At 42.6% G+C, this 246,840-nt stretch overlaps 2 protein-coding genes across 2 annotated transcripts; both read right to left on the reverse strand.

Annotated features, from left to right (window-relative positions):
* Positions 1-5,291: 5,291 nt before the first annotated feature.
* STRIT1 (small transmembrane regulator of ion transport 1) lies at positions 5,292-17,838 on the reverse strand. Its single transcript, XM_075004276.1, has 3 exons — positions 17,787-17,838; positions 9,408-9,507; positions 5,292-9,306 (listed from the first exon to the last, which is right to left on the reverse strand). The coding sequence occupies exons 1-2, from the start codon at positions 17,797-17,799 to the stop codon at positions 9,413-9,415; spliced, it is 108 nt and encodes a 35-aa protein (XP_074860377.1). The 5' UTR covers positions 17,800-17,838; the 3' UTR covers positions 5,292-9,306; positions 9,408-9,412.
* Positions 17,839-78,291: 60,453 nt separating this feature from the next.
* On the reverse strand, positions 78,292-239,538 carry PLCH1 (phospholipase C eta 1). Its single transcript, XM_075003959.1, has 24 exons — positions 239,467-239,538; positions 215,968-216,085; positions 163,822-163,968; positions 159,883-160,126; positions 153,559-153,688; positions 148,516-148,686; positions 138,513-138,606; positions 135,249-135,452; positions 132,898-133,018; positions 130,291-130,462; positions 126,609-126,716; positions 122,511-122,672; positions 106,729-106,800; positions 101,921-102,015; positions 101,122-101,219; positions 98,329-98,508; positions 98,121-98,228; positions 97,044-97,168; positions 96,490-96,574; positions 90,163-90,309; positions 88,889-88,968; positions 86,178-86,237; positions 85,351-85,711; positions 78,292-81,517 (listed from the first exon to the last, which is right to left on the reverse strand). Exons 2-24 carry the CDS (start codon positions 216,044-216,046, stop codon positions 79,410-79,412), a joined length of 5,151 nt encoding a protein of 1,716 aa, XP_074860060.1. The 5' UTR covers positions 216,047-216,085; positions 239,467-239,538; the 3' UTR covers positions 78,292-79,409.
* Positions 239,539-246,840: the final 7,302 nt, after the last annotated feature.

Below are 246,840 nucleotides of genomic sequence, written 5' to 3' on the forward strand. Positions count from 1 at the left end.
ACATGCAAAAATGGCCAATCGAACAAGCAAATGAGGTGCTGATTGGCGTATTCAGTGCTCTGTTTGCATAATGACAGCCACTTGCCATTCCAGAAGTGCTGTTTTCAAAAGCCAAAACAACTGTGGAAACAGAGTTCCTTCAAAAGGAAACGCTGCTGTTGAAAGCGCCGTTCTTCCGGGAAAAAAATAGGAATAAGTGTGCTTTGAAAAGCAGGGTTTCCTTTTGAGGGAACCTTGTCTACACTACTCTTTTGGCTTTCAAAAACAGCACTTCTGGAATGGTGAGTGCTGTTATTATGCAAATTATACATTGAATATGCAAAATGGCAGCTCATTTGCATTTTTGATCAGCCATTTTTGCCTTCCCCTTTCGAAAGGGAGGGGCAGTGTAGACGCAGCCTTCCAGAAGATCTTCTTTTAAAAGAGCGCACCCACACACAAAAAGCAGATCCAAAGCTTGATCTGCTCTTTTGATAGAGAGCGTCCACACAGCCCTTGCTCTTTTGAAAGTACGAGACAGGGATCGAAAAAAATCCATCACCACGAAGCCTGCTCTTTCAAAAAAAAAAAAAAGGGGGGCCTGTGGCACATCTGCACGTGCTTTGTCTCAAAAGAAGCTTTTGAAATGAGGCACTCTTGCTGGTCTGGGAGCAGAAGAGGGCTTCCAGAAGAAAAGCTGCACTCTTTCAATTTCAGCTCAAAAGAGCACATTTTGTGTGTGGATGCGCCACATGTTCTTTCGGAAAAGGACTCCATTTTCTGAAAGAGCTTCTAGGGTAGGTGCAGCATCAGCTTGCAAGCACTTTGGCATCAGGGACGCTCATTGTTTGTCTTGCAACATGGGGCCCTAACCTGGATTTTTCCCTAGTACTACTAAAACACAAATATTAAATGGCACTAATGGTTTTAAATGTGGGAGCCCTGGAGTGCTTGTGTGCACAGCTGGCAGAAATCCACCACTGCTGTTTAGCCTTTATGCTGCTGAGTGCCCTCAACTCCAGTTTTAGTCACCAGGAAATACAGAACCTTGGCACTTGGTTGGAGATGTTCAGAATCTTTAAATATCCAACTTCCAGGCATTAGAGGAATTTTTAACCCAGCTCACACTCTCCTCTGAGGGCTGGAAATGCTGCTTCTGCAGCACACCCCAACTCCTGGCATTTAGGAGTAAGTGACAACATTTGAACCTAACCCTCAGACCAGCAGAGGGGAAACAAAACAACCCAGGAGTGGCAACAGCTTCTCAACCATCGCTGGAAACAAAAGGGTTGCATCTCCCATCTTGCACAATAAGTAAGCCCACTTTGATCAAAAGCAAACGTATAACCAACAGTGAAGAAAACTGAATTTTAATGAGGTTAATGTTTTTCCTTCTGCTGAATATATATATACACAACTCTCCCATTCTCTGGCACTTGTATTTTAAACATGTCAAGTTCAAATAAATACAACCTAAAGGTTATTTACATTTGTTGATTAGGTACATTAGTAAGACACACAGAGAGGTCTGGTTTACATTAACCATTTGAATTATGTAATCTAATTTCGGCTGACAATAGCATGACATAAGGGCTACATCTTTCGTTAGTTTAGACTACTAAGAATCAAAAGAGAGAAATAAAAGGGCTGGCGTGAACGAACGAGTCTCAGCTTGAAAGGCACTGCCACTCTTGTTACACCGTTTTTATTAACTACCAAAGGTGGTAGTTCCCAGTGGAACTGAAGTTCCACATAAAGATGACTTAGGCCGTGATCCTGGAAAGAGCTACATCCAACTTCAGTCCCAGTCCTGCAGTGGGATTTACCCACATGGACCTTATTGCAGAATTTGTGCCTTGCTTTTTACAGGCCTAGTTCTGCATGATACTGAGCACCATCCGCAGGGAAATCTGAGGGCAGACCTCCATGGAGCCATACTGAAGTACAGTCCCCCTATACTGTCCTCCCAGTGGGGTTCTATGTGAGCTATGGAATTTGCTGACAACTCTCGTACACACTACTCAGCACCTTCAAATCCCCTTAACTATTCCTTGTCCTCCACTGAGATTAATGGTTGCAGTGGGTGCCAAGCACTTGATCTCTTTGCACCTGCAATGAGAGTGCAGGGAGAAAGGAGGCAGAGTAAACAAAAGCAAGGAAACAAAAGGAAGAAATGAGGTAAGACTGGAAAAAGCAAGCCCCATATGGCAGAGAATGGTAAGCATCTGGGAAGGAAAGAATCAGTGCGTGTTTTCAAAGAAAGCAGGGAAAAGAGAGAATGAAAACGAGAAAACAATAAATAAAATGAGAATGGAAAGGAAGGGGAATCAAGGGGAGTAGAACAGGTCAAAGAAGGAGAAAAGTAAAGATGGGAGAAAAGAGAGAAAGCAAGGAAAGGCAACTTTTAGGCCAAAGAATTTAATTCAATTACTTTATGTTCCTTTTATTATTGTGGGGGACAAGTGCCAGCATGCTATCAGCATATATAGGGAGAGAGTTTCTGTTTTGGGTACTTATGTTCTATGAATATTTCTAGCTATTCTGGATACAATAGCTAACCAATATATGCAAAAGATAGAGAAGGTAAGTTCATGTGCCAGAAAGCAGTGCACAACAGCTTGTGACAGACGGGATCCCTAGCAGCCTCCAGGCCCTGGCTTATTTGGAGAGTTGTCCTTTGAAACAATCATTGGGAAGCTCCACACAGATCCCAGCACAAGCCATTGGCCTCCACTTCTCCAGCAGCAATGGGAGCTGATGGGGCTCAAAAAATCCCACCCCACTTCTTCTATATAAACATTACTTTGGTTTCGGGAGGGTAGTAATGAACAAATCACCTCTCTGCCCAAAATCCTAAGTGCTCCTGTGCCCAAGACAGTGATTGCTTTGGGCGGGAATCAGTTCAGTTTTGAAGACCCTGAAAAATTGGTTTGCAGATCCTCCCTAAAATTCTATGAGTCATCTTTGTTTATAGGAAGCCAAGTCCTCCACTGGTATATATTAATTCCCTGGACCTTAGTGGAGTGACACAGATTTCTACCAGCAGAGCACCTAAATCTATCCAGCAAGTGTAATGAAAATGCTAACACATTATACATGGACCACTCATTCAATGGCATAGTGACAGAAAGAGAAAACTATTGCCACAATTCATTTGCAACACAGCCTTTCCTTCAGTGGGTGTCAGCCAACCAGCCTCTGAGAAATATTACAAGTGGATGAAAGCTAAAGGCTCCTGCCAAATAGAGCAGGATCAGAAAGACAGAAAAGTGACCTATTAGATCAAATCCACCCCTGCAAGTGAAGGAAGTGCCAACAGAATATGTTATTGTTTTACGATTAAAAGGAACATGAGTGGGCTGCTCAGAAAATGAAACTGGATGGTGGTAACGACTGCAAAAAAAAAATCATTCTGACGAACGGTCAGTGCAGTTTAAACTCTGTGCGTGTGTGCATGTGTGTGCATATTTTGTTGAAATAATTCTCCCTTTTCTTCTATAAAACTGCCTTTCTTTATCACATGCGGACACAATAGTAGGAACACAGGAACCATCAATGAAACATGTTTTCTTTCTCCCCCCACTTTTTTTTTTTTTTATAATAATGCCTTCATTCATGTTTTGATATTGTGGATTCTCCTACTGGAGAGAGGGGGACAGAGGCACAGAACTAGCTAAGAAGAATGTAATCTGATGAGAATGAATGCAAGGGAAGAGAGACGAGGAGGGTGAGGTAATTGTCTTTTATTAAATCAGCTTCTGCGTTTCTCTCCAGCAGAATTTGGTCCAATAAAAAATATTACTTCACTTACTTGCTCTTGCTAATACCCTGAGATAAACACAACTATGACAATGCTGCATATAAAGGCAAATGACAGTTTCTTTGCCTTCTCCAAGTCACAGCTTCCATCCCTAAAAAAATTAGATAAGTCTAAAATTTATTTTCATTGCTTATCTATACTTTAAGTATTATTTGAAAAAATGTTTGGTTCCATGTACCGTTCAACGTTGTATCATAATAAATATCAAGAGTCTGATTTTTCAGCACTCCTATACATGTACTTTTTGGCTGAGGTGTACAAGGTCTTAGCAGCAATTCACTGTTTAAAGAAAGAATCCAATGTGTGTGGGTCAGTTTCTTGACAAAAATGCTTCAGCTTGTTTGATCTCCTGCTTCAGTAGTTTCAATAAATATAATATGAAAATAAAATGAAACACCGCTTCACGTTCACAATTGCAGCTCTTGTCAGAAAAGAGAGTGACATCTAGTGGGAGCATGTGTGACAAACAACTCTGGAAAACGCTGAAATATGTTGTAACACCAAGGGACTGGGTGCAGCAAATGTTGAAAAAAAAATTAGAGATATTTACATCTACGAAGTTAGCTGTGCCACCTAAGTTGCTTTATGTAACAGAGTTCGTGTAATGTCAAACAGATACAGCTGTGAAGTCATCTGGTTAAAGGACTTAAATATTTGCTATGCCAAATTGGAGGAGGAAAAATAGTCTCATGGGGGAAAAAAACGAAAAAACATAGAACTGGCAGTTAATAGAACTTAGTTCAGTCCTTGGCTCAACACAGGCATGGAAGGAGATATTCCCAGGCACAAAGCTGATTTTTAGCAGAATCTGCGTGGCTGAATATGTCTCCCTTTCTGTGGAGCTACAGTTCTCTTAGGCTACCTCTACACTACAGCAATCTGTCAACAGAAGTTACTGTTGGAAGAGATCTTCCATCAAAACTTGTGCTGACAGATCAAGTCGGTGAACAAAAGCAGATTGAAAGAGCAATCCCCTTTTGACAGAGAGCAGCCAGACTGCCTGGCCACTCTCTCAACAGAACAACCAACTGGAAGCTCAGCAAACTGGGCTCCCCAGTGAACTGGAAGCCCTGTCCTTCTACAGAGGGCCCCCTCATCCCCTGCAGTGTCTACATGGCTTTTTTTTTTTTAAACAGAAAAAAGCATTATTCCACATCACAGATAGGCAACCCACCATCAGCAGAAGACTGTTAACACTTTATTTGCCAACAAAACTCTCTATTACAGACATAGCCTTAGAAACTGATCCCCTTCTTCCTAATAAATACATAACATAATATTGTCTAGCTCTTATATAGTGCTTTTCATCCAGAGGTCTCAAAGTGCTCTAGAAATGAGATCAAATTATCCATGCTTTATGGGTAAGCAGGACAAGGATACATTAAAGTAAAGTGACTTGTCCAAGGTTACCAAGCCCAGAAGGGAATAGACTGGCGGTCAGTGTTCATTCTGTTGATCACGCTACACTACTTCATTAAAAGCATTACTGGGATGTTGAGCAGCTTAGTTCATACATGTCTGTGTAGTGCTTTGAGATTATCAGAGGGAAGCAGTTATTATGGCATTTAAGGTATTTACCAGTGCCAGATTTGCAGGCATGTCTTTATACAGAGAGATACAATAAGAACAGAATGCCAGAGCTGATTCAATTAGTGCCAGTCCTGCAACTACAAGAGAAACTGCTAATTACAGTGCCCCGCCAAGGCCAGTGAAATGGTTACCATACTGATGCTTATTATTATAATTCAATATTTACATTAGGGTAGTGCCCAAAAGCCCTGAATAGGGCAGTGGACTGCTAGGCACTGCATATGCATAGAGACCCAATGAAAGCAGGGACTGCGTCTCCATGTGGCCCTCTATACAGATCCAATTGCAGTACCAGGGACAAATACAGCCCTCTGTGCAATAAAATCATCTCCCACTCTGACGGGGCCTTGCCTAGAACACATCATAAGTTCCCAAACGTCCCTTGTTTTATAGAAAATCTCCATTCTCTGAACAGCTTCCACAAACCCCAATTCAGACTCCTCACCCATCGTTGCTTCCTTTTGAGGCACTGAATGTCTGTGGCTGACACTGAATAGGAGTCTGAGGCAGGTAAGGTATTCCGGAGAAAAAGGTTTGTTCACCAAATGTGAGGAATGAAAATGAATGATTTCTCAAGGGAACCCACATTTACTTGAGGCAATCCTGAATACAATTAATGTGTGTGCTGTTTATTGGCTTGAATTGTCAATAAGCAGAAGATGAAAACCATTGAGTTTTTATTTACTTAGCATAAAATGGAACAAAACAAAACACTGCAATCCAAACTCAAGGAGAGGGTCAGAAAACCATTTCTAATCTGATAAATATATTTTCAAATTCTGTTTCTGTATTGTATTTCCTTTCAGAAAACAATTCAAAGAAACACACTAACACCCTATCTATTTCATAGTTAATTAATCTAACATTACATCCACTCAAAACAGCTGCTTCCACACATCTGATATGGACAATGACACCGAGTCGAGACAGCTGTTAGAATATTTATCAGGATAGCCTCTTGGCATTTAGGTTCTATTAATACGTTCTGGTATTATACATCTGATTTTGTTTCACCCTTCCAATTTTATATAAATGAGCCCACATATGAAATGAGAAGAAGAATCATAGCAATTCCTAAAATTTGGAATGCTCTAATATTTCAGCAGTACTGTCTTCCTGCATTATATCATCTACCCTGACAATGGTGTTTGTGGTTGAGCAGACCTTTCAACAAAGTATGCATTTTTATTAGATCACTGTCAAATTATATTTAGAGAGGGAGGGGCTGTAGTCTTCTGAGGCTTTTCAATCAGCCAGCAGGATTACAAATCACTCTCTTTTTAGGATTGTAATATATGTTTTAATGCACTCTGTTGCCAGGCCTACAACAAGGTCCAATTTATAAGAAAGCAAAACCATAACTGTCATATACAGATATTCCTAGATTAGATTATGAAACAATAGGGTCATTCATCTATTAGAAATCCAAGGGGAACTGTGGGTGTAAAAAAACCTTAATGTTGTAAATGTGTCTAGCCTACATGATCTGGTGCTCCCTTGTGGCCTTAAACTCCACAGCTGTATGTTTAGTAACATCTGTGTGTGTATATATATGTATATATATATCATGTATATATATACATATATATACATATATATGTGTATATATATGTATATATATCACTTTTGTTGTATAAGCAGCATGCAGCAAATGAAGAGCCCAGTCCTAAAGTGTCTCCCTTATGTAAAAGCTCATTGGGCCAAATTCTGCCCTCAATTACAGCAGTATAAAACTAGAGTAAGCCCATTCATTTCCATGGGATCTTTGTTCAAAATAAACACCCATCCATAGTAACAGAAAACAAACATTCTTGCTGTATCCTAGTTAAAGCAAATGAAAATTCCTCTGCTGGGCACCAAAGAATCCCAGATGTGTCATTGTGTTCATTTACACATGGCTGTTTATTACCCTGCAAATTCTCCTGTGCTTACCTCATCACCAAGTACCCTTTTCACCTCTATTATTTCTCCTTCAGCCTTCTCCTTGCAAGTGTATTTCTTTACCCCAAGTTAAGGGGACATCAGTTTCAGCTCTCTAGTCTGATGGCTGTGGGATTAGAATCTTGTCCCATGAACCATCTGTCTGTCCTGCAAATGTGAGACACTGGAAGGTGGCTCTCCACAGTTGGCGCTTGGAGGTGTACAGGTTCCGAGTTGATGCTCCTGTGAGCTGCAGGGTTTCTCCAAAATGACAAGAGAAGCTGCTCCTGGGAATGTGTTCAAGAATAAATCCCCTGGGAGGACAGGAAAAGGAAAGGAGTAGCTGGCTGAATAACTCCCTTTCCATCAGAGTAAAGAGAAGGAAATTCACCATAAACTGCTGGAGGAGACCAGAAAAAATTCCTTGGGAGAGGGGCTGCTATTATAGGGCTATTACAGTGCCCCTGCACCTCCCCCTCTAAATATCATTTAACTCATAGCTTTACTCACATGCCAGCCTAACACTAAGCTCCATTTGCATTCCTTGGTCATGCTCCTTACGTCATGACTGGAAAAGAGTGTACATTGCTTCCAGGCCACCTGTCAACCTGTGACTGCACCTAAGCTCGGAGTACCAGATATGTCAACAAATCTATTGACGGATTCTTTTTACTGCTGTCAAACAAATAAATGGTTGCTTCAAGTGCAGGGTTTAAGTTTCTTCTTAATCTTAGCAGCTTCACAACCATTCAGAAGGTTTGCGGAAAATACTATATTGGTCTACCACAGAAGGCATTCATGCCTTTGTGGGCTGATGCCCCTAACTGGGAACTGGGACCATTAGCCTGCAGTATAGTTTTAATGCACTCATCAAAACAGCAGCGAGGTATTCCTGTCTTGCACAGTAAGTCAATTTTTAGTTCTCAATGGTCAGTGATTAGTGTCACTGGTGTAGTTACAGTGTAAGCCCCTCCGGCCATAGTACTATGTGCTTCACTGCTAATCCACATCTCCCCTGCTATTCTACACAAAGGCTTTTTTCTTTTTGATAATGTGCACAAATGGACCCGAGGATAAGAAAATCATTTTCATCTGACACCAATGGATCAATTTCTTCTCTTTTTAGGCAGGACGTCCTTTTCAATTTAATGGGATTACTTGAGTTAAGTTCCAGTCCAACTGCCACTTTCATCAAATCCCAATTACTCTGATTGGAACTAAGTTGGATTCAGAGTGAGAAGACCAGAATCTGTTCCTGAAATTGGATTTAAACACAAAAGGTTGAGGGTTAAGTTGACACCCATCTACACGCTTATTAAAGAATATTTAAAGCTTGCAGGCCTTCAAAAGCCTATATCATGCTTATGCTATAAACTTCTTGCCACAGAAACAAATCATATTTTCCTAGCTTCCTTTCAGCTTCCAAAGGATCCTATGGATTTATATATAGGTAGGTTTGCATGGTTGCATTTTAAACAACAAAAGAGATATTTGCTTTGGAAAATTTATTTAGAGAGTAAACATTATCCGAGAGTTAGGAGGGTTATTTCTACAATTTATTTTTAATTGAATATTTCTTTTTTACCACAAGACATTAAAGATGATCCAAGGTCTGTTTAGAGGAGTCTTGCATCCCACATAGTTTTCTCTTCCCAGGTATATGTTTGTATCTAAGTCACCAACTCCATTTTGACACTGTTTGTCACCAACAAAAATAAGTATTCTAGAAATTCTACTTCCAAGAGGCTGAATTTCAGGGTGGCTAGCAGGTGGTGGTTTGGAGAGAAGGCAAATACCTGACCTACTACTGGATTCCAAATACCTTTCAGTTCAGAAGTATCTGAACCAACCTCATATCTATGTTGTAGACAGAAAGTACATATAAGGCCCACACCATGGTTTTAAAACACAACTTGCACAGTGCCTATTTTAAGGACTAGACTTTTCCATTTAACTTCTGGGTTCTTCCAACCAATGTCATTGTGAAATCTTCTTTCCTGCTGGACAAAAAATTCCCTTAGCAAAAAAGTAGCACTGCAAATTGTAATAAATAAATTGTAATAAACGACTGAATATGTGTACTGTACATATAGCTTACCTTTATCAAGAGAAGACTATGTAAACCATTAACACACAACCCACAATCCAGCCAACCAGGAGAAGTGCAGGTATAACAAAACGTGAGTACTGGACTTCAGCTGAAGAGAGAGAATAAAGACTGTTATTTAGAACACAGCATGTCAGATAAGCATGTTCTACTAACTCTAACTCTGTTAAATAAACTGCGATGATCTTAAAAAAGGCCAGTGAACTGAGACAACCAACTATCGTGACTATTATAACAACAGCAACAACAACAACAACAACAAGATAGGGCCACCATATTTTGTCTGGCCTACGCAAGGATACATCGCAAAGTCATGATTGAAGCCATGCTCTCCCATAGTCACAAGGACTTCACGGGGCTAGCACTGCTAGGCACCCTAAACACATGGGAAATGAGGAAAGCGGGGAGAGAGAGAGAGAGAGAGATGGTCCTGTCTCCTGTCTACGATGATCACTTAGGAGATCATTGGCACATGACTCCACTGGCAGAAGCCCTCCTTACAGAGACTGGTGACAGACACACTCCACCTGTACATACATCTTCTGAAGCTCCTATGGAAGTCAACGATATTTTTTAAATAATGCACTAGTGCCCAAAGGCCCCAGACAAAATGCCAAGATCATATCCTCAATGCGTGTGCATGCTGTGGCCTGGATTGCCCATCGTGTATTTGTAAACCACAGTAAAAGACAGATGGCTGCATCTCTCAGGACCCAGGGTCAGCAGGGCCCTGACTTCAGGATAAAAAGAGTAGTGTATACTTAGGCTGGAGCCTGAGCTCTGGGACCCTCCCCCTTCCCATGTTTTCAGAGGTCAGTCTCCATCCCAAGTCCACATATCTCCACTGCAATTTTGAGTCCGGCAACCCAAGCCCCACAAGTACAAGCCAGTTGACCTGCATGCTGTGACTTGCTGCCATGGGTCATGTACTGAACTGTCAGCATCTCCTTAGGTACAGCTCTACACCTCACAGTCTGAGGTCTCATTCTCCAAAGTGTTGCTAGGGGTGAGTTTGTGACTAAGGCAACCATCTGCTTGCTACCTGGGGTAAAGTTGGTATCCTTTAGCCAAATCTTACACATAAACATATGCCAACGATCTAGTCAGAGTCTTGGTTGTTGCCCGCTAATGGGGTTTTCCTTTTTGCTCTCAGTTCCAAAGTCAGAGGAGTGCCAGCGTAAAGGTGTTTGAAATGGTTTCAAACTGCCTGTTTCAGTCTGTCTCACAGAATGTGCCACTTATTTAGTTACTTTGGTCCAGTCGCTGCAATATAATGTTGAATTCCATGTTGACCACTACTACTGGAACTCATCAGCATCAACCATCATGGCTCAGCGCCCATTGGTGTCCAATGCCTCCCTCACTATTTCCTTCCATTTCTTCCTGTCCAGTGCGGAGTGGCTTAGTTTCTGTAGACTAGCTCTCTACCAACCTACTATATCATCTACCCATACTCTGTGGGGTCTGCCTCTTCTATTCAAACTGTCCATTATGCAGAATACAAGGGTCTTTACTTTTCACTTGTTCATTCTGCGGATATGCGTGAATAGCTGTGGTTTCCATTATATAACCTTCTGCAGTAGTTTCTTTTTTGGCTGTATCTTCCAATGTAATTCCTCTTCGGTGACCTTCTGCATCTATCTTATTCTCAGGATCTTTCTATAACAACTCCTCTCAAATGCCAATATCCTTCTCTTCAAATCTTTTCTTATCACCCATGTCACCAAATATGTACAACATGCTGCTGAATACGTTTTCAAGATGCTCAGCTTTGTTCCTAAGCTAATCATTTTGCTTTTCAAGATCTTATTCATCACCTTTAAACTCACTCTTGCTTTTGCTATTCTAGTCACTGTTTCCTTCTTACAACCTAGATTATGTCTTGTTGCTCCTCAGATATGTGAGCTTCTCTACATTCTCTAGTTTGATCCCATCTACACTGATCTTCCTTCCTATTTTCTTATCTCCAAATACCAGTCTTTATTTTATCAATGTTTGTAATCAGCCCTTTCCGCTTCCCTTCCTCATTTAACACCTGCATCATTCTTGCTAGCTTCTCTTCACCTTCCCCGATAACTATATCATCTGTGAACCTCAAGTTAATTCTCATCCTGTGCATCGATATCCCTTCTCCCTCTTCTTTGATCTTACCCATCATGCTCTCAAGGTGTGTGATGAAGATATTTGGTGATATCGGATCTCCTTGTCTCGTACCTCTACTTTTTCTAAACCAACTTTGCAACTCTCCACACGTCCTCATCACTGCCTCCACACGGGCACTGATATCCTTCAACAACCATATCAGTCTGCTAACTCCACCATGAAGCCTCTAGGGGTTCCATGCCAGTCACAAGCCTAGATGGAGGAGGAGGGTTGATCAGATGAGTGTAGAGGTTCTGATTGTAAAACAACAATATGAATGAAATATGATGCCACTACGACTAACTGATAAAAGATGCTGGCTCAGATATTGCCTGGATAAACAAGGTCCACAATACCAATCGAGTGATCAGGGTTGGGTTGGTAAATTGGATACTGAATAAAAATTATAACTAATGCAGATACTATCAATATGAAGGTGGAACGTCCAAATGCTGCAGGTGACTGGAAAGTTCGACCTGCTTCAAAAGGAGATGGAGAGATACCGAGGAGATACACTTGGACTAGCGGAGATGTACTGAACGCCGTCAGGAGAGATGTGCGGTTGTGAAGCCATTTGGTCAGGGAATGAAACAAAGCATGAGTTAGGAGTCAGATTCCTTCTTAGCAAAAGAGCTAGGGGAGCATTGTTAAGATACAAAGTGGTAAGTGAGAGAATGATGGTAACAAGATTCGAAGCAAAACTGTTCAGCATCTCAGTTGTTCAGATGTATGCATCCATGTCAGACAGCATGGAGGAAGAGATTGAGATATTCTATAAAGCCTTGACAAAGATGCTGGAGGAGACACCAAAAAGAGATGTGTCGATTATCGGAGGAGATCAGAACAGACAACAAAATTTCGGAGAGAGTCATGGGAAGGTTTGGATATGGAGAAAGAAACTACTGGAACTGACTAGTAGATAATAATATTGACACCCCTCAGAAACATTAATTTGTCATATAAAATGATGACTGCATATGAAAAAACTTATTTAGAAGTCAAACTTTATGAACATCTGTTTCTCTTCTACATCAGGATTTCAGCGAAGATTTTTCAACCGCATCCAGCAAATAGCAAGTTCATACTGCCCCCAGAAATTCTTGAGGCCAGGAAGAATCAGCTTCGGTTCCCGTTTAAAACACATATCAGAATAATTCCTCCTGCAGTGAAAAATATTAGAAGTGCTTTGATAGCATAAAACTATGCACTACCTTGAGGTGGACTGGATCACACCAGCAGTGTTTGCAGGGTAATCAATAGCTCAGTGCTTTGTCTGCTACATTATAAAAGCTAAACACAAAGAGCACGACATACCCTTGAATAATGTACAGCATATCTACACACAAGTAGTGCCTTAGAGTTTCTTTAAAATACAGCACAAATAAGCAACCACATAACACAAAGATAAACTCCATGGTAGGGTTCTGGTGATCTGGAACTACAAGGGAATTTGAAATAACACTTTTTGAGACCCTCATGTATTTGCTACTTTGTTAGAAAATTGTACAGTAAACTCTTTCATATCTGGAAGTCCCAGGCCCAAAAGGCTGCTAAATATTCAAATATTCTGCATAATAGAGAGATATACATAGCAATGCATAACAAAAAAAATTAGATATTAACAAACAAAAAATATATGCAGAGTACTATATTTACCAGTAGTAGCATTGTACACTGTAAATTTATACTGTATTTGCTGTATTTATTTGTATTTACTTTCACTATGCTGTACTTATGGACAACATAACTAAAATTTACTGATGGTTAAAATGCTGGTTATTTGAGAGTTGCAGGTGATAGAATGCCGGATATGAAAAAAACCAGTGTTGTAGCACTTTTAAAGATTACAAAATAATTTATTAGGTTATGAGATTTTGTGGGACAGACCCACTTCTTCAGATCTGGAAATCCTGTAAAAAGCAATGCCCCTCTGCTACCTGTATTGGACAAACTAGACAATTACTTTGCCAAAGAATGGACACAAATTGGACACAAAACAGGTACTATGAATCTAACTACACATAAGCCGGTCAGTGAGCATTTCAATGGAGCAGGCCACAGCATTTAAGACCTGAAAACCTGCATCCTCAAAAGAGACTTGAACACCAGATTACAAAAGGAAACCTCTGAACTGGAATTTATCTTCAATACTTTGCAACTTCACCTCTGTAGAGGTAGCAATTACCTGGTGCATAACAAAGACTGTGTCCCATCTTTGATATTCATAGTGATCTCAGGCAACTCACTTAATAGACACTTGCACTCTGTAATTTTCTTCTACCCCCTTTCTGTCCTATGTAACTGATTCATCCATTTTTATTTCATTTTTTCTGTCTCTCTCAAATTCTCATTGTGCCAGTTGACTTTTAACAGAATTCCCAGATCTGAAGAAGTGGGTCTGTTCCACGAAAGCTCATCACCTAATAAATCATTTTGTTCTTCTTTAAAGTGCTACAGGACTGCTTTTTGTTTTGTGAAGACACAGACTAACACGGCTACCTCTCTGCAGATATGAAAGAGTTTACTGTACTTCTATCGAGAGCCTGGCTGCAGTGTACACAAGAAGGGCTGTATCCTGTGGGTGGCAGCCCAGAGCAGCTGTTAAATAAACAACAGGGTTGCTGGGCATGGGGCTTTGTTACTTGAGATCCCATTGGATGAGGTAAGAGATGAGCACCAGGAGCTGCAAACTGGCGGATCAGCAAGAACACTGTGCCCAACATCCATCATGAAGCACCGAGCAGCTGGCTTGCTGCACAGTGTTTCATAGGAACCATTGCAAGTATTTATGTTAGTGGACTGGAAGTCCCAAACCCTGCTCACAAGCACATCCTAGGAAGCCGCTGCTCCTGGGATCTGCTCCAAGTCCCTTGCAGTCAATGGAAAGGCCCACTGACTTCAAGAGATTGTGCATCAGGGACCTTGTTAACAGCAGGACTAACATAAAGCCCTAAAAACAGCTACAATGCCCAGCATTTGCCAGTCAGAGCCCACACGACTGCTGTGCTCTCCTCCCGAGCTTTCCTCCTCCACTGAAGGGCACATCTCAGAGTGAGGGGTTTGTTCACATTGCCACTCCATGGAAACTCCTCTGCACAGGAAAGGAGCAACCTGAGTGCTCTGGGCCTCTGCACTTCTGCAGCCTGCAAGGTCAAGCGCAAAGAGCCTAATCTTGCAACCCTCACGCCCACGAGCCAACCTAATGCAGTTAAGGATTTCCCCAGGACAGGATGGTTGCATGAATGCAGGTTTACTTACTATGTGCATCACTGTAACTGGCAGTGGACACTAAGCAGCCAATCTGCCCATTCCTCAGTCAGAACAGCGTAAAGGTTCAGCTTTTCAGTCTTTACTAAGGTAAAACTCCCCTTTATACAAGCTGGAATTTGCCCAGGGTCTCACTGAGCTCCTATTGCGCTTAGGATGTCCAGTGCGGCTCAGGGCTAGAACAGGTTTACAAGGGTAGGTAAAAACTATATTCCTTGGGTGCTGAGCACAGTCTCAAGCTATTGCTCAAGCCATGAAACTCCCACGCCCTTTAACTCTTAAGTATCCCAGCAGATTTCACTTAATAGATTTGTGTGTATTCTGTACCACACACACACACTCAGCTGCCATGTCTCAACCCAAAGTGGTGTGGAGTCACGCTGCACCACTGGGAGCTTGGAGAGGGACTATGAAACTCCATGCAAAGGAGATGGTGTACGCTGCACTACTCTTTGGTGCAAGGGCTTCCGCCTGCTCGAAGGGCTGGTACAGATGGCAACAGGCTATAATTCTGCCTTGCTGTCCCCTCGGCAGCACTGTATACCTATGAGGTGCACAGAGGAAGGGGTCATTGCACGTATCTGTCTATATATGAGCTTGCCCATTAAATCAATCCATCTCCTGGTACAGTCAGCTCAGGTTAAAGAAATGCTGGTTTGAGTAATCAATATCCCAAAGTGTTAATACTAAGATGAAATAGCTTCTAACCAGGCATTTGTGCACAGTTGTATGCATGCATTAGAATGATAAAATAAATCTGTCAAAAATCCTGCTTTTTAAAGAACGGGTATTTTTTATTATAAATGGCATACTCCATCTTCCCAGATGTCAAATGCCTCAGATGTTCACTGTCCACCTGCCAAACTCCTCTGACTGCTTCTTCAACTCAGTTATATATTATCAATACAAAATTTCTGACACACTGAAAATTCATTTATTAACAAAATAAATAAAGCCAGGGCTCTGGTACTGACTGGTTGTTAACAATTTTAATATTGAAAGAATTTAAATCCCTTTTTTCCCCCTCATTTAATTGCCTCACAAATTCCCAATCTACTGCACTGATGTACTGCAAGATCCACTGGTGGTAATGGAGAAATTTGATTCTGCTTGCAGTGGAATGCATTGGTTAAAGAAATAGTTACACAGAAGACAGTGATTCTCCCACTGTTTTATTGTAATAGCTACACCAAATCATTTGCATCTTCCTATTTTTATTTGTAAAACAGGAACAATGAGACAATAGTCTACAATGTAAAATATTTTGGTATCAATGGATAAACAAGTTACGCAAGTACTGAATGTTATTCATTATTCTCCACAGTGGTTGAAGTTGCAAAGTCTGCATTCCCCAATAGTTATCACACAACTGTACCTGAGATTAGCACAGTTTTCTCTGTATTTAGAAGATACCCATGGTATCTGTGTAGGTGGTAGATTGTTTTTAGTGGATTTCATTATATGCTGATTTATACTTAATACTACACATAATAAATCAAGCAGAACATTATTTCCGCAAGTAAACAAATTGTGTAACTATATGTATCGACCACCACCATGGTTATGTCTATAGTTGCTTTCTGTCCGCTATTCTTGAGAGTGGTGTAAATACAGCAAGAGTCAGCAGGTGTAAAGTTCTCTTTTTGTCATTTCTTATGGGCAGTCAATGCAAAATTCACTCATTCTGATTTCACTTTGCCATGCCACTTGGGAAGGGTGGAGTCAAAACCTAGCTTATATCAAAACAAAAGGGTATTATCTTTCACTCTTTCCCATATTCTCAGCCTGTACCCACACAAAAATATTACTTGCATACACACACAATACATATACATGTGCTGACTATATTGTTAGCCACAGATCAGAATACTTATAATAGCTTAGCAAAACAAATCAGCAGTCATGTAGCACTTTAAAGACTAACAGAATTATTTATTAGGTGAACAACAAAAAGTCTTGTGGCACTTTATAGACTAACAGATATTTTGGAGCATAAGCTTTCGTTGGCAAAGACCTGCTTCGTCAGATGCATGAGTGGGGTCCCACTAAAGGGGGAGGGCCAGAGCTGGACAGTTGAACCAACTGTCCAGCTCTGGCCCTCCCCCTTTAGTGGGACCCCACTCTTTAAATACCCCTCTGAAACCCCCCTCCCTGCCCCTCATGCATCTGATGAAGCAGGTCTTTGCCCACAAAAGCTCATGCTCCAAAATATCTGTTAGTCTATAAGGTGCCACAAGACTTTTTGTTGTTCTCGAAGCCACAGACTAACATGGGTACCTCTCTGATATTTATTATGTGATGCACTTTTGTGGGGCAGATCCACTTCCAGATCTGAGGGTCTCAACAGCTAATAAATCATTTTGCTAGTCTTCAAAGTGCTACAGGACTGTTGGTTTGTTTTGCTGGAATACAGACTAACATGGCTACCGCTCTGTTACTATAATAGCTTAGGTAAATCAGAGACCCCTACAAACTTAAAAAGCACATGATCAAATCTCTACTACTATTGTTAAAATAACAACTGAGATGATAACTGCTGAAAGCAATCAAAGGGAAAACAAGTGGTCTCTGGTTGTGTGTGTTTTGGTGTATCTGAAAATATTTTGGATATAGTCATTTTCTATGTTTTACCCATAAAGTCAGACAATTTGCCTGCATTGTTATCAGCCTTTCATAGGGAGAGAATTTTTTAAAAAATAGGAAAATGCGATTGCAAAAGCAGAAAAACTGCCAATGAGGTTCAGGAGACCGCCCCCCATCCCCCCCAATACTTTTAGCTCTACTTTTTTCAAGCAGACTGCCTCTCAAATTGACTCTGTTCCTTTACTGAAAAAGTAAAATATGCAATAAATCATCTAGGAATTAGTAGCTTATCACTAGCACGCTAGCTTTACACTATACTGCTATAGTGGCATGTTTTACACATACATTAATACTACCATATGTATCTGTGCAGCTTACCTGGTTCTGCCATTCCTCCTTGCAGTGGAGTTATTGACAAGTTCTAAGGTTTGCCTCTGCAGTCGTTACTGTGAGCATTGGGATGCTTTAAATAGAGCAATATTTGGAACGTACTGCAGCTGCTTTGCTCACTGATGCCAATTTTCTGCTATATGCATTCAATTGTTTACAAGAGTTCAGGGACTTCAAGTTCAAAATGTAGAGTTCTTGTTCATTTACAGGACTGTGTAAAGCAAGGTAAAAAGAGGTTAATTTTTGCATGGGTAATGACATGAGGTCTGAAGTTTGATTTATGGTGTCTTAGCTTAGTTTCAGCATTTCTCTGTGTAATATTCATTAACATCAATTTATTTAAAGCAAGATTGGGATCCAATTTGTTTGTCCTCTTACCAGGGTGTGGAATTAAGAAGGAGTAGGAAATCAAGAGCAAAGTTATAGTTGGCCATATATTTGTAGTACTATCATTTTCCAAGCACCAACAGCAAGCTTGGCACTGCACAGGACACGACAGAAAAGTAGACATAGTCCATAACCTTACGAGAGTTTACCATTTAGAATCTAGTTTCTCGTACTCATATGAGTGAGTACATTCAGTGGAGACACTCCCATGAATGAGGCAAGAAGGATCTGGCCATAAATGTAACATAAATAGGTAATTTAATAAAAAATGGTTACAAGCAGCAAACTCTAATGTGAGGGAAACACAGGAATTGTTGCAAGCTCTATGTCAGAAAGATAAACTGTAGGTATTGTATGAAGAGGGAAAGCCCCATGCAGATGATTAGGAACTGTTCCTTGTTATCACTTTTTCACTGATTCATTATGGATCTGTTTTGAGATCATAAGCTAGATGGAATCCAGTATTATATGTGCAGGCCCAGTTGTACATGAACACTAAAACAGGATGTTTTTCTGAATTTTGTTTCAGAATTAAGATGACATTATTTAATTACCAGTAAGATTATGTTCCCCAGAAAAATTAATTTGCCATACAATCCCATTTCTCAGCTGTGTTGAAATGGCAATACAGTGAAGACTCTCCCCTTTTGTTTGGACATGGAGCAAAATGACAAACTGCTGTTCAAAAGCCATTGCCTATAACAAACTGTAGTGGATGTTTTAGGGTTAAAGATCCAGGAGTTTGCACTGTAAGTTATTTAGAAGAATTAACTCTACTGTACCAAACAGGTGACATCAAAATGTAATGGCGTTCACAGCATATCCTGTGGATCTTCACAACATAATTATCCCTTTTCCTATTTGTTTTAATCAATAGTTAAATAATTAACATGGTTGACCTTTAAAATATTATCATTGTGCTTCAGCATAAACTCCTTATTGAAATAGGCAGGAAGTTCCCACCTTTATTAAAGCAGCGGTGTCAGGCTGATTGCAGAGTCCAATAATTTTGAAGGGTTTTTCTTTTTAACGAAAGTTTAAATATTGGAGTGAATGATGGTATCCACAAGCAGTGACTCACGGAGCCATTGTGAGCTAACTAATTCTACAACCTACCCACAGCAGTTGCACTTGCTCTTTTAAAAGGGGCAGAGTGGCTTAAATGGAATCTAGAAGCCCAGGTACCTGTGGGGTCATGTTTTCCCTGGCACAGACAATGCAGGAGACAACTATACAGCTACTTCCCTAAGACCTCTCACAAGCTCTGTGTAGGAGGCATACTGGCTGTGGAGATTCTAGACAGAACCGCAGCCTATGAAGACCGTGAAGCCTACAGTTACATAGAAAATAGTAACCCATATAAATGACTGTCAGAAGTGTGCTCACCTTTGCATATGGGACAAGAGCTCTTTTTTCCAGTGAGAGTGAAAACTCAGGGCCCTTTACAGTGTATATTTGATATCAGTGTGCAAAATAATTCTTATCTGGGATAAGATGTGAATGACAAGGTGATAACTGATACGGAATGATTTCTATTTGTATAGTCGGTATCCTAGAAAGCAGACTAGGACACACACACATGCTCCAGAAAATCATTAGCGTATAAGGTGCCACAGAACTTCTCATTGTTCTCACAGATACAGACTAACACGGCCACCCCTCTTATACTAGGGTACACAGCGACTGCGGTTCACTCATCTCAGGAGTAACTTTATTGAAGCCAATGTAGGGAATGAATTTAACTTATTGGCTACGTCTACAATTAGAGAAATCTTCGAAATAGCCATGCCAGTGGCCATTTTGAAGAATACTAATGAGGTGCTGAAATGCATATTCAGCGCCTCATTAGCATGCCGCTGGCCATGGCTCTTCGAAATTGCCACTTTTAGCTCTCATGCAGCTCATGCAGATGGGGGTCCTTTCAGAAAGGACCCCGCCAACTTTGAAATCCCCTTATTCCGATCTCATAGGAATAAGGGGATTTCAAAGTTGGCGGGGTCCTTTCGAAAAGGACCGCCATCTGGGCAAGTTGCATGGGAGCAAAAAGCTGCAATTTCGAAGTGCCGTGGCTGGCAGCACGCTAACGAGGTGCTGAATATGCATTTCAGCACCTCATTAGTAATCTTCAATTTGGCAAATTGCATGGCTATTTCAAAGTTTTGTGCCGGTGTAGACACAGCCATTACGTATCTATTTCACATCTTGCAGTCAGCACGCCCTGTTTCCAGGTCTGCTTTCTTCAGCACAGTTTCTATGTCAATAACCACAGGCAAACAACGTCACCCACTGAAGTTCTCAAAAGTCTCCTGTATCAAATGTCTGACTAGTCTTCTGATTTCTCTTTCTGCCACTCTGCATTGGACAAATTCATCACTGCTTTAGTTTAACCTAAGGATGAATTACATGCACATAAAACAAGACTACTATTTTTAAAAGGGCCAGAGCAGTGTAAGGAGAACCTAACATGAGTGTGTCAGGCCCATTCTGTCCTGCTTTAGCAGGTATATTCTTTTTTGCTGTATTTACCTTAAACAGCTTCTTCACCTTCCTATTTTGCTTTTTCCTAAACTTTTATTTATTTTAAATTATGTGGACCAGTGATGCCACAAAATGTAGAAAAATGTGTCCAAGTTTAATGCTGTGAGGTTGAAAAACAAATTCTAGAAGATGATGGATATTTTTGGATGTTGGATATTTTTGGAAATTATTTCTCTCCTCAGAAAATATCAACATTTTACCCAAAAGAAAAATAACAGAAAGAATGGGAAAAATATTAAAGTGTTGCTGTGATGCTTCATGAAATTTATAGTTTTGGCATTTCAAGCCTCATTCAGCCCACAGGCTAGGCTCTCAGATTGAGCTGCACATCTTCTGGTGCTACTGAATCTCTTCCCCTTAACAGACACCTGAATGATCTTTAAAACATTTAAAACAACCCCTACTGAAATACTGAGCTCATCACTGAAGTGCAGCTGCTTTGGTTGCTTAGTATCTCCTTCATTCTTGTGTTTTTAAAAGCATGCCATGGGACACACTCAGACTTTGGGATGAGTGCCTTCTGACATGGAGTTTCCATTGTTGCAGGTACTATAGAAAAAGAAGGCCTGATTCTCCTATCACTTACATCAGTTGTGCCACAGTGTTACTAGTGACATCAGTGAAGTTCATTCTGATTTATATGAGCACAGGATCAGGCCTGTAGAACGTGGGAGCTCCTGCTCAGTTGAACCATGAGGCTGACTTCTTGCTGGACTGTGCAGTATTCCCAGGACTTGCAGAAATACACCATCTGCTTTTTGATGGAGGCTCCTCTGATCTCCTCAAAGAACATGAAGGATCTGATCCTATGACCACTGAAATGTATGGAAAGTTCCCCATTGGCTTTTACAGACAGTGGAGTCACTCGACTGCATTTTTGTTCTCATAAATCTAATTATTCTGATTATTATACATTTGATGCTCCTAAATTTGATTTATTTCATTATACTACTCCCTGTTGTTCAGAATCTTCAGTTTTTTAACAGCCGTTCCTCATCCAGGTGGTCTAGCAGAACTGAAGTTAGCATTGAGGGATTATTAACTAAAAAACCTGGGCAGCAAGACTCATTCTCTGTTCCGAGAGGAAAAGAACCTCTCAACTGGGAGATATTAATCTGTCTTCCAGACCCTTCAGCATTACATTCTGAGATCGCTAATAACCACCTTATAAAATAACACGATAAACAACCAGTCTATTTCACTCAGAAGTTTCAACTTTTGTAAGCTTTAAAACCACCTGTTTTTCTATAGACGTCTGAGGAGCTATTCTTCTAGCACAGTAGGTCAAACACAATGTATCCTAACTGATCCTTGTTTATAATACTTCCTAAAGATGTTGGAATTTAGTTTAACAACTCCCAAGCCTTTTTCCAATCTATAGTACATCCTAGTAATATCACTAAGTGAAACAATTAAAATCCAAAATGATTTTTAGACATTGACTAAATCTTTATCTACAATCTCATTCATAAACTTTCCTCTAAATCTAGGCAGCAGTCTATGCATCTTCCCTAGAGTATACCTGCTCCACTTAAAACCACATTTAAAGCCTCTAGCGGCATTTTCCTTTTCCTTTCTTAACACTTTAGTCCTTATTGATTTTACTGGGCTATTTCTTTGTGCACATACAGAATAAAAAACTGTATGGAGTCCAACAATGGGAACTTGAAGGATTGGCTACTTTAGTCAGTTGGCTTATAAAGCTTCGAAGAACAGAGTAAATGGTTCCACTGACTACTAACCATAGCCATCGTATAGTTCATTTACTGAGATAGGAATGGAGAACATAAACAAAGAAGAAAAGAATTCAGTGGAGTAAACTGATGTAAAGTGGTGTTAAATAGCCTACATCACCTGTTTCTCCTTCTTACATGATTTCAGTGGGGCTGTTTGTGCAGTAAGGAGCTACTCATTCAACAACTCCAGAATCTGGCCCCTGATTGCTAGTTTTGGAGCCCAGATGGTAGAATGAGTGAATTTATTCTTCTATTTCTTTACTTTTGGTTAAAACCCTGATTAGGCACAGGAGAAAGAAAGTGAAAAATTATGTGCTTTTAGATTAGCTCTTCATAAAGTACAATACAATGCTGTATGAGTCACAGTTATCACTCTTTGCTAAGGGGAGACACTGCCCTGGATTGGAAAAGGTTCTGCAGATTAGTAGGGAAATTTTTGGCAGGGGTGTATGAATATGCCTCCAGACTGTCTGTCAACATGTTGCTGGCTTTTGCAAATCATTCTCTCCAGTTCCTGAGCAATCCAATTCCCCTTAAAATATGTCTGCCTCTCAGCATGCATTGCATGACAAGACTAATTTCATTTTAGCCATTTAAGACAGGTACTTTGCAAAACAAGTCATGAATCTATAATATTCGATCATGCTATGCATAACTCCCACACAACTCATTGTATCACCTCAGGGTGAGACACAAGATCAAAGCCAAAGCTTTAAATGCTTTTTCTAAATTTGTTGCAGAGAACAATAAAGGTGGAGGGTTTTTTTAGGAAAGTATCTAGTTCATGGTCGAAACCTGATTCTGTTCTCTGTAGAACGTAGAAACATTTATTTAAAAACTCTGTGATGCAATATCATCATTATTAGGATAGCTGCTCCTATAAGAATATTTGCTGTGCTTCTGCTAATTATATAGCACTTACACCTGACCCAGTGGAAATAATTTCTGCCATGAACAATGTATCTAACAACACATACTGACCTTCATGAATTGGGATCTCTCCAGTCCTTGCTCAAAAGAGCAAGGACACAGTCACTGCTCTTTAAAACAGTTTCAACAACTAAGTTAATTCACCTGAAAGCATAAAAAGAATTATTTAAAAAATCTTGGGTGTGAAGTTCAGTTGTTATTCTATGTTTTGCCATTTTAAAATGCAAGTTATCTGAAGCCTCTAAACCACAGTTCAGAATGCAAGAATATACAGTGGAAATAAATTAAAGTCTACAACACATGAAGCACAATGGCCAAACCAAATACCAGTACAGTAGAGTTTCAAAATATAAAAGCAAAGACATTTAAGTTACGCCTACTTGGACAGCCTCTGTCGACAGAGGTCACCGTTGACAGAGAAATCTCAGCAGTACTTCTGTTGACAGATTGCGTCTACATATAAAAGCAACTCAAAAGAGCAAGCTGCTCTGTCGACAGAGAGCAGACAGACTGCCCTGCCCTCTCTCAACAGAACAGCTGACCTGAAGCTCTGCAAACAGGGCTGCCTGGGGAACCAGAAGCCTTCTCTGTTGACAGAACTGTCTACACAGGCATTCTGTTGACAAAACACTGTCAACAGAGGCATTATACCTCATCGGGGAGAGGTATAACACTGCTGGCAGAACAGCCGAGTTTTGTCAACAAACTCTTGACAGAGTGCTTTAACCGTGTAGAAGCTCGGCGAGTTTTGTTGACATATTCCCAGTTTTGTTAACAGAGGCTGACCGTGTAGATGTAGCCACAGAATAGAAACTGCTAAAGATATCAGAGGATAATTCATAGCAAATACTTGACTTGACTGTTGCCTGCTTGCAGAATGTTCTGAAAAAATATTCAATCATTAGTAAATCTGAGGAAATAATATTCTTCTGACCGTATCTATGTTTATAGTGATAAGTCCATAGTCCAATTCACTATTTGAACAGTTTTGGTTAGGTGTTATTGGTCACTAAATCACACAATACAATGCCTCTTCCTGAGCTGGGTGAAAAATACTTACACACTAGTACAGCAAGGTATTCATGAAAGTGCTGAATTTTAAGTAAGTGTGTAGTCCTATTGACATCAATGAATTTACTCATGCACTCAGAAGAATACGTGTTTTGAGTAAACTATTGGAATAAGTCTGTAATCAAGAGGTGGGATCGAAGAATCCACTGTGGCTTTGAATTTCTCAGGACAAGAAAGTGTGAAAATGGGATTGGCCTATTTTAGAAAATATTATATCTTCTATTTGATGGGACACAGATCTTCCTTTAGAGAAAGATCAGGCTACTGCTAGATTGGCCACATTATTTCTGAAGGAGTATAGCTATAAACTCTGATCCGTGGTATTTTATCTACTGTCTAGGTATCAAATCATACAGAATGGAATTTCTATTTCTGTTACAATACTTTTAGCATCTGAATATCTCTAAACACCATTCTGTAGATCAGCTGCAGCATGCTTTCCTTTTTACAAATCCCACCTGATTCATAAATTGTTTTAAGCAGCATTGTTTCCAAAAAGGCAAGAAGCATTTCACTGAGAAAATTAAAATCTGGTTTGAAAAGAAAATTGCCTCGTATTATTTACAAGCTTCTTGGACTTTACTGTTGTGAAATCTTAAGCCCCCATCAAAGAAAATGGCAAGTTTTCCATTAGAGTAGCTTCTTCGCTTAGCAAATGAGGAGGCAATAACTCAAAGGGCCTATTTCTATATATATTGTGATACTGTTTTTCTCCAGATTCCATCTATGCCCAAGGGATTTTAATATTGATGAGAAAGTATTACAGTTCTACTAAATTTGAAGTTTAGGTACACATGAATATAAACACATCTAGGGACATATTTATTTGACATGGCCGTGAGTCTCAAAATTAAAGACTAAGAAGTGGCATTTGATTTTCAGAGCATGAAAAATGAGATTGTTGAGCTCTTTGTTAAATAAAGAAAGTAAGAAATCTCATTTACTCTGCCATTTAACCTTTAAGTTCACACACTTTTCCCAGGGCTCAAGGTGTACATGAGCAATTTGTTTGTGTGTTAGGTGGGGTCAAGGACACTGGTTTAGGAAAACTCTGAGGCACCTATCAGTACAAAGATAACTGTGAATAACAGCTTGGAAAAATGGTATTACCAGTTCACAAACTTCACATTTGGAAGGTTGTTTTCTATAATTTTAAAAATTATCTTGATAAAGATTTAGGCTTTGACTTTGTGTTGTTTCTTCTCAGACTGGGTTTTGAGTGATTGCTCAGTGATTATCTTATTTTGGACTGGCACACGGGTAATTGTTGTGAATAAAAATTCTTGACAGGTAATTTATGAAAAGCCATCTCATGCTGGATTTCTCCGTAATGGATTCCCGATCACCAGAATGCAAGCTCCACTGTAACTTGATAGTGTGTAAGGCAATTTCTATTTTTGAAGCAGCCACTTTAGCAGCTGCAATCTCTACTGGAGCATTGCAATTTTATGTGGTGAATAATAGCAATTGATAGAGAAGCCTGTGATCTACTTGTCAGGAATTATATTTTCCAGTCAAATGTCATCCTTCCTCATATTTTAACTGTATTCATTACCTGGGACAGAACCAGTTTAACAGCAGTAATACCAAACTGTTTTTCCATATAGTCTACCAAGAAATTTGACGACCTGTCCTGTCTTCTGTCACATGATGTGAATCTCTGTACAATGAATAAGCGGCAATGCATATTTAACTGCCATGGTCAGGACATATTGAGGAGATTAGGAATCCTGTCCTGTAAAGTACTAAGCCACCTCATCAGCCACGGATCACGACTGAATTTGCGGGTATTCAACACCTCACAGGAGTTACTCAGCACAGTGAAGGACTAGGTATGGGATAACTGACAAAGTATTGTGACTATTTCGTATAAACCTTCCTTAGTGTTCCTTCTTCTCTAGTTATTATTCAGAAAAGAAGATAACCAAAACATATACAGCAGCACATCAGGAATAGGTCTAATTTTTGGAAGGCTGTATTGTCAGATTTATGCTTTATTGTACCATATTGATGCTGCTTGTACTGCAGTAGCTAAGGAAGAACGAGCCTTGATGTTACAGTTTTACAGAGTTTAGTATGTCACACAATTAAAGCTGCATTGCACTAAAACTTTCCTTCTATGCCCCACTGGAAGTTTTGATTTGAGCATGCATGCAGTGTATCCTACATGGGCTTTTGGCCCTCACAAAAACATGGTGTCAACGGTTAGCTTTCGTGAAGCATGGGGTAAGCAGATATAACCTACAATGAATGTTGTACACCATACAACTTGAGGGATAAGATTGCTATGTACTCAAAGGCGGCTCTACTAGCAACTGACTGGATGGCCATCTCAGTCCCTTCCACTATCATTTGGAGGGGACAGGAGGTGAGGAGAGCCATGAGTTGTACCAGAAATAGAGGCAATATTCTTCACTGTCCTTCAGGACCAATGACCAAACAGCAGCTGGGTTCAAAGACCCACAGCTGGACTCTTCTCAACCAGTCAAGTGGAATGCCCCAAGATTATGACACTTATCATTTAGTTCCTCCTCCAAAACCAGCTCGCCTGGATGCTGGGTTCCACATGAAAAGGCACGCAGTGCTGTGCCATGTCCACCAGTCTGTAAAATCTTCTCTGGATACACTCCATGTACCAGCTTAGCCCCCAGAATCTCTGCAGATCTACTATCTCTTTTAAGGGTGGAAAGGGTAGAGCTGCAGTAGGGAGACCACAATGGTGACTCTGACGAAATGCAAACCATATTTACCTTCCTCCTTGTCCACCAGCTGGGAGGCAATCACCCAGCCCTGCAGCACCTCCACTGCACAATGGTAGTGCACAGGACAAGAGTCAGAACCGAGACTCAACTGCAGTGTAGAACCTTTCTTTCCTCCCCCCACCCCCGCCCCATGCCCTGTAGCACGAGGCTGGAAAAGGAGGGAAGAAGGAATCAGAGTGAATGAATCAGCAGATGGCATCAAACTCAGCTGGAAGGAAGGGGATGAGGAATACTGCTCCAGGTGCTCCTAGCCAAAGTGTCCCATCCTTCATCCCAAGGTGCATCTTCACTGCTCCATTCTCATCCTGCCTGGTCAGGGGGCATTACTTCCCATCTGTCTTAGTGAATTTCTCCTGCAGTGCTTGGGATCAGAACCTCAGCCCTGCCAACATCACCTGTATACCATTCCTATACCACAAGCAGAATAGGTGAGGGAAGACTCCCCCCAAAAATATTGAGGGGGAGATGTTTAAGATAGGGACACACAATACAAGTGGCAGCAGGAGGGACGAATGCTGCACCATTCTGTACTAACTGGAGTTTCCTAAGTGTTAACTGTATCACAACCAGGTATTCTACATTACTGTAGTTGAGATGGGAGGTGACAAAGGCATCTCTGACAAAGAGCATGCCATTGTTTGGCAGGATGAGACAGACATGATACATGCTGCTATTTAAGAACACAGTATCAGTGAGGAATCCAAGAGCACTCCTAAATTATGGACAAATCTAACCTATTGCAGCAGGTGTGACCTTGCAGCAAGAAGACTGGCACCATGACTGCAAATTCACTGTGCTTTAATCTCCTTTTTCACTATCATGATCTCTGTCATGCTCAGATGTGTCTAGAATTAATACCATGTGGAAAAAGATAAGACAAAAGAGAGTTTGAAATCTGGCACAATTAGATCAGACAATTACAGTTAACGCATACAATTAGCTACATTAAAAACAGCTGTGAGTTGTGTACCATGTAAGCTGTGCACTTTTGTGGCCATTCAGGAGAAAGTCAAATGCCACCCAGCTGATGAGCAGCGTGCCCACTGCTAGGTTTTGTTTTTCTATTGGTGGTGCATGTTTGCACATGGCTCAGTGCACATAAAAATTATTCCACTCATGGATGGAAAATATTAGAGGGAATATTGGTTTTGAATAAGCATAGTTTTAATGGCATTGTTAATAATACAATATCAATTTAAATGTATTATAATTATTTTTGGATTTTTTCTGTGTTTTCAAATATGATTTTAGTTGCAAAACAAGTATGCAAAGTTCTCATTTTATATTATTTTTATATCTGCACTGAGTAATGAAAAAAACAAAAAAAATTGTATTTGCAGTTCAACTCATCGAAGTCCACTCAGTCCTATTTCTTGTTCAGCCAATCACTAAGAAATAATAAGGTTGTTCATATTATGTGAAATAATGCTCCCCACTTTTTATTTACAATGCTGCCTAAAAGTGAAAATGGGCATTCTTGAGGCACTGCTATAGCCCATATTGAAGAGACATTCCAGATATTGTAAATATTTGTGTGTCCCTTCATGCCGTGACTTGTAAACCCTATAATTTTACACCGTTTTGGTTTTGGGTGCAGCTATGTTAAAAGTTACATTTGTTATTTACACTTTTCTGCTGAAGAGATTGAACTACAGTGTTTGTAGGAGGTGAATTAAAAACAGTATTTCTAGTTGTACAGCTAAAATATTTGTAATAAAAATGTAGAATGAGCACTGTACACTTTCTATTTTGTATTGTAACTGAAAATTGATACATTTGAAAATGTAGAAAAACACACAAACATTTATGATACAGTTATATTGGTATTTTATTTTTAAAGGTGTGATTAATCATAAATATTTTATTCTTGCAATTAATTGAGGGTTTTTTAATTGTTTGAGTCAAGATTTCATGCAGGAATTGAAAAGCAGCAAATTTCAGTTCCCTCAATTCATTGCACTCCAGCCACATAAAGACTTCACTCAGTTCTTATTTGGGGTGTAGGGAGTAAATTTCATCAATTCTGTTTAGGAGAGACTGTGGAAGGAAGAAGCAAAATGGTAAGGAAAAAAATACTATAGGTTGCACCTCCCTTATCCAGCATGCTTGAGACCTGACTGGTCCTGGACAAGAGAATTTGTTGGATGAGGGGAGGCAGGCAGAAACCCCTGCGATCAGGGGCTGCTGCAGTTCTAGCCTGCAGCTTCTGTCCCCAGCCCAGGCTGCCATGGGGCACCAGCTAGCCCTGCTGCCCTGACTGCCATGGAGCAGAAGGGAGCTCCAGTTCCCAGCCCTGTGGCAACCTCCTGGCCCCACTGCCATGGGGAAGACAGGAGTTCCTGGCTCCCGCCCCTTCTCTACCCATCACTGCTGTGGGGACGCAGGAGCTCCTGTCCCGGTCCCTACGAAGCTGCAGCACCGGTGGGGGCTCCAGCCCCAGTCCTCACACTGATGCAGAATGGCAAGGGCTATGGCTCCAAGCGCTGAGGGGGCTGCTGCACCAGCTGCTACTCTCTCATCTGGCAATATCTGTGGTCATCCCTTATGCAGGATGTTGCTGGCTGCGAAAGTACCGCATTTCAGAGGTGCAACTTGTATATATACAGCCTACTTCTGCCCGTATGGCTACTTCTAGGTGGAGTGGGTGTTGTGCTTTTTTTTCCCATTACATGCACTTAAATTTGATTTTCCTTTATTTACAGTATTCTTTTTAAATCAATTACGCCTGGGAAAAATGCATTTAAATGGAAAATGGTTCACTAATTCCAAAAAGCCTTTGAAACATTGAAAAGACAAAAGACGTCTCTTCCACATGTCATCCATGCATAAATCAGCTTTTCAAAAACATTCCATAAATCAGGTTTCTAATTGACAGCTTTGACAACACAACTGAGATTCACTGAAACTTGCATACAGGGACTAGCAAACCTTCAGGATTTTCTGTGGCTGAAAAATAATCTCTCTCTCTCTCTCTCTCTCTCTCTCTCTCTCTCTGTCTCAGCATTGCACAAACTAATTTGGCCATGGAACACTTTGGGGCCTGGAATGTATTGACAGAACACTACATGCTGGTCTGGGACAGAGGCAGGATGGCGGGGGTGGGATTTCACATAATGCTCAAAAGTTGACTTAAAAGAGTTCTGTTTTGCAGATATCTTTCATTTTACAAAGAACAAAAAATTATAAAAGAAAATCATCTGAACGAACAACTAATATTCTTCGGATAGGAGGATGGTTAGCAACCCTACAATTAAGTACAAAAATTAAAAATTAAGTACAAACCCAAAATAAAGTGTCAATATAACAGCTGAAGGAAGGATGGTTAGTGTCTTTCCTTTGTACAAAAATGGAAAGGACAATATTGTTCAACAAGGACTGTCCTTCCTTAAAGCTTAAAAAACATTTTTATGAAAAAGAAAAGCAAAACATATCAGGTATGCAAACATATTTTTAAATTTTATGTTTTTATAAGTTTTTTTTTTTTCAGAAAACTACTGGAAAATAAAATGAATTAACATTTGACAAGCTTTCTTTTAATGAGAAGAGTGTTTTTCTTCTCTGTTTTGGCGCAAGTCACATAATAACCATACTATTATGAATGTGTTATGAATAATATACCTACAATCTAAATACCATTCAAATACCTTAGTATTTTTGATACACACATAAATTCTTATTTAATATTTTAGAAGGAAAAATATCGCTAGCATCCACATTTTTTCCCACAGAACATATTCACATTGCACACACCACCAGTGTTCTATGGAACACAGTTTGGGAACTGCTGATTTAAAAGTAAAACCTTCATATGTACCGGGGGTAGCTCTGAATTAAGTTAAGCTATGATGTCCTCTAGCGACATATGGTGGAACTTCAGATTTGAAGCATTTTTGAATAGTAGGTTCTACTGCACTAGCACATTGCACTGTATCATAACTGTTCACCATTTGAACTGGTATAAACAAGAAATCACCACAAAAATATTTTACGAGATTAAATATACTGTAGTTTCTGAACAGAGTGGAGTTTCCATCTTCCAACCTTGGCAGTGATGTTCTTGGATTTTGAAAAGGCTGAGGGATATTTGCCTTGGGTTATCAAATTAGTGTTATTATCTGAAATTTGCAGGGACTCAAAACCCTGCTACCCGTCTCTGTATAACAACCTTCCTTCTCCAAAAATCCAGCTGAACTAATTCACCACCTTGGAAAAGATCTCAACAGCAAGAGAGTGGCCGAAGTCCCCAGAAAATGGTCATGGAGTTGACAAGTACATAAAAAAAATGTTTAGTAACAAAGACATTAGTGAAGCTGCCAAAGAAGTGCAAGTCCTTAGTCTTGCTGAAAGAGGGGCTGAATTTGGTTTGCCTGCTGTGCTTTAATGCTCATTTCATTGGGTGTTTTGAGTACACGCCTAAATGTAAGCAGTGCTAGCTATCACATGCTCACATCAAAAACTGCTATCTTTCTCTGACAATACAAGCATAGAGCACTGCCCAAAGTTTGTGAATGCTGTCAAAAATAAAGTTGTGAATAATACAATCAATCCTTGTATGGAACAATATTCTAAATATAGTTACAAATCATACAACAAACAACATTTTAGTAAAGCAGTCATTCTGATTCCTACTTAAAACCTTTTCATCGTACCATCATATATTACAGCCAACATCATAACACCTATTACACATATAACTTCACCAAACTTTAACCATTCCATCTGAAAGACTGGGAAGACTTCTACATAAAAGACAACTTCTGTGGTTTTTGTTTGTTTTTCTGAATGAGCCCTTAGAAAATAAGTCTCAATCATTACATGCATGGACACATAGCATATATATAATCATGGCCTGCTACTGGCCTCTTCTGCAGAAGTCTGAAGTTTAGCTTTCATTAACTGAAAGAATAAGAAAAGCTTCTGAACTGTAAGTTTCCAAAGAAGCCTTCCAAAGTGCAAATCAGACAATGCTATCTGCTTCAATCTGTATAGTCTGAAGCAATCACTTTGAAATATGTGAAACTTTCTATTTGTCTCAACAGATTAGGTTTCAGTGACCAGAGACCAGGGTAGAATTTTTAAGTCCCATAGAATTGGGCTTCTAACTCCCTTAAGCGTCTCTGAAAATCCCAGGTTTGAACATCAACATATCTAACTGATGATCTCATTAGCATAAACAGCCACTTAATGTGTGTATTCCATAATTCCTACCCACCTTCTCAATTGGCAAAAGCCCATAAATTCTGGGAATATGCCATCTTAGCCTGATCTCTTGTGAAGTTTGACTTTTGCGACCTTTTTTATTTCTTCTCTAGTGACTAGCTCTCACAGTCAGCTGTTTCCAGGAGCAGTGACTTGGATATAAACAAATATGTTACTTAATGAAAACTAATGAGAGCTGGTAACACTTTGGCACCAAGTGCTCTAATATTCAGGGACAAAAATGCTTCATTACAATAAGCATAACAGGCCCATATGCAGGAATTTCTGGTGGGAGGATGCTTTTTGTTGGTATATGTGGACCACATTTTTTTAAAATATAAAGGAGTTCAAAATAGTTGTGCAATGAGTGTGCATAAGAGAGATTAATGAAAAATTAGAATGGAAACAGTGATTGGTAAAAAAGATTTTCTTTATACGGTAATAAAGGTTTTATAGAAATTATTTTCTGGACTCTTGCTGTAGTACCGTAAGTGAAAAACAATATTACAAAATATTCATTCTCCTCCCTTTCCTGTTGCTATTGGCCAAGGGTATACTGGGAAATGTAGTTCCTTCTCTGCTCCAGGGCCAGCTCTGTAGGCAGGGAGAAGGCCGAGGAACTATAGCTCCCAGGGTGTCCTGCAGGCTCCCCCACCGCACAGCAGGGAGGAACGGAGAGAAACTGGACATAGGGGATGCATTTGCACCTCACTTCCCCTCACCATGTGGGGGTCTACATGAAAAAAAAGCCAAACAGATTCTGATTTTGCTATCGAAGGATCCACCATTTGCACTTGATGTGTTCCCTTTTCGTCCTTTCCTCATTACTGTAAAAAATTGCCTTTTGGTTCTGGCACTATAGACTGGCAGACTAAGGACACGTCTATGCAGGAAAGTTTCATTGGTAGCGGTTTATTGGCATCCCACTACTGACAGTGAAATGCCATTAGAAGGTGGCTGCTTTCGTCAGTGCTGCATGTTCTCAGTTCTGGAAGTTGTATAGGAAAAAGGCACACTGCACTTTGGGTAGACAATGCAACATGCCCTGTGTCACCATCAGCTACATTGCCCTGTGAGGTACTCTGAAAGTGCATTGTGGAATGCCAAAATTCATCTTAGAGAACTGTGGGAGCTGGAGTCAAGTCCCCACAATTCCCTCTGCTCCATCTGACAAGTTTTGCACTGTTTTTTTAAATTCCTATAGTTCATTCATAAGGCTAATTTAAATCTTTGCCCAGAGGATGTTCCACAGAGCAGGACCCAGCATCAAGAAAGCCCCACCTCTGGCTCCCAAAATTGTTACTCTATTTCAAGTCTCCACATCCCAATAAATACAGTTCTCTTGGTGGGCCATGAAAATGAGCACTAGTTAATGAATTACTCTCAAATTAGCCTAGTCTTCCCTCTGCTCTTCATGGTCAGATAAACTTGATGAACAGGCCAATGAATTAGGGTTGGGTTGTTACCTGACTAGCATTCAAGCTCCTGAACTGCATTTTATCTCTCTGCTTTGCAAGCATATATACCAATACAACAAAGTTCACAACCAGTCAGTTTAACAATCAGAGGCATAATGTCCCCCCAACATTTGCTTGTCTTGGACCTAACAGAGAATTCCCAGTACACAAAATTTTCCTTCTAAGACAGCAATAACTTGATGTGCCATATATCAGAATGTAGTAAATTACTGTGGACACCAGATGGCAACCAATGTTTCAGTTCAACACTACGAAATCAGAATGCTGGTAAAATACTGATGTTAGATTTTTTTCCCAGCAGGTAGGAGAGTAATTGTTTTTTTAGAAACATGCAGATTAGACTGGCAAAATAAAGCTGAAGTACAGCGTACTCATTACCATTTCTTTAAACAAATAGAAATAAATTATTTGAAAACTATCATAGCTTCTTAGACTTAATTCTCCTCCATTGAAATATAAATTCCACAAATGCAGAATAAGGCTCCATGTGTATTTTAAAAGGCTAACTGATCTCTCTCGATCTCTCTCTCTCTCTCACACACACACAGGCATGCACGCACACACACATGTATGCACGCACACTTATATAGCAGAATACTAACAGAGAGATAGCTCTGCTAGTCTATATACTATCAAAAGAAAAAGCAGTCCACTAGCACTTTAAAGACTAATAAAATAATTTATTAGGTGATGAGCTCTCGTGGAACAGACCCACTACTTCAGATCAACATGATCTGAAGAAGTGGGTCTGTTCCACGAGAGCTCATCACCTAATAAATTATTTTGTTAGTCTTTAAAGTGCTACTGGACTGCTTTTTTATTTTGCTTATATAGCAGAATGATTTTTGCTTCTCCAACTTTTGAGGAATGCTTCCATCCCACCTCCCATCCCTGCATTCTTCCTGTCCTTGGATGCTCTCTCCCCAAAATAACTAAAAGATACCAAGCCCATTCGAAACCCCTAAACTCACTGGTCACTTTAGAAAATTTAATCATATCTTACCCACTAAGCTGTCCAGATACTGCATATGTCTTCTTTTCTATTGCTTTTACTTAGGCCAAAGTCTTTATATACATGCACATGCATTTTTCTTGTATTTGCCAGTCTCTCTAGCTTCTACAGACATTTGCAGGAAGATATTGGTGGGGCTAGACAGGAACTATTATCATCACTGAAGCATGTTCCCTCGGTATCTTGAGAAGTCCCTTGTGAAGGATAGAATGGGCTGAAATGTGTAAAAGAGAGCCGCCTGAAGTGGGAAGGAATGCGTCTGCGACGGAGCCTGGGCTGTGATTCAGAAAGGAGAAAACCTACTGGCATTTCCAGCTGCACAACGTGGTGAACAGGTACATTTGGGGAAAGCCCCACTCTTGGAAGAAGGAGTTCACAACATCCAGCTTCAGGGACCATGGTTGCGGAACATCTTGCAGAGATAGTCTGCCTATTTGTTCTGCGCTCTAGGGAGGTACAATGCTTGCAGGTGTATTGAATGCTCCACACAAAAGTCCCACAGCCTGTGGGCTTCCTGACACAGATGAGAGGATTATGCATCCCTTGCTCATTGGTATAAAACTTTTCCATGATATTGATTGTCTTTGCTGATACTCATTTCCCTGCTAATTGGCTCAGACAGTCTGATACACTAGGCACACTTCTCTCAGCTCACTGATGTGGATGTGGAGAGTGAGCGCTACCTGAGTCCAGAGGCCTTGCGTCCTGAGTTCTCCCAAATATGCACCTCAGCCAAAGTCTGACACGTCTGTTGCCAACGAGAGAGCGAGAGCTGAGCTGGCGAAAGGGACCTCTGCTCGCAAACCACAGAAAGGAGTGGAGGACCAGAAAAGGCAGTCATGTACCTGCCCAAACTATTCTGAACTGGTTCGCACCATGAACAGAGTGGCTGGAGTCTGAGCCTGGCATGTTGTACCACAGAGCTGTGTCCTAGGACTTTCAGACAATTCCTTGCTGTGGTGGTGAGGTACTGCCCGAGATCCTTAATGATATTGTCCAAGGCAAATAATTTCATTTTGGGGAAATATGCCCTGCCCTGTGTTGAGTCCAAGCCAAAAATCCATAGGAGATGAAAGAATGAGTGAGTTTGTGCTGCACCCCTCCACCCTCTCCCATCCCTCTTCAGAGGTCCTTCTCATGAATAACTTCTTATATGGGCACTTCTCTCTGCGGGCACTGGAAGAGGTTCCTCAGAAGCTGAGGGGCAAGAGTTTCTGTTTCTGGTATTTCCTAATACTGAAAGCCCAAGATGGGTTCAGGCCCCTCCTAGACCTGTGAGAGCTCAACAAATTCATGAAGAAACTGTCCTGTGAATGAAACTTGTACCTTCAATTTAGAAAGGTCTATACGCTGTGACAACAGTTGCAATGTGTCTTTTTATTTGGTGTTACAGATGTGGGGAATAAATAGATATTTAATTTCAAAATGCGCTTTTGAATTTTTCAGACCTTCCTTAAGTGGAGATGACTTTTTTTTGTTAGCTATTTCTGAACTAGAAGCCTTCAAAGTTCAGGTACTGCCAAATACCATGGGATCATTTCTTCCAGATGAATAGTAATTAAATTAGTAATGTATGTAATTATGCAGATTTTAAATGCTGTGTGTAGTATGGGAGAGTAAAAACACAGACTGAATTTGCATGCAATGTCAAATGTGACTACATCTTTCTCATTTAGTACTGAAATATTAAAACACAGATCTTTTAAGAGTATGGTGTTGGCAAGTTAATACTCTTTATCATGTGCATTCCTTATTCAGGACTCTGTCGCATTAGCTAGCTACTTTGCTTTAGGAACATTTACTGCAAAATTCAGACCAGTGTCTAGTGCCTCTATAGAAGGCTGTCAACCGAATCTTGCTCCACCGTATTGTACTGCCTTTACATTCCCACTGGGACCAAAGCGACTGCAGGCTGTATAAATCTCTGTAGGATTTGGCACCTGTTAGTGTTTTAAACACACATCAGTGAATTTAATACTTGTTAAAGGTATGTCTTGGAGATTGATTCCTATTTATACGGTGTAGCATGAGCAGCAGCACTGCAAGCTTCCCTAGGCTCCCCCACCCCCATATCAATGTCCTCTTTTCAAATATGCTACTTCACAGCCATCAGATGGAAATAGGGTGACCATCCATCCTGTTTTTAACAGGACAGTTCCTTATTTAAGCTGCCTCACAGGCATCCTGACTTTAAGTAAATGAGCACATTGTCCCGTATTTTGCAGGTCTCCTGTTCCCTAACACCCAGTGTCTCAGGGCAGCAGCCCCTCCACAGGGTGGCTACCTCTTTCCCTGGCATCCTGCACCTCAGAAAGGCAGCCCCTGCCCCATTCCCTAGCACAGCAGTCACTGCTGCCAGGGACTGCCTCCATGGGGCAGCTGGCACATTCCCTGCCTACCCCCCCCCGCCCCGAAGGCTGCAGAGCTCCTATTCTCAGCACCTTCCCTCCCCAGCTAGGAGGTCGTGGATCCCCCACCCTCCGCTCCCCCTCATCAGGAGGCTGTGCAGCCCACATCCCTGGTGCCTCGACATGGAGCAGCTGCTCCCATCGCGGAGGAGCCCTGCCAAAGCTAACCATATGCATAAGAATTTTTAAGATCAAAGCTTTAGTCTGGTAACTCCATGCCCCAAAATCTACCATTGATGAAGTAAAAGACACTTGCCAGATGATCATTAAAAAAAATTGCCCCAGAAATACATCATATCTTCACTTATTTGGCATATGCCACCAATATTTATGAAAGCCAGAATTTCATGACTCATGGATAATAAGCTCATAATCTCCTTTTGTGTAGTAACAAGTCTTTGTCAGGAAATACTATTCGAACACAGTTGTGTGCCTTTAATGACATTCAATTTTTCCTTTGCACGTACTATTAAAAGCTCACTAACAGAGAGAAAGCCGTGCTAATGTATATACTATTAAAACAAAAAAGCAGTCCAGTGGCACTTTAAAGACTAACAAAATAATTCATTAGGTGATGAGCTCTCGTGGGACAGACCCACTTCGTCAGACCATAGCCACACCAGAACAGACTCAATATTTAAGGCACAAAGAACCAAAAATAGTAAGATTAAAAGATCAGTGTCAAGTATGATTCACATACAGGACCAGCCCAAAGGTTTTTGGTGACCTAAACAAACTATGACAGTGGAGTCCACCAACCCCAGTTCAGTGCAATGCCACAGGACAACACAGCATGTATCTCTCTAGCCACTGAAACCTTTCCTGATGAGTCACTGCATATGAGAGTGGTGTTTGTTAACATTAGCAGTCAAGTGTTCACAAATCAGGACTTTACTATTACTTTAACAGTAATAATCTACATTATACAATCTTCATCTTACAAGTACTTGTGATTGTCCTTTTATAATCTTGCTAAAACCACTGACCACATTTTCCAATTTCAATACCATACAAATTCTTTGTGGACTCAGCCCTTTAGGATCACGGCTCATAATGGCAGAATAGCTGTTCCAGGTTGCTGATTGCTGCTTAGTGAAGGCCACGCACCACTGACTCAACTGTATGATTGGTTAACACTGAGCTACTGAGAAGGACTGAATAGCCAGACCATGCCCACAGGTAGCAAACCCAGGCAGTGCTTTTTTAAAGCTAAGCTATGACATATTATAACAGTATTTACATTCACAGCTGTGCTCCACCATGGGAAATAAATAATATAACTCCTCTTCTGATGTGGCAACAAGTACAAAGTATTACACTACAATATTTGATGCTTTTATTTATAAGAGATAACATTAATGTTTTTAAATAGAGAAAAATTTCTCTTCCATCTAATTTAGCAGGTAACCATCTAGTTTGCCTGCATGGTCAAGTCAGTCTTGCTCACATACTTAGACATGTAAAAGAGAGAGTCCCAATAAAGGGCCCATGCCTGCACTTCTTATCTGGAGGCATGGAGCCCTCAAAGTGAGATCTGCCTTGCAAAGGACTTGATTGTAAAGTGTGGGTCTATGGAATCTCAGCTGAGTTGTCTTTAACTCTCTGGGGAGTACTGCAGAAAAGTCACTTATTCCACTGGTTTTCAACCAGTGTGCTATGGCACACGGGTGTGCTGCAAGAATTGTTTAAGTGTGCCACAGAAATTTCATCAATTTCCACTCCCTCTAGCTCTTTGCAGAGCCATCACACTTAGATGACCCTGTGCCAGCTGGGGACTTAAGCAGCAAGGCTGTCTGAGTCTCAGCTGGTGTGAGGTTAATCAATTTTCCCTTACAGAGGCTTTGCAAAATGGCTGCAAGAGTGAAATATATGACCCTGTGCTAGCTGGGACTCAAGCAGCCTTGCTGCTTGAGCCCCCAGCTGGCACTGCGTGGTCAATTCCCCCCCCCCACCCCCACACACACACATTCTGCAAAGAGTGGGGGAGAAGGGGAAATTGACCAACTCTGCTCCCAGCTGGCCCACGGTTGGTCAATTTTCCCTTGCAGAGCTCAAGAAGAAAATTAATAGCCTTCCTGCTTAAGCCCCCATCCGGTACTGGGTGGTCACTGCTCGAGCCCCTAGCTAGCACTGGGTGGTCAAATTCCCACCGTACACACTCTGCAAAGAGGGTGGGGGGAATTGCAAACCTTTCTAGTAAGACTGTAACCATAGTAAACATAAGTCAATGGGACATTTATGAGCAATTGATACAGCCAGAAAAAAGTGGGTGTGCTGTGGAATTGTTTGTCTCATTGAAGTGTGCCATGTTTTTGAAAAAGGTGAGAATCACTAATTTATACAGTTATTCATACATAGCTTCAGTCTAAGTCCCATCACGGGCATCGAACATCTCTCTTTAGTTAATTTATTATAATCTAGAGAATATATTAAAATGCATAAAATATTTTATTATGTGTGGAGGAATACTGTAGTTAAGATGAAAAAACTGGAAAACTAGCTCTGAGCTAGTAAATAATAGATTAGAAAATAGAACTATTTTCAGAGTTTTTGAATAACTTTTGTAAATATTAGTGGAGAGTCCATCTTTTAAACATGACTCTTAACATGCTACAGAAAAGATAATAATTTCCCCTTTTTTTTGCTGGACAGTGTTTAATATATGTAGTGTAGTATGTAGACTGTGCTCCTGGCAATAGTGTCTGAGCATAGTGCAAAGTTATAGAAATAAATGAAAAAACAAACTCCATCAGATTTGAATGACTTTCTGTTCTCCTACCTTCTCTCCTCAGAACATCTTCATTTCCTTGGTTGTTATTTTGACATGTCTCTTTCTGTTAGATAACTCTGCTATGTTCTAAAAAACAGTTATTGTGCAAATAGATTTGTCCATTAAAGGTAGTGAAATTCGGGCTGTTTTAGGTTATGGGTACCCTGTAGCTGTAACTTGAAATAACTTACACAATTTAAGCAATGCAATATGCTTAAATTATTTTGAGTTAACTTATTTTGAGCTTGGTGCTGTCCAAATGACACCAAAGTTCAAAATAGCTGGTTATTTTGAAGTTTCTGCTACCCCTGTTAGGACAAGGGGAAACAGAATACATCACTGCCATTTTGAACTGAGTGTTTTGCCGCAGAGTTGCTATTTCAGGGTGCATTGGTATCCTGAAATAGCAACTATAGTATAGCCATCGCCTTAATGTCTTTTTTCTAGATTTGGGTATTTTTAAACATATAGGCTGTGTCTACATGACCCCTTCCTTTTGAAAGGAGCATGTTAATGAGCAGGTTTGAAAGATGCTAATGAGGCACTGCAATGAATGTGCAGTGCCTCATTAGCATAATGGCGACCGTGGCGATTCGAAAGTGCAGCTTTTTGAATTGTGCGCCGCCCGTGGAGAAGGGACATTCTGCAAGGACCTCCCCAGTTTTCAAAAGCCCTTCTTCCTATCACCAGACACCTTCAGAATTAGATTCCTATCATCAGATAGGAAGTAGGGCTTTCGAAAACTGCGGGGGTCCTTTCAGAAGGTCCCATCTCCATGGGCAGCGTGTGATTCGAAACGCCACACTTTCGAATCGCCCCATCTGCCGTTATGATAATGAGGTGCTGCATATTCATTGCAGCACCTCATTAGCCTCTTTCAAACCCCCTCATTAACATGCCCCTTTCAAAAGCAAGGGGCTCATGTGACACAGGGATACATTTGTTGTAAACCTTAAACACCAAAACAAATCCAACTCATAAATATAACGAGCTTATTGTGTGAGTCTTTAATTTAAAAAACTATCAGCCATAGTCTGAAATGCATCTAATTCTGAAGGTGTCAAAGGGAATCTGTTGTTATAATTTAACTTATACCGGGGGGATCAAAGAGTGAGGGCAAGCCTGCTTGAGCGGGCATGAAATTTCATAAGATGGGGCTCAGCATGATTGGCTGCAGGATGTCAGGCTCCCCCATCTCATTAAAATATTAAAATATGTTACTGTTTTTATGTAAATGTTTTCACATTTATATACAGATTAACAAAGGTTTTACTTTCTACATACTTATTTTCTATGCTTGCTGAAAGGTTTTTTTTTTTTTCCCCCATATGAACATAGTTGACATTTCCATCAGTTTGGATTACATTAGGCAGGTTGCGGGGAAGATGACTGCTAATTTCAGAGATGAAAAGAGAGGCCCATCATAAAAGTTTTGCTCACCCCTGACTTGCACTATTTTCTAGCTCCCTTAGCTTGTATATAATTGTCTTAGACTCGCAGCCACTTACTGAAGTATGATATATATCCATTCTTGTACATGATCTCTGAACCTGGCCTACTGAACTGAATTGACCAGATTACCCGACATCTGTATAGCCAACACATCACCCTTGAATTTGGCCAAATGTTAATCTTTGCTCAAAAAGTTGAAATTGTATCTGTGTCTAATTTGTTAAAGCAATTTAGTTCCATGAATGTAGAAAGTTCCTATCATATTTTTATACATATGACATCAATTCTGAAATGTTAGTCACTGATATGCAAATCAAGTGGAAATATATAGGGGACCAGAACTGAAGGCATCTGAAATCAGTGTCTTTCTATTTACTTCACGTAATGGATTGCACCTATGGATCCTATATTGTTCTATTGAGATCTGTTTAAAATAGTATTTGAAACCAAAAATAAAATGTCTTCTCCCCATAAGAACAAAAATTAATTCATGTAAATTAAGTACAGGTTGAACCTCTCTAATCAACTCTCTAGTCTGGCAACATCCATAATCTGGCATGATTTTAATTAGCCAGATAACTACTTATCATGGGTGTGGCCAAGTTTCCCATGGTCCCATAAAGTTTGTTCACAGCCACCAGTTCTGGTTCTCAGTGTTATCTGCTGTTATTTATCTCTAATTTACCCCTAACTAACTGTCTTTTAAGAGCGCAGTAAGTAACAGAAATGCTGATAATACTTCTAGACAATATCGACCCCTCATGGTCCAGCAAATTCTCTTGTCCAGCACCGGTAAGATCCTGATTGGAGAACTTCAAACTGTACATCAAATACTATTCATGACTTACACATACCTGGTTCTGTCCTCATCTAACTCAGTATGAATGAGGCACAAAGGCAACACTATTACACTGGTGTGCAACCAGCATAAAGTACAGCCCACCAGAGGGAGGTATGTAACTCAGGGACAACACAATCCACCTCAGAGTGTCCAGGAAAGTGACAGGACTGCTTCACAAGTCATGATTGCGCTACTCCATGGGCCAACATATATTATGGGCTTCCATAGAGCAAATATTCTCACCAATTAAAGCTCTCAAATAAATGAAAAACTAAATGATCCCATTAGACATGACTCATTTACTGGATGAGGGAGGTAACCTAGTGACAGATGATGCGGGAAAAGCTGAAGTACTCAATGCTTTTTTTGCCTCAGTCTTCACGGACAAAGTCAACTTCCCCATGACAGTCCAAGATGATGCAGTATGGGAAGGTGGAGGGCAGCCACCTGTGGGGACGGAACAAGTTCTGAGATATCTAGAAAAACTAGATGTGCACAAGTCCATGGCTCTGGATTTAATGCACCCCAACTTACTGAGGGAATTGGCAGAGGTCATTGCTGAAACTTTGGCCATTATCCTTGAAGACTCTTGGAGATCAGGGGAGATACTGGATGACTGGAAGAAGGCAAACGTAGTGCCCATCTTTAAAAAAGGAAAGAAGGACAATCCAGGGAACTATAGACCTGTCAGCCTTACCTCAATCCCTGGGAAAATAATGGAGGGAATACTCAAGGAATCCATTTTGAAGCACTTGGAAGAGAGGAAAGTGATCAAAAGTAGCCAACATGGATTCACCAGGGGCAAGTCCTGCCTGACCAATCTGATCAGCTTCTAAGACAATGGAACAAGCTCTGTGGACACGGGGAAGTCAGTAGATGTGATATACCTTGACTTCAGCAAGGCTTTTGATACGGTCTCCCACAACATTCTTGTCCATAAATTAAGGAAATATGGATTGGATCCTTGGACTATAAGATGGATAAAAAGCTGGCTTGATGGTCGGGCCCAATGGGTAGTGGTCAATGGCTCAATATCTGGATGGTGGTCTGTTTCAAGAGGAGTGCCGCAAGGCTCGTTTCTGGGGCTGGTGTTATTTAACATCTTTATTAATGACCTGGATGAGGGACTGGGTTGCACCCTCAGCAAGTTTGTGGATGACACAAAACTAGGGGGAGTGGTAGATACACTGGAGGGTAGAGAGAGAATCCAGAGGGACCTGGATAAATTGGAGGACTGGGCCAAAAGAAATCTGATGCAGTTCAATAAGGAGAAGTGTAGAGTCCTGCACGTGGGGCGGAAGAATCCCAAACATTGTTACAGGCTGGGGACCAACTGGCTCAGCAGCAGTACAATGGAAAGGGACCTAGGGGCTATGGTGGATGAAAGGCTGGATATGAGTAAAGAGTGTGCCCTTGTAGCTAAGAAAGCTAACGGCATACTGGGGTGCATTAGGAGGAGCATTTCGAGCAGATCTAGAGAAGTAGTTATTCCTCTTTATTTGGCACTGGTGAGGCCACATCTGGAATATTGTGTCCAGTTTTGGGCCCCCCAGTATAAAAAGGATGTGGATTTCCTGGAGCAGGTTCAGCGAAGGGCAACAAAAATGATTAAAGGGCTGGAGCACAAGACCTATGAGGATAGGCTGAGGAATTTGGGCTTGTTTAGTTTACAGAAGAGAAGACTTAGCAGCCTTCAACCTCCTGAAGGGGAGCTCTAAAAAGGAGGGTGAGAAACTGTTCTCAGTGGTGTCAGATGGCAGAACAAGGAGTAATGGTCAAAAGTTGAAGAGGGAAAGGTGTAGGTTAGATATTAGGAAAAACTACTTCACCAGGAGGGTGGTGAAGCATTGGAATGCGTTGCCCAGAGAGGTGGTGGATTCTCCACCCCTTGAGGTTTTTAAGTCCCGGCTGGACAAGGTCCTGGCTGGGATGACTTAGTAGGGGTTGATCCTGCTTGAAGCAGGGGGCTGGACTAGATGACCTCCTGAGGTCCCTTCCAGCCCTATGATTCTGTGATTTTGAAACAGGGCATCATGAAGTACATTTACTCAAATTTAGCAAGATAATATTATCAAATTCCTCGTATTATATTTATCCCAATTTAAATGGCTTAAGGTATTATATTCTCATCTCCTTGTATAAACCAATTCACGTTATATAAAGTATGTGGATTTGCGTCCGACTAGTCCAGATGGTAAATATATCACTAAGCCAAAGCTCCACAATAGCAATTGGGAAGAAAACAGGTCAAGACTTTCTTATATGTCAGAACTAGCAAACTGGCCTAAACATTTCAAATTAAAAACACAAATAGAAAAAAATCCCTGAGCGGGAAAGGTTTTATTGCATTACTTCTGTTGTGAATTTGTAACGTGATCTGCAGTGACAGGGCAAGTGGAGCAACGCAGCTCCAACTTGCACGGCTCCCCTGGCTGCATTACTGAAGGGAGGAGCAGGACCGCCCCTGCACGCACCGATGCAAAGCACAGTGACATAGCCAGGGGATCAAAGCAAACTGGGCCCATGTTGCTCAGCTTCCCCACCACTGCTGATGAGCTGTAGGGAGTTTAGAGGAGGGAACTGGACCCTCAGAATTTCTAGTCCTCCAGGCTGCCTTGGATGGGGAAAGAGGCGGGACATGGCGAAGAGGGCGGAGCAAGGGCTTGGAGGAGGCAGAGCAGAGATGGAGAAAGGCAGGGCCTGGGGTGGACAAAGGCTGTCTCAGCCTTTCCCTGGGCTAGGGATGGGGTCACATGGCCAGTGGTCCATAGGTGCTCACTTACTAGTCACCCCTGCATCTCTCCATTATTTCCAACTCATGCCAGTGGCCAAATGCCACAATCTGGACTTGAATAAATATAAAGGACTCTAAATCAGTCACCAGGGAGTATATAGCAAGTGTAAACTGGTGTAATGAATGCACTGCAGGGCTATCAAAAGGTGTATATATTACATTAGACAAAAGGCACCATTGGGTTTCACCTGCTATTACTTACTATTCTGGAGCAAACTGTTGCTCTGCAAGCCCAATTCCGTGACAGAAAACATTAAAAAGGACAAAATGCTAAAGCAGTCGAACTAGTGAATGGATTCCTATAAATGGAATGCCATGTAATGCCACACAGCGTTCCACGGACTATTAAAGGGATTGCCACTCAATATTTGCCATCCCAATTACCTTAAAAGTGGTGCTGCAGCTGATAAGGTTCTGACAGTTACAAAGTCACATGCTAAAATACACCAAACACATCAAAACTGAAATCCAAATTAACTTTTCGGCTGCAAGCAGAGGGCAATCAATCCTCAAGGCCCATTCCTGTCTGTATAAGCAGAATCCACAGCATCACAGGTCAGAACCCCAAAGTGGGTCACAACCCTGTATTAGTGGGTCACCGGGACTGACATTTGACTTGCTGAGGCTTGGGGTCAAAGCCAAAGCCTGACCCCAACTGCCTGGAGTTGCAGACTATCACCCAGCACTGAAATTGATATCCAAAGCCCCCTGCCCAGGGCCAAAGCCCAAGATTCAGTTCTTGACAGCAGGACTTAAGCTACAGGACCTCCATTTGGGACTGAAAGCCCCTGCAGTTCAGGGAGGGGCTCATATGGCTTCAGACCCTTCCTGGGATCATGTAGTAATTTCTGTTCTCAGAAGGGGACATAGTGCAGCGAAGTTTGAGAACCCCTGGGCTCAACACACCCCAGAGGACAAAGCGTGACTGCTGGGCAAAGATTATAAAAATTATCTTTTGGGCAAGGCATTTCATTTACTTGCCTAGAGGGAAGCTCAATGGAGACCTGAAAATCCCTCTAATATCTGGTAGGCAAGGAAGGGTTGAGATGATGAAATTACAGCCATTCCCACTGCAGAAAAAGGAGCATGAATTTGGGCACTAGGAAGACGTTTATCTCTTGCTCTCCTCTCTCCCCGCCCCCATATCTTTACATAATTGGTATTGATACTGCCAGGCATCATGAAAGCTCAGCTCATCATGAGAGAGAGGAAGAAGAACCACACATTTAGGCAATGTATAGAAAGAAAAATCTGAAGTTGGCAAGTTAAATATTTTTAGCAGGTACATCAGCAAGGATCTGAAAAAGTGCTAGCTGGGCAAAACTGTGCTAATATAAAGCATAGAACTGTTCAACGGAGGCCACTAAAGCCACTAAAACTTCTTGGAAAACAGCAAATCTAACTTAGAAAATACACCTCCATTAAAAGCAGGATATTTTGTGAGCTAGGATTCTAAGTAACTAGAATATGGAAAGCTTAAAGATCTTGTCAAGCAAAAATACACATTAACAGTGCTCCTGTTCTTATACGAGCTAATTTGTTTTGTTATACCAATCTGTTTGGTGCATGCTAATCTGTGGAATTGGCACTAGAGTTTTGGTTTGAAAGGGAACTAGACTTAGGTCTCTACTGATTTTATGAGCAATGCCATTAGCTCCACTGCAGAGAGATCTATGGTCAGACTACTTTCAACAACTGACCAGTATGAGGGTTAAATACATGGCTAAATTTTCAGTGGAGAACCTGGACTAAGTAGCTGGGCAAATAAGTGGAGAAATGGGTAGGAGGAATCCTTCCCAGGTGCTGTAGGCTACTTCTGTGAAACAGCTGCAGAATCTACTCCAATCCACTGGAGTTTGTCTCTACTTCCTTTTACTAATCTCACCACTAGCATGCTGGAGGGGTGATGAAAAAAACTCCACAGTTGCAAATCTCCCAGACCACTTCTATACCAGATTCTTTATGGCCCCATCAGTAACTTCTATGCTACCATATAGAAATTCTGCACAGAAAATACGTGGTCTGCACACCCACTGAAGAGCCACCCTTCTTTACAGAGCCTAATCACACTAGCCAGGCTGTTGGAGAGGCACCTCAGCTGGCTGATATGAGGCAACTAACTCGTTAAGTGCATAAATCTTCCACCCTTGAGAGATCACATATGCATATTGTGCTGAACTGTTTGGGTCACAAATATGCACAAATGCATATTGTGCTGAACTGTTTGGAGAATAGGGTTTTATCAGAGTCAGAATTAACCTTGTATTCCCCTGCTACTATAGCCCAAAATCTGCAGAGAAAAATGTGAAATAGGAAGATAAATATTCCCTAACATTTAATAATACAGTGAAAGTGGGTTAGGCAACCACCCAGAGAATTTACTAAAGGTAATTAACAGAGCTGATGTTCTGATCAAGGTGGGTTACAGCTATACTCAGCCCTTTTGTTGCTGTCTCTTAAGACAGAAGAATGCCTAATAAAGACAGTCTCTTGAACAGATGTCTCTATACAAAGCTCACACAAATGCTTTGTTTAAAAGTGTGCCTGGCACAGTACAGACTCTACCACTACAGGGCCATTCTAATCATAGACAGTTAAAGAGATGATAGCCCAGATCATCTATTCTTCCTGCCTCAGACCTATGCAGTACTCTTCTCTTAAAACAAAAAGGAAAAAAAACCCACATCTTCTCATCCTTTTACTAGGCCTGAAATATTGACTGACTTAAGCAGCTATTTAGTATTACAATGCTGTGAAATTGCTTTTAAAGTAAAAAGAGCAATAATCTCTAACAAAACTTTCCTAACCTAGCTTAAGGGTGTACCCCACTCTTTCATTTCAGCTGAGCAAGGGACCCTTTTATAGCTTTCCTAAGTCTGACCTTTCACTCTCCAGGTCACGTGACTCAAACACACATTGCAAACAAGAGACAAAAATAATTCCTCTTTCTTTTCTTTTTTCCTTTCATCAGTAACTCTTATTTCCCAAGTGCACACACTTTCTACCTTTGTGTTAAAAATAAGTTACTGTTTTCAGGAAAAGATCAGGGGTTCAGCCCTGCTCCGCCCCTCTGCCTGACTTCCTGGCCCTCTCATACTATAAAAGCAGTGTGTGAGCAAGTAGGGTTCATTTTGAGTGTCTCTTCTTCTTTCCAAATAAGATGATACTTATACTAGCTATTTAAATTTCTTCTACAGACATTTCAGGTAAGCTTTATGCTGCCTTCACAGCCATGTTAGCCAGATATCTTTCCTGATAGTGGATGGGGATTGTACAGAAAGATATGGTTAGAGCTCCTTGCAAGTAATAGTGGGAAGTATGCATCTGAATTATCAAACAAGTGTTGGTAATTGAACCTCTCTAATCTGGAATTCTCCTGTTATAGCAATATCTGTAATCCAGCATGATTTTAGTGAGCTGGATGACCACTTATCATGAGTGTGGCCAAGCTTCCCACAGTCCCATAAAGTTTGTTTACAGCCACCAGTCCTGGCTCTCATTGTTCTGTGCTGCTATTTAGCTGTAGTTTACCTTTAAATGTTGTCTAAGAGCCCAGTAAGTAGAGGAAATGTTGGTAATGTGCTAGAAAATATTGACCTGTTGTCCTCTAAATTTACTCATCCAGTACTGGTCAGGTATTTGGCATAACATATGTAGAAAATGATATGTTTGTGATGCCCACAGACCTGGGTCACCAGCAACAGGGATTGAATTTGCAATTATAGGGGTTGAAGCCCTCTGCTCTACCCCATAAGCTAAAGGGCAACTGCCTCTTAACTACAACTGTAGAGCAGAGACTTCATTCACCATAGTATGAGGTCTTAGTGTTTCTGGGTTCTACACATTCTTGAATGCCATGTACTGATACCTCCTCTATGAAGCAATCCTGTGACAAGGGCTAACTCACTCTGCACAAACACAATACAGTGAGGGCTTATTAAATACGCCTTCATTTATAACCAGGCCTCATACATGTCAAGTGCTTCTTTTGCCCCATATTCTTCATGGTCTTTGTCAGTCTCTGTCACGCTGCAAATATCAAGACTTATTTCTTGGCTATGTACTCAAGACACTACACGCTTTTGAATCTGCCATGTGGGTCTTTCCAAACTCTACAACCCTTCTGCTAAAAGAACAGATAACAGGTAAATATGCAAATCAGGAAGGAATAATACAGGCTACATTTAAAAAAAAAAAAACCTTCTGGAGCCATGCAGTTAGGACTGCCACAGCAATACACAGCTTATATGGGCTTGTACAAAAGTAAATAGGAATAAATTTAGAAAGAAGCTACTACCAGCTATAGGCCGTGTCTACACTAGCCCCAAACTTCGAAATGGCCATTTCAAAGTTTACTAATGAAGTGCTGAAATACATATTCAGCGCTTCATTAGCATGCAGGCGGTCACGGCACTTCGAAATTGACACGCCTTGCCGCCGCGCGGCTCGTCCTGACGGGGCTTCTTTTCAAAAGGACCCCGCCTACTTCGAAGTCCCCTTATTCCCATCTGCTCATGGGAATAAGGGGACTTCGAAGTAGGCGGGGTCCTTTCGAAAAGGAGCCCTGTTGGGACAAGCCGCGCGGCAGCGAGGCGCGTCAATTTCGAAGTGCTGCGGCTGCCTGCATGCTAATGAAGCGCTGAATATGTATTTCAGCACTTCATTAGTAAACTTTGAAATGGCCATTTGCATGGCAATTTTGAAGTTTGGGGCTAGTGTAAACACAGCCATAAAGAGAGTTGTTAAATCACAGAAATTGTTCTGATGCTAATGAGACTGAAAAATTATTCCATGTGAACAGCTAATATGTCTCTTTAAGGCCGTGTCTACACGTGCACGCTACTTCGAAGTAGCGGTGCCAACTTCAAAATAGCGCCTGTCACGGCTATACGTGTTGGGTGCTATTTCGAAGTTGAAATCGACGTTAGGTGGCGAGACGTCGAAGTCGCTAACCCCATGAGGGGATTGGAATAGCGCCCTACTTTGAAGTTGAACGTCGAAGTAGGGCACGTGTAGACGATCTGCGTCCCACAACATCGAAATAGCGGGGTCCGCCATGGCGGCCATCAGCTGAGGGGTTGAGAGACGCTCTCTCTCCAGCCCCTGCGGGGCTCTATGGTCATCGTGTGCAGCAGCCCTTAGCCCAGGGCTTCTGGCTGCTGCTGCCGCAGCTGGGGATCCATACTGCAGGCACAGGGTCTGCAACCAGTTGTCGGCTCTGTGGATCTTGTGTTGTTTAGTGCAACTGTGTCTGGGAGGGGCCCTTTAAGGGAGTGGCTTGCTGTTGAGTCCGCCCTGTGACCCTGTCTGCAGCTGTGCCTGGCACCCTTATTTCGATGTGTGCTACTTTGGCGTGTAGACGTTCCCTCGCAGCGCCTATTTCGATGTGGTGCTGCCCAATGTCGAAGTTGAATGTCGACGTTGCCAGCCCTGGAGGACGTGTAGACGTTATTCATCGAAATAGAGTATTTCGATGTCGCTACATCGAAATAAGCTATTTCGATGTAGCGTGCACGTGTAGACATAGCCTAAATGTCTGCAATAACATTTAACTCAGCGTAACCCAATCCTATTACTGGGTGCATCTACACTTGCATTCCGCTTTCAAAAGAGGTATGCAAAATGAGGTAAATCAAAAATGCAAATGAGGTGTAAATTTGCATATTTACGCCTCGTTTGCATATTCTACTTTTGAAAGAGCTTCTTTTGAAAGAGGAAAGCCAGTATAGACACTGCACTTTTGAAAGTAAATCCCATCTTCAAAAGAATCCTTCTTCCCATTAAATAAAGGGAAGCAGGATTCTTTCGAAGATGGGTTTATTTTCGAAAGAACAGCGTCTACACTGGCTTTCCTCTTTCGAAAGAAGCTATTTTTAAATTAGAGTGTGCAAATAAGGTGTCAAATATGCACATTTATACCTCATTTGCATTTTCAATTTACCTCATTTGCATACCTCTTTCAAAAAAGGAATGCAAGTGTAGATGTACCCACTGTGCTATAGGGCTGAGATACCAGACCGGCTGATATGGGAATAAGTTTGCTCTGTGGAAGAGGGGTGGGTTTGCTGGTAGACTAGTGGTGTGAAGTGAGTTAAATGGGTGTGATCTCTCTGCTGTCCTCCAGTGACCTTAGGGTTGGGGTTTCCATGTCTCTTGTTAGTGGTCTGTTATTATTGCTGTTTGATACCACTACACCTGCCATGATCTTGTGACAGGCATTGCCGGATCTCATGATTTTCTCACAAGTCTGACAATAATTGATGTTCTTCTTAAAGACCCAACTCCTGAAGTCATGAGAATTTCTGCATTCATTATCCCCCCTGCACCCCCCACCAAAAAAAGAGAGAGAGAGAGAGAGAGAGAGAGAATTTTATAGCCCTCCAGGTTGCAGAGAAGAACTGAAAAACACATGCTGAGCATAAGCCTACAGGGATTTAAACCCCAGGGCAAACCTTGGAATTGGCAATACTGCTTTTGGAAACACCCACCGGGGGTGCCCTTCTACCAAGCATGCTAAGTCCAGCAGGAGCCATTCATGTGTATGACATGTCCCTTCCTCCCTTCCCAGCTCAGCAATGGCAATGGATTACACACACAAACCTTAATAGGTGATAACGGCTACTTGGACTGAAATACCATATTACTTTGCTCCATTGATACAAACATATTTGGCTGGCTAAAATCACATGGCTGATGTCCACAACTTCACACCTACTACAGAATCATTCACTGACAATAGGTGTCCAGGAAACCTGCACTGAGAGAGGCACTGTCTGCACACCCAAATTTTTGCCTATTTTCAAATGAGCAAAATTATGGAGAAGCCTGGCAGCTGAGTCTTCCCTCAGGCTAGTCACAAAGAATCTTCCCTTCTCAGAAATGCCAGTTACTTTATCAAGTCATTGCTTTTCATCCCTGTTTCCACTTGACTGGACTAAAAATTAAATCCAACTTGATGTGTGGGGGGCAGTGTGCATAAATTAAAGATCCAATCTTGAAGGTACATTTTGAGCATTCATTGAAACAAGTGCTAGATGCGAGTGAGCCTAGCAGAAAATTAGACACCTCTGCCATTTTAAGCTACAAAACTTATTTCAACATGCTCCAAGACCAATGAGATTTTAATTTTTAAAAGAGAAAAATGTGAAGCAAAAAGTTAGTTAGATTTTTGATAGTAAAAAACAAATTCTATAAAACAAAAATCCTCACATGGCCTCCCAAACACACACATCAAGCAAAGTAGCTGGGCCTGGGGCAAGGGAGTTCTGCTGGAACTTGGATGAAATGGCCATTTTGAAGTTTGCTAATGAGGTGCTGAAATGCATACTCAGCACCTCACTACAACGACGCCAGACGCGGCTCTTCGAAATTGCCACTTTTTGCTGCCATGTGAACCCAGATGAGGGTCCTTTTCAAAAGCATCTCAGGAACTTCAAAATCCCCTTATTCCTATCTGCTGATTTGCATGGCCATTTAGAAGATCTGGGCTAGTGTAGATGTAGCCTAAACAATATCCTCGTTCCCACATGTGAAGTAGAACTGCCGCAGTCCTGCTGATTCTGCGACCCTCTGCAACCATGGAGGATTTTTAATTAGCAAATTCCTTTACATGTTTTAAATGCTGGAGTGAAAGCAAGGCTGTGTGCACCGCTGTGCTGCTCTGGTAAGAAGGAGCTGCTGCAGGTACTTTGCTGCAGGAAGAAGTGAGGCGCAATCCCAGACCTGCTCCTGGGGCTCGCCTGCAGGCTGCTATGCTAAGCAACAGGCAGCCAGGCAGCTGAAAGGGGCTAAGTGGGAGAGAACCTTCCCACAGCAGTTCAAGACAGTGCCAGCCCTCAGTCTCCCCCACACCGGGGACACTCAGGCAGGGGGCTGAAGCTCCCCACCCACCAGGAGTTGTAGCAGGACATTGCTTGCTGTTCCCTTTCCATCAGGGAGCATAGGGAAAATGCACAGCTTGCTGCATTCCTTTTCCCTGGCTGGGGAGGGCAGGGGACAGGTGACCGGTGCACTTTCCTCTCACTCCCTGACTGTGCAAGGGAAGAGCAAGCAATGTCCTGGTATGAACCTCAGGGGGGCTTCACTCCGTCTGCCTTCTTCACATATACCCACCCAGTCAGCAACCTCTGCCCTGAGCTCGCCACAGCCACATCCCCCAACTCTGACGCCTGTACACCCTCCATCCAGCCAGGCTCCTGCCCTGAGCCGCTCGTTATGGTCAGCCCTCTGCACTGAGACCAACCCTGATATCTGCACCCCACTTCCCCACCCCTTCCCTGAGCCCCCGCACCTCTTCCTGACTCTTCCACACATACCCCAGCCCTCTGCCCTGAAACCCTCTTCACACCTGATTCCTGCACCCTGCAAGCCCCACTCCATCCCACACTTAAAGTTCTTATAAGTACTGTCCTGTGGGCATAAAAAGTGGGGTTCTGTAGGGGTCTGTATTGGGACCGGTTCTGTTCAATATCTTCATCAACGATTTAGATATTGGCATAGAAAGTATGCTTATTAAGTTTGCAGATGATACCAAACTAGGAGAGGTTGCAACTGCTTTGGAGGACAGGGTCAAAATTCAAAATGATCTGGACAAATTGGAGAGATGGTCTGAACTAAACAGGATGAAGTTTAATAAAGACAAATGCAAAGTGCTCCATTTAGGAAGGAACAATCAGTTTCACACATATAGAATAGAAAGCGACTGTCTAGGAAGGAGTATGGCAGAAAGGGATCTAGGGGTTATAGTGGACCAGAAGTTAAAAATGAGTCAACAGTGTGATGTTGTTGCAAAAAAAGCAAAAGATTCTGCGATGCATTAACAGGTGTGTTGTGAACAAGACACGAAGTCATTCTTCCGCTCTACTCTGCTCTGGTTAGGCCTCACTTGGAGTATTGTGTCCAGTTCTTGGCGCCACATTTCAGGAAAAATGTGGAGAAATTGGAAAGGGTCCAGCAAAGAGCAACAAGAATGATCGAAGGTCTAGAAAACATGACCTATGAAGAAAGGCTGAAAGAACTGGGCTCGTTTAGTTTGGAAAAAAGAATACTGGGGGGGGGACATGATAGCGGTTTTCAAGTATCTAAAAGGGTATCATAAGGAGGAGGAAGAAAACTTGTTCTTGGCCTCTGAGGATAGAACAAGAAGCAATGGGCTTAAACTGCAGCAAAGGGAGGTTTAGATTAGACATTAGGAAAAAGTTCGTAACTGTCAGGGTGGTCAAACACTGGAATAAATTGCCTAGGGAGGTTGTGGAATCTCCATCCCTGGAGATATTTAAGAACAGGCTAGATAAATATCTATCACGGATGGTCTAGACAGTACTTGGTCCTGCCATGAGGGCAGGGGGCTGGAGTCAATGACTTCTCAAGGTCCCTTCCAGTCCTAGCATTGTGATTCTATGATAACAAATTCCCTGCCCTCATCTTCTCCTGTGTGTGTGTTGGGGGTGGAGGAGTTTGTGATATGACAGTACCCATAATAAATTTAAATTACTTTCATACCTGATAAAGGGTACCAGTTAAAACAACCAAAAGTAAAATCCTATTACTGAACACTGACTGATTAATCCAAGAAAATGGAGGGCTCTGCCAAACCCAGTAAGTGCTCGAAAAGCAAGATTAGGTATGCAAGAAAAGGTATGTCAGACTTTGATAGCATAATAAATTGCCAGTGGAAGCCGCAGCATATGATAGCATTGGCACTGAGAAACGCCATATGGCCAGGATTGTATCACAAACAACACACTGAAGATTCAATAAGGTGTTTTTGTCTCAGACGCAATGATCCTCGCAGGATGTTGGCTAGCTGAAGGGAAATGCAGCCAGGGAATGTGTGGATCTAATGGCATTGTGCTAAAATTAAACGAGTTTAGTGAATAACATTTGCCAGTTCAATGGTCCCTTTTATTTTAAAGCATTCCAAAACAACTCCTGCACAGACCACTGAAGTGCAGTCATCTCTGGAACGGGGAGCTGGTAGGCAAAGAAGAAAACAGCACATAGATAGTGCAGGTGAGATTTGGCCAGATGTTGATGCCAGCGTTCCCCATAAGCTGAGAGCTTGGGCGGCTGCCCAGGAGATTCAGGGGCCGCCCAGTTGATTAGCAGAGTGCCCACAGTGGGCAACACGTCCTCCTATTGGTGGTGCACATAACAAAATGTATTCTGCCCAGGGATGGAAAGAAACAGAGGGAAGACTGGGTGACTGTAGGACAAACCTTCCAATTTCACAGATTCTAGGTAGTTGCAAAATAAAGCTCCTACACCCACCCCTCCCACAAAACACACAGACTTGGGCCTGAACCTGCTCTACCGAAGTCAAAGAGGCTAAGCCAACGTACTGATGCTGAGGATCTGCTCCCCTTATTACCATAATTGAGATCTTCATGTTCTCTTCACATTTGTGTTTCTTCCTCCTCACCTGAAGAAGCCCTGAGGCAGAAACCCCACATTGGTTTGACCCTCGTGGACTATGTAATGGCTGGGCCTGAAACTGGAGAACTGACATGACTTCACTAACCAGCATGGAGAAGCCAGGGGAATTTAGAACAGCCTGAGCTCATTTTAACGGGGGTCACATCCCTATCTCTACTGTGGGGAGGAAGAAGCCACAGAAAATTAGTGCCTGGGGTCAGGGGAGCCCTTAGAAGCAGAAACGCAGAAATGAGCCAGGGCACGCCTTGGCCTTCAGAAAATTTGGAATCTTTTGAGACAAGAACACACAAAATTAGGAATAACCGAACAAAGTGTGATAGCCAAAGTACTGTTTTCTTTGGCGTATTCTGTTCAGAGACCCTCAGAGCATTCAAAATCCAGCTCAGATTTGATTTGCTATTCTTTTGGATAGGATGGCTGGTATTATTAGTACTAATTTTTTTGATATGGTGGTACCACCCAGACACTTCAAAAGGGGTTGGAGCCCTGCAAGGCTAACAGAGAAAGATGCAGTCCTGGCCTCAAAGAACTTCAGTCTAGGGCCAGAATCCTTCTCTTCATTTACTTCAGAAGGGCTCCACCTCATTGGCCTCTGCAGTAACATCAGTCGGGCTCCACTGAAGCACAGCAGTCTGCCTGCATGGCTCAGAATACAAGAGCAGAGCCTGATTTAAGACAAGATGCAGTAAGTAAATGAGTCAACAGATGTCAGTACCTAGAATTTTGACTCTTCCACCACAAGTCACCAAATGTCATTTTTTTTTTCTTGCTGCATTCCAAATGGTCAGGTGCTTTTTTTCATATAGAATTTGGAATTAGAGTCCTTATGGGGTTGGTTGTACAGTGGTGGGGTGGGAACAACCTCACATCTGAACTCTGACGATTGCATCACAGGACAAATTAATAATTCAGTCATTTATTTCTTCAGTGACTTTGGGTATAAGCCCCCTCATTTACAGAAATGGTCTCAGAGGGGTAGCCATGTTAGTCTGTAGATTCACAAATAACAAGCAGTCCTGTAGCACCTTACAGACTAACAAATTTATTGGGTCATGAGCTTCCATCTGAACAAGTGGGTTTTACCCATGGAAGCTCCTGACCTAATACAGGCATGAACAAACATTTTACTTTGCCCCCCGCCGTTTTTGGCCTGAAGTTAGCCACCCCCTGAACCTGTGGGAGGACCACAGGAAGGGATGTGGGGAGCACTCAAAAAAAGGGTGGGATGCTCAGGAAGGAGGTGCTGGGAGGCTCTGGGGGGGCCCAAGGAGGAGAGGTGATCAGGTGTGTTCCGTTGGTGATGCAGCAGCGAAACCTGTGCAGGAAAAAGCAGAGGGCTGGGGAGGTAGCAGAAGCTGTGAGGGGAGTGAGGGAGCTGATCGTGCTGCTTCCCTCTTAGAAAATGTCATGCCCCCTCTGGGGCACATGCCCCCCACTTTGTGCACCCCCGACCTAATAAACTGGTATGTCTCTGGCTATGTCTACACTAGCCCCAAACTTCAAAATGGCCACGCAAATGGCCATTTTGAAGTTTACTAATGAAGCACTGAAATGCATATTCAGCACTTCATTAGCATGCGGGCAGCCACGGCACTTCGAAATTGATGCGCCTCACCGCCGTGCGACTTGTCCCTATGGGGCTCCTTTTCGAAGGGACCCCGCCTACTTCGAAGTCCCCTTATTCCCATGAGCAGATGGGAATAAGGGGACTTCAAAGTAGGTGGGGTCCTTTCGAAAAGAAGTCCCGTCGGGACAAGCCGTGCAGCGGTGAGGCGCGTCAATTTCGAAGTGCCACGGCCGCCCGCATGCTAATGAAGCGCTGGATATGCATTTCAGTGCTTCATAGGTAAACTTCGAAATGGCCATTTGCGTGGCCATTTCGAAGTTTGGGGCTAGTGTAGATGCGGCCTCTAAGATGCTGCAGGACTACCTGTCATTTGGAGACAAGAAGGTTACCAGTGGTCACAGTTTCTGTTAGAATTTCACAGCAGACATGGTCTGTGTCGATCACATATCTGCAAAGGGTATTGACTGTCAGTTAAAATATAGTCTTGTGGCTTCTACAGCTTAGATTTTGGTTTCTGAATTAACCTAGATGTCATCCAGTATTATATTTACATTTCTCTCTTTAATGTCTAAGCAAGCAACAAATTACAAGAAGTTTAATTATCAAGCTTCATGGAAGGTGTATTTGTAGGACATGTAATTCCACTTCCAAATTCTCCTAAGTGGTAGTGTTGAGAGATTCACATTGAAACTATTAATGGATTCTGTAAATATCATGGACTGGCTTCTGCTGTCAAACTGATTCTATTCTACTGCCAATTGTTTCTCAGTGCTGCTTGTGAGTATATGCGAGTCTCATTTGTATACAGAATACAAGCAGATGGGTTTGACAGCGCCAGCAAATTATTTAACTGCAATGACAGGAAAGGAATAGTTTTATCAATGTTTGAGTACATTGGTTTAAATTTATTTCATTTTTTTTAATTTATGGCTGACATGCCTTGAAGCTTGCTGTAGATTTCGTAGCTGTTTTCTCCTGACTAGATGGGCACAAATTGTAAACAATAGGGAACCTTCTATGCATCAATAATATTATCCGTGGTACCTGAGCCAAAATCCTTATTATGGAAAATCTTGCCAACTGACATACAGTAAATTACATATGTACAAAATTGTGTACAGTACATCACCTCTATACAAAATCGCATTCGGAACAGTACGAAAATGCCCAAAGGCATTGTTCATCCAGACCACATGCCACTAGTAGAGTGATTACCAAAAGGGATATGGTCTCTTCAGGGCATTTCAGTCTCCTGTGTTCATATGCCATAGTACCGCCCATCATCCAATGTGCAAGAAACTTTTTAGAAAGACTGTTTAAAAGTGTTAGGCTCATATGTGCCAGAGGATTTTTAATAAGTAATTGAAGTACCTTTAACTATATATACTGGAAGTACGAGAAAGTAGAGAAGTTATTTTTGGGCAACTTTATTACTCCTTCAGCAGCTGACTGAAAAGTGTGAAAAGAAAAAATTGTGTTTTTATGGGCACTCCCATATGGGACCTATACACACAGTAGTAAGATATAGATATCTAAAAATAACACTTTAACCTAGAATGTATTCCAGCCAACAGAAGTTCACTCTATTTTGGATCTCATTATAACAGATAAACATAAATTAATAACTTGATTGGAAGATGGTGATTGCTGTCTTCAAAAGGGCTAATTTCCAAAAGATGAAGACAATATTGAGCAAAAATGATTGTGAGGGAAAATTTATACATAAAATTGTAAATGAAAATTTGGAATTTTTTAAAATGAGTTTATAAGGTAACCAAAAAAGGCATTATTCCAACAATCAAGAAAAAGGACAGCTTTGGTATGGTGGCAAAGTGAAGGCAGCAATTAGAAAGAAAAAGAGCTATATAACAAAGAAAAAAGGGATGCAGATAGCCATCAATATAAAGTACAATTTGTTGAGAATAGAAATCAGGGGAAATTTATGGTTGGCAGGGCTAAAATCAATGAGAGTTTTTTGAGTAGAATTGTTATTAATGATGCAGAAAAGGAAGACAATGGAGGGAAATTCAGAACTAAACCAGGGCTGCTTGCTCAGCTGCACTGTCTTGCCATTCTAACTCATAGCCCATGTTTGAACATGGTTGAGAAGAATTGAGTTAACTGACAAAATGTGGTCAGTGTGGGGCCAAGATAAGTTATGTTTGGCATCTGGTCAGATAATGATTCTACACGCCCATGCTCAAACATAGTCAAAAATGTAAGGGTGTGTCTACACTTGCATTCCTCTTTTGAAAGAGGTATGCAAATGAGGTAAATCAAGAATGCAAATAATGTGTATATTTTTTCATATTTGGCACCTCATTGGCATATTCTAATTTGGAAAGAGTTTCTTTCGAAAGAAGAAAGCCAGTGTAGATGCTGCTCTTTTTCTAAAAGTAAACCCACCTTGGAAAGAATCCTTCTTCCCTTTATTTAATGGGAAGAAGGGTTCTTTTGAAGATGGGGTTTACTTTCAGAAGAGCAGTGTCTACACTGGTGTTCTTTCAAAAGAAGCTCTTTTGACATTAGAATATGCAAATGAGGTGTAAAATATGCAAATTTATACTTCATTTGCATTGTTGATTTACTTCATTTGCCTGCCTCTTTTGAAAGAGTACTGCAAGTGCAGACACACCCTAAGGCTGTGTCTACACTGGCACAAATCTTCGAAATAGCCATATTTCAAAGATTACTAATGAGGCGCTGAATTGAATATTCAGCGCCTCATTAGCATTAGGATGCTTCCGGCCGCGGCGCAGCTACAGGGGGTCCTTTTCAAAAGGACCCGCACCTTTCAAAATCCCCTTATTCTGATCAGTGATCGAGATAAGGGGATTTTGAAAGGTGTGGGGTCCTCTCAAAAAGGACCCCCGTGTAGCCGCGCCAAGCTGTGCGCTTTTGAAGCGCCATGGTTGGAAGCGTCCTAATGCTAATGAGGCACTGAATATTCAATTCAGCGCCTCATTAGTAATCTTCGAAATGGCCATTAGCATGGCTATTTCAAAGATTTGTGCCTGTGTAGACACAGCCTAAGAGTGTACACAAGGCAGTCAATGGGACAGAACAAAACTTCAGTAAAAATATTTTAACAATCTCATTTCACCTCCAACATACTGAACACATGTATTCTAGTTTGAAGTTTTCTTCCATGAACAGAACAGTATACCTAAGAAGCCAGAACACACGTTTTATCTGCAAGGTTTGTCAAAGCTAGGTTGTTATTCTGTGCCCTACCCAAGTTCAATGTAAAAACTCACTTCCAATCAAGGGCCCTGAAAATCTCAGCACAAACACCATGTAAGCTGTTTGTGGGTAGAGTTCCTATTCAGTGTTTGCAGTTAATTTATCTCCATGTAGCTTTTGAATATGTATGAGACTAGGTGATTTACATGCAGCGGGTGTGAAGCTGAACAGATGCATTTGACAGCAACAGCATATTTACTTCACAAAATATGGCAGCATGACAAGTGGAGATCTTGTAAAGGGTGGCAATTGTTAACAGAACTGCTTGTTTACCAGTACTGTATTTCGAGGCATGTCAGACTTAGTGATAGTGTTAGAGCTTTGCTGGTCAAAAGCTAAACTTATTGTCAATTACTTTCTTCTGGACGTGCAAAATCAGCACAGACCTTGGGCAGATTAGGTTTTGTTTTGTCTTGTTTTTTGGCCATTTTTTGGCCATGTTTAGTATTTTAAGAGCAGTGGTCAATATTTGGAGTCAAAGAGCTATAAAGACAAGTGATCCAGAATAGAATTGGCTAGGTAAAAGAATCTTTGAAGAGAACTAACAGGTTTCTTTAATTATCTTGGGAGAGAAATGTATCAGCCTGTCAGACAAATATCAGGTCTGTGGCTTATCTGTGGAAGGCATGATTTCAGTTAAAAGAATCCAATTGCTTCTAGTTCCCAGAGAAACACATGCTAGTTTTCAAAGAGGCAGCAAGCTATCATTGCTTGCAGGCATGATGTTAAAATGATGTGTTCTTCCTAACCAGGCCTTTATTTTTCAGAGAATTAAATTCTAGGTATTCTAAAACTAACATTCAGAAGGCCACAGATCATCCCCAATCTGGTCTTTTACTGGCCTGGTGTGTCCAAACACAGCTTCTTTCAGATCATTCAGTTCTAAACGGGCCTAGATTGGTCCTTTTCAGCTCTTCTATGGAATAAATCACAGCCTTTCCCATTCTCTGGGCCTACCAGTTAACATGTGTGCATGCATGCACACATGTGCGCACACACACACTCAAAATGCCTACGTAAAAAAAAAAAGTCAAAATATTTTACTGAAGTGGAGCCTTTCCTACAAAAGTGAGGCAATTTGTTATTTAGTCTGCAAGGATTGTGGATTAATTAGAGAACGTTATCATATATAGCAAATTTGCACAGCCAACCCTTTGTAATGCATGCTACTGCCTGGCACACCATATTACAATTTCAGCTTAAAGAAAACATGGTTCACATCCAGAGGAAGCCATAAACACTTTAATAGACTTATACAGTGAGTAATCCTGCTTAGTTCAATGTAATATGATAAAAATATTATGCAGTACTTTCTCTCTTTTTCACCATAGCTGTTTCTACACAGGCCACTTTCTTCGAAAGTGGCATGGTAATATGCAGCCCGAAATATGCTAATGAGACATGGATGCAAATTCACCGAGCCTCATTAGCATATGGTCACGTGATTTGGAGTCCAGAAGACTGTTCTTCCAGACTCCAAAACACCATGTAGAAGAGCAGCCCCAGGGGAGCTTCCGGAAGGAAGTCCTTCTTCCGGAGGCCCCTTCTTCCCAAAAATTTTTAAATAGGGTGTGTGCCATTCTTGTGAATATATCAAAGGTGGGGAAATTGCCCTTGAAATGCATAAGATAGTAAAGATCTCTGTTCAGGCCCAGGTTAAATGTGTCAAATTTGTAAATGAATTCCAACAGTGTAAAGGACTGGGAAATCAGTTACTATTACATTGGTGACAATAATGAGCTAGGTTGCACCTGCTTCTCCAATCTACTACAGCGACAAACATGTAACAAAATGAACTAATTCTCTTTTCTCACTGCCCAGAGCAATCATTCCTTTCAAAATAGTATAATTACTATACTATGTTCCATACAGAACTCTGTATCCTAAAGTGACACTTGGGAAGATAAGAAGTTGTTAATTTCTCCATCTGCAAAAATAATTTTCTGAAATCAAAACTGGGATCAAAACTCACAGAGAAAATCCCAGCAAGATTAGTTTCTAGGATTAGGAAGTATTGTTGATTAATGCAAGAACCTTCATTTTATGTAAATATTATGCAGGGCTTAGTTCTCATTCAGTTGTATGAGAAATAAATTGCGGGGGGAGTTAATTTAGCTGCTGTTTATTTAAATTAATTCAAAACAGAGCACACCCACCCACACTTCTAGGCAGACTGTGAATAATAATGCTATCCTATTATAAAATGACTTGGAGGACACATATTAATCGTATGGTCCCAAGATAAAATACATAGAATATTAATTACTTTCTCTCTACCTGCTTCACATTTAAGGGTCCAATATATGGCAAAGCATAAATAAAATAAGCCTGAAGAATATCTTTACATCAAGCTGTAATCTCCAAAATTATCTTTTCTTTCAGCAAGCAATAAACCAATTAGTAAGGTCCAAATTCTATTCTGTTACCCTGGTGTACATTTGGAGTAAATATATTAACTTTGGTGGCATTAGTCCAAATTTAGACCCATTTCAGGGAACCAGATTGGACAGTTGGTAGTCAATAGAGCCTCATTCTACTGAGCTCTCCCAGGCAGAGAGAGCCACCTGCAATGAGATTGTAGGATCAAGGCCTTAATATTCATCAAAAATTATGAAGAACACTAAAAATAAGAGTCAAAGCAGCATGAATTACAGAAACACTGTTGTGCATTGAAGTTAATCAAATTGTTCTGGCTTTATATCCATGTAACTGACAACAGAATTTGGCTGTCACTAGCTATAAACAGGGAGCTGCTATGCTGATTTCCTTAAAAACATGTTTCCTTAAGAAATGTTTTTTATTATTATTATCCTCTAACATGGGCTCACCCTAATATTGGTACAAAGAGTTATTCTGAAACCAGGCAGGCTTTAGTTAACTCTCCTAGTAATGCCTCAACAGAGTACAGCAAAAGTCTCAAGAAAAATGAGTTTCAAGGACATAACAATTATTGCATTAAAAGAAACTAACACTCCAGTTCAATACCCTGTCTCCAGCAGCGCCAATGTTAGATCCTTCATACAACCGCGTAAAATCCCATTAAGACAATACATGAACTACTCTTTCAAGAGAGAAAATGTCTTCCTGAAGTCTTCTGGGGGTTTGTACCATGGGTGTCATTTTAAAAATGTGCCTGTATCCTGCACCCCGCCTGTCTTGAAAAGACTTTCTGGTGGGCATTTTCATTTTCAGTATAGTGAAATACTACAAATATCATCATAAAAGCTAAAACGGAAGTTTACATGGCTTTTTAATAGTACCCAGTCTTGCATCCCATACACCCACAAACCAAGGCAGAATTTGGCTCTGCCTTTGAGGGTTTAATAAAATAGCTTTAAAAATGAAGCGAAATGATCCAAAATCTCAAACTTCCTGTAGCAGCATCAGTATCAGAGTTTCCCCATAGTCAATGTCTGCCTTTCATATAAAGTGCATGCAAATAAGCAAACCAAGGGGTTAGCCAATAAAAAACCCCACCACACTGAACAGTCACTTCACACCAGAAATCAATTATTTAGTCTCATCTCTGTTTTTTTATGCTGAATCTGGCCTGCAATATATTGTGTTTAGTTCACAGCTACACTAGCTACCAAGTTCTTAGTACCAAGAAGTTTAAATTTCAACCAGTATGAAAAAAGGAAAAAATACGACTTGCTCCACTAGGCCACTTGGGCAATGATTGCTCTGATTTTTTATTTGCATCTGCATCACCATAGGATTGAAAAGATAATCTCTGATTGAATCCTAGTTATTGTTGCTTCCAGTTCTTGCATCTTTGAGCAGCTCTGTAATCAGTATAATCATTTTGTTTCATTGTCTCACACATATCTAATAGGGATCCTGCAATTTTTTTTTGCCATGCGTATAATGACTGCATTAAAGCATTACCAAAACAAACATGATGACCCAAATTCAATTTCCTAGTGAAGACAAGGGAGTTTGACCCAGGATGAAACTGATCCATTACACTTCTGGGGAACTCTGTTGCCTAAAGCTGTTTTGTCTTGTTTTGTATAAATGAAATTTTTGTTGCTCTTCAGCAGTTTAATCTGATTTGAAGTAAGGACTTGAAGCTAATAAATAGAATACCTTTCACAATAGCATTTTAGAATGCAGAATACATTTCTGATTAAGAGGGTTTATAGTTGCACAAACTACCACATTTGTCAGTTTGTCATGGTATAGTATCTCTGAGTATTTTTCAGGGATGTTTTTCTGTCACAAATGCCAGCATATATTAAAATTCCTAGCAATGTTGTTTTTCCATAATAGTACATGTACCTATTACATCTCTAGCCAGATGATAATAGAGAATGCACAAAACCAGTGAGAGATCTGGATGAGAAAGGTTGTTGGTTTTCATTTACACACTGAGGATAGCCATGGGGCAGGGACCAAGTGGTGCTCTGACATGCCACAAAATTTCCTGCTCGCTTCCCCTACACAGAGCTCATTGGCTTCACTGGTCCCAGTACACAGTGAAATTTGAGCTCTGCATGCTAAAGGGTGTTACGTGGAGGAGGGAGAAAAATTATTCTCCTTAGCCTCTGAAAAGAGGACAAGACACAATGGGCTTAAATTGCAGCAAGGTAGGTTTAGATGGGACATCAGGAAAAATTTCCTGGTGCAATGGTTATTTACTGAAATAAATTACTTAGGATGACTGTAGACTCTCCATCACTGGAGATATTTAAGAACAGGTTAGATAAATACATAACAGGGATGATGTAGATAGTGCTTAGCCATGCTGTGAGGGCAGGGATCTGGACTTGATGATCTCTTGAAGTCCCTTCACGTTCTAGTATTCTATGATTTTATGATTCAATATGTTCTATATCTTACTCCCAGCTTTGTAATGTATGCCATAAACACTCAATCTTTCTGAGACGTATCAGTAAATTAAAGGTTAAAACTCCAGAGAGGACATTGTACATATCAGAAAACCACCAGAAAAGTCAAACATTGGGTTAAACTTTAGAAAGCACAAACCTTTGGAAATTGGGAATGTGATATACCACTCAGAACACCAGGGCTATACATCAGGAAGACTTTCTGCACCCACTTAAATCACTGTACAAAAGCTCAAGTGACATTTGCTAGCTTCCGGCATATTATAAAAGTGTCCCGTTTTAAAGCCTCCTTTCAGTGGGTGAAATTCTGCCCATTGCATGACCAAAGATTCTCGCCCATAAAGCAAGAACGGTTGACTGCACTAGGTATTTTTTACTGGACCAACTTCTATTTGTAAGAGAGAAACACATTACCTCACTCACTCTGTCTCTGTCCTAGGCTAGGAACTCCAGAGCTACACCTACCCTGCCTGTGCTAGGTACTGTGGATTGGAGGATTCTTCATTATGCCCAATAGTCCATCAGAGAATGACTCTTTGGGTGCGTCTACACTAGCCGGCTACTTCGAAGCAGCCAGCACAACGTCGACATAGCACCCGTCGCGTCTACACACACCGGGTGCTATTTAGATGTTGAAATAGACGTTAGGCAGCGAGACGTCGAAGTCACTATTCCCATCCTCGGACATTCAGCGTTGAAGTAGGGTGTGTGTAGACAATCCGCGTCCTGCTACTTCGAAATTGCGGGGTCCTCCATGGCGGCCATCAGCTGAAGGGTTGAGAGACACTCCGTCCAGCCCCTGCAGGGCTCTATGGTCCCCGCACGCAGCAGCCTTAAAGGCACCACAGACCCAGATTTCCTGTGGCAGGAAGCTGAGAGCGTTCAGGCAGCAGCACAGGCATGTGCTAGCCCTGCACGCTTCTCAGAGGCCCCAATCTCAGCTGCCTACCTATGGCCTCAAGCCAGCCCCCCCCCCGAGCACCCCCAGGGCTCCCCTCCTGAGGGGACCCAGGCACCCCCAGCAGCCAGGCGGGGAGGCAAAAGGACTCGGGGCCCCTCCTGGTTGGAGGCCGAGCTCCGAGACCTGCTGGTGCTCTGGGGTCAGGAGGAGGTGCTCCACGTGACGGGGAGCAAGCAGCAGAATGCAGAAGCGTTCATCCGACTGGCCGAGGGCCTGGTCGCCAGGGTCACCCTGCCCACACTCCGGATCACATCCGGAGTAAGGTGAAAGAGCTGTGGCAGGGGTACGCCCGGGCCCGGGACTCGGCCAGCCGGTCTGGGGCTGCCCCCGCCACTTGCCCCTATTACAGGGAGCTCAGGGTAATCCTGGGCCCCCGGGACACCTCCTCCCCCCCGGCCACCCTTGACACCACGGCCGACGAGCCCCAGCAGGCCTTGGAGCCGGAGGCCAGCCCGCACCCTGGGGTCCACCCAAGGAGCCCCCCCTCGGGACAGTGGAGGATGGGTCCAGCAGCGAGGGGTGGGGGGGCTCCTCATCGACCTCCCCTCCCAGAGCACCAGCCGGGCATCCGCCCACCAGGCTTCCCCTGACCGTGGCAATGGATGGTCAGGTACGTACCCCACAGAGCACATACCCATGGGCCACAGGGCGGGGGCACCAGCCACGACTGGGAGCCTCACACACCCCCAGCGGACCCCAACCCGTGAATGCCCAGCCACAGTACAGTCCCAGGACGGCGGCACGGCCATCAGTGCCTGTCAGCACCCGTACCTATGGACAGAACTCAGTCTTGACCCTGGGGGCGGGGGGACAATGCCATGGTGACAGCCAACAGGGACATCAAGCCCACCGACGGGGACAGAGAACCAGCACCCAAGAGGGGGCGGGGAGAACAGGCCACAGGCCAGAGCACTGGACTAACAGCCTTCTCCTCCCTCTCCCCCTCGCTCCAGCTGCAGCATCCGATGCCCCAGGCAGCCAGGCACCCCCTGTTGTCCCTGACAGCCCGCTGGAGGCCAGCCACCACCAGCGCCCGGAGACACCCCCAAGGCCAGTGGGACAGTCCCGCCACTGCCGGACTCTGGGGATGGCCCCGGTGGACCCTCAGCTCCTGGCAGCTCTCCGGCAGCAGATGGAGATGGCGGAGGAAAGACTCCGTTTCGAGCGGGAGGAGTCCACCTGGCAGTGGGCAGCATGGGAGGACTTTATGGGGGTTTTCAGGGACATAGCTGGGTCAATCCGGGAGGCCGTCACCTGGCTCCTGCCCCCCGCTGCCCCACCCGCCTTGCCACCTGCCGCCCCACCCGCCTCGCTGCCTGCTGCCCCACCTGTTGCCCCACCTGCCTCACCACCGGCAAGCTCCACAGAGCCCACTGGGGCTGAAGACCGGCCAGTGGAGGCATCCCGGCCATACCTGCCAGTCCTCCCAGCCCCCAGCCGGCCACACCGGGGACCGCGGACATGGGGGGGGTGTTATGAGCTGTACCCGCCGGGGCTCGCACCCCTTTACCCCAGACTGATGGGGGCCTGGCAAACGGCTCGGCTGTTGGCCCATGTATATAGTTGCCCCCCTTTTTGTATATAGTTGTCCCCCTTTGTGTAGATTAGTTGCAGTTCCTTTGTTGAATCAGACTAGTTATCCAGTTAAAAACAAAAGGTTTTATTTTCCAAAAAGCTGGAGGCGTGTGCTTGTTGCGGGGGTGGCGTGTGGGTGTTGGGGCTGGTGTGCGGGCATTGCGGGCTGTGTGTGTGGGGGGGTCTTCTAGGGAAGGCCAGGGAGGTGCTCAGGGGTCTCCCTGATCAAAGTGGGCCTGCAGGGCCTTGCGGACCCGTACCGCCTCATGATGGGCCTGGTGGCTGGGTGCGGCGGCCAGTTGGGGGAAGCCTGTGCTGGCGTCAACCGCCCACCCCTGGACGAAAGCCTCCCTCCTGCTCTCAACGACGCTGTGGAGCGTGCAGCATGCGCCCACAACGTGGGGGATGTTCTGGAGGCTGACGTCCAGTCAGGCAAGGAGGCACCGCCAGCGGCCCTTCAGACGGCCAAATGTTCTCTACACCACCTGGCAGGCGTGGTTCAGGCGGGCATTGAACCGATCCTGGCTGGCATTGAGGTGGCCAGTGTAGGGGTGCATGAGCCAGGGCTGGAGGGGGTAGGCCACATCTGCCACGAGGCAGAGGGGCACGGTGGTGTCCCCTAGACAGATCTCCCTCTGGGGGATGTAGGTCCCCACCTCCAGCCAGCGGCACAGGCCCGAGTTCCTAAAAACACGGGCATTGTGTGTGCAGCCGGGCCAGCCCACGTACACATCCTGGAAGCGGCCCCGACTGTCCACCATGGCCTGCAGGGCCACAGAGTGGTAGCCCCTGCGGTTGATGTATCTTCCTCTGCTGTGGTCCGGGGCACAGATGGGGATGTGGGTCCCATCCAGGGCCCCAAAGCAGTTCGGGAACCCCATGGAGGCGAATCCAGCGATGGCTGCATCCAGGTCCCCGGGTCGGATGACCCTCTGGAGCAACATGGCGTTAAGCGCCCGGACAACCTGTTGGGAGGGAACACAGGTGCCCATGAGGCTGTGCAGGGTGCCCCAGGGCCCTTCCCCCAGGCACCTCCCCAGGTACCCCACTTGCCCAGCCCTTCCCTTCCTGGTATCCCTCCCTTTCCAGCCCCACACCTGGCCCCTCTCTCCCTCCCTCCCCAAGCCCACACCCAGCGCCCCTGCCCCCCCCAGTGGGTGCGTGCCTGGGCCTCCTTACCTCCATGACGACGGCCCCGACCGTGGCCTTTCCCACTCCAAACTGGTGTCCCATGGAGCGACAACTGTCTGGAGTGGCCAGCTTCCAGACGACTATTGCGACCCTCCTCTCGACGGAGAGGGCGTGCCGCATCTGGGTGTTGTGGTGCCTCAGTGCTGGGGTGAGTCACTGGCAGAGCTCGAGAAAGGTCCGCCGGCACATGCGGAAGTTTCAGAGACACATATCATCGTCCCAGTCCCACATGATGAGCTGCTCCCACCACTCGGAGCTCGTGGGGTAGCTTCAGAGGCGGGGGAGCAGCCGGTGAGGGAGGAAGAGGGGAGCCCGGTGGTCAGGGGCATCCCTGTCTGCCTCCGGGGTGGGCTCCTCTGGCAGGAGCCACTGGGTGGCCTCCCAGGCAGCACCTAGCAGGGCGCTTGCCCCTGGATGACTACCTGGAGGGCCTCCGCTTCCTGCTGCTGCTGCTGCAGCAGCTGGGTGTCCATATCTGCTGTGACTTGGTCTGCAAGAGAGTGGCTACTGCTCTGCAGACCTCATGCTGGGCAGGCCGGGTGTGTCTGGGAGGGGCCCTTTAACGGAGCGGCTTGCAGCTGCCTCAGAAGGGCTAGCGTGCTCTGTGACCCCGTCCGCGGTCTTTCCTGGCCCCTTATTTCGAAAGAGGGTGCTTGTGCATGTGGACGCTCTGCATTTCCTTCCAGGGCGGCTCCTTTCAATGTTCCCCATTGCTACTTTGACAATGAACATCGACATTGCCAGCCCTGGAGGACGCATAGACAATAATTGTCAAAGTAGCCTATTTCGATGTTCTTACTTCGAAATAGGCTACTTCGACGTAATGTGCTAGGGTAGACGTAGCCTTTATCTTTAAAAATTTTGTAATGGTCACCAAAGAGGTCTGTATTCCAAACACCATTTACTCCTGTTAAATGCCTGTTGGAAATAATCACCAAGAAACTTGGATTTCAAAATAAAGGTATAGAAAATATAGCAACCATTTTATAAAAAGTGAACTATTCAAGGATCTCTGCAAGACTTTTTTAAAATAGTTTTCAATGGCATTCATTTGGGATAGAGAAAGTAATTCACTCAAACTGTGTTCACACTTGGCCAAAACTTCGAAATGGCCATGCTAATGGCCAAATCAGAGGATACTAATGAGGCGCTGAAATGAATATTCAGCACCTCATTAGCAAGGTGCTGGCCGCAGCACTTTGAAAGTGCCTCTTTCAATCATGTGTGGCTCGGCTACGGGTGGGGGGGGTCCTTTTTTGAAAGGACCCCACAGACTTCCAAATCCCCTTATTCCTATCAGCTGATAGGCATAAGGTGATTTTGAAATGTGCAGCATCCTTTCGAGAAGGACCCCCCCTATAGCCGAGCTGAGCTGAGCACAATCGAAAGCTGCACTTTTGAAGTGCTGCGGGCGGCAGCATGCGAATGAGGTGCTGAATATTCATTTCAGCGCCTCATTAGTATCCTCTGATTTGGCCATTAGCATGGCCATTTCCAAGTTTTGGCTTAGTGTGGCCACAGCCTCATTCTTATAATGTTCATAATGCTAAATTTACACAATAAATCGTTTAATCCACACACCGTCATGCATGTTACATCTATATCTTGCATACGCATTCAAAATTAGCCCAGTATTCTCCTGTAAATTGAATACTAGTATTCTTTGTAATAGTTTTGTATTATTGTTATTACTACTACTATTAAAAAATAATGCACATGTGCCTCTCTTGGTGAATATTAAACTATAAAAATAAAATTTACTTTTCTAAAACAATGTGTTGATTGCTCCTTTTGGAAGTGACTTTTTATTATGATACATTTTTCTACATCCAGACTGAAAAATCTGAAATAACATTAAAGAATGTATCTAGAATATTTTGGTTTTTTGTTAAAACTGGTGATGGCTCATCTATCTGTGCCACAAATACTCTTTTATAGGCAGTTGGAGACATTTTTGATTCTAAGTAAAAAAAAATTATGATATATTGAAAGCAGTGGGTTTTTTGTGCCAGTACTTGCTGGTACTGAGTATTGGCACGTCGGCAGCTCCAGCTGCAGGATTGGGGTCTCAAGGGGGCAGGGAGGGAAGCCAGCGGAGTATCAGCTCCATTTTTTTTTTTTTTACCAAAAAAGCACTTATTGGCTACATCTACACGTGCCCCAAACTTCGAAATGGCCATTTGCATGGCCGTTTCGAAGTTTGGGGCACGTGTAGACACGGCCATTGAAACTAGTATTAGTCATATTTTCATTATCTGTGCTCTGCATATTTTTAACATATTATTATTACCATACTCAAATTATGTGCATTTTCATGTAGCAAAAACAATGTACTGTAGGCCTTCTAACATGGCATGTGATGTGCTAGTCTTCACTGATCAAAAGAAATTGCCTATTTCAGGCTTTGATTTTAGCCACTTGGTATCCATAAAGCAAGAAAAGGGGAATATACCTTTCCTCCACATTCCTAACACATTTGTTTTTAAAATATTCTTTGCAAGACATAACTGAACTCTGGAGATCCTTAGCAGAGAGAGCACATTACAATGTTTATTCTAGCACTACTTTTGTGTACTTACCTTTAGGAAGAGAAATAACTAGACATGAGATGGGGTGGGGGCCTCTTCCACCTTTCAAATGCCATTAGTAGTACAGTCAAGAAAACTCCAATCTCCTTATCAAAAGGAGACATGAATCTTGGCAGTAAGCTTATTTTCTTTCAAGACAGAAAGACCTTTAACTGAATAACACCTTGGCTACGTCTACACGTGCACCCAACTTCGAAATAGCTTATTTCGATGTTGCGACATCGAAATAGGCTATTTCGATGAATAACGTCTACACGTCCTCCAGGGCTGGCAACGTCGATGTTCAACTTCGACGTTGCTCAGCCCAACATCGAAATAGGCACAACGAGGGAACGTCTACACGGCAAAGTAGCACACATCGAAATAAGGGAGCCAGGCACAGCTGCAGACAGGGTCACGGGGCGGACTCAACAGCAAGCCGCTCCCTTAAAGGGCCCCTCCCAGACACACTTTCATTAAACAGTGAAAGATACACAGAGCCAACAACTAGTTGCAGACCCTGTATATGCAGCACGGACCCCCAGCTGCAGCAGCAGCAGCCAGAAGCCCTGGGCTAAGGGCTGCTGCCCACGGTGACCACAGAGCCCCGCAAGGGCTGGAGAGAGAGTATCTCTCAACCCCCCAGCTGATGGCCGCCATGGAGGACCCCGCTATTTCGATGTTGCGGGACGCGGATCGTCTACACGTCCCTACTTCGATGTTGAACGTCGAAGTAGGGCGCTATTCCCATCCGCTCATGGGGTTAACGACTTCGACGTCTCGCCGCCTAACGTCGATTTCAACTTCGAAATAGCGCCCAACACGTGTAGACGTGACGGGCGCTATTTCGAAGTTACTGCCGCTACTTCGAAGTAGCGTGCACGTGTAGACGCAGCCCTTGTTTGTTTTTTCTTTACTGCTTCTGGATGTCTAAGCCTCTGAAAGGTACAGACAGTGAAATAACCAGCAGGCACTCTTATCAGCCAAATCAACTTCTATCAATTTGCATCCCACTCTCATAAAGGTCACATATTCATCTCCACAACAGGTAAATATCACCTTTTATAAATCAATGCTGTCAAGTTTCTTACTGTACTTTGTCATTCGCGGGATTCATTTACAGTTGCTTCCATGGTGCTTGTAAAAAGAAGCTTTGACCCTGGTCCTGCAATTGATCATGAAGTAGTGTCTCTGTACAAAAAGTTACCAAATCCAGCATGTGTTCCCCCGAAGTCAATTATTTCTATTCTCTAGTTGGGAAGAAAACACATGCTGTATTTATATCACCTGGTAATGATGAAACACTTTCTATTTGAACATTAACTGAAGAGAATATTAAAACAGTAGCCAGTAATATTGGATGCTTTAAAAGTCAACATGGCCAGAAAACTTGTACCCAAAAATGTTAAAAGAGCTGGACAAGGAGCTCCCATTTTTCTAAGGTATGTCTGACCAGCAAAGTTATTTTAAAATAACAGCAATTATTTTGAAATAACTTTCCCAGGATCTGCACAACACAACTGTTATTTCAAAATAATTTCAAATAGCGGTTGGCTTAATTCAAAATAGGGGCTCTTAAGACAGGCTGATATGAATATTCAGTGCCTCATCTGCATTTTCGAATGGCCGTAATTTACATGCCCCTTCTGAAAGGGAGGGGTAGTGTAGCCACAGCCATAGGGAATAGAGCCTATTTTGAAATAAGCCAATGGCTCTATTTTCAAATAGGCTCAATTGTGTGTAGACATTGTGTTAGCTAAGTGTCATTTCGAAATGTATGTTGTGTGTAGCAGTATTAATTCAAAATAATCTATTCCAGAATATCTCTTCTGGAACATCTTATTTTGGAATAACACTCCTGTGTAGACATACCCTAAGAGAAGACTCCTGTGACACACGGGTATTTTGCTTTTCCGCTTACTATTTTTATTTGGTTTGGGCATCTGTTACAGAGTTTTCAAATGTGTCCGTGCAGCTTGCAGGAATTCCATACTTGTAACTGTTTCCTGCAATTTCTGTTTAATTAGCATCCTCATTTTTGTGTACAAGTTATACCTTTCTAGTCTACCACCCTTGGGACACTTGGGACCTGACTAGTGCCAGAGAATTTTCCAGATCATGGGAGGTCAATGTTGTCTAGCAGCATTACCTACACTTCCACTGCTTACTGGGCTCTTAGAAGACATGTAGGGGTAAAGTACAGCTAAATAACAGCACTGAACACTGAGAGCCAGGACTGATGACTGTAAACAAACTTTATGGGACCAAGGGAAATTTAGTCATACTTATGATAAGTTGCCTTCTGGATAACTAAAATCATCCCCAAACATAGATGTTGCCAGACCATAGTGTTCTGGACTAGAGAGATTCAACTTGCAGTTGCCCTTTTCAAAGATGAATGCAGGCTAAATAGGCAATTCTCATACATACTGCAGAGTTTACTAGTGGAGGGCAGGATGACGTTCTATGTATTTAGAACTGAATTAACTCATTTGTAGGGTCCTATGAAATTCACAGTCCCTTTCTGTCAATTTCATGGTCATAGGATTTTAAAAATTGTAAACTGCATTATTTCAGCTACTTAAATCTGAAATTTCACAGTGTTCTAAGTGTAAGGGTCCTGATGCAAAAAACAGTTGTGGGGGAAATCACAAGGTTATTGTGGGGGTGGCAGCAATATTGCTACTCTTACTTATGTGCTGCTGCTGTTGCTGGTAGTAGCATTGCCTTTTGAGTTGAGTCGCTGGAGACTGGAGGCAGCTGACCAGCCCAGCTCTGAAGACAATGCCCCGGCTGAGCAGATGTCCTGTTCTCAAGACAGACTTGCTGCCAGCCACAGCATAGAGGTAAGGGTAGCCTGGTACGGTATGCCAGCCAGCTCTGAAGTCAGCGCAAAAATAAGCATGGCAGTTCTATGACCCCCTAAAATAACCTTGCGACCTCCCTGCATCTCTCTTTGGGTGAGGACCCCCCAGTTTGAGAGACGCTGATCTCTCCTGTGAAACAGGTATAATGTAAGGGTAAAAGCACTCAAAAGATCAGATTTCCTGGTCTGTGATGCTGTCTTCATGACCATGAATTTGGTAGGGCCCTACTCATTTAGTAACACAACAATACTTACTTTAGAGCTTAAGATTTAAGATTTCACAGCAAAGAGAACAAGCAACAATGGTCACTACTTAAGAGAGAAGCTGTCCAAAATGTTCATTTTCAAATAGTCAATCTCTTTCAGTTTCTGAAAGCACCCTCTTTTCAAACTGAATGCTTCACAGACCTATCAACCTCTGTCACAGAGCACTGCTTATGCAAACAGATGTAAAACAGTCTGTCTTGTTAGCTCCCATTTCCCAGACCCAGGCATGACATCGAACATTATTCAACACAGGAATTTATGGCAATGGATATGGGTACATCTTCCTTCCTCACCTCCCTACATATCATGACAAGACTTGAAGCCACAGAGCATTTAAGGGGAAAAGGCATTCAAGTGCTTTTGGCTTCTGGCATGCAGAAGTATTTTGTCATCCAAATGGAGGCTCTGTACCAGGCCTGCCAATGAGGTGAGGGAGGCAACTACTTCAGGGCCCACCGATTCAAAGAGGCTCGGGGTTCCTTGCAACTGCTGCTGCTAGTAAATGAACGCCAGAGCACTGAGTGGTACATTCTGGACAGCACTGAGGCTGCCTGGAGGAAGGTAGCCTCAGTCACACCCTGTCTTCCCAAGGCCCCTCACTTCCAGGGTGCAAAGACCCCTTCCCACGCCTTGCCCAGGGGGGCTTGGTGGGTCTGTCAGCCCCACTGCTTGTAACAGAGTTTCATGTTGTATCTCTCAGTGAGATTCCACATAGGCAGAAAAACTACTGAGCCAAGGAGCTCAGCCTGAGTCTACACTGCAGCTGGATTACCAACAGGCAATTGTTTCATTCCCCCTATTGCACTGCAATTATCACACGCTCACGTAACTGAATTACTGTTCCCCCATAAGCCCCTCATCCTTGTATCTCCCCTTGCTGAGCTACACAGAATGAGTTTTCAGATTTTAGTAACAAGGACAGGACATGGTTTTGTGAGTGTTTGTGAGTGTTTGTGATACATGATGGCCAAGGAGTCACTTCACTTGTTCAGCCTACCGCTCAGTCCATCTTTGCACCAGTGATCAATATTTTTGCTTCAGACACACAGTTAGCCTGATGGGGAAGATGGAAACTCTTTGTCTGGAGGCAGTGGGTCAGATTCTGCCACTTTTTCTTACGCTGAGTAGTACCTTGCTCTGTAAGCCGGCCAGAGGAAATTGTTGAGCCTGGTAACGGTAGCCGGGTTAAGCTGTATTGTTAGACTACAGGTGGGCAAAAGCCATATAGAGTTTTGATCCATTTCTGAACCTCTTCAAGGTTAGGAAGTATGGCTCAATTAAGCCAAAATGGATCTCTTTTTCTGAGATAGGCCCAGTCTCTGGATCTGGATCCAAAGTTCCAGGGGATTCAGATCCCAATGTGTGGTTTCCACTACCTTAGTGAAAGCACTTTATAGTTACAACAAAGCCCATTAACATTTCTCTGTCCAAGTGAACATGACTGAAGAATACTGCAGTTAGGATAGCTGAGAGTGCAAGATTTCTGCCCTGGCTGCATTCTGTAAACACTGAAACTGGCTGTTGAGAACAAAACTAATGATAAAAATTTGTTGATAAAATGTATAATCACAGCAATGTGTATGTTTTAATGCAAAACAATGACAGAAAAATAAGTGACCTATTTAAGCTCACAAAACAAACATATTTTTCCCAAGCAGCTGGCATAATTAAGTACTAGGCAAAGGCTTCCTGTTTATCATTCACATATTTTGCACCAGCTCCAGACTCATAATATTCATGAATGCTTTGAAATAGCATATTTGTTCCCAAGGAGATTAACCCTGAAGTGAGACAAATTTACATGAAGTTGCGTTAAGCATTACACATTCACATTTACCTCGAGTGAGGAGCTGTATAAAATGGAAAAACATCAGAATGAAGAGAGAGCAATACTAGTGCTTAGTAGCATGCATCCAACTGCCTTGAAATCCTGCATCCTCTGACTCCCGTCTTCTATAATCCACGTCTGAATTTTTTTGTGTATGTTCGAGAGGTTTTGCAAGACAAATATTTGCAATGTCCAATGGAAATAGCAGTAAACTACTGCCCTAGGAGATGGGCTGGCTCTTGCAGTTGTAGTGAAGTGCCTAGTGCCATTGGTATTTTTTTGCCTTGGAGCATTTTGGTATCGCTATTTCCCCATCCGGAGCCAGTCAATGTTTATTTTACATTCTTTGGTTTTATATTCTTGCCACCTCCCAGTTCCCAGCTACCATTCTCTTCCTGACCTGGCTTCCCTACCCCCTTACTTCTCTCTCTGTTCTTCTGCTTCTCTGTCCCTTCACCCATTTCAGCCTCTTTGGTCTCCTTTGGTGTGGTTGCAGGCCTGACCCAAGACCCACTGATTTTAAATGGCTTTGGCTAAAGCCCTCAGAGGGAGTCCACAATGCTCTGCTAACCTGATAATCTTATATCTGGAAGAGAGACAGTCGTGACCTGTAATAGCATGAGCCTAATTACCTTACTGTTGCCACTGCCTGGTACCTTTGGGTTGGGGACCTAGCAACGTATGTACATGGCAGCAGGGAACTGGACTCCTATTCCAGGCAGACACACTCATGCTAGCCAGGCTCAGGCTAGCATGCTAAAAAAGGAGGATGGGCGGCAACTCAGGATCTCAAGTAATGCTCCATCTACTCTCTTCCATCCCCGGGTGGAATAATTTTTATATGCACCAAGGCATGTGCAAAAGTGCGCCAGCAGAAACAAAGTGTAGCTGTGGGCACTCTGCTAAACAGTGAGGCAGCATTTGAATCTCTCCTGAGTGGCCGCTCAAGCACTCAACTTACAGGGAAGACTGCTGTCAAGCCCACCCATCTCTAGGTCTGTGCCCAGGTGACTGCCCGCCCCCTCACCCCATCACCAGAGTCGCAACCTCCACATTGCTATTTTTAGGGTGCTAGCTCAAGCCCTGCTCATGGGAACCTGTCCACCCAGACAGGAAGAGTTGCTCCACCTAAAGTGTAGACATACCCTAGGAGCACAGGACGGGTGGGCTGGAGAGCTCCCAATATTGTCACTGAACACTGGGAATTAGCAGCAGCCAATAGAGCGGGACGCCATATCCAAAATATTGGATATTATTCCATCCTGTGTGGTTCCTATCCTGGTGTGTACGTTTTGTTTTGGTTGGTTCTAAAAGAGGAATATAGCAGAAGATATTGTTATCACACAACTGGTTAAAAAATCAATCAGGAGAGTCTGTCATTTCTAATTGGGACAGCTGGTAATTATAGAAATAGTCAGCAAATATGACTTCCCATCAAAATCATTTCACAACATTGGATACTTTGCTCCCCTTTATAAAATAGAATGTTCTGAGTTCTAAATTACTGGGTAGACCTCCGACCACCACCTGTGGGGAGAGGGGTTTTCCTTCGTGAAGATTTATTACAAATGCATGACAAGGCAAATGTCTGCAATCACTGACTGCCACCAGTTCAACAACAGTTACATTTGATGTAGCATCAATAAATATGCGTGAGGTGCATAAAAATCTATTTTAATATCTCCATGAATAGTAATATCCTGTGTTACAAAAGAAAAGAGGTAAAAGGTCTTTTACATATTATGAAAAATGTGTTCACAGTGACAGCAAAGTATACCTTAAACCCAAATAAAACTACCTTGCTCCCTGTAGGGAAGTTTTGTGTATTTTTGTACTTAACTCACTTGGTTTTCAATATAATACAGAAAAAGCCCTTTTCTCAAAACCACGTGATGATGGAAAGACAAAATATTATCCTGCTCTGTACGCTGTAACTTCTATACTGATAATCAACAATTTAGCATATAATTACAAACATAGAAAACATCTCTGCTACTGCATTCAAGTTACATACACAGCCAATATCAAAAATACACAATAAAATACATGGAAAGCAAGATTTTCTTTCACTTTTTGAATGCTCATTTCAGGATGGGAATGGTGTGAACAAGAAATCTGGAAGAAATATGTATGTAAGAATGTTTCCCTTTAACATATTGCAATCCTGAAATAAGCACTCAACAAGAGGAAGACAAAGTTACCATGGTATATCATTTAAAGAGCGGAAGACAATCTACAAGTTAGTTGCAGACTTGGATGAATCCTAATGCTACTAAAATGAAGTTCATGTATGGAAAGGCTTAAAACCAACACTAACAAACAAGTCAATACAACTCAAATAGAAAAGGCTTTATGAATGAAACATCGAATCCTGAAGACATGTATTACTGGTCATAGTGATTCCCATTATCAATAATTCCATTGATTATTGGTGGCAGAAAGCATTATCCTAAGTGTCATTTCCAACAGGGGGTGCAAAAAGGTGGCCTTTTAAAATTCTCTGTGCAAGCAGCTAGAAGATTTAGGGGGAAAGCAACACTTTTATTACATTAATTGCTGAGCTCTGCTGATGTGCACAGAAGTGCAGAGCTCTTGTCTTAAAATTTATGTTCATTACAAATACTGGACACCATGAATGTCAGATCTATTGCATGCAAATCATTCACTTTGTATGGCTAAATAAAAATACATACAGACATAAGAAAGGATCACAAAATCTATTTACATAATCTTTGACAGGAAACAGCACATTCATTTAAGACTAAATCATTAGCTTAAAATTTGCTTTTCTAAATAATGTAAAAGTCAAGGACTATACTTCCTGCTAAAAATCCTTCATTCAATGATACAGTTTGTAAACACTGAATATGTACATGCATACAATTTACAGTCTCAGAAGAAAATAAATTTCTGGCTTATCATCACTGCTTGGCTCCATCTGCAAAACAGAATCATCTCTACAAAACTTGTCATTGCATCCATAGCGTAAGGAAGTACATGCCCCCTCTGGTACACCTCGACCTTCCAAATCCTCCCCAGTGAAGTTATTCAGGTATCTTGCTATGTAAGAGCCTGTGGAATGCCTGTTGATAACAGGAGCTGATACTGATGGTTTGCTTCTTAGAACTACCCCTGCTACGCTGCTAGTATTAGAAAGTTTTTGCTTGTTAGCTTCTTGTCGTTCCTTAGCACGACTGGCAATATTGCGCACTCTGCTTTGACTTCTGGATGACAGTTTTCTGACCAGTGCTTTGGGGCAATCATCATCATTCTGCTCTGAATACAAAGTTTGACAGTTGTCCTCCTGGTCAAAGGACACTAGTTTTCGCAATTGTTCTGTAAGGCTGTCCGTAGATTGTGGTCTCTTTGTTCTCATAGCTGCAACTTTCTTGTCTCTCATGCCAGATGTAATAAAGCTCCTACTTATATATTTATACTTACTTTCAAAATTGCAGGAGATATCCTCTGATGTCAAGTCTCCAAGGCTCTTGGATTTGCAAGGACTAGACTGTTTGACAGCTGTAGCAACAGGGTAGGGCAGAGTGTTCTTGGGTGTAGGTGAATGCATATTAAGTCTGGATCTCTGGGAGACATACAACAAATCGTTTTGTGTATCTGAAGTTTGCAGATAATTATTATGCAAAAAGCCAACACTCTGAAATGTTGGGTAAGGAAAACTTTGATTTCTTGCAGTTCTAAAATTATGTGAATTATCAAGGACAGCACTGTGAAGGTCCTCATTAATTAAATTATTCCCAGAGATTCTCTCACAGTAGTATACTGAGTCCTGCTTATGCTTCAGTTTCAAAGAAGCAGCCAGTTGGCTCATATCTTCCCTCTTGAATTCGTATGCAGTGATCAGGAGATCTTGGGAATCCCCCTCAACTTCAATTAGACTGCTGCCTGCTGAGTTTACAAAAGCAGGAGGGTCCCCTATTGTATCCTCCAAAGTACAGCTGTTAGATGTGCAGGAACTACAGTCCTCAAGGGTTTCCCCATTTATTCCATAATTCCTTTTGGGCTTTGCTGTTAGCAAATGGAGAGAGGTTGAGCAAGGAGATACTGGAAGGCTATTTTCCACACAGTTTGACTTTTTGCAAGCTTGTTGATCAATTGGTTTACAATCAGAGGCTGGTGAAAGAGATGCCTCATGGACAATTGTGTACAGGGAAAATTTTGTCGTCTCAGGGCTGGAGCACAAAGCAGGACCTGGTGTTGAGAATAATGGAGATTCAACAGATTTTACATTAGTAAAGTCTTGTTTAAGGGGTGTACTTAGATCAACAGTGAGCGGGTGTGGCTGTGTAGACACCAGACTGAGGATTTGATTGCTGGTGCCATGAAGACTTGAAACAATAGTCAGATTAGTTTGGTCATCTGTAACATCAAACTGTCCAATCAGTGCAGAGACAGAACTACTCATCTCGGTCTCGTTTGTTAAAGAAACCTCATCAATAAGACGAGAAACATCACTATCCTGCAGGATTATAGTGGAGTGTGAACCCTGGATGTCACAACAGACAGTGGAAGAGATATCCATGGCTACAGAACTTCTCATAATGATATCCTGTTTGTTATTTTCAAATCCCTGTTCATTTTGAAAATGACAACTTCCCGCTAATCTTCTTCGCTCTTCTTCATACACTCCAGTCTTTTCTCCTCTCTTTTCACCTGTATAATTTGTGCCTTGTTTTAATTCTGTTCCAAGATCAACAGCTGAATCCTGCCATACATGAACAGGTTCGTTGGAAAGATGACTTTCCTGATACTCTGTGGAGTGACTGGTTTCAGCTTTCCCACTTACAAAATTGGAGATTTCTCCATGTTCATGAGTAGGTGATTCTGCAGAACTGCCAAGTCTGGTGTCACTCTGGGAAGCAGCTTTTTTATGCAGAGATGCAGAGTTTGCAGAAGGTGCGGCTTGCTCAGGGGACGAAAAGATACATTCTTTCAAGTTTGTTTGGGTCACACTTGTACCATTGTGGATGGCTGCTAGATCAAATAAAAAGCACAGTAGTGACATACATTTTGGTTACTACCTTCTAGAAACTATTTTGCCTTTAGACAGACAAATGGAGAATGTAAAATTAGTTACAATTGTGATAAGACTTAATTATGGGGTTGTGCAGGTTTAGTAAAAATTATCCATGTGATGTGAATAAATGGGAAAATATAGTTGCAGGCACTTCATTGAAGCTTCCTTTGAATGTCTATTACATCAGACACATGATGTAATATTTATAAATAATGTCAATGAGGTACCATATTTTGTACATGTGTCATTACCTTCAGTTCTCTTCCTATTCAGATTTGTACTATAAAGAAGCATGGCAATAAAGACAGAACAAAACAGCTCTGTTAAACACCACAGCACATCCAGAAACAAGAGGAATATTTAAAAGAACTCTGAGTAAAATATCAGATAGTTGGATCCATGCATAATGTTTTCGCTAACAATTTATACACAACTTTAGATTTCAGTTGTGAGCCTCTAACAACATTTTACTTTCTAAACTTTTGCATTTGTAAGGGGACAAGATTTTAATTCCAGGAAAGAGTATATTTTACATGCTTCTATATTTGCTTATCAAATTCTGGTTACATTTCTATACCTACATAGGCTGAATCCTGCCACCATTACTCATTCCTTCCTTAGATTAAAACTCCTGTTAATTTCATCTATACTTTTATCTAACTAAGCACAACAGGACAAAAGGAAATTGACCTTTTATGAATTACATAGTTTCTAACATTCAACAGAAATCAGGTACAATTAGAAAAAGCTGGCTTGGGACCACTGGCGTGGTCACTTTCCCAGCCAAGGATGCTTCTGCAAAAAATTAGGTTAAACCCTAGATGTTTTATTAACAGATTGACGGATGGTCAGATGGTAAAAGCACTACAGATTTCCTTTAATTTGTGGCCCTTTGTCCTCATGGGCCACTAGGAGACATATTGAATGGACTCTGATCCCTTATAAAATGAGTTCATCTGTGGCTGACTATGCTTTGGTGATGCCACTGTCTACCTAGCTAGCTAAGGAGAAGTAGGGTAGCTCCAGGACCAAATCAATTAGAGTGGAAAGAAACAAAGATGGTGTTTTCCTCACAAGAGCAGTTCTGGCAAGATACATTTTAATTGCTCTTCTTGCATCCATCGTGTGCCACACTTTTATCTCACAGGCATGGAGACTTCGGGAAAAACCAGAAGAATTTCTCCTTACTCTATAGAGGAGAAGAGCTACACTTAGCTGTGAATCATTCTGGAGTCTGAGCCAAGTAATATAGTAAGTCCTCACATAAGATGCAGTGAGTTAGGTATCTTTCAAAAGCAGAGGAGATGTGATTGTGACCAGAAAGTCTTTATGGTGAGGAAATAAAAGGTACTGGATGACGTCAGATCACAAAGATAATAACTATAGCACTGAGGTCAGAATTTAGATTAAAATATTGGCCTGCCTGTTGGTTTGGATAGAGATAATGCCGTCAGGCTCAGGTGATGTCTCACAAAACTTAGAAGAGTCTGTGTTTTAAGAATGTAACATGAAGGGTGGTGAGGAGATGACTTTGGCTAAAATTTAAGTCATCTAGCAGAAATACAAGGCTTGAACTGACTAGTTTCCAGGGCTGATCCATTTTGATGGGGGAATCCATTTTTTTCCAAATTCTCATCTAGGCCAAGAGGGTGGAAGACTTGCACAAAGATAACAGAGTCTGTAACTCAGCCAAGTATTCCATCTTGTGTAAATCTTGCCACTTATTGCCCAAACTGTGAGTTTCACTAATCTGGACAGATACAAAAGTGGGTCAGAGAACAGGAGATCCTGCCTGCTGGAACATGGATTACAGCTTGTCTAGGCAACAGTTCCACTAGGACTAAGAACCACCGCATTCTTAGCAAACTGAGGGTGACTGAAAAGGAGAAGACCACAGTCTGGAAGGAGACACTGAAGAGAAGTTGATTCAGTCATCTGTGTCACTGAGATTCGACTCCCAGTGGCATTAAGTCTGGGCCGGTGGTGAAGAATAACCTCACTCTTGTGTTCTAACTGAATATGAATAGGTCCCTTTTGAAGTGGCCTACCTCCATGGATATCAGCTTGGTCAGGGACCATTCTGAGCTGTCTATCTGCTAATAAATTAGCTTGTTGTCTGTTGTGATGTGACCCACCAGCATGTGGTTACCAGGGAGGCCTTCAGAAGAGTGAAGAAGTTTTGAAGTTCTTTCTAAGAGTGTTGTCTAACTCGCTGCCTGCAGAGATTTCAGGAATTACCACATCCTCTACCAGGGATGCCCATTCTGGCAGATGAAAAGGGAATCTTTGAATTCTAGGACACAGTGGAACTTCAAGGCTTGCTACCTGAGTCTTATATTTTGTGAGGATGTCAAACTTTGTTTTCCTTTTGCTCACCCCAAAATCAGCTTTTGAAAGCTAGGGACCAGATTCTGTTCCTTTCAAGAATGCAGGGAAGGTGGGGCAAAGATGGCTAAGGCCACAACTTAGAATTACAGAATCACAGAACACGAGAACTGGAAGGGACCTCGAGAGGTCATTGAGTCCAGTCCCCTGCCCTCATGGCAGGACCGAGCACGGCCTAGACCATCCCTCATTGATGTCTATCTAACCAGCTCTTAAACATCTCCAGTGATGGAAGTACCACAATCTCCCTAGGTAACTTGCCTTTTCTTGGGGCCTGCCTAACCTACTTAAATTTAAGAGGGGCTACAAAGGCTCTGAAAGTTGCCGGTCCACGGCCAAGAATAACGGGAATGCAGACACATGTTGCCCATGCCTTCTGCTACAAGCATTCTCTAGAAATCTTTCCTGCACCAAGAACTGAAAAGGGGGCAGTGGTAGTGCAGAGTTGCCTGCCAGAAATGCTCCATCTGAGGAATCCCCCTTTTTTCCTCATGGGCAATTTCTGTTGGGTGCCCAATCCTTTTATATCACTGGAACAGCATGAAGGGGCCAATCTGGCTTTCAGATTGCAGCGGGTAAACCCAGAGTGCTGAATTGCTGCTCTGCGCTACCAAAAGAACAGTCCTCTGGAACGCCCCCAGTATGTTACACTTCAAACTGTGGCCCAATGGATCTAAAATAAATTTGTTCTGTGTAACTCCAAGAATCAAAGCCTACCACCAGTGAATATTTATATTTTAATCGAGGAATATAAAATAATTCAATTTGCAGCCCGGCCCACCTTTTTCCCCAAAAAATCCAGATTTTTAATTTTGCACATTAATTTTAAAGAACTATGTTAAGGTTAATTTATAAAATTAAAAATTTTACTTTTCCCTTTACATTTGTTCACAAAAGTTCATATTTTTCTTTATATACTCTGTTTCCAAAACAAATGCTTTGTGCTTTTTTACACCTTGGGAAAAAACGAACACACAAAACCAGCTCCTCTCTCTCATTCGTAAACTCACAGTAATAAACCCAGAGCTTGAAAATAACTAAGGAAAAAACAATTTGGGCAGGGATGTAGATTTCAGATTTAGGCTTTTAAAGGCTGCTTTACAAAAGAACTGCAAAAAAGTAACTTCTTTAATTATGAGGAGAATCTTGGCAATTGTTTCCTAAACAAATCTGTGGAAACATTTTGGGTTTCACTTTGTCAGGACAGAAGAAATATAAAACTACAAGGGAGAGTTTTCTTGTATATCACTTTGAAAAGCACAAAAATCATTGTACATCTTTTTGGGCTTGATCCTGCAGTCATTCACATGAGCTGAATGGCATTACTCACATGAGGGTTGCAGGGTTCCACTTAATTTCATGGTTTTAAAGCTCTGCTTTAAAAAACACTTTGAAAAAATCTTACCAGAGGTATTTTCTTTGCATTTTGTGTCTTTACTTGTTTCACATTCCAGTGATGGCAATCCCTCTAGAAGGAATTTATCAGCCGGCATAGAAGCAGGACGTGCTTGCAAACTTCTGGCTGTACGCCTTATAATGCCTTCCTTGTCTTTCACATTTGTGGCATCACAGGTATCATCTTTACTTTCTGTCGCTTCCTGAAAGCCCATTTTGCTCTTCTTCCTGCCTTTTGCTGGAGCACTCGCCGTGCGCCGGAGAAGTCGATCGCCAATGGAGCGTTTCCGCACATAATGCCCGTTGTTTTCGGCAGAATTGTGTTTGGGGTTCTTGTTAAACAACCCTTTCAGTCCTATCAGCTGCCTATTCTGAAAACAAGGCAACAACCACACTCTGTAAGTTCAGCCGGGGTTTTAAACTGCTGTGGTACACATATTTGTGCATCACCAATGCAACATCAAAAAGCAAAGCAAAGCAAAGCAAAACAAAAATTCACACCAACGAATTTACATATATTCAGCCTAAGAAACAATCAGCACAGATCACCATGAATTCATGCATGTAAGACTTTCCCCTCATTAGGAAGGCACCCTGCCATAATAACTGTGGATTTTTACTTGAAGTTTCCTAATTAGAGCTGACAAGACATGAAGAAATGCTCTGTAGTGAAGATTACCCATTAACATGGAGTTGTATGACACAGACCTCACCAAAGCAACATTCCAGTATTTCAGAAGAGTGGAGATATATGGTAGCTATGGTACAGCATGCAGCTGCAAACTGTTTGACAAATCTGTGCCCAGCAAGTATAAAGTGCATGCTAAAGAAGACTACCTTAGTGGCTCCTAGAAAGTGCAATATAGTATAGCTGGGATTGAGGATTAAAGGACTCCACTGAAAGGGAAACAAATGCAAATATTTGGCCAACATTTTCAGGGTTATGACAGAAGCAAACAAAATAAATAGTTGGTGTAAGTAATTCACTATAGTGAGCAATTTTAAATGGTTTATTAGTTTTACACCAATCTCATTCAGATGGTCATTTTGTTCCATATCCTCAGTTATATGGGGAATGGAAAGTACGTCCAGATTTTTAAATATATATTGCAAAATATTGGTACAGTCCATGATTAAAGTAATGTTTGGTGGTTGGACAAAATTATACAGATATGGTCAGGGTATGTTTTAAAATCCTCTTGTAGTGTTATCATTCACCCCAATTATTCTAAGTTATTTAGAAATTCACTTTTTTCTTAACTCTGTCCTCTCTGCAGAGTATGCAAGCCAAACAGCAACCCTTGCTGAATGTCAATGACATGGCGTTATACTTGTATTCATGTGTGCATCTGGATACCTGGTCACCCCTATAAATTTTCTTCAGTCCTTTTAATTTTCTTTTAAGATGGATTTAGTCGTGGTGAAAGATATCAGACTGATCACTCTGGAGACTGAAATAGCTCTATGTTTCCATGGAACAGACACAGCCTAAGCAATGTTAATGCAAGTTTCTCTGCAGTGGTCTCCACCCTTTGTTCAAGGAACATGCTGAGACCAGGGTGCCAATTGCAGGGTACGCCTGTACGCATGAATCTAGATTGATTGCCATGAAATTTAACAGAGAGCAGGATGCTCATGAAACAGTGACAACATTCAGTCTCTGGGCTATGTTAAAACTGATGACCTACGCCTCATCTACACACACCTTTGTCCCTCAAATGTTTCCACTGATGCAGATCTACTGCCTTGAGCAACTGCAGGACCTCTAAAACAGGCACAGCAGTGGTGGTGTTGGTTTTATCTCCTGCTGTTTATATCTGCTCTGATCAGAGAGAAAGACACTGAACTACCTGCAAGCGTGAGAGTAACTTAAATTTCTTACAGCTACAATCTTATCACAAACATCCCTCCCCGACACTCCCATAGGATCGTACCTGTAAGAAATCTAGGTGTGAGATGGAGTGCATGGGGCTCAAGACAGAGGGCTTGGGGGAGGCTATGGGGGAGCCAAAGATGGGAGCCTGCGGGTGTGGGAGAGCTGATGGCAGGGGATTGAGGGATCCAGGCAGGAGAGGTGGTAGAGGATTCAGGGTAGGGTATTGGGAGGTGTGGGGCGTTCAAGGCAAGAGATGGTGGTTTAGGAGTAAAGGTAAGGTGGGGGGCTCAGTGCAGGAGTGGGGGTTGCAGGAGTCAGGGAAGGGGGTTGGGAATGCATGGGAGAGCTTGGGGCTGGGAATGTAGACACCATCCTGTCCAGCCACCCAAGCAATGTAGCTGCTTGTCTCTTACTGATGTGCCACCCCAGGGTACACTGGCTTACTTTCACCTTTGGCTACAGGAGTGGTCGCTGGAGCCCTGGGCCCTTTAAATAGCTGCCAGAGAGGAAAGTGGTCCAGCCACACTAAGGGTCTGGTATGTGTGTGTGGAAGAGAGGTGACATACTCTGAACAGATATGAGGGCCAGCTGCTCTCAGCTCCACCCCTTCTGACCTTGGCCCCACCCCTTCTGGAAGCATGGAGCTGGGCACACACCCCCTTGCCCAGAGGCCTGTGGAGGTTATTGGCTCTTCTGACTACTTGATTCCTCTTTTTACACTCCTTAAAAAAGAGATTTTTTGCAATTGAAATGAAGGTCCTTTTTGTTCTTGCTAGCCTGGTCTGCTCTACTTATTTTCTCTATGCCTCTGATTGCTGGTAATCCTTTGAACCGCTCTTTGTACTAGTGTATAACTCCTTCTGTTAACTAGTGAGTAGAGGCCCCTAATACTGAAATAATGAAGATTTACTTTCATTTTAAAACAGGAAGAAATTTTAAAACATTGAAGTTTCAATATTTTCATTTTTTGAAACACTGAAGAAAAGCAGTAACACTTCACAAGCTAAAATTTAAGTGGTTGAGAACTAAAAATGGAGTTTAAAAATATCTTGTCAAATACCCAGAAGTAATGGTGTGACCACAACTCTTGATAATTAATTTTTTTAAAAATCAAGTAACTGCAAATAAGCCTATAGTAATGTACTTACTGTCCCTAGATGTGAAATGTATATTAGGTGATAAAGGAAAAAGTATTTTCGGTTATGCGTGCTGAGATTGTGACAATGATATTGCTCTGAGATTAAAATGATATTCTGAAAGGGTCAAGAGGAAAATTTTATATTATGGGCCTTATTCTCCATCACCCTGGACTTTGTGCAGTCATTTACTTAGGGGTCAAGGAGTGAAGCTGCACTGGGTAAATGGTGACACAAAGTGTAGAGCAGTGGCGAATAATGACCTATGTCTCTTGTTGTCGCAGCTGTTGTTTTTTATATTTTGCTTTTCTCTGAAGCGTTAGATGTTAGCTCCTACCAGAGGCAGGACATTACATTTGCTAGATTACAGGTCAGATCCGATACATCCCATGACAAATGCTATGTTCCAGAATTGTAGGAATCAATCAGAACCCACATTAATTCTACAAGGTTGTACTGCTGCATCTTAACTCATTATTGCCAATAGAATGACACAAACATTTAAGTACTTCATTTATGTTCCCTTGTATACCTACCTTTCCATAGATTTCATTGATTGTTATGTGGACAAATATGGATGCTTCTGTCAGTCCCTCTAAGTAAACATGACGATAGCCTAATAAAATGAGAAAACAGAGTAACAAAGAATCAGCGCTCTGTATTTTATGTTCAGTTAGCCAAGCCTGTCCATATGTCTTTTGCAATTATACAGCACATATACAGTAACTGAAAAATGTTTATTAATAATAATGTCACCTTCCATAACATCTTCTATCTGAGAACCTCAAGTGGCTTCACAAACATTAATGAGTTTAGCCTTACAACCCTCTAGTTCAGTGTTTCCCAAATGGTTTTCCACGGAATCATGGGGTTCCACAAAGTAAAAAGAAGCCTTCCATGAGAAAATTCCATTATAACAGCTGACTCCTCTGAGGCTGCCTGCCCTGCCACCACTGAAAGAGTAGAACTAAATTTAATTGGTTTCATGGCTGGCAGGGTGGTGGGAGGGATCTGGCCATTAAACCAACTGAATTTAATTCCATTATTTCAGCAGTGGTAGAGCAGGGAGCTAGAGAGAGTCCCTCGCTTGCCCCACTGTCTAAGCGACCACATCACTCTGGTGGGCATGGCTCAGCTCACTCACACAAGCAGGAATACATGGCAGCCCGGCACAGGCTTTCCAGCCAGCACCACGGAGGAGTTAGTCCTGGGAGGCAGTTTGGGGCTCAGATGGGTTAATCCTGCTGATAGAGGGGCAGGTTTGGGTGAGAGGGGTTAATCCTAGGGCTGGGGAGGGCAGGTTTGGGGCTGAGAGGGGTTACGCCTGGGGATGGAGGGTGGGTTTGCGGGATGGGGTAAATCTTAGGGATGGGGGCTGGATTTGGGAGCTGATGGAGGTAAAGACTGGAGCTGGGGGGATGGGTTTGAGGGCCAATGGTGGTAGAGCCTGGGAATGGGGTTCTGCAAAAATCTTTCTAGTTTAAAAGGGTTCCATGGCCAAATATAATTAGGAAACACTGAACTAGTTCTAAGTAGTATTGGACTCTATTTTACAGGTGAGGAGACAGACACAGACACTGAGATTTTCAAAACCCAGTGGAATTGGGCATCTAAATGCCTGCTGTAGCTTTCAGGATTCTCCTTACCCACAAATATTGAGCAACTTGACTAAAGTCACCCAGGAGGCCTGTGGAAGAGCTGTGCATAGAACACAGCAGTTCTCACATTCAGTTCTATGCTTCAACTACAAAGCTGTCCTGCTTCCTATTTCCAACTAAATATCAAAGTCAAGTGAATGAGTGGAACTAACCAGGAACAAGACTACTGAAGGCCACAGTTCTTTGTCCAACAAAATCTCGACCAATAGGATCATGGTCCCAAACAAGAAATCGAACCAAAGCTATTTCAGGCATGTGAATGGTAAAGGTGAGAGTTTCCTCCCAAACAGGGTTAAATCCTATGGGACAAACAGAAAAGAAAGTCAGGAAAATACAGCAGCAGAAGATGCTGTTGTCATTGTCTGTGAAACACAACCAGAGGTAAGGGAAACAGTCACTTGGATAGCTCTGACATACAAGTGAATGCACATTATTTCCCAGAAATAGTACAATCTAGCAGACAAAAAATGAAGACACTGCAACAAAGCTATTTTCATTTCCTAAGTAGAAGCTTAGACTTGTGGCTACTACGTTGGAATGTGAAGCAGGTGCAGAGAATGGAGTCAAGAGAGTAGTTAGTGATGCAGTCTGAGTCTATTACAATGCAAAATGCAGCACTGTGGTGCACCTATGCAGCTGTATGAAGAGATACATATACCAAAAAATGGTTAGTATCTCTAGCAACTTTTTCAAACAATTGCTCAGAGATGGTCTAGAAGAGTGACTGTGGCTTGAATAGCTCATAGTATGCTCTTTCTGACTATGTTAACTGCCTAATTAAGGACCAGATCCAGTCTTCCTGGACGCACACCAGGTAATAACTTACCCTGGAAACTATCCAACTGTAATCACTTTGGGTACCATCACCGGTGTTAGTATTCAATGGGACTACCATTACTGTTTTACTTAACATGACATAAGAATGGCAGAGTCCATCCCAAAGAGGATAATTGAATAACCATTGGCCATCATGGATGTAGAGGCCCTTTACACCAATATCCCACATGAAGGTGGACTTCAAGCTGTTAGGAACATTATCCCTAATAAGACCGAGGCACAAATGGTGGCAGAGCTTGGTGACGTTGTCCTCACCCACAACTATTTCAGATTTGAGGACAATTTATACCTTCATATCAGTGGCACTGCTATGGGCACCGCATGGCCCCACAATATGCCAACATTTTTATGGCTGGCCTGGAACAACACTTCCTCAGCTCTCGTCCCCTAGCACCCCTCCCGTACATTGAAGACATCTTCATCATCTGGACCCATGGGAAAGAGAAAGAGGTTCTTGAAGAGTTCCACTGTGATTTCAACAGTTTCCACCCCACCATCAACCTCAGCCTGGACCGATCCATACAAGAGATCCACTTCCTGGACACTACTGTGCAAATAAGTGATGGTCACATAAATACCTCCCTATACGGGAAACCCATGGACTGCTATGCTTACCTACATGCCTCCAGCATCCACCCAAGGAACACTACATTATTCATTGTATACAGCCAGGCACTAAGGTTCAATCATATTTGCTCCAATCCCTCAGACAAACATCTACAAGACCTTCACCAAGCTTTCCTGAAACTATAATTCCCACCTAAGGAAATGAAGAAACAGATTGACAGAGCCAGGTGGGTACCCAGAAGCCACCTGCTACAAGACAAGCCCAACAAAGAAAACAAAAGAGCACCACTGGTCATCACATACAGCTCTCAGCTTAAGCCTCTCCAGTGCCTCATCAGTGATCTACAGCCTATCCTGGACACCGATCCTTCACTCTCACAGACCTTGGCTATAGACAGCCTGCCAACCTTAAACAAATTCTCACCAGCAATGATAGACCACTCCACAGTAACTCTAAACCGGAACCAATCCTCGCAACAAACCTCAGTACCAACTCTGCTCACATATCTACACCAGAGATATCATCACAAGATCTAATCATATCAACCACAACATCAGGGGCTCTTTGACCTGAACATCTACTAACACAATATATGCAATCATGTGCCAGCAATGCCGCACTGCAATCTACGTTGGCCAAACTGGACAGTCTCTATGTAAAAGAATAAATGGACATAAATCAGACATAGGAACGGTAACATTCAAAAACCTGTAGAAGAACACTTCAATCTCCCCAGATACTCAGTAACAGATTTAAAAGTAGCAGTCCTACTACAAAAAAATTTCAAACATAAACTCCAAAGAGAAACTACAGAGCTGCAATTCATATGCAAATTTGACACCATCAACCAAGGACTGAACAGAGACTGGGACTGGTTGGCCAATTACAAAAGCAGTTTCTCTGTTCTTGATATTCATACATCCACATTAGCTACCGATAATGGGCCCCACCCTCCCTGACTAAACTGATTTGATTTCTCCTCTGTTCACGTTCACAACTCCACATTAACTGCTGATAATGGGCCATATCCACCCTGACTGAACAGACCTTGTCAGCTCTGGCTGTCCCCTTGACTGAGACTCTCTCTTTAAACCCTCCTCTGAACCCCCAACCCCCCACTCATGCATCTGACAAAGTGGGTCTTTGCCCACGAAAGCTTATGTTCCAAAATATCTGTTAGTCTATAAGGTGCCACAGGACTTCTTGTTGTTTTTAAAGATACAGACTAACTCAGCTACCCCTCTGATGCATGATAATCATTGGAAAGAGACTTACACATGGATGTAGCAGTGGAGAACAGACTAAAGCATCCAGGGCCTAATTCCTACAGGCACCGTTGCCTTTTTGTAGCAGTAAAGCAGTGTTACATGCAAACTGTGCACTTGTGCAGCCACTCAGAAGAGAATAAAGTGCTGCCCAGCTGATTAGCAGAACTATGCTTTTTGTCTGTTTGGGGTATATGGGGTGTCCAGGGAGGGGTAGCACCTCTGGTGTGGGGACTTGTCGTGTCTCTTCAGGGGCAGTTTGAGCACCTTTGGTCCCCACCCGGCACCCAGCTCTCACCTGTGGCTCCAAGAAGCTGTAACATGCAGCAGCCACACCCTGATAAATCACTTCGACAGGCAGGCTAAACCAGGTGAGGGTAGCCGGCAGGTCTGAAACCTGAGGTGAGATAGGGAATTGCCTGTCCCAGCATGCAAGCTGGCCCCAGCGGATTGGACGATGGGATCAACAGCAAGATCCAACAACCAGGAAGGAGGTTCTGCAACGCTGTGTGGAGAGCGAAGGGCATGACAAGGCACCGAAGACGGCATGGCCATCCAATGTAGCCTAGGAAGTCCCAGCCGTGATGACTTTTCGTACCACTGGAACCAAGTCGAGGGAGTGGAACTGCTCCTGTGCAATGGCTTTTCTACTTTAAACATTCTCCCGCACAGGTTCTTTGCATATTCTCATCTTGTATTGTACTTGTAGACGTCATCATTGGACATGACGGACTATCTACAAGCTTTTTGTTTCTACAGGTAGTGCACATTCACACATGCACATAAAAATACTCTGCACATGCAGGGAACAACTCCACACATGGATGTAAAGAATTAGAAGGAACATTGGTAAAAGGCCCATAATGGGGGAGAAAACTGCCTCTGGAAACATCCTTGGGCAAGAGCAGAGCTGATAAAGTAGCTCTGTGCTAGTCTCCTCCATTCCCTTAGGTGTATGCCAGGAACCATTCAACAATCATTTATAATTCAATCTTAGCAAAAACTGTAGCGACGGCTAAAATCAGTCAGGAACTTTCATCCTGGCCTGTCACTAGAAGATAATTCTCAGTTTCATCAGGGATACAACAATATGGAAAATGGCCAGAATATCATGAAAATGAAATTTGGATAATCTTGCAAACTGGAGTTATAGAAATGGGATGAAATGTGTTAGTGAAAAGTGAAAGGACATACATGTTGGGACTCACAACAAGAATTTTTGCTACAAATGGGATTTGTTGGTTGGAAGTGACGGGATGAGAAAGACCAGTGTCTATTGGTTGACCGCATGACGATTAGATGCCAACCATGTGTTGTGGCCATAAAAAGGCTAACATTATCCTAGGAATGCATTAGGCAAAGTATTTCCAGTAGAAAAAGGGAAATGTTACTGCCTTTGTATGAAGTGTTGGTGAGACCTTATCTGGAGTACATCATGCAGTTTTGGTTTCCCCAGTTTAATAAAGAAGAATTCAAACTAAATTGAATGAATGACATAAGGCTGTTTTAGAGGTTTTCCCATGCTTAAGGATGGTCTAGATCATTGTTTCTCAACATTTTTTATAAAAGTACCCTTTTTTAAAAAAAAAATTATAAATATCCCCAGTACCAACAGTTTTCAGACACACAATTTCTTTTGTACCATGGCAACACGTTTGTTTAAACAACTTAATTGTAACTGGTTGGTTGGAAGAAATTGCCTATAGGCAATAAACCTGCCATAGTACTTATAATTGTGCAAAAAGGATAAATAAGAATAATTAGATTGACATCAAATAAGTCCAATATTTTTATTCATAAAAACATTGAAAAATATTAAGTTAATATACTGTCTGGAAAAGCTCTGAGCACCCCCACAGATACATGAACCTTTGGTTGAAAACCGCTAATCTAGACGGTGCTTGCTCCTGCCATCAGTGCAGGGGACTGGACTTAATTACACCTAGGCTGTGTCTACACTTATGAAAAACTTCAAAATGGCCATGCTAATGACCAATTGAAGAATACTAATGTGGCACTGAAATGAATGTTTAGCACCTCATTAGCATGCTGCCAACCACGGCACCTCAAAAGTGCCGCATTTTGCTTGTACACGCCTTGTCTACAAGGGGGTCCTTTTCGAAAAGACCCTACAAACATTGAAATCCCCTTACTCCGATCAGGAATTCCGATCAGGAATAAGGGAATTTTGATGTTTGTGTGGTCCTTTCTAAAAGGACCCCCATGCAGATGAGCCACACATGAGCGAAACATGGCACTTTCAAAGTGCTGTGGCCAGCGGCATGCTAGTAAGGCGCTGAATATTCATTTCAGTGCCTCATTAGTACTCTTTGATTTGGCCATTAGCATGGCCATTTTGAAGTTTTTCCTAAGTGTAGACATAGCACTAGAGGTCCCTTCCAGTTCTATGATTCTATGAAACTGGAACAGATGCAGAGAAAGGCCACTGCGAGGATCAAAGGAATGGAAGACCTGCCTGATAAAAAGAGACTTGGGGAGCTTGACTTATTTAGCCTAACAAAAGGAAGCCTGGGGGGAGCTATGATTGCTCTTCATGAATATAGTAGAGAGAGATAGAGGAGTTGTTTATTGTAAGGGCTAATGTTTGACAAAAAGACTAACTGTTCTTCAAGAAGTTTAGGTCTGAAACTAGATAAAGGTTTCTATCAGAGGAGTAAACTAACTGGATCCCATAACACGATTGTTACTGAAGTGTGGACAATTCTGAGTCTAACCAGTTCCTAGCATGGTTTGGCTGGCCAATATGGTTATAGCAAACCACACTTGAATAAAACAAAAAAGAAGTCAAGTAGCACTTTAAAGACTAACAAAATATTTTATTAGGCGATGAGCTTTCGTGGAACAGACCCACTTCTTCAGATCATAGCCTTACCAGAACAGACTCAATATTGAGGGCACAGAGAACCAAAAATAGTTATCAAGGCGGACAAATGAGGAAAAAAAATTATCAAGGTGAACAAATCAGAGAGTAGAGGGGCAGAAGGGGTGGGAGTCAAGAATTAGATTAAGCCAAGTGTGCAAATGAGCCCTTATAATGTCCCAGAAAATACTTGAATAACTGTGTTACGTAGCCAAAACTACAGCCCAGTTTGACCCCACTGATAATGGTTGACTAAACCATATTTGTGTGTCTAAGCATGGAAGTTCAATTGTGCTTTTTTCACCTTTGAAGAAATTTGGGCTAAACACCACTTCAGCAGAAGCAGTTTCTAACAGTCCTTTGTCAAACCACATCAGCAATGGCCAGCTGAAGACAAATTTGTTGGAACTAATGTTAAACATAATTCCTTAACGTGATTAAAACACCTTTGTAGGTGAGACTAAAACCAAATGAGGAAAAAGTCCAGGCAATCCCAGCAAAAGTAGCAGGTTAGCAGTTTTCACCCCAAGATTCCACAGTTCTCCTCTGCACTGATCTGGCTGTATCTTTTTTATTATTTGAACATATGGTTGCATTTCAAATTAAGGGTACAATTATAAATAACTTATAAAGGGTTAATAAATGATTATTAGATGTAATAAGCATATTATAGACATAAGGAGTATGTTTTAAAGATGGTTCTAAATACATCAGAAAAGGTTGTTTTTAGATATTAGACAGATATTTAGATACCCTACTTTTAAACAACTTTTTGAGACCTGTTTATAAAAAATTGATAAACATTCTTTTAATACAAAGTGTGACCACAGAATATTGTGTTCATCATATTTTGTATTTCTGGTACATTATTCAAGGTATCTCTACTCATACATAATTATTCCATAATTTACTATAGAAATTTACTTACCGTTGTCATCAACCACTCTGGTCTGGTCTTTACAGCAATCTACAGGTAATCCAATAATTTCCACCTCGACAAAAGGATCTATTATCTATTTTTAAAAAACCAACAATTTAAAAGCAACTCATTATATATAGCAACTCGTCCTATATATATAAAGGATCATTTTCTATTAGACTTTCACATAAATGCACATTTGAATGCTAAAACCACTGGCTAATGTGACTTTCCTAGTAGCATGATTATGGGAAATGCCACAGCTGACTACAGGATGATGTATGTTTCATCAGTGTGACAGTGGAACATACAGCTAGGTAGGGTAAATTTTCAGATCAGTGCTAACAGCAGAAGAAATAGTAGCCAGCAGACTACATAAGACTGCACAGGTTGCGGAAAAAATCCACATCTAATGTGAAAATCCTAAGCATCTGAAAATGACTGTCATCTCCTGATTGAGGAGAAAACCTTTTTTTTAAGACAAATGCTGCCATGTCACTCCCAGGCATTTCTATGCTCATTATAGTGGAAAGAATTATTTACTGTCACTCAAACTACTTTACCTCTCCTCTGTCTCCTAATACTGAATCTGGAGGCTTAGGTAGTTGCTGCCCACTGATGACTTTGAGAATGAGCTGCTTTTTAGGGTTGGCAGGAAGTGGATCCCCAGAGTAAGGGTTGAATGTACCTAAGATTTACAGAGAGTGAGGAAAAAAAAAACCTTTTAATGGTAGAAATCCTATATAGGAGAAAAAAACAGAACTTCTGCCTTCCCAAATGCATAGAATAAGTAACATACTATAATCACATACCACTTCTGTGGCCAAAATTCAGCCAGGTAAGCAGTGAATGAGGTTGAGGACTTTTTAGGAACCAACAGTGCTACTTATTGTACATCCAAACTTCACTCAACTAAATTCATGAAAGTCATATTGACTTCAAGGAAGTATGGACTCTTCCTGGGAGTAAGGGTTTGCTGAACTGGGTTTCCTATCTATTACATAATTTCTATAAGTGCAGAAGGCTCATTCAAGGCCCTCTAATTCCATAGGCCCCATTTTACAAGAATGATCCTGTTGGCTCCAGGGTTAAACTGGCTTAAAGAAATAATGTGTTTTTAAAATGCTGGTGGCAAAACTGAACCCTACACCAATAGAAGTGTATTCACTGTATGAGCATAAGGATCACTGACTCCAGTTCCAGAACCCCAGGGACACCCACTGATTTCAGTGCTAGATCTGGCACTGAAAGCTCAGAGTTATGTGGTGGTGAGCAATGTCACCTCCCAAGTTGCTTAGCTGCTCTACACTTCATAGGAGTGACCCAGCATATGACAAGACTGGGCACTAATAACTTATCTAGATTAATTCTGAGAACCCATACTGGGATATCTACATATTCAGAGTTGGCAGCAAATTTTGATGAAAGCCAACACTGTAAATGCACCTTTTATTAAACATATAGAAAGTCAGATGCATACCAAGTTAATTGTTTTGCGTGTTTGTCTAAAAGATCCCACACAGGTTTTAATTCCTTGTTCAAGTGCAGATGTTTAGCTCTAAATGCAAAATAGTGACAGACAGACTTCGAAGTAATTTAACAAAAGAACTGACAATAATAAATGTGTTGTGCGGCATTACCTTTGCACATCTGCTGAGGTTTGAGGACATACCCACAGTTGCCATTCACTCTGAACTTTGCCTGATTTAGCTGCATCATGCGCCCATCAGACTGGTAGTTTAATGCCACTGTTACATTAGGAAATGTAGAAATCATTGGTAAATACAACTGTGATTTGCACGTAACATAAGTGCATTGGAGCACATGACATATATAATAGACACCTACCCATCTGGCAACCAGCATTCCAGTATGGTGTGGGATTGAAATTGCTGGAGTCAATCCGATATGCAGACGGATAGATTCTGGTGAGCTGTTTCTGGTTGTAAAGCATAAACTGTTCATATTTCTGCTGCACTATTGGATGGGCCCTTGTTTCACTGAACGATAACACATTTCCCATAGTCCCTACATGTTTATAGTTTAAAAAAAAAAACAAGGATGACAACAACTGTGAGACAAATTGCTATATTGACATTTCAGTTACATTGGCATATATCTACAGTAATTAGGGCTGATATCAGTGGAGTTAGTCTAGATTCACAAAGCTGGGTGATGTTCAACCTTCTAAGCTACAACCAAAGAATAAACTAGGCAATTCAGGCTCCGCAATGTTGTGCTGTCTCTGGAGTCAGACAAGTACATGAATGAGGAATCAGGAATGGAACTCTGGCTGGCAGGTTGGATTTATGTGTGGGGGTTGTGGATCCCCACAAAGGCTGATTATATAGAAAAACACCACCTTGCTATTGTGCACTTTTTGTCACCTTGCCCTGCCTCATCTCCCAGTGTCTCCACTAGGCCTTTCCTCTACAGGGGCTTGTCCAAGAGCTGGAATGGGATAGGATAGACTGTGGCACTACACTTCCATTTGCAGGACTGTCCCTTGCTCAGTCTCCTGCTTTCCAAGCATATGTGGAGGGGAAAAAAAGACAGGAGTTGGCACTAAATGAAAGGAAATATGTGGAAAGTCCCAGCCAGAACTGTTTCTGGGAAGCACTAAGGGACTTGGACAATGGCAGCATGGCTAAAACCTTCCTGACGTCTTGTAGCCAGGACAGAATAATCAGCTCAGCCCCACAGGAGGTCATCCTCTTCCTCTGTGGACCTGAGGATGCACTTCCCATGGGATCCCGCAGATCCATGGGAGTGGAACTCCTGTGCAGTCCGCAGCCCTCTAAATTCATTCCACTAGAGGAAATATTTTCATGAAAGCTTGGGTTCTCCAAGGGAGGGTTGTTAGGGGCCCACACCATTACCATGATTCTCACCTTTGCCTACGTCAGTAGCTATTGTCTTGCATTGCTACATAGCTTGTCTCTATAGTTGAAGCGATTTTGAATGTAGGTCCATAATTCTTTGGACAGCATTTTTAAAGCAGAAATAACCCTTGTCACGTGCATTTGTTTTCTTACATTCCACATAAAGACACAGATACTCTAAAGCGCCCCTGAGTTGTAGCGGTCAACTTTAGATATTTAAAGCTGCTCATTGGCATCATTCATCTTTGCTTTTATTACTTTTCTGGGAGAGCTGAAAAGGCCAGTAGAAATTACTACAGAAATTAAGGAATGTTTGCAGCTAATAGAAAAGCATTTATGTTCCTTTAAAGGACAAAGTTTTTATTTTCAACACTTAGAAGCCGAGAAGTTAATCAAAAAGATTAGACCTATGATCCAGAGCTAGACCTCTGACAGCAGCCAGTACCAGATTCGTCAGAGAAAGGTGCCAAAAGCTTGTGATACTGACTGTGGTATAATAGGCTCATTGGACAAGTTTGTTATAAGCTCTATTATAACAAGTTTGTTATAAGCTCTATTAGTTAGTTATCTTGTGCCCATAATCATGAAGGTCAAGTTCCCCTATCTTATTGTTTGGCCTATTGTTGAAACTGTGGATGTTCTTATTACTCATATGAAATTTTAATCCTAGTAACTATCATACTCAGCTCTTAGCCTCCATGATATCTTGTGGCAATGAGTTCCTCTAGTTTATTAAGCAACCTGTAAAGTCGTATTTTCTTTCTTCAGTTTTATATGCATTGTCTTCCGGTGTCACCAGACGTACACTATGACTTGTTTTATGTGAAAGGGAAAAAGCTGCAGCACCCAATCTACCACCTATATATGAAGTACATGTCTATGTATTAATTTTCTCTCCAAAGAGAGCTAATCTTTCTAATCTTTCCTTAATGCAGAAATCTTTCATCTAAGCATTTTTGTCATCCTCACCTGCAACCTGTTGTTTTTTCTGATCTACAGTGACCAGATCTAAGCACAGTATTCTAGGTGAAGCTGCCCCAAAGTGGGAAACTCTAAAGGGGCCTGGTTTTCAGAATATGCTAAGCATTCAGCATCTGAAATCAGACCCGAAATAACAGGTCACTTTTCTATTTATTTCCCTAAACACCTCAGCAATGCCTTTATCCTCCTTAATTGATCCATTTACTCACTGGTAGTCTGCAACTCCACATGTTGCCATAGAATTTCTTGTTTGTTTTTACAGCTTTGGCCATCTGCTCTTCAAATTCCATCTTAGTCCCATCAATTTCCATTTTACCTTGTCTAGCAAAACAACAGTAAGCTCTTTGGGGGTAGAGACCATATGTAGCTCTACACAGCATCTAGCATAATGATTCCATGAGGGGTCTCAGGGTACTACATAATATTAATATTAAATAATAGTAGCACACTGTTATGCTTAAAGCTAAAATAAAGCTCATAATACAGTGAAACCATGACAGTTCCTCCTGGAACAGTCTGCATTCCCAAAATTAGACAGACAAATTAAACTCACAAAGAAACTGAAAAAACATAGCAGAACACATTTCCCTGGAAAAGAAAAGGAAGTTGTTACATCATCTTTCTCCCCAAATAAAGATAGGTTACCAGAACCTGGTCAAATTTTAAAAGATCTCTGAAAAAGAAGAAACTTGAAACCAGAGCCTTGTGTCCCATCAAAATATGTGACCGAGTGAAACAAAAGCACTTATATAAATAAAATCTACACCCACAATCTCACCATCATCTACTATATCTTGGGCTGCCACTGAGTTTGTGTACACCACTAAATCAGACAGAGCTCGGCACAACTTCATTGTTTTTCTCCGACGGCCCAACCTGTTGAATAACATTATACATTTAAAAAGCAGATTTTAATTTTAAAGCGTAAAAATTACTTAAATCTCTTTTCTGCAATTCTGTCCTTTTTGCAACTTAAAAAACCAGAAAACCCAAACCACTGATGAGTACTTTCATATGTATTTATTCTATGCTAACTTAGCTGTTTCCAAACTGCAACATGAGTTTAAATAGCAAGAAGTAAAAGAAAAATAGGATTGCTAAACAGGATTTTGAGCAGTCTCTATGATTATGGTTCATTCCAAGCCCTTGATTTCTCTCTCTCTCTCTTTCTCTCTCTCTTAGCAAAAAATGTCAGCAAAATGAACATTTAAAAAGCAATAAATGCAAACTTGAAGATGTATTTATTCCATTTTCTGCTATGATGAACTAGAAGAGGCTATGATGTGCTTTTATTTAGTCTACCCTCATGTAAAATTGACTCCAGCTTCTTTTCACTAGCAAAGTATTTCTGCAACATTTATATTCAATTTAAGAGTAATTACAGTTAAAATTCCATTGAAACACCATGTAACTGAGTGTTGGGATTTTATAGTTAGCACAAATACATTTCAGTAATGCAGGTAACACAAAAGACTAGCTCTTGAGAACAGACTTAGATCACATAAAGCATAGTAGGGACATTTAACGCAAAATGTCTCTAGTTTTTAATTAAGTGAAAAACTCTGGGGATTTCTGACCTGTACAACTGTCCAGTTTCCTTTCCAGAAGAATTTTGCTGACCTTCTTCATCATCAGATGCGCTATGAGATTTGGGCCTTGATTTGACAGCTTTCTGTTGGGGAAATCAATGAATCCATCTGCCATGTAAATCCACAGTGCTTTATTGACATTAAATGGAGCTTACAGTGCCCCTAAGGTGCACAATGTGACCTGACTGGTATTTTATATATCTCATTTCTACAACGTCTCTGGTTTTGAGTCAAAACATGCAATGGCCATCCTCTTACATTCTCAGTGTAAGGCATTAGAGAACACAGAGCTACATTCTTGCTGGCCCCAATGCAGATACAGCATAAGAGATGACCAAGCTTGGATCTTTGGGGATCAGCATTTGTGCCCTGATCTTTTTTCTCATAAAATCCAGGTTCTTCACAGCCCTCCGGTTCTCCATGGATTAAATAGCAGTGTGGCAATATTAGCATCAGCCATGTAAATCCCACTTCATCCTTCAACCTGCTATCACCTCAAGCCCCTCTTCACTTGCACTACACTTTTGGTACAAATATTTTGCATTTGTGCTTTTGCAAAGACTAAGGAGAGAACAGATTACAGCTGGGGGATAAAAATGAGGGGAGCCAACATTTGGCCTGTAATAAAACCAAAACCATGATTGCTGTTTCCATTAACCTAATACTGGTCCTATTGGGTTTCTCCTATACCATAGTTTATTTAATAACAGCAAAAGAACTTCAATAGACAGTAACACAAATGGAAAATGCATTGCTTCCAGCTATGACTTCTGTACCGTTTATAAGGGGAGATTAACAAATGTGTTCTCAAAGCACTCAACAGTCTCTGGGCAAAATTTTCAAACATCTCAAACTTTCTGTTTTATTAACCCTGCAGCATAAGAGAGCATCACAAGAGTCTGATTCCAAATAATACACAATGAAATTTCTATCTACAATAAAAAGCCTAACATTTCAAATGTATTCTTTTCAGAAGCATCTCCCTTTTAAATAGCAATAATGATTGCCCACTCTAGTTTTTGTGTTTCTGACAAGCAGGCAGTTTACTGAGAATATCACTTCTACAGCAAAGAATCCGCAGCCGTTGATTTAAATATTCTCACATATTCAATGACATTATGACTGAACCTCAAAAAGCTGTTTAATTTCCTCTCTCAGTATATTAGTATAAGGTGGCAACTGTATTAAGTGAGAAGCCCTTTTCCTTTCTCTCATAGATTAATCCCACTACACTCCATCCGAACTTCGCAGATTTTATTACATTTAATATGGCACGCTCATAATGACCATAACTAAGTTTAACCAGCTATCCTCAGTGCTGAAAAAGAATGATTATCTCTTTTAGACATTATTTATATTGCCTAGTCTTAAAATCTAGTGCCCTGGGAACTGGACTTCTGAATTCCACTCATAGCTCTGTCAGTGACTCATTGAGGCCACGTCTACACGTGCACGCTACTTCGAAGTAGCGGCGCCAACTTCGAAATAGCGCCCGTCACGGCTACTCATGTTGGGCGCTATTTTGAAGTTGAAATCGATGTTAGGTGGCGAGACGTCGAAGTCGCTAACCCCATGAGGGGATAGGAATAGCGCCCTACTTCGAAGTTGAACGTCGAAGTAGGGCACATGTAGACGATCTGCATCCCACAACATTGAAATAGCGGGATCCGCCATGGCGGCCATCAGCTGAGGGGTTGAGAGACGCTCTCTCTCCAGCCCCTGCGGGGCTCTATGGTCATCGTGTGCAGCAGCCCTTAAGCTATTTTGATGTAGCATGCACGTGTAGACGTAGCCTGAGTGAACTGAATGTAGTTACTTAACCTTGATTTCCAAAGTTCCACATTTTCAAAGCATTTACATTCAATACACTTAAGGAAGTATCCTGATTTTCACAGGGGTTATGCACACATAGCTTCCAATTATGCTGCTTATTTGGGAGCCTAAATTTAGATTTAGGTGGGTAAAGATACTAATGTCCCAGTCCATCCATTTGCATAACTCAAAGTTGCTTTAAGAAAAATGTGAAACATTTTAAGTTACAATCTGTCAAATGCATATATTCTACTTTGAGCATGTATCATTCTTGTATGTGAAATTAGAAACATGAAGTGTAAACCTGTATTATTGATCTAAGCCTTCTACTGAAAGCCATTAGTAGTACTTAAGAAAACCTAATGGCCTCGTGCTTAAGCCAATGATTTGTAAATGGCTTTGTATTTCCTGTAAACCCAAACTGTGGTTGGTGCTACAAAGACATATGACCATGCCACCTAGTGCTGGAATCCATCTTGAACCTGATATTTTTCCATGGGGATGGAGGTGTTAAACAAGGGATTTCCATCCTGGGGAATATCTATTTAAGGAATGGAAACCAGGCAGCCTTTGGTCTTCAGCTGGCTTTTGAAATTGCCTCCTCACTTTAAGAGGATACACGTGAAGAAACCAGAAAACAAAGAACTCTAAAAAGCTGTAGATCCAGGCCAGAGAAAAAGATCAATCCTGTCTTTAAGGACTTCACCTGGAACAAGGTGAGTAATATTCTTTGAAACAATTATCCTCAGGCTGTGTCTACACCACAAAATAACTTCCAAGTTGCTTACTTCGAAGTACAACTTCCAAGTACTTACTTCCAAGTAACAGACTTTGAAGTTCAGCATCTACACACATCCTACTTAGAAGTTAAATTTCGAAGTAGGGCACTACTCCATTCCAGGGAATGGAGTCAGGACTTCAAAGTTGGGCTCCCTCTACTTCAAAGTGTAACTTTGAAGTCAGGGGAAATGTGTATAGATGCTCTGCAGGCTACTTTGAAGTAGCCCCTAATTTCAAAGTTAACTGTGAAGTTAGTTCCTAGTGTAGATACACCCTCAGTGTATTAGCATTAACTGACACTTTATTTTGGCTTAGTAACATTTTTGTTCTCTTCGGGTTTTTTTGGCAATCTCTTAAATCCTACTTTTTCAACTTAAAATCTCTTTTTGATTATCAAGCCCAATGTAAATAACTGTTACTGGGGGCAGCGGGGGCGGGGCAGAGTAACTACTGTGCATGTCTCAGTTTCACTGATAAGGCCTACCTTATGAGCCTTCTCCATGTAGAACCTCTATACAGAGTAAGATGGATTTATCTGGTGATTTGGTCATTTTGGGGGGGGTTGTATTCCTAGGTGTTATCAATGGCTGTACAGCTGAGCCCTTTCAGACATGAGCTAGTTCAGCATCTTCGTTGCTCTTCTGGGGGTAGCTGTTACCCCAACTCTGTGCTTTGGCTGCGGGAGACCAGAGCTTCTGGCCCAGCAGGACAGGGTAGGGGGGGAGGTCGAAGAGCATGTAGACTAGGCTCAGTCATATGATCAGCATATCAGGTGACAGTCCCAAGGGGGCCTCTGTGATCAAAGCCATCACAACTAATATCTGAAGATGTGGACCTCAGTCACCCTGTGCCTCAGTTTAGCCTCTTTCACAGTGTATCCACTTAAAGTTACCCAACACACCGTTTTGGTGAGATAATTAACTTATATCTCCTTGGAGTTTTGAGATTCTCAGTGGGAGATCTTCACACATGTGAAGAATATACTACAGGTTACACCTCCCCTATCCAGCATGCTCAGGACCTGCTAGGTCCCAAACAAAAGAATTTGCTGGACAAGAGAAGGGCCAGGGCTTCTATACCCGGACAACCCTGAGCTCCAGGGCTGAGGCAGCCGTAGCCTTCAGCCTCCCTTCCCATGACTCTGGCCCAGCCCAGACTCCACAGGGGTTTTCCTGGGGATTCAACCAGCCCCTGCCCACCCCACCTCCCCCAGCTGCCAAGGGCTGCCAGGGAGCTTTGGTGCTGCCGTGGGGCAGGTGGAGGTTCTGGCTCCCAGCCTCATGCTGCTGTAGAGGAGGCAGAGGCTCCAGCTCCCCACCCCACTGGACTCCTGCACCGGCCCAGAACTCTCTCATCCTGGAACAGCCCTGGTCCAGCTAGACAAGAGAGTACTGGATATGAGAGGTGCAACCTGTACCATGTATTGTTCTAAGCAACCTTTTGGCTGCAAGCATGGAAAATGACAGTATTCTACGGATTAAGTTATTTTAAGTCTTTCTGGGTCTATATGTAATAGTCATTAAAATACTACTACCCTGCCTTATTTATTTCAGCACAGATATGAAGTTGATAGGGCATCCAAATGGCTATTAGAATAATTAGTTGAAGTAACTAAACTTAACACACTTTCCATGCCTCAGTGCAGATAGTAATTTCAGTTTTTTAGCAACTGATTTCTTTATCTGACATCCCAGTACAAACCATGTCTTCTCTCAATAGTGTTTAGGGGATTCTAATGTCCATTAGCATATATGTTACTTGCACAAATCACCTGTCATTGAACAAATAGACTTCCTTATTGCTCACCTTTTAGTTTCCTGAAAGATAGAGATTATGAACACCTGGATTTAGTCAAAGAAAGAACAACAACAACTGGTGCAAATTTAGGATCTAATTACAAAAAGGGGGCTTGATGAATTTTTTCATTATACCACTTCCACAACAGTGTAACTTCACTGATTTCATTTGAACGAAACCCCAGCATGACTAAATGGAGTTATGCTGACATAAAACGGGTATAATAAATTAAAGCATCAGACCATGCAATTCCACAAAAATTCCAATATTATGTGAAATGTAATTAAAAGCTATGAAAAATTACACTTCTACAATACAAAAGAATAGGGCCCCTCCAGGGGCATCGAGTAACCTATTTATTAACCCTCAGACAAACAACAGATATGAAGCACTACAGTTCCACCTACCTTGTGCTTCCCAAAGTTGCCCATTAATGAGCGGCTATGGGATTTCTTTCCACTCTCTTTTGTGTCTTGGTTCTGTGCAAACAAAAGTGCATAATGAACATGTATTTCAAGTCAGCCCAGAAAGTGTCTTTTTGTTATTTTTTAAGTATGCTATCATCGTTAAAGAGATGTATTTGTCAACCTAATATGCATTATTCTATGTGACACCGCTATTAAGATAATGTTACATGGAAGAGTAAAATTGAAAGTGAAGCTGTTGAAGTCTAAATACATATACACTTAGCTTTGGATGTAAATTTAAACCTGCGTTTGTAATAGAGGATTTTTCTTCTTTTTATACTATTAGGGTGTGTCTACACATGCACAGTATTTCAAAAAGACCGGCCCTCTTCTGAAAAAGCGAAGGGAGCATCTACACATGCCATGCACTCTTTCAATTTGAAATCAAAGGAACGCAGCCGAGACATCAAATGCTGAACCCCAATCCCATACGGGAAGAGCGTCACCCGTCGAAAAACAACATTGAAAGAAGACACATGTAGACACACCATGGCCCACTCTTTCGAAAGAGGAGTCCTCCATGATGGCGCCCAGCCTGAGCACGGAGATGCCCTGCCCCGCCAAGCGGAGCTCTATGACCTGTGTGTGCGGCCGCTCTTAAAGCCTCACAGACCCAGAAACCCCGTAGCAGGAAGCTGAGAGCAGGCAAGCTGCAAAAGCACAAGCCCCAGGCAGCACGTCCTCTCAGCCGCCCCCGACAACAGTGACAGGCACATGGCCAGTGCCCAGCAGTCTCCCGAGCCCCAGGGCCCGCCCGCAGAGCCCCCACAGGGCTCCCAGGGGTCTGTCCCAGAAAAAAAGAAAAGGGACCCCTCCTGGATGAACCACGAACTCAGAGACCTCCTGGGCCTCTGGAGGGAAGAGGAGGTCCTCTGGGAGATGGGGGTAAAGCGGAGGAATGCTGCTGCCTTCGCCCACCTTGCCCGGGGACTGACCAGCCAAGGCCACCCAGAGTGGAACCTGGAGCAAGTCCAGAGCAAAGTTAAAGAGCTCCAGATGGGCTATGCCCAGGTCCGGGAAGAGTCCAGGCACTCAGGGGCAGGCCCCTCCACCTGCCCCTTCTATAGGGAGCTCCACAGCATCCTGGGGCCCTGGGACAGCTCCCCACTGAAAATGGTCCTGGACAGCTCAGCAGACCAGCCTGAGCCAGAGGAGCTGCAGGAGCCAGGACCAGGCAGCCCAAGCCAGGGGGCAGACACCACCCGCAACTGGTCCAGCGAGTGGAGAGACATCATAATCAACATCCCCTCACAGTTATCCAGCCGGGCCATGGGGAGCCAGCTGTCCCCGGAGACCCTTGAGATCCCCCCCCAGTTAGTGCACAATGGGGCCAGCACCTGGTGGGCAGGGCAGGGGTGGCACCCCTGCCAGTGGACTGGGTGCAGGCCCAGAGGCCCACGGCCACACACCCCAGCTGGCCACAGCCCCGAACACGCCCTCTGCACCTGCCAGTGCCACCCAGCACCCAGACCTGTGGACAGTTCCAGGCACCCAGTTGCCCAGTAGGACGCCCGTGGGCCAGCCCACACCCAGGGGGAAGCCCGTGTGCACTTGACACCACAGGGATGCCGTGCCCACCGTGGCCAGGCCCCGCTCCCTTCTTTCAAAACAGCTCTCGTACACGTGTGGACGCTCTCTTTCAAAATAATGGGACGGGGTCTTCGAAAGAGTGGGTCGGAACTGAGATCTGCCTTTGCCTTGTGGTCGTGTTCTTTCAAAAGACGGTATATCAATTTCTGAATTTCGATTTTGCTCTTTCCATGGTGGGCTCCCATGTAGACACAGCCTTAATCACTTGTCAACCTCTGATGATAGGGAAAATATACAAGAGGTAACCCAATGGCATTTTAAACCTTAGTGAAGACCAAAAAACAAGAACAGAAGGAGATAGTCTTTCTCATAAGTGCATTTTGATGATGGGAAATCAGTCAGACCACCTTTATTCAGGCAAGCTGATGAACCCTCATTTTACAGATTGAATGTGACAGAGGCCACATTAATGATTCAAATAAATGAGATTCTAAATTTCTCTCAGCTTTTCTTTTAATAGACAAAAGTATGCTTTTCTTTCCCCCCCAAAAGCCATTTTCCTATCTAGTGATATTACTTCATCATCAATTGTTTGCTCTGAACAGAAAAGGAATCATGTAAGGTCCATTCAGGAATTACTGGATTCAGAAGTACACCATACAAATATACGTTTCCACTGTAGAAGGTCACATCATGGTCTACAGCAGTAGCAGGTCACTAAGGCTACATCTACACGTGAAGCCAACATCGAAATAGCTTATTTCGATGTAGCAACATCGAAATAGGCTATTTCGATGAGTAACGTCTACATGTCCTCCAGGGCTGGCAACGTTGATGTTCAACTTCGACGTTGCGCGGCACCACATTGAAATAGGCGCTGCGAGGGAACGTCTACACGCCAAAGTAGCACACATCGAAATAAGGGTGCCAGGAACAGCTGCAGACAGGGTCACAGGGCGGACTCAACAGCAAGCCGCTCCCTTAAAGGACCCTCCCAGACACAGTTGCACTAAACAACACAAGATCCACAGAGCTGACAACTGGTTGCAGACCCTGTGCCTGCAGCATGGATCCCCAACTGCCGCAGCAGCAGCCAGAAGCCCTGGGCTAAGGGCTGCTGCCCACGGTGACCATAGAGCCCCGCAGGGGCTGGAGAGAGAGCATCTCTCAACCCCTCAGCTGATGGCCGCCATGGCGGACCCCGCTATTTCGAAGTTGCGGGACGCGCAACGACTACACGGTCCCTACTTCGACGTTGAACGTCGAAGTAGGGCGCTATTCCTATCCCCTCATGGGGTTAGCGACTTCGACGTCTCGCCGCCTAACGTCGAAGTTAACTTCGAAATAGTGCCCGGCGCGTGTAGCCATGATGGGCGCTATTTCGAAGTTAGTGCCGCTACTTCGAAGTAGCGTGCATGTGTAGACACGGCTCAGGTGAGTGAAAACTTGTTTTTTTATTTTGTGCATTTCTAAATCAGTTGCTCTGCCACGCACAGCACTACAGAGGACTAAATTATTCTTGTTAAAACGTGCAAGTCGAGAGTTGGTCTGTTCTCATACATAAGTAAATCAGGACTCACTAAACTGAAATCACTGAATTACAGATACGCAAAAATGATGGGCTTGAGTTTTCCTTCTGTCTCAGCAGTTTGTCACTATATACAGTTCTGCAAAGTGAATGAAAAGGGGGCATAAAATCTTACCACCAGTGTGAGTACATAAATATGATAGTGTCATTTTACAACCACAATTCATGCACTTTGCATATGCAGAGGTGGAAAGTAACGAAGTAGAAATACATTACTCAAGTATGTTTTCCCCCCATATTTGTACTTCACTCAAGTAATTTATTTTTGTGATGCTTTGACTTTTACGCCGGTTGTTTTAAAAGAAAATATTGTTTCTCGCTATGTCTAGCTATTAGTTGATACTTTCATCATGCCACTGACACTTGCACAAGCTAGCATTCTGATTGGCTAAAGCACAGCCACCTGCACAAAGCATCCAATCATCATTTCATTCACAGACAGTATCTACACATGGCTGGGGGGGGCACCCCAAGCCTCGCAGGCCAGATCCAGCATGTGGGGGAGAAGAACCTTGGTGATACGCGCTGCCACTAACCCTCCTCAGGGCTGGGGGAATACAGTGCTGGAAACTGCTCTTGGGAGGGTTTCCCCACTGCTCCTATTGGACAGATTTTGGCCAACAGGAGCAGCAGAGGGTGGTACCTGGGAGTGGTAGGGAGCACAGAGTCAGGTAAGCACTTCTCCACTGCCCTCATGGCCAGTCCCTGCACCCCCAACCCTCTCCCTCGCCCCCCTTCCACCCAGTTCTCCCAGCCCCGGTCAGCTCCTGCACTCCCCTCCCACCCACCTCTCCCACTTCATGTCTGCTCCTGAACTTCTCCTGGCTCTTGCACCTTCCCCCGGCCAGACACCCCAGCCCCAGCTCACTCCTGCACCCACCTAGCCAGACCTCCACTCCCAGACTGCTCCAGGACCCTACCTCCCACCCATACTAGGGATGTAAAATCCCATTTACTTGGTTAACCAGTTAAATGCTAAGTTTTACCAGTTAACTGAATAAATAAGGGGGGAAGGAGGCTGGGGTGCCCCTGCTTGCAGCGTGCTAGGGACTAGGGCTGCTCTGGCCCGGGTGGAGCACCCTGCCTTTGGCACTGCTGCAATTGAGGGCACTCCAATGTAGCCAGAACAACCTCCATCCGTAGCAGCCCAGCCTGGGAGTGCTCCCACCTGACCAGAGCAGCTCCCATCTATGGTGGCCCAGGTGTGCAGCAGGGCAGGGTGCTCCAACTGGGCCAGAGCAGTCCCTGTCCTCGGTTGTCCTGGGCATACTGTGGGCAGTGGTATTCCAGCTGGGCTGAAGCAGCCCCAGTCCAAGCACACCCCCAGCAATCTGTAATTTCTGTAATTTGACTCCTGTATTCGATTTGGTCACACTTAAGCTTTATAAACAAAAGCTGTGACTATATTTAAATTCCAGATTTGAAATATAATATATAGTGCATATGTGTGTATACAGTATATAAAACACACACGTGTGTGGGTGCATAACTGGTTAGATAACTGTTCACAGAGAGTAGTTATCAATGTTTCACAGTCATGCTGAAGGAATAACAAATGGGGTTCCATAAGGGTCAGTTCTGGGGCCAGTTTTGTTCAAGATCTTCATCAATGATTTAGATAATGCCATGGAGAGTATGCTCATCAAGTTTGCAGATTATAATAAGCTGGGAGGGTTTGCAAGTGCTCTGGAGGATAGAGTCAGAATTCAAAATGATCTGGGCAAACTGGAGAAATGGTCAGAGCAAAAACAGCTCAATAAGGACAAATACAAAGTCCTCCACATAGGGAGGAACAATCTGTTTCACACATACAAAAAGGGACAGGACTCCCTAGGAAGGAGTACTGTGGAAAAGGATCTAGCGGTCAGAGTGGACCACAAGCGAAGTATGAGTCAACAGTGTGACACTGGCAAAAAAGGCTAATGTGATTCTAGGAGGCATTAACAGGAGTGTAGTGAGCACGACATGAGAAGTCATTCTTCCGTTCTACTCAGCGCTCATTAGGCCTCAATTAGAGTATTGTGCCCAGTTCTGAGCAGCATATTTCAGGAAAGGTGTGGAAAAATTGGACAGGGTCCAGAGAAGAGCAACTAAAATGATTAAAGGTCTAGAAAATATGACCTATGAGGGAAGATTAAAAGAATTGGGTGTTTGTTTAATTTGGAAAAGAGAAGGCTCAAAGGGGACATGACAGCAGCTTTCAAGTACCTAAAAGGGTGTTACAAGAAAGAATGAGATAAATTATTCTCATTGGCCTCTGAAGATAGCACAAGAAGCAATGGGCTTAAATTGCAGCAAGGGAGGTTTAGGTTGGACATTAGGAAAAAAATTCCTGTCAGAGTGATGAAGTACTAGAATCTGTTAATTGCTTGCGGTGGTTGTGGAATCTCCAGTCACTGGAGATATTTAAGAACAGATTGGATAAATATCCAATAGGGATGACATAAATGGTGCTTGGCCCTGCCATGAAGGCAGGGGACTGGATGATCTCTTGAGGTCCCTTCCAGTTCTAGTATTCTATGATTCTATGCCTCATGCACGCACACACACACACACGTGTGTGTGTACATACACATTGTATATATATGTATTCATATATATTTATGTATATTTGTATGTATAAAAAAGTGAAAAATAATGGTTTCCTATTATAACTCAGTTATTAACCATAGATTATCACAGGACGGCTACTTTTTACTTCTGGATACTTGAGTACAATTAAGCCACAACATACTTGTACTTTACTTAAATACATTTCCAGAATGATACTTCCACTTTTCCTTAAGTTACATTTTTTCAAAGTAGCAGTACTTTTACTCAACTGACTTTGGGGGGTACTTTTTCCACCACTGTCATGTGTACATGAAGACACAAGCTGCAAGGAAGGCACTGCCAAAATAGGTACCCAAAGTGAGATTAAAATCTGTTCAAACAGAAGTGTCCATTCTTTACATAAGCATAGCTGAGATCAGAACTTGCACATGGTTTCCTAAATCACAAAGAAAGTTCTTCAGTTAGCAACTCAATGGTTATAAGCAAATTCTAGGGCTTCTAAATGGTTAGGCAATTTATTACATAGTTCATTTTATTCAGGCTAAGCATTCTTGTACTTTATCTCATTTCTCAAGCAGCCTCTGAAACAATTATTAACCAGGTGAGTAGACAACACAATTGTTACATTATCTAGACTAGAGACTAATGTTTTTTATACATCCCAGTAATGGAGCCATTTGCAAGCAGTAGGTACAGATTTTAATGAGGTAGCAGCAGGTATGTGGTGTCCCTAAGTAAAAGGAAGAAATGAATCAGCATGATGACTCAGGATTTGATTTGGAATCATAAAGAATGTAATCCAGATGGAGGAAAAAAATCCTGCAGCATTTGGCAGTGCAGGTGAGGGAGGCATTAAGAGCTCCAAAAAAATTGGACGGGTGCAGAGTTTGCTAGTCCAATAGGGTTTCACTTGTATGGAAACATCCCTTGACACATCAGTTTGATGATCACTGGTGGCATCCAGATTTGTTGTTGGAAAAACACATACCTCATATGTCTGAAGAGCTGAAGAGAAACGTAAAGATATTGAAAAATATTCTCCCAACATTTCACAATGTGGATCAAAATAGTTCCAGATATTAAGTGTGCAGCTATGGGATGTATTTTTAAGTACCAAAATTTGTTGAAGGCATTAGAAATTTTTCTTGGCTCCAGACAAGTTTGCTAATTGGATGCATCATTTTCATACACTTATTTCTAGTTTAAGTTGCAAAGTGTATATAGAAGAAACTCGTAGGAGACTTATATTTAGATAACAATAGGTCAATTGAAAGTGTCCAATCTGCAAAGTCAAACGACCAAGACCTATGAATTTACTGGAAAGAGAACACACTGAGCTGTGTGTCTAATCGCAGTCTGAGGCAGCTGGTAACTCGTGAAGGCTAATAAATAAAATTGTTGGTCTTTAAGGTGCAAGAGGACTGCTTGCTTTTGTGAAACTACAGACTAGCAAGACTACCCCTCTGAGACTATAGAGCAGACATGGAAATTGGACTTTCAAAAAAATCACATTTGACTGCATTTGGTCTCTGCATGGGTCTTTCACATCACAAAGGAAAAAGAAAAAAAAACCAAAAATCTGGTTTGAAAAAATCCCAAAAATTGAACTCAAAGGTAAATGCAATTCTTCAAACCCCTTTCAGTTCATATTTTAAAAAGCGACTAGACATCAGGTTGATGGTGTTCTTCGAGGAATGTGACTAAAATTACACAATCTGCCCTCTGTCTGTCCTACACTGCGATACCCCAGGAATGACAAAGCAAAGGTGGCTTTCTGCCTGCTACCGTTGTACCTTTGGGCTGCTGTGCTGAGCTGGAGCAAGCCTAGGCTCTTGGCCCAAATTAGAGCACCTCAGGAGCTGCCCCAATTCTTAATGGCTTTGAACAGCTCTCTATGAGTCGTCTACTGTCCAGAGGATTGTAGTGCAGAAGTACAGTGGACTCCAGTTATACTGCTTCATTTTCCCTCCCTGTCCCTGTGACTTTCTGTCATGTATGCCCCTACAGTCAGTCCTTCAAAGCAGCAAGTGATATAGGACAATTATATTGGCTCTATGCCTCCCAAGAAATGACTCTTTCTGGCCCACCACTGAATTACTCCCTCAGGAGAGTTAAACCTGTTTTGAGGTCCCTTTTTTATGACTCATCACAGACTCAGGGCCAGTGTTTTATGGCCTATCTAGGAACAAAATGTAGATTTCCTGCCTCTTCATTCTGTAATCTAATCACTACACCATGCTCCTCTTCTATATCAACATAATTAACAACCAGGGGCTCAGTGCATACTTGGTGTTCAATGCCTCCTCACTATTTCCTTCCATCTTTCTTTGTCCAGTGCAAAGTGGCTTAGTTTCACTAGCTCCGCACCAATCTACTATATCATCTACTCATACCCTGTGGGGTCTGCCTCTCCTACCAGAACCATCCATTATGCTGAATACCAGGGTCTTGACGTTTTGTTCATCGTTCATTCTCCAGATATGCTTGAATAGCTGTAACTTCCATTGTATAACCTTCTGCAGTATCTTCTTATATAATTCCTTGTTGACGGTCTTCTGCATCCATCCTATTCTCAGGATTTTTCTGTAACAATTCCTCTTGAATGCCAACATCCTTCTCTTTGAATCTTTCGTTTTCACCCATGTCTCATGTCCGTACAACATGCTGCTGAATATACACGTTTTCAAGATGTTCAGCATTATTCCTAAACTAATTGATTTGCTTCTCCAGATCTTATCCATCTCCTTCAAACTCGCTGTTGCTTTTGTTATTCTAGTTGCTATTTCCTTCTTACAGTCTAGATCATATGTTATGTTGCTCCCCAGATATGTGACCATCATTATTTTCTCTTGTTTGAGTCCATCTACACTGATCTTCCTTCCTATTTCCTTATCTCCAAATTAATTTCAGGGCAGGACATAAATTTGTCATCTGACATGCTTTGTTTTCAAAAAAATGGTAATACTACGGAGAAAAGAATGGCACTTGGATGGCTGCAATTAAGGAAAATGAGATTTGCATAATAAAACAAAAGCATAAGGGAAAATCTCAGTAGGTACCCTTCAGGTACAACAATCAGAAGAAAATAATTAGAAACCAGCTTTATAGTGATAAGTCCTTATGCATACCAAAACTAGCTAATGACTTACTGAATTCCCAAAACATAAAAGATTAATTCTTCTTTACAACTGTACACCCTTATGTAGGTCAACAGATGATATCACTTAAGCATCCAGATATTTTAGCTTGTTACTGCACTGCTGACGCTGAGCTGACAAAAGGACCAGAAATCACTGCTAAAACCATAATCAAGCATAGCAAGGCTTCAGATAGGAATGGAAAGACATAAGTGGGTATCATTAGTGGCCACTAACATAATACCAGATTAATGAATCAGCAAAAGCCTATCCTCAGTGCTGGTCTACATTAAAGCTGTAAGTTGACCTAAGTGACGCTATTTCAGTTACGTAAGTTACAGTGGTGTCAAGCCCTTGTGTTGACAGGAGATGTTCTCCCACCAACTTACCCTAGGCTTCTTGGGAAGGTGGGGTACAAACATGAGTAGGAAAGTGTTCTGCTTCCATCAATTTAGTTTCCCTTCACCAGACCCACCAAATCAACACTGCTGCATTAATGGCAGCAGTGCCAAAAGAATAAGCAAACTCTCAAATTTGATAGTTGGATAGTTCTATTTGACAGGATCCCACTCAATGGCTAGACATGGCTACAGTCACTCATATCTGCCACTTTCTCATCTTTGACAATGTCCTTGGCTCATATTTGTTAAATGTAACCACTCAGCTTAGATGTCATTAATTTCTCCAAGATGAACATGACGTGCAACTTGACTCCCGTGTGAAGGAAGGACAATCAGTGGGTTACTCACAGCAATAACTGTGTTTGCAAGATCAAGCCCTAATAAAGTACTTATGGTTACTAACACATTGTGATATTGCTTGAACATTCAGACGATGTTTAACATTCAGTGCAGAAATACATGGCTTAACATTTACACCATAAATTTTTTTCATTTTGCTCCCATTGATTTCCATGATTGAGAGCTGACCCTTTGAAGTGTTTTTTACAGTCTGCTCTACAGTGCAGGAGGGAACATGGTAACTAGGACTCTGTGGATCTATTTCTCAGCTCTGCCAATGATTTTCTGTCAACTTTAACAACTGACCTAACCTCTTTGTGTTTCAGTTTACCTGTCTATAGAAGGGTTCCTGCTTACTTCACCTGGAAGTTTAGTCAGTTATGGTGGGTGCAAATTGAATTATGGTGCAAATTGAAGAATTTGCAGTCTCTCTCAAATAGTCAAATGTGGTATTCTCAAGAGCCAGTTTTGCGAGAGAAAATGAATGAAATTTCACAGCACACTTGGACAGTTGTTAGATCACATTCTCCACACCCCACTGCCTTGTGGGTTATCCTGGGAAGGAGCAAGGCTAAGGGAGTAAACCCTGACAGAAGATCCAGAGTGGAGTCCGAAGGCGGTTCGGTGTCAACTTCTGGCACTGTCCCAGCAACTCCTGCAGCTGAGCTGGTACCAGACGTGGAGGTTATCCTCTCCTTTGGACTATATCAGTAAAGCCGAGAGGGGGACACTGGTGTCTGGGCAGCCCAGAGTCTCCATAATAAGTACCCAGGCTCGTGCCTGGACAGGTACTCCGGCATCGCTGAACAGTGTTGCATCAACACGGGAGGCAACAGATACCGGTTATAAGCTCTTGCTCGATTGGCGTAGAGAACGAGCGCCAGGGGTTGCCTTCGACGGTGGGAGAGATCCTCGCATCTCACTGGACAGTCACCACCCACCTCAAGCTGGGCAGCCCCCAGCCAATAGGGTACTGTCCTGCCACAGTTCACCTGCCTCGCTGGGTGCGTGAGGCTTAAGGTTCCTGAACCTGACAAGTGACTGAAATTTGGGCACCAGGCAAACCAATAAGAAAATCAACAAGAAATGAGAAACATCAACAATTTAAGCTTGCTTGCTGGAATGTGCGGACCATGCTGACCGGCTTGACTGAAGATCTTCAGGCCATCAGTGACACTTGAAAGACCGCTGTCATCAACGAGGAACTGAAGAGGCTCCGAGTTGATATCGCTGCACTGCAAGAGACGCAACTCGCAGATTCGGGATCTCTAAAGGAAAAGGACTACACCTTTTTCTGGCAGGGTAAAGCCCAAGAAGAACCCAGAGAGCATGGTGTTGGCTTTGCTGTCAGAAACACCCTTCTACAAATGGTGGAATTAGTCATGGGCGGATCAGAAAGACTTCTTCGGATCACGCTTCAAACTCGTGCCGGTCCCGTCCACCTGATCAGCGCTTATGCCCTGTACGCCACACCAGAAGTAAATGATAAGTTCTATGACGTGCTTAGTGCTGCTGTAGCGCAAATACCTGCTCATGAACAACTGTACATCTTGGGTGACTTCAATGCAAGAGCTGGAGCTGATTGGGCCTCATGGCCTTCCTGCTTAGGACACTTCGGTGTGGGAAAAATGAATGACAATGGACAGCGTCTCCTTGAACTATGCACATACCACAATCTGTGTATCACAAACACATTCTTCCAAACGAAGCCACAGCACAGAGTGTTGTGGAGACACGCACGCTCGAAGCACTGGCATCAACTAGACGTGGTCATCACTAGGCGTAATAACCTCAAAAACGTCCTTCTGACACACAGCTATCATAGTGCTGACTGTGATACAGATCACTCGCTAGTTTGCTCCAAGCTCAAGCTGAGACCCAAGAAGCTGTACCGCTCTAAACCTGCTGGAAGGCCCCGCATTGACACCAGAAAGATGGCAAACTCGGAGAAAGCTGAAAAGTTCAGCGAGACCCTCCAGGAAAATCTGCACAGCGGCCCTGGGGGAGCTGATGTGACATCCAAATGGCAACATCTGAGGGATACAGTTTACAACACGGCCTTGTCGGTGTTTGAAAGAAGAGCTAGAAACACGAATGACTGGTTCGAAGCTAACTCCGATGAGATGATTTTAGTCATTGAAAAGAAGCGTGCTGCACTCCTGGATTACAAACGCTCACCGAGCCAGAGTACCCAGCAAGCACTTAGAGCGGCCAGAAGAACAGTACAGCAGACAGCCAGGCACTGTGCCAACAACCACTGGCTCCAGCTATGCAGCAGCATCCAGACCTGTGCTGACTTTGGTAATCTCAGAGGAATGTACAAGGGTATGAAGAAGGCATTAGGACCCACCCAGAACAAGATGGCACCTCTGAAATCCAAATCTGGTGAAGTCATCGCTGACAAAGTCAAACAGATGGAGCGCTGGGTTGAGCACTACTCCGAGCTGTACTCACGCGAGAACGTTGTGGTTGACGCAGCCCTCGATGCCGTCGAGCTCCTACCAGTAATGAACGAACTGGATCAGGAACCGACTGTGGATGAATTGAAGAGAGCCATCGACAGCATTGCAGCAGGAAAGGCCCCTGGCCAGGATGGTATACCACCAGAGGTAATCAAGTGTGCCACAGACACACTCCTGGAACCCCTACATGAGCTACTGGGCCTGTGCTGGAAAGAGGGTGAGGTTCCACAGGATATGCGTGACGCTAACATTGTAACATTGTATAAGAACAAAGGAGACAGAAGCAACTGCAAGAACTACCGTGGAATCTCCCTCCTAAGCGTCACTGGTAAACTGTTTGCTCGTGTCATCCTTGGCAGACTCCAGAAGATTGCTGAGAGGGTGTACCCTGAATCGCAGTGTGGATTCCGCGCAGAGAGGTCTACCATTGACATGGTCTTCTCTCTAAGGCAGCTGCAGGAGAAATGCAGGGAGCAGAGGAAGCCACTCTACATAGCCTTCATTGACCTGACCAAGGCCTTTGACTTGGTCAGCAGGGATGGTCTGTTCAGACTCCTCCACAAGATAGGCTGTCCTCCACGGTTACTCAAGATGATCCAGTCGTTCCACGAAGACATGAGAGGAACCATCCAATATGACGGCGCATTATCGGATGCTTTCAGAATCAGGAGTGGCGTCAAACAAGGATGCGTGCTCGCTCCAACATTGTTCGGCATCTTCTTTGCACTCCTCCTGAAGCATGCCTTTGGATCTTCAACATAGGGCATCTTGCTGCACACAAGATCTGATGGGAAACTGTTTAATCTTGCAAGGCTGAAAGCTAAGCCTAAGGTGCGGGAAGTTCTCATCAGAGACATGCTGTTTGCAGACGATGCTGCTGTAGTGTCTCACACAGAAAACCAGCTTCAAAAACTGCTGGATCAGTTCTCCAAAGAGTGCAAGGACTTTGGGATTACCATCAGCCTAAAGAAGACAAACGTACTCGGTCAGGATGTTGCTGAATCCCCATCAATCAGCACTGACAACTATACGTTAGATGTCGTCCATGAGTTCGTTTACCTCGGGTCCACCATCACTGACACCCTGTCGTTGGACACTGAGCTAAATAGGAGGATCGGAAAAGCGGCCACAACTCTGTCCAGACTCCGCAAGAGAGTGTGGAATAACAACAAGCTGTACGCTCACACCAAAATGCAAGTCTACAGAGCCTGCATTCTCAGCACCCTCCTTTATGGCAGCGAGACTTGGACCCTGTATGCCCACCAGGAAAAGAGGCTGAACGTCTTCCACTTGCGCTGCCTCAGGCGCATCCTTGGAATATCATGGAAGGACAGAGTGACCAACACCACTGTCCTCAAGCAAGCTGGAATCCCAACCATGCACACCCTCCTCAGGCAGCGTCGGCTCCGCTGGCTTGGCCACGTCCACAGGATGAATGATGGAAGGATTCCAAAAGACATCCTGTATGGTGAGCTAGCCTCTGGCAAAAGACCTCCCAGACACCCCCAGTTGCGCTACAAAGATATCTGCAAGAGAGACCTCAGAGAGGCAGACATCGAGCTGGACAACTGGGAAGAACTAGCAGATGACCGCAGCAGATGGAGGCAGGGGTTACACAAGGGCCTTCAGAAGGGCGAGATGAGGATCAGACAGCTAGCAGAGGAGAAGCAAGTGCACAGAAAGCACAGTAAGGACTTTCCAGACACCCACCACATCTGCAAGAGATGCAGCAAGGCCTGTCACTCTCGTGTCGGTCTTCATAGTCACAGTAGACGCTGTAAATGAAGCCCTCAATTGAAACTATAAAGGGCGCAATCCACAGTCTATGCAGACTGAAGGATGCCTACTACTACTACTACTACTACTATGGTGGGTGAAGAGCACTGAGCTATTCAGTCTGAAGGAGCTAGGGAAGTGCAAAGTATTAACAACATTTACTGTAAGCATCAAGCTACACTAAGCAAATAGAGTAAAGACACAATTGTAAAACTACATTCCTTTATTAACTGTGTTTTATTTAATGTATGACATCATGCTATCTTATGTTCACAAGATTTGGAAGAAAAAATACCTGACTGGACTAATTACGCCAGCAAGAATCCAAAATGATGCCACTCACTTAAACAGAGTTATAGTAAACCCTCGAAATATGCAGCCTCAGGTTGCACGTAGCTCACTTTAATGTATGTTAAGCACAGCTTGAAGCTGCTCTGTGGCTGTCAGCCTGCGGGCAACTAGGAAGGCTAAGAACCCCTTCTTCCTGCCTTCCCCCAGCGACACCACTGTCATGTTGAGAATCATGTGGCTGAGGGAAGGCAGGGAGAAGCAGCCAGGAAACTGACTGGTCAGCTGTTCCATTTTCCAGGTCCCACAAGTGGTGGGGAGCTGAGAACCAAGCAGCAGCCTGGCTCCCCTCAACTTGCAGAGCCAGGAAGCAGCAGCCCTGGTCAGCTTCCTGGCTCCAAGGAGTGGAGGAGAGCCAGGAGCCAGGCTGCCCCTGGTTCCCAGCTACCCTCTACTGGTTGCCCTAGTCAGTTTCCCAGCTCTGCAAGAGGAGGGGAGCTGCGAGCCAGGAGCCAGGCTGCTGCCTGGTTCCCAGCTCCCTGCCATTTACGGGACCTGGAAAACTGACCAGCTCATCGCTGGTCAGTTTCCTGGGTCCTGCAAGCAACAGGGAGATGAGACCCAGGCTGCCCCCTGGTTCCCAGCTCTCCTCCACTCTGGACGCCAGGAAACTGACCAGCTCCTGCAAGCCCAGGGGAGCAGGGAACGAGGCTGTAGTCTGGTTCCCATCTCCCTGCAACTTGTGCAAAAATTTGTGATATGCGGGGGTTGTAGGAACGCATCTCGCGTGTAACTCAAGGGTTTACTCTACTCCAGATTTTATACCCAGGTAATTAGGATAAGTCTCTGTCACACTGAGTGTATATACTAATGTGAGCATATCTAAAGCTCCTCCTTTGCTCGCATTCTGTGACCAGGTTTCACTTACTCTTGTCTTTCACCACAAAGGACATAATTATGCCAAATGCACTGATGATGTGATGGGACCCATTAGCCTGGGCCTTTTCATCCATGTGTAGAGTCAGTGACTACTGAACTTTATCCAAGTATGAGTCCATACTGGCAAATTCCTTTGGCTGTGTCTACACAACAGCCTAACCTCAAAATAAGCTATGCAACTTGCACTATGCAAATTGCATAACTTATTTCAAGTACATTTCAAAAAAGGCTATTCTGGCATACGGTGCTGTCTAAATGGTACCACATACAGAAATAAAACCCTATTTTGAAGCTTCCCTGTACTCCTCCTGTGATGTGGTGTACAGGGATACCAGAATAGCGCGCCCATTATCTTGAAAACTGTTTCAAGACAATGGGACTATTTCTTAGATGTGGGCAGCTATTTTGGGATACCGCCTTACCCTGAAATAGCGTCCACCATGCAGACATAGCCTTCCAGTGCCTATACTTGCTGAAGTGTCTTTGCTAATATAGATTAACATATATGCTTCACAACTGATAGTTCCAGAATCCTCTCTTGGCACTTTAAAATAACTGTTCCAAGGTCTTATTTAAATAATGATTAAAGGATTGTTTACAGAATATTACTACGAGCTTTTATCACATGCTAAATCTGCAATGAATATTGCTGCTATCCCAACATTACTGCATTTGTTATAACACAAGGAAGGGAAAAGCATGCTCATACCTGTTTCAGGTTTAAATTTAAGCCTTCATGTGTCGCTTTCAACAGTGCTCTTACAGTGAAACTGTCAGGGTCTTCTTTGTCCCTGATCTGAGATTCTTTTAACAGAGACTCAAGTTTCTTTCTTATAAAAGATTCCATCTGATGCTCAGTTGTACCATTACTCTGAAATGAATTAACAAACCCCATTACAACGCATTGACATGCCAGGCTTGGACTGGAAATTCTATAGATCTGTCCCATGAAAGCTCACCACCTAATAAATCATTTTGTTAGTCTTTGAAGTGCTATGTGACTGCTGTTTTGTTTTGTAAGCCTACTGGAGTAACCCAAAATGAGTGGTATGGATGCTTCCATCCAAGCAAACTGTTGATGCTCTTAACTTTTCTCTTACCCTTTCCAAGTGCAAGTAGGATGGTGAGAAAAACTTTAGTTTGCATCTTTATTTCAGCTGCTTTCCCTGACAAGTTTTTCCCTTTTGCCCTTTGATGTGTAAGATACATTGATATAGATCATTTAGATCCCCTGAGAATGTTGCCCTGTGTCGATTGCCCAATATGGGAACAATTTTGTATCACTTACCTTGTCTCCGAGATGTGGCCAAGACTATACAGTGATGTGTTGCCACAGTCCTTTGAATATGTAAAGTGCTGTGTAAGTGTACAATACAATTCTTATTTGATGGAACACAGATGAGGCTTTTTTATTATTAATAACAATCATTGGTACTGTGATAGCACCAATGGGTGTAATTGTGCTAGCTGCTGTACACACATAGAACAAAAATAATAAGGGCCTCACATCAAAGCAGAATTTTCTCTTTGTTCCTCTGCTGAAGGGGAGGGAGAGTTCACCCCCATGAATGAAAGAGAGGGCCTACTAGTACATCCTGCAGTGCTCCAGTGGTGTGGCAGACACAGGCCCACCCACAAGGAGGCCCTGTGCCTCCCTATTGGCTCTAAGAACGCCCTTTCCCTGGTATTGCAGGCCCTACCTCTAGCAAATGCCATTGGTTTTAATGTTTGGGGTTATATTTATAGTTGTGTTCAATGGCATCTCTTTGCTTAAAAAAAGGCTTAGATAGGTACTTAAAATTAAGCACAGGCTTTCAGAATCAGAGACCTAAATTGCATTTTGCAATTTTCACTGTAGCATAGTTTTTTGGTTACTAAATAGGAAAAAGTTTCATGCTGTAAAAAACATACACAGGGAATATAACTTCTTGGGTCATTGAACATAAGGTCTTTGCCTTGTGATTCGTGCACCCAAAGCAAAATTGTATTTCTACATGAGGCAGTCTTGTAGACTATATGGCTCAAATAGCATCACACTACATTCTGATCACAAAGTAATCATAAAGCCTAAAGCTTTGTAAAAGTGCAGTGAAGCACATCTCCTCCCTCAATGTTAAGTAACACTGCATTTATCTGGGGATGGGGACGGAGACAGAGAACAAGAAAGAAATTCAGTGCTTTATGCAATACATATGAGTCCTAAGGAAGATTCTGCTGATTACTTGACATGCAGGTGGTGCCTGTGCATAGAATTAAAGAAAAGAAATGGTGTGAACATCTGCTTTCTCTAAACTGATTCAGAAGAAAATCGATAGTACCTAAAGCTGCAAAGTGATTCCCAAGTCAGCCTGCAAAATGTTTAACTCCCAACAGATGCAAATGAGGAAGAAAAACAGAAAAACAAACAAACAAAACCTGTTTAAAAAGCTATTGCAAAATATTTCATATAACTGAAAACTAAAAGGGGATATGTTTCTGCAATAAAAACAATGTAAATGAAAACTCTGTGTCTGGGTCTACACATGCCCCCTCCTTTCGAAAGGGGAATTTTAATGAGCGGGTTAGAAAAATGCTAATGAGGCACTGCAATGAATATGCAGCGCCTAATTAGCACAATGGCAGTTGCAGCGATTCGAAAGTGCAGCTTTGTCAATCACGCGCCGCCCGTGGAGACGGGACCTTCTGAAAGGACACCCCTCAGTTTTCGAAAGCCCTCATTAACATGGCATGTGTAGACACAGGGTGTGTGTGTGTGTGTGTGTGTGTGTGTGTGTGTGAGAGAGAGAGAGAGACAGAGACAGAGACAGAGACAGAGACAGAGAGATGTGGAAGTGAGTGAGCATGTAATTAAAAAGCAAACAAACTGGGCCAAATTCAAACCTGAAAGCATTGGAGTTTACATCTGGCAATGTCAAATCTGAATTTGGCCCCTTCTATTTATACCATACTGTATAATAGCTTCTTCCTAGTTCAATGAATGTAAGACCAGGGAGGTGTATAAGATGATCAGGAATATTAATAGGAAGCGGCAGCCGAAGCAGATGGCGATCAAAGATGTGAACGAAAAGGTGCTCATGAACCTTTTTATGCAGATTATGCAGCGATGGATGAGATATTGCACCAACCTATACAAAGCACAGTTGGATCCAAGTGTCTCACAGAGACTGATTGAAGAACTGAAAGAGATATCTCCACTGAGCATCAAAAGTGAGACAAATATTTCAAAGGAGGAAGTAGAAAAAGCAGTGGAATAATTAAAGAACAACAAAAGCCCTGGAAAGGATAAGATCATGGGAGAGATGATTAAATATGGTGGAGGAAGTATGATTCAGGCAATACACCGACTGTGTAATATAGCATGGAAAGAAGGGAAGGCACCTTAGGAACGGACAAGATCCCTGCTAGTGACAATACACAAGAAAGAAAGTGTATTGAAATGCAAGAACTACAGAATAATTGCCCTAACGAGTCATCTAGGCAAGGTGCTGATGATAATACTGACAGAGAGACTAAGACTACAGATAGAAGAACATCTAGCGGACAAGCAAGTGGAGTTCAAGAAAGATAGAAACACCATACAGCAGATATTGGCACTAAGATTGATAATGGAGAAAGCTTGACAAAAGAACAAGAACATCTGCACTTGCTTCATCGATTTTCAGAAGGCATTTCACAGTATAGATCAGAAAGTGACTTGGGTGGTGTTGGAGTCATACGGAGTGGATAGCAGACTGATATGATTGTTGAAGGATATCAGTGACAATGTGAAGGCAGCGGTAAGAATGTGTGGAGAGTTGGGAAGCTGATTTAGAATGACAAAGGTATGAGACAAGGAGATCCAATATTGCTGAGTATCTTCATTACGCATCTAGAGAGGGCAATGGATGAGATCTAGGATCTGTGAACAGGGTAAGAATTAACAACTTGAGATTTGCGGATGATATAATCATTGAGAAAGATAAGAAGCTAGTGAAAACGGTACAGGTGCTAAACAAAAAGGGGAAGTGGTATGGATTATGAACATTGCTAAAGCAAAAACAATGATATTTTGGAGATAAGGAAATACGAAGGAAGATCAGTGTAGATGGGATTGAACTAGAGAACGTAGACAAGTTCATGTATCTGGGGAGCAACATAACATGATCTAGATTATAAGAAGGAAACAGTGACTAGAACAGCAAAAGCAAGAGCAAGTTTGAAGGCAAGGGATAAGATCTGGAAAAGTAAAACGATTAGCTTCAGAACAAAACCGAGCATCTTGAAAACGTGTGTATTCAGCAGCGTGTTGTACAGATGTGAGACATGGTAATGAAAGATTTGAAGAGAAGAATATTGCATTCAAGAGGAGCTGTTAAGAAAGATCTTGAGAACAGGTTGGATGCAGAATGTCACCAATGAGGAATTATATAGGAAGATACATCCAAAAGAGAACCTACTGCAAAAGGTTATGCAATGCAAATTACAGCTATTCAAGCATATTTGAAGAATGAACAACGAACAAAAAATCAAGACCCTTTTATTCAGCATAATCGATGGTTGGAATAGGAGAGCCAAACCCCAGAGAGAACGGGTAGATGATATAGTAGATTGGTGTGGAGCTAGTCTACCGAAACAAAGCACTCTGCACTGGACAGAAAAGATGGAAGGAAATAGTGAGAGAGGCATCAGACACCAAGGGGTGCTGAGCCCATGGTTGTTGATGATGATGATGATGATGATGACTAATAATATTAAGAAGGAGACTGGGGAGTGTAAGGAACACAAGGTTAGGAAGGTAAATTGTGCCATATAATGATTGTACACTTACATAACAGAGCTTTAACTTGCAGTCATCTTCAATTTCATCAGCACTATCTTCATCAGAAACTTCCCCTTCTTCAGCATCAGCTGCAAGGTTATATGGTAGCTTCTTACCCTAAAAAGTAGCACAGAAATATTTATAATACATATAGTAGTTATTAGTGTTAGTTACTGGGGAGAAGGCAAGCTAAAATTCTTGTTCATGTTCAGAGTTCCACACAAGTTCTGATGGGAGAATGCATTATTTCAAGTTATGATCACAAACATTTGGTTTCATGATTTTTCATTCAGACCTCTCAGGGAACCACTTTACTCTCAAGATAATGATTGGTACTGACAGCTGACTTATGGGACAATGTGAACAAAATATCTGCTTAATGATACAGCCAACCACCGCCAAGAGCATTTGTTCAAGGCAAGTCTATACAACATAGTTCTTAAGATACAGGTGGCTGCCAACACCATGTCTACACTAGAGGTGTTCCTACTGATACCACAGGTGGAGATGAAGTAGCAGGAAATTTTGGAGAAATAACCCTACTGTGGACAAGGCCACAGAACTTTGCAAATAAACACAATGCTCAAACAGTGTTGTTCAAGATCTCAGTTTGGACTGGTTCTCCATAGTCAGTGCCCTTCACAAGAGTCAGATCCTAAGCTCACTGAAGTTAATGAAGTCCTGCTATGGACATCAGTGGATGCAGACCAGGCCAAGAGTCTGGACCAGTCTCTCTGTGCATGGGTAACAGGTACAAATTAAATTGAGTGGGATTTTCAAAGCACATAATGCAGTTGTAGCTAGGGTGTGAAGAACTGCTCAACCAGCTCAGATAGACAGAGGTGGGTGCAGCCTAAACCCCCAGCCAGTGGGAGAGACGCTAGCCCCCTGGCAAAATAATAGTTTACAAGCTTAACTCTTAGACTGCTGTGTCTTCCAGCCGTAAGAATACTTAGGATAACATGAACATATACACAAATAGATACATGAGAGTTCCAAAAGGCACAGTTATAAAGATGCTGCTCATCTGTGTTCTTAACCTTTAAGACCTTTGTCTTTTTAAGTGCAAAATGTCAGAATCAGTTTCTGCAACAAGGTAGCTTAAAACCCCCTCTGGGAAAACTAATTTCTGACTGGCAGAATTCACTATCAGCTGCAGGATTCAAAAAGCTTTCTATACTACAGGTTTCAAAAAATGTTGGACATTCTCCCAGCTCTACAGCTGCCTTTTTTTCAGAATGTCTTTGTATGACTAGATTCAGCTGTTTCATGCTCACCTCCAGCAGACTATTCTCTGTCATCAAATCAGACTATGAGGCTGATATTCTGCACCAGAAGCAGTGGAAGTGCAGACATAAGGCAACTCAATGGTATTTAGTGATATGGGTAAGGGATGCAGGAAAGCCTATAGAAATATAACATGTTCATTTGGAAACGTAGTCAGCAAGATGAACTTGGTGGCTAAGTTACTGCTGCAAAGCAAATGTGTCTTACTTGGGTCAGAAAGGAGTTTCCCTCAAGATCACTTTTAGGTTTGAACAGCTGGCTAGTGTGGTGGAATATGGATGCACTAGTTATTGGTGTGGCAGGATACAAAGCTTGAAGATCAATGGTGCAATCAGAACAATAAATCTTCCTGAATTTTCCTGTATGAGCATGCACATTGCAATTGCAGTTCAGCAGGTACCTAACAGGATATTAATAGAAGAGCTGAAGATAAAAATAAAGATGCCAGTTAATATATGGCAAATAAAATGTGTGTGTTGTGTGCTTTCCTTCTCCACTGATCAGATGAGCTTAGCTGGGCACTCTACATTTGACAACGCCAGATACAGATATAAACTACATTGTTCTCCATAAAATTTGTACAGCAAAATAAATTGGACCTTGACACTGTTTTTTTAATAGAATGGATAGTACTAGTCTGACGGTTGAGGGGTCTGATTCACCTCTGACTTACGCCTTCATTAGTTGCACTAAAAGTGGCATCACTCCTGATTTACACTTACAAGCTTGTCTACTTGAACACTGCATCAAAATGGGGCAGATCAAGGTGAACTTTCCCAGACGTTTGTTCACAGCAGCAGGGCACATGGATACTTAGCATGCTGCAGGCCAGCATGGGGTAATTTTATGGCCCAGCTTGTCACAAATTACGTATTTGTGTGGAAAAGCCCTAAGTGTGGGAATGGTCAGGCTGAATATTTGAAATCAAACAGAAAATCCAGTAACATTACAAGTTATTCAGGGAGGAAGGATGAACAAATGCATAAAGAAGGTAAAAATGACGACAGAGAGGTATGGGACTGACTTGTCATTTCACCAAAAGCTACTGCTTCTTAAGTAACAAAGGCCAAGTCTATCCATGTGCTTTATCACGCTGTAATTTTCTGGCTCAGGTGTGTGAAAAAACACCCTCCAAGTGTAACAAGTCAGAACCAGGCTACAGTACTTGGACCCATGCTCCTAGCACTGTTAGCTACTTCCCTCATGGAAGTAGTGTTCACAGAGCTCCGGGAGACCTCTCTCACAGAGGCAAATGTTCTGTTCAAAGCACTGTTGTGGCAGTGCTGTCACAGCCATGATTTAAACTCTTCACTGTAGACAAAGACGGCATTTACGTTCTCTCAGGTGGCTGGCTGACATGAGTGAAAACAGTTACAATACTTTCAGAAAGCAGACAACAGCCTACAAAGAGGGTAAAAACAGCATTTGTCACTTTGAACTGCTGGCCTCTTCAGTTCCATGCCTAGACAGCTAATTCTGTGCTTACAGAGAATGACGTGTCCTTCCTCATTAAAAACAGGCCATTTGATCAGGTAAATACACATGAATCATCTTCTCAAAGAACCAGCTAGTATTTCATCTTTATTTCATTCTTTTCAGCTAGTTCTCTGAAATACCAATCAGAATGGAACTATTTACATTGAAAAGGTGGAATTATTCATCTCCTACTGGCACTTTTCCCTTGTTGATCCGTAGCTCTTCTCTGAAGCTTTTTTTCCATTACGGAGCCCTAGCTGACAAACCATGAAAAAATGATTTTCTGTGAAGAACCATTGCTCTTAGCAGCAAGAAGGTGAGAAGGGAAAGAATATTTTTCTCCTCCCACATTTGGGATTATTTCTCATTCTTCTCTATATTATGCCTAAAGAATACATTGTAAGGGGCGAATGCAGACTGGTGCTTTGTCCCTGCCCTGAAGACACCTTAGAAAATCCACAGCTCAAATAAGATTAGATAGAGGTTAGATCAGAGGAATGGGACTCTGGGACCCTGGATTCTAATTTCAACTTTGCCATTAATTCCATATTTGATCTTGGGTGCCTCATATTCCCCAGCTATAAACAAGGATATAATATATCTCATAGAAATTCACAGATGAGTGGTTTGAGACATTTAGTTTTGAGATGCTGCATAAATACAAAATATGTGATTGTTTGTTTATTTATTTATCCTGGTAATATCGCCTTCACAAAGGATGCCACGATACTTGTGAAGTCTGAAGTAAAATCAATTTCAAAATCTGTGAGAAAGAAACAAAAGATCAAAGCCCAACAAACTGTATCTGTTCTGATTCCTGTGTTACTAGTAAATACATTCTCAGGGCCTGAGGGGACGAGAGATAGGATGATCTGTACAATATACTGACTGTGATTGCATTCTGTACATACTTCTGGTAGCAAATTACCTTCACTAGGATTTTGCCTTTCAAACTCTGAGGACTAGGAAGCTGCTTGGGATCTCCAGTGATTACAGACGACAAGTCCAGTTTGTCACTGAATATTTCCTTTAGATACTGAGCAATCTTCTTTTGCTGCTGGATACTGCAATGATTCTCAATAGACAGTATCACCGGAAACCTAAAACAAAAGCAAAAACTCCAAATGAAATCAGAACAGCTTTTCAAGATGTGTGTCCAGGAAGTCATAATGCAACTGAGAAAGTATATTGATTTATGTACAAACTCAGAATAACTCCCCCGAAATTAACAGTTACTCTGGATTTACATTTATAACTGCAGTTATAAATAAATACATTAATAAAGACACCAAAACCCAAACTCTGCCAACATACACTCTCTTTGAACATCACTGAAGTCATTTAAGGAACCCAGATCTATAAGTCAGGTCCTAATTTCTTTAAAAAAAAACACAGTTCAGTGGAGCTTCAGAGAAGATCTGTGTATTTTTTTGCAGGACAGGTAAGGTGTCCTTGACATGCTTGGAAAGACTATGTTTAGGTGAAAATATCCCTCTCCCATTGTTCTTCAATGTGTTTGATTGGCTGTGATAGCCTTCTCCCCTACAGACAAAAACATTCAAGTATTTCTCCATGTATATTGTTAGTTACCTTCCCTTCCTGAGTAAAACAAGTACGAAAGGAAAAGCCATGTGGAAAATGCCACCAGTTTTTCAGCTCCATTTGCTCTGATGGAAGCACAGGCACAGGAAGTTCTATAAAACCCATGATGGCCAAGATCACAGGAACACAGGACAATAAACTACTTCCTACCCCAAGATACTACAACTGTGACAACCTCAGCCCACAGACTTAGCCCATCAGAAGCGTCTGTCTTATCCCAGGGACTTTTTTTCTGCCCCACCTCTCCCAGGAAATTGATATTTGTGGTGACCTCTAAGCCTTCTTTCACCCTCTCCATCTAAGGGGATGTTTCCAACACACCAATGAACTTCAAGCTGACCCACCAGATCCCCTCTACCAACACCAACAGAAGAAGAATTCTACATGGACTTCCCTGACAGTCATAATGACAGTGTGGAGTTCTATATTCAATGCTTCCATAACCGAACAGAGAGGACAATCACCTCAACAAAGAATGAATGGACGCAAATCAGGCATTACACATCAACTTGTCAGTGGGCATTTCAGTGAAGTAGGTCATGGTATTAAAGACTTGAGAATGTGTGTCCTACAACAAAGAAATTTTAATGCCACACTACAAGGGGAGATATCCGAACTGGAATTTATTCTCAAATACAACACTGTGAGACTTGGTCTAAATAGAAACAGGAATTACCTTAAGCATTACAAAGGCAGCTTTCCTGTCTTTGATATTCGTAGTGATCTCAGGCAAGTCACTTAACTGAACAGACACTTGCAGCAAGTAGTTTTCTTCCCTCTCCTCCCCACCCTTCACTCCCCTCATCTGATTTGTCAGCTTTCATTTCACATTTTTGTTTTCTCTCTCTCTATTATACATTTGTCGTACCAGTTCACTTACAGCACTATTTCCAGACCTGAAGAAGCGAGTCTGCCCCATAAATTATTTTGTTAGTCTTTAAAGTGCTACATGGCTGCTTTTTAGGTTTGTTAGGCCCAAGAGTCTGAAATGTCCCCTCTGAGGCCACTACACAAGCTCTCTGTTCTGTTTAGAGGAGGAGTTAGGAAATCAAGTGGTCTACAGAGCATGCTCCCTCTTAGGGCCATGAAACATAGAAAACAAAGGCATCAGTTGCCTGAACAGGCTATTCCCCCTCGGCAGTTTTTGGAGACCTGACAAATGGAATAAGAATCTATAAATGAGGAAGAACATGAACCCAGATCTTATAATTCCTAATCTAGGGCTCCACTCACTGGACCTCCCTCCCTAGCCACTCTGCATCCTTTGACTCAACCTATCTTACTAGAGGAAAATATTTAAAAACTTCATAGGTTCATCCCACTGAGTTTTCCATCTTCTCTGCCCCCTTTCCAAAGCTGTAAAATGTGGTGGAAGGAATGATCTAGCCTTCATTCTTAATGCAACAAGTTGTGCTTACAGTAAGTGTGGGAGTGTCATGGCTGATGTTGTTGATATTGCATAGTCTATAACCCTTGGGCAAAATGGGTCCTTATTTTTGAACGTCCTTTATTTTTTACTACCATGATTTTAGAAAAGTTTGCCCCTTTTTGTGCAATTCTATCGTGGAAATTGAGGACGTCCCTGTCATGAACTAATATTTAAGCAGAATTTCACTGGAAGTAGGTGAAAAATTCTGCTTAAGAAAGGACCAAAAGAACTCTGAAGTAGTGCAGTTTGGCTATCTCCACACACTAAACAAAAAACCTATTGAGTTGGCGATATATAAAGCATTCTCTGTACCCTAGGTACTGATTAATGGGAAGATAAAATGTTCACACTGTTCATGGATAAATCAAAGCTAATGGTAGGGAAAATAATCAGATTCTCTATGTGTTTCAAGGAAGAAACTTACAGTGGGATTCGTTATGTCCATATAAGATGTACTATACAAGAGAAGTATACTGTTCTATGCTGAGAATGCATTGCACTTACTCATTTTTGACAAAGGCATTTTTATTGATAGCTTCTACCACATCTCTGAAGAGTATTTTGGAAGTAAGGGTATACCCGTGGTGCACTACCGGCTCTCCATCTGGACCATCCCAGCAGTCGACTATCAAGACAAGAAAAGGATACATGAAACAACATCCAGTGTCTTACATTTTCCTTCTAAAAGGAGGAGTCAATGTTCTATGGGCTCTTGTAAATAAGCCATATGAATTCTAAGCAATAAACTGATACTTTCATATTGCGTTTTTCACAAACTATACAAAACAGTGGCAAACAGCTGAAGACTGATCTCTATTATACAAACACTGTGATACATGGGGAACAGAATGGAGAGTGGGCAACAGCTTTAACAGTTGCACAATCAGCTGCAGACAGCCAGTCAAATTAACATGGTATATCTAAGGGCAGGTCTACACTTCAGGAGAAAGTTGACTTAAGATACCCATCTCTGGCATGTACCTTTAGCTGAATTTCTGCAGCATATCCAAAGTGGGAGTTCTATGAGAGAAACTCTCACATTGATGACTGTTACTACTCGTGACTCTGTGAAGTACTGGGGTTGATAGAAGAGTGTGAGCGCTTATTTAGTGTGTCCTGACTAGATCCATGAAATCAAGCCCTGGGAGATCAGTCTCTGGACCGTTGATCTCCGAATTAAGCGTACACATGCCCTAAGATAGGCACCAGTAGTAAAAAGCAGCTGTGGCTGCAATGAGTCATCCACTGGGAGGGTAGGTCCACATCAAGGATCAGCTTTAGGCCTGCTCTGGTATGTGACTGTACTGAACCCCTTGAGAAAGGAGATTAGGGGAAGGGTTCCAAGGAGCATACTTTTTGCTGATGACATAATGTTGAGCTGTGAAGATAAATGTGAACTGGAAAGGGACCTAAAACTATGCAGAACTGTCTTAAAAGAAAAAGGGTTATTTATCAGCAGACAAATAGACAGAATACATGTGATTATTTATTTAGAAAGACAACAAAAAGCTAGTGAAACTAGAAAGTACAGAGTTCAAGTAAGTGAATTGAAAGATTCAGTAATGAGCCATGATGGGAATCTAGATGTATGCTGATAAGAATATATCATGCAAATTAAAGAGCAAAGTATATAAGGTGATAATTAGTCAAGTTAAGATGTATGGGCTGGAACACTAGCCAATGAGGACAAGAGAAAAACAACTACTTCACACTAACAAAATGAAAATGCTTGAGTGAATAGTGGGTAAGACAAGAGCTGACAGGCTATGTATTGAAATGGTACAAGACATGAGGAAGGTAGCCCACCAACACAGAAAAGCGAAGGGAGCAGTGACCAAGATGGCTGAGTCATATGAGGCAACAAGATGTGGAACATGATGTCCAGAGAGTACGAGGACTAATAGTCATCGGACAAAGATCAAGACGAAAACCTAGGAAACGGTGATTTGAGGTGCTGATGGAGGACGTGAAGAAAGTTGGTGTCAGCTGAGGAGATAGGAAAGTTAACTCGTTAACTGATAAGCATGCCATTAAGCATGAAGCTTACCTGTATGATTTCCAGTTAACTGACCATTGCCAGTGAACTCCTGATAATGTGCTCTATGTCTGGCTTTTTAATTGTTGTACCTTATCAACTGGAAATAGGTTTTTCCCAACATGAACATATTCATAATAAATCTATAATCAATATTTCTAACTGCAGGTTCAGAAATAATACACATATACAAATACACGAATTCAGTAAATCGTAATGTTTCCAATGATATCTCACATGAAGTACCTTGAGTAAAGAATCTTCCAGTTAGGTCATATTCATAAGCACATTCCTATAAAGAACATGGAATGCCAATCACACCAAGTTTCCAGAATGACTTGAGATTCTCATAATTAAATTTGGATGGCCACATTTATTCTTAGTGCAACTTTGGTGATTTTGAATTTTTTACCCTTGAGTTTGACTTCAAACTCTACCTACTTAATTTCAGAAATGTTTCATACAGCAACCCCAGATTATTGGGCTATGGTAGATATCACTAAAAGCAACAGAAGGACAAAGAACAATGGGGAAGACATGGAAAATGTCATGAAAGCCAATGGAAAGGTAGGCCATTTAATAAAGTACGCAGAGGAGAAACCAGCAGTTGTTATTCTGTGTCAGTATGAGACACTTATCCCAATGGCAAACATTATTTGTTACAATTGCTAACAAATAAAATTTACCAACGAGGTAAAGAAAATAGTTAAGTAAAATATGAGCAAATTAACCTGCACATTTAGTTTCAAACTTAAAACTTAACAGAAATGTTTGTCAGATTTATGGAGTTTCACAACCAAACAAACAACATTAAAAATACCTTCAATGCATCGACAGCCATCCTGAAGCACACGGGCATACATCTCCACCTTGGACTGAGACAGAAGTTGGTCTCCTGTCAGGTATGTATTGTGAGATGAAGCGATATAGTAGTTACAAAGGGGCTGATCCATATCCTGGTGGACTTCCGAATGCAGTGGGTTAAATATATCACAAGCAGAACTGCGCATGAAGCTAGTGAAACCTTTGAACAAAAAGAAACAGTTTTTCAAGACTATGGTGCGTGTTATTAGAATACACAGGTTGATAAAACAGATGCTATTTCTGCTAAAGCCTGTCATTGTTAATCTTCTACCCAAGAACTGTTGTGTCATGTGGGATAAATCCACCGATCTGAGTTTCTGACCTACCATCTATGTTTGTTCATTTCTTTTGCAAGTTCCTTTGGGCAAGGGCATATAGACCAAATTAACCACTAGCATCAACAGGAGTTACACCTGGTAAAGTCAATGGGAGTTCCGACAATTTATGACAAAGTAATTCGTAGTTTTCTCCTAGCCTCTACACTATCACATGCGCTGTTGTCTCTCTGAATAAATGTTAATCAAATAAAATAGAACGGTGCAGTAATATGTTTAAAAATTCAAGTTTACTAAAACCAGCAATGTATGGACAGCAATGGCACTGAGTTAAGAAATTCATAGGAAATCTATTAACAAAGAATAGCCAGGACAGAAATTTGGATTCCAGTGGTAAAATATGAAACTCTAAATAAAGAATGGAAGCAATATGGACAGAGTAAGAAAAGCACACATCCACAACCCCATTATCAAGTCAGTTTTCACATCGTACTTTTTTTTCCACTTAAGGCATATATGATGGAAACATTTAAAAATTCTTTGAAACCCTGAAGAGTTTCTCTAGGCCAAATCTGATGCACAGGCTTAGGCAAGCTTGCGTCTCTGAGTTCAAACAAAACTATTTCAATAACAAACTGAGCAAAACATCTCTTCATTGTTTCCATTAGAATTCACAAAACTTCCTTTTTTCAAATTATTTGATAAGAACAATTGTTTATCTTAATTTAGATAGCATTGCAAACAGTCAATTTGTGCCCAAAAAATGACTCATTCAAAACAGTGTCCCCAACTCTCTGGTCACTGCACAGAGGCAACTCTAGGCAAGCTGCTGTCTGTTGACTCCTTGCGACACATTAGCTGCGTCTACACGTGCACGCTACTTCGAAGTAGCGGCAGTAACTTCGAAATAGCGCCCGTCACGTCTACACGTGTTGGGCGCTATTTCGAAGTTGAAATCGACGTTAGGCGGCGAGACGTCGAAGTCGCTAACCCCATGAGCGGATGGGAATAGCGCCCTACTTCGACGTTCAACATCGAAGTAGGGACGTGTAGACGATCCGCGTCCCGCAACATCGAAATAGCGGGGTCCTCCATGGCGGCCATCAGCTGGGGGGTTGAGAGATACTCTCTCTCCAGCCCTTGCGGGGCTCTGTGGTCACCGTGGGCAGCAGCCCTTAGCCCAGGGCTTCTGGCTGCTGCTGCTGCAGCTGGGGGTCCGTGCTGCATATACAGGGTCTGCAACTAGTTGTTGGCTCTGTGTATCTTGCACTGTTTAATGAAAGTGTGTCTGGGAGGGGCCCTTTAAGGGAGCGACTTGCTGTTGAGTCCGCCCCGTGACCCTGTCTGCAGCTGTGCCTGGCTCCCTTATTTCGATGTGTGCTACTTTGGCGTGTAGATGTTCCCTCGCTGCGCCTATTTCGATGTTGGGCTGAGCAACGTCGAAGTTGAACATCGACGTTGCTGGCCCTGGAGGACGTGTAGACGTTATTCATCGAAATAGACTATTTCGATGTTGGCTGCACGTGTAGACGTAGCCATTGTGTGCAATGGGGAAATGGGTGTCAATCTCCCCTGCAACCACATCCCTCCTTCCAAAGACCTGCAGAGTGTTCCTGCAGGTGGGGGATCCTTTGGGGGAAATGGGCCAGTGACTGGATGAGTGTAAGGGAAGGAACGGGAGCCTCCTGTTGGTGGGTCGGGGGGTTCTGGTGTGGCCTTTAGTGGCTGTATGTTGTCTTTCTCCTGGCACAGTGACATTTACAGACAAAGAGTGATATATATGCCCTGGGAGTCATAGGATGGTTGATTCCTGGAAATAAAGCTGATCCAGCAGCCCAGTGCCCAAACAGGTTCTCCCGCCTAGGGTTATTAACAGCACCTGGCCACAGAAATGGGAGAGACCTGGAGAATCGGAGCTGCTTGGGAGACACAGATTCTGCAGATAGTGGGAACTTGGCAGGCCATCACTGGGCAGCAGCTAATCCATTGGCCATCCCAAGTTAAAGGGGCAGAAGAGGCTGAGAGATAAAAGTCAACAGAAGGGCTAGTTTGCTGACTGTCCCAGGCTAGAGAGCCAGTGCTAGAAGGCTGGAAAAGGCTGAGAATTAGAAAGCCAGTGGAGGGACTAGCTGCTGGCCCTTGCTGAGCCTCAAAGCCATGGCTGGTGAGGGCTAGGAGAGATTTCTGCTGACTCTCTGAGCCTACAAGCTGAATTCTGAGGTGGAGTGGAATGAAGGACACCCAAATTGTATTATAGAGCAGGGTCATGGTGAGATGTGCCTGAGCTGTGCTTGGCATGTGGCATGTATCGCCTGAAGTATTCTGGGGAACGCTGGACTGTGGTTATGGGATTTGTTTTACAGTTTATATGCACAAGGCTTTCTCAGATGATAAACTAAGCTTCTAAGGTTGTTTTTATTCAGAAAAACTATTTGGGCTAATTTTGTGCTCTCTGAAGTGGAAAATGAGGGAGACTTGCCTGTTGTGTTGTAGCCTGCACAGGAGGGTGCTGTGGGCAAACAGGCAGCCCCATGATATGGGGATAATAGTCTTTCTTCCATGGAGCCTTCTTTGCTGGTGGAAGGTCCCACTCTAAGGCCATGTCTACACTAGCCAAAAACTTCCAAATGGCCATGCAAATGGCCATTTCGAAGTTTACTAATGAAGTTTATTAATGAAGTTTACTAATGAAGCGCTGAAATACATATTTGAATATTGGAATAATTTGTTGCAATACAATGGTGGCTGGTGGTAGAGTTGGGTATTTCAACCTATTGTTCTCTCATCTTTCCAGCTAATTAAAATACTCCCAAACACTCATGTGGTTGAGCCTTCACATTAATCTATTTACAGTCATCAGACATTAAAAGTCACATGAGGAAAAACATTGATAGAACACTTCCACTTTACTGTAATGCAAATAAATAGGGAATCAGACACTTTACCTTCTATCCCCAGAACATTTTGCTCCTTGTTTTCTTCTGAAACTTCAAACTTCCTTATGATGTCAAGGCAATATTCAGTGGTCACATTATTCATCTGCACAAAAATGACAGTGTTGGCGTACACATTTTTCTAATATGTGACCGACATGTCAAAATATACTTCAGCCCCTTGTGTCTGGCTGAAAATCTTGTGATCAAACTCCGAACTCAGTCAGCCATGAATAAGACTGTCAGTAACACTACTCTAAAATGACCTTTTAGCTGGATTTTTTTGTGGGGATGAGGGAAGGAGTCTGTGAACTCTCCACAAGCTTCATTTTCTTTATCTTTTAACTCTCAGTATGAACCTGGTAGAGAATTGACAATCACATCTATACCATTTGGTTTAAGAGCTGAAAATGAGCAGGAAAAGCATCCTTAACACTTCGAGTTCTGATATTATACAGGCAAACAGAAGTAAAGTGTTAATACTGACACATTTAACACAACTTACTTTTTTAAAACAAAATCTGATTTTTTTCCTCACACCTGTTTTCAACAGTTATCATCATGGCTTTCAACAGTTACTCTTACACACAGGAGAGGTGACAGAAGAATCAGGTACAGAGCTGAAAGTTTGGCTCCACAGATGTAAATAGCCCTTCAGAAGTAATGAACATTTTGTTAAGATTTTTTTCCCAGTTGTCTCTTTTCTGTAATTACAAGTAAGCTTTCTTCATACCCTAAACTTAACAGAAGTGAAGTGAACAAATTAAATTAGTATATTTTTCCCCCCAAAATACTATAATATTTCCATAGGCTTCTTCTTCTTCACCAATGTTGGTCCAAATATTGACTTTACACATAACTTCAAAGTAAGACATCAATCATACTACAAATGAAAAGAATCCAAGAAGATTGATGTTTCCTGTCTCCATTTGTACCTCGTCTGTATTAAATATTATCACTTCAGGTAAAGGCAACAAGGCAGATTCCTCAGTGTTGCAGGGTAGTTGCTATTCCCAGTTCAGACTCAAAGAAATGGTCTCTTGATGGCTTATTGGAGGAATTTGCTTTCTTTTGGCTCTACTAATTCCATAGTTTCTACTTCAGTGACTCTGCTACTTCTGTAGCATTAATTTCTTTTTCATTCTCCCTACCATTGTCTGTGGGTCAGATGGCCCAAATACCAGACACTTGCCTTAGGGCCAAAATGTAAAAGAAAATGAATAGGGAGAAGTATCTTACATAGGCAAACAGTGGGTTTAAGAGTTCTAACAGGAGGGAAATTCTGATATTAGTAGACAAACGCAACATGAACAGCTGTGAATTATCCTAGCTACTGAGAAGTTCAAATGACGTCATCAACTGAGAGGAAGGAACAGATTCTCATCTACTATCCCCAGGCCTTTGTGCACTATTTAAAACTAGCAGTAACTTATCAAACATTCTTGTCTGTGGCAGTAATGGAGCCTGTAATATAGCTGGGCTGCACACACTAATGGGCAGGTCTGAAATTGCATCTGGAAGAGTGCAGTGATGTCTCATTGCCTCATGTACCGGAAACTCAATATTCTCATGGACTTGAACACACTCAAGCCCTAATCCTTACTCAGATATAGAACACTATGAGCAGTCCCCATCAAGAAATTGTCCATAAAGTATAAATCTAAGAAAATGCATACGTCTTTACAGGACCAGGACCAAAGAGAAGCCACAGCTCATAGTTCTACTGTTGGTGACGCCATCTCAAGTCTAGGAAAATCCATTAACTCCAGTGAAGTTACTCCAGTGACTGAACTGAGAGCAAAATCACTGTCAATATTTGCACATGGCCAATGACTGTAATACTGAAATAGTTTCTGTGAAGATACTGCTGTTACAGCAGGTACCTAAGGATGTTCAGATTCTAGTGATAAACCAAGTGAAATATTATTAATCCTGATGTTTGCTCTGACACTGTTTTCTTGGATCTCATTTGAAAAGAACCTTGACTATTGAAATGCAAATTCTTGAACAAAATGAGATGCCACTGTCTGCAGGCCTGCCTCTCAGATCTCTACATGTGTTCACTCCGCCACAAAAAGTAATTCTCTAATGAAGTTTTCTGGCAACTTTTTAAAGCACACATATACAACCATCTAAAAGTTTTCCTAGGAGAATTTGACCTTTACTCTGCATAAGGAATCCTTTCATCTTAGACTCTTGGGTTTTTTTAAAGCAAAATAACAATAGGACAATAAGGTTTCCCTTGACAACATAGCCCATAAAGCCATAAGGATCTGATGTCATTTCAGCAGGGAGATGTTGGAAGACTTTAGAAAACTAGTCATCCAGATCTCAGATGTTTCCATAAAGCAAGCTAGCTGGCTTTATCAAGAGCTTTTGTCAAGATGATATAATCTATGCAAACATCTACACATTATCCCCCAGTGTTCTCTGCAATTATGAAGTAGATGAGGTCATGATAGTAGTGCTCCATTGTGACTAAAACCCACTTCATGATTTTTGAATGCAGATGTTCTATGTTTTCTGTATGTATGAAGATAGAAGTAAGCAAGCAAGCACTAAGGAGTGGGATATGATGCAAAAAGTCTGGTTTTCAGCACCTGCACTATGATAGTGTTTCTGTGCCACTGTTCACACCACTAATGCATGATCCGTACCTTTGTCAGAAGGCTGTAAGATGCCTCTTCTAAGGCCCATATGCATTTGTGGCAAGCTGTGCAAAGCTAAAAGCACAGCTAGACCATCCAGAGTGTTGCATGTCACTAATAATGTCCCTGTTTGCTACTATGGGCTGCAATTCAAGAAAACATTTAAGTAGGTCCATACGAAAGACACTGCTTAAGCACATGTTTGAGTTTTATTGATCGCTATGGAAATTAAGCCTGTTCTCCAATACTATTGTGAATGACATATTTTGCTTAATGGAGCCCATTGTTTAGGACTGCTACATGCTATCATCATGTAATCAAAAGTGTGGCCCCCTTGTGCCAGGTGCTGTTCAAAACAAATAAAAAAAAAACAGTCCCTGCCCTGATGAATTTACAGTCTAAATAAAAACAAGAGACAGGCAAAATGGGGAGACTCAGACTAATATCAAACAAAATATATGCAAAACCTGAAGCAGAAAACACAACCAGAATGTGAAATTATTAGTGAGGGAGACTTCTGACGAAATTCTGTTTCTCAACCATCCTCAGTTGATTAGATGAGAAACTTAACAGATTACTGTAGAAGACTGATGCTGTCTGATCATGCACCTAAATTCTGTTCACTCTCCATCTGCACAGAAGTGCCCTCTACACCATTAACATTTCAACATTTTCAACATTTCAACATTCCTGTGTCTTTTCTTTTGCCACTGCCAATTCCCGAGAGGAAGTAGCACATTTCCTTTCCTTTCCTGAGGTATAGAATGCAAAATGTACAGATAGATAAATTACAAAATTAATCCACGAGGCCAATATTTATCCTAATATAAAATTGCAGACACACTTGTTATTCATCATTCATCTCTATTTGGATATTACACTTTTTTTTGGGGTGTGATTCATACCATAGAAATTATGAATCAGTTCCACTGTAATATGATTACTTTTCCAGAACATTGGTTACACATCACATCAATTACGAATATTTACATTTAAAAAGCCAGGGTGAGCAGATTGCCAAAAAAGTTGAAAACGGGGAGTGGAGGATGAAGGGTGGTAGATTTTTTCTTGATCTATTAATAACAAGAGACACTTCCCTATTAAGAGAGAAACAATTATATTATCAGCTGATGAAAATCTATACTGAGCTATCCATAAACTTTATTCTGATCTCTCTTGCTGTTCTTCCTTGGTCATGTGACTAAAATGAATTTCAGAATTTGCTACATATCAAAGATTTTGTTTCATGTTAGTGCTGCACTGTTAATAGATTGGATTGACTCCAAGTATTATAACACAAAATATGTATGATTGGCTATTCACAAGGTGCTTCTCTTGATAAACATTTTAAACTTACCCTAAATACATGGGTGGTTTTTGAACCTATCAAGAGTCTTACATTTAAAAACACAAAACCTGAAATGTCTGAGATAATAGGCATGACACAAAGGTTAATCCTGAGAATTCAGTCAGCCTGACCTTGTGCTGTAGTTATTATAATCTCTGTTCTGAGTTAATGCAATTAGTTTTGATTCCCGAGTCAGTCTTTTTCCAGGGTTTTAAAAAAATAATTTGCCAGGAAGGTGAAATAAAATATCAAAACTCCATAGGCATTGCGTTTTTTTGGTTAAACAGATAACTGACCAGTGTTTTTGAAAGTGACACAAATGAGATTTATGCAACACAAGTAGCATCTAATTAAGTAGCTCTTCCTTACCAGGACTTCTAAGCCGTGTCTACATGTGCATGCTACTTCGAAGTAGCAGCACTAACTTCGAAATAGCGCCCGTCACGGCTACACGTGTTGGGCACTATTTCAATGTTAACATTGACGTTAGGCGGCGAGACGTCGAAGCCGCTAACCCCATGAGGGGATGGGAATAGCGCCCTACTTCAAAGTTGAACGTCGAAGTAGGGCACGTGTAGACGATCCGCGTCCCGCAACATCGAAATAGCGGGGTCCACTATGGCGGCCATCAGCTGAGGAGTTGAGAGACGCTCTCTCTCCAGCCCCTGTGGGGCTCTATGGTCACCGTGTGCAGCAGCCCTTAGCCCAGGGCTTCTGGCTGCTTCTGTGGCAGCTGGGGATCCATGCTGCATGCACAGGGTCTGCAACCAGTTGTCGGCTCTGTGGATCTTGTGTTGTTTAGTGCAACTGTGTCTGGGAGGGGCCCTTTAAGGGAGTGGCTTGCTGTTGAGTCCGCCCTGTGACCCTGTCTGCAGCTGTTCCTGGCACCCTTATTTCGATGTGTGCTACTTTGGCGTGTAGACGTTCCCTTGCAGCGCCTATTTCGATGTGGTGCTGCCCAACGTCGAAGTTGAATGTCGACGTTGCCAGCCCTGGAGGATGTGTAGACGTTATTCATCGAAATAGACTATTTCGATGTCGCTACAACGAAATAATCTATTTCGATGTAGTGTGCACGTGTAGACGTAGCCCTAATGATAAAAAGAAGAGGATTTGGTATATCTAAGAATTTTCATTTAAACTTCCATGCAAAGATGCCAGTACAGAAGGAGTCATAAGAGGTTTTGAACAATAACACCAACATTTTAAGCTGAAGGTATTAACTTTGTCATGAAATGATCATCTTGTCCCCCTCAGCCCCAAACCTTCACAATTGGTCCTTCTCAGGTGCAACACAGAATCCTTTGACCAGCATTCCTAAAGATTGCTCAGGTTTCTCAGTGCTTAAGAAGAGGCAAGATGAGCACAAGGGACTTTTGTTTGTTGTGCTCTTCATGTCTGAGAACGACTGGCTGCAAATGACTGGGCTGCTTTCTCTCTCTCCTTTGGAAGACAAAAAATGGGAGATGAAGTCTGAGCTTCTAAGACAACTTGGTCAATGAGGCTATGACCTATAAGTTGAGAACTGCTGCTCTCAGCTAATGGAAGGAAACATGAAATTAGTGGATGACATTCAGGTTCTTATGGACTAAAGCTTGCAACCAAACCTTGGGATAAATACCGAACATTGCTAGCATCTAGAAATAACTATACAGTGTAATCATAGAACAGAAATGTAAATCAGTTCATAGCTCTCACCTCCAAATATTACAGAGAGCACAACGGGTGGCTCAGTTTGCTTCTTCAGACATTTTATTTATAGCTTGAAGCTAAACCTGCACCATGAGAAATTTACCCATATTACACACGATAACAGAAATGAGAACACTTTGTTGGAGAAAATAACTGATCGTGCAATCTCAAATACAGGTACCACTTTGATTGTAAAGGTTATTCCTAGCCTTCTTCATCATAAACTGTTGAGAATTACCTTTTTCGTCATCTCCACTGGCTCCTTGATGTCTGCCTAGCCGTGTTTGCATCTATAGCTGGAATAAAAATACCTAATCTAGTCAAAGGCAACAGCTGTTAAGGGACAGCAACCCCTTCACTTGGGCTCTTTTAACTTGAGAGAGATGAGACCAACTCTCAATTCTAATTAAAATTTACCTTCATTAAACTGTAAAATGCCTTCCAGAAGAAGAATAACGTTTGAATATAGGCATATGTTGATATAGCAATTAGGGAATAAGTCTAATTAATATTGGAACTTAAATCTTTTGAACATAGGAATCTATGCATGACAGATGAAAGAATGATTTTGATGCAGACACTTTCTTTCAAAAAACAACCCTCAACAGGGTGTGCAAAGTGTTGTTTTCTGAGTACACGTATAAGTCATTTGTTGGCCTAAAATAAAATGTCATACAATTCATCAAGAAGTGACTGTATCCTGGCTGGCAGGGAAGGAGCGGAGGAGAGAATGGAAGGAGGATGTCAGTGCCCCCTGGGAAGGATGTTAGAAAACTCCACTACCCAACTGTAAGATGTTAGCAATGCAGCAATAGAGTGGTGAGATGACTACAAAGGGGCACAAAGAAATTAGGAAGAGCTCTCTCTCGTGTAACGTTCCCATCACTCATCAATAAGTTTCTCATAGGGAAGAGGGGGAAAAAGATAATGGGAAGGATAACAGAGGATGAAGTTGGGAAACGGGATCCAACACCAACAGTGTCCATCCTCATACCAGCACCCCAGCCTGTGGCTTTGTTTCAAATGAGTAGTGATGGGGGAGACTTTCATTGCTCGCAAGAACAAATTCTCAAAATGCAGAATCAAACAGCAGATTAAATCAAATAAAGGATATACCCAGCCCCCACAACACCATGCCCAGGGATTCAGCAAGTTTGTCAGCCCCCTCCATGTAGATCATAGTACAAAATGTGCTAAACCCTAGTGAGTAATTAATGTAAACGTTTACATCAGGGTGAGCAAATACCAGTCCATGGGCTGGATCCATTCCATGAGGGCTGGTCCCTGGTGGGCCACTGCCACTATATTTACTTGCACTGCCACAGGTCACAGCTGTCTTTGGCCAGGATTGCCATTTGTGGCTAATGGAAGCAGAGGAAAGCAGTGTCCCAGTCTGCACTGCTTCCTGCTGGTCTCATTTGTCACAAACAGCAATCTGTGGCCAATGAGAGCTGTGACTGCCCACTATCTGTGGAAGTGCAGGTAAATATGGTGGCAGCAGCCCACCAGGCCCACCCCTTTTTTATTGCCCACCCCTGTTATACATCATAATGTATGCACATGCCTACAATGCAACTGCTATTAGTTCCCCTCATTCAGACCAATTAAAATGCTCTGGTGCAATAATTTTGCCACACCCCAATGGCAGTGAAAGTTATTTCAAAGAATGTGTTCATGTCCTGCTGACAGTTTTGGAACCACGCTCTTGCAACATGAACAACTCCTACTACTTAATTTGAAAGAATAATAAAAACAAATCAAGGAGAAAAGGGACACATTCTGGCTCAAATACATTTACAAAATTGCAATGTACATATATATGGAACACACCTTTCACTTTAAAAAATGTAGACCAAATTTGTATGTTAATGTGACATTAGTATATATGTCTTGAATCTGCAGCACAAACTATAAGCAGCAGTGGTGCTTTCAACCATACACTAGGGTGCTAAATTGTGAATTTGCTGCCAACCTAATGTTGAGATGCCAGAACTTCCAGCTACCTTCTTCATGGTTGTAAAAGGGCAAGCTACGGTAATCAGCAGCATGGTGTTGGGGAATACAACATGTTGATGATGCAACTTGGCCTAGTTGTACTAAATTCATGGACGAGAAGTTTAGTTTACTATAACTGATCCATGGTAAATTAGCGCGTGCCAAACCCACACAAAAGAAATCTTTTTAATATACTCTGAAACCACCAACCTGAAGAAACTCTAAAGTTGTGTTATAGTAAGAGCGATACACAGAATGTTACAACTGCAAGTCAAACTAACTGGGCATGGAAGAATAATGACAAGGGAAGAAGTCTGTATAGTGAATAAAGCTCAGTTACAATGGCAGTCACACCCAGCATCACTGTCAGCAGCAGCATGTCTGCCCAGCTTGAGGCAGGGTTATGAATGGTAGAAAATAGGCTCTACAGATAAATAAACACATGGTCTTTAGTAACTAAGAGACAACTAATTTCAACCATCAGCGCTTCAGAAGCCATACTGAAGCTGCTGAAAATTCTTCAACAAAATATTTCATGCCCCTCCAGAAAGGATGAACCTACAATGAAAATAATTTATTGAAATTACCTAGTTTTAGAGAGAAAAGTTTTTCAGGAGAAATGTTTGACATTTTTTTCTAATATTTTATGTTTAATGAAATTTTATAGACTTGTTTATTCCCTTAAAAACAAAATCTAGAACACACAAAGAATATAAACTTCCCAATAAAATGCATTTAAAAAAAATTACCTCTATTACTAGCTATGAGTATGTTGCCCTGTAGCAATTCTAGTATGCAAAGGACATTATCATTATTTATTTGTATTCTTGCATTTCCCACAACATGCTAGAGGCTGTCCACACACCAAAAGATAAATTTTAAACACTAGTATCTTCATTTAGTATATATATGAGAGCAGCCTCTAGAACTGCTAGCCATAGATCAGGACCTCACTGTACTGGGAGCTATACAAAGAACTAAAAGACCTAAAGACCTTACCATCTATCTATGTTTAAACACGTAAGCAAAAGTAGTGTTATTTTCAGAGGTGCTCAGCACCTGCAGCTCTCACAGTCTACACTCTGAGTTGCTGGTACTCAGCAATTCTGACAATGGAGTCATCTTTTAATTAAATGCCTGAATGTGGATTTCGGTGTTTACACTCAAAAAATTCTGTCAGTCTCAGACCCGAAGAGCTCACAATACCAAGATCCATCCATGTTTTATAGCTTATCCCTAATATTTTTAAAAACAAGAAGTTACCAGTTCCCTACCTGGTAAAGTCAATGAACATGTATGCTGTTAAAAGAAGAGAACTGTTGAGTACTAAACCAAAATGGACACAAAAAGAAAACCCTTGGAATTACTAAACCAAAACAAATTTCAGAAAATTGTGTGTCTCTCTTCAAAAATATTTTTAAAAAGAAGACCTGTACAAAGAATATGGACTTTTAGCAGAAAAAAAAATGTTATAAAGATTTATATTTCTGGGCAAACTGCCTGATCCCACTCTCACAAAGTCTAGTCAGACTTGGAAAAAGGAGATTGTCATAATGTAATATTCCAATAATATTAATGTTGATATATTACTCATGACTTCACTTTAGGATAAACAAAAGATTATATTAAAATTACAATAAAGAAAATACTAATCAATTGCCATGAGCAATAGCTTGAAGTGAATGCACTTTATTAACCTCCTGCACAAGTAGTTAGAACACTGGAAGATTTTATTGATTTGTCAATATTAAAGCCCCACTTTTTAAAAAGTATTATAGCTGTTGTTTATGAATTTAAAATGACCTAGAGGAGCCTAGGTTAAGTGAGAATAAAATTAAGGAAATGCACAGGACTTAATTTTAAAACAAGAAGATGTTGCATCAGAAACTCATTTGATCATAAATTACTGAACTAAAACTAAACAAACAAGTAAGATGTGAAAGTCAAGCCTCTCTGTATGGCTTTTTTCCTCATCCTGTCTTATTTCATTAAAAAAAGCAATTGTTTCTACTTTAAAATATAATCCATATTGTTCAATCCACTTTGTAACACACTTTTCAACCCTTTTTATTACTAAAGATAAAATTCTGTCATCCTTACTCATATTGGAGTTTTTCAATAAAAACAATAAACTTCCTAAAGACAAGAAAAGTTGTAAGACACAACATTACAATTTAATAAGATTCATGTTGTATTAACATCTCTGTTACAAATCCTTCATTTTCATTGTTTGCTACTGTTTACAGCCTGGACAAAGTAAGAGTTAACATTTGTTGCACACTTCTGTAGGGTTTTAAAAGAAGACCATTAGCAACATGAATTACTCCCATACCTTCTGTTCCACTTTCAGAAACTGAGCAAATTCTTCAACAGTGAGATGATCTTTCTTATCACTGTAGCTCAAAAGCAACAAGTAGAGGTCGCGTCGTAATGACATCATCTTGTAAAATACAGAGAATTCCTCAAATGTTAGCGTTCCCTGATTCTCATCTGTGTCAGCTTCCTAAGGACCAAGAACATGCAAGTAAGTGTGCATGCAAGTAGGTGTATGATGAATTCAGGGAAGAAGAAGAAGAATAGAGCATCTGGATAAGAAAAGATAAACCTTCAATATTCTGCAAGCCATGTGACTCCATTCATCTTCAATAACACTAGCAAGCACTTGCTCATCTAACAACTAAATTAACAGAATTCTTACTGGCTTTCTTGGCAGAAATTCAATTGTTAAAGCAAAACAACCAATTCTCAGTGAAAAGGCACATTTCTTCTTTAGATTTCATTGTATTATTTCATGAGAAGGACTCACATTGGGCCACGATCTGATCTCAGTAACACTGATGAGAATCTAGAATGGGAGGGGAGGGGGGCAGTTGGGGACCATGGACCCCAATAAAAATCAGCCAAGAGCCACAAGTGAGAAGTAATAGACAGACAAATAAATAAATAAAGCCATCACTTCACTGACCTGTCCCGCTCCCCACAAGTGCAGAGAAAAAAAAGCCCTAAAAACCTCAAAGACGTGTCCCCCAGCTGAGAAGCAGAAAAAAGACATTCACCTCATTATGCTCAAGCTCCACCCCAGACCTAGTGGGACCAGGCTAGTAGATTTTGTGGGTCCCACCAGGCTCTGGGGTGGGACCAAAAATTAGGGGTTCAGTGCAAAGTATAGAGCTGCCAGGGAGCAGGCTGATGTGGGTAATGGGAAGGAGGTAATGGAGTGGGGGTCGGGATCTGGATGGGAGGGAGGGTGTAGAAGCAGGCTGAGGATGGGGCACCAGGTCTTGGTGAAAGTGAAAGGGACAGAGGGTGTAGAAACGGGATCTAGAAAGGAATGCAGGAGTGGGATGGGGGCAATCTCTGCATGGGAGAAGGTTACAGGAGTGTGGTCTGGGCAGGAGAGGCCAGAGGATGGGGGCACCTACCTGATGCAGCTTGGGAGAGGTATGTGGTGCAAGGAACTGCCGCCAGCTGCTCCCATTGGCCACGATTCAGCCAATGGGAGTGATGCAGGGTTGTTCCCCATAGCATTCAGGTACCACTTCCTCCCACCACCTAGCCTGAATTGGGCGCATGAAGCTCAGGGCTCAGCCACTTCCCCCTCCCCACAAGGGGTACAAGCCAGCCACAGAGCCTCTTCACCTACATGGCTGGAGCATGAGTGCTGGCTCACGCCCCTGTGCGCTGGGGAAGTGAGCCCAGAGCCTTGTGGGCTGGCTCATAGCAAGCCACAGCCCATAGGTTCCCCACCCTGATCTAGATAATATCAGGATCTCACCCACTGACTTCATCAAAAGGCAGAATCTGACATTTATAAATGTTCTGTGTAATATTACAATGCTAAATAGATGTCAACATAATAAATTGCAACAATTATTTAGTCCCATTACCATCACAGTGTGTGTGAACAGGATTAAGTCTGAAATAACAGCAGCATTCCATACGAAGAAAAATATCTTCACAAGCTTGACCGCTGTTTTAGTTTGTCCTTAGAGCTATTGTTAGAGAAGAAAATGGTACTTATTCTATGTTATTAATGCTTTTTTACTTTGGGCATCTAAGGAGGGTTTGCTTTGCATTTACAGGACATTTGACAGCAGTTTTACAACTTATTTTCTCTTTGATGTAGAGCTCTGCAGTAACCCAAACTCGAAAAAGACTCCTGTCCCTGCTGAGAGTTTTAGATGATGTCTACACTACAAAATTGGGTTGGCTTTATTTAATTCGACTTTGAGCATCCAGGTTAACAGATGCGATTTTGCATGTCTGCACCAGGGGGCTGTAGTCAACAGAGCAAACCTGCTACGACTTGCATCGACTCATGGAGTGAGACACTGTGGAGAGCTATCCAATAGTCCCTGTAGCAGATTGAAATTCTGAGTTTGGATCCCAGTGCTTCATGGGATGAAAACGTTGTTGAGGGTGGTTACAGGTACCTGTCATCACACTCCCATGTCTGTGGCTCAGAACCAGACAGAGCAGCTGTTCACTAGCCCTGTCCTGTGGGTACACTTGTCTAAGGTTTGATCTACACTAGGAGCTTAGGTTGAATTTACGTGACTTAGGTCAAATTTCTGGAGGCACACCTCAGTGGTTAGAGCACTGGCTTTGCAAACTCAGGGTTGTGAGCTCAGTCCTGAGTGGGGCCTTTCAAGGGTCTGTGGCATGTTAGAATTAAAACAAAAAAATCTGTCAGGGATGGTGATAGGTCCTGCTGTGAGTGCAGGCTACTGGACTTGACGACTTCTCATGGTCCCTTCCAGCTCTATGAGGTATGTATGTATATTTAAGAAAGCAGTCCACACTAATGTGCTCATTCCATTGACTTTAAGGGCTACGGAGGCTGGCTTGGGTAGTCCTGATTTTCACTAGGAGCAATGCCATATTTGACCTTCCATGGTCTACCTTCGGATAGTGCAGACAGACTGTTGTGAAATTCAATGCTTTTGGCCTCCTCTAGTCAGCTTCTGATGTCCATACTCATGAATGCCTATGGTAAGATTTACATGCACCATGGACATCCTATATTCCTAGATTCTGGGTCACAGGTTATCTGTCTGGCATAATTTTACTAGTTAAGTCTACACCACCGAAACAAAGGAGCGCAACTTCAGTGCTGCAAGTTGAAACTGGGAACAGATGACACAAAGCCAACTGTCTCAGGAGGCATAATTTAGGAGAGACTTCTGACTGCTTAATATCACCTGAGCAGCACAAAGACCCAGGACTGAGTATTCGGCATGACGTATATTCTCTATCTTGCACAAATCTGGTTATATTGGAAGTCCACTGGCCCCTGTGCACGTTTAGGAGGATTTAAGGGCTATATACATGCTCCCAAAGGCAGTCTAACAACTGGATAATCGTCACTCTCTCTTCAGCGGGAATCATCTCTGCAAAACCTATTATGTGAACCCAGTTACAGGCTGGCAGCAACAAAGGAAAAATATTCAACTTGTTCTTCTCAAATCAATATGATATATGGCTCTGGATCATAAAAAGGCTGCCCGTTAATGACATCATGTTACATCCCTGACATTTCTTTTACATTTTAAATTGAACTAAAATGACTTCACAATTCTCTGTTTCTCCTGCAGCTGCATCAGTAATACCTAAGGAATTCATTCATTGCATTATGTTAGGAGTTAATATTCCTGTCATCTCAATCCACAAACACAGATCTTGGCACATACGTGGAGGAGGAAATGATTTTTAGCTACAAGGTAGCAAATAGGATTAATGTCTACATATGCCCCAAATGAGATCTATGATTGGGGGCACAATTCAGTCTAAATTTCCTCTACATCTACTAGCCCCCAAGCTTCCCAGGCTTTACATACCCATGGATTGTACTCTGCTAGCAGTACAGTGCTGATTTTACTGTAGAAGCTCATGCACATTTTTGCTGTAAAGGGTCCTAGGATCTTAGACAACTTCTGTTTTGTGTAGTGGTCTGGATTTTGGCCCAGAATGTTGGGTTCTGCTTTTTTGTTTTGTTTCTGCTGCACTCTATACATCATTAGCATTTCTGCCAATGGTGTAAATATGAGGGATGGTCAAACCATGGTAGACAGTCTCAGAAATGTTCACAGTTGAAAAAAAATAGTTCTTCTAATTTATTTTTTTTAAAAAAAAGGGTTTCTGCAAAAATTGTCAATTCCTTCAAAAGGTCGCTTTTCAGAAAACATTTTTCTGTGGAACAATTTCAACCACTTCTGTAATTAAGTAGCAGCTCCATTTTGCATTTACATTGAGGCGAGAGCAAAATTAGGTCCAGAATGAGGAGAACAAATTGTATCCAAAACTGCGTGTCCTTTCTGTGATCGGTGTGTGCTGGGCCCTTCATCATGAGATACCTATATCTATATGAAGTTAAAAGTGACACAGTGCAAGCAACATGCTCCAAAAGAAATTCTGTGGGTTAATAGAGAGGATGGGGAGCTTAGATGTTCCAAGTCCTACATTCTATTTCTGGTTCTTCAGTGGATGTTCCATGCTGCCACCTAATCATTCTTGTGTGTGATGGCACTACTGTGTGACCCATGGAAAATTACTTCACCTCTCAGCATCTTATTTTGTCCAACTCTAATATGCATATGATATTAAACTACCACACTGGTGTTTGTGAGGCCACTTAATTAAGGACCAGATAACCCTCTAGTTCCAACAGGAAACCAGGGAAGCCCTGTATTATACAGCAGGTCAGACTAGAGGTACACAACGGTCCTTTATTATAAATTATGAATCCTTAGGCAGGCAAAATCTCCGGTCAGGGTCCTCTAGGCATCTGTGTTGAATGCAATCTGCTCCATGCATTAGAATGGAGAAAATCATTCCCTTGCACCATGCTCCCATCTCCTCTTTGTCTGTTTCAACTCTCTTTTCAGCTGCTTGCTCTCCTTACATGCGGGTTTTCTTTTGCTGTTAATGAGACGCTGGTAACTGGAAGACAGGCGAGGGGCTGGGGTGATGTTGAAAACACAAGTGAAGTGTTCGTTTTCACACCGATATTCACATTCAGAAACACTTTACTACACAAGTAAAACCATTAATTTGAAATAGAAGACTTACAGAATGGCTCAGTGTGGAGGGGTGTAGTCATAGCCCTCAAAATAAAAAAAAATGTTTTATCAAGACTATAATTAAGCGCAGCTGTGAAAATTCCTTGAATGGGAGCTTTGACCGAATATCCACAATTAAACTAGAGCTAGAAATCACAGAGCACAATGTTCGCTCCGCCTCTGCTCTTCTACTACAACAATGAAATGGAACTGTTTGCTCATCAATCTTCAAAAACACTCACTTTTGTCCATAATTTTGAGTTTTTTGCTAGGCCTTTGCAAACAAAACATTACACTGTGTAAAAAAGGACACTGACCTGGAACATCTGTCGCACTTTTCTACGAGGCAGATTGACGTTCAGTTTATGCATCAGTTGGTGGATCTCTTCAATATTCAACAAGCCATCTCTGTTCTTATCGGCTTCCTCAAAGGTCTGTTTCACCCAAGTGCAAATATGTTAAGGAAAGGTTGAACTACTTAAAATAAAAGTTTTTATCATGGAGAATTACAAAGGGACAGATTCCACCGGCCTTAGCAAAAATGACATTTGCTAATCAGTCCCATATTCAGTGTTTCCCGTAAGCTGAGCGCTAGGATGGCCACCCAGGGAAGAATCAGGTGCCACTTGATTAGCAGAGCACCCACAGCCACCCACAGTGGGCAGTATGTGTTTCTATTGGTGGTGCATATTCACATATGCCTTGGTGCACGTAACGAAGTTTAGTCTGCCCATGGATGGAAAAAATTAAAAGGAACACTGCCCACAATATAAGTAATAGTGGCAAAATTTGTCCCAGGGTGACAGAATTTGGCCCATAGCTTGTATCAAAATTGTGTCCATTTCCACATTCTGGGATAAATTCTGTAATTGTTCTGGAGTAAATAGACCAGATGCTGATCTCACAGCAGTGTTACAGTAGTAACTCTCTTAATTTCCATAGAATTAGTCCAGATTTCCACTGGGATCAGAATTATGATGTCATTGGATCCACAACAGGGATGTACTTGGCTCATGATTTATACCACTCAGAATCTTACTGAGTTTACGTATTGGTGACAAAATTTATCTAGTGCTACAGCATGGAATAAAAATGACATACAGTGAAATTAGTTTAAGGCATATTACTGCAACAGGGCAATTTCAATAAGATTCTTATTAAAAAATTAACAGCTTTTGTTTTTCACCATCCTCTCTCTCCACTAAGTTTAAGCTTTAGTTTTTTCATGCTTCAATTTCACCTTTATAATTTCAGTTCTTCCCTCTTCTGAAAGCGTCTTCTCCATTCTACCATCACATTGTTAACAATAACCCCATCTCCTTAGGTCCTCTCTCCACTCTAATCATGTTTCCTGCATCCACTACATATTTTCTCTCCCTTTCCTTCCCACCCTTTTCTCCTTATCCCACCCCACACTCACTGCAAGGCACAGAAGGAGCCAGACGTACTTGGAGGAAATAAATTGCTCCGTTGTATGTCTGCACACATGCTACATGTGCTTTGGAGTTCAGGGAAATAGGGTGGTCACTGATACACAATCTCTTTCTCAGTAGTATGCTAGGCTGATGTGGTCCAATCTGCTCCTTACACAGGTTGCAGCTACATTATGAGATAAAATCAAATTTATTAATATCAATTTTGTAACTCTGGAATTTATAAATTTGATTTTGACTATCCTCACCTCCCCAAGTGCTCCTCACAAAGTCAATTTATTGCTGCCACACTCAATTGGCAAACATCAATTGTTGCAAATGTGCATTGTGGGAACCTATCCCACAGTTCCGTCATCCCTGTAGCATTCTGGGTATGTTCACTGGTCTCTGACATCATCTTCCCACATTGCATTGTCCTCATTCCCCTCCCGCGCTAAGCAAATGGCCATTTTTCCAGTCGGAAGGAAGGAAAAGTAGGACATCAACAAAAATATCCAAGTTAACTGTAATTTCTTTCTTTTGTAATTGAATTATCAAGGATTTCATAAAAGTCAGCAAGTGTATGTCTTCTCAAATGACTGTCCACCCTCCTGTGATTGCATCCAATCCCTGAAAACAACACAGGGACAATGAAAAGCTTGAAGAAAGAGTTAATAGTAAAGTTTTAAAAAAAGAGAGTTGGTCAGGGGAGGGTATTTGGCTTCCTTGTTCATTATACAGCTTCTGCGCACAGGCTGTGTTCTCAAGAGGCCATCCACTGACTGTTCCCTCTCCCTTGATTGCATCTCATCCCTGAAAATAACACAGAGACAGTCTGTATTCTCAACTGTTAGACAAAATAGGATAGAAAAGGCTAGGAAAAAAGATTTTTGTCTTCCCTCTTCACTACACTGGCATTACCAACATGGGGGATGGCAGTGAAATCTCATACACTGAACTCATAACGGAAACAGGAATCTCAACTGGCCCACCACCTGCTGTTCCTTGTGGTTTTGGGGGGGTCAAAGCATGAAGAGAGAGGATAGGAAATGTCAGGGAAAAGATTTGATAAATGAAATATCAAAGATTTTACAAAAAGCAGCAGGTGTCCGCAATGGGCAGCAAGCCCCTGAAAATATTTTTGGCATGGGGGCTGTGGTCTGCGGCTGCAGAGCCTGTTGAAATGTTCTACCACCTCTGAAAATCTTAGCTGCTGGGGGGGACTTGCCCCCCGCCTCCTGGCAGCAGTAAGCCCCCTGAATATCTTAGTCTCAGGGGAAGACTTACTTCCCGCCTGGTGGCAGCAAGCCCCTTGTGTCCTTGCTGGGGTGTAGGGAGGTTGCAGTGGGGAGCCAGTTGAAGTAGTTCCCCCATATATCTTATCCGCAGGGGGAGATTTCTCCCTGGCAGCTGCAAACCCCTGAATATGTTAGCTAAGGGTGGGGGGGTGGCGGGGAAGACATCAGGCAGGTGTGCCAGGGACCTGGGGCAGTGGCAGTACCTCACAGGTCTCTGCCACTATGGGAAGTGATGGGATCTTAAGGCTCCAAGCCACTGGGATTAAGGTCACAGAGGTCATTGGAAGTCACAGATTCCATGACTTCCACGGCCTCTGTGACAGAAGTATAGCATTATGCACAAATCACTAGGTGTAATATTATGTGTACTGGTATAGGAGGTGGTGTGTAGAGACCTGTGCTCAATCAGAAAGGCTGTGGCCACACTTGGCCAAAACTTCGAAATGGCCATGCAAACGGCCATTTTGAAGATTACTAATGAAGATTACTAACTGAATATTCAGTTCCCCATTAGCATTAGGACGCTTCCGGCCACGGCACTTCAAAAGCGCCGCTTTCGAAAGTGCACGGGTCGGTGTGGCTACACGGGGGTCCTTTTTGAAAGGATCCCCATCCTTTCAAAATCCCGTTATTCCCCTCTGCTGAGAGGAATAAGGGGATTTCGAAAAGGACCCCCATGTAGCCGCGCCAAGCCGTGTGCTTTCGAAAGCGGTGCTTTTGAAGTGCCGTGGCCGGAAGCGTCCTAATGCCAATGAGGTGCTGAATATTCAATTCAGCACTTCATCAGTAATCTTCAAAATGGCCATTTGCATGGCCATTTCGAAGTTTTGGCCAAGTGTGGCCGCAGCCAAAGAGTATGTGAATGAGGAGTGTGTAGACCACACTTGCCCTTCAAATTGACTCCTGTTAGCGGAAGACCTGTAGAGCAGCATGTATGCAACATTTCGGGGGCAGCCAAATCCAATCAGCTCTCCTGCTACCACTCTCTGAGGAATTTGCCCATGCCAGGCACAAGGCAGAATTTGTACTTATTTCCAATTCACAGATCGACATGTTTCCTTTTTATTGACAAGGACATTTCATTACATCACTTTAATGTCTGTGATTATCCAATCCAAACCTAAATGTATAGTAGAGATCTTCCTGCTCTGGCCCAAAACTAAAGTCTCCCAAAATAGCTTTTTTGCATATTGCTATCCAATCAAAAATAAATCTATTGGGGCAGTTTTAAATAAGTGGAGAGACCACGCTACTGACATTTTTACCTACCGCTGAACTACAGAGTCATATGGTGTTTCTGAATTACAGAACCTCATTGTGTCTTTTTGCAGGAAAAAAAAACAACAGTCATTTTGAAAAGTATGCAACATCTTGCACCTAATTTTATGTGTCACCACCAATAAATCTGAACCGTGAAAGTGATCAAGAGTGTGGACCTTATTGGCCTCAATTGATCAAGTTACTTAAGCATGTGCATCACTTTAAGCACAAGTAGTTTGTTCACTTCCAGGAAGTACTAGAATGCATAAAGCTAGTCGTGTGCTAAGTATTTTGCTGAGTTGGGGTTGTTATGATCACAGCTTAAACACCTGCATCAGTCTAAAACCCTTAAGCCTAAAAGATTTAAGGATTCCAAGGCCGTGTCTACACTAGCCAAAAACTTTGAAATTGCCATGCAAATGGCCATTTCGAAGTTTACTAATGAAGCGCTGAAATACATGTTCAGCGCCTCATTAGTATGCGGGTGGCTGCGGCACTTCGAAAACGACGCAGCTCACCGCCGCACGGCTCGTCCAGACAGGGCTCCTTTTCTAAAGGACCCCGCCTACTTCAAAGTCCCCTTATTCCCATATGCTCATGAAAATGAGGGGATTTCGAAGTAGCCGGGGTCCTTTCGAAAAGGAGCCCTGTCTGGGCGAGCCGCATCAATTTCAAAGTGCCATGGCCGCCCGCATGCTAATGAGGCGCTGAATATGTATTTCAGCGCTTCATTAGTAAACTTCGAAATGGCCATTTGCATGGCCATTTCGAAGTTTTTGGCTAGTGTAGACATAGCCCAAGCCATTTGAAGTCAGGGGAGTCTTCTCATTGACATTAAGAGGTTTTGGATCAGACCCTACATCCTCGCTTTTTTCTACTAGACTTCCCCCCACTACAACCCACCCTTGCTCTCATGCCCCACCTCATTATCTTCTTTTATGGCCAATTCAAAAACCAATTATACGAAACAAAACCCCCTGGAGCTAGCAAAATGCACATCACACTGAAGCCACCTACCTTGAATTATTTTCAGTGCTAGACTGACAACTGTCTCAGGGAGGGCTGTGAAGAGCCAATAATAAATTATTATAATGTTCATATGACTAGCATATCCAACTTACTCCTGCAAACAAAGTGCAAAGCAAACAAGGAAAGCTCATCAAATGTCAAGTTTTGGTTTGGGGGTTAATTTAATAAAAACAAACAAAATGAAGTGAATGTATTTTTGCTTGTCATGTTTTTGCAATTTTTTTCATTTTGGAGAAAAGGACAGGGCAGAAAAATAATGGGACTGTGTGTGGGGAAATTATTCCGGCTTTTCAATTTTTTCCATTGGAAAAAATCTATTACTCTGTAATGTTTTGTCTCACTTAAAGAAAATGTTACTTTAAGAGTGAAGGCTAGTTTTTAAAACTTTTTACAAACCTTTTCTTCCTACCTTTCTAGTGGAAAAAGAGAAGGGAAAAGTTTAAAACAAAAAGACAGGCATGACTTTCAAAACAAAATGCTGGCAGGAAAGCTTTTAACTCTAACATTTGTTGTTTTGAAATACTTTTGGAAAAAAGATTTCTTTGACACTGAAGTCACGTTTTTTAGCAAAAAAAAAAAAAAACAAACCCAAAACTTTTCATAAAAAATATTAAAATCATCTGTGGAAACCACCTCCCCAGTGACTATGAGCCTTCAAATAGAGGGTAATGATGGCAGCTGCGTAAATTTTATTCTCACCTGTATATGACTGGCTGGTATAGGTTTAATATTATTTGAATGTAGCCTTCTCTGATTTATCTTCACCTACTGACCTTTCCATTCCTCATCCATTTTCCTCCATCCTCCTCCACCTGGTAGCCTCAATCTCCAGAATCTCCTCCTAGATTTCTCACTTTGATTTAGTTAACATGATCTTTCCTCCAAATGAAAACCCTCTCCACCCCAGTAAAATGCGAGCATCTGCTGAGAGGTGCTGAGCACCCTCAATGAAAGCTGACCATGGTGAGTGCCTCTCAAGTATTTCTATCAATCCCTAACATAGTAGAACAAAGATAATAAAGATCAGCTGTCATGGGAGGAACTCCAATTGCTGGTTTTAGGACATAGAGTAAGAACTGAAAAAAACTTTTAAAAATACAGGTTGAACCTCTCTAATCTGCCACTCTCTTGTAGTGACATCCATAGTCCGGCACGATTTTAGTTAGCCAGATATCCATTTAGCATGGTTTTGGCCAAGCTTCCCGTGGTCCCATGAAGTTTGTTGCCAGCCACTCATCCTGGCTCTCAGTGTTCTGTGCTGTTATTTAGCTCCAGTTTACCCTCTAACTGTATCCTAAGAGTCCAGTAGGCAGTCGTAGTGTCAGTAATGCTGCTAGACCATAATCACCTCCCAAGGTTTGGCAAATTCTCTCATTCGGCATGGTCAGGTCCTGAGGATGCCGAACTAGAAAGGGTCAAGCTGTACTATTCAAAGCCAGCGGGGCGATTTCAAAATATTCTTAATTTGTTACAATAATTTTACAAACAACAGATCCTGTTCTGTTCATTCTCAATGCAATCAATGGCAAAATTTCATTTGTTTCATGTGGGACATGGAGCATACCCTGCCTAAAATGAAACCTTGTAATACAAACCAGAAATACCAGAATGAAAGCAAGAGCTAAAGTCCTGGAAAGGATATTGGTCATGAGTCCTTTGTCGTTTAGCAAGAGAATCCTCATCACTTATTCCAGCCATCAGATATTTAAGTCCTGTGATCCAGGTGCGAGCCTCCTCTGGATTAGAGGTGATAAGATCTAGTGACTCCATGTGGTTGCCATGGTAAATGGTAAGGCAGCAACTTGGGTCAAAGTTCCCCTCAGTATGGCGATGGAATATTTCAGACTGTCGGCCTTCTGTCACTTTGTAAATTGAATCAATTACAACTGCAAGGAAAAAAGGAACAGAAAAAGCAAATTGCTTGGACATTCATCCAGTTCCTTTGCATTTTAGATTCTTCTCTATTGGTTAAAGTAAATGTTTTCAAATAAGGGGAAATTCATAAGCCTTCACAATGGAAAAGCACTTTGGGTCATCAGCTTCCCCTTGCATAGGTGCAGGGATACGTATCAAAGGAGCTTCCTCCATATTTGCCTTCCCGTGCAACAAAACTGACGGTGCCTGTGATCTCATTGGTGTAGAGTCTCTTTCCTGAACTGCCCATGAAGTGCAATTCACTCCAGGAGGGTCAGAGAACAGATGGACACTGCCACCCTCCCCACTCTGTTTCCACAAACCAGCAGACATGAAGAGTCTTAGACGAAGGTACCTGCTATACCATCCCAAGGAATACAAAAGCTTCTCAGCACAGACACAGAGCTCAGGGAGTTATTGTGAGGCCCCGTAATGGCAGTATGGCTCCACACAGTTCCGAAAACAAAGGCCAGAGGAGCTGGGGCAGGGCGGCTGCAGCAGGGTGCAGGAACTCTCCTCTCCCAGCCATGTTTGTGCCGTGCAATGGCGCTGAGCAGCCGTCATAGTGTCGGAGGCTGCTGCCCACTGGCACGCTGGGGTGGCCACGCTCTACCTTTGCATGGGCAGCTCAGTTCCAGGGGCTGGAGAAGCCACAGCGCTGAGAGCTGCAGGAGGAGGAAGGAGCCAGGCCGGCATTCAACTCCTCTCCTGGTAATTGGGAGAGGGAGATGGAGGTGTGAGGGGAAGAAAGGGACAGGAAGTGGGAAGGGAAGGGAGGGCAGAGGATGGAGCGAGTGATGGGCAGGGAAGGTCAGTGCATCGTCATACAGTGTAAACATTCAGATATAACAGACTTCCAGCATTAACGGACACCCCTTCCCCCCATTAGTCTGTTAAATTGAGGGTTTACTGTATAGACAAAATACAACAATGACTTACACACACCACACCAAGGTCGTCAGTGGAGCTCCTCAGGGTAAAGTTAGTATTCAGTCTGGTGAGCTATGTTTTTTTTAAAAAGGTATTTACTACAGGTTGAACCTCTCTCGTCTGGCACCCTCAGGACCTGACTGATGCTGGATGAGAAAATCTGCCAGACTGCAGGAGGTCAGTAATTGGCCAGTAGCATTATCAACACTTCCACTGCCTTCTGGGCTCTTAGACAATATTTAAGGGTGAGTTACAGCTAAATAACAGCACAAAACACTGAGAGCCAGGAATGGTGTCTATAAACAAACTTTACGGGACCACAGGAAAGTTGGCAACACTCAAGGTAAGTGGTCCTCCAGCTACCTAAAATCATGCTGGATTACGGAGTTCGCTGGAGAAGAGAGTTTGGATTAGAGAGGTTCAACCTGGAGTACATGTATTTTTAAGATGCCCGTCTCCCTAGTCCATGTAGCAGCACACTGTGCATCATTCAGATCAACAGAAGTATCATTTACCCCAAAACGGGGAGTCATCACTTCTCAGTACCTTGCAACAACCACATGAACTCCTACAGAAGAACTAAGGATGACAGACTACCAGACAGAGGACTCAACTGCACCTACAAACTTGAGCATAAAGATTTACAACACCTCACACTGCAAGAGTGCCCTGGTCCCGACATTTGGGTGGAACTCTCTCCAGAGCTGAAGATCCACTGCTGACATCATCCCGCCACCAGTGTTCCCTTCAAGCTGAGTGTTTTGGCGGTCACCCTGGAGAGATTCAGGTGCCACCCAGCTGATGAGCAGAGCGCACAGAGCCACATGCAGTGGACAGCGTGTTTCTAGAGGTGGTGCACATCCGCACATGCCTTGCTGCACACAATAAAATGTGTACTGTCCATGGATGGAAAAAATTAGTGGGAATGCTGCCTGCTACCTCTGAATATGAGCTCTACAGACTTCTCAGCTGTCATCCCTACCGCATGATTCTAAGCTGAAAAGCGGCTATGTAAAATGGGCTGCATCTTATGCAAAAGAGCTGCTCCTTGTACGTTCTCATTCTGAGCTGTTGACATTAGTGACAAAAATAAGCTCTTGTATTGCTTTTTAACTCCTGCTGGCCAGGTAGAACAAATATGGTTATCAGAAGACAAACTGCCTTCTATTTCTTCTTATGCATTGTCAACAGAAAATTCATTAAATTCCAGTTACTTGTACTTAGGCAAACCCTCAAGTGTTAATGAGACAATAATTTGAAGACAACAGAAATGCTTGGATGTATTTTGTTTAATGTAGCCTGCCAAATTGTAGTTAGTGGTGATGGGGTAAAAAATGTCCTCACCCAGCTAGGCATTCTATTGAGACTGAATTTCCAGGGCTGGCAACTGAAACAATGCACAATTTCACATGTAAACTCAGTACATTTCAAACAGTACTCCATGAGAGACAATATCCTTGGAACCCATTGGTACCATTTCTACAGTCATGTTTCAGGGCAGAACTGTGCTTTAAGGACCAATAATCCCAAATTCATTCCTCCCTTCTCTCCTTACATAATAGCAAAAACATGCCATAGGCATTTCCCCTGACGCTGTGTGATTCAATCTGGCCCACAAGCAAGCTGTCACAAAACCTTAAGCCAGCAGATATATGTCCAGGATGTTCTGTTCCAAACTCCAGTCAAAGCAGCATTTATAAACACAGAGATATCCCTCACATAGCGCAGGGACAGGATATTTGCTTCGTTCTTACATGCATCACATGCATTACTCCCTCTCCTCACACCGTCCACCAGCTTAGGTCTAGGTGGAATCCAGCTCTAAATAAACGGGATGTGACCTTTTCATGCCATGTGTTAGTAAGAATTTCTGTAAATTAACAACAGTTCTGGTTGCTTTTCTTTTAAATCTGGAGTTGGATCATAGTATAAGACACGGGTGAGCAAAGTGGTGGCTGGGTCCCCCTCGGGGGGGGGAATGAAATTTCATAAGGGAGGTGGGTGCAGCATGATTAGCTGCTAGGTGTTAGGCCCTTCCAGCTCATTAAAAATGTTGAAATATGTTATTGCTTTAATGTCTGTGTATTCATGTGTATACACGGATTAACAAAGCTTCCACATTTTGCAGACTTATTTTCTTACACGTGCTGAAAGGGTGTTTTTTCATATGGACGTAACCAAAATTAATGTCATTTTAGATTATGTTAGACATGTTGAGGTGCCCTGCAAATCACAGGGACAAAAAGTGGGCCAATGTAAAAAGTTTGCTCACCCCAGCTATAAGATATTAGACAGATTTAACTTGGTATCTGGACTATCTTAAAAGGCCTATTTACTTATACGTTCTTATCCTCACTTGTAGGCCAATAGTCTACTCCTGATCAATTATGGCTTTTATACAGATTACGTTCTTGGAAAATATTACTACATGGTTAGATTTGTCTTTGTACTGTATTATACAGTGCATGTATACCAACATGCTACTAAGGTACTACTATTAACATAAATACATATTTTTCTGGCCATAACATAGTGCCTTTCACAATATATTTACTGTGCAAAATAGGTCAATATAGTTTTATAAGTTTATCACATTTGTAAGTTTCACTAATAAAATTTTATAAACCGAGAGACACATCTTGTAAAGTACAGGTTTTTTCCCCCCAATAAACCATGTGAAATCATATTCCAGTGCACAACTTTACAAGTAATAAAAGAAATAATGAAGAGAATTTACTTTTAGCTTTTTCGCTTTTTCTGGACGGCCTCCATCTGATGCAGGTCCTGTGTTCATCCAGATAAAAGAGACGTACTAGCCCTTTCGTTCCACTCTTCAGTTTAATCATCTGAGTCCCAGACTGCATTACACTCATGCATCTTTCAACTGAAAAGAAGATTACAACAAATTCAACTAAATGATATTTTGTTACACTTATCAACTTTTAAACATCTAACTACTATATAAAACCTTTGATTTGTACCTTCTGTACCAGGAATTTAATATTTATCTAAGAGAAGAAAATTGGAAATGGGTTCATTTTTAGAAGGCTTTGTAAAATTGGATCAAAAACAAGCACGAGAATTGAATTTATCACTTTAGAATAAAGAATAATTAAGATTATATGGAGACAGTACTTGGTTCTACAAGACAGCCCTATATTTGTGTTCAAAGAATAGTGTTTTGCTTCTTTAATACTTGGGGTCTGCTTCCATCCCCACAAATCCAACCATCAAATACAGGTTTCCAAGTCCAGAAACAATGAGAACCAAAGACAGCCTATTGTTTTAACAAATGTAAATTGTAGTCTGATAAAATCCTAGCCTACATACATGATTTAAAATCGCAGTACAATACGTGATATATACTCAACGCTAATATTTTAGTTGGGATTTATCAAAGTTAAGGTTGGAATATTTTCTTCTGACACCAACAATTAACATATTCATAGCAGCATCAAAAAAGGCAAGCTACACTATTTTATAATACAAAGAGCTTTACCATTTCATGATTCTGTATATGTGCATATTTTATTTTAATAGAGCAGCATGACCACTGTATATTTTTAAAAAGGAAGGAATAAATGTCCAACTCTAAAGGCTTCTATTTTGAGGTTACTGACATTTTTAAAGCAGATTTTATTGTTTGGTCAAATATTTCAGATTTTGTGATAAAGTGCATGTGCACCATAAAACATATGCTATCAGTATACTGCTACCCATAATTGATCTGTAAACTTGAATTGTTTATATTTTGCTACATTAAAGACCTGATTCTGATCTTACAGAAGTTTTACTCTTCTAATACTTTGCAGTAACTGTGGAGTTACTAATAATTCACACTTCTCCAGTGAGATGAGAGCTGGACCCTAAAGCTTTTACACTTTTTCATCGCCCTATCATTGTTTCACCATGAAAATAGTGACATATCAGCTACACTACGGGTCTACGTCTACACTAGAGTGATCTATTGAGGTAAGTTACTGTCGTAAGATATCTCCCAACAAATCTTCTATTGACAGCTTGTGGCCAGACACAACTGTGGATGACTCTTCCAATCTGCTCTGTTGACAGAGAGCAGCCAGACTGCCTAGCCACTCTCTCGGCAGAACAGTCCCCAGAACCCTATCGGACAGGGTCACGTGGCCAACAATCCCTTCTGGGAGCCCCGGTGAGATGTGTCCTTAAAGGGCTCCCCACCCTCCAATGCCTGTTCCCTGTCCATGCTGAGGCTTGCCTACCTTCACAAGGGATGGCACAGCTTCTACAGCAGGGCTCACATGCTTCCTGAGAGAGATACAGTGCTTTTCAGATAGCCATGGTGCTGGAGCAGACCCAGGTTTGCACTGACCTCATGCAGAGGTGCTTCAGCTTCTGCTGAACTTCATCACAGCTGTCCTGCTCTTCCTCCCCAGGGAGGATGACCCGGACACTACTGTTGAGGAGAACACCCTTGCTGCTGTATGGGCCCACCTGCATTCACCGCCCTCCTCCCCAGCACTCATCAGGTGCTCAAGTGGGTCTGGAGGCACGGCACCAGTTACAACTGGTAGAACTGGCTCATCATGGGGCAGTGGGACAACCAGCAGTGGCAACAGAACTTCTGCATGTGAAAGAACACCTTCCTGGAGCTCTGCAATTGGCTCACCCCCACCCCCTGGAGACAGGACACCCGCCTGCGGCCCACCATCCCTGTGGAGAAGCAGGTTGAGGTTGCCCTGTGGAAGCTCACCATCCCTGACAGCTACTGCTCCATCATGAATCAGTTCAGTGCTGGGAAGTCCACTGTCGGGGTTGTCCTCATGGAAGTACGGCTCTCTCAGGCTTCAGGCCCTGCACAGAGGCAGGGTGGGTATCCCACCCAAGGGGGACCCCCAGGGCGCAGGTCATGGGTGTAAGGGGTGGGGTGTGTAGGGGGAAGCCCCATCCACAGAGGACTGTGCCATCCCACCCTCACACAGACCTGCTACTGGCGGGGGGAGCTTCACACGGGGGCCTGCCGGGGAGCTCAGAGGGTAAACAGGAGCAGGTAGGAGACCCATCCCAGAGCTCAGGGGCTCCCTCCCTCAGTCCCCAACATGTGTGTTTGGTGCCATCCCAGTACAGGTCATAATGGCCATCAACACTCTCCTGCTGTGGAGCATTGTCTGTCTGGCAGACATGGATGTGGTCATGGCTGCATTTGCTGCCCTAGGGTTCCCCAACTGCTCCAGGGCTATTGAACCCACTTCCCCATCTGTGCTCCAGACCACAGTGCAGCCAAGAGTATCAACCACAAGGCATTTTCCTCCATCATGCTGACCACTATGGACAGTTCCTCGACATGTACATCAGGTGGTCAGGCCGGGCACAGGACACACAGGTGTTCTGCAACTCTGGCCTGTTCCAGAGGATGGAGGTGGGCATCTTTGTGCCTGGCCCAGAGCTGGTGACTGGGAACATGCACATTCCACTGCACATTGTGGGGGATGCCGCCTATCCGTTTGTGCCCTGGCTCATGAAGCCCTACACTGGCCACCTGGACCTGAGCCAGGAGCTCTTCAATGTCTGACTCATATGGGCATAGATGCAGGCTGAATGTGCCTTTGGTCATCTCAAGGCATGCTTTTGGTGCCTGCTCACCTGCCTGGGTGTGCGGGAGCACAATATCCCCGAAGTTGTGGCCATGTGTTGCGTCCTCCAAAACCTTGTGGAGCGGGAGGGAGACCTTGCTCCTGGGGTTGGGGGAAGACACTGGCCATGGCTACTAGCAGCTGGGAGCAGTTTCCATTCACCACCCTCATTAGGACAGGCTATGGATCCGCAAGGCCCTGAGGGAGAGCTTTTCCTGTGGACCCCAATGACCCTCTTTAGCGCACCCCCCAGTGGGCGTCTTGGGCCCACAGCCCTACTCCATCCCCACCATGACCCCTCCCTTTGCCCCATCATCCCTCCTTGACTCTTACCCAATATAAAGAGTGGTGCAGGGGTGGTGAGCAAACAATGTTTTTACTTGAACCAAGATAAACTATTTGAAAATAAACGTAATAAAAAAACTATTTACAAGAAGTAAGAACAGTGAACTGCATAGAGTAGGGGGGCTTGAAACAGGTGGGGGCATCAGTCCACGGTGGGGGGGTGTGGATCCCCTCATACAGCAGGTTTGGGGTCCACGTCAGGGCTGGGTGGGCACTTGGAGCAGGGAGAGGTAGGGACACAGTAGGGTTGTGGTGGGGTTGGGCTCATCAGGGGAGCAGGTGGGGGCTGGGGACCAGGGGAGGAGGCCATGGCCGGGGGGGCCATGGCCATCACCAACTACAGTAGGTCCAGCTTGCCCTGTGGTATGACAGGTGGGGGAGCAGTGGTGGTAGGGGGAGCAGGAGTAGCAGCCACAGGTGGCTGGGCCAAGAGGTCCCACTAGACACCGTGGCAGCATTGAAGTGGGACATCAATTGGTCCCCAGACCACAAACACCACTCCTGGTCCCGTGACCACCACTTCTGGTCATCGCACAGCCACCGCTTGAGGAGGTTCATCAGCCTCCAGAGGGCAGCAGTGTAGGCCCCCTGGAAGTCATCCTCTGCCTGGTAATGTGATTTCTGGCTGCGGGCCCTCCCTCTCACTGGTGGGGTGACCGCTTACTCTGGTGCCACCCAGGGCCTGGCTCTCTCTGGTACTGGGGTGGGGCTGGCTGGCCCTGGCAGGGACATGGGCCTGGCTCAGCTCTTGCTTGGAGCAGGTCCAGCCGTAATGATGACAAGGAGGGAAAATAGTGAGTCATTCATACAACACAGCCCCTAAGGCCCTACCCCCCACCATAAGCAGCAACCAACAACTCCCAGCCCAAGGGACGGGAATGTCTCAGGAGCACAGCAGGCCCTGCCACACGGGGACTGCACAGTGCCTCCATGACCAGGCTGACCATTGCAGGCCCCTCTCCCCTCAACAGGCTAGTGGCCAAGGGTGGGTGTCTGGCCTCAGAGAGTTCCCCACATGGCCATCTCTGGGGCCTCCAAACACATGTGACCGTCTGCAGGAGTGGGTGCTACCTCCCGCCTGCAGGCATGCCTGGGTGCCAGGAGTCACACTCCTTGGTATTGTGTCTGGCACCTGTGGTCAGGCCAGTGCTTATGTGGCTAGCCCACTTCCAGCCATGGCAGGGGCTGGCGGACCCCACTCCTCCCCCAGGGCCTGGGGCTCATCTGGCCTCCCATGAGGCTGGCAGCAGGCTGGTGCCTGTGTCCAGGGGGTGCCTGCTGGATCCAGGTGGGACATGCTGTCTTGCACGTGGTCCTTGGGCTGTGTGATACATGGGACACTTACCAGAGGGACCCTCAAAGAGCTCCACGGATGCCTTGGAGGTGGCCTGGCTGGAGGGGCCTGAGTCCAGGGCATTGACCAGGGTGTCACCACTGGCCTTGGACCCCATGTCCATCTCCTTGGGCTCTGGCTGCAGAAGTGAACTTCCTCCACAGTGTCCTCGTAGGCAAGCAGGGTGGAGGTGTCATCACCCCCCCAGGAGCTCATGCAGCTCCTTGTAATAGGGGCAGGTGGCTGGTCCTGCCCTGATCTGCACCTTTCATCAAGGGCCCAGGTGTATCCCTGGTGCAGCGTTTTCACTTTTGCCTGCATCTGCTCCATGGTGTGGGTGGGGTGGCCCTGTGCTGCCAGGGCAGTGGCCAGCTGGGCCTAGGTTGGGGTGTTCCTCCTCTTGGTCAAGGGGGTCAAGGAGGGTCTATTCCCAGGCCCACATGTTCAAGAGTCCTGGATCTCAGGCCCAGTTCAGAAGGGGGCCTGACATTTCATGATCCACGGTAGCTCCTGGGGCCCCTCAGCCTGCTCCATGGAAGGACCAAGGGGGTCATGAGGGTCCTGGCTCTTTTCTATCTCACCCAGCTGTGTTGTTGTCAGGGGAGGCGCCAAGGGAATGGGGATAGGCAGCGTGCTGCTGTGCTGTTCACAAACTCTCAGCTTCCTGCCATGGGACTTCCGGGGCTCCCTGCAGCTTTAAGAATAGCTGGGGGCAGGGACCACAGAGCTTTGCTTGCTGTGGACAGGTCATTCCCCAGGGCAGCTGCCCGGCACCATGGAGGCCTTTTCCGTTGGCAGACGGCCCCTGAAATGTCCAGACTGGCTTTCGGTTGACAGAGATCTGTTAAGAGAGGCATTCTGCCTCATGGGAGAATGACACAAAGCTGTCGACAGACGTGCAGCATTCTGTTGATTTCCTTTCAATAGAATGCCTTGGGAATGTGGATGCTCCGTGAGTTTTGTTGACACAATGCCAGCGTAGTCTCCAGTGTAGACATAGCCCAGGTGTTTCATCTCTACAAATAGCCAACCCATAGCAAACCTAACACAAACATTGCAGAGTTCCCTTATTGGTTTCGCAAAGTGACTCAGCCACAGGCAGACCTGCTGATAGGGAAGGGGAAGGCAGGGTGGGGCGGGAAGAGGCAAGTGCTCTGGGATCCAGTGATTTTAATGGGCCTGGGGTTCCTAGCCACTGCTGCTGCTGTAGCAGTGAGGGTGGCTGGAGCCTCGAATGATGCACTCTGGGCAATGCTGAAGGCTGGCAGGAGGCAGGCAAGGTCCCTGCCCCTTCAGCCTGAGGCCCTGCCCCCTCCAGGAGTGTGGACCCAGTCCCCAGCAACACCCTGCCCACAGGCCCAGAGATTCTGTTGACCCCACCCAAGCCATAGGTATTCTCTACCAAACCAGAACTCTTGAGTCAGATCACAAAATACCACACCAAGACAGCAAACAAGTCTGCACTTAAAAAAAGAATTACACCGCAAAAGGCAGCCTTGGAGTGGAACACAAAGCGTCACTGAAACTGTACATGTGGCTTCTGTAAAAAATGATTCTGTAGTGTCTCGGACAAATCATTTTTACAACACAATAAATTCCAAGCCTGTCTCCTCCTTTTTGCAAACTAGTACTAGTGGGCTTCCATTATTTCCTGAAATACTGCTTCAGATATGCTAAAAGTTGAACCTCTCTTCTCCAGCACCTTTGGGACCTGACCAGTGCCAGACAAGAGAATTTGAGGGACCATGAGAGGTCAATATTGTCTAACAGCATTACTAACACTTCCCCTGCTTACTGGGATCTTTGAAGACATTTAGGGGTAAATTACAGCTAAATAACAGCACAGAACACTGAGAGTCAGGACTGGTGGCTGTTAACAAACTTTATGGGACCACAGGAATCTTGGCCACACCTATGATAAATGGTCATCCAGCTAACTAAAATCAAACCAGATTACAGATGTTGACAGACAAGAAAGTTCCAGATTATAGAAGGTCAACCTGAAGTGCAAAGCCTTCCTGAAAATGGACCTTTAAAAATGGGTATTTTTATTTCCACAAGTTCACACCTCACTAACTTCAGTAATTACCTGTATTTTTCAGAGGGAGAAGACAATTTAAATAAAGTGGCACATCTAGTCACCAAACAGAACGAAACCTACGACCTGACCTCAGATCCAGATGAGTTATGCTCAGCAGCGGACCCAAAGCATGTGAAATGGAAGCTGGCTTTACAACTTCTTTTTGTTTTCCCAACAGCTGGGGCCAGCTTTCATTCCAAGAGCAAATTGAATCAGTCTCAGTGCTCCTCAGGACTATGGAAAAATCTACCAAAATATGGGGTTTGATTTTCCACTGCACTTTTGGTTCTCTTATCTGCTCCTTCCGATGTACACTGGGAACAATGATGCAGGCGAGGCCATTAGGATCTCCCAGAGCCTGGATGATTCTGGCTGGATATGTCCCCAAGATGCCAGCATACTAATATTCTAGTCATGCTCCCTTCCTCCCAGCCACTTCCTCTATTTGCCCCGTATCTCAGGGAGTTGTCAGGAGTGGTGGTATAGAGATAGCTACATGAGCTCTATGCCTTCCTGGTTAGAATAGCTTTAAATGATGACGTATACGGAGCTGATAACACTCAGTTATATCATGACATTATTAAGAATCTGGTTGAGAACAGGAACTGTATGTAAGCCGGCTTGCTGAAATGAATGATAATGGAGGGTTGAAGGATATTGTTTCCTTGTACTCTCCCTGGCCAAATCCACCTGTTGTCTCTTGATTTTCAACTCTAGATGACTAAAGGGAACAGTGACATTTAGCAATCTAATGGACTTGTCTTTCTCTCCAATGTAAAATTCAACAAAGGCTTTGAAAAAGAGAAACCTATCTTGGAGTTTCTCAGTTCCATTTAAGCACATTAATCAACCATCTCCTCACCTTTGGCTTTTTTGAGTGGCGTATTCTAAGACATGCTCTACCAACACATCTCTGACAGCTGCCCTTGGTGAAGAAGAATAAGGTCCTATTCTAACTCTTGTAATCTCCCATCTTCAAAGTTGTGCAGTTTCCCCCTAGAAGCAAACTAATTTCTGCATTATCCAGAACAGCTTTTTAAATGCCGTGTATGAAAAGTACATTTTGGAAGAATATTTCTTATAATTCACAGATGTGACCTCACTGGGCTGCCACAATTCATGTGGGTGATAGGGTATCTGTCAGCAATTGGAATCTTCTGACAAGGAATAACAATGGCCTGAAAGAGAGAGGAGGTTGACATTCAGAGCAGTGAAAGACGGGATTGAATAGGATTTTTTTTTCCGGCTAGCTTCTTCCCACAAGACAACAAAATTCAGCTGTCAAATTGCCAAGCACTTTTGACTTCATAAGAAACGAGGAGAAGGGAAGTTAATAAATCAACAATTTAGTGAGGGGAAATATACTTTACTTTGCAGCTGCTTCTCATTTATTTTGTGGAAATTGGATTTTATTTTCTGATCCCCATTATCAGTCACAATATGATCAGTAGAGGTGATGGTGATGATACATTAAAAAAAAATCTAATGGCAAATTTTCAGTTGAAAAGCTATGGTTCCACAGGTGTGTTTTAATGGGCACACAAACCCCTCTAGCTTACCTCTTCTGGGTTTTGATCCCACTAGAACCTGAGTAGAATTACATCCAAGTAACCTTTCCTTTCCCCTTAAGGTAATTACCCTTACTAGACAGTGTCACTTTTTTCTTTATAGTAATTATACATTTCATTTTTTCTCCTCTATTCCTATGACCAAAAGTCTAGTACCTGCTCTTCTGGTTTCCATCTCTCTCCCCAGATAGGCATCACCGATATTTCTAAATTGATGAATTTTTGCCTTGACAACTGTAACCTTCTCTTTTCTACCCTGCTCTCATCCCTACCTTCCTCAGTTTATATAATGAGTGGTGGCTTGGCTCACGCCGCTTCCTGCAGCTCTGACTTGCCGGGAACGCCAAATTGTGACCACTGGGAGCAGCAACCAGCTGTGCCTGTAGATCCTTAGGTAAACAAAGCATCTGGCAGCCTGCCAGTGGCTAACCTCAACGAACTGCTGGTCGGAGAGTCGCCACCTCTGATACAGGCATACCCAAGTGAGATTTGATTAAGCTTGCTTGAAAACAACAGCAGCAAAGTTGTGGCAGCGTGGGAGGTAGCACAGATCAGCTGCTGGAGCCCAGGACTTTGGTTATATACTTCAGTTTCTAGCTGTGGGGAGTGCAGGAACCAGGGCAGGAGGCTGAGCGGGGGGGGTGGGGGGCTCAGGGCAGGGATGTGGGGGGCTCAGAGCAAGGAGGTTGTGAGCGGTGCAGAAGTCAGGGCAGGAGGCTGAGGGTGTGGGGGGCTCAGGAAAGGGATGTGGAGGGTTGGAGCCAGGGGGGTTGAAGGTGCAGAAGTCAGGGCTGAGGGTCTGGAAGCTCAGGGCAGGGATGTGGCGAGCTCAGAGCAGGGGGATCCAGGGTATTCAGGAGTCAAGGCAGGGCACTGGTAAGTGTAGGGGTGATGGAGGGACACGAAGGTGCCATATCAGGATGCGGGGGGGAGGTACAGCCACACATACTGGGTTACTGTTGCACTTCTTCCTCTTCCCCATCTATCAGGGAGCAAGGGGAAAGTGTGTGGCTTGTGTGCATTCCACCTCGGCCCCTCCCCTCACCAGCCGGGAGCTGAGGAGCACACACAAGCTGTGCACTTTCCCCTCGCTCCCTGATAGTCAGAAAGAGGAAAAAGAGCATCAGCAACCTTGCATGAGTGACTGAAGCCCCTACCCCTGCGCTCCTGAAAAGCCACGATGGACAGGGGGCGGTGGCTAGGGGATGGAGCACAAACCCCCAGCCAGACATTTTCACCTGCCTGGCTACCTGCTTCTTAGAGAGATGGAGAAAACCAGAAAACGAGTAGGATCCTGGACCAAAGCAGGGTATGCCCTGAAGAGAGCAGGTTGGAGAAGAGAGCCTACGGATGTGGGGTAGGAAGCAGCCCAGGGACTAAGCAGCTAGGTTGGAGATTGAGCAGACCTTGGCTTTGTCCTGTAGAGTCCCTGGTCTGGAACCCAGAGTTGAGAGTAGTCCTGGATTTGCCTATCCACCACTGGGGACATGACTTAGGACGCAAAGAACTGGAAGACAGGACTGTTGCTGGGGAAGTGACAGGGCTTTGAAGGCATATACCCTGGAATATGGGAATGCTGAGTGCCCTGGCTGGAGGGCAAAACCCCAAAGAGGATGCGGTGGTTCTTGGTGCCAGGCTGACAAGAAAGACCATGGGAGGGGATATTGATGTCACAGAGCTAATCTCCAGAATGGCCAGGAGGAGATGTCATCGAAGCATGGAGTGGAGCAACCCCTCACACATGCTGTAGGCACTCAGCCTTTTTCTGTAGCTATATTGGAAGGCCTATACCCTAAGCCTAGGCCTTCATCTGCAGCCAGACTGAAAGAGCCATGGCAATTAGCTGAAAAGCAGGGAGTGACATTCTCACTTTCCATCTAAATTGCATTAAAATAGGGTAACATCACACGGTCGAGGAGGAGATCCTGTCTGAGTAGCAGCCACTATAGCCAGATAAAGAAATAGAACTCAAGATGGTTAAAGAATAATTAGTAATTTGTCTGGCAAGAAACTCCTTATCAATAGGTGGGGTTGTGGAATCCTCATTCTATGATTGTGGTCCTCACTTTCCCGTTGTTTGTTTGTATGATCTCTGTCTGATTTTAATTATTTCTGACTTCTGTATAATTTAATTTTGCTAGGTATGAAGCAATTAAGGTGGTGGAGTATGGGTAGGTAATTCTGTTTCAGTATGGTAGGGCTGCTTAGTAAAATTGTAATAAAATAATTAGCTGCGGTATAGCTAAGCAGGACTCAAACTTCCCCAGATAAACTGGGTCCAAGAAGGAGACAACAGAAAAGGAAAGAAGGGAAGACCTGGGAGAAGAACTCTTCTCCAATGCACAGCCTAAGACCAGAGCTGCCAAGAATCCTCTTCATGACCAAGATGTGCAGCAACTAGAATTCAGATGAGGCTGAGTTTTCCTAGCCAAGAGGGGAAGTTCACCCACCTTGATCAGGATTGGTGCGCATGGCACTGTACGCTTAGCATGTGTATTCTGCTTGCTTGATACTTGTTAATAAATACAGAACAAGAATATTACTTGTATAATGCTCTTTCATTGGAAAATGTCCTGCAAACCAGCATTCCCTGTAAACTAAGTGCTTGGGCAGCCACCCAGGAGTCAGGTGCTGCCCAGCTCATTAGTGAAGCACCCACAGCCGGCAGCACATGTCTCTAATGGTGGTGCACATCTGCCCATGCTTTGGTACACATCACAAAATTCATTCTACGCATGGATGGAAAAGTTAGAAGGAACATTGCTGCAAACCTGTAGGAAGATACGTGCTAAGCCCTAGGAACTGGGAAAGGATGAGTATTTAAATTAATGGGGTTACATCCTGAGCCCTAAGAACTGGGTAAAGGTGTGTACCCCCGCAGTGTGGGAGTGACAGAGAAGCTTGTGTGGGTAAGAACACATACACAAGTGTAACTGAGTTATTATTTCAACATATGAACCTAGCCCATTTAATTCCAAACAGTTATAACTGAGGGCAGAAATTTCATGCTGGAAATCTGCTTCAGAGAGAGCTAAATTAAAGAGATGAACAAATCCTATTCCAATCACACATCTTCTGTTTCCCTCCCATTTATCAAATGCCATCACTAATCCTAGATAGCTTTTCTAGTTGGAGTTGTACAGTTTCGAGCAAATGACATCTGAAGGCAAACGCTGAGAGTGATAAAGGGGCTACAACACAAGTCCATTATATTTTCCCTTCAGCTCTTACTGCACACAAATATTCCATTTTGAACAGACCCACACTGTGAAGAAAATCCAACACTTCTAAAATACTGACTGGGATTTAAGTTTAACAAACCATTCTCTTCTTTGCTGTGGTGTGTTTAATAACACACACCAAACAAATTAAATCATTTTATCCAAGTCAGCTTTTTCATGTTACATGTAATCTTTTAAACAAGCAAAACAGAACTTAGACCCTTTAATAAATATTGCATATGATACAGGCATCCAGACAAGCTGTGCACTTTCCCCTCGCTTGCCTAAGTTGCCTGCCTAAGAATGAAACACTAAAGAACTCAGGAAGTCAAGAATGCTGTTATCAATAACTAAATAGCTTATTTAGAAAAAGGTACTACTCTAAAAGAGCACCTGATTCTAGAAAAGGAATGTTGCTTTGAAGAGACAAACTTTTCTGGAGTAACTACATGTCTCTAGATAATCAGGTGTTTCTTGAATAATAGGCTATTCTAGACACACTGCCAATTCTGGAATGGGCATGCTGCTTTAAGTTATACACCAATCCTAGAAGAAAGAATAAAATTACTCTCCAGCTAAAATCTGTGTTAAATTTTCATAAAGTACAGCTCTTTTGCCATTGTTGAACAAAAAAAAATCTTGGGTATGAAAAAAGGGCTAGGAATGCATTTTTCTAACATTTAAAAATCAATTATTAATTATAACATTATTTATTGCTGCGAATGAATATAATGTTATTAGTGGAGGCTGATAGGTTGCAGTATCAGGAAATGCAAACAACACATATTAATGTACTGCAAACCAGCTATAAAATTTCAATTTCAAATTAACAGAAAACAAAGAAAAATGGTAACTGCAAAACGCCGATTGGTTTAAAAGGTTTTCAGAACTTGCTTTAGACATTCTACTAAACAAAGTAATAGGAGTCCTATAACCAGCGTATGATTTTCATTATTATTAGATTATTGTGTAGATCATTAGAAAAAGAAATCACTGTGCAGAGTTCACTGAGAATGATTAATTTTAGAATTTTAATTTAAACTTTAAATTCAAAACTACACACACACAATCCAGGTATCAGATTGACTGGCTTGTAACTGTTTACTCAGGTTTAGCACAAGCTGTCTTACACATGCAGAACTATGGTTTGTTTGTTGAATAGCATGAACGAACCAGTAGCTCCAAGGTTTATACAAAATCAGAACCAAGACTTAACAGTCACTCACCATTAGGATTCAGGAAGGCAACTCAAGCACATTAAGCTGTATTCTAGCTGTGCCATGAAAACATTCCCAAATTAAATTTTTTTTTAAACTTTTGAAAAATGAGCTATGGGCTGTTTAAATCTGGAATTGAATGAACATTTAAAAAAAATTCAGTGACATATAATCTTGTTACATTGTCTCTGAAATTACTACATACATACAAAAATGTGCCCCTTTCACTCATGAAGTAACAGCTGTCTTGCATCAAGATCTAAAATATCAAAGACCACATCTTTTATAAAAATTGAAAGAGAACATTTATACAATAATTGAAAATAGTCATTTTGAATCCAGTGAAAGAAGATTTCTGAAAAGGGGAAATATTAAAATCTAAACAATGAATAATGAGAAAATGTTAATATCTGTTAACATTTAAAAGACAGCTTGGATTTTGTTTGCCATTTAAGTTGCACCTATTTTGTTTCTGCACCCAAACTGGTCATACATTACATATAACAAAATAAATCAGAGCCCTGGTAATGTCTGCTACAGCAATTAGCACAACTGCAAGCAACACTCAACAATATGCACATCCTCAAACTCTTTTCAAGGGTACTTCAGGTATCAAACCAGGTACAAACCCATTTGTGCCAGCCGGAATCTCTCTGAAGTGGCTACACTTCCTACCACATGGTATATCTCAGATGCCAGGAGGGAAGCCATCTGAGCACCACTGGAGTCCAGATGTTGCTTGAAAGATTGCAGATAGGCCGATGATATTTATTCCACCTGACAAACACTGTTTTGCGCTGTTGAATAAATCAAAGCTGCTGAACTGGGAACACTAAGCTGAAACTCTGAGTACCAGCCATACCCAGCCTTATGTTCAAAAAGCACTCTAATCCACCCAACAGCAACTGACAGTACCTTCCATATAACCCAGCTCTATTTTATCCCTTCATCAAATCAGACCTTTAATAAACTACACAGTTTAGCAACAAGCTCTATATTACGAGTCACTCAGATAAAGCCACTGCTATAGTCACTGATCATTAGCCATTTCTAATGCAAACACTGTTATTTAACAAGCTGAATTTAGATGTCTGCCGTTATGTGTTTTGCTAAAAATTTATTTCAATCGTACAAGACCTTTTTGGTTGATTTGATTTAAAAATCCTAGGATTTTAAAATGATTTAAAAAATATTCTCTGACTTCTATAATGCACTGGTGTCTATAGCATTTTACAAGAGGTAAAGAAAGAGCTTCTTTATTTCTAATGAAATGTGTCAGCCTCTCCCTACTTCGAGCAGACATGCTTCTTCCATTAAAAAAAAAAAGAGCTGAACGGTGAATATGTTTCTTACTACAAATATACAAGAGCTACTTTCTGTAACGCCCCCATCACTGCGCACTGTAACTATCACTGTAATCACATTCTGGGTTTCCTCTTAAAAGCTGGCAACCTCCCCACTCCTCCGACCCCGCACAGTTTAGCTTCCTACTCTCATGCAGACCCCTCACTGGAAGCCTCCTGTAACCTTTAACTTAATCTAGGTTAATCTGAAAGTAAACAATTTAAGCTTCATCTCCCTTTTATTTAATTTCCAACACTGACCCCCTCCCCCAGCCCTTTGGGGTGAAGCCATCTGTTGCCAACAGTGTTGTTAAGTGATATTTTGGGGAAGCCCCTGGCATTTCCCAAAGTTTTACCGCTTCAGTACCTTTCCAGGTTGCTTTTAAATTCACATCTTATTTTAAAAACACTTTTCCCACCTTTGTCTAAAAAGGATCACTTAGTGTCGGCAGAGGGAAACTGTGTATTTCTTACCCCTGTGCCTCCAAGGGCCCAGACCCTGCTTCCCTTTAAAAGCCGGGTCTTGATCCCCACAGAAGGCAAAAGGAATTTTGTCATTAACTTCAGTGGGAACAGGACCAGGAACTAAGGAAAAAACTTTGAGTCTAAGTGACTTCCGATCTATGACCCATTTCAAAAGGCACCTAAGACCCACCAACTTTCAAAGACACCTTGGCTCCTAAGTCCCTAAATCACTTTTGAAAGCAGAATTTGATCTCACAAATGAGCCAGGTACTGTAGAAAATTTTACCCTAACTCATTGGCAATTTTGCCATTGGCTTCAGTGGGAGCAGTACAGAGGGCTGTCTTTCCAATGAAGACAACATGGGCAGGGGTGGCAGCTGACTTCATGCACACATTGAACTGATGCCAACTCTCCTAGACTTCTGCAGGTGGTCTTATTGTAGCCAGGAGGAGGACAAGGAGCAGGAGCAAAGGAGATAGTGCCACCCTGGAACACCACACTCCCCCAGGTAAGCCCCCGTGGCCCCATAGCAGCCTCTGGGCTCCCATGAGTGCAAGGCCATTAACAGTAATTGGCCCTTATGGCAGCTACATCCCTCCCATCTCCATAGCCACGTCAGGCCCAACCACAATGTGGCTTTAAACTAACATTCTTCAACACGTCGTATTACCTACAGAGAAACATTCCCACTGTAAATCTTTTATAAATGATCTTATATTGCATAACATTTAAATTAACTAACAAATTCCCTTGTCATATTGTCATGAAGTGAGGGATCTGCGGGGGTTTTGAAGGGTTTGAATGCAGAGCAGGTGGCACTCAATGCCCCTGAGTGTTACTGGTTTACTGCGGTGAGGGGAGACAGAAGTTGTTGTTGCAGAGATCAGCAAGGCACTCAGGACCCTGGCCAGCAGCCTGGCATATGGGGATCACAGTGACAGGTGACAGGGAGACTCAGCTTGGACAGCACAGCTAGTTCTGGCAGGTGGGAGGACAATGAGGAGAGGACCCTGGTGACCTGCCTAACTGGTACCAGCCAGGGCAAAACAAATGACAGATAAGAGGAGAGGCAGAGAAGAGGGGTGCTCAGGCAACCCCTATTACCTGGACTGAAGACAAAGGACAGGGGGAAGTTGCTGGGACAGGGATATTGCAGGCACAGCAGGAAGGAGTGGACATCTGGACTGGGCAGAGGGAGCAGGCAGAGCAGACTCAGATGTGCTGTGGGGAGGGGAGCCAGGCCCACAGGCCTTGAGCGTTCCTGTGCTGTGTTCACATGCTCAATAAACCCTCCTGTTTATCGAGTTGAGAGTCACTCTGATCTAGAGAACAGGGCTGCATTATTCCCTCTGGCAGTGCAGGCCCCAGGGGTTCAGAGGCAAGTGGATTCCCTGAGGGAGCCCATGCTGAGAGACAAGTGTGTTGGAGACTGAAACTGGTGCAGTTCCAGGAGATGACAGGACTTAATCCTCAAGAGAGTGGACCCTGAGAAGGGCTGTCGCACTAATGGGGATTCTCCCCAGGGACCATACAGGCCAAGCGTGTGCATGATCTGTGAGTCCAGACACATATGTAAACAAGTCTTATGAAATAACAAAACAAAGTTCTTCTTCGCTTCCAGTGAAACAAGCCACCCTGACATTACAAGTGAAATCTTATTAAGACAAACACTTGATCTATGGACTTCCCTTGCTTTGACTCCTCATCTGTGATTTCAATTACTTATTTGGCATGTGTGCACTGTGACTAAAGGCTGCACACAACAGCTACAAACTCACTCACTCTGTGGAGAACGTACTGAAAACAAACAATCTGTGCTACTCTCCAGTCCCCCCATCCTCTACTGCACCACACATCTAGAGCACAAAATATCAACCAAGGGCTCAAAAATGTTTCTGTCTTTTCCTACGTAAGTGAATGGGACCAGCGACATGACAAGGTCTGTAGGACTCAGAGCAGAGTTTTTGGGAAGACCATCTTTAGGCATGGTTGTAGAACTACAATCAGACTCTTATTATTGCTACTACACACAGATTTAAGAACACAGTATAATAATGAGAACAGTATGAAATTTAAAATGAAATCCAGATTAAGGCTCCTAGGGCTAAAAATAACAAAGGATCTGATTCTGTCATTCTTTAGTCACCCACATGACTATGCCAAACACTAAATATTCATTAGTCAGGCCCTGTAAAAATCAAGTGATAGGCTTAATCGTGTGTAATAAATGTTGGGTTCTTATTACAGCTTGCACTTCTGAAACCCAGCACTCTCTGGTCCTGAAACATCCATCGTCCAGCAGAACCACTGATGCTCCTGGACTACGGAGCCTGGCAACCTAAAGGCAAGAGAGGCCGCAGCCTTGGCAGTTTGGCTGGGAGCAGAGTCTCCCAGCAGCAGGCTGAGTCCAGAGTCCTGGCTGCCCTGTGGCAGAACGTAACTGGGGCCAGACTAGAGTTCCCAGCTGCCTGGCCATAGTGCTGGGTTCAGGCCACAGTTCCCCAGCTTTTCTGCTGTGACAAAGGGCTGGAGACCTGGCCAAGGTTCCCCAGCTTCCCTGCAATGACACAGAGCTGGGGTTCCTCAGCTGCCCTTCAGCCGTGCAGGATCAGGGCCAGGGCCAGGGCCAGGCCAGACTGGGATTCCCCAGCCACCCTGCTGCATGGGGCTTTGGCCAGGATTCCTCAGCTGCCTTGCAGTGGCACAGGGCTGGGTTTTCCCAACTGCCCTGTGGCTGTGTATGGCTGGAGCCCCGCAGCAGGCCCAGGAAGCATGGGCCAGAGCAGCAGGCATGGGAGTGTGGAGTGGGGTTCACGGCAGCCCCCCCAGGAATGCAGGGCTGCCTGGGTGGCACAACACATTGTCCAGCTGAGTAGGGAGTGGAGAGAAACAAGGCTTGGGGGCCAGTGCCTGGGGACCTTCCATGTTTTGGCAAATCTTGTTTGGAATCCTTCCGGTCCCAACCATGCCAGACCAGGGAGGTGCAACCTTTATTTCTCTGGGCCTTTTTTGGCATTTAAGATTCATATTCAAGATTTTGGTTAAAGCATCAAAACTAGAAATGTAATTGTTCTTCCTTAATGAAAGCTGAGTGTGTCATGCAATCACATGACTCCAGGAGGTGGAACTTTAAGGAAAACAGCAAATATCACAGACCTCTAAATAAAATCCAGAGAGTTGGCCACACTAACACCAAATAGTACCTTGCTCCTGTAGCAGATATAGGCCGTGTCTACACTAACCCCAAACTTCGAAATGGCCATGCAAATGGCCATTTCGAAGTTTACTAATGAAGCACTGAAATGCATATTCAGCGCTTCATTAGCATGCGGGCGGCCGCGGCACTTCGAAATTGACGTGCCTCGCCGCCGCGCGGCTCGTCCCGACGGGGCTCCGTTTCGAAAAGACCCCCCCTACTTCGAAGTCCCCTTAGTCCCATCTGCTCATGGGAATAAGGGGACTTCGAAGTAGGCGGGGTCCTTTCGAAACGGAGCCCCATCGGGACGAGCCGCGCGGCGGCGAGGCACGTCAATTTCGAAGTGCCGCGGCCGCCTGCATGCTAAGGAAGCACTGAATATGCATTTCAGCACTTCATTAGTAAACTTCGAAATGGCCATTTGTGTGGCCATTTCGAAGTTTGGGGCTAGTGTAGACGTAGCCATAGTGAGTGACCTCAGTGGAATTACTCATGTAATAAGAAACAACTCAATGTGAGCAGAAATGACATAGCATTTGGACCTTAAATAATGAGCTATTCCAATTGTTCCCAAACTGAGTCAAGACCCCAAGTGAGTCACTCACTGTAATGGGGTCACCAGGGCTGGCATAGACTTGCTGGGGCCTGGGACCAAAGCCCAGTGGCACTGCCTGAAGCTGAAACCTGATGGCAGCAGGGCTCAGGTTTCAGTCCTTCCTCCTATAGTAATTTCTGTTGTCAGGAGCGGGTCAGTGCAATAAATTCTGAAAATTCCTGAGCTATTCAGCTCAGTTTCAGTGCTGCTGCTATGGCCAATCTGTTTCCAGAGGTGCACTTGTGCAATCATTACTCACCAATGTGCCATATTAGGAAAATTAACCCTTAAGTGGTCCTTGAAAAAGAAATGCGGTAACATGAATGTGTTCATAAAGCTGATGACTGCAACTTGCCTAATAGCTGCAATCCTGCAAGCTAGTATTTATCAGTGATTAGCTCTCCAATAATTAAGATTTCAAATGCACTTTATACTATATGGACCACAAATCTGCTTTTTCTTTGGAGTGGGGTGGGAGTAAATTTAAAGTTTTTTTTAAAGTAACACTTAAAATCACATCCAAAAGTTCAAAAAGGAGGTTTACTCTCACGCCTAGTTTTTATGGAATAGAACTGGCTTATGGAACAAATGATCAGGCCAGCTATAAAGAGCACAACCAAGCAATGGGAGCTGTAATTAGGAAAGAGGACATAAAAGTGAAAACAAAAGAGCAGTTCAGTTGCACTTTAAAGACTAACAAAATAATTTATTAGGTGATGAGCGCTCGTGGGACAGACCCACTTCTTCAGACCATAGCCACACCAGAACAGACTCAATATTTAAGGCACAGAAAACCAAAAATAGTAATCAAGGTTGACAAATCAGAAAAATTATTATATAGGGAAACCCTCTGCTCTCTCATTTGCTTCCCTTGATAAAAATTTTTCTGATTTGTCAACCTTGACTACTATGTTTGGTTCTCTGTGCCTTAAATATTGAGTCTGTTCTGGTCTGGCTGTGGTCTGAAGAAGTGGGTCTGTCCCACAAAAGCTCATCACCTAATAAATTATTTTGTTAGTCTTTAAAGTGCTACTGGACTGCTCTTTTGTTTTCATAGGATATAGACTAGCACGGCTGTCTCTCTGTTACTATAGGACATAAAAGTGTCTTTCTAAATTACATGTATAAAACTGCATTAATGCCACATTATAGCTGCAAAGTTAAAACCACAAATGGTCACAAAATGCAGAAGTTACATTTCTATTAGCAACATCAGATCTGCTCTCCTCTGCTTTACTTTGGTATGTCCTGATTTTGGGGGCATATGTCAACTCAGCACTGACAGACTTCAGTATTTATTTTCCAAACAAAAAAAAAAGAAAAGAAAAAAAGAATGAGAAATATTCTGTTGAATAATACTGAAATTGTTCCAGTTTGGACCTCTTGATGGGTATGTCCTTACTGCAGAGCTAATCCATAGTGATAGGCACATGGGCTGAGCACGTGGGCTGGCGTTAGCCCAGGTTTGAGCAGCCGCACTAAAAAGCCGCACCAAGTTAGTGTCTTTGCTGATGTTGAACTCACTAGTGTGGGTTTCATTTCTAGCAGCACGTCCCTCTTGTGCTACAGCAAGCTGCACTGCTCTGCAGGGCTCTTCCCCACTGAAGTCCCTGCTGAATCTCAGACGGATGTCCTGCACACACTGGCACTTATCCATTCTCTTGATTTTAGAAAAATCAGGTTAGAATTTCTTTTAATCTTTGGACCATTGTGCTTTGTTTTGTCTTCTCAATTCCGAAACAGTTGAAGGGCATTTTGCTCAAAATTTCAAGCCAAAACCCAACACTTAGCAATGACTAAGAAGGGAGAATGTTATCCCAAAAAGGAAATGTTTTGGAAAGTGATTAGCATATGAAGAGGGATATAGGGATTATGTTTGCAGACTGTTAATAACTAAATAAACTAAATATAAGAATCGCATTTGCAAACTGTTTTCCACCATCAACAAAAGCTAGGCAAAGGACAGCTTTGTTGTGGGAACTGTAGAAATGTTTACTTCAAAAGCAAGCAAAGGTTTCCTCTGTCTTCATGGGGTGTCATTTTGAAATGGAGGCTCCACACAGCAAACAAACAGACATATTGGTTGCCACTGAAAAAACACATTTACTTGATAAAGAAACGTCTTTCAATTTTTTTTTCTTTGTTAAATGCCCCCTCACAGTATTTTGCACTGATTTCTGCACAGCCAGTATACTCTAAACTTTATACTTACTGTAGTCCCACTAAATGCCATTTACTACTTTTACTCCACAGAGCACGCTTTATCTAAATCCCAAAGAACGGCACTAATATCTAGAACATAATTCAGCTTACTGCTGATATCACCATATTGTTGATTGTTATCCCTTTCTCCTGCTGATTATGTAACAAAAAACAAAGACCTCAGAGACCATTCCAAAGGACTCTCACTGGCAACCTGATCTGTAGAGGATTAGTTTTCATTGATAATCATGTTTCATATTTCCAGACAGTTTTTAATTCATCCTGCAACAATTCCTTCAATCCCCTGCACAATCTTCCATTAAGCTTCTGACACCGGATTTAATCTAACCTGCTTAGAAGTCCATGAACACAAGACAGACAATCACTCACATTTTTGTAAAATTCAAGAAAGCCTTGTTAAACTGGACCAAAGTCCTAAATTAGTACTGTCACAGCGTGTCCATACTGGAAACATTTGCAGTCCCTATGTGAAGACAAGTTTCAGGATGTTTCATTCATTGAGGGAGCAGAAAAAAATATACAAAATGACAGAGTTCACTGGTAACTGTGGTACATATCCTCAAGTTGGCTGGCAGGCAGCAAGCTGGGGGTATTTCTGAAGTGAGCTTAGCCCTGTCCTGTGTGTGAGGTGCTGTAGCAATGCTCCAGAATGGACTGCTACACCACTGTACGAGACGTAGACTAGGGGTGGGTGAAGACTAAGCCACCCACTGCCACCCAGCACCAATATATGGGCCTCAGCCTTCTCTCACTACCATAGAGAGTTTTTATTTACACCAATGCAAGAGAGAAGAGACTTGGGCCTGTGGTCTCTGCCTGGTAGACCCTACACTCATTTACATGACTGCCCAGGATATGAACCCAATATTTTAGAGAAATGGATAATGTCCCCTTTCCTCAAATTTACCTCGTTATTAAGATGAGTTTGCCTTTGGGATACATCAATCACTTCTCCACTCACAGAAGCAAGACTACCCAACCACATGAAAGCAAAACGCATGTAACTGCCTCCCATGTCACAGCTATTCAACAAACAGCATAGCTCATATTAAGGGAGGATTCATGCAGAGGCAGCTTTCCTTGTTTTCCAGACAACGTGCCACATTTTCAAGTAGGAGGCTCCACTGCATGACTTCAGAGGAAGATGATGATCCTTCAGCAACAAAAAGCAGCCATTGGGGAGGACTGAGAGATTTTCAAAACTACTCAAATAATAAGCAGACCAGATTTGTAAGTACCTGAATTAAACATGCCCATGTATTATTTTATACATAATTGCCATGTGTTATTTTATACATAATTGCCATGTGTTATTTTAGATATAATGAAATATCAACATTTTCCTGGAACTTCTGAGGGACAATGTGATGACCCCCCCGTTTTATGAAAAGCGCCTTATGAATATTATGCATAACTCAGAGATGCTTTGGACAAAATACCTCTTGTACCCTATTGTTTTCAATGTTATAGCCTGCTGAATCTGTATATCATATTTTTTATATCATATGATGTTCATGTATCATTCTCGCATGTGAAGTTAGAAATAAGGAATGTATGCCTGTTTCTAATTTTAAATGTGTTACGGGGGGCATTAATGGTGTCTCTGTGTACTTCCTAATTCTGTATCTCCTCAGCGATATTTCACACCAAATATTTATAATTTAGTGGAAAATTAGATTTACCTATACTGGAGCTAACTTCAGTAATAAAAGATGTATTTAGCATTTGATTTTACCTCTCTTGATTCTGAAAATCTTACATGATGATTTTGCTGCACGTAATTACAGGGCTTTTATAAATGCTTCCTATTAATACATTCAAAGACATGTAGCCAAAGTCTTTTTTACAATCTTAAATTGCAGAGGATAATGTTGACATACAACCTGCAATGAGGGTTGCCAACTTGGTAATATTTAAGAACTGGACACTCCAGCGGAACTGACACTTCCTCTGAGGCCCCACCCCTGCCCCACCGCCTCTCTCAGACCCTGCTCCACCCATTCTTCTTCCCCTCCCCCTGTTGCTCTCTGCTCTTCCCATTCCACCTCCACTCCATGCCTATGCCAGAAGGGACGTGCCTACAGAGTTAGAGCTGGGAGCTGCAGCCACTGGATTCAGGCAGGATGCAGCCCTGGCTGAGTAGGGGCTGGCGCAGCTAGTGACCACATGCCTCCCTCACCCACAGCAACCAGATTTTGGGTTTCCAATCAGTAGATCAGACCAGACACCATCAATTCCCTCCTGCGGGGGAAACCAGGCACCTGGCCACCCTGCCTAAAATATTCTTCTAGCTTTACACACTTTGTAATAATAATCCTTTGTAGTTGTACAGCACCTTCACTTAAAGGCTTTCAAAGTGAACACACTTACCTCATGAACTCTAAGTATTAAATACTACAAACACTTAACATGTCAAAAGCAGAGCTCTGATGAGAGCCCAGGAAATCTCAACTCTCAATGAAACACTCATCCTTGAGATTGGCTGTCCCTCAAGTGTGATTATGCTCTTTTACAGTTGAGGAGTTAAGGGATTTGCTTAGACTTGCACACGTTAACAATTAAGTAGCAGAAATAAGAGCGGAAACAGAAGTCCTGCCTTTAGGATCACATTCTAACTGTTAGACATTCCTTCCTTTCCAAATAAAATGAGTGACCTGATTTCCAGAAGTGCTAAGCACACATCTCGTACTGACTTCACAGGCAGTGGTAAAATTGAAGCTTCTGAAAACCAGAGCCAAATAACTGAGCTGTCCTCAAGAGTTTATAAACACAACCGTTCTACATACAAAACCATATATGTGTGAACCAAATGGGTAATGGCATATCAAAAACAGTATTTTGCATAAGTTTACATATATTAAAAATATTGAGTCAGAGAGACCTGACAGAACTATGGTGGTAAAGCTTCTAAAAGCGTCAATAAACAGATTTAGATCTGAAACTGCCATTTTTTTCAAAAAATTATCTAGTTCTCAATCAGCTTGAGCATATGTACAGTTTTGTACGATTGCTTTATTTGCAAATCACAGTCTTTAACATTTTCACCAGGAATGGTCTGTGAAACTGACATAAACGACAATCAAGTGTACTGTGCAAAAGAGATTTACTCTATTTTTTAAGTGGACTTTAATTGTTAGCATTGGTATTTGGCCAAGACATGGAGGTTAATACCAATGCAGCTGCCAGAAAAAAAAAATGCCATAGGCTGTTTAATGACCTTAGTTTTTTAAATTCCATGCAGAAGGAAGCCTCACCAGCAGCTGAATGCTTCCTAATGCAATGCTGGGAAACTGATTCTGAACCAGTTTACAGGGAAGACTGACACCTACAGAATAATCACCATCACTTCCCAAAGCATGCTGGGTTTTCTTAAAGCTCTCACCTTCAGGAACTTCCAGGGTCAGCCTCAGTTTGTGGGATCTGATGTTTCCAGCCTGGAGTGGTATGGCTCCAGATTAGCAAACCTTTTATCAAGGCTGAAGACCTAGTAAGCCTTTTATCTAATGTGGAAAGACATTTAATTGCATGCCTGGCCAGCTGCCAAAACCCACTGAACACATTGCCACATCATTACTGCTAGCAAAGATTCTACGCAATTAAGAGGTTTACACAGCTAAATCATCATTGTAAGGGGAACCAAACAACTCTTGGAACAGATGGAAGCTTTTACATAGCTATTGACTATGTATCACCCATATTCCCTTATTAGTGCTCAGGGTCCCATGTTCTCTCCTGTATCATGCAATACCAAAAGTTCCTGATTCAAGATGGCTTAGCACTGGATCTTGAACTGCTCATGGCACTACAGAGCTGGGCCAGTGGAAGGCATGGAAGTTAGCCAGACGTGGGGAAGTAGAGCATATTGGTCAGGTACTCAGCCAATGGAATGGAACCCAGGAGGGGCTAAAGGATGAAAGGGTGGTGTCAGCCAGGAGCGTGAGTCCCAGCTGGGTATGGTGCCAGCTGTGAAGCAAATCCTTGGCGTGGCCACATCTGGGGTACAAAAAAAGCCCAAGATATGCAGCAAGATACTGAGCTCAGAAAACCAGACGGCTGGCAGGATGGAGTGAACAGGATTCTGATTATGGGTTCTGCAGGACATTACCACAAGAAGGGATTGGTCTTGGGAGAACCTGGACAGGTGGCAACCCTAGAATGGTGGCTGAGTATGGTATCAAGTCGGAGTATGAGCCCCAGGGGTTACGGAAAACTATGTAAGGGGCTGTCTAGACACTGGATTTTCTGTTCCCCTGCATGCAGGCTCAGCCCTGCCAACATGGTGGATCCTGTGGTGGCCCTTTAATCCCCTCTGATGGGCCCTAGGCAGCGCCGATAACTTAGTGTTTTGGCCATTTTTCTTAATTTAGTAGTTTTAATTAAAGTGTTCAAACACTCTCACTTTAGGCCGGTCACCTTTGCAGTTTTAGTGTGCCATGCTGTGCTGCAAATACAGATATTTTCTTTCTCAGTGCATGTGTGCAGTTCTGGCAGCACAGCAGAGAGTTAGCTCAGTGTGAGCAGACTTAATAAATTTTAAATATGTCCAAGGTCAAAAACGTAAAGCTTCATACAGGAGAGAAAGTAATTTAAATGTATTACATGTACTGGTGTATCACACCCCCTTGCAGGAGGGGTGTTGCAGGCAGGGGTTGCAATACGACAGTACCTGTAAGAAATGTGAGTGTCGGATAAAATGTGAAGGGAGCTAGGGTGTGTGGAGGGACCTCAGGGCAGGGTGTGTGTGGGCTGCCATAGCAGAGGGCTGGGAGTCAACAGGAGCCAGAACAGGGGATTGGGTCTGGGTGTATAGGAAATAGTGAGGGAAGGGGCACTTGGGCAGGCCCATTTGGTGACCCTGCCCCATGGTGCTCTTGTTCTTGCCCAAATGGGAGCTGTGAGGGTGGCAACATAGGCACAGAAAGGGAACTAAGGGTCTGGGGGTGTTCTGCTGGTCCTATGTGCCTGGGGCTCTTCTGCCAGCTCTACATGCCAGGGTCCCACCTGTCAGCCCTGCATGCCCAGGACTTTGCTTCCAGCCTCAGCCCTAGGTAAGTGGGAAGGACGGGGGAAAGGGGCCTGGACTAGAGTCCCATTCCCAACTAGCCACTTTCTTGTTGGAGTGCCTCACCGCAGCACACTGGTCACTTTCACCTTTGGCTCTGTAGCAACCACAGCACCAAGAGATGTCAGCAGGAGTGACAGTCACAATAACTTTCTGGGAAACTGGATCCTGCTCCCATTCCTTGGCTCCAATAGGAATTCTATTGGACACATGCCCGTAAAAGTACTTAGCCTGAGAACTGGTCTATAGGTTTGGCTGCATTGTCACTTGTCTTCCACTGAACTATATTTGCTTTAAGTCACTGGTAAACAGTCCTCAATAATGGCAGCGCCAGGAGCACCTCCATGAAAACATCATTAGAACCAGAGGAAAAGGTTCTGGAGTTCCTCCAGCAAGGACTCAGTTGCTAAATGTAGAGGTTACCATGTGAAAAAGTTAAAAAACCTACCAGAAGAGAAAAGCCGCCTGCCTGTCCCAGGAGCCATGTTTCACAGACTGTCCTGCTTCCCAGATGAACAGACCAGACATGGACGCAACACAAGCAACTTTTGTAATTCAGGAAGAAATCCTACTAATGTGTCCAAAACAATGAGCAATGGTCAGACTCATTTCTGCTTTTGCCAGTGTCCCAGGCCTGACCAGTCTAGACAGAGGAAGAATACAGGACTGGAGCCAGCTTCTCTTTAACTCTAATTCTGGATCTATGCAATAAACATTAATGATCTTTTCTTCTCTTGATGAGGAGAACCTAACACAGCAAAGCACCTGCAATAACTACACAGGACAAATGTCAAACTAAAGGAAGTCACATTATGTAGCTGTCCCTCATTCTTTGACCATGATGTGGTTAAAAGTTTCTATTTCATTTGTTTATAATTCTGGGCAATAGTGATTCATACAACATTTGTAACTGATAATGGAGAACATTAATTAGTGTTGCACGCAGTGTGCTCTTCTTTGAACCTTCGTAAGTGGGTCATTTAAAACCTTATGAAATCTAGGACCTGGAACATGCATATATGAGACTAATCCCACAGCCTTCTCTTATAACCCAACCCACTGAGGTCAGTGGAGTCCCTGGGATCACGTGTGTGAGTTAGAGTAATGGGCAGTAAAGGGCATGGCCCTGGGCTCATTTTAGTCAAAGACAAAAGTCCCTTTGAGTTCAGTGGAGTGAGCTCCGGGCAAATAAGCATCCGAGGAAGAGGAATTTGGACGGTGGGTGAATGGTTCATCCCTGCAGCCATTATTTGCAGTCACTCGTGCTACTGTGGGGGTGGAGAACCCCCAGCCCAAGGTCTGGAGCTGTATCATGGCTTGTCTGGATCTGAACCCGTGAGGGTTGGGGTTCCCCTCCATAGCATCCGGCCCACAGTGGGGTTGGGGATTTGGGGCCCTGTGCCTCATGGGCTGGATCGAGCAAGCCACAGTCTGGATCCAGACTGCTGGCTCTGCCAGGGGTGGGAACAGGAAGCAGCTTGGTGCAATGCCACTACCGCTCACTGATGTTCCCCCAGGGGATAGGGAGCAGCAGCAGCAGCCTTGAAAGTACTGTCCAGGGGCCTCATACTGCTGCTCTGATTGGCCAGAATTCCCAGAGGGCGTGGCCTGGAAGCAGAGGTTGGGGGCACAGCCGTGTGGGTCTGAAGGAAAGAAGATAAGTGCACCTCCATCACCCAGACCATATGCCCCTTGATGGCTACTGAGCCCCCTCCTGTGCAGACCCCCAATCCACCCCACTTCCTGCACCTTCCCTTCCAGACTCCTGACCCCCACCCAGATCCCTCCCTTCCAGACCCTCCACCCCAACCCTCCTGTACTCTTTCTCTCACCCACACCCCATATCTCAGCCCTCTCCTACAGCCCCTTCCACCCAAATCTCACATCCATAGCTTGAGGAGTAAAGGGACCTTGAAGTTGCCCAGGCACTTGGAAGTAATGGCGGGTTAACTGCGGCTACACGCAAGCTGGCACTTCCAAGTTTAACACTTTGAAGATGCCGTGGGAGAGAATTACCTTAATGAAGTGCTGCATATGCACCGCAGCACTTCATTAATAATCTCCAGACACCGTACTTACCATCCTCCCTTTGAAGTAGGGAGGTAGTGTAGACAAGCCCTAAGTAAAGAAAAAGTGCTGTGCTCACAGAATGAACATTTAATATTGGCAGACTCTGGCTACTTCTTCCCACAGCAGCTTCCTTTCCATGATCCTCTTCCATTTTCTTTGAGAGCAAGGCAAGTGAACCTGCAGTTTAAGAGCCTTATGTGTCCCAGTAGCAAAAATGCTGTGGCTGACCCCATCACCACCTCGATACATACTTATAGCTCTGGTATTCTTAAATACCAGATATGATTCCTCCCATTTTCCTTCATGTGCCCCAGCCCTGATTTCTGCAGGGTTTATATGCCCTGTCCTGTATCCTACTCTGTACTACAAGCACCTTTAACACAGAGGTTTTCAAACCGTGGAGTGCACCTCCCCTCGCATGGCACAGAGGAATGTTTAGGAAGGGATCCCCAGGAAGGAAGTGCCACCTCCACACTCAACTGTTTTTGTCTGGGTCGAGGGGGCACAACCAAAAATTTTAACTTAAAGGCGGAGCTCTTCTCAAAAAGTTTGAACACATCTGCTTTAAATTGTGGGCCCCCTCCCACCTCCTGCCCATTATTAACCATTACGCATTGTGTCTAGTGGAATCCAGTTCAGGCAGGTCTTGTCTCTTTACTCTTCATCTCCGGCCTGAGTCTTTGCCGCGACCCCGTACAGAGTGCGCCCAAGGAGTGAGGTCATGGCTGAGCCCTCTGGTTTTCACACAGCTCTCAGTCCTGACCTTCTTTTATTGCTTCTACCCTAAGGAAATAGTCCCCAGCCTCCAATTCATTTAAAAGATCTCTGTTAGAGACAGTAAAGAGTGAGTAATCTGGTAACTGAGTACCCACCAAAACGTCAGGTGGTTATTCAGTTAACCACCCCCTCCCACTGGGCTATTATGCATTTAAAAGGTTGAGCCAGCACTCAGGCTGGCTCAGCTTCTGTCCCCCCAGTGGGGATCAGCCTCTTTCCCCCTCCCCCGCCCCATGCATCCGCTCAGCATTTTAATGCTGAACAGCAGGGGCGGGGAGGAAGGATAGAAGCTGAGCCAGCCTGCACACTGACTCAGCCTTTTAAATGCACAGCAGCAGAGGGAAGAAACTGCCTGATCCCAGTGCACGCAGGGATAGCGCCTGAGCCAGCCACTCCCTATTTATCTGGGGGGCGAGGGTGAGTGTGAGCAATAGCACTAATAGCAGCACTAACTGATAAGCATCTGCTTCTCAGTTAGTCATGTACCCGGATACTCTATTACATCCCTAGTTTCGGTTGGCCTTTCCTAGCCTTTACAGGCCATCTTCCAAAGAGGGGCCAAAGAGGGAGCTATTTTTATGGCTACTGGAGCCAAACCCTAAACAGTGGTAAGAAGGGGGGTAACTTTGGTTCCTGAGTCACAGCTACAATTGAGACTATATTTGTATACAACCCCCTTCCCACCCCCAGCTCCACAGAGAGGGAGCTCAGGATTCACAAACAAATCTTAAACTTCCCCAGTGTTGGATAAGAAAAAAGCAAGTCCTTGCCCATGATTCATTTCTTGAGAGCTAGGGACGGTAATGCACAAACAGACCAGACATTGCTATTCCCATGTAGTCAGCTATGAAACACTGTCAAAACTAATTTACTCACTGTTGCTCCCAGCATAGCACTTTGCCATCAGAGCCTTCATCAGAACTGTGAAATTATCACTTGAACAGTTCTAAATTACTAGCTCATCATTTCAGAGAGACAGTTTCCTCTCAATATATTCCAAATGCCTGTTCTCTGGCAAGAGAAGGGGAAATGCTGAGAGTCTGTTGAAATACAAGGGGTTCCTTAATCCATATGTAAGGCTTATGCACCCGGGTCATTGGCAGAAGGGAACGAACCTGCGACCTTAGGCGCTGAAGCCCTGTGCTCTGCCACAGGAGCTAAAAGTCAACTGGCTATCAGCCAAGACTGCAGAGCAGACATTTCACTCTCCCTTGTCAGTGGTCTCAGTGCCTCTGAGGTTACATATACATACATTTTACTTATTTAGTGTGTAAGTTACTCTCCCACTGAGTTACTAAACCCGGAGGCTAGGTCAACAGTACAGTGATCTGTTGATAGAAGTTACTGTCAGAAAATCTTCCGTCAACAGATCATGGCCACACACGAAAGTGGATCACTCTGTCGATGGAGAGCGGCCAGACTGTCTCGACTGAATGGCCAACCAGAAATTCAGCGTACAGGGCTGCCCGGTGACCCAAAAGCCCTGTATGTCAACAGAGGGCTCCCTGAGCATTCACATGGCTTTTTGTCAAAAGAATCTGTTGGGAGAGGCAGAAAGCTGTTGACAAAAGTAACAAATTCTGTCGATAGTATCTCCCTTAATTGCCCTGTCCCTGTTAACAGTAAGTTCCCTTAATTGAAACTGGTATCTCAGGTGGGCATCAGTACTTCACACTGCTGTGCCCTCTGTAGACTAGATCACAAAAAGCAATGATCTTAAATTACAGCAAGGCAGTTTTAGGTTGGAGATTAGGAAAACTTCCTAAGTGACAGGGTGGTTTAAGCACTGCAATAAATTGCCTAGGGAGGACGTGGACTTTTCTTCATTGGAGATATTTAACAACAGGTTAGACAAACATCTGTCAGGGATGGTTCAGATGGTGCTTGGTCTTGCTGTGAGTGCAGGGAACTGGATGTGATGAACTCTTGAGGTCCCTTCCGGTTCTATGATTCCATGATTAACTTCAGGCCTGGGGTTGTGGGTGCTTGTTTTTTCTCAGGATCAAATCCTTACATTGAACCATATACATTTTAACAAACCAAGGGCATTTTAGAAATCCAAGGACACTTTAAACTACTATGGATTGGTGTGGTTAGCCAATCTTTGGGCTCAGCCCTCCCAAGCGCTGTACTTCCTGGGAGGAGAGAAATGCTTTACACAACTGGGCCCTTCATTTTCTATGGTAAATGACCGTAAAGGCTTACTGCTTATAGGTCCTCCTGAAATTACTGGTTTCAGTTCTGATTTCTCATAATAATACTTTTTTAAAATGATGTTCCCAAGTGGCAGAGTCAAAAGTGAGATATGATGCTACATACTGGTTTGAAATCTCCATTAGGAACTCCACCCTTTAAGCCATAAATGCACTTCAAAGGAAGTATGTTGAATCTCTCTTTCATAGGACTTTTGGATATACTGTATCTAATGCATTCCTGTACACAAAAGACACATGTTGTTAACCGTGAAGCAGCATTAAAAATGGTCTTAATAAAGACTGCACATTGTTCTCCACCAGCTAAAAGAAGACTATGGAAATAGCCTTGCACTGTAGAAGGCTTAGCTTCTATGGGATCTGCCAAGCAGGAAACAACAATATAACTTAGCTGAACTGAATTTCTCTACCCTTAAATGTAGTAACAGTCATTCTTCATTTATGCTTAGTTATGCTGATAAGAATATAACTTGAAAATGTACCTGTCTCCTTCTAGCCAAGTGACCAACACTACTCACCAGGTCAAAACACACCTGCGCTGCTCCTCTCACTCCATGCTTAATAGCCTTTATGTAGATTAGACGTCTAAAGATCACACTGTGACCCTGCTCTAACTCACACTGAATAGGAGTTATTCACACAAGCAGTCATGTTTCCTCTGACTCTACGCAGAGGAGGGGCCTGATCCTGCAACACTGACTGCTAAGCAGGAATCAGTGGGGCTACAGATAACCATATGCATTACCCCTGGTACCAAGGGTTTGTAATGTTGGATCCTACAGGGGATCTCTTCACCCAACACTAAGAGGAAAGCGCTTCTTACAAGTGTTACAAGACCCCTGGCTATGCCATCCTTACTCCTTCTTACACTCCCCGACACGCAGGGATTGCAGATGCTCCTAGTTTTCACACAGGCTGCACAAAGATGGTGCCAGGTGCCTGCCTTCGTCCATAGAAGGCCCAGGCACAATCTGGCCTCAAATGAGGATGAATGGGAGATTAAGGTTATTTTGACAAGAAAACAGAAATATTTTATATAACACATTTATTTCACACTTTTAAAAACCCAACTGACACATTTTCCCCTGAAACTGACTGTAATCAAAGTGCTGGTCAAACAGCATTATCATTAGTAAGCTATAATATAAGTTATGACCCCTCGGGGTGGGAACAGTTAAGCTCTTAACTGCGTCAACGTAACTTCAATGAAGTAAATAGAGTTGTACAGATGTAGACAAATGGAGATGATGGACCATCTTTTGTAAAAACAGAGTGTAGTAAACAAGCTACATAAATGCAAGAGAGACTAGGTTTTATTGTATTTATATTCATTTTTACTCTTTCTCCTTGAGCTGCCTCCTACCACAAAGAAGAATGACAGTGTTACAGACTGAGAAGGAATAAAGAAAACATACATGAGACATGTTATATTTGGCAACAGGAAAAGTAGCTACCAAATGGCCTTTGGAAGAACTACAACATAAATTAAATATTTCAGTCTGAAAATGTGCCTATACACAGATGCACATTGTGAAATAAGCTCTCCTACACAAAGGAACTTTTAAGAGCTAAAAAGCTAAACCAATGAAGTCTGATTTATCTCTACTACTTTTAAGGACTTTATCAAAGCTTCCTTTTAAAAAAGCTAAGCCTTGTAAATTATTAAACAATTATTCTTGTCTCTCTTACCTCTCTTGCTTCCTAAAACAGATGGAGTAACACTTTGTCCTCTTTAGTTCTCCACATACATAAACTTAATCTAGAGTTTTGTATAATGAAAACAGAAACCTCCAAATTATAAATACAGTTCTTAGAACCGTAATTTATTAATCTTCAATACATGTGCACTTTCTCCTAGAGGACAGACCAACAAATCTCATCCAAGAACCTTACTTATGGATTATAGAACACCAATGTCTATTCAGATAGCATCAGATACTGGTAACAGCCAGAAAACATTTAGCCCAATAAATTACATATGGTAAGTACAAATTGTCATGAAGAACATTAATATCCAAAATTCAAAGTAATATACGTAAAAATCAAAAAACACCAGTCTGTTATAAAGATATTTGGGAAAATGTGACTAAAATAGTTTTGGAATATTTCAAAATAAAAAATATTGCTACAAAACATTTTGTAAACAAACAGAGAAGTCAGTCCCTTGCCAAATTTATCCAAACACTTCTGTTTTTAACTTTAGCGTTCATGTCAATCTATTGTAACTTTTCTTTAAAAGCACACTACCTAAAACCATTACTGACGACAGGCAGCATACAAGAAACATAAAATACTTAATGGACACGATCGTGATTTCTTCCTTTATTTCACAGTATCAGTTATTCTCATAGCATTTATAAGCTTAAGTTCACTACAGTTTCCACGCATCATTTACTTAATTGAACAATATTAGGCATCATAAACTGCAAATTATTGAAGAGATTTGTTCAGATATTTTTCTTTCTCCTTGATAGAATGTACATCCCCCAACATAGATTGTATGATCAGAACTTTGCACACAATTTCCCCAGATACACGCTATTTATAAGTGCTATTGGAGAAAAATAAGAGAGGTTCTTATGCAAAACTGTACACACCATGGCAAAATGACCTGTAGATTAAATGGTCAGGAATGTTTTTGTTAGCAAGTAATTTGTATTCATTGAAAATGATACAGAAGTGCAGTGGATCATTATGATGAAAGTGATTGCTCATAAAAGACATCATTTTCACAGGTACACATACTTTTGAATGCATGAAAAAAATCAGTTTTTCCACCCAAAATGCATATAATATCTACAATTATTTCATATTATCAATGTCCAAATACATATAAAATGCAACTTACCATTGGTGAAGTATGAAATACACATGATCTTACCTATAAATGCTTCCAGAAATGTACATGATCTTTCTATGGTACTTACAAAACCAAAATATCCTTACCTTTTTCTGGACTTAAATTTTTATATACTTCAAGGTCTGCCATTAAATTTGATATTGTTATGCATTATTGACAGACACAATGGAATAGCTTCCTGAAGGAAAACCTCAATTCAGTCTTCAGGTATACAGAGATCAAATATTTAGAAAGCAGTCCTTAGAACTAGATGAGAATTCTGCCAGAGCTGTCCTTTATGAGCCATAATGAGGTCTCTGCAATCCATGGCACAGAGACAAGAAAATATAAATCCATGAGATATTATACAACTTTGTTCAAAGCTGAAAAGCAAAGCCTGATAGGAAAACTGGAAGCATCTGCTTTGTGTGGCTGCTACTGTGGGAATGCAGGAGCTGTGACTACTTTTGGTCTGAGACATGCATGCATAATATAAAGATGAAGACCCTCAAGGCACTAAATGTATATAATGCCTGTGAGGAGCAGGTCCTTAAGCATCAAGGGAAATCCTTCACGCACCCACAGTGGTGGGTGAGAAACTGATTAGCATACTTCAGTTTAAGAATGGATAAGTGGCACAGCCTGAATGCTGAAGATGAAAACAAAACAGAATCTCATTCAAAAGTAAGTCTCAGCATCTGCAGCCGAGGGAATCAGGGAAGTGAAAGAAGTCATCTTGTTCTTTTCCAGTTTTCATTATCAGAGATGAAGAATATTTTAGGGGTTTCCTCATATCACATGCATTAAAATGAGAGCACCACAGAACAGGCCACAATGTTTCCATGTAACTTAGTGTTGTATCCTGCAAGGTGCTGAGCACAGGAATGTTGTATTGACTTCAGTGGGAGTTACAGGCACTTAGCATAGGGGTTACTCTGCATGCAACAGTGTATTTGATCCTGTAAGAAGAGGATAGGCTCCTGTGAGATTCTAAGCACCTTCAACTCTCATGGTAATCAGCAGGAATTAATAGGCTCACCTGTGGGCCACATTCTGCTGTCACTTAAACCTGAGCGAAGCCACTGATATCGACAGGATTACAGTCAACAGGGTGATTTTGGAATGACAGTAAGTTGCACTAGCCTGTGATGGACCCCAAGGGGACAGTATGCTGGCACACATCACAAGGGTGTTCAGCCAGACTTGAGCCCCTCAGCACACCTCACTTCACTGGCTCTACACCACTGACAGGAATCCCCCATGGCTTACCCGACTCCACCAGAGCACTTCCTGGCTGGCTGTTTCAGACAGCATTCTGACTTCTTGGCACTACAACAGCAGCAAAAAGGAGCCTGTATCAAAGAACAGAAGCTTTTCCAGTGTGTGCGAGGAGGAAAAGGGGCTTGATGTGGAAGAAGATGTTGCCATGGATCACTCTCCCACATCTAACGTCGTAGTGCCTGGCAGCCATTTTGCCAGAAAATATAATAGCCCCACATGCTTTTAGATAGAGCACTATGCAAATTGTACCTGCATCTGATCTGTGATCCGCAAACACAGATCACATATACGAAGCAGATATCTGCAGATTTCCAGATCTCTAGATATAGAATTTGGATCCACATGCACCCACGAGCCACAAATGTGGTCTGTGGATAACTGCAGATATAAAGCAAACACCTGCAAACTCGCTTCAGGCCCCCCCCCCCCCCCCCCCGGGTCATGCAGGAATTTTTGTTGTCAAAAGAGGGTTGCGGTGCAATGAAGTTTGAGAAAGCCTGTAGAATGGCATTTCTGTAGAAAAGGCATCAAGTGGTGAGGTGTCTGGGTGAAATCTTGGCCCGCAGAAGTTAGCAGGAACTCTGTCATGGTTTTCAGTGGGACTAGAATGTCATCCTCTGCGTCTTAAACAGGAAGACTGAATCTACAAATCCTTTTTTATTAGCTAAAGGTTTGTGCGTATGAGTGTCACAATTTTGCATTTATAACCCCTGCTTATAAACCTACTTCACACTGTGAGCTGCCTCGCATAATGCTGAGAAAAAAGGGCAACTAGCAACTTAAAAAACAAAGATCTGGATTAAAAATGTGACTTATTATTATGACAAGTAATGTCTAAAATTCCCATGACTGAAAGTGATCAGTGAGGTAAATATATGGGTTTATTTCTTAGGTTTACTAAATGAACCATATGGGTGTTAGCGGTTCCAACATTTCCCCAGCACAGTCAGTCAGGGCACAGTCCTGCAAACATTCGCGAATATGAGTAACCTGAGTATGTGAATAGATTTTTCTATCAGCAAAGTCAGTCCCAGAGAGGAACTTTTGTACAGGTCAGGGCCTTATTTAGTCTCTTGCTTCGTTTCCTCTGTTGCTTCCGTGGGACTTTTATATAGCAATAGAGGAAAGAAAGTGATCTGTAAAAATAGAAAACTGTGATTGGAAATTCACAACTAGCAAGAGGGAATCGAGAGGCAGATGTGGTACCTGAAACTACTTCCAACTTCTTGCTTAAATGGACTAGATACCAAATCCTTTTAAGTGGCTGGCTGAAGCTGATACTGCAAGCACTTATTTGAGAAGCCCAAGAATTCAGACTCCTCAGAGAGGGTAGGGGAGATTCATGGGGGGCATGAGGAGGTCACATACACACAATGCCCATGAGTGGGAGGTACAAGGGGCCAGCCAGCAGCCAGCAGGGGTACTAGCAGTGGAAGAAGTGGAGCAACATGGTTCCAGGTCACTCCCCAGTGGGAAGTGGAGCTACACCAGAAGAGCAAGATGAACATAAGAACAGCCATCTTGGGTCAGACCAAAGGTCCGTCTAGCCCAGGATCCTGTCTTCCGACAAAGGCCCATACGTGATGACTGAGACGGAGTGAACAGAACAGAAAATCACAAAACTGATCCCTCTCCTGACATCCATTTCCAACCTCTGACAAACAGACCAGGGACACCATTCCTACCTATCCTGGCTAATACCCAGTGAGGGACCTAACCTCCATGAATTTATCTAGTTCTTTTTTGAACCCTCTTAAAGTCTTGGTCTTCACAACCTCCTCTGGCAAGGAGTACCACAGGCCTTCCGTACACTGTGTGAAGGAAAAAGTTCCTTCTGCTTGTTTTCAACCTGCTACCCATTAATTTCATAGGGTGACCCCTAGTTCTTTTGTAAAGTAAATAGCTTCTCCTTATTCACTTTTTCCATGCCAGTTATAATTGTATAGACCTCTATCATCTCCCTCCCTTAGTCTCCTTTTTTCTAACCCAAAATGCCCCAGTTTTTTAAATCTTTCTTCACATGGCACTCATTCCAAACCTCTCATCGTTTTGGTTGCCACAAGAATGGGGAAGAGAGATGAAACCATGTTGCTCTGCTTCCCCTGTTGCTGCTGGTCAGTAAGGGGCAGGGGAGATCCCTGCAGCTGTTACTGGTTCCATGGCCATTCTAGTCCCTCCAGGCTGTCTTTGTTGGGGGAAGAGGTGAGGCAGGAGCAGGGAAGAGACAGAGCAAGGGCTGGGAAGGGTGGAGCAGAGGTGGGGAGGGGGAAGAGCAGGCAGGGAGAGGTGGAGCCTGGGGCAGAAGAGGGTTCTCCCGGCCTTACCCCAGGTTGGGGAGGGGGTCAAATAGTTAATGGATCCCTCCTCCCTCCAAATCCTCCCTCACCAGTCATGTCTGAGAGGCAGATTAGGGTTTTGTGGGTCCTGGGGCCAATGCAAGTGGGGGCTCCTCCCCACCCCTTCTGCCTACAGCCTTCCAACTCCGCTCACCAGTGCTCTTGTGAGTCAGTGGGGCCAGGGCACAGGGGTTTGCCCATTTTCCTGGGGGCCACCCAGTTGGCTGGGTGTCTAATCTCACAGTGCCTCCAGGCCTCTGATGACTGAGCAACACTTTCTGACTCAGGGATTTGTTAAATAACTACAATAGTTCCCCGAGTTAAGCAAAGGTTGCGCTCCTGGGCAACCTCATGTAACTCAAACTTTGCACAAGTCTGAGGAGCTGGGAACCAGGCAGAAGACTGGCTCCCGGCTCCCCCGGGCGTGCAGGAGCTGGGAAACCAACCAGCTGTAGTGCCCTGGTCAATTTTCTGGCTCCCAGAGCAGTGGGGAACCAGGAACCAGGCAGCACCAGTGCTGATCAGTTTCCCAGATCCCATCAGTGGAGGGGAGCTGGAAGCCAGGCTGCTGGCCTGGTTCCCAACTCCCCACCACTCCCGGGGATCAGGAAACAGCTCCTGTTGGGGCGGCAGCCTGACCCTCAGATGCTGCCCCTGACAGAAGTGGTAGCCTGACTCTAGGCTTTCTTCTCTCAAAGCTTTCTCCACTCAAAGTCAAACTAATCCAAGATACACACAAGTCGAATGTGCATATCTCGGGTTTCTAGTATACTTCCTAAACACGTATTTCAAAGAATGAATCAAATCTCTTCAGCAGGAATAAAAGACTGTGCCCACACGGGGATAGGAACTGACACCCAGAAATATATGCACCTAGTTGGGGCATGGGGTATATAGAAGGGTTTGCAAGCCAGAGGGAGACAGATGCTCCTGGCTCCAGACCATGGTGAACAGTTTATATAAATCACCAGGATGGGCTTCCATTATGCTCCTTCCTTAATGCAGTAAATTCTTTCATATCTGCCATTCTATCATCCGGAACGCTCAAATAACCAGCATTTTAACCATCAGTAAATGTTAGCTACATTTTCCGTAAGTACAGCATAGTGACAATGAATACAGCAAGAACAGTATAAGTTTACAGTGTGCAGTACTACTGTTGGTATACAAAGTACTCTGCATGCATTTGTGTTTGTTTTTTAATATCTAATCTTGTTTTTCTTTAGTGTTATGCACTGCTAAATGCACCCCTCTATTATCCAGCATCCCGCCCATCCTCGGGCTGCCAGATATGAATGAGTTTACTGTAGTAGGGAGGACAGGACCCATAGGAAGTGTGAGCAATCCTGGGCAGAAGATGGAGACTCTGTTGTCTTTAAAGTTCTACTGAAAATAGAAGTTAGACAGAAAACAGGACACAAGTAGATCTAATGTGTGTTTCAAATTCAGAGTTCACTATCTCTCAGCTGTAGATGACACAAATAAAAGGGCTCCCTATAATCAACATACATACATGAGGGACAGGAAACAGGCACCCAGAATACCCAGCAGGTGCAAAGACTGTAAAATAAACCTAAATCCCAGCTTTGCAGTGTCATAAATAATATTCACACTTTGTGTTCAGCCTAAATCTTTCAACTACACATGACAACATGCTTGTCAAACTAACTGAGCCTCACACAAACTCAGAAGATAGCTAAGTAATAGCATCGTAATGTTACAGATGGGGAAACTGAGGCACTAAGTGATTTTTTTTTCCCACCACAACTGCTATTGAAGCCAGGACTAGAATTCAGAGCTTCTACCTCATCGCCCAGTACTGAAACCAGTAGAGAGCACTTCTACTTCAGAACAACTGTGGGCCCGCCATATGTTGTATCTTTGCTGAAGCCAATGGCAGCTTCACACAGGGCAAGCTTGCAGATGTTGAGCTCTATTCAAACTTGTCTACATTTATACTTTTCTTCTTTCCAAGATGTGTTAGAGGATTATGAGAAAATGTCTGCTTACACTTAACGTACGGCCCTCTCACCCGAAGAAACAGCAAACAAACAACAACAAAAGAGTCAATCAAAATAACACCTGCATTTCAGGTGAGCTGTCTGGCACAAACTACATGCACTGAAGTACCTGGCTATCAGTCTGTCAGATGGCTGTCACTGGACACCAGCACTACAGCGAAGCCATTTGTTAGAATATGAGTTGTGCAGGTTTACATTTCAATGTATTAATCTCTAATGCATGCACAAATATTGAAATAAGCTGCCTCATTGAATTCTGGTGTTAAATTCTTGATATAATCAGACTGCACTCTATTACATATGATTAGGTACTAATTACTAAATATTCTTTCATGATTTAGTACCCAGAGACACTCTCAGCTCCATTATACCTATAATTTTGTTACATTCCTTAATATCATCTATGCAATGCATCCTTTAAATTGCTGCTTCACAAGTTTTTCTCTTTCTCTGTCAAAATAGTCGGAAACTGTTACAAAGGCTAATTTTGCTAACAAGCACGGAGAGCAGAGATAGCACCTTTTTTCCTACAATAAATAGATAATAAAATAAAAAAGCAATATTTTAGCACTTCATCTAAATTTAATCTAAGTTTGACCTAAACTGTAATACAGTCTCCTCATAAAAAAATCAACTAGCAATGAATAAAATTTTATATTATCTGCATCAGAAACCTGCCATCTTTATCAGATTAAAGATTTATATTAATTTTGAACTCTGTACGGGACAAGTGAAAGGGATGTTTTCTGGAAAGATGGCAAGTGCAGGCAGAAGGGAACAGAGATATACACATTAACAGAACTGAATGGTCTGGTGCATTTTTGAAAACCACTTATGCAAGAGAGATCCCAGAAGCCGTGAAATGTCCTGCCTTCGCCCACAGCTATTGGTATTTACAAGTGTCTGGAAGGTGTGCAAGCATTTAACAGCAGATACAGAGGCAGCTAATTAATAAATTTTATATGAATTGTTTATATTTATGAATTTAAAACTGTATACTATATATTTAATGTTTTCCTTCTAAATTTGTTTACCCCAATTGCACCTGGCTCACTAAAAGGCCGAAGAGTGTATGAGCTCTCTAGATTTTTTTATAGTCAGAATGAAAATTCAAACACAAATTAGTGCATTACACATTTGTTTTCATTCCCTCTCAATTGTCTCTAAAATTTGAAAATGGATGTTTAAGAATGTAAATTCTGCAGTCAGTTTCCGGCAACTTCAGCACTGTAGCCTCAAGTTCAGATGTTCAGCAAGACTTCAACAGAGCCCATCAGCAAAATGAAGCCTTAGAAATATGTGCTAATTTGAAAATAATTTAATAATGTTTTAGTGAAGTTCTTGTTCTCCAGTAACTAGAGAAGACTTTTACTGCTAGAAAATGAAAAACAATCAGCATTTCCATAGATATATCCTGAAGTACTGTGCTCTGTTACAAATCATCAAGTGCAAAATGAAAGACCACTGGAGCAAAAAAATCTTACAAGAAATTAACAAAAGAAGAAATAGAACAAAATATATAATAAGTTTTGCCTTAAACAGTTTCTCAAGAAACTTTCCAAGGGTAGCTGCTTAACAAATGTGGGTGTTTGTCTAATGAAGATGGAACAGAACTGTATTCATTACATGTGGGGATCTTTGCCCAATCTTTGAGGCAGATTTCACACTAGCTATATTTAATTTATGCATTCAAGCTGTAGTTGTGTTGGTCCCACGATATTAGAGAGAGAAAAGGTGGGTGAGGTAATATCTTTAACTGAACTAACTTCTCTCTCACCAACAACGAAAACTGGTTCAATAAACAACACTCACTTTGTCTCTCTAATATTTAAGTTGGGAATTCGAAGTAAGCTTTGGAAACGGGGGTGGATGAACTGAGTGCTCCTGAAACTGAGACATAATAGCAAAGGTCAGAGTCACACATCACGTAGCCCACCAAGAACAAGCTTGCTACCTGGGGCTGAATGGATGCACTGTGGGCTGCAGAGAAGGCTCACTGCACAGCATCCGTCAGCAGGAACTGTAAGCCCTGGGCCAGGTGGGAGGAGGGTTGGCTCCATGCCCCTGGAAGGGGTAGGGCCAAGGGTAGAAGGGCAGGCCTATCGCAGTGAGCCTTTAGCAGCACTCAGACCGCGGTACTGCTTTCCCACCCCCCTACAGCCACATGGGTCACCTTTGAAATGCCAGGACACATTATGGGTGGCAGAAGTCCCATGCCTTAGACCATGCTGGGCATGCTCCAACTGCTGCCGGATCATAAAAGAGAACAGACCAGCTCATTCTTGGTGGACTGCTGGATTGGAAGGACCATTGGTGGAGGCTCCAGCTGAAGAGCCATCACAGATTTTTCCTGTGAAAGACCCTGAGAGCTGAACTGGACACTGGTGGCCAAAGGAACCCTAAAGAATCACCCATGCTGAGGAACCCAGAGACCTCGGTGCCCCATAGGCTACAGCTCCCAAAAGCATGGTAGGAAGAGCCCTAGCAAGGGTGCACAAATGGTACCTCCAGCCTGAGCAAGGTCTGTGAGTTTCAGTTGGATTCCCTGCTAGCCCTATGGCACAGTGACCAGCCACTGTTAGGGGACCAGGCTGGTTCCTGATGGAGTTGGGTAGGGCTGAGCCCACCTCCCTAGGCTGCTACCCTACCCAGTCATTACAACCTCAACTCCCCTCTACACACACACACACACGTAGACTCCTGACTCTCCCATACCCAGCCGTGACTAATGATTTTCAAATATAGCAAGTAGCTTGAGACTCAAAATCTTGAGTCCTGTTTTATTCTTCTAAAGACTGAGAGCCAAAATTTGCCGAACAATGTCTCAGCAAACAACACAATTCTCTGTTTTATCCTTTGCAAACCCTGATAAAAATGTCTTGTGTTGCCTTGTACAAGTTTCCAGGTCCTGGAGCCTGGAGGCAGTTTGTGTCTGTTAGCTCATATACTTTTAGACCAGTGCTTGCCTGAGTGCTTCTGTGCATACATGTGTGTGCATTTAATTACATTCACCCAGTCCTGATGAGAGTTATTACAACCTTTATAACTATTTAGCTTATTTTTCACATTGGAGACATAATGGGAAACTACTAAAACATCTGTTTCTAACTAGCTTGAGTCCATCTGTGTTGCTAATTTGTTATTCTCTGCACATGCATTCTATTGTAGCTCTCTTTGAGTGAAGAAAACTGACACTGGTGCTACAGGGCATGAAGAGAGTCCCTGGAGTACAAGATGTATAAACAACAGCCTCCACTTTTGTGGCCAGAAATTTCAGACATATGCAGATAAGAATTTTAATATCACGAAAACGCAGTTAGTAACAGCTTTCCCTAATAAAATTAGAGAAGGATATGAAATCTTGAGGCAATATTGACGTGTTATATGCTTGAGCATAACATGCATGGAATAGTCTGTTATTACTTCAACACAACTTGTTAGAAGGGACACAGTTTGGTCTACTCCAAGCCTGCAAAATGACACACACATCTGGTGTTTCATGGATATGTGTAACACTACTCTCTTCTGAAGGGACTCAAGAAATGCAAAGTTGTAAGAACATTTCTTTCAAAATTAGTGCAGACCTCCTTTTAGTTCAAGTCCCCTCTGAAGCAGGGGTATCTGAGTTCTGTCTCTGGTGTCACCCAGAAATGCTGAGTGTAGCCAACGGTGGATGCGAAGCAAAGTAGCAACTGTGAAATTCCTCAGTGGTCATATTGCTAATGAAAGGTGAGAAAAGTATAGACAATATTCATCAGGAAAATATTTATACTTTCAGAATGAAACACACAAAGGAAACAGAATATTGTAAGATGTTACTATGAAAGCAAAACAGCTAAATTACCCCAGCTAAATGCAGCATTTCAGAGTTCTTGTTTATAAAGTTCACACACAAATTTCATGTTTAAATTAGCAGCACTGAAATCACATTTTCAGATGCTTCAGTGATGCAGCTTATGTTCCACAGAAGGCAGGAAAAATGTCATAAAAAGGCAAAGGCAGGAGGTAAATTCTAAACTGTACATCTCCTGAGATGGTTCCAGTCTTGGAGTCTCCAGGAAGAAAGATGATATTAAATTTTAGAATAAGTTAATTGATGAGGTGACTTTTCAAACATGTTGCGTTCAATGCACACGAACTGCAAGTTTCTCCAGATTAGAAGTCCCATCACGAATAATAATAATCATGGCATAATGGGAAAATTATAGACAGTGCTATACAATTGAATTAATGTATTGCACTGAGGCAGAGGGAGAGTAGCTAGGATAATTTGCGCAAAACTAATTTAACATGATAGCCTCCCAACAATGGTCAAATCACTGTTGATATTGAAGTCTGAAAATAAAGGAAGATGACAAAAGGACATGTTGGAGACTAAAAGGAGAAATAATGACAATTATGGAAATGAAGTTTATAAAAGAGGTTTAAATTTCTGATAAGACACCAGAGGAAATAATTGTTTTAAGAAAACAGCTTTAGTATGATAAAATTGAAAAGCTGTTTTCAGACCTGTTGAGGGCAAATTCACTGCTTGTTAAATATATTTTGTTTTCTTCCCACTTAAGCAATTACGGAATATTAACATTCCTAAATCCAGAAGAATAAACTAATCAGCAACACTCTATGTGCCTGCCCAGTAAAAAGCCAAGAGTCTGCTAGATGCCAGAAAGTGAAGTTCAAATAAATAAAATCCTGCAGAAGAGCAACTTATATTAGAAATTTACATATGGTTCTGCACCACACAAACACTTAACTGCCAAAAAACCACTCACAGCCAGATCCCAGTGCTCTCACTCACACTGAGGATTCACTGTACATCATGAGTAGTCCCTTCACCAGATTTTCATCTTAAAATTTACCATGGATGAATTTACTCCATTGCAAGCAACAGGGAATACAAGTAAAGACAGGCCACCAGCTTTCTAACCACTACTGTTTTCTAAGCCAGCTAGAGCTGACTCAGACTCAGTCGAGAATTAAGGTTGTCCAGTTCAGCTGTTATTTCTCTATTTCCTTATCTGTGTGCCACAGGAAAGACTCAAATTCAATATGCAATCCCAGTTTGTTCTCCTGCAGCTGACAAGACCTGAGAGAAGTCCAGGAGCAACACATTAATTCCCTGAGGACAAGGTGTCTCATACCAGTCAGTAGCAGTTCCTTTGTCCAATTACAAAGTGGCACTAACCATATTCAAAGGGAATTCCAGTCCCATCCAGACTTCCATAACTAAAGGGACTGTAGCTGTGACTCTGCAGCTTTTCATGTTGGTGTGTGGAGCATTTTTTAAAATAGATACAAACAGGTGGACCCATGGGGGAGAATGATGATGAACTCTCACGTCACAAACAAAAGCCAAAAAATCAATTTGGCAACAGAATCCTTCTGTCTTTGGATGTGGCTTAATTATGATGTTTACTTTAGTCGATTATCATCCTGGCATACTGATTGCGTCAACAGATGTTGAAGGATTAGTAGTGTATGTGCCTATAAGTCATTTTTATTGCCTGTAAGTAGTGTTAAAATGTTTGAATGTTGTACTACAAAATACAATTTCAAGATAAATGTGGAGAGTCAGAGTCTTCCACCCGGAGAATGGTAACTTGGTTGATTAATGGAGCTACTTCTGTTTAACACTGGTATCAGAAATCTGACACTTGCCTAGAGAGAAGAATTTATAAGAAGCTGTTCTCTAAAATGATATGGCAGTGGTCAAGCTCATTCCATGAGGAGCTGAATAGAAGTTACTTTGGGCCAAAGTCTGTCTCCCTAACCCTTGGTGAGACATACCTCACCATACAAGCAATTCCACTACAATTATCACGACTATTCAAACAGTAGTAAACCTCACCATGATTAGGAATTGGCAGAACAGGATTTGGGTCTTCATGAGGAAAAGAAAGATTTTATTTTTATTCTTTGGCACATTATTACTGGGTATCTTAATGAATACCAATCACAACTCCTAGCCAGTAAATACACAGAAAAGACATAAAAATAACTAAGTGCATACTAAAATACTACATAACACAAGAAAGAAACTTATTATTTAAAACATATAAATTTAAGAATTTACTTAAATTTGCCTGAATGTTACACAGAGACATAGGAGTAAAACCAAACCATAGCTTTACATAGCAGCCCCTGAGAGCTGTAGGGGGCCATACCTGGAAATGGTCAACAACAAAATAAAATGGCCATACTGAATCAGACCAAAGGTCCATTTAGCCCAGTATCCTGTCCTCTGACAGTGGCCAATGCCAGGTGTCCCAGGTGGAAATGAACAGAACAGGTAATAATCAAGTGATCCCTCCTCTGTTACCCATTTCCAGCTTCTGACAGAGGTTAGGGACACCATTCCTACCCATCCTGCCTATCAGTAATGTCAGCAAAATGCTTCACAGGCTGCAATCAGCTTTCCCTAATGAGTCACATTGGCCACGTCTACACTAGCCAAAAACTTCAAAATGGCCATGCAAATGGCCATTTCGAAGTTTACTAATGAAGCACTGAAATACATAGTCAGCGCCTCATTAGAATGAGGGTGGCAGCAGCACTTCGACTTGATGCAGCTCGCCGCCGTGCGGCTTGTACAGACGGGTCCTTTTCGAAAGGACCCCTTGGGACCATTTCCAAGGTCATTTTGAAGTTTTTGGCTAGTGTAGACATAGCCAGGTTTTCCACCACTGCTGCACACAATAACTGAATGAAATTCACAAATAAATAAGTCAGAAACCAAAAAAAGGTAACCACCACATTTATCCATTCTCTGGTTTCTTCTCCATGATTCTGTTTTCTCTTCTACCACTGCACTGCAGTGCTTATTTATGCATCTGGACAGGGCTATGTTCACACATCTGAACTTCACTATTCTAGATGTGATGTGATTAGCTTAGGAAGTATCTGTAAAAACTGAGTAAGTCTTTCCTAAAATGTTGGTATTAACCGTAACACACAACTAAATAACTATTATAATGTGGTTGGCTGAGGTGTTTTTTGTTACAAGACAGTTATTAACATTCTTTAACTAGAGCTGAAAGAGTAAAAGGGGGAAAATAGCAGGAAGTGATGTTACTTTTGAAGAGGCTTTTATTAAAGAAGTGCATAAGTTAGCAAAGGTTTAACTGACATACCAAACTAAATATGAACTTCTGTAAACACTGCCATTTCTGAAGTGACAAAAAAACAGATGTGCATAGTTATGCAAGAGATTAGATCATTGTTATATGAATTGCAAATTTTTCTAGCTTAGTTCACAGACATGGAGCTCTCATGAGAATCATCTCCAGCAATTTTAGGTCCTCCAGAGTGGATGAATATTGGATAACTAGTTATTATGGATTTCAAGGCATTAATGTGACTTGTAATCCAACCTTTGGAGCAATAGCTATTTGCTTTCAGTCCTTTCATAGAAGTTCATAAAGTTAAGTATAACATATACTCCGAAGGAAGATGGAAAATAAATAAGAATACACAAGGATCTAGCCTTCTCTCAGTACAAGACAATAACTTAAATTAGTGACAAATCATAGGGCTAAATTTAACTTTTAACATACAGACTTGCAACAAAAATGTTGCTGAGTCCCTACAATAGCTCTTTTTCTCAACCAACTTCCTATCCGCTGCAGTAGTTCATATAATATATCCATTTGACTTACAAGACTTTAATTACATAAGCTACCTCAGACAAACATTCACTACACCAGAGGCTACCTGTTAGTGACCTCTTGGGTTGAAAATCTATTGCTATAATAGTTAGACAAGCTTTCCTTCATGTTCTCATAACTGCTCCCATGCAAAAGGTCTGCCAAATCTTTCCAACTGCAACTTTTTTGGCTGCAAGACTTTTTAAGCATCTCTGTAATACAAAAGTAACTTTCTTAATATGAATGAATACTTTTTCGGATTTTAGAACCTGAGGTAAATCCCACTGAATGATCCCAATTGAATTCAGTAACCTTTTAATCATGATGTATAAGACTGAATTCAGTTCATTAACCTTTCCCCTTCTTTCCTTTATTTTGGATGTTGAATCTGCGTTTTAATATGCTATGCCTTAATATCCACACAGAAATCCAATATGTGCTTTTAAATCCTGGCATGACAAGCAATGTGTTTAAATTATTATGTCAAATTCTTTAATCCTTATTCAGGCCAGGTACTGTACAGACCTATATCAGTATAATTGTGTCTCTCAGGGTGCTGAAATATACACACCCATGAACAATTTAGTTATACCAAACTAACCTCCTACGTAAACAGTACTGTGTCGACAGCTTCTCTGCCTTCTCTGGGAAGTAGAGGAGCTCACCTTTCATTCTAGGAGCATCTTCACTTAAGAATTGCAGTGGCACAGCTGCGTCAGTGCAGCATTTTAAGTGCTGATCTGCCCCCAATCCACTGGGAGCGTTGACAGCATGAACACTGAGAAATAGGCTGGAGGATGTGCCTTACTTTTTATTTCATGACAATACTGGCCTTCAGTTCACAGAGACCTTGGACTTCTGCAATATGGCCATTATTTTGGAAGATCATGTTCATTTGAAAATAAAAGTAGAACTATCTTGTATTTATTTAGCACCATGCACCTGAGCCAGCTCCTCCCTTTGCACGTCTCACCTCTTAGCATGTGTCTCTTACAAAGAACAGGACAAGAGTAAGTGAAAGGACCAAGTTGCTGTTGATTCTACTACAGCTAAGCAAGAAGCTGGCTTCTGGAAGTAGTCATACCAGAGTAGCTTCCTTTCTTTCAGTGCAGTTATACTAATTTACACCAGCTGAGGTGCCAGCCCACAGAACCTAGAAGAGGAATAGACCCATTAACTCATCTTCTCCCTCTCTTTCCCAGTGCAAGATTGTTCCCTATAGTGTTTGGGACAGATTTGTTGTAAATGTGACAGGCAATGAGAAACCCTGTGTGCTAACAGCCCTTAATAGAGAATCATAGTAAAGCATCCTTATAGCCCTGGATCCCCCACTAAGAAAAGGTCTTTACTGAACACAGAACAGACTCAATCCAGTCATGTGGAGTGTATTACATTATTATATTTATATTTATTGAAAAGATTATGGGTAAAATGTATTCTTTCCATAACTCCACTGTAATCAGTGCAATTTATACCAGCATGACTGAGTAAAATTTGGTCTAAAGGAGTTACAGCAGTACTGCAAGTGGCCTCGTAGATAGGCTAATGTGGTAAAACTGTTTATATGAACAAATTCAATCTTAATAATTTTATGTATTTATATTATGACAGCAACTACAACTCTAGTCAGAGACTAGGGCCCCATTGTGCTTGGCATTCTACAAGCAATATCCATTATTTTAGCCAAATTCTCACAAAGGGAAGGTCTACACCACAGCAGAAGGTCGAATTAATGTATGCAGATTCAGCTATGTTGATTACTTAGCTGGAGTTAATGTACGTCAGTTCAGGTTCTGCACTGTCTCCACTAAGGCAGGTCAATGGGATTGTTTGCTCCCATTAATTTCCCTTTCTCCTAATGAGGGGCAGGGGTACTTGTGCCAGTGCAGGTGCTCTGTAAGTTCAACTTATTGCATATCTACCAGGCACACTAAATCCAACTTCAAAAGATCAACCACAGCAGCATCAATCTTCCCAGAAGAACAGACATGGCCTAAGTCAAATTCTTTCTTTGGTTACAGTTACCAAGGGCACTAATTGCCAGGAAGTTTAGATGTTCTAGAATCACATTCTGTTTACACTCTAGTTCAAACTTCATTGAGTTTATATCTTCTTCGCATACTGCAGGCATTGTGATTGCATGGGAGGTATGTCAGGGAAGAATTTGGCCCAACGGGAATTTTGCCTGTGTAAGAAAGAACTCCAGGAGTGGGACGATAGTGGGATGTTTTATGCATGAGATTTAATTAAAGAACTTATTTTAAGAACTAATATTTGGGTGTCCTCAGTTATTATAGGCCACCTGTAATGATTTTAATTAATCCAATTAGTTCATATACTGTATTAACTCAAAATGCATCCTACTCAACATCCGAGGGTTAAAGGCTCTAAAACTAGATGTAGAATTTTAATATGCACAAACACTATTCAGCTCTGCGTATTAATAGAGAGTTTAGGTTAAAGCAAATAATATGGGTATAAAATTGCTGCGGTCACAGAACGTACACGTTTGTTGCTGATTCCTGGCAGATGCCAAAGAAGGTGAATGCAGGCAGTGTCATAAAACAGTGCACAATGAGCTCTATAGTATGTATAAGGATGTTAGTAGAGGCGCCTTTGGCAAACTCGACACCTGTGCAATGCAATTCAGTGCTGAAAAGTAGAACTATTCAGGCCACTGCAAGATAGTACTGGGAGTCAGGGCTGGAGACAGACTTGGCCAGGCACTGAACAATGTGGGGAGCTGGGAGGATGGAGGAGCTCTGTATAGGGGCAGGGACTTGAGTGGAAGGAGTAGGGTTAGAGACAGCCAGGTCTCATCACTGCCAGGACAGCATCACACAAGGCTCTGGCTGCTGCTGCAGTAGCAGTGATGGCAACCCACAGCCCCTGGCCCTTTTAAATCACCAAGCACTGGGGCAACTGCCTTGTTGGCCCCTCCGCCCCCACAATCGGCAGCTCTAATGAAAGGGCTGTAAACACCTGTGCACCACTGGTACCCTTGTGTGTGCGAATGCAAAGTGAAATCTAGGTGTGTCCTGAGGAGCCCAACTTCTCAACAGACTTTAAATGCTCTTTCTGTGATTCAACAATTCTATTTGAGAGAACATAGCCAGAGACTGGGGTTCAACTCTGCTCTGCCACAGACTTCCTCTTTGATCAGAGACAAGTCACAGAGGCCTTGTCTTCCCTAGAAGAAAAACATGGGTTCTTAACTCAAGTGAGATTACAATGAAAAGAGGAGCGTTTCCCGCCTCTACGGGAAACAATGAAATATAGATTTCTGGAAAAATCTCAAAATCTCTTTTAAAAATAATCTTTTGAACAGTCTCCTCTTTGTTATACAAAAGAGCTTCTGCAGATTTGTAAGGCGTAATCAGAGTTACATTGTCTCTTGTTTCAAAACTGGAAATTTAAAGGCTTATTTTACCCCCAAAAAGCATTTTTAAAATGACTATGTTAATAGTTACATAACCCTGATTAATTTTGTCAGCTGTATGCTTTTGAATACTTATTTCCAAAAACACCTTTCCTTGTTTAAAGAGATCTGCTTGTTTTTGATATTTTGCAGGTTTGAATTTATTAAAAAAATGCAATTTTATATTAAGTCCTACACTGCCCCCTTGTGTACATTTTTAAGGCTACACCTACACTGCAGCAGAAAGTCAACAAAGTATGCAACTCCAGCTATGTGAATAATATAGCTGGAGTGGACATACTTTAACTCAAGTTATTGTGAGGTCTGCAACGTGTGGGGTCAACAGGAGAATCTCTCCAGTCAACTTCCCATTCTCGTCTCACCCAGAGCCGATTAACAGGACTTACTGGAAAGTGATCTGTGGTTGATTTGGCAAGTCTTCACTAGACCCACTAAATCGACTGCCAGTGGATCAATTTCAGAGCACTGATCCCTGCAGTAGTCACTGATTCCAACAGAATTTCTGTTTTGCCACATGTAAGTATGAGGAAAATTAGGCCCTATGTCTTATCACAAATATACTGCAGTGTGTTAGAATATGAGTCCACACTAGGTATGTTGTGTATCATTTATTAGGGCAATATTTGGTCATTAGCTACATCTGTCCAGCCCCCATGATATCAATGGGGCTGCAGAGATGAAATAGAGCTGTGACTATGGTTCACTCTGATCATATCACAAAAACACATTTTACTACTCCAAGGGTACATCTTCACTACAGGGAAGATTGAACTCCAGAAGATCGACTGCGGTAAGGCCAATTTAGCATGCCTAGCGGGGATGCACTAAATTGAACTTACAGTGTGCACCCGTACACTGTGGTACTCCTGCCCTGTTAGAAGTAAGGGAAGTCAATAAAGTGTGGGCTTTCTTCGTAGAGATGGTGCAGAAGACAGAATTAAGGTACATCAACTTTAGCTAATTACCCTAATTACCCTAGCTGGAGTTGCATACCTTAATTTGACCTTCTGCTGTAATGTGGACCTGCCCTCAGGTGACGAACAGGCTTGTGCATGATCCTGACTATGGCCATGTCTGTATTGCCAATACAGAGCTTTTGTACATAATTCTTGGCACTCACCTAACATAGTTACAAACAGGGATGCTGATTGGGTGGGGAGGGGGATTGGGTTGTTACCCCAGGACCCAGCAATTTAAAAGTCTCTCAGGCTCTGTGCAACCACCATCACTACTGCAGCAGCAGCAGCTGGAACCCTGGGCCTTTTAAATCATTACCAGAAACCCATGAGGCCAACTGGGTTGTGTCCACACACAAACAGTATTTATACCACAGTTATGTGTCTGCATTCGCACCTATTGCTATGGTCAACTTCTTGCCCTGGTGCATTCCGGGAAAAATTGGACCACTATCTCCAGCGTCTCAGAGGGGAACATAGTACCTGGAATACATGCACATTGAGTGGCACCAGCATCACATGGGTTCAGTACATCATGGGATGAACAGAGTGCTGGAAGGGAGGACAATTTGCTTGGGTGGCACTTTTCCCAGGGAGTATGCAGTTTAATAGTGCTCAAGGGACCCTGGAGATTTTGGCCTGAATCAAACTCTACTGTAACTGAGTGCATCACCACAAAAGTCAATGGAAATACTGAATATTACCTTTTATCCTTAACAGGGAACATGACTGTGCCCAAAGCAGGGAGCAAATTGCAATTGTGTGATTTTTTCCAGTATTTCTGGCCATCATTAGTAGTATAACTTTTCACATATGCTAGCAGGACACTCCTGATCTACCCCTCATTAAAATGGCTTATCTGTATGCCTAAATGAGCAGTTCCATAACAAATAAATATGCTCTGCTAATGCCAAGTAAAAATTGTAGCTCCAGAACATTAAAAAGCATTACTAAACCTACTTTTTATCCGCAATAAGTTATCTAGTTATGTGCCACTACACAATTTCAGTTGCATCTAAATTTAGTAAGAAATGAAAACATGCAGCTTACCATGAAATACACCATTGTCCACTAAAAAATGTCTGCAGTATTGCAGACAACTTTTCTTATCCAGGCTCCAGTAACTCATTGTAACAAGACTTCCTGCTCAGCATCAAAGACAACTACCCTGCAAAATGAAACACAATATACTTGTAAATAACTGAAATGTGTCTATGTTATCTCACACAACTTATCTCTCTATTAAACAAAAAGGAAGACATATAGAATTATTACAGTTGTAATAAAGGAATGTTTATTGGCATTCTGCATGCAAAATAGCCCAACAATTCTACTCAAGCTGCTACAATGACAGTTGTCGGTCTGTCACTCAGATGTTCTAATGGTATCTGGTATCATCTATAAGGTAGCTAGGCACCTAGGAGCCTATGACAGCACACAACATCCACAGTTTAACCATCCAGGCAGTACTAACTCACACCTCAATTTTCTGTCTGCTGTGCAGATGGGGATTCCAGTCCCTCCCAAGCAGTTTTATTAGGGTGGGAAAGGAGATAAATCTTCCAGCCATTTGTCCCTGTTCACCCACTCCTTAGCTGACCTCTGAAAAAAATAGTAGTCAGTCAAAGTGACTCCAAAAACTTCAGGCAATGGCCCCTTTCTAATGACCATCTAGCAGCTGGAAAAATACCCACTGAGGGTTGAAGTCAGGGGTTTACAACAGCAGCAGGGGTGAGCCAATTAAGAGACTCTTCAAAGGCAGGTTACGAGTAGTGGTACCTCTCAGAACAGACAGTAATCTACCTTATAACAGGCCTTGAAAAGATCTCAGCACTTTATAGACCAACAACTCCAGGTGCCAATTTTGCTTAATCTGGACAATAATATTTATAAAGAAGTGAAACCAAAAAAGCACTTGCACCAAATGTTAAATGTAGGCTTTGTCTACACTTAAAAGTTTAAAGTGCAGCTGCAGCAGCACTTCAGTAGCCAAGCTCTCACACCTCAGTGTAGCTAAAGCAGGAAACCTGGGAGAGAGGGGAGTAGCTAACTGCACTGGGCTGAAAAGCCTCAGTTTACGCTGGTGCTTTACAATGCTGTAACTTGCTGCATTCTGGGGGAAGGGGTGTTTTTTTCACACCTGTGAGACAGAAAGTTGCCGCACAGTAAAGTGACAGTAGAGACTCCGCCACAGACAAACCAAGGAAACTGTGGGTAGCTGAAGCAAACAAATAACAATGAGGTAAGAAAAAATCAGCTCTTCAGCACTCGTGAGTATTTGGCTTATGAGTTAGTCTTCCAGTCCATTGCTTCAAAAGAAGACAATACAGTTCAGGGATCAGAGGCCATGTCCACACTACCACTTATGCTGGCAAAAGTTAAGCTGCTCAGGGGTCTGATAAAACCTACCCCTAAGGCTATATCTACACTAGAGGGCTTTGTCATCAAACTTGCAGAGCATCTATACACAAAATGTGTTTTGTTAACTGTCCGTTGACAAAACTTGGCACTTCCACCGACAGCATTCTGCCTCTCTGGGATGAGGAGTAACACCTTTATTCACAGTTTCTGTTGACAAAAAAGCCATGTAGATGCTCCGGGGCCCCTCTGTCGACAGACAGGGCTTCCACTTCACTGGGCAGCCCTGTTTGCTGAGTTTCCAGCTGGCCATTCTGTCAAGACAGCAGCCGGACAGTCTGGCCGCTCTCTGTCAACAGAATGGATTGCTCTTTCGAGCCACTTGCATGTGTGCACATGACCTGTCGACGTAAGTTTTGCCAGAAGATCTCTCTCAACAGTAACTTCTGTCGACAGACTGCTGTAGTGTAGGCGTAGCCTGAGTGACGTAAGCTCCACAGTAGCAGTATGCACAGTGCTGTGTCAGCAGGAGAGATTCTGCCACTGACATAGTTGTCACCGCTTGCTGGGGTGTTTTATTATTTTGACAGGAGTACGTTTGAGGGCACTGCATGGCAACAGGAGTGATCACACAGTAGCGCAGCTGCATTATGCCTGTGCAGCTGTAAGATTGCACGTATAGGAACAGCCAGAGAAGATAAAATTTAACTCTTCAGAAGCTGGTGGATATATTTCAGAACAAGGCAATACTTGTTCAAAAACTTTAATTATGATCATTTTTGAGGAACTCCAATCTTTTGTTTGTTACACATTCTTCTTGCAAAATCCTTGTAGGACAATCAGGAAGAATAACGAACAAAGAAGGCAGCCTTGGCATACACCTGCTGTGACCTGGAATTTTTCAGACAATTATCCATCATGGATGACTTGGCAGCAGTATTCTTCTTACGGCTTCTTGATTATGGTAATCCGCTTGCTTGGAACTCCATAATGTTGGTCCAAAGGGACTGCCTGTCTACACTATCGAAGGCTTTCATCAAGTCTATGAAGTTGGTTAAGAGTGATGCTTGCCATTCAATGCATTGTTCCATTATGATCCAAAGTGTTACTATCTGGTCTTTGCAGGATCATCCTTTCCTAAAATCTGCCTGTTCATCTCGTAGTTTGCAGTCTATGGCATCTTTCATTCATTCCAGGATAATTCTGGTTAGCACTTTGCTTGGAATAGACAAGATGGTGATCCCTCTCCACTTTTCACACAGTGACAGATCTCCAGATTTAGGGAGTTTCACTAGTGGTCCTTTAATCCAATCCTTTGGAATCTCTTCTGTTGTCCATATCAGACTTAGCAAACTGTGGTGCTGGTCCACTAGAGCAGCTTCTTCTTCTTTTTGTACTTCAGGTGGAATATTATCAGGTCCTGCTGACTTGTCTTTCTTTAGGTTCCTCATTGCCTTGTGGACTTCTTTTGTAATTGACCCAGTGTTGATGTCTAGGGGGTCTTCTGCTTCAAGTTGTGGTCATGTCTCTTGAACACTTCTTCAGAATGCACCTTCCATCCAGCTACTTGCTCAACCACTGAGGTAAGTAGCTGACCATCTTTGTTTTTGACCAGTCTGGTTGAGTTTCTTTTCCTTCTTCTCAAGACCTGAGTTGTACTGTACAGGGTTTTCAAGTCCCCTTGTTAAGATACTATCTCTGCTTTTTCTGAAATCTCATTTATGAAATTTCTCTTATTCCTGTGAAAGACTTTTCTTTATTTCCCCAGTGATTTCATGGTATCTGGATGATGCAGCTCGTTTTTGGCCTCTTGTTTTTGCTTGACTGACTTGTTTCAGTGCCTTCCATTCTTTGATCATTCTCCATGTCTGATCCATTGCTTCCAGTTAGTGGGAAGTCACTCTAACACCATATTGCATGTTTCCACTACAGCTTCCTTCACTGAAACCCAGACTCCCTCCACAGTTTGTTCTGGCCCCTCCTCACTTTGGAGTGCCTCAAATCCATTGCTCAGTGTAATCTGGAAGGTTTTCTTCATTTCTTGTATCCTCAACTTCTCCACAGCGAACCTAGTTCTTGTGCTGCGCTGTCATTTTCTTGCTGCAAGTTTCGAGTTTAGCAACTACGAAGTCATGGTCTGATCCGATGTCTACTCCATACCTAGCACGCACATCTTCCAGGGATTTTCGCCATCTCCTTCACCATTTCCTTAGAGCTACGCTGATGGGAGCCTAGTACTCCTGGTAGGGCCACCCAAGCAGGACAGGTCGACGGGTAGAGACCAGACAAAAAGCAGATGCAGGTGTGGATCCTAATTTTGTATTTATGAAAGGTTCTATACATTGCCTCCAGGAGCCCAGAGGAAGCATAAGTTAGAGCAGCCTTTGATACACCCTTTGAAAAGGTGCAGCATGAGCTCCTGACTCCCTGTGGTGGCTTTGCTCTGCTTCTGCAGTGTGAAGAAAGCAAGAAACTATCCATGTCCGCAGTATTATCTGTATGCAATGACTCTGTGAATACAACTAGCAATGAAGATTTCTACTTCCCACTTCTCTTCCCTACACATCTTCTTATGCATAAGGCAAATCATTATCTAATTCTTAAATGTGTTAGGCATCTTGCAATAAAAAATATAAGCATTGAATTCAGTACACTGCATTTGAATGTACTTTATTTACTGCTGTCAGTAAAATGTGGACTAGTTTCAAATGGGAATGCATTTCTGTCATGATTTTTAAACACATTACAAACTAGTAAAAATAACAGTGAATTAAACAAAAACAAAAAAAGACAAATGGAACTACTACACCTAATAAGCCATAATCCTAGAAAATGGCATCAGAATTCAATACTATTCAACTACAGACTTAGGTATGGGATTTGCTTCTTCTTCATTTTAGTTCATATAATAAAATAATAGTCAAAAGAATTAGAATGGATCCACATTTATCCCAAAAAATGGGAAATATGGAATTTATGTGGACTTTTTGTTGGAGATTTTTTACTGTAAATAATTCATATCAAGGGAGAGCAAGCAATTAAAATAATAGGGGTTTACAACTAGATGAACTAGTTTCTGCTGACTTCAGACCATTTTCTTTTTCTCAAATATACACACACAAACACTTGAGAAAAAACATGATGTCAAGTTTAAAGGCCCGATTTTTTAAAAAAGTTGAGCATATGCAATTACTCAGATTGGGTGTGCATATATATTTGTTTATGAAATTATTTAATTCATATGTATAATCCCAATAACTATGCACAGAAATAAGATACACAACTGCATGAGTAACTTTTTTAATATCAGATTTGTAATATTGAACGGTATGAACTTCTCTTTAATCTGAGTACCTTAATGTGATTATTGGACACCCATGTGCGAAGGTAATTTAAATAGTTTGGATCTCCTGCACCAATCGAGACCTTTTTTCTAATTGAAAGGTCAGAATGAAGCACAACCAGACTTACACCAACTTAGATATTCATGCTCTTAATAAAAATCTAATGTTAAACATGGAAGAAATCCAATCTAATATAATTATATAATTAGCTTCATGCAGTCCAGTTGATGGACCACGTTTGTAACATATGTCTTTGAACCTGATTTGTTAAAAAACATATGTACAGAAATAGTGAGAAATACAACCAATGGAGGGTGGATTGAGTCAACTCTTCAGGCTGAGGGTTTATTTTTATTATATGGAAGCTTTTACCAAGTTATTGAATTTCTAATGTTGTGAGTGTCTAAAAAATCAGTTTTGCACCAACATACATATCTGTATAAACAAATCTGTTTTGCATTAATATATGTAACTGCAGCATGACTCCTCTTTTCAATACCAAATTAAGATTGTATCTAGTTTTTGACCAACAGAGACTCCCAAGTGCAGAAGTTTTGTAACCTCCTTAGTACATGAAGTCAGAAGAACTTCCTGGTTCCACAGTACTCTAAAGGTTCTCTCACACAAAAAAATGTCCTTTGGGAAGCAGGTGACTATTTCAACAGACCCACAATGCACTGGTTTATCAACAAGAGGAGAGAATACAACATGTGCTCACAAAGAACCACTTTAAACAATCAGACTGGTTGTGTTCCAGGCCCAAATAAGGCTAGAAATGCTCAGCAGCAGTATTCCAAACTGAAGATTTGCAGTTCAGTGGTGCAGACTTTCACACTCAAAGATAGTGAATTCAAACCAAGTTCCCCAGACTCTGGTTCTTGGTAGTGTTCAGACAGATTAACTACATTAAAAAGAGCAGTGCACTGGATGGGGAAGATTACTAATCCCATTTTCCCTCAACTCCCCGCTTTTCTTCTTATTCCTGAAACACTTCAACAGACACCAGTTCAAGAGGGATTCCTATTGATGAGAGCAGATGGGAGTTTACTTGTTACCCTCCCCCTCACCAAAGACCAATCTTTCTATTCTCTTTTACTATTGCAGCCCCACTATCTGTTAACATCTTTTGCAAACATCAAATGCAATTCCCTGCCCTTTTCTTTTTTCTTTAGAGAAAAGGTAACCACAGATGGTAAAATAAATAAATCAACACTGAGGCCTTCCAAGAGACGCCACACTGGAGTCCAATAACCTCCCCTGCCTGGCTGATTTATGTTGTATTCCAGAACAAAAAGTAATCCAGTAAGAATGCCATGAAGCCCTGAGGCAATAATCTAAACAGGGCACCAAGCCTCTGGGGTTTATGGGCAGGACTGTGAATCCTTCTGACTGACAAAAGCCTTAGGGGGGCATAGCTCAGAAAAAATATTGGAAACCACACAGAGAACTTTCAGAAAATGAGATGTGGGGAGGGGAGAGAATTGAAAATATATTGTACTAGAGGTCAGACAGCAACTGAGAAAAACAAAGCCAAGCAATAGACTCAATGTCATGGTACAGAAGAGGCATGACTATAAATAAGAACATACTAGCTTTAGGAATTTCCAAAGAACCACTGTTATAAGCACCAGAGATAAGTGGATTGAGAAAACACAACACACACCTTTGGATCATCTGTTTGGAAATAGAGCTGGGTGCCTGTACTGAAATTCAGATAGTTGGGTTAGGGCCATTGATTAATTGCAGTTAATTCACATGATTAACTAAAAAATAAAATTAATTGTGATTCATCGCAGCTTTAATCATACTGCCTAGCAATAGAATACCAAAGGAAATGTATTAAATATTTTGGATGCTTTTTTCTTCTTTAACGTATATACTGATTTCAGTTACAACATAGAATACAAAGTCTACAGTACTCATTTTACATTATTATATTACAAATATTTGCACTGTATAATGATAAACAAAAATAGTATTTTTCAATTAACCTCAAACAAGTACTGTAGAGCAGTCTCTTTATATGAAAAATGCAATTTACAAATGTAGATTTCTTACACTGCACTCATAAACAAAACAATGTAAAATTTGTAACCTACAAGTCCACTCAGTACTACTCCCACTTTAGTCAATTGCAAACACAAACAAGTTTATTTTCATTTATGGAATATAATGTTGCCTGCTTAATTGTTATGATGTCACCTGAATGTGGGAACAGGCATTCTCATAGCACTTTGTAGCCAGCATTGAAAGGTAAATACACGCCAGATATGCTAAACAGTCATATGACCCTTCATGCTTTAGTCCCCACCCCAGAGGACATGCTTCCATGCTGACAATGCTCATTAAAGAAAGCATAAATTAAATTTGTGACTGAACTCCTTGAGGGAGAACTGTATGTCTCCTCCTCTGATTTACACACATCCCGCATGTAGTTCATGTTATAGCAGTCTTGGATGATGACCAAGCATATTTTGTTTCTTTTCAAAACATTTTCATTGACGATCTAATAAAACACAAAGAGGTTGTGAGATTTCTAAAGATAACAGCATCTGACACAAGACTTAAGACTCTGAAGTGCCTTCCAAAATCTGAGAGGGACAAGGTGTGGAGCATGTTTTCAGAAGTCTTTAAAAAGCAACACTGTGATTTGGACCAAACCACCAAAAAAGAAAAGCAATCTTCTGCTGGTGGCATCTGACTCAGATGGTGAAAATGAAAATGTGTCAATTTGCAGTGCTTTAGATCATTATGGAGCAAAATCCCACATCACCTTGGATGCATGTCCTCATGATGATTCATGCATGAAGGGACATGTGACTCTTTAGAGCATCCAGCACATAACTATCTCGCCACGTGAGCTAGAGATGGTTAGTTAATCAGTTAAACATTTTAACTCAGGTCCTGCCACCTGGTCACACTGTGGCTGCAGCCAGTGGGTCCTGCCGTTGGTCATACTGGACACTCTGGACAGGCCTGCTCCCATTCACCGGCAAGAGTCAGTTAATCAGTTAACCAGTAAGCGTAACAGAAAGCCTCTTACCTACCAGTATGCTTAGTCATTAACCATTTAACATCCCTAATGCGAACACCTGTTTTCACTTCCAGGTGACATTGTAAACAAGAATTATCTTCTGCAAATGTCAACAAATTTGTTTGTCTGAGCGACTGGTGAAACAAGAAGTAGAACTGAGTGGAGTTGTATGCTATAAAAATTGACATTGTTTTAGTTTTGAATGAAGGTTTGTTTTACTTCTACATTTGTAGATACAACCTTCATGATAAAGAGATCACACTAAGTACTTGCAAAGGGGGAACTGAAAAATACCATTTATTTTATTTTTATATTGCAAATATTTCTCATAAAAATAAATATAAAACAGTGCTGTACACTTTGCATTTTCTGTTGTTATTGAAATCAACGTACTTGAAAATGCAGAAAACTTCCAAAATATTTAAATAAATGGTATTCTGTTATTGTTTAACAGTGCACTAAATTGCATGATTAATCACAATTATTTGAATCTCATTATTAATCATGATTAATTATTTTAATCACCTGAAAGCTGTAACTTGGGTAGCAGGTGTATATTGCTCACAATAAAAAACACTAGGTTTTTTACTTGCCAATTGTGGTACAGCAGTGAGGCCATATTCTCTGTTTATTGTCACTCTGCACAGCCCTGCTGATGTGTTTCATGTGTTTCTCTCAACTGTCCCCAAAATACACAAAGGCAGAGGTAGTGACAACACTTTTCACTTCTTCCCCACAACCTTCTATTGGAGAACCTCAAAATGGTTGAGAAATTTATAATATGCCTCTGTACTTGGTATTATTGGTCTCGTTTTATCGAAGGGGAAAACGAAGGCACAGAGAAGATAAGTGACTATCCAGAGTATGATTGGAAATCTCTGGCAAAGTCAGAAATGGAACCAGCATTGCTCAGCTCATACTCCTTCCCTTGGGAGATCACATGGATTCTACCATGCAAGATCCACCTCCCCATCACCTACTCTCCTCCCTGCAGCAGCCCTGTTAACTTCCCTCATCTTAATCTGGTACAAAATGGCTCTCTCAGTACCTGCCTCAGTCCCTTTATAGACTCATATTGGGTCATCTGCTTCTTTTGTTCTGACTTTTGGTAATTTTCCAGTGCTCTCACTCCCCATCCCTCCACCCTAAATTCAGGCAAGGGGAGAAAGTGTCTTCTCCAGTTATTACTAACCTATCCTCCCCAAGGTGTTTTATTCTGCATAAACAACAAGAAGTCCTGTGCACCTAATAAACTAACAGATATTTTGGAGCATAAGCTTTTGTTGGCAAAGACCCACTTAATCGGATGCATCTGTTAGTCTACAAGGTGCCACAGGACTTCTTGTTGTTTTTGAAGATACAGACTAACACAGCTACCTCTCTCATACTTATTCTGCATAGACAATCCATTAATCTGAGATCATGTCCCATTGTCTTTGGCCTGGCAAAGACCTACTGACATAGCACTGCTAATTCATGGTGGATCTACATCCATATAAACTTTACAAGACACCACAATTTCATGATAAAGTTTCATAAAATTACCCACAATTCAGAAGTGATACAGACAAAACTTAAGATTCAGTAAGATTACAGTCTACAGAAAAGACAAGAGACAAAAGGTGGAGACACACAGAGGGTGAGGAGGAAGCACAAGGCACCCTAGCTGGTGAGAAAAGGGGAGTCTGGAACACTGGATGGGGAGAAATCAAAAATATATTTCAAGGCTTCAGAATGCACTTTAATACAGTAACCTCTTTCATATCTGGCAGCCCCAGGACCAGGGGATTGCTGGATATTCAAATATTCTGGATAATAGAGAGGTATACCTAGCAGTGCATAACAAAACAATATAATAAAAACAAGATTAGAAACAAACAAAATGTATACAGACTACTTCATTTGCCAACAACAGGAATATTGTACACTGTAAACTTATACTGTATTTGCTGTATTTATTTGTATTTACTTTGACTATACTGTACTTATGGAAAACGTAACTACAATTTACTTATGGATAAAATGCCAGTTATTTCAGAGTGCCATATGACAGAAGGCCAGATATAAAAGCATTTACTGTAAAAGGAAATATCAGCAAAACAGATTGTTATTGTTTCTTAAGGTTAATAAACTTTGCTCAGTGAACATGCAGTTTAAAAGTTTACACCTGTAAAAAAAATGTGAGTGTTAATCGGTAAAAATGTGAGTGTTAATCCGTTGCTCTAAATCATATCAGAGCGATAAAAATTCTGTTGCTGACAGCTGTATTTCCTCTTATTTTGCAATAAGCTCCATTACAGAATGTTTAGCCTTGTGTACTAATATTTAATTCTAACAATCATGACTAGTACTGCAAATAAAACAAAATCAGGAGAGGTCTGCCAAATTGTGTTACTAGAGCCTCATCAATTCTTCTGAATCAATAGCAGCTGGAGAGTAATTAGGAAATAGTCCCACATTAGGAAAATTAGTAACACAGAGGGAGTCGTGCTAGCCTATATACTATCAAAACAAAAAAGCAGTCAAGTAGCACTTTAAAGACTAACAAAATAATTCATTAGGTGAGCTTTCGTGGGACAGACCCACTTCTTCAGACAAAGCGGGCTTTGCCCACGGAAGCTTATGCTCTGAAATATCTGTTAGTCTATAAGGTGCCACAGGACTTCTTGCTGAACTCCAGGTTCTTCATTCTTGGGAAAACCACTATCCAAGTTTTCTGAGCAATTGTTCTCTCATGTCCCGCCATTAGGGCAGGGGGCTGGACGTCATGGCCTGTCGAGGTCCCTTCCAACCCTAGTATTCTATGATTTTATGTACAAACAGAAAATTCTTATTCCTTCCCTGGAGAAAAGTCCCATTCATTTCAGCTCCCCAGGATGTCATTAATATGGGCTATGCACTCCATCAACATTGACCATTGAGGGTGTACCAAGAAGAGATTGCTGTCATTCTGTTAGTATTCAAGCATATATGCAACTCTGGCCCTAAGTGCATTCTCAGCACTTATCTACATGAAACCCACCTCACTTCAGTGTGAAACAACAAATGCTGGTGAAAGAAACTCCTCCCAGAGTGATTCTAGAACAACAAGATCCCATTGAACAGCTGTTAATGACAGGCACACCTTTAATAGCTTCTTGAAGTACCTGGCACAGTTTTTAAAACTCTTTTCCCAAAAACAACAGCATAGCAATATATTGAATAATAGCACTATGGAACAATAAGAAGGCTACATTGTGCTTACCTATCATCACCTGAGAACCATGTAAAGCTTGGCTTATTTCCAGAAATGCTTTGAAACAGTCCCCTGTTCTGCATTCTAGTATAGACGGGGCAGAGGGGCAGGGCATGGCGGGGGGACCGGGGACCTGCCTCTTCATCAGAATAATTGAAGGTACAACGTGCAAAAGAGCCAGGAGCTGTACAGCACCAGACAATTGCTAAAGTAGTCATGTTTCCTGAGTTCTGAAAGCAGTTGCTCTCTGATATCCTCAACCACATCACTAATATGGTGTGAAACAATTGTTATCTGAGAGGGACAATGTTTACAAGTTGATAGCTGCTTCAGACCTGTAACTATTGAAACTGTGTCTCTTGCTCACAGCAAATGAAGATTTTCTGGAACAGCATGCATCTCAAGCTGTGGTGTGAGTCATAGGAAAGACCATTAAATGCCTGAGTAGGATTCATGCTGATATTGCCAGTCTGGATAATCAGGCCTTTTTTATGTCTGTTTTTTAAGCCTCAGGTTTGTCTTTCACTGACTGAAGTTTGGTTTCTAAATATTGTGCCAGTTCTGAAGTCATCACTTTTCATCACACCACACATTGTTTTGAATCAGTCAGTGCAGTTTTTTCCATCTTATTTGTTTTCTTTTCTGTTTTTGCAACATCACTAGAACAGCTTGTCATGCAACGATCAATCTTTCTGAATGACCTTGGATCAGAACGAGTCTGAGTCCAAGCAAAGAATGAATGACGTATGCAGCTTAGTCACGGGAGGCTCAGCGGTGCATGTGGACCTTAGCAGTTACATTCAACACATCTGTTACTCCAATTCAGTGACATACCTGGTCGTGGTCTGTGTGGCTGCATCTACACTAGCAAGTGCTTTTGGAAAAACTGGCCCTTTTTTGAATAACCAGCAGAGTGGCTACACACAAAATGCACTCTTTCGATCCGAAGTTGAAAGAATGCAGTTCTTCTTCCAGTAAGCCCTCTTCCGCTCCCAGATCAGGAAGAGCTTCTTCTTTCGAAAACAAGCATGTGTAGATGTTCTGCTGACCCTTTTTTCAAAACAGCAGTCTTCATGGTCCCAGATTTTTCGATCTCTGGCCCGTTCCTTTGAAAGAGCGGGTGCTGTGTGTATGCTCTCTATTGAAGCAGCAGAGCGATCTTTCAGTCTGTTTTTTTTGTGTGTGGATGTACTCTTTTGAAAGAAGTTTTCTCAGAAGAGATCTTCTGGAAGATCTTTTGAAAGATGCCTGTAGTGTAGATATAGCTAGTGTGTGATTACAAGCACTTTGGCTAAGTCTACTCTACAGAGATCTTTAGAAAGAAGCCCTTCCGAAGGATCTCTTCCAAAAGAACTTCTTTCAAAAGAGTGCAGCCACACAAGCTATGTCCACACTAGCCCCCTCCTTTCAGAAGGGGCATTGTAATGAGGGAGTTTGAAAGATACAAATCGTCATGCCAATTCACTTTCAGCACTACTTCCAGTACAGCATTATCTCCAGATCTACAGAAGTGGGCCTGCCCCACAAAAGCTCATCACCTAATAGATTATTTTGTTAGTCTTTAAAGTGCTACATGACTGCTGTTTTGTTTCGTTTAGATACAAACTAACACAGCTACCTCTCTGGCACTATCTAATCCAGTCCACTACACAGAGCTATGGTTAAGTATTATCTATACCAGATATAGTCAAGTATTTCTTGTCAAGTCCAAATTTCTTGGTCCAGATATACTCAAGTTCCAGATTCCAGAGAAAAATTTTTCATTCCACAATAATAATTATGATCATAATTACGTAAAAATATTTTGGATCTGTTCAAAAGCATCTCGTAGTCCACATTTGGCCCACAGTCTGCCTATTTAGTGCCCTGAACTAAACCACTCCTGATAAGTTTGCCTAACCTGTTCTTGAAAACCTCTGGTGACAGAGATTCCACAATCTCCTTAGGTAGTTTGTTCCAATGATGAACTATCCTTGCAGCTAGGAATCTTTTTATAATGACCAACCTAAATCTCTTTTCCTGCAATTTAAACCCATTGCTTCTTGTTAAGTCACTAGGGCATAAAGAGGACAATTCACCACCATCTTCTTTATAACAACCTTTTACATAAGTAATGGCTATGTCTAAATTGGCCCCTCCTTTTCAAAAGTGGCATGCAAAAACAGATGATCGAAAACGCAAATGAGGTGCTGATTTCCTGAAAACAATTAGGAAGAAGGATGCTTTCGAAACTGGGGCTTCCTCTTGAAGGAACCCCATCTACAGAGCTGTTTTGGCTTTTGAAAACAGGACTTCTGAAAAAGTGAGTGGCTACCATTATGCAAATGAGATGCTGGATATGCAAATCAGCACACATTTGCATTTCTGATCTGCTATTTTGCATGCCCCTTTTGAAAGGAAGGATCCAGTGTAGACATAGCCAAAGATTATCATGTTCTCCTCTCAGTCTTCACTTCTCCAAATTAACCAAAACCCATTTTTGTTTCAATCTTTCCTCATAAATCATGTTTTCTAAAATGTTAATCTTTTTCATTTCTTCCCACTGGACTTTCTCCCATTTGTCCACATCTTTCCCCAACTGAGTTGCCCAAAACTGGACACAATACTCCAGCTGTGGCCTTATCAAAGCTGAGTTGTGTGTAGAAATAATTTCTCATCTCTTGCTTACAACACTACTGCTAATACATCCTAGAATGGTGTTAATGTCTTTTCGCAACAGTGATTCATATTTTTTGTGGTCCACTGTTACCCTCATATCCTTTTCTGCAATACTCTTTCCACTTTGTATTTGTGGAACTGGTTATTACTGCGTAAGTGTAGAGCTTTGCAGTTTGTCCTTACTGGATTTAATCCTATTTATTTCAGACTATTTTTTCCAGTTTGTCCAGATCATTTTGAATTCTGATCTTGTCCTCTAAAAAGTCATAGCAACTCTTCCCAGCTTTGTATTGTCCACAAACATTATAAGAGTACTCTTTATGCCTATATCTAAATCATGTATAAAGATACTGAATACAGGTTGAATCTCTCTAGTCTGGCACCTTCGGGATGTCATCGATCATTGCCAAACTTGAGAATTTGCTTGACCCAAGGAGGTCAGCCACGGTCCAGGAGCTCTGATGCCACCCCAGGGTTCTAGCCACTAACCCCTCTGCTGCTGCCTGGGGTCCCAGGCCTTGGCCTCTGCTCTTGGTCCTGGCCCAGGTCTCCACAGCCACCCCCATTTCTAGTCCTAGCCAGAGAGCACTAAAGGGTGCAAACAGGGGTAAGAGAGGGCACAGAAAACTTGGCCCCACCCACAATGAGCAGACATTTAGCTAACTAAGATCATGCCAGAACATAGATATTGCATGACCAAAAAGTGGCAGACTAGAGATGTTCCAGACTAGAGATGTTCAATCTGTAGAACAAGAGCCAGGAGATTTCTATGGGACCACACTCAGTATGCTCTTTCAGCTTGTCTGTGAACCCTAAGCTCTTTCTGAGTAGTATTCCAAGCAGTTGTGCACAGACCTAATTGTAGTTTTGTCTAGCTTATATTTCCCTAGTTTGCCTTGGAGTCCTATGAGTCAGTTTCAAAAACTTTACTTTAAGATATATCACATAGACTCCTAGGGCTGGAAGGAACCTCAGGAGGTCATCTACCGTGTCCCCATCCACAAAGTTTGTTACTGTGTCAAAGAAGGATATTACATTGCTTTGACATAAATAAAAACAAACCCAGAAGTGGGTCTGTCCCACCAAAGCTCATCACCTAATAAATTATTTTGTTAGTCTTTAAAGTGCTACATGACTAACAGGGCTCTCTCTCTGTCACTTATCACCTTATTATCTTCTAAGTGCTTACAAACTGATTATTTGACCATTTGCTCCATTATCTTTCTGAGCACCACATTTGGACTGACTAGTCTAATTCCCTTAGGTTGCGTTTACTTCCTTTTTTACAGATAGGTACTATATTTGCCCTTTTCCTGTACTGCATGAATTCTCAAATGTAATTGCTAATGGTTCAGAGATCTCTTCTGCTAGTTCCTTAAGTATTCTAGGATGTGTTTTGTCAGGTTCTCTGGACTTGAAGACATCTAACTTGACAAGGGCTATCTCTAGATTAGCACTTTTGTCTGGGGCCTGAAAAAAACACCTCTGTGCCATTGTAAGGTCTGCAACGTTGGCATAACCTAAGTAATAATCGCCCTCTTTTAGCCCCACATTCTACCCTATTTACACTGACAATCAGTCCCTGATAACTTCTTTGGTTAAAAACTGAAACAAAAAAACCATTTAACACTTTGGCTATTGTTGTATTTTCTGTTATTGTATTTCCCGTTTCACCGAGTTATAGGCTTAATCTGTCTTGATCTTCAATTTACTTCTGATTTGCATTGTAAAATGTTTTCATGTTACCCTTTACATTCCTAGTTAGTTTAATCTCATTTTGTGCACTGACCTTTCCCAATTTTGCCCCTACACACTTGTGGACTTTTTATACAGTATCCATTCTTCTCAGCCCAACAGCCGAAGACCAACAAGACCATTGTGAGACAGACAGCTATGCTACCCTATTAAAACACAAACAAAATTATCAGCCATCTCCAAGCAATTAGTGACAGTCTACCAACTAAGAGTTAATGGTTTCCCCAGAAAAAAATATGTGGAAGCATTCTAAACTCAGTATGTTACCCAAGACTTCAATGGAAAATCATACAGCAATCAGAGATGCTTTATGTGCTTGTATCCTACATTCCAGACAGATGGTGTCATCTGTAGTACTTGTGACTATCTATTGACATGCAAGAGGTAATTAATTTTCATTGACTCAGAGATTGCCCAGAAAACTAGATCTAATTTTAAAAGGGGGGAGGGAAAGCTATTTTAAATTAGCTCCCATCACTAACTACAAATGAAATAGTTTTATATACTCTGAAATGCCAGCCACATATTTTTTTCTGAGTGCCAACATTATGCTCACTCTGTAAAATACACAAAGGAAGACACAATACTGCTCTGCATTTATGAAGCACTTCCATTCCAAGCATCACAAGCTCTAATGAACTGAGCCTCAGCATAAATCTACAAAGCAGGTGTCATCACCCCTGTTTTACAGAGGAAGAAACTGAGGCACTGACAGACTGCCCTGGCCAACCTCACACAGGAGGACTGTAACATGACTCTAAGTCTTTCTTCTTAAGCATAACCTCCCTAACTGTAAGATGAGCTACAGTTATTGTAGCATGATCAGGTCAGTAGGTGATACAATCATTAAATCCTACTCAATGTTCATTAAAGGAAAAGCTTTTATGTATGCAGTGGTGTTGTAGCTGCAGCGGTTCCAGGATATTAAATGGACAAGATGGCTGAGGTACTTTTACTGAATCAACTTCTGTTGTTGAGAGAGACAAGCTTTTGTACTACACAGAGCTCTTCAGGTCTGGGAAAGATAGAGTGTCACAGCTAAATGGAAGGAGGAACAGACTGTGTAGCATAAGTAGTTAGCACATATTCTAAGGGACCACTAAAGGTCCCTTATCCCTGGATAACACCTTGAATGTTCCCTTAGAATATGTGCTAACTACTTATGCTACACCATTCAAGGTGTTAGCCAGACACTTTACTTTTAGTGATCCCTTAGAATATGTGCTAACTCCTTATGTAAACCATCTGTTCCACCTTGCTTTTAGTTGTGATGCTATTAGGAGTACTTTTTCCAGACCTGAAAAGAGCTCTGTGTAGTTCAGAAGCTTGTGTCTCTCATCAACAGAAGTTGTTTCAATAAAAAAACACTAGCTCACCAATCTTGTGTGTCTGAGGCTTTGTCATCACTACCACCACCATCAACCTAAGTTACGTGAATTCAGCTACGTGAAATGTACTTAGGTCTGCTTACCATTGTGTCCTCACCATGGTAAGTGGACAGCAATTGTTCTGGTAGAGTACCAGAGTTGATAGGAGAGCACTGGACAGCCAATTTATCACCTCTATGCTAGATGCTGGATCAGTCACTGCCTGTGGATCTACCTTATAGTAAAGACAAGTTCTAAGGCAGGGGTGAGCAAACATTTTATGTCGGGCCCCACGTTTCATCCATGAATTTATCAGCCCCCCGCACCCCCATCTAATGTCATCCAAACTAACAGAAGTTTTCTTTATGTTCATATGAAAACAAAAAATTTCGGCATATGTAAGAAAATAAGCAGGCAGAGTCTAAAAACTTTATCAGTCTGTTTATGAATGTGCTTACACATACATAAAACAGTAACATATTTCAACATTTTGAATGAGATAGATGAGCCTATCACCCAGCAGCCAATTGTGCTGTGCCCCCTGTATGAAATTTCATGCCTCCCCTGAAGGTACCACCCCCTCAATTTCCACACCCCTGTTCTGAGGCTATGTCTCCAGAGCTTACAGTGGCATAGCTGTACTGATGCAGCAACACCACTGTAAGATCTCTCACGCATTCTTCCACCTAACTCTCCCTTCCTAGCAAGTGGCAATAACTATACTGGAGAGAGCTCACCCACCGACATAACTGTACACACTGTCACTTATGCTGGTGAAATTTACGTTGTTTGGGACAAGGTGATGTTTATTCATCCCACTTAGCAATGTAAGATTTGCTGAGGTAATCAGAGCTTACACTTCTTTTTAATAACAAAAAGATTCTCCCCGCACATCTACATGGTAATACGCAACTAAGGTATTTAACACACTCTATCATGGACAGAAAGTCTCAGAGGGGTAGCCATGTCAGTCTGTAATTTTAAAAACAACGAGCTGTCCTGTAGCATCTTAGAGGGTAAAAGATTAGTGAGTAACAGAGTCACACAGAGAGGTGAAACTCACTAGTCTGGCCCTCTCTGGTCCTGCATGATTTTAGTTAATTGGGATTTCTACTTATCATGGTTGTGGCCAAGTTTCCTGTGGTCCCATAAAGTTTGTTTATAGCCATCAGTCCTTGCTCTCCATGGTCTGTGTTGTTATTCAGCTCTAATTTTCTCCTACCTGTCTTCTAAGAGCCCAGTAAGTAGTGGAAGTGCTAGTAATGCTGCTAAACAACACCGACCTCCTATGGGTTGACAAAATTCTCTGGTTTGGCACCAGTCAGGTCCCAAGGGTGTTGGACTAGAAAGGTTCAACCTGTAACAGAACTGCTGAAAACTGAAGCTGAGAACTAACATACAGACCTGAGATGAGACTTTTCCCCTGAATTTTGAGGGTCAACCCATTTTGATCTCAGCACTATTTCTTGACAACACATCAGTGCAAAGGGCACTCATGCTTATTGTCAGTCAGGATCTTTTACCAGCAAATCATTAGTGGATAACTTCACCTTCAATTCATATGGAAAGGGATTTTTTTCCCCTTTAAAATATTGTCACTTGCTCCCAAAGTAGCCTTGGAACATAGGCCTTAAACGGTGAAAGGACAGAAGCATTAACCTCATTCAGCAGGAAACATCTCAAGCTGAGCTGGTATTGTTACGATGAGTTCCACACCACTTGATCCAGAAGCATCAGCTGATCTCTAATTTACACTTTTAAAAATTGAGAAATGCTCTGATTTCAGTTAGTGCCACAAATCCTTTAATCAATCATGTATAGCTTGATAAATTATAACATTCTTTGGCTACACAGTATAACCTTTTATCCAGAAATGGCATCCTTCACAGGCTATGCAGAAGCTATAAATATCTGTTCATTCTATTGGGTTTACTCCAGAAGCTGTTGCTGGAAGGTTTCAAAAGAGTATAAACAGTGTTGCACAGAATTTTCTTCTTTTGTATAGAACCTGTAACTCTCACATCAACGAGTTTTCTGTACACCTTTTAGTACTGCTGTTGACTTTGGTGGGACAACTCCCATTAGTAGTCTTGCAGGATTGGGCACAACTTATTTAGGTACTGTGATGGTGGACATTTTTCGGATATAGATAGCTGAACACCAATCATATTTACATTTAACTGTTACCGACACTTTGCAAAATATGGATCATGAGACAAGGACAAGTGTTCAAAGCGCAAGTAAAGGAGGCAAATGTTGTGCTTTATATAATATAACAGGCTTCTCTTGAATGAAGCCTGAATAGTACATCTGATACAATTGATCCAGTCTTACATTTGTCCTGGTAATTTAAGAATTACTCATGATTGTTTTGGACAGTCTTTTCATTTCTTTTGCTTTCTGGAATTATGTGCCATACCTTCTAGTAACTTAACTGAACTTAATACAGTAAACACTTGAGATACGTGCAACCAAGCTGTGTGTGTCTCGGGTTAACATGACTGCCACCCCTGACAGGAGTGGTTTTGTTTTTCTGTCAGGAATGGCAGCCACTCCCGTCAGGGGTGGCAGCCGACAGTCAGGCTGCCATCCCTGACAGGAGCAGGGAAACTGCTCCTGTGGGGGCAGCAGCCTGATTCTTGGTTGCCGCCCCTGCCAGGAGTGGTTTCCCATCCCCAGAATGGCGGGGAGCTGGTTCACAGCTCCCCTCTGCTTGCAGAGCTGGGAAACTGATCAGGGCAGCAGCCCTGAGCAGTTTACTGACTCCAAGGAGTGGAGGGGAACTGGGAGCTAGGCTGCCCCTAGTTGCTGGCTCCCCTCCACTGGCTGGAGCCAGGAAACTGACCAAGGCTCCTGTCCTGGTCAGTTTCCTGGCTCCTGCAAGCCTCAGGGAGCCAGCAACCAGACTGTAGCCTAGTTCCCATCTCCCCTCAACTTGCCCAAAAATTTGACTTATGTGGGGGGTTGCAGGAACCCCCACATAACTCAAGGGTTTACTGTAATTAAAAAACACAGCTGTGCACCATATCACAAAAGATGATAAAGATACAATTAGTGAAATGGTTTTATGGAGGGGGTGGTGAAAGTCTTAATTAGATGTTTGTAAAGTGCTTTTTAAAAAAATGTGATCCTGACAAATGCTGAGATTTCTCAGCTCCCAGAGTTGTGAGTGTACAGCACCTTACAGGATTGGATCAAAAATGCTATACATTAATGCTAATAATACACTCCAGGTGAAATCCTCATCTCTCTGACATTAATAGCAAAACTCTCATTAATATCAATGGCTCAGTTTCTTCAAACAGAACTGCAAACAGAATCCAGCTCTAGCCTGTCAGTCCTTTATCTCTATCTGTGAGATGAACTATATGCATTTAGTAATAGAGAGGTAGCCATGTTAGTCTGTAGTGCAACAAAACAAAATAGCAGATGTGTAGCACTTTAAAGACTAATAAAATGATTTATTCAGCGATGAGCTTTCATGGGACAGACCCACTTCTTCAGATCTGATGAAGTGGGTCTGTCCCATGAAAGCTCATCACTGAATAAATCATTTTGTTAGTTTTTAAAGTGCTACATTTCTGCTGTTTTGTTTTTTATACATTTAGGTCCTCGTATCTGAATGCGAAAACTCCCGGTGGCTTCAATTGGCCCAGGATCTCACCCTAAATATTGCTAACAAATTGAGAGGCCAATATTGAGAAATGCAGAGTCTCTGGAAAGTTATAGCCTCTTGAATCTCTCACTCTTATCGTTCAACATGACAAAAATAAACTTCTGCACATGAGAGTCTAAATGAACAAGAGGAATTCTATTTCATATACTTCCTCTTTGACCTGAAAAAGTGAATACAATTTAATGCACTTCCTGAAACAGACTTTGGAAGAGATACAAACCTCTTTCTGACTTATCTTCTCTCTTGGATATCAAATAATTCCTATGCAGCACTGAATTAATGCTGTCATTGCTTACAGAATTTCTGTCTCCAGGCACAATAATTTGTTCCAAAGTTATTCTTATGAACAAGATATGAGGTACTTACAGTGAGATACATCTCTCCCTATAAGGAATGAAGAAAGAGTGCAATTGTACTCATAGAATTCCTCACTTGAACTAAGTTAAATGGCGTGGTTTCTTTATAGCTTCAGCATACTTATGTATCATAGAACTTGAAAGTATCTCATCTAACAGACTAATATTCTAAATAAAAAAACAGTCTTATATTATAGATGACGTTGGCAGAATACAATTTTTTAAAATAATTTCCATGGATAATATCAACGGTTATTTTTAAGCATTTTCCTCTATTTAAATTTTCACAGTTGTGCAAAACTATGGATTTGATCTTTTTTGTTTGAATTGTTTGAGTTTGAATTTAGTCTCAGTGTTACAAGAAATTATTGTGGAAAGGATCCTATAATTCACTGACAATAGATGCTGAGATTCAAAAAGGTAAAGCTGTTAAAATACAAATTTTCAATATCACATGTCAAGGTATACAAAGTAAATATCCTTAAGTGCAACTCTAATAAGTTCACAAGAAGCACTTTTCTTACTTTGGCTGTCTACAAATTTTTATGATTATCTATGCATTTTTGTCAGTTTGTGTGCATACAGTGAAATTGACATTTACTGACGTTTACCAATAAAAATAAATCCCACCAAGCCTAAGGATACATATTGATTTTAAATACTTTAACTATAAACATTTAAGAAACTGATAATCAGATCAGAAATTCTTTCACCATTGCAACTTTAAATGAAAATCCTGGACCAAAATACTCAAACCTATTGTTCTTTCAAAACCAATTTTGCCTGGCTATAAATCTAGACTGCATCAAACCCTTCTGCCTTTGTTTCGGCCCCATCCCCCCTAGGTTCTTCTATCTAATTATCTGACTCCCTGCTAACATTGCTCTTTGCAGTTTACCTCCAGGAGCCAATAGGAACACATGTCATTGGGAATTAGGGAATTGCTGCAGGACACAAACCAGAAAACAGGATCATAAACTATCTGAATGTCAAAACTTTTTTTGGCTTGAGATGTGGGGGCAACAACTCATATTTTGTTTCAAGTACTATTAGGATATGATAAGAGAAATGGTCTCATAAAGCAGGAAAAAAAAGTATTTAATTCAGATGCCTTTGTTGTCCATCAGACCAAATCATGAATAATGTAATATAGCAACATGCTGCTTTTTATTCTGTACAATCAAAAAATAAGGCCATAATCACTTAATTCCTTTCACAGAGCAAGGTGATCAGTTCCAACTTCAGCTAAAGTGTTCACTAACTCCACCCATGAATCTGTTTCTTTTTCGTGACAATTTCTTGCTGGACAGCAAACTCTAATATCTGATGCTAACTGCACAGCTGCTAAATGATCACTTAGGTTGCTAAAAGGAGCAGAAAGGACAAAAGCAATGCTGAGCCACCTGAAATGCAAGCCTGTTCACATAATCTAGTATCTATGTACATGTATCAAATGTAACACTCATGGTAAACAAACTCTGGTAACATGCATGGGCAATATTGTTTAAAAATAAGGAAACGTGCTTTCCAAACAAAGCCCTAGTCTGTAGTGGCTCTCTTTACTTTTATGGCTCTGGCAAGTCAGTTAACCTGCAAAATACTTAAATGGGCACAGTAAAAGAGATGGGAAACCCACAGGACAAGCAATTAACCTTTCTCCAAAGGCTAACCTTTTGATCTCTATTGCCTGTACATATCTGAACTCATCCGGTCAATAGAAGTGTTTTACAGAGAAGGAAATATTACATGTGCCCACTGTGCTAAGTAATCACAGGATTTCCTGCTACAAAGATAACTATGGGACTAGAGGTGAATCAAATATATCTTTGCTCCCCCAACTTCTTTTTACTCTTCATTAAAGCTGCCTAAAATCAAAGCACGCCACAAAACGGTTGTCCCTCTCAGGCACCCACTTTGCGTCCCACAGCAGGTGGCAAACTGGGACGGTACAAAAGTCCAACAATATAACATTTATTCTTAAAGTTATCTGTCACATTCACTATATTCCAGGCGTCTGGAGCCCGGGTGTCCAAGCAGCTCGGACGCTCTCTCGCATCTGAGGCTAAGCCGACTGGGCAGGCTGCTCTGACAATACCCGCATTGTCCAAGCCCAGGAGCGCCGCTCAGCCTGCCAACCAGCCACACGTGGCTAGCGTAAGAGAGGAATGGGAAAGGTACCGGTCTCAGGAGGGCTCCTCACTCCAGGGCCCGGACTCCCCAGCTCCCAGCCGAAGGCGGACACGTCCCAAGCTGGTAACAAGAAACACACGCAGGAGCTTGTCGGTGGCTCCTGCCTCGCTCGGAAGCGGCCAGCTCGTCCCGTCAGCCAGCCCGTGTGTCTGCGCCACCTGCGTGGCAACAAAGGCCACTGCACGCCCGCCTCCCGGGCGCCGAGGGAGGGAGTGCGAACGATTCGCGCCCGGGAAAGGCGCCCTGGGGACGAGGCCCCCGGCACTACGGCGAGGCTCGGCAGTGCACGCGTCCGCCCAGGGGCTGCGGCACACAAGCAACGCAGCCCGCCTCCCCGGGCGGGCCACCGGAGCTCACCCAGCCCGCCCGCCCCGGCGCGGTACCAGCGCCACAGGGAGGATGCTGAGGGCTCTGGAGCCCCGGCCCAGCGAGGGAGGGCAGCAGGCAGCGGCTCCCGGCTGCTCCCCGCCCGCCCGGGCTCAGCGCCGCCGCCACCCGCTCCGGGAAAGTTCAGAACTTCACCCGCGTCCCCCGCCCGGCAGCGGAGCCCTAGAGCCTGGCCCCGGCGGCCCGTACCTCGGAGCTGCCCTCCCGCTAGGGCATCGCGGCGGGCGCGCAGCGGCTCTGCCCTGACCAGCAGCTGAGGCGCCTGCACCAGCTCCGCATGGGAACTCCCGCAGCGATCCCCCCAGCAGCGCGGCGACAGCCCGAGAAACCCGGAGCGGGAGCCGGAGCGGATTGCTCGGACGCGGAGCACGCGCGGCCAGCCCCCTCCCCGGGAATGGGTGCGCCCGCCGCAGCTCCGGCTCCGTCCCCGGCCAGGGGAGCTCGAGCCCCTGCGGGCGGGCGGGACGGGACGGGACGGACCTTGCAGCGCTGCCCCCTAGCGCTGGGGCGGGTGGTTGCTTTGCTGCAGGCACTTGGGGGCCGCTTGGGCCGGGCTGGGCGAGCTCCTTCTGAGCCTAGGGACAGGGACGGGGGGCTGGGGCCGTGGTGGGGGATCCCAGCCCAGCCTGGGAAAGCGTCAGTGGATCCCACAGCTGCTCCCACATCCCACCTGCATCTCCTCCTCCACTGCCACTACCCTGCTGTGCCCCTCAATGGAGGTGGGGGCTGCGGCCGCGGGACTGGCCCGAGCCCTCTGTTCATCTCTGGCACGGCGTATGCGGGGGTGGTGCAGAGGGGCAAGTTAAGTCCCTTGGTCTCCTGTACCTGGGCATCGTCCCTCCAATGCCCCCTTGCAGCACAGCAGGGGCAGGGAGCAGAACTACTGCTTTTGTTGCACTGGGGCCTCCCTCCGTGCTGGGTAAATGGCAGCGGCTGGGAAAAAGAGAAGCAAGCTGCCTCCCCTCGCTCGCCTGGCCACCCGAACGTGTACCAGGCACGAGCTGGGTCTCTGCTTGCTAACCGGACATGAGTGTAGCTTCAGGGTTCGGAAGCCGGAGTGATCCAGCCCCGGGTATTCCAGCCTCTCTTGACTTCGGCTCCATTCAGCAGGCTCCTATTGTTTGCTAGTTCAAAGTCTGCGGGAGTACTTAGCAGCTTTTCATTCACCTTCTATTTCAAATTTTCCTCCAATAAGAAGGCACCGAGAAAGCGGTGGTATTGTGCGACTTGTTTTTGCATCTCGCTTTATGCAGACAAGCAGCCACAATGTTACTGTCCATTCAAGGTGCAAGAAAACAGGTGTCTCTTTGCAGAGATCTAGAAAACTGGAGATGTTTAGAGGCAAAAAAGCCCTACCAGAGGACCCCAAGCAGGGGAGCTGGGAGCTTGAGCCCAGCTGGAAACCCTATATCTAATGGAAGCCGCTTGAAGACAACATACACACACACACACGCACCCTAGTTCCAGCTCCTATGATCCCAAGTGCGGGAATAACTTCATAATTCGCTTGACACAGGATGCATCAAACAGTAGATTAACAGCACACGCAGTCAATGCAAAAAGCCAAGAAGTTTTAAATTTTCTCCTGCTCTCAAATGGAAGGACATGCCAGGGTTTTCATGGCCCTTATAGGCTGTGAGCACGCTATTGTCAATGCTATTTGTCAGAGTAGGAGACAGATCTGCAAAGGGGAGCTGCAGAGGCAGTAATGTGACCTCTTGGAGCAGCATCTTAAGTTTCACCTTTTCATCTCTGCCCAGCAGCTGATTGGCTGATGCCATAGAAACAATCCATTGTTGCCATTCAATTCAGCACAAGCCATTGCACTTGCAAAGCAAAGCATCATGGGTCAAACGGAAGAAACTTTATCCTAAAAGTAATTGCACGTGAAATGTGAGCTACACACCTGGGGGCGGAGGGAGCTTCACATTTGAATACATATTACGCCTCAGCATTATTCCTTGTTGTAGCTGGGGGCTGGGGTTTTAAGAAAATAAGAAAAAAGAGCCTTGACAATATCAAACTTTTTAAGCATCAAAAGGGAAAAGCCACTATTCTAAGGCTAAGTCTGCCCTTGCAATTGGTCAACAAACTTGTGTCTAGCAGGTGCTTAAACACCCCTCCCCTATGACAAAAAGTTGTGCCTTAGCAAGTGAGTGTGAATACTGCTTTGTCTGCAGGACGGCTTCACTCTCCCACTGACAAAGTAAAAGCCACTTGTGGGGGCTAGCAGTAGTTTGCCTGCAAACGTGCAAACAGTATTCACATGCACAGACTTTCAGCGACAGGGCTGTGACCACACAACCTTGTTGCTAAAAGTTGCATAGTGTAAATACAACCAGCCTAATATTTCTCTGAGTCACTGCAAATCAACTCTGTAGGTGTGAAAATTCAGGAGCTTCGTTTAGCTCACCACAAAATTCCCTGATTTTAGGAGTTCCAATGAATTCATTCTCCTTTGACCATCATCAGCACACCTAAAAGTGCTTTTGTCACTGATCCTGATGTTTTTGACTCCTAACACTTATTGAGCTGCTCATTTTTACCTTTAGGGATCACTCCATAGGATCCAATAATCACTGGGCTCATCTCTGTTCTAGTTTTCCACAAGTATTCCAGTTTGTGGCAGAGTGCTGTATAATGCATTTCTTTTTGGTTATTCTATCTGTTCGTATGGTAATATCATTATGATTTGATTTGCTCTCTTTTCTACAGCAACTATGGCTGGCAGCTTTACCTGCACCATTTAGTCTGTGATAATTAACAGAGAGCCCATCAACATCTTAAATTCTTTATTTTCTGGAGAACTCTGATGGAGTTCCAATAGAAAGACCTGGCAACTTCATTGCCTCTGTTCATATATTTTCTCCCATCCACCTCCTGAAGGTGCTCAACACATGCTCCAGCTCTTCCTTTTCGAGCACCTTTGGCCATTAGGGGAGCAGTTCTGACAGTCATTTTTGTCTGGAATGTAATTAAGCTTTAAGGCAGGGGTGGAGAACCTCTGGCCTTCTACTTCATTTCATCTGGCCAGGGCTGTCCCTAGGCATATGCAGCATATGCGGCTGTGTATGCTTAAGGCCACCACTGGGACCAGACATCAAACAGGTAAGGTGGGCAGCACTGGTTCCAGAGACACCATCCCTCAATCACCCCTGGTCTGCGCCTTGCCACCAATCACCTCTCTTTCCCCTGGGCTCAGCTTCAGTTAGCTGTGTGACCACCCCTGCTCCACCTTTTGGCCTACAGCTCTGTCTGTGCTGCTGTCTGGTGCCTCCTGCCTGCTCTTCTGCCACCTCACTGCACTGCTCCTGCCCCCTACAGTCCTGGACCTTCCCCTGAGAGCTCCTTCCCCATTGCTCTGAACACAGCCCCCACCCCACCCCAGCAAAGCAGCCACCTACCCCCAGTGGGGGTGTAGATGCTCAGACTGCATATGGCACCAAAAATTATAAGGACAGCCCTATGGCAAGAGCCATCGCACTGCATGCCAGAAGCCCTGAGCCTTGACACCCTGCATCCTGCACAGCTAGGAGCTCTGAGTGCCAGGTTGCTGACGTGTCCCTGCAGCCTCTCGGCAAAGTGGCTATCAGCCAAGCTCCACATGCTGCCCACACCCCCAGTCAGAACCACAGCCAATGGGAGCAGCAGCAGTGGCACTTGCAGGCATGGGTCGGGCAGCACCTGCCCATGCCTTTGCCTAGGGGGTGGACATGCTGGCCATTTCTGGGAGCAGCTTGGAGCCAGGGCAGGCAGGGAATTTGCCTTAGTCCTTCTGTGCCATTGACTATGAGCTGCCTGAGGAAAGCATCATCTGGCCAGACAGGCCATCCACCACTCCCAAACTTCCTGCTGCACTCCAACCTCCACCTCAGCCCTGGACCCCCCGCTGCATTGGAATTCCTTCCTGGAGCCTGCACCCTGAAGGTCCTCCCACCCCAACCCCTGTCCCTTCCCAAGCCCACATCCCCAGCCACAGCCTGCATCCCAACCCCTGCCCTAGGCCTGAGCCTGTTCCCACACTCCAAACCCATTCATCTCCAGCCCAGAGCCCTTCTGCACCCCAAATCCTTCATCTCCAGCCCCATCCTCACTCTCCTGAACCTCAGCCCCTGCCCCTGCCCCTGCCCCAGCCCAGAGCCCACTACCAGACCCTGAGTCCCTCACTCCCAGCTCCATCCCAGAGCCTAAAAGCCCTGAGCCTCCATGCCACTCCCTATGGGGCTGGATGCATGAACACCAGCTCATCCTACTGTGGGGTTAAGCCAGGAGCCTCTGTTCTCCCCCACAGGTAGCCCCTAACTGATTTTTAATGTGGGTCAATGGCCCCAATAGGAAAAAAAATGCACCCCATCCCTGTTTTAAAGACTTCTTGTGCACTCAGAATGAGACACTCTTGGAGGTATTTTCCTAAGAACAACGAGTTTGTTGATCTCCAGAAGATTTGCTTTCTCATTTCTTTTATGCTTTCCAGGGCTGAGATGTGCACTGAGCTCTCACTTGTTACATCATCACCTAATGATTTCTTACTGTGACTGACTCTTCATATGTCTTCATGTTATGTTTTTCCATGTCAGTTGCTTCCTCCACAACTAGCAGACTTTTACCTCCACCACATCATAGAATATACATACTGTCCATATCTTGATCTCACTTCTCTATGCACAAGGAACCTTCTTGTCTGGGTGCCATTTTTTTTTCTTTTCCTCAATTCCACTTGATCACTCTGCCAGTGTATCATACCACTAGTATCACCCACATGTTAATGGGGTGGATCAAATTCTTTGGGTTGAATTTTGTCCTTAGAAGTTATTTGTCTGTAATATTCTTTTCTCATTACTACTTTGAGTTATGTTGTAGCTCCAACAGATGTCCTGAATGCAAAGTATTTGCAGGAGCCAGGCTCGGAGAAAACTTATATAGCATCTTCATTAACATGTATGCCATGTAATTTTACCAGTTTGCTCCCTTTTGTACATACTGGCACATATTCAGCCAAGCCAAGCTTTATATATTGACCAAACTTTTCTACACATCATCAATTTTTATGTCTTCTTTTGTGACCTTTCATATAGATCAAGATCCTCCATAGCTAACAAATGGTTAACTGGTTGTTACTTTTTCTGATGAGATAAACATATTTTATCTCAGGGCTCATCAATTTAGTGGCAGCAAATCAGGGTTCCAGTTAACCATAGATTGCTGCAGAAAGGTTCCTCTGCCCTGGGAAAGACTCCATCAGCAAGCAGTGTCTATCATTGTGTTCCTGGTCAGGTACAACTGTGTTGTTGGAATCCTGATAACTAAGACAGCTGTAGATGTGTTTGGGGCCATGGCTAAATAAAATGTAGTGTCTCCCTTATGAGCCAAAAGAGGAAAACTGTGTGAACAATATGGTATACCTTTTAAAATAATCTGTTAAAACAATCTTGAGAACTGTCCTTAAAACGTAATTTAGGACTATAAAATAAAGGCTACAATGTTGTTACCTTAATGAAGCTGCATCTTTTCCATTTTTTCCCTTTCTTTCTATAATTTCTCCGTTCCCAGTTTCATTTTTGGCTCAACATTTTGTCTTTTCCCTCCTTCCCCTTGTTCTCTTATTTTATTCTCTTTCACATTGCTTTCCTTTGTGCTTGCACACTCTCGACCTAATTCTCTGATTTTCCTAGTCTCATGACACTGAAATCCCTAAAACTATAAACCCCAAATTATCACAGAGGGGAATCAGACCCTCTGCCTTTCTCCCTCTCTTCTCAACATCTTCTTTTCTCTCTCTGTCCAAATCCATGTGCAAAATTCTGCTCTTTATTACACTGGTGCAAAAGGTAAATAAGTGGATCAGCAGAAGTGTTAAAGTGGATTCAAAACAGAATCAAGCCCAAACAATCTTCCTTTCTCCATCTCTTTATTTTCTCTCTCTTCCCCATAAACCCATTCAAACTCATATTTGCTATACTGGTTTGAGGATGTTTTAAGGACCACCAACCAGGCCCATAGATTACAAACCTAGCAAAGTTATCAACCACTACCTGTTGTAGCAGAAAAAACACCACTAAATAACTCGAGTTCAGCTCCAAGAACTGATTTATTCTGCATAGGTACGGACAGGCACATCCCAGTGATCAGCTGAGGCATGTCAGGTCAATGATGTGGATGAATACAGACAGCAAGGTTGTACATAAAGGCAAAGACATGTCTCCACACACTCTTTTATGCCCAAGATGACTTTGATACAACTGCAATACAGAATATCTACGACTAGTCACTTTTTAAAATCTTCCTTTGGAACATCATGCCCACAATGAAAGTGGAAATCTAACAAAACTCTACCTTCAATATATTAATTTGTCTTTTATATTTAAAGATCTACTCAAGGCTTTATATAAGGGATGGCATGACCTCTAGCTAGCCATGTATGAGAAACGAAAGGCTTTTTATTGCCTCTTTCTTTTCCTAAGACTCTTGTGTAGGTTGCATTTTTCTTGCTCTGTCTTTCCTGCTGTGATTTCAACATTGAGTCTGCACAATAAACCACATAGCATTCTCTGACCAGAGATAACCATTGCTGCACACTCAGTGAACCCCTCCTCAGACTTCACAGGCAACAGTCAGGCCTCAGTCCACAACTTAAGTCTTATTAGTTGAAAAGGCAGGATTGTTAAAAAGGCCATGACCCAAAGTTCACTGAGAAGCTGCTGGGAGAGCTGGTTATGGCCACCAGGAAGAGTTATTTATGAGAACCATTTGTCTTCAATGTCCCTTACAGCAGTAAAAGGGAAAGGCAAACCTGAAAATTTTATTTAACAGGCCATTTGGAGGCATCACTATCCGCTTCCACTACTCTGTTAAGAGGTTTGTTTATAACGTACACAGAATTTCAGAGACTGACTTGCCAGGGCTAAGTCATTTTATGTCTTTTCCTCCTATCCCTGATCATGCAGTTACTGCACCCTAAACCTGGAAATACTCATGATGTGCATCACTGCTGCGGTAGCAGTGGGGAGCTGGAGAAGGCTCAGCATAGGCAGAATAGGTCATTGGGGGGAAAAAAGGAAAACAGTTTTTCCTACCCCCCAGACAGCGTCACAAGTTGCTGCGGCAGAGCTGTGGGTTTCTGCTTTTGCAGATCTGAAAAAGTGGGTCTGCCCCCCAAAAACTCACAAATCATTTTGTTAGTCTTTGAAGTGCTGAAGGACTGCTTTCTTATTTTGTTCTCGTCTGTTATGGGCTTCTGAATAGACTGGCCTCCCACAAGGACAAGACCAAACAGCAAACACCACAGCTATTTTTTCCCCCCTGAATGAAACTTTTCTTTAGATCAGTCCCGAAAGATAATAAAAGATCTCACCATTAACAAACACAGATGTTTGCTTTTGGGATTTCTTGTCAGCAGGAATCGTTAATGGAACTACAATCTTATGTATCATCAGGGCTACCTTAGTCTTTATAACAGCTGAACACAAATAAAAGTAGCTATTTGTTACACCACTGGTCATTTACACTGAGCTTATCTAGCAGGTCTGATTTAGGGCCTGTTACTAACGAGAAAGGTGTAGACAG

The sequence above is a fragment of the Carettochelys insculpta genome, chromosome 10 (genome assembly GCF_033958435.1).
Source record: "Carettochelys insculpta isolate YL-2023 chromosome 10, ASM3395843v1, whole genome shotgun sequence".
Taxonomy (NCBI): domain Eukaryota; kingdom Metazoa; phylum Chordata; order Testudines; family Carettochelyidae; genus Carettochelys; species Carettochelys insculpta.

Bases quoted from the DNA above. Each gene is read 5' to 3' on its own strand.
- PLCH1 (XM_075003959.1), bottom strand. From the start codon at position 216,046: ATGAGTTACTGGAGCCTGGATAAGAAAAGTTGTCTGCAATACTGCAGA. The intron at 96,575-97,043 runs GTAAAGTAGTTT...TTTTAAAAATAG, and splicing joins TATTAGGAGACAGAGGAGAG to ATAATAGATCCTTTTGTCGA. The intron at 81,518-85,350 runs GTAAGATTTTTT...TATTTGATCTAG, and splicing joins ATGCAAAGAAAATACCTCTG to CAGCCATCCACAATGGTACA.